Genomic DNA, 276,795 nt, shown 5'->3' on the forward strand with positions numbered 1-276,795 from the left:
GATACACCACTAGGACTACGGAATCGTTGTCTGACAATAAGGCATCATCAACCATCCAGCATTCCGTAAGCGGATCAATCAGTGAACTCATTCTCCAATGAGCACCTGTACTGTATCCCTAGTGTCCCTACACGAGCAGCTATGAGACCAGCTGCATCCATCATATAGACGGGTATACAGCACACCAGTCTATCCGGTTATCACGATGTCCCTCTCGAGTAACCTATGACCGGGATTATTTAGGATATGTGTTTAAAGGTGAATCGATCTCATTATCGTGATCTCATCACGATCCGATTCCCATTGCACAAATCCAAGGACATCACAATATATATGCATTTATGCAATAGTTATAAAGTGATATACGCCAAAATATAATAAGCAAAAAGATTCTGTATCAAGTCACACGTGCCATCACTCACGTGATTGGCTTGCTGGGCACTTATGACTAGCACCAGCATCACTCCAATTCTTTAGGAGCAAAGTCCACAAAGGATTCGTGCGCAAGTATGAAGGGCCCTTCCCAATTATCAGCAGGGTAGGCAACGTCTCTTACAAGTTGCAACTACCGGCGTGGTTCAAAATTCACAACGTTCTTCATGCCAACAATCTAAAAGCCTACCACACGGATCCACAAAATGTTTCCTGAAGTGTTCCAACTCGGCTACCTCCCATCACAGCCTCCTACGAGAAGTGAGTTGAAACCATTCTGGCGAACCGCAAGATAAAGCTACCCAACGGAACTGAGCAGACAGAGTACTTGGTGAAGTGGCGAAAGCTTCCCCGAACTGAAGCCAGTTGGGAGCCTGAAGACGCCCTGCGACATGAAGAGGAGATCATCAACAACTACCAACAAGCGTCGACGAGGGCGTCGACAGTTTAAGTGGGGGAGAATGTCACGAACGGTCGTCGCGCACCCGCAATAACTCCGTTCAACGAACCGTTCGTCGCTCTCATCTACATGTATAGTTACTTGGCAGCCTATTTTGCCTTGGTTTTAAGTCATTTTGCTTGTAAAAATGTAAGTTCGAATAAGCTGTAGCGTTACAAAGCGACCGCTCACCGAACCGAGCAAAACAGCCCCAAAACAACTCTGTTTTCGTGTGTCGCGGGCTGATTTCTGGAATTTGCCTTCGCTCATCAAAATGTCAGCCATCTCAGCCCCTTTGAACCCCCAGGGTGGCCCAGGACTGGATGGGGCTTCGGTATAGTACCGGGCGTTGAACACTCATTCGCAAGTTCGCACGTTTGCCTTGACGGGAACTTGTTGTCACGCCCGGGACTCGGTGAGCAGCTGTTTGTGGGCTTGCAGCTGTTCGTTCAACCTTCTAAAGCCCTTGTTTTCCCCCTCTCCCTCTTTTCTCTTGTGCACGCAAGGTGCTTGCTGAATTGCTTGTAAAGCTTTCCCTCTTTTCGCGAGACGTCGGGACTTGTCCGTCGCTCGTTCTTTCGAACTAATCAACTTTCTCTTTTACAGGTCCTTCGGGACCTGCGAGAGGTTATAAGTGGGCTGATCTTTGCGGAGCAATATCACAAGGGTGAAGCGCGACTTAGGCAACGCAAGCTAAGTTCGCGTCTTGGTCGCAAGGGTGCCTCACGCCTTAGGCAATTCCAGCTAAGGCCGTGACAGTTGGGTGGTACCACCGCTAGTGTCAGTCTGACATTGATACTGCACTGGGCGGTACTACCGCCTGACACAGTCTCGGAGACTGTGCCAAGACGGTGTCACTTCTTAGGGTACTATTTGAGCCTCTCATTGGACCCAACATAGTCCTTACATGGGCTCAACTAGCCCATAATTGGGTTGACCCAAATCCAAACCCAATTACGTGCTAACTATGATTCCTAAGACATATTCTAAGCTAAACAAGTACGTAAGTCTAGTTTCTTCCGGTGATCTTCTGACGATCTCTCGGCAATGTTTCAGCGAACTCTTGGTAAGCTCTTGGACTTCACGTCGATCTTCTTGGCGAGTTCCGATGAGCTTCTCTGGCAAGCTCCGAGACTTCTCGATTGGTTCCAACAGAACTTCCGATAAACGTTTGGACTTCCGACAAACTCTTGGACTCCCAACGAAATCGCATCCTTGACTCTGAGACTTCATTTTACTTCATGCCTTGTTATCGTAGTTAATTCACATGTAAAACTTACTTTGATCTAGACAATTAATATTAGGCATTAATCATGTTATCCGATATGTCATTGGTCCCTCGACGCTTAGTTTGATTCTTCGGCGCATCGTCCTCTCTTGCGGCCTATTGCTTAATCGACCAATTGACTCCGTAACTCCGATATCCTTGGCGCAATATCCGCTCTTCTTGGCCCAATGCCCGAATCCGTGGCCCGAAGCCTTTTGTCGATACGTCGACCGATCTTTTGGCCCGACGTCCAATCTTCTGACATATTTTCCTTCGGCCCAACATGATTCTTCCTGCTTTAGTTGTCTCATCCTGATCGAAGCATCCTATATCACTCAAAATGCTGATTAAATCATAAACACTTATCAATCGGTTTCATCATCAAAATATGAGATTCAACACTTAGTAATGTTTAATTCAAAAAGGGTTGAGTTTATATATTTCTTTTTTAATGTAATCATTTTTCATATGTCCATTTCTTACTATAAAAGAAATATTTTATTATGAAAACTTTCTTTTTATGATTAGTATTTTCAAACCCGACTTTATTACCAGCTTCTTTAAGTAGTAGCCAGAACTTTTATGAGATCTTTCTTGCCTTAATTTAATTCTTCCTAAACACACATAATAGTTTACTTTTTAAAGTCTCATTTATCCTTATTTATATTATAGTGAATTTGGAATGAGTCTTAAATTTATTCTTAGCTTTTTTCCTCCTTAATTTGACTCATCGATATTCATGTCTAATGCTTTAAATTTTACAACCTTAATATGATTATGAATTCCTTAAGTGCCATAATATTGAGTCATAGTCAATTTTTTCATTAATATATTTATCAATGACTTATCAATAATTTTAAATATGTTGTTTATAACTCTCAAATATTCTTATATACTAGTTGCAAGCAATACTAAATTTTTTATATTATTTATAATTATCATTCTTATAAATATTAAATTGAGTCTATTGGATCTTTTCTAAGCATCCATTTTATTAATTTGTTTCACAATACTTTCATCACTCAAAATCTATAGGTCTTTTGATAAGTAATGTTAGGTTAAGATTTAATATACTCAATGTAAACTATATATGCTCTAATTATTTTGAATAAATTGAACTAGAGAATATAGGGATACTAAAAGCATGATAGTGTATAGAAGGAAATATCATTGTAAAATGTAAGACAATATTAATGTTTTGAGTTTCTAAAATATGATGAATTGTCGATATCATCAATATTTCACCTTTGTATAAAATATTCACTCGAAATTATTCATGGATGGCTAAAATCTATAGTGTTGTTATAATTAGGTATATAATTCTAAACTATAAGGATATTCAAAATAATATTATCCTATCATATTACATAATTATTCAAAATAGATATTCCTTTGGGATTATGTAAACCTTTAAATTGTGTGTGTTGAATATTATTTTTTTAATATCATTTATAAATATTTTTTAATATAATTTTATAAATTATTGATATAGGCCATTTTAACAATTGTACGATTAATATAAAAATATAAAAATAATTTAAAATATCTTATAAATAATAAAATATTTATTATAATTTATATCAAGTCTACCATGACTACTTTGGTAGGTATTAGTCGAATAAAGTTTAGGGATATAAGTTATATATAATATTAACCAAATATTTTTAATCTAATTTATGCAAAAATAATTTAATAATAATAAAATAATAATCATGATAATTATTGAACATTCATTAGCATAAAAAAACTCATATAATTACTATAGTCATATCTTTATATGAAAATTAAATATTATTTTATAATTTTAAACATATGTATGTGAATAACTAAATAAATATCTAAGAACAATAATTAAACTTTAATTATCACAAGTTAAAAAATTTATCAATATGTTATATAAGAAAACTATTAAAAAAAACTAAAATTTATAATTTTTAAATTTTGTATATAACCAATCAACCTTATTTAATTCGGGAGGTCCAAAATTGAGCTAAACATTAGTCCAATTAGATTAGTCAACATTAAAGTTGACCAAAGTAAAAAATTGATCAAACTTTGATTTTCTCCAAATTCGATCGAAACATGATAAATCAAATCTAAATCCATTCAAGTATTCAAAATATAACTAGGATCAAGTCTGGTCAAAATATTCGATTAGTTAATTTTATAATTGAGGGATACAAGTCAGAAATATTTAATTTTTGAAGGATAAAATTATAATTTTATCGAGATATATACTGAAAATATATAAATATTTCTGAAAGATAAAACTATAATTTTATCGGGATATATAATGAAAATATATGATTTTCGAAGAGTAGAACTATCTAAGGGACACATATTGGAATTAAAATGATATATAAGGGTAAAACTATAATTTCAATAATGAAACCTTAATTTTTTTTCTTTTTTCTTTTCTTTTTTTCTCAACCGTAGCTACGTGAGGTATGTGGCCATCGCATCGCCTATGTGCCACCTATGATTGTCACGTTAAGTATGATTATTCTCGTACAACTAACCAACATGCCACCCACATGCATGATTGTTCTCATCGCTATAGGTTCCTCACTAGCAAAACACCTTCATGACCATAGCTCCAAATCAGTAATATTGTGTCACGGATAAATTTTTAAACATGATGTTTAATGTAATGCCTATGTATGTCAACATCTTTTGGTATGTTAATGCTTTGCACAACATATAGAGGGATAATCGAAGGCTTAATAGTCTCATTTTAGTTGGATTTGGTGGCCGCTTTAGGCTTGTAAATAAAGGTTATATCACGTGGATACTTACGAGAGATTTTCAGTCTATAGTGGACCATTTTGATCCTTTGTTGTACAATTGTTCAGAGCTTGTAAAGTCTGTTTGTAATTTGTATTGTTTATGAAGTGTTTCCTGAAATATTTGTTTGTGGATCCCGAGTAAAATATTTTTTCTAACCCGTTTTCTTTTTTGTATGTCCCAACCGGACTTCCAACTTCCTATAAATGCCAACCATGGCCAACGCCCAAAACTTTACCACGATGGCTTCCACCTAGCAGTCATTCTTCCCCGCTTCTGTGTTGACGCCCATAACAACAATGGCCTTTGATAGAGGCAACAACCATAGTAGGCCACTTCCATTGCTAGTGACACTATCACCCTCTATCCATCATTGCAAGCTTTGCGACCTTCGCTACCCACATCAGTGCAATGACACTCCTTTTTCTATCACCTCCCTTCCGCTCTCTACAAGGCAAACACACCTCTCTATTAGCTAGCTGCTGCATGCAACAAGGCCAACGACCAAAATCGAGCAATACCCTTCCTCTCCATCTCCGTCTTACGCGAATCGAGGGAACCTGCATTACTCGCAAGCAAGCAAGTAGCTTGGGACAAACTCATATGGATTTTTTTAGTCACGCGATGCAAACAGAAAACTTAAACAGATGTAATGCATGAACAGAACTAGTACAAAAATAGATCTAATTACAAAATAGATTTAGTACACTTTTATAATATATAGGATTTGATTTCAAAACATATCTCTAATACCAATTCTAAATATAAAAATTATAATTATACTATTATTATGTAAATAAAATTAATAAGATTGTAATCAAATAACGATAGACCAATATCATGATACATACCTTTTAATGTTATTTAAAAAAAATTTAAATTCTTAAAAGAATATCAATTAGAAGTAGACTCCGTATTATTCTCTATCAACAAAATAGAAATGTAGAAAGACCGAGTATAGATCTATAATCTCAATTTGTTATATTTTATTTCTAGAAAATATTATTACCAGAGTATACAGATAATTAAGAGAATTATTTTTATTAAAATAATCTCTTAAGAAATATTATTATAATTAAAATGATAAATATAATCAGAATTTAATTAGGATCATATAATTTAATAATTTATTCTTTGCGGTGGGTAAAAATTTTTAGGTGAACTTTAACTTCAAGTGCACTGAATAATGCCAACTCTCCTCTACTTTTCCACTAGAAAAGAGGTCATATAGTCAAAGTCTACGGAAGAAATAGTTATATCTTCCTTGAATTAGTCCTTTCCGAGTAGCAGAAGCTTACAGGTTGTTTCAGAGAATGGCAACGCAGAAAAGAGCGCACGCGGAAGAAGAAGAAGAACAAGGCCACTACCGGGGAGGCGGGTTCGCGAAGCTCCCGGAGGAGTGCGTCGCCCAGGTTCTATCCTTCACGACGCCTCGTGATTCGTGCAGGTCGGCTCTTGTTTCCAAAGCCTGCCTATCCGCGGCGGGATCCGACGCGCTGTGGGAGGGCTTCTTGCCGTCCGACTGCGCCGAGATCCTATCGCGGGCCATCCACCCCGTGAAGTACTACTCCAAGAAGGATCTCTACTTTCGGCTCTGCCACCCCATCCTCATCGACGGCGGACAAATGGTAACTTGCTAAGCTTCCGTCCACATTTACCGAATAAGAGTAAAGTAAACCTCGAAGAATTGTTCCTCTTTTCATTTGATTGGTAAGAAAAAAAAAGCCTTGTCACCGAAGTAATTGGATTAATCTCTTCCATTGTCAGAGCTTCCAACTGGACAGGGCAACCGGGAAGAAGACCTACATGATATCTCCCGATAAGATGACATTGGCACATGGTTACAATCATCAATATTGGACATGGATTTCTCTTCCTGAGTCGAGGTAAAGTGCATCACTTACTGGTCACAGTCACAGGGCAACTGTGACTGTGTTCATCAGACCATTAATTGGAGCTATTTCGATTTGTTTGTAAAACCAAAGAAAAAAAAGGAATTTTCAGGGAAATATTTTTCATGAAAGTTAAATACAATTTATTGGATTCTTGGAAATAGAAAGGCAAAATACTATCTCTTTAATCTGTTGATATCATTCACTTTAAATCCTTCAAATTCATTCTTCATTTGGTGTCAGGTTTGCTAAGGTGCCAGAACTTCTATCCGTTTGCTGGTTCGACATTTTTGGCTCAATTGACAGTCGACTACTCTCTCGGAAGACGGCATATGTAGCTTACATCGTCTTCAAGTTAGTCCCTGATGCATATGGCCTTGATTCCCCTTATCAGAAGGGCTCGGTGATACAAGGATCCTATGAATCAGCAAACTACGTCTCTCTGCAGCCAGACGAGGAGGAAGAGTCTGATGAGGAGGAGGCAGAAGAAGGTAAAGAAGGGAGAATGCGGTCGAGGGAGGATGGGTGGCTGGAGGTTGCGCTGGGCGAGTTCTATAACGATGAAGGGGATGGAGGGGATGTCGCGATGCGCCTGACAGAGACCGACGAGCTGCAATGGAAGCATGGCTTAATTCTCCAAGGCTATGAGGTGAGACCAAAGAAGTGAGAACGGTGAATCTGCCTGCACCGACCGGCCGAAATCTCTTTCCACGGACTGATGTCAGTCTCTTTATGTGACATGTTCATGATTTGTTAGAAAAACCCTTGACGTCGTGTTATTATTATAAGCAGCGAATGATGCTTACACTATCATCAGAACAGTTTCCTATTAGCTTAATGTGCTACAATGTTTCTGTAGGAATGGAATGGCTTACGCACCCATAAAAACCACCAAACATGACTGTTTGGGAATCCTAAGATACGACGGTGATCGAGGTGGGATGATGTATACTGCCATTCACGCAGCTTCCGACCTTATCTTAACCAAAACAAGTAAAAGATCGAACCTTATCCGGATTAATTACGGAGAAGTAAATTCCCCATCCGAAAACGGAAACAAAGTGCCGTTATTTCCTACGTTATCAACTTCCCGTGTCAGCGGAATGGATAAAGAACAATAAAAGAAATCCTCCGCACGCACGAAGAGGGAGAGCGCCATGGCCTCGATTCCCTGCACTCTGTATTATCAAATCCCTTCTTTTTCTTCCTCTTCTGCTTCGTCCTCTTCGGTGAGGCTGAGCTCTCCCTTTGTCGCTCACACGAGGCGGCTAGGATGGTTCAGGGCCTCCGAGATGAGATCCAAGTTGGGGCCGGAAACCAACGGGTCGAGATTTACCTGCTGGTTTCGATTCGGGAACCGCGGCGTCGATGCCGAGGGCGCCGGCATCTACGGGAGTCAGACGCGGGATGATTTCGATCGGGACGACGTCGAACAGGTGAAACCCCTGCTCCTGATGTCTGTACATACATCTCTTTTCTCTTTTGGCTTTGGTCGTTTATTCGCCAAAGTAGTGATATCATGCTCTATGCTGGGTCTCAAAGTCTGGAGTGGAGGTGTATTAAATGTTTGAGGAGAGGATTCAAGTGCTGGAAGTCACGAAGTTTGGAAATCTCAACTTGAATCAGAATATTTGGATCGAGAGATTAAAAAGATCTTTTTTCTTTTTCGCATGGAATTGTATGTTGTGTAATTACAAGAGAAACATGAGTATTTGACAGCTTGAATCAGAAGAACTTTTGGTTCGAGTTCCGGCAACCGAACGGATGAATGGTGATGAGATTCCATATCAATTTCAGTTTGGTCATCATCTATGACATGATTGCCAAACCTAGTGAGACTGTAGGAAAGAAGGATAGTTGGCCTCAGTTTTTGTTAATGCTGCAGACTATGGAGAGCAGCAATCTGCCGATGGAAGGATGGAGAAAGATGTCATATGAAGGGGAAGTGCATATGGATGCCAATAAATTAAGTATATAAAGTTTTTAGCTTGGACTGGGTTCACCACAAGTGACTGATATAAGATTTCTGCACACAGAAAAAGACTGGGTCTATTGAATTTTAGCAAGATTAAGAGGAGTTTTAAGACAAAAGCTATTAGGAAACTAATTTTTTGTATATGAATATATGTATCTTTATGTGGACACAGATCAAAGTTTTCCACCCGAAGGTTGTATCATGGCATGCTAAGTCAGTGACAACTATTAATATTATGGTGCCAATTTTGGCTTGTTTCTATGGGCACAAAGGACATCCTGACCGTGTCATGCTGAGCTACATCATTATGAGCCATATTATGCTGGCAATATCGAAAACCTAGTATGGAGATGGAGTAATTCTGCTTAAATGGCAAGGGACTTTTGCTTATTGCTACTTTATTTTTTCTGCATTCTTAACTTCTGGTAGGATTCCACAATCTAATTTGGTCTCCCAAATTTCTGATACTATCCGTATGTCATTATCAAATGTAAGGGGAATAAAAATCATATTTAATACGGTAAACAATTACCATGGATGTGTCTAGTACTTGTTGGAGATGAGACCTGTTTGTGCTACCTATGCAGTATTTCAATTATATGGGAATGCTTGCCGTGGAGGGTTCATATGATAAGATGGAGGCACTACTAAGCCAAAACATCCATCCTGTGGATATACTGTTGATGTTGGCTGCGTCTGAAGGTGACAAACCCAAAATTGAAGAATTGATGAGGGCAGGTGCAAAGTATGATGTCAAAGATGCAGATGGAAGAACAGCTCTCGATAGAGCAGCCAATGAGGAGATCAAGGAGTTAATTTTGGGGTTCTCTGTTCAGAGAGCTTGAACAAGAATTGGCTTCATCCTAATCCTGTAATTTATCATTCTCTTCTTTGTTGTAGATTGGTGCTTCTGTACCTTTTTCAAACAAAGTAGCAACATGTTGGTGGATGTTTGTAATGGATTAAAGAACCTTTTCATTTCCCCATTGCCAACACACTAAATGCATCCTGAAAAGGTTTACTGCAAAATTTTGGATCTCAGTTTAGTTTAGGTCAGCTCAAAAGAACTACCCCGGAAGCATGACACTTGAATGTCATTTAGGTCCCTTCAATTGGCTGGCAGACACTGGATCAAACTAGTCTCTGCATCTACTTTCCCATTTTTATTCACTGTTGCCGCAAGAGCATTCATACAAATAGAATTGAATCAAAATTGTACCTTTCTTTAACATATACTCTACTGTGAACAAATAAACAAAATTTCTCAGTTCTTGATCTTGTGTAATCATATCATTTCATCTAGTAGGCATATAATGTCTTATTTGTAGCTAAGACTAAAGTGTACTTGGCAGATGGCAACTGTATCTCAACTTCGGATGGGAGCAGAGAGCGTTCTGCAGAGCAACATCTACTGTTGATCCCTTGCGAAACAGTGAGTCATACAAATGGCATATGAACTCAGATAGATCTTCTTCGTAGTCACCATTCCAGCTGATCGAGTGTTCACCACCTTTCTCTCCATCACCATCTTCCCAGTCACTTGCGGGACTAACTGGTTCTTGTTCGCCCTCTTCATCTCCAATCTCAAACCTTCCATTCTCAAAGCCATTATAATCACTTGTGCCACGGAACTGTATGGACTTCATGTCAGGAGGCTCGATCGACGATGAGACAACAGCTTTGGCGCCTGAATCTAGGAAAGCTTTCACCAAGCTTGGAGCAAGCCCATACTTTCCGGTGCATATTATGATTCGCCCTCTCCATGCTCCAACCTGGTGATATGAATTCAGAGATTAAAAGCAGTAAGCTTGACAATACACATCTATAAAGAAAGATTTAGACAATCATATAAGCAGAAGAAATAGATCGGACAAGTTAGCTTGTGCTTGAACAACTTAGATGTATAATTCTCTCGGTAGGGAGCTGATTGTTGACCCATTATATCTATCAAAAAGATCGTTTGCTTACAATCGGTCAACCATTGAGTACATCTATATCTAAATTACATGAAAGAGGAAGCAATCAGAAACATGAATTTTGATGCTCCTATAGCCATTTTCCTGAGGTCACAGAATATGCGTGCCTACAAATTTCCAATTTCCAAGGTTTCTGTAGAAACCAACACATTCACTAGGTCTCAACTTTATACAACTCAACAACCCTAAAAAAGAATCATCCTTGAAAAATTGTTTTTGACAATCTACATGTAGAGCTACTTGCATTGCAGAAGCCACACTACCATGAACATGGATGGAACATGACTTCATATATGAGAATATGAAGGTTACAGCACATGAGCTGAATGTTGCTTATGGATTAATATAATTAATTTTATTTTTCCAAGAAAAGATGTAGAGATGAACTCTATTCGGCAATGAAAAATTAGAACCAAGGCAAGTTATGAATCGATGCTTCAGTATTGGTTGGTGGAAATACACTAACCCATCTCCTGACTCAACCACAGAACATAAATCCAAAGCTAATAGGGAGAAACTTTTTGTTGATATTTGTTTATGACAAGTGAAAAAAAGTCCAACCAAAAATCAGAACTATTTCAACCATAGGAGCAAGTAATCCCTGTGCATCTGAATGTAATATTGATTTTTCATAACAAATGGACTAAAAACATGCCAAAATGAACTTATAATTTCACACAGGATGACTTCAGGGGGCACTACCGCATGCCCTCTAGATGTGACAAAATGAGAAATTTGAAAGGTCGCAATATCAAACTTAGATTTACATAAATGACAATTCAAGTCTCTAATTGAACTTCGAAAGGAAACTATCTAGAAAAGAGTAGAGATAACCAAAGTCACCAAAAGATATGGACTCTTTATTGAAAGAATGCAAGAAAGGGCACAAACTCTTTGAAAGACGGACACAGATTTGCTGGATAAGATGTGAAGGACATGCTGTCTTTTTTTGCAAAGCCTGTGGTTCCTGTTTGATCAGCACAAATAAAAGTTTTTGGCTTTTTACTCAAAATATTTATTAAGATGTGCAATGACTAATTCGCTATTAGCTACAAAGAATTATGACAGGAAAAATCATGAGAAAGTACAGCAATGTGGCCACTTATTCAGACATAACAACAACACTATCCAAAAGCACCAACATGCACTCAACACAGTATCAAGCATGGTAGTTGCATATTTTTCTTCGTACATAAAGTAACAGCAAACCACGCTAAAACTTACCATCCAACGAACATCTTCAGATGTCAAGCGAACAGCAGGAACTGTTCTCCGAAACATGCATGCACCAATTTCTTGGTTATCCTCCATTACCTCCAGTCGTCATCATGATAGTAAACATATCATGTTAGTTTCATAGTAAAGACAAACAGATATGAAATTGTCATAAGAAGAAAGAAAATACATACTTGTGTCTGGCGTCCTATATATCGGTGGAGTATACCTCCAACATGAAAGCATCGCCATTTTGTAACCAGGTCAGCAACAGATGAAACCTTAGCTAAGGAATAAGCTTCCATTCTATTTCTTCCTCGCACCAATGAAGTCTGGCTCAATTGAACACTCTGAAGAAATCTATCTGCAAGCTCGCCTGGTTCAGCGACCACAAACACATCATTCTGCCAACTGACAATTTACAGAATCAGGAGGTAATTTATAACAGATGAGAACCTTAAATAATATAGCCAGGAGGAAGATCCTAACCTTAGTATTGAACCTGTTGAGTCATTTTGAAGAGCCAAATGTATGATGCCTACTTGAGGCAAATTCTGCAATTTTTCATTTATTGATTGTGCATGTAGAGAAGGCTGCAATGAAGCCAATGGAGATGCCGGTGGTGACATGGATGTTAGCCCAGTTGGATGACCATCCAAGCTAAGAGGTGGAACATGATCAATCTGATTAATTCGCTGGGGTCCACATTCAGGACTACGTTGAAGTGGATTTGATGGGAAGCTTCCAGTAAATAATGGTGATGTGAATGTTGTAGGAGACCTAGTTGCAGGCTTGGAAAATCCTGAAGTCTGATTTGTCAGAGAGAGCCTAATGCCTTTACTAGCACAGAACTTCTCAAGAGACCGGGCATGATAATTAGTGTTTCCAATATCAGGACTATATGAAGACTCTACAAGAAGCACCATCCTCCTCCATCCTAATTGAGGGCTGCTTTCATCGAGCCCTTGGAGAATAAAAGAAAAAAAATTATTATTAAACATAAGGGAAAAAATTAGATGGGTTTGACATTAATCTGATCCTTAGTAGCAAGTCCTTGATGACACATACCTGTATTTGATGGTTTTGACTTAGAAAATTGTTGACTATTTAACCCTTCAATTAGTTTTTCTTCATTTTCTCGTGGAACCAGCCGCTCACAGACATTCTTGAAAAGCTGACAATTTTTTTGAATATACTCCTCTGTTGCTGCTTCCAACTTAAGCCAGATGGCCGGATCGGTCTCATCAAGCTCCATATCAAATCGCTCATCAACTGTTAGCAGAGAAAGTAGCAACTACATCACAAGGACACTTTGGTTTCTTGACTTAGCATACTAGAAAACTTGTACCTCATATTTTTCACACTCAACTACTAACCTGGGTTGAACCGAAAATACTGCACTTCAGGAATCATTGGTAGTAAAGTCTCCAACACATCCTCCACTCGATCTACAGAGCATGCACTCTCAATCAACACTTGTCCGGTATCCAAATAACGCCAGCCACCTTTTCGAGCCTACACAAATAAATCATTTTTAATGAAATTAAGTTTGTTTAGCATTGACAGCAATAGTCATACCAGTGATTCATTCATGAATCATGGAGATTAACGAGTGAGCCTTAACTACTGTGCAATAGATATTAAATTATTTAACCAAGACTAAATTTTGTTGTTGTTATGGATGAGCCAATAGTATTGAAGCACTGAGCTAAATTTCATCTGATATATGCAGAGTATAGTTATAAAGCCAGAGGAAATGCATTCACGTGAAAATTGAGGAAGATTGAAAAAGCTAAGAGAAATAAATTACTTTGGTTGGGACTGAACCACATCCTACAGAAACCAGACAGTCAATGCGTGCATCAGGCCATAAAAGCTGTGCTTCCCTTATGGAAAATATGGTTGGATTATTTGCTACAATTGCTCCATCTTGCCAACGATTTACACCTGAATTTCAGGAAAGTAAAATAACAGTCACATAAAAAGTACCAAAGTTTCTTTTGAGGGCAAAATCAAGCACATGAATTGTAAGAATTTAAAGTGAGATTAAAGAAGAACATATTAGGAAACAAGAAACGATTACCATCTGAGAAATCATCAAGGTAATACGGAGCAGCAGAGGATGCTCTTATAGCTTCCCATACTCGATGCTTGCAGCTCCCAATAAAAGCACCACGCCGGCCAGCAATTTGTGCACCAGAGGCAGTTGTTCCAGTTGTAGTAACTGCAGGAGTTTCAAGCATTCCTAATGGCAACTCTGGGGTGCCAACTGGATACTACAGAAGGAAAAGGCTCCGTTACCTACCAATGGAATATATTTCGAAACAAGAAACAAAACTACTATATGCCAATTTCAAATTCCAATCATCAATGAAAGTTGTAAACCAAAAAGGAAGGATTTACCATGGACGTCTTGAAAACATAATAATACAAATGGTGATTGAGCTAATCAATAATGGAATCAAAATCTACATAGTTACTAGGACAATTAACTAATTTAGACAAGTTATCTAGAAATATAACAGCCTAGAAGTCTTTTGTTTGCCTATAAGTTGCAAGACTGAGGCAGAACAGCAACAACAGCACAAGTTCTAGTCTAAGACGATATTTAGATCATTTTGGAGTAACTTGTCTACCGTAAACTATGAAAATGTGCAAGCCCACCTAGGGTCCAGCTTTTGAAGCATAATACAGCAATGAAATTATGTGAAAATAATCTATGTCTAAGGCAAAACTCATAATTGCCTAAAAATTCTACCGATTCTTATATAGATGTGTTCTTGTTGCATGAGATACTCTGATGCTTCTCAATTTCAATGTCTATGCTTTTCTTGCAATAGAAACTTGATTAGGCATCCTCTCATTGAAGAAAAGCCTTGATGCCACTCGATGTAATGACCAACCAAAGCTAAGGTTTCAAATACCAGTCCGACACCAGTTTTGACAACCATCGGACTGATGCAGTGCCAATATACTGAATACTGATTAGTACAGTGACCTATATCATCCGGTATCACTAAAAATTAGTGAAAAAGAAAATGCTGAGTGATACAAAGCTTGTGGTCCATTACCAAAGCTTGGTTGGTTTGACAAAAAAAAAATAGTACATAACAGTCCAAATGGTATTTGAAAACCTAACTAGAGCTTTTGATTTCTAAACTCAATAGTAAATATTTCATATAAGATTCAGTGTGTCAAGATGCCTCATTATTTACCATAGTCTTAACCTGTTGAAAAGATACTATTCAACAAATTAAAACTATGGTAAATAATTAACAAATAGACTAAATGATGGAAATGCACAATAAACAACCAAAATTATTTAGTGAGAAGCCACAACTAAGTCATTATAATAATATATGAATAATGACTCACTTTTCTGCCCATGTTGTTACAAGACCCATTTAGCATTCAACTTTAGTGTAACTATTTTTGGCAGTAGGGGCAAGATAAGTTATATTGCAAATCTAAGAGGATAGAGAAGTGGCATGATCTGTAAATGTCATATCGGAAATGAAGAAAAAAATTCATTGTGAGAAACCATATCTTCAATCCTATGTATGATAAAAATATGTTTTTCAAGATAGAATATATATAACCATGCATATGAACCAGCAAAGTACATACTATAAAGTCACAAACCTGATAATTTCGGAATACAAATGGTTGAGCCGGTGTCACACTAACTAGAGTAGATACTACAAATACTTTTGGAATGTTCTTCACAGCAGATTCTATTAAAAGATTACCATCTTCATCAGCACACATCTCTTTCAACAACCTCTCGAATTGATCTGCGCTATGCTGCAAGTTTTGATATAAGGTATACTGCAGTACAGAAACAAATATGTTGAGAAAAAACATAGTAAGGATCTCCATACCTTTGAACCATGTACAACTACTCTAAAGCTTTGTGATGAACTTTTGAAGAGCTGATCAAGCTTCTCCATCCACGTTGCAGCTTCATTGTCCTTAGGAGTAGGTTCAGCAAAGACAAGTTTTCCTAAGAGATAAGAGCAGCAATGGAAAAGTAACTGTGAAAACTAAATTCAACATAAGAGGAATAGTATATTCCACATTCCAGACTTTTTACCAAGTTCTTTGTATATATCTTCACATTGTTCCAAGGTCATTTGTTTAATACCAAGAGCTACTGCAAGCATACCACCTGTTGATGTACCACATATCAGGTCAAACATTTCATGAATACGCTTTCCAGTTCCTTGTTCAATTTGTTTAAGCATCTGAACTGTTGCTAGGCCCTTCATACCACCACCATCCATTGACAGTATACGCAGTCCTTGCTTTCCCACTGGCTTTCTTTTTACTGCTCGCTGCAGGTTCTCGTTTTCACCTGAATTTAACACAACAAAAATATAGTTATAGTTTTCTCGGATAATATCCAGATCATGTATGTACACTTTTGAGTAAAAATCAGATGCATAGTGCAAATTTGAGATACCAAGAATTGCCAAAGCACGTGCCGCAGCCTTGTTCACACGTGGCACAGGTGTAACTGTAAGGCGTAATAGAAGTTCATGCAGGCTTTCAGATTGAGATAGAATGCGACGATTTTCTGAACAGAAACCTAAATTGCCTAATGCCAATAATGATAGACGTTGCACCTAATAAAGTGAAAGTAACAGAAGTTTAGTTTGGACAAACTTTCATATAAAAATCAAATACAACATCTTCTATCCAAATAGCCTTACCTCTGTGCTCTTATGCGCACAAAGTGCTTTGAGAGGTTTGAGTACATCCTTTGTCATCATCTTTTGTGCAACGCTATCAGAGGCAAATGCTAATGTGGCCAGAACTTGCAATACAGAGGTTAGTTCTTCTTGGTCAATTGATCTCAAAAGTAATTCAATAGGTTTCATAATGTCAGACTTAATCAACTGCATTGCCAAAGAAACATCAGCTGCCAGTGACGAGAGAGCAAAACATGCTTGTTCAACCTGCAACTCATCAGAGGTGTTTGAAATGTTCAAACATATGTCCAAAGATAAACTAGACACTCAATAAGGCATTCCAGTAACTACATACCACATGCCGATCATCACTATTTATCATACTTATCAGCTGCCGTATAGCATTCCCTTCTTTACTAATAGCCACATGATTAGTATGATCTTGCGTGATTTTAGCTAATGCAGAGGCCAGCAAAGGATGATGACATGAAGAGAAACGGAAAATTAGAGAGAAGAAGGCACTGAGTTTGTGTCTTGATGCAATAAAATAGGAGCTGTTTTCCATCTGTAATGACCAAAGAGGGTCATAACACCAGATACTAAGCAGGAACTGTGGAAGATTAGTGAATATTGCAGCGATCAATTACCTCTATATGCACATTCACTGATTTCAGATTTTCAGTTGCCTCAATTCTTATATTAGCAAGTGATAAATGCCGAAGATTGTGCAACGGTAAAATTTCTGGAAGAAACTCAAGAGGATTACCAAACAGTCTCAGAATGCGAAGCTCAGCCATAGCCCTGCCATAGAGCTGAAGAGAAATGTTAAGGCTAATAGTACACTGAGAGACACAAAACAACATGACAAGATAACAACAAATATTCCAGCTACATGACCTGAAATCCAGAAGTGGTCTCACAAGTTTATTATGTTCCAGTGATAGTTCAACCAGCAAAACACATTGCCGCAACTCAACTGTTCAAAAATAGAATAATATAATAATGTAATACAAGTGCATCCACCTAAAGCATTATCCAAATTGGAGAGTCAACAACTTAACCAAATTGACAAAGAAAGATCTTTTGTATAGGACATATAACATCGAAGCTCACCAGGGACAGAACTAAGCATATTGTTGTCAACTCTTAGCACCTTCAAATTTCTCAATTCACCAAGCTCTGGTGGCAAAAGTGATAACTTATTGTTATCAAGATATAGCTTCTCGAGAAGTGGCAGTTTTGTTAGCTCCACTGGAAATACCTGTTAAATCTTAAAACAGGTTATATTAATAGGTGTGTGTTTGATAGCTACATACTAAGTATATTGGCACAAAGATGTTAGTATGGCACCAGATGATAAGTCGCATTAGATTGTATGACAACAGGGCACAAAACGAACTGATAAAAACTGTATTAAATAGCAACGTCTAGCTGGGACAGGAAACATATATTCTCATGTGTTAGAGAATAACAATGTATTGTTTTAGAGTAAAAGAAAAATGCACAAGCCAGATCAAATGGCACCATAGCGTGTCCTTGAAAGCTTGATTCTAATTTCTATAATTATAGAAAATCAATAAAGAACCCAAAAATGATTACTACTAATTATTCCCCTCCAAATTTCAACTCAAACCCAACTAACCTTCAAGCAGTTTGTTTTAACAATTGGTGCCATGGAATCAAGAACAGATCATCATACGTCTACGTTCTTCAACAATTTTATATTATATTATATTATATTATATTATATATATATATATATATATATATATATATATAATAAAATCAGCTTTGAGACTATAAAGCACAACGATGATTGTCAAGATTGTGATAAAAAAACCCACAAACAGAGAGCACAGAGGATCACGATACAATGACAATGACAAAATCTGTCAAATCAAATAAGTCGATCACGCAAAAGATATATATTTTTGAACATGAAGCGGCATGAACTCACCCACAAGCCGCAGCCGCACAGGCTCAGCGTCGTCACACTCTTCCAGTGATCAACCAACACCTGAACCCCATCTGCGGGCGCGGATGGCGTAAAATTGGACCGAATCAACCGCGTCAGGACGCCGGCCCCATCGTTCTGCTGGCCCGACCCGGCCACCTTGGACAAACGCACCGATCTCAGGGGCTCCCGCCGCTTGATGACCTTCATCTCCACCCCGACGCAGCCGAGCTCCTCGTCCCCATGCAGATCCAACACCACCGTATCCTGCGGTGGCTGAAGCGAGGCCATGAGCTGGGACCGGAGGCGGAGGGCTATCTGCTCCTCGTCGTCGCCAGCGGTCCAGTCGAGTTCGATTCGGAACCCCAGTTCCCCGGACGGAAGGCTGTGGGGGGAGAGAGGGTGAGGCGGTGACGGAGGAAGCGGAGGTACAGGGGAAGGAGGTGGAGGAGGAGGGCGGGGGGGGAGGTGGTGGTCGTCGTCGTCGGCATTGGCGTCGGATTCGCCGTAGTCAAGGGCGAGGTGGAAGATCTCGGAGGGGCGCTTCCACCCCAATCCCCACGATTGCATGGCCTCCTCTACTAGAATTCTCGGCTGGTTTCGAGGGGATTCTGGTTAGGGTTTGTAGCGTCGACGGAAGAGGAGGAGAGACGGGAGGAAAGAGAAGGCCTTCCGTTTTGCCATTTCGGTTTTGGTTTCTGTTGTGTTCTGTGCGGGACACGCAGTCGTTACGTTCGAATCATGGCAACGTGTAATAACTAGAAACGTGGGGGAGGGTCGTCGTATGGGCCGTAACCATATCGATGGGCCCCTTTAGGCCGCAAACCACTTCTTCGAGGCTGTCAATCCCATGGTCTTCAATGCCATTAAACAGAACTATATGAACAAACAAATTACAAGCAGGCGGACATTTTGATGTCCATGTGACTAAAGGGTTTTCTTCGCAGAGGATGACTAAAGGGGTAATTAATACATTAGATTGTACACATGCATCAGTGGAAGTGGTCTCCTTTCGGGTACTATACATCTATCAATGGTGGCAAACAAAAGGGTCGGGTCGTCCGAGATGCTGCTCACCACCACATGGTGAGGTGGTGATACTTGTTTCTCTTGCTGGCTGCTTTGTTTGCTTATGAATCCAGACAGAGGTGATCTAGTCAGCATCAACTTATACGCATTACCAGTAAAAATGCTTTGAATCAATTGGTGGGTGGATTCATCTGATAAAACCATGTTGTCTACAGCATGCTCTTTATAATAATATCAAAGGGCAATCATGTCATCGTGGATTTTATTTTCGAAAAGAAAACACAAATTACAGGTAAATTATAACTCGTGTATGAATTTTGTATGCACTTTGAAGGTATAAATTTCATGAAAGCATTATTATACCTGACCTAACTAATTTACACAGCCCAAAGGTCTACGAAACCAGTCAAATGATGGCCAACCTTGTCTCTGTATTTGTGCATGTCAACATGGGTATCACATGAAACACCTGCGAGAAATGGCCATGCTGATTTTGGATTTGCCCATGTGTGACAACCGTGATGATTTCAGCCATTGGCTCAGTTAGCTTTTGAATGGACGATGATGAGATGTGGGTGATCCACCGTCTGAATGATAAGACAAGACAACGTGACATGAATGACATGTCTACAAGATAACGATGATCACCATCTTCACACACCACGTGATCTGAATGACAAGATAACGGTGAGGCTCGGGTTACTATCCCAAATGCTACGTTGATGACTCATATAAGTTATGAGTGATCACCATCATTGATGATCACCATGACTCATCAATCTATAGAGGCACCGGTGAGACTCTAAGATACTACCCCGAATTTTGTTCTCATGATGCCGCTATATCTTAATAATAGTGTATCCGAACATATTTTTATAAATTAATATTAATTTTATTAGTTTTATATGAGATTAATCGGGATGTTATTATTGGTAAACTTATTACGTCGTGGTCGAGGAGTCAACATGGCTTGGTCCACTGGTCGATGTTCGGAGTTCTCGATCGGTTGGAAGAAGTGTTGGAGTCGGCTAGATCAGGGGTCGGGATGACTACGCCTCCGAGGGTGACCGAGTTCTTGCACATAGGCCCTGGTCGGGGAGGTTCCCAACCTGGGCCTCCCGTAGATTAAGTCAGTGGGCTTGTTTTTCCCATTTTTCCTAGCCAGGTGCCGATCATAGGTTTTTATACTATTGCTCAAGGATCGATCGTACGCAGACTTAGCGCGACGATCGACCCCCGAGTGACGAGATGGTACTTTCGTGCAACTGTCGCTCGGTATGCGTGGAGTGGCACCATACGATATAGTCCCGAGCTTTTCGAGGCGGGACTTGCTGAGGGGGGCCCTCCCTATACGTCGACATTGGCATGACATGGCATGGGTCATGACATGGCCAGGATCCAATATGTCCTATCAGTTATAATCTCATCAGCATTTTCTAAACCCCTTTTATTTTCTTCAAAGAAATATAAAATAAAAAAAACTAAGAAAAACCAATAAAAGTTTTCAAAAATTTAGATGATCAGAAAAATTAACCCCATCTACAAATTTAAAAAACCGACCGAAATTAATTGTAAAAAATTCCCAAAGAAATAAATGCCGCATCGTCTGAAACATGAAATGAAGTCAGAAACTAGCAAGTAAATAATCTTTGGGGATTGATTAATTCCTTGTATTGTTCTCCAGTTCATCACTCGCAAAGAACAAGCAGGAAGGCTGTAAGAGTCAATCGTCGTTCTGTATTCGAAAGCACCATCATTCAATTCCGCTTGGACCTTTGTCAGCGAAATGGCACATCGTAGCTGTCAATATTGAATCTTTGTAATTTTTATGACAGGGAATGAAGAAAACAATGCCTCGTGATGGTTTGAATTAGATGAGTCGATTGAAGGCTTGTTCTGTGTCGCTCTTTCAACGATGCTAAGAAAAGTCAACCCTTTCTTTGGTAGTGCTAAATTCTACTGAATTGTTGCAGCAATACTTCCTACAAAATCTGGCCGGTGCTTAATTCAATATCAATAATACCGAAGTTGTAGAGAGAATATAAATATTTTATAAGAAGGAATACATATCTATACTTATAGAGACGTACATATCATCGAAATATTGATCATATAAAGCTAAAGTATCGATCGCATCATTATTTTTCTATCATTAATAAAATAAAATAGAAGATAAAAGAAGTATATAGGTCTTCTACGCTACTTATCAAATCATTGTTCAAATGTTTTTTAGGTAGAATTAAGTTATTATACTAATTAGGTCATAAATAAAATTAAAAAAATTACACAAATATTTAAGCTCCAATGAAGAACTAAATGAAGAAAAAAATGGGTCTGAAATGATGACTCATGACTACAATAATGTTCCGCTTTGACCCGTTGTTCTCTCTTTCCATGTCAAGTTTTGACCTCTACGATTAGTGCATTAATTACACATTAAGGAACACAAGTCATTAAGAGAGGAAATCATTCGAGTAAATTTGTAGAAGAACAAATGCCTTGACACTGACTTGGTAAAGGTGAATACTACATCTTATAAGATGATGGATCCGAAGTGGTGATAGCTAAGTCTTCTATGTAGAATTTTAGATGGAATATAAAATGATATCGGATCCATTTTTTAAGGGATCGATCTATCTATGCCAATCATTGTTTTTACTTAATAAAATAACCACACTATATTTTTTGCAAACGAAGAAATTGTGTCATTTATATGGTTTGACTTCTCTAGATTCGTGGAGGAGGATCTTAAAGAAATCAATTCATCTCAAACAAAAAAAATCATGAATGTTAATGTCATGCCTCATGCACAAGAGATATAAATAACATTGAGTCAACAAACAAATTTATATGCTGCAATCAATTCCTTTAAGATACACAAAATCATGATTCGAGTCCCAAAAATAATATGTGCATATATTGATAGTTCCGAAACCCTTTACTACATACAATCAATAAAATATGATTACGAGATAACTCACATAAAATTATTACGAGCTTCAATGGTGATCATCGGCAATTCGTCTATAGTTAAACCTAGTCAATTCATCGACTTAAAGGAATGAGATAGAATGCTGCACGCACTGATGTAGTAGACAGATCTTGTCATTGAATCTGTCCTTTTTTGTTTGGTCATATGTGATTCATAATGAAGAAACGATAACACAAGATGTAGATATTTCGTTGGGTTGGTGAGCGCCAAATAGTGAAAATATCATGTCATAGCATGAGAGGAGAGACTATAAAAACCCAAGAATAATTAGTGACAATGAGTGTTCACGAATCGCTTCTCCCATTAAACTAAGGATCAGCATTGTTTATTTCTTTATGTCTTTATCTCGATATAAAACCTTGAAAATTAAACATGCAACATACTTTACAATATTATTTTTATTCCCTATTTCATTGTAAGAGATTAGTTCTTATCTAAAATAAAAAATGTCTATGTAAATCGGAAATATAATCCAGCATATGGCATGTCCTTTGAAGTAAGGAAGAAAGAAGGGAGAGATATAGTTGTTCATCATTCAAAATGTGATTTTTGATGTTTTCCCTAATTGCACTTGGGAACTCTCAATGCTATCTGTTTATTAACTGAAAATTTTATCCATAAGACTAGTTTATATATATATATATATATATATATATATATATATATATATATATATATATATATATATATATATATATATATATGAGAGGAATATTATGAGATTATTCTGATTGAAGGCATAATAACGTAATCAATTTTATCATTTTTCTTGAATCTTGATCTTATTATTCCATCTCTTCTAAGTAAAGAATAAGGATAAGAAGAAAATGATAATATTAAAGATAATGGATGATAAAGAAAAGGACACAGCATCTAATACAGAGATGAATATGATGATAATTAGAGTGTCTTCAAGAGATTGATTGATTGAAGTCGAGGAGGTTGATTAGTGCCAATAATTAAGGTTAAACATCATAACCTTAAATATTAATTTTTTTAGTATTTAACCTTAAATAATAATTTTTTTAAAAAATAATCATCCATCATCAAGGATGGAAGGAAAAAAAAAAACACCTTTATCTCATATCTTGAAAGGGATCTGAATTCTTTAACCATCCAAATTAATGGACATTGTCATAAATTGTAAGCTGATCCCCTCCATCTCATGTACTGACTGGCCTATTACCTTCAAAACTTTTCAGGATGGATCAGTCCACCTAAATAGCCTTTTAATTTTTCACTGAGACATATGCAGAGTTCATTATTGGGAATAGAAAGTCTGTCCAATGAACTTTTATCCTTCCATTATGAGTCCAATAGAAACAACTTGTGTTCTTGGGAGAGAGAAGATGGTGATTCCAAAGATCTCAACAATCCTCCTGCTTTGCTTTTGAGACCCTGTGGGAAAGTATAGGTTCCTTGACTGTAGAGGACAAAGGCAGCAGTACTGGATGGAGGGGCAACGGATCTTTCTCTCAGCACGTGACCCAAACATTACTGCTCACCCCAACAGCTACTCAAGATCTTATGATCTTTCTTTATGCTTGTATATTCACCCTTTGCCCATTCTTTATTTTATAGCCTCAGGTAAGAGCATTAGATTCTATTTCCAATTGTATCGGCCACCTCAAAACCATCATCTCTCCCTTATGTCAAAGTGGGGTGCTCGTTTAAGATCAATCACATCTCCTGAGGCATCAAGTTTAAACGACACTTGCCATCATTTTCCTCTCCAGTTTCTTTACCTCGTGATCATGGGCTGGTAAGTCTTTCCGTCCATGGAGTCTTCGGGCCCCTTGCTGTCTCTAATATTTCTACATGGGGATTCATCTAGTTCCTGAGCTTCAAGATCCCATGCCATTTTAGCTACACAGTAGTCAACAAAATACACCTCTTCTTCTTCGTCTTTTTCTTCTGCATGATGGGTTCGATTCCTCTCCTGGTTCTGTGTTTCTCTTTTACTCTGATTGCCGCCATTGCTGCAACTGCAAGTGACAACAACACGATTTCCGGCTCGAGGCCGAGTGAGATCAGTATTGGGGCTCTCTTCACCTTCGATTCCACGATTGGGAGGGCTGCAAAGCCGGCGATTGAGCTCGCAGTCGACGATGTGAACAAGAACTCGAGCGTTCTTGCTGGGACGAGGCTCAGGTTGTTTACCCAGGACACAAATTGCAGCGGATTTCTTGGAACCATAGAAGGTAACAGACACTGACCGCCCGGTTACGTATACCTCACAGATAGCGCTGATCTCTTAGTTACCAGTTAGTGATTTCGATAAGGTCACGTTTAGTCTTCAGGTAATTGAGTGTAGTTGGGATTGTTAGAATTATTTGGCTTTAGATTTGTAGTTGGCTTTTGGTTGTATCTCAGCATGTGAATCTTTCTTGAAGAAATTGCTAGATTTAAGCTTCCGAGCTTGTCACCAAATAGAATCTAATATCTTTCCTTTCAAGGAAAAGAATTTGATGCCTGTTCATGTGGTAAACATACCTTTTTTAGTCATATGAATTCCTTAGTACGGGATGATTGTTTCTTGCGTGTGATGGTTTAATTTATTCTTCTGCTTGGTTCTACTTCTGTTTGATTTTAGTTATGGTTTAAAGAACATTTTCCTTGTGGACAAAAATAAAAATAGTTGGAAGAATTCATGATTTTTTGAGGAACTTCATTGTTGAGTTCCATTTCTTTCTAGCTCCATTTTTTCAATGGTCCTTCTCTTTAGGACTAAAAAGGTTTAGCTCCAAAACTGCATCTTTTGTGGCCGTAGAATTGTTTCAAGTACTTATTGTCTTCCGATGACTGTGATCTTGGATAACTGTGACAATGAAAGTTCTTGCTATTGCAGCATTGCAGCTAATAGAGAAGAATGTAGTTGCTATGATAGGGCCACAATCCTCTGGGATTGCCCATGTTATCTCACATGCTGTCAACGAACTCCATGTGCCACTTCTCACTTTCGCTGCCACAGACCCAACTCTTTCTCCTCTGCAATACCCCTACTTGATTCGCACGACCCAGAATGACGATTTCCAGATGAAAGCAATAGCTGATATAATCAGTAACTACGGTTGGAGGGAAGTCATTGCCATCTTTGTGGATGATGATTATGGTCGAGGTGGAATAACTGCACTAGAAGATGCTCTGGCAAAGAAACGCTCTAAAATCTCCTATAAAGCTCCATTCTCTCCGAATGCTGACACAAGTGTGCTTAATGACTTGCTGGTAAAAGTAAATCTTTTGGAGTCTCGGGTTTATGTTGTTCATGTAAACCCTGATTCAGGTCTCATGATCTTCTCGGTGGCAAAATCTCTAGGAATGATGGGTAGTGGTTATGTGTGGATAGCATCAGACTGGCTTGCTTCTGTTTTAGATTCAACTGTGCCAATTAATCCAGACACCACGGATCTTATACAAGGGGCTATTGTTCTTCGACAGCATACTGCAGATTCTGATCTCAAGAGAACATTTACGTCCAGATGGAGTAATATGGTCCAAAATGGGACTACAACTTCAAGCTTGAACACATATGCATTGTATGCTTACGATTCTGTTTGGTTGCTTGCTCATGCTCTTGACCAGTTCCTCTATGAAGGACAGAAAATTTCTTTCTCTGATGATCCTAGATTGCATGACACAAATGGAAGTTCATTGCATTTAACTGCACTCAAGTACTTCGACAGTGGTGATAAGTTGCTCAAGCAACTGCTGCTTACAGACTTTACAGGTGTGACTGGTCATGTTAAATTTAATTCGGATGGCAATATGATCCATCCAGCCTATGACATACTTAATATCCTAGGGCCAGTTCCACGAAGGTTAGGATTTTGGTCTAATTATTCCGGTCTTTCAGTTGTTGCTCCTGAAGTTCTTTATGGTAAGCCACCAAATACATCCACCAGTAGCCAGCAGCTTCACAGTGTCATTTGGCCTGGTGATACCACAACTATACCGCGTGGTTGGGTGTTCCCAAATAATGGAAAGCCTCTAAGGATTGGAGTCCCTTACCGGACTAGTTATAAGGAATTTGTAACGAAAGATAATGGCCCTGACGTTGTAAAAGGATATTGTATCGATGTGTTTAAAGCTGCTGTTAACTTGTTGCCATATCCAGTCCCCTATTCAGTCATTCTGTTTGGTGATGGTCTTAAGAATCCTAACTACAATGATCTGGTGGAAAAGGTTTCTCAAAATGTGAGTACTTCTCCTTTAACTTACTGTTGCTTTACTTTCCTATGGCCAATTTAGTTTTAAGATGGACTGTTTCAACTATATCTTCTATATAGCGATTTCTGAAATCTTGGAACTTGTATGTTTTCTCCTTTAGTACTTTGATGCAGCTGTAGGGGACATATCTATTGTGACAAACAGGACGAGAATTGTTGACTTCACACAGCCATATATAGAATCAGGCCTTGTAATTGTCGCACCAGTCAAAGAGAGAACCTCAAGTCCTTGGGCCTTCCTAAAACCTTTTACGATCCAGATGTGGGGTGTCACAGGGGCTTTCTTTCTTTTTGTGGGAGCAGTGGTTTGGATTCTTGAGCATCGAACAAATACTGAATTTCGTGGATCTCCTAGACAACAACTCGTGACAATATTTTGGTTAGTATTGTCTACTATTCAGGTTTACCGTTTACTTGCCATGGTTTACCAATGTGATATGCTGGAAGATGATAAAATAAGCAGATATGTAGTAATAGGGTATGCACTTAAAGCTCATAAACTTTGCACCAATCAGACTATGTTTTAGATATAACATCTGACCAACTTACTTTCATCTAAATTCTTATAACCGTAGCATATTTTTCCTACTATATCAGTTGGTTACTTCAAGTTCAAATGTTTGGACTTTTTCACTGGTAAACTTATAAATCCATGGTGTTCATAATCATACAATTAAGTTGTTAGACATCTTAGCGGGTCAACATGGATGGAAAATCCTATACTGCTGCATCCTGGCAGATCTGATTCTATGAACACATATACTGCATATTGCCAAGAACAGGACATTTCTAAGAGTGAAACACAAAGTTTGGTTATGGTTCTATAATCCTAATGGTACTTTGTTAAAAAATTTATCATTTCTCTTACAATGAAAGAAACGCTCTTGAGGAATTCCAATATAGCGAAGCGCCTATCTACTGTGTTGCATCAAATTTGTCTGTTCATCTGGTGCCCTATCTGAGCACTTATCTCTGTCTCTGGCCAAGTGAAAACATAAACAAGACCAAGATAAACAGTTGAACTAGTCATTTAAGTCAGGTTGACACTGGTTAATGTTCGTTACCTTGTGAGTAGCGGAATGGTGAAAACAGAAAATGTCGATTATTTTTATTTTATATTTTGAGGCTTTGACGCTGTTTTGATTGATAGTTCAGGAAACATTTTCACTAGATTAACTCATTCTTCAATTCCTAGTAGCAGAAATTGTATTTTACCCGTGTTTATGAATTTTAGACTTTCATCCTCTCATGGTGTTGAAGAAGATGGTTAGAGTTTTATATTGTCACTATTCCACGTTTGCTCAGTGAGTTTGAATTAGTATTTTAAACCATGTATTTATTTGATGCATGTGAATGTAGTTCGGTGATTACACACAAGATTTTCTTGACTTTTTGGTGAAATTAAGTTTTGAAAACCATATTTGTGTAATCGTAAGCTTTCTCTGGTGCTAGATCCACTGACCTGTTAAAGTTCCCTTCTTATTTTGTTATGCTTAGATACATAGATTTACACGAATTTTCTGTTTTGCAGGTTTAGTTTCTCCACTATGTTCTTTGCACACAGTAAGTAAATCATACCAATACCCCAAATCCTGACATATCAGCATAATTGTGCAGATGATTTTGTTCTTTCACCCTCTGCACATTACTGTAAGGAAACCAAAATGTCTGTTCTAATATCACCTCTGCATATTTTCAGGAGAGAACACCGGGAGTACTCTTGGGCGGTTTGTGCTGATCATTTGGCTCTTTGTGGTCTTGATAATCAATTCAAGCTACACAGCAAGTTTGACATCTATCCTCACAGTTCAGCAACTCTCATCAGGAATTCAAGGACTTGATAGTTTGATCTCTAGCTCTGACCCTATAGGATACCAGGTTGGTTCATTCGCAAAAAACTATATGATGGAAGAGCTAAACATTGCTGAGTCGCGGTTGGTATCCCTAAATAATCCTGAAGCTTACGCAAGGGCACTTGAGCTTGGGCCAAAAAATGGAGGTGTTGCTGCAATAGTTGATGAGCTTCCATACATTGAACTCTTCTTGTCCAACAACTGCAAGTACACGACGGTTGGTCAGGAGTTCACGAAAAGTGGATGGGGCTTTGTAAGTATCAACATTCTTTGCACTTGCATCACATGATCCCAACAGCTAAAGCCTATTGTAGTTCTGAAAATTGATATTTTGGATTGACAGGCCTTCCCAAGAGACTCTCCTCTTGCAGTGGATCTATCGACAGCCATCCTGACACTGTCAGAAAATGGTGATCTCCAAAGGATCCATGACAAATGGCTAGCACGCACTGGTTGCAGTTCACAAGACAATGAGATAGATTCGAACCGGTTAAGCCTTGGCAGTTTCTGGGGCCTTTTCCTCATCTGTGGTCTTGCATGCTTGTTAGCTCTCATCGTGTTCTTCATGAGAATATTCTGCCAATATAGCAGGTATAGTAGCCAAGACGATGTTGGAAGCATTGAGCCTGAGCGCAGTTTCAGGCGTCCAATGCGATTAACTAGCATCAAGGATTTGATTTCTTTTGTCGATAAGAAGGAAGAAGAAGTTAAGTGCGCAATCAAGCGAAAATCTAGTGATAAGCAGCAACAGAGTAGCCAAGTGACTAATGAACAGTCCATGTCACCAGCATAGGAAGAGCAATTGGAAAATGCTGAAGAGAATAGTTTGTACTCCTTGCATGTTCGAGTGCTCGAGCATATAGTACAAAAGCAGGATAGGCAGCAATCTACAAAGATGTGGGCTTGTAGATGGTAAGTTTAAACCTTTTGTGCTTATGACTTAGTAGCACAGAAGGGTCTTTTTCTGAGTTTGGATAATCTACATTCCCTGTAATCGATACTTTTAGGCAACCCAAGTGAATTCATGCCTATAATTAAAAAAAAAAGAAGTTCAATCTAAAAGAGAAGTATTTAGGCAGGTGGATCTGTTGAGTCTGTATCAATTGAATGCAATTATATTGCTCAAGTCTTTCTTGTGTTTGATGTATTACATAAATTTCATGTAAGAATGAAGTGATGAGATCAAAAAATTTTGATTCTTCATGACCTAAACTCTGTTGTGGTTAGCAATCATTTACAAATTGAGCATATCTGTTGAACTTGTTTAGCTTGTGCACAAAAAATGCAGATTTAGAACTTGCATGTGGTTAATATTACAGTGATATCACGATATGATCGACGGGTTTTATTTGTCATACAAATCATATCATGATAAGCTCAATGAACTACTATTGGAAATGCAACCTCAGTTCGGTTAATGAACATGATAGATACCTTGCATGCTTATAGTTGCAGGAATATTGCTACCCCAACCTATGATTCACTCTTACCAATCAATGAAAGGACTATATCCTTTTGTTCCTCTTGTTATTATTGTTGTTCTTCTCAGATGTAAAACACACTGCCAAAGTTTCAGGTTTATAGTTGCTGCATGATTTAGCATAATGGGTATAGGTAATACAAATTATTCATTAGATATTGCTGGGTATCATTGATTATTTCCAATGAGAATAATTGTATATATATCATTCAAGAACCAAGAGATACAGCACGAAGTAACCTTCACGCTGAGATGAGCAATTCATGTTGTTCGTATGTTTCATTCTTTCAGTGCCAATTTCGACACGCATCCTCGTCTCCTGATGAGACATCGTCGGTGATCTCAGCGGCCACGATTCCCAAACAAACATACAAAACCTTACTCGTTTTAAGCGAGGAAGCATTTTGCACCAACCAATCTCTCGTCTTTGGTCAACCCTTTCCTCACGCACCATCCGCTCGTCACCACGTGCACCATATGATAGAGAGAGAGAGAGAGAGAAAGTCGTGAAGGAGAGGAAGAAGACAACGAGAATAGGATACAAAGGGCCACCAACGATTATGGAGCCATACCTTGGCTCCCCACCACCCCTCTCTCCCCTTCGTTGATGGGCGAGAGAGGCCTTCTACCCTTCACCGCCACCATCGACGCCACGGCCCAACGAACATGAGTCACGTCGGCCAGGCTCTGGTCCACCTCGAGGCCAAGTGGGCTCGCCTTGTCCGCCGCTTCTTCCACGCCGTCCGGGGCCACCTCGTCTCGTGCTCCTCCTGCGACGGTCGGTACCGGCAGCTTAAGGCGAACCTGCGTGCGCCGAATCCCATGGTGGTGCTACATGACATTCCCCAGGTGGATGTTGTGGGGGTGCGCACCGAAACGGAGGTGGACTCCGATGTGCTGTCGTTGAAGATTAGCGTCCTCGGTGATTGCCATATTGGAAAAACAAGCTTCATGGTATATATTCATATGCAATTCTTGATCTTTTGGTTATCATTAACCTGCAATAAACGTAAGTAGATCTGATAGTCTGTTCTTTTGTGTTGCTTGCGTGATGCGGTAGACCAAGTGTGTGGGAGATATGGAGGAACAGAGAGGAGTAGAAACTGCAGGATTGAATCTAATGGACAAAATTTTCGATCTCAAGGGAGCAAGGATCGCTTTCAGGATATGGGAGGTAGAAGGTAAGAACAGAGTTCTCTTCTTCAAATATAAATGCCATGTTAGCATACCAGGATGAACCTATTGGAGATTAAACACGGTCCTTGTAGGTGATGATCATCTGGATCATGTCCCCGTCGCCTGTAAAGATGCTGTAGCAGTTCTCATTATGTTCGATCTTACCAACCGATGTACGCTAAACAAGTTAGTATTTCCTCTATCATAAGTTGAAATCGTGTCTTGTGTATCATCTCCTTTGAAGATTAGTAAGGATGCTTGGAAGTTCTTGTTCTGCATCTCATGTCGTGTGACCTTTCTTCCTTCAGTGCTATTTCCTGGTATCAACAAGCAAGAAGATGGAACAAGGTATTGATGTTTTCCTCATTTGCTTTCCCCTACTGCATCTGATACCATGGCTCTCATGGTTGCGTCTGCTGATCATACTAATTCGTCTCTCTTCCGCTTCGTCTAGACCGCGATTCCTGTACTTATAGGGACCAAGTTTGATGACTTCGTTCAGCTTCCTCTTGAAATGCAATGGGCGATCGTGAATCAGGTGGAGTTTCATTCCAATATCCCATCATCCGTAGATTGTTGTCTGTGATTCGATCACAGATTAACATCGATGCTGAAACAAAATCGAGTTTTTCTTCTTCTAATTGCAGCCTCGATCACTGTTTAGTAGTGCATAATCTTTAAGAACTATGTTGGTGCGGAAATGAGCAGGTATTTTTGTGTTGTTTGAGCAGGCCAGAGCATGCGCAAGAGCGATGAAAGCGACACTGTTTTTTTCGAGTGCCACCCACAACATTAACGTGAACAAGATCTTCAAGTTTGTCGTGGCCAAGTTGTTCAACTTGCCATGGACGGTGGAGAGAAATTTGAACATAGGAGAACCTACCATTGATTTCTAGGTTCTTTTTTTTACTTGGCTTTTCGCTTTCTTTCTTCTTCTTCTTCTCTTATTTGTTACAGAAGCTCCTTGTCCTGTAATTGCTACGCTGTGGATAGCAACACGCTGCATGACAAGGGTTGATGAGCCTTGAAATTTCAGAATACCAACTGGAATCCTACTTGAATTGTTCAATGTAGAGATTGATAGCTCAAACAACAAAGATACGAAACACCATGAATATGATGGCTGAGTTCGATCTAGCATTCATTAGGAAAGCAAATGAGCAGCTGATCGTGCGATGATGTACCACTCCGGAAGTGAAGGCATGGGGGGCAGAGATCGAACAACCTGCACTTTGTTCTACATCACTTGCCGGTTAATCAAATCAAACGAAAAATGCCAAATCGTGCAGCTTTCAGCTTCCAATCGTCTCGCACCGAGTCGAAACGTTCGAGTCGAATTGAACCCTAAATGTTACATTGAAGGGTGCTTCGACCGCCACGCGAACATAATGGACTTTTAGCTGCTCATCAAACGAAAAATGCCTAAATGTCAATTACTCGCGGCCTCGAGGGCTTTTGAGAGAGTCCTCGCTCCAGCCCAAAAGCCCATCCATGGCGTGGGGGCGCACATTTGGGATTCCATTGGTCTACGTTTTAAAGCCCTAACCCTAACATACCGCTCTACGGTACATAAGAAAGGCGGCTGCGACCTCGTCCGGCTCTTATTGCTCTTGGTCTTGGGAGGCGGAAACACCAACCAAGCGCTGCAGTCATGGTAACGCGACGGATCTTGTTTCTTTTTGTCCTTGTGGATATGGGAAATTTTGGATTTGTTTCCTCGATTCTTCCCGACTGTTTTCTTTGTATCGATAGTGTTTGATCTGTTCCATATATCGGAACAAAAATCGATCTTTTAGGGGTTCGTGGCTAGATTCATCCGTCGCATGTTTTCTGTGGATGGGCGGAGGTGGATAGTATTGAGCGCTCAAAATAGGCTAGGGATTTTTGGCATAGAAAGGAGGCTTCTTTGAGTCTTAACTTTGTTAAGGAAGATTTCTCGGATTACTAGTTTCGGCCGTTTATAAACGACGTTTCCCGTGATTGGTGAAGCTAATCATGTTAGCGTCGTGGTGTGAAGACCAATTTTTTTCTCTTGTTATCTCTTGCGGCTGCATATTGTATCAATAGCTGAATCTGCCAAAACATTTTGGGCAAATTATTAGATTTATTACTGCATATTTTTAGGTTTCATTCATGTGAATGAAGTCATTTGTGTTTTCAAATTTACACGATACGTTTGACATTTAGGTTTTTTGACAACTGTATGAATTCTGTCTGATGACTCAATACTAGTATTTGATGACATTTAGGTTGAAGTGTTTAACATAGCTTCTTGTTTGTAATTGGTGCGACCAACATTATTGGAAATTTCGAATTAATTTTGCGTGCAAAAAATCAGATAATTATGTTGGGAAGTCATATGAGAATGCAGTTGAATATTTTTTATTCGTGCAATTTGATAGAAATTTATATGAAATTTGATAGGAAGTCTGAGTGACAACATGCAGTTCCACACTAGAGATATGGAAGCTTCCAGAGTAATATCTAGAGCTAATCTTTCTTCTCTCTGCTGACAAAGATCTGTCAGCCTGATGGTGTAACAGCCTGTTGAGGAAATAACATGTCATTCCAGATGGTTACCTAGAGCTTATTGTTAGTGTGAACCTCTTGAGTTACAAAATTATTATCACCTGTAACGCCTGCTGAGTAGCGACTGGAGATACATCATACGTGGGCTTTAGCTAATTGTGTAGATAGAATTGCAGTGAGTATCTTTCAGCTTACAATCTTGATTTTCCATTGAATTATAAAATAATTGCATCTACTTACACTAGATACGCTTGAATCAATCTCTTCTAGAGGCACTACACCAGAATCAATGCAGATTTTTACAGTCTAAATTGAGCTCAAGTCAGCTGATGTAAGTTGATAATCCTAGAGGAGTTTGAACTACCTTTTAGGTGTACCATCATGTATGTTTGGTGTTGGTGCTAAAAAATTGGTGTCTTGGGATCTTGAAACCTGAGTTAATAGTCAAAGGCTATCTTGGAGGTTAGCTATATTGATTATGTAACAAAGAGAGTCTTGTAGTATGGTTATTACACTTCAATAATTATGAGATATTTGGTGGTCAGAATTCCAAATAATTGAGATGCTTGGAAAACTTGCCTTAACCGGACTTTATTTTTTCAATTTTGTTTAATTTTTTTTCCTTTTCTTTTAGCAAGTACTTCCTTTGCTATATGTGGTCTGGCTCTCTTTTATCTGTTGATGATAAACTTTACTGTGAATGCCATTGTTCAGGTGAACGTTCCCAAGACAAAGAAAACATACTGCAAGAACAAGGCTTGCAGGAAGCACACTCTTCACAAGGTTACACAGTATAAGAAGGGAAAGGACAGCCTTTCTGTTCAAGGGAAGCGACGCTATGACAGGAAGCAATCAGGTTATGGTGGACAGACGAAGCCTGTTTTTCACAAGAAGGTATTTTTATCTGTTCCATGGTGCTTAAGGAATTTTATTTCTGATGCATGAGTTATATATATACTTGCTCTGCAACTGCTAGCTGGATTCTGGATTTATGTTTCCAAATTAGACATGATGAATACATTTCTCGTGCATCATCTATTCAATTTTATGTGAGATGACTGTCAGCTGTGCATATTACTGTCCTCTAAAGTAGTGTAGGTGTACTAATTGTCATTACTTTTCTGCCAGGCAAAAACCACCAAGAAGATTGTGTTGAAGCTTCAATGCCAAAGTTGCAAGCATTATTCGCAGCATCCCATAAAAGTACTAGCTCTGATATTCTATTGTTTTTCACCTTTTAATGTTTTTATCTATAACTAACATCATTTTCATCCTTGATACAGAGATGCAAGCACTTCGAGATTGGTGGAGACAAAAAGGGGAAGGGGACTTCTCTCTTCTAGTTTGTTTTTGTTGATGTCTCAATGCTGTGTCTTTCTGGTTTCACTGAAAATGGTAATTCTAGGTCTCAAGGGAACATGGCATACAGCTTGATGCTGTATCTTTTTGGTATCACTCTCAAATGGTAGTTCTAGTATATGTTCTCTAGCGAATTTGGTTCAAGTGACTGAAATGACAATGTTAATTTACTTATGCTTGTGGTTGAGAATGGATACTTAATATTTATTAATATCTATGAAGTTTACTTATTTGGATGCCAGCCTCGGCTGCCTTTATCCTTTATTAAATACATGAAATGAATAGTATTGCACACATGTATGACCCAGTCAAGCAGAACATGAATCTTCTATTCTGTGTTGGATGAGTATGTTGCCTTTTGACAGGCATATCATCTGTTGTGTAACATTCAGATTGAACACTGAACTTGATGTACTGATTCTTGACTACATTTTTTTTTTATCATCTGATTAAATATCAAAACAGATACAGGATGTACTGTCAGTGTTACATGTATCAAGGGGTGATTGTATGAGAGTAGGCAGATGATGAATATGTCTGGTGTTGAAATCTTGGTGGTCAAATACCCAGATGAAATGTAGGAAGTTTTGTTTACCCTGCTGCATATCACTGTGGTGGTCCATCTTCACCTCTACCATATAGCAGCATGCGTTGATGCCTCTTCCTACTTGCTTCCAACTCGAGAGAAGTAGTATGGTTTTCTTGCTAATTCAATTGTTTAACATCTGATAATGAAGTATTCAATTACCTTGGAATTTTGCCATTCTCCCACCCGAAAAACCAGAAAATGTAGTATCGATATGAATATATATTTCATAAAAGTCTGCAGAGCAGTCGAAGGCTGACAAGGCATTGCATATTCAGCAAACATCCAAAGAAGATCTAATGTTTCAGACATGAATCACAACGATATCACGAAATCACAGGTGTGGACAACTTGGCTCTCCGCTTTAACCAAGAGGCAATCCTTATTTAGTGTGTCCTTCAAGAACCCAAAAGGACCACATACTGGTCCTCACTTTTTCTCCCATATGACTGGGAATAATGAACTATGGCAAACGTTCCAACAAATGAGATAGACAATATACATATATAGATATTACTTTGCCTCAAAATCAAATGTGTCCATACATCACACAAGCATTGACAGTACCACACTCCCTCAAATCTCTTAATGAGAATAGTCTTGGTAGAAATACTCATATAAGCTGCAGATAACATCCTAAATCTAAAAGAATGACTGCAATTGCTTATTTTTCCAAATACATCTATCTGCAACAAAATGCTGCTGCTCAGCTGCTGCTTTGCAAAATTAATTAATCTGCCACTAAATGCACCAAAGAATCGGTAGATAAGAACTAACGATGACTAGTATAGTAGCATGCATGATCATATCGAAAAGGCCGCACTAGCTTTCACTGCTTAGCCTGCAAAACAAGTAAATCACAAGTAAGCACTATTAAGTTGCACATAATTACTGGCTATAATATTGAAGCACAAGACAAATGAAGGTTTACTTGCCCTACAGACTTTAAGCCTAGATGTTGAACACCATTGCACAATCACTGGTTTAACTACCATACATAATAGTGCAATCTTTTTTTCATTCACTACTATTTCATGCTCCATATGAGACAAAAAAAAGGAATTAGATTTCAGTTCAAGAACTGATGGAGCAAATTTACCTGGGAGTAGAGAAAAGTTCCAAAAATGGCGATGGCAGCTCCGAGGGCATTGATTGGCTGAACAGGTGTGTGGAAGATTATGATAGATGCAACAATCACCGATATCCTCTTCATGGTGTTACCAATGCTAAAAGTCAAGGGAGAGATTTCATCAAGCGACATGTAGGACACTTGATTGTACAAGTGGTAGAACACACTTTGCGCTGCCATCCACCTACATAATTCATAAATAGGTGAATTATGTTAGCTACAGAAACACTATGATACGATGCATAGTGAATGATCAGCAGTGGAAGAACAAAGAAAATAGTTCTCTCTAAATTAATCAAACTCTGGAATCAGTCTACACAAATTGAATGGTCTTTGCTGACCAAACAATGGAATAGTATACTTTGACCAAGAAGAATTATTGACTAAATGGAAGCAAATTATGAATTGATTTGCTGTATTACATGGAAGAACCTCTTGCCTTAATACTGAGGGAAAACCATATATGTACAAAAGAAAAAGATCAGTAAACATACATGTTTTAGATGCTATTGAACGATTTGACACCTAAATCACCAAGGTGCCCTCACTAAATGTCATGTAGATGAGAACACAGAAGATCTTGAGATAATGGATGTACAACATTTGAATTTGGTGCTCAATAATGTTGCACAGTGCAGAGCATGTAAATGTCATCAGTGTCTCGATACAAAAAAAAAAAAACGAAATCGAAGAGGAATAGGAGAAAACAATATAATTACCAGACAAAATGAGGACCGATCTGTGATACTGCTTTATTCCAACCAGCAGCCCACATCTGAGGACCCTCCACCGCAATAGCAAAGGGCATGAGTATTAACAGAGATAGCATAGAGAGGCAGGCGTAGTAGTTCATTCCACTGACCGACTTCCCTTTCATCCCTTTTTTTGAGAATATATTCCGAAACACAAATGCAAGGTTTGATATCATTGCCCCCATAAATCCTGCAACCATGAGAAACATGATCAAACACTTCAGGTAGCAGACTCCATGTGAACAATGCCATTCTTAGAACAGAATTATTAGGAAACCTCAAGATAGTCCTCAAGACATCATTAAGCAACACGGCAAACGGACTAGTAGTGACATACACGTAAAGGCATTGTGAAAGAGAAAGGTTTTGAACAACTTTCATACTCGACTCATCAAACAAATATTTGTTCTTGTCAAATTGCTACTGTTGAGTTCTTCTCAAAGAAGTTAATTTAGAACATTTGAAATATCGACAAAGAAAGAAAGAGGAAAAACTAAATGATTGAACAAAAATTACTAAGAAATACCACCTTTCTACCAAAAGAGATTAGGAACTATGAAATAGTTACCGGCAAGAATAACATTTCGCAGAGTTAAATTACTGAAACGCATCATCTCAACCACTCATACCGGTCATGTTAAAGTTCAGCTCAGTCACTGCAGCTAAAGCGCAACCACCGATGATCGGCAGCAGTGACAGATACACCGGCACGGGGAACCTCTCCCCCAACAAGAACCTCGACACCAACACGCTGAAGGCCGGCTCGCCGCTCTTAATTATGTGAGTGAACGACACCGCCACCTTCGACATGCTCACTGTCGCAGCCACATGCCCGATCGTGTGCGCCACGGCCACCTAACCAGAATTGGAGACCATCATCAACATCCACAAGATCCAAAAAGGATGCATCTTTTTATCCTAAAAGCCATCGAAATCGCAAATTTCTCACCGGAGCGAGAGCTTTCCAGAAATCCAGGTCGGTCTTTGGAACCTCGGCGACCCTCGCGCCCCAAGAGAGCAGCATTATGAGGGAGCCGACGGCGAGGGAGAGGGTGGAGGTCAGCCAGGGGTAAGGGAAGGCGTTGAGGACCTTCTTGTTGTAGATATTGAACACCACGTTGAGTGCCCACCACGTCGCGAAGTAGATGCCGATCTTGACCTTCTGCGCGGCGGCTGCGCGCCCCTCGTTGTCCAGCACCGGGATGCCCTCCGACCGGTCGGCCTCGTAGGCCCTCGCCTTCGACGACAGTCCTCGGAAATTGGCGACCGAAGCCGGTCCATCTCGAGAGCCAAGGCCGAAACTTCCGAGAGGGGCCAAGTACAAGGGTTTGAGAGACGAAAGGGACGAACCTAGCTTATCGGAAGAAGATGAAAGCGGTGAAACCCGCGGCAATGGCTTCCTCAGCGATCTGGACCTCAAAAGATCGGAGGCGGTGAAAGCCGCCATCGAGGGCATCGTCGAGCAGATCAAATTCGCCATTGGAACGTCGAAGAGAGGATCAAAACCCGATATTTCAGGCTCTGGATTCTTCAAAAACCCAGAGAGAAATAGAGGGAACTCAGAAAAATGTGATTTTTCTTCGACACCGGAGGAAAGTAGCGATTTTTACGGGTTCGACGGAAGAAAGTTTGATCCACAGAGGGTTTTACAATGAGAAGAACAAGGATCTAGAGTTCAGAAACGGGGACCATACGCAAAGAGATGAACGCTAACACGGAATCCGCGCTCGATATAGTTGCGGGCTGAGAGCCCTCCGGTGGGCTGTAAATTTATAGATAGAGATAGGAAGGAAGCAAAGAAAAGCAGGGAACTCTGGTGTTTGTAAGCAAAACGGGAGGAGAAAGTTTGGTGGCTGTGAAACTTTCTACGTCCTGCCTGCAAAATTTTGATTTTGTTACTTGTTGCTTGTGGTTTGTTCCTTTCATTGACTTCGTAGATTAGACTCTGACCTTCATTTGGGATTCCGAGGGGTTGCGGTACAGTGTATATAAAATTGCGACAAAGTTAGGATCCAAGATGGCAGATACGTGTGGGTTGGTGGCTTTCTCTCAAGCTGACCATTTGATGGCATGACTTAATCGTTTCTAGAGCAGGAAGAACAATCGCTTAGAACTTCTGGAGGAAACAAAGGAATAACCACAGGGGAAGATTCTGAGCATAATTCTCGTGAGCACCAGATGGATAGCGACGGCAATTAAAGGGAATGCGGTTGTAAAGGCTACAGAGTTCGGGAAGCACGCGGGTACCCATCGTCGACGAGCATCGTCTACAGCGCTCGCCGCGCGTTGGTAGGTGATGATGGGATGTCATGGGCCTCGTTCGCGGACCAGTGCAGTCGGGTTACTGATGATAGCGGATCGAATCTTTGTGGATATTTTATGCCTATCCGACCCATTTATGTTATGTTAGAGGATTTGGAAGGCACAACAAAAGGAAAATAAAGCGTTTATAACCATAAATAAGATGAGATTTGCATTTCTTTTTTTCGAACGATACGGACTATTTACAACCTTCAACATGATTATGGTTTCAATATGATTAATTGGTACTTACCAAATGAATATGGTTATATAACCCAAATCAGATCGGAAAATTCATAACCCTCAATTGATTCGCTTTGATCCCTAGAAAAATAAATACTTTTGATTCTTATTTATTACTAAATACATGTGAATTTTTTTAGGATATTTAATTTATATAATAAAAATGAAAAGAGAAGATAAATCCTATTATAAGTCCTATCATCTTATTTCGCAAATTATTAATTAATTTTATTTTATCCATATTTTTAACATGACATATAACTGTATTTCTTTTTGTTTAAAAAGTAGTATTTCGACAGTTGAGTAGTTAGTTACCTTAGATCTGAGAATTGATAGGATTTGATATATAGAAGGCCATTTTATTAGGTATAAATGTAGGGTTGACGTGGCATATTTCTCTCTATTATTGGTGATCTGAATTTTGAATAGATAGTGACTTGTATATTAATCAAAGTTTAGATTACATTATTAAAAAAAAGAAATTTAAGGTTTTACATCCCTACTTCTATTTATTTGAACTACTAACCTATGCCAATATCCATTGAGCATTGCATAAAACTATAACATGTTATAACAAACAAAAATGTCCATATAGAGGATCTACAACTCACCTATTGAACTGAAGAAACAGAAGGTACTTTATTCTGAGGAAGATCATTAATCATCCATTAGCAAAGAATCCCACATGATCTCGAAACTCACTAAAACATTTCCTCAAGAAAGCTATTCGATTAGTCCAAACGGTTTGAACTTGAGACTGACTTGGCTGTTGAAGGAGCATTTGTCGAAAATGCTCCCAACAAAGTTTTGTAGGCCTAGTTCCTTCGGGATGATCATAATAGTGATTTGAATTGAGATAGACATGAGAGGAACTTTAGTTGGATTTGAAACTAATTCCAACTTGGATAATGAAAAATTACATTAATAGTTTAGTACTAGGAGGATACAATATGTCTTGGGAAAATTTCATAAGACCTTCTAGGCTAAATCACAAGGACCCGAACGGGTCAAACGATAAAAAATCTGATTATATTGAACCCACGTAACTCGATCCTCCTGAGACCAACTCAGCTCGTATCTTTAGTCGAACCCACTTCACCCACTTTTTAAGTACTTAATCCCCTACTTTTCTGTTTATTACTCTAGGATTTGATAGTTAACCCACCACTATTTGTACAACATCCAATTTTATCAACCTAGCTCATAATTATACTCATTGAAACCTTCCATAACCTAACCCAACATGACCAATTCTTGATTAGAGTACACTAGATCATGGCCCTTATCTCCAATAGCTTATCCAAATAACACAACATTGGTCATGCCCAACTCCACTTACTCCACATTTTCCTAATTTAGTACCACTAACTGTTTCAACTCCTAATGGTAGACTCATGACTTCTGTCAGTCGATCTACCCTAAGGAATAGCTCCCCTCAAAACCTCTCTCACGGGTAACATCACAATCCTCTCCAAGGGCCCAAGGGACAAAAGGAGTCCATTGCTTAATTAGTCGAGCTCCCTTTAGATGTTCACATTTAGCTGTATGAGATGAACCAACGAATGGAGGATATTAAATAAAAGATTAGACAAGAAAAGCAACAAGAGATCGATCCCTACTTAAGGTCTCTATGTAAAATGTATTATAGAAGAATCAATCCCACAAGGGTTAGGGTTCCGAATGCCAACATTAGAGTAATATGAAGGGAACTTTGATCCTGCTAAACATGTAGCCACATTCACCACAAATAACATTGTTTAGGATGACAAACTCCCTGACACGTTGCACCTCCATAACAACTATGTAAGGGGCGATGAGAGAATAATTCTCTAAGTTTCTCCTGAATCAATCTCCTCTTTTGATCAGCTTGCCAATGAATTTGAACTCAACTTTATTAGTTACAAGTTGCCAAATAAGCCTATAACCTCTCTTTTGGTAATACATCAATAAGTCAGAGTCCCTGACAAGTTACATAAAATGGTTCAATGATAAAATAAGATTGGTAGTTAAGCCAAGTTCATCTGTTCTAATTATAATTAATGCTTATATCGACGGCCTTCAACTATTGAAGTTTTTCTACTTATCATCACACGACCTCCAATCATATTCCTAGAGTGGTTGCAAGAAGCAAACTAATGTCTTATAACTGAGTTTGTCATCATCGGAAAAGGAGCTCTAAACCCAAAAAAATGACGTAGGGCTCCATAACCAAATATTCTAGAGCGATCACATAATAAAAGACCAACGGGAGATCAAGTCCTCCCTCATCAAGAACATACTCCATTAAATACCTCTCATATTGAGGTATGTTGAATCTCGTATTTTGATGATGAAACTACTTGATATATGTTTATGATTTAATCTGCGTTTTGAGTGACGCAGGATGCTTTGATCAGGATGAGATAATTAAAACAGGAAAATCATGTTGTGCCGGAGGAACATGTCAGAAGATTGGACGTCGGGCCGGTGGATCGGTCGACGTATCGACAGAAGGCTTCGGGCCGTGGACTCGGGCATCGGGCCAAGTAGAGCGGGTATTGTGCCAAGGATATCGGAGTTGCGGAGTCAACTGGCCGATTGGGCAATAGGCCGTAGGAGAGGACGATGCGCCGAAGAATCAGACGAAGCGTCGAGGGACCAATGACATGCCGGACAACTTGGTTAATTGCTTAGGATTAATTGTCTCGATCGAAGTTTTGTTTTAAGTGTGCAGGATTAACTACGATGAAAGATAGACAAGCAGCAAGAGTTGCGCCGGAGTCAAGTTCATGATCACGTTGGGAGTTCGAGAGTTCGACGGAAGTACGGACGGTCGTCGGAGGTTCTGCGAGAACAGATCCGAGAAGTCCAGAAGCTTGCCAAGCGAAGCTCGTCGGAACTCGCCAAGTGGATCGTCGCAAAGTCCAGGAGTTTGCCGGAAGTCCGCAGAAGCATCACCGAGGGTTCATCGGATGATCGACGGAAGTTCGCCGGAAACTCGCCGGAAGAAGCGATTGACGTACCGAAGCAAAGCTGCAGAAATTGTCTTAGATTTAATCGTAGTTAGCACGGTGATTAAGTTAGAAATGGGAGGTGATCCCATTAGCTTAATCCTGGGGCAATTGGGCCCCTGAAGAACTCAAGTTGGGTCGAATGGTTCAACCCATTCGAACCCAAGTAGCTGTGGGAGGTGCAACCGCCCAGGCAGGGAGGTGCCATCGCCCAGGCTAAGTCTCCCAGCGAGACTGGGCGGTGCAACCGCCCCAGCCAAGAGGTGCAACCGCCCAGGGCTCAGTCTCCAAGCGAGACTGGGCGGTGCAACCTCCTCTGTCGAGAGGTAGCACCGCCAGAGCTCAAGTTCCGAGCTCTGGCAGGCGATGCAACCACCGAGCTCGGTCTTCGAGCTCTAGCAGAGAGCTGCAACCTCTCTGGACAGGAGATGCACCGCCTGAGCTCGGTCTTCGAGCTCTGGTAGAGTGGTGCAACCACCTCTGGCAGAGAGGTGCAACCACCTCTGGCAGAGAAGAGAAACTTCTCTGGTCAGGAGATGCACCGCCTGAGCTCGGTCTTCGAGCTCTGGCAGGAAGGTGCAACCACCCCTGACAGAGAAGGTGGAACCGTCCGAGCTCAGTCTTCGAGCTCTGCCAGGCGGTGCCACCTCTCCAGTCGAGAGGTGCAACCGCCTGAGCTCAGACTTCGAGCTCTGCCAGGCGGTGCCACCTCTCCAGTCAAGAGGTGCAACCGCCTGATCCCGGAATTCCGGGATTTGATCGTTTTGAGCTCGAAATTTGAATTGGGTTGGGGCCTATAAATACCCCACCCATTCAGCACTGAAAAGATACAGACCTACACCGAAATCTTGATCTTTTCTGTGATTCTAAGAGCTCAAAAGTGTTGTAAAGCCTTTAAGTCTCCTCCTTCTGTTCTTCAAGTTTTCAGTTGTAAAGTGAGGAGAGAAAGGTCTGTAAAGGTTGTCTCCTGAGCCTGTCAAAAGGAGAGAAACTGTAAAAGGGAAGTTTGGCCTTCGCCTATTGAAGGAAGGCCCCTAGTTGACGTCGGCAACCTCGTCGGTGGAGGAAGCCAAAAGTGGAGTAGGTCAAGGCTGACCGAACCACTCTAAATCTCTGGTTTGCGTTTATTTTTGAGCACTTTATCATTACTGCAAACCTCCTCCATTACTACTGCTCTCTGCGCTCTCACGAACAAGTTCTAAGTGCTGTTCTTCCGAATCTGCATTCAGACGTAAATTCGTATTTTCGTACATTACAGTTTACGTTTACGTTTGATTCTGCAGAACTGTCTTCCGTGCTTTTACGAAAGAGTTTCTTTGCAGTTTACACTTACATTTTGATCCTATTGATAACTGCAAACTGTCCTCTACAATTTTACGAACGAGTTTCAACATTTAGATGTAAAACTGCATTTAGACGTAAATCGGCTTTCCTCTCACAATCATCAGTTCTCAGTTCACGTTTACGTCTTGATTTCAACTGCATACTGCCTTCTGCGAGTATACAAACGAGTTTCAAAGTTTAGACGTAAATCTGCGTTTAGACGTAAATCTGCGTTTAGACGTAAATCTGCGTTTAGACGTAAATCTAAGTTTAGACGTAAACTGCGCTTAGACGCAAAACTGCGCTTAGACGCAAACTGTGTTTAGACGCAAACTGCGCTTAGACGCAAACTGCGCTTAGACGCAAACTGTGTTTAGACGCAAACTGCGCTTAGACGCAATCTGCGCTTAGACGCAAACTGCACTTAGATACAAACTGAGAATTAGCTTTTGCATCATAATAGCTTTTATTGAACGAACGCAGCTTTTGGTTTTTAATCGCTGTAAGATTTCCGCTGCACTAATTCACCCCCCCCCCCCCCCTCTTAGTGCTCTCGATCCTAACAAGGTACTCATATAGATAATGGAGAAAGGGCTCCTCCGTACACCTCACCCTCTACGAGCTCCACCAACTAAATGTAATCGATCAAAATTTTATTGTTTTCACTAAAACCATGGACATAAGGTATGAGGAACATCATTAGAGGAGGTACCTCCACTACTACCTCCATAAGGATTACTACGATATGAAACAATAAATCGAAGAGCTTAATCAGAAGAGGTACCTCCACTACTACCTCCATAAGGTATGAGGAACATCATTAAGGCCCAAAGGACCTATTGAGCAATAGGTTGATGTGATAGTTGGGGGATCAGCATTAGGTGGAACTAGCACGTCCTCCCATAAGACTTATGGAAGGGAACCCAAAGCAAAAAGGTGATATCCCAACACAATCATCATATTCAAACGACAAGGCGTCTCCCAGCTCCCACTATCTTAGGAGCTCTCGGCCTGTCGGGAGGAGGACGGGACTTCTCTGCCCCTTTGGCATTGGCTTGGTGGCAACGATAGAGGTGAAAGATTAGTAGGGTGCTTTCCAAGCCTCACCTCGGTTGCTATTGTCAAGCCCTGACCATTGGTCGGTGCATGAGCTACCTCTTAAACTTCTAGAGTGAGTTCATCTCACCTTTGCTCCCATGCAAAATCCTCGTATCGTCAAGATGTCGATGGGTGATGAGCCATGTGTGTGTGACTCCAATAACATTGTGGCACTTCGATCGTATCGTCAAGATGTTAGCACAAAAGATCCATCTTTATATAGGGAGCAAGGTCAGGATGGATTCAAAGGAAATAAATAATGGGGAGATTAGATTCAGATACAGACCCTGAGGCACATGACTGAGCCCTTCTTTCATGAGCCAACCCTTGCTCATCTACAAAATCATCTCAAAAAGAGCATTGGCCAATCGATAGTGTTGCTCCCATTTTGACTCATTCAACCTCGAGATGGTATTCTAATACTTCTAAATATATCATGTTAAGTTGATAGGCCACCCCTCGCTAGTCATAGGTGCCTTGCAAGCCAATCGGATGACCATGATAGTAATATCCATGGATCTATACAATGGGAATCAAATCACGATGAGATCATGATAGTAAGACCGATTCACCTTTAAACACAGATTCTAAAAAATCTCGGTCATAGATTACTCAAGAAGGACACCGAGATAACTAGACAAACTAATATATTATATACTCGTCCATATGATGGAGGTGACTGGTCTCATAGCTGCTCATGTGGGGATACTAGGGATACAGTGTAGGTGCTTATTGGAAAATGAGTTCACTAATTGATCCGCTCACGAAATGTTGGATAGTTGATGATGCCTCATTGTGATTTCGTCGTCCATATGGTGTATCTGGTTCTTAGACTTGAGACACCATGGATGTCATGTATGAGTACTCCACTCTTTGATGCCGAACTTATAGGCTTGAAAGTTCCAGATCTAGCACAACCAGTTATTAAGAGTGCTAGCCAACCTTATGGGAGCTATTGAGTTTCGATAGAGGATCATCCACTTTCAGTATCATGAGAGAAATATCTCATATGTTCTTGTTTAGATAAATCTCTAGCCAAGATCATTTAGAGTGAGAGACAAAGAGCTCTACAAGAAAATACGATTAGAGTGAGACTCAAATAAAAATCATATCGACCTGACAACACCATACCTGGTATATAGTCATTGGGGTATTAGATGGATAATGGACTATACGTACATGACAATTGAGGATAGATAGGTCCAAAGGATTGAATTCTCATATATCGTTTGAGGACTACAATGTAGTGGCCTAGTACGTTCGTAGTCGATGAGTCGAGTGAATTATTATAATTGGTATATAGTCGACGGATTGGATTCTCAAACCACCGGATTCTCAATCAGAAGATGAAGAAGATATGGAGGAGGAAGACATTATGGACTTTTCTAAGTGTTCTAAAGATGTTGAAAGGTTGAGGCCACTAAAGGTCTAAGTGCTCTGAATGGTTCTAAAATCATGAGAGGAGCACATGAAGAAGACATTTTATTTATAGGGTCTGAGTGACCCTTCTACTAACCACATCATCATACGATGGTTCAGCTAACAGGCTAAGTGGTGGCACATCATTGCATGAAGCCAAAGTGGTGTAATCATGGCGAACTTTCGAATCCTCGACTGTTTAAAGAATGTACATGTGGACAATGTCAACGCTTCGACAAGTCATCATTATGAAAATCTAAGAGTTCAATTCTCGTCAAATTTGATGAGTGATCAAATTAACATTACCATTAGGAAATGGGGCTAAATTGATGCACGCCGGTAGACATGGCCAAAATCTTAAAAGATAAAGCAACATCTTTGGTGCAACCAAAAGGTCGAATATACATATCAACTAAGAAGCCAAATATGCATATCGATCACGCATAACCAAAAGACCGAATGTGCATAATGATGATGTGTAATTAAAAAGATAAATATGCATATTTATGATGCATAGTCAAAACACCAAATGGGTATATTGACGATGCATAATCAAGAGCTCGAACGTGCATATCGACAATGCACAATTGAAGGACCGAATGTGCATGACAATGCATAGTCGAAAAGCCAAACACGTATATCGATGACTCATAGTTGAAAGGTTGAATGTACATTTTGACGGTGTACAATCGAAAGGCCAAACACACGTATTGATGATACCCCAACCGAATGCTAATCATCTCTCTTATAAATACCACAATGTCAATCAAAGTTGCTTCTTGACTAGATAGCACTGTGCTCAAACGAGCTACGAAGCAAGGGGGCTACTGATAGATGGCAAATGATATGGTCAACACCTCATGTGGTTGACATGTCGATTTCCGAAGGCCATGCTAACCACATGTGCTTGACAGGTGGTCATGGTACAGACAACACACTGGCACTAGGTGGTTGACATATCAATCACCTAAGGCCACATTAATTGTATGTTCAATGCCATGTGGTTCCAACGTGGCTTGATCTTGTCAAGACAAATTTTGAATTCGATGTATCGTGACATCACTATCTTGATTCGACCCAATAAGGATGCACAATCGACCCCATGACAATCGCTAGTCTTAGGAGTAACGGTTTACAAAGCCACCTATCAAAGAGGCCCCCAAATGCGTTATCCACACATATTAAAAGATTTTTTTGAGAGAATTGTCCGATGAGTCTAACCAATCAAAAATCGAGATTAATTTTATCATTCAAGTGATATTTATAAAAAATACCCCCAATATAATTTTGTTGATCCAGCTCCTTCGATCAAAACGGTGAAATGAGCTTAGATAGACAAGAACGTCGATTGGATCCTGTTCCCAATTTATTTTGTCCCTAAGAGGGGAAAAAAAAAAAAAGATAAGTATGATTTCTTTTGATATTAGTTGTTGCGGGAACAACGTTGAGTCGTGGCCTCGGGGCCGACGCAGCTCGGTTCGGGTCCGGATGACGGGGGATCTTCCCGGTGCGGCCCTCGAGTCCGCTGAGGTGGCCGATCACGGTGGTCCGATCGGGACAAGGTCGTCGCTTCCTCCGGGAGGGAACTCCTCACCTATGCGTCCAGTGGAGACCTTCGGCTTCTCACCTGCACAAAGGTCGGGTCGGGAAGCTCGACCCGGCCCCTCCAACGATCAAGTTAGAAGATAGTGGCAGGGGGTTTGTTGTCTCCCTTTTTCCCTTTCTCTTGTTGAACGCGAGGGTATTTATAGGGGAGGTTACCGTTGCCTGATCTGCTCACTTACAGGGGGCAGGATCGTACTCCTGGTAGCATCTACCACCGGTTGGCGTGGCGTGAAGGATTGAGCCTGAGCAGGGCGTTAATGTGCCTCGGTTGGCGTTCTGGTCCGTTTGACCAGGTGCTATCGGGTCGATCGAGGCGTGAGACGTCATCTGGGGCAGCTGACGTCAGCCCGAGTCTTGTCGCCATTATTATCCTCATCATATTCCCCCCCGGAAAGAAGTTATGCGTTGGTCGTTGTAACGGGAGTCCGAGGCATGGCTTTAGCTTTCAGTATTTGTTCTTGCCGGGCGGCTGCTGGTCCGTTACCAGGGGCGCGGTCCGGATTTAGCAAATAAGGGAGGTTGGGCATGCGCCGGTGGTCTCGGACAGCGTGCAGCTTGAGGAGAACGTCTCAGGCGGGCAGGCCGCGCAAAGAAAGTGGTCTCGGGCAACATGCAGCCAAGGAGCACGACTTAATCGGGCTGGCCGAGCAGAGGTTGTGGTCTCGAGGAACATGCAGCTGAGGAGCATGACTCAAATGGGCAGGTCACGCAGGTGTGATCCCGAGCAGCATGGAGCCGAGGAGCACGACGCAAGCGGGCAGGCCACGCAGGTGTGCATCATGGAGCCGAGGAGCACGATGCAGGCGGGTAGGCCGCGCATGTGTGGTCTCGGGCAAGCAAGCTGCGCAGGCGTGGTCTCGGGCAACATGCGACCGAGGAGCACGGCGTAGGCGAGCAGGCCGCGCAGACGTGGTCTCGGGCATCATGGAGCCGAGGAGCCGAGGAGCACAACGCAGGCGAGCAGACCGCGCAGGTGTGGTCTCGAGCATCATGGGGCCGAGGAGCACGACGCAGGCGGGCAGGTCACGCAGGTGTGGTCTTAGGCAGTATGGAGCCGAGGAGCCGAGGAGCACGATGCAAGCGGGCAGACCGCGCAGGTGTGGTCTCGGGCATCATGGAGCTGAGGAGCACGACGCAGGCGGGCAGGCCGAGGGATGTAAAGACAAAAGGGGTTAGGCCGGGTCTAATCGCGAGCCGAGAGGCGGTCAGGTAGATATTGAGCCTTCGCTCGGAAGAGACTGAGGCAGGGCCTAGATTTCTTTTCACGAGGACCACATCGGACAGCCACCGCGGGTGCTTGACCTCTTCTATGGAGCCCGCTGTCGAAAGTCGTCCCTTCTCCTCACGGCCACCCAGGCCTCCGCCGTGATGTACTGGTTAGCCCGCTAGAGCATCTCTGGCATCGTGGTGGGGGGTCGCTCCGCGAGGGACCAAGAAAGTCTGGAGGGTCGCAGGCCTATCATGAACGCCTGCATTAATAGAGAGGAATGAGTGTCCGGCAAATCTCGGATTTGCGTGGCAAAGCGATCCACGAAATGTGAGAGGGGCTCGTCCTCCCTTTGGTCGAGTTTAAGGAGCAGTGCAACGAATGGCTTTGGTCGGGCGTAGGCTAGGAAGCTAAGCTCAAAGTCTCGGGCGAGCTGACCGAAAGAAGTGATCGCCCCAGGCTTCAGACTGCTATACCATGCACAAGTTGGCCCCCTCAGAGTCGTGGGGAACGCCTTGCACATCATGGCATCCGAGGTTCTGTAAAACGCCATTTGGGCATGAAAGGCGGCTACATGGTCCGCTGGGTCGGTGGCACCGTCGTACGCGTCGAGGAGGGGAGGCGGAAGTTCGGGGGGACTGCCTGATCTTGTATCTCAAGCGCGAACGGGGACCCTTGGTGTGCGTCCTCCCCGAGCTCTCCCTTTGACCTGCGAACCTCCTTCTGCACTTCGTCGAGCTACTGACTAACAAAGCGTAATTGGGCTCGCAGGGAGTCCGCTGAATCCGAAGATAATGCCTCGGGTTCCGGGCGCCCGCTTGGGTTTGCCATCACCCGGTCCCCGAGTGGGGTCGATCGGACCCGAGGCGAAGTGGGGAGCTCCTGAGGTAGCGTGCGAAACCGAACGGGCGGCTCCTGTTGCCGTAGCGGTTGGATCGCAGGCGGGTGCAGCGGATGAGAAACGAGTGGGATAATGGACTGCACCATACTGGTCAATGTTCAGATTTGATGAGTAAGGTCCTGAAAGGCCTCGGACGACACGGGCGATGGGTCGGCTGGGGCGCCGTCGGGTGGTGACAAGCCCGGGTCGTTGAGTATCCGCCAATAGCGCTCTGAGGTCGTTGCGAGGTGTTCGTCATGAGGGTGTTCCCTCGAAGCTCCGATCAGATGTGACCTCTCAGCCGCGGACTCATTCGGGCCGATCGGGTAATCCCTCGACATCTCGGGCCCTCCTTCTAGCGCCAAAATGTTACGGGAACAACCTTGAGCCGTGGCCTCGGGGCCGACGCGGCTCGGTTCGGGTCCGGATGATGGGGGATCTTCCCGGTGCGGCCCTCGAGTCCGCTCAGGTGGCCAATCACGGTGGTCCGATCGGGATGGGGTCGTCGCTTCCTCCGGGAGGGAACTCCTCGCCTGCTCGTCTAGTGTGGACCTTCGGCTTCGCACCTGCACAAAGGTCGGGTCGGGAAGCTCGACCCGACCCCTCCGACGATCAAGTTAAAAGATAGTGGTAGGGGGTTTGTTGTCTCCCTTTTTCCCTTTCTCCTATTGAACGCGAGGGTATTTATAGGGGAGGTTACCGTTGCCTGATCTGCTCTCTTGCAGGGGCCAGAATCATACTCCTGGTAGCGTCTACCACCGGTTGGCGTGGCGTAAAGGATTGAGCCTGAGCAGGGCATTAAATGCGCTTCGGCCAACATTCTGATCTGTTTGACCAGGTGCCGCCGGATCGATCGAGGTATGAGGCGTCATCTGGGGCAGCTGACGTCAGCCCGAGTCTTGTCGCCATTATTATCCTCGTCACTAGTTTTACGCACACACTAAGAACCCAATCCTGCGAGGGCAATATTTTTGTCACACATTCATCCTGCACCCGGCGAACTACCTGTCTCGTGATTGCCGAAAGCAACGGCTCCATAGGTGGATCCTCTATGAGAATTGCTGCGGCACCTGAGTCACCTGTCTCGATCGAGCCCCCAACCAAGGAATAAGCGCCTTTCCCGTTGGTTGCCAGCAATGTAAGGTGGGACAAACACTATCGACCAATGACAAGACGGACGTCCCTCACTGGTATGGTAGCTTGGGCGAGCCACGCAAGCAAGGAACATTTAGGAAAAGCAAATTTGGCACAAAAGCTTTGCTTGCGACAGTCATGTGTTAAAAGTAAAAAAGATGGGAACCGTCTCGCTCACGAGATGCGGCAGCTTAGCACGGTGAAAGACTGTCGAGCTCGATTGCTATATATAAGGAGTTCGCGTTGTGTCGGAGGGAGGAGAAGGCGTAAGAAAGAGAGGCGGGCAGATGAAGATCGTCCCCACGAAGATCAGGAAACTGTGGAGTGCGGATGAAATCCGCATCCTGGTCCTCCTCAGCCTCGGCTTGCAGATCGTCCTCATCTTCGTCTCCCTCTTCCGGAAGCGGTGCCAGAACAGGCTGTTGAGCTTCATCCTCTGGACTTCCTACCTGGGCGCCGACTACGTCGCCGCCTTGGCGCTCGGCAACCTCCTCAACGACCAGACCGAGGCGAGCGAACAGAACATCAACGGCGACCTCACCGCCTTCTGGGCTCCCTTCCTCCTCCTCCACCTCGGCGGCCCCGACACTATCACCTCCTACTCCCTGGAGGACAACGAGCTGTGGCTGCGCCACCTGCTCGGGCTGGTTCTCGAGGTCTCCGTGGCCATCCTGGTGTTCCTCGAGTCGCTGCCGAACCCACACCTGTGGAAAGTCGCTATCGTGGTGTTCACCGCCGGAATACTCAAGTACGCAGAGCGGACGCTGGCGCTGCGGTCGGCCAGCATGGGCCAGCTGAGGCAATCGATGATCAACGACACGCCTAACATCCTCAAGTTCATGCGGGAGTATCATTCTCGTGTTACAAGTGGGCTGAACGTACATATCATGATAGATAAAGAACCAATGCCCCTCCCTCCCACATTTAAAATATCAGAGCCCCTCCCTCCCACAGAAGAACCCTTTAAAATATCCGAAGAGGCGACCATATTATCTGCATATCGCTTCTTAGACACCGTCAAGCGCCTCGCCATGGACCTCTGGCTTGGATTCCAGGATCGAAGAGACGGCCAAACCTTTTTTCTGCATCTCGATGCCTGCCGGGCTTTCCAAGTGGTGGAGGTGGAGCTCTCTTTACTGCACGATATCCTCCACACCAAAGCCGCCCATGTCCATACCCTACAAGGTCGCCTGATGCGGGCCTTCTCTCTCACCTTGGCAGTCGTCGCCTTCGTGCTTTTCAACCGTAGCGGGAAGCACAATATTAACGAAGCCGACGTCATCATAACTTACATCCTCCTCCTTGCCGCTCTTGGGCTCGAGGTCATCGCCGTTATCCTGCTCGTATTATCGGACTGGACCATCGTCGCGCTGCTGGACAGGGGCAAGCTGGAGAGGCCCGTCAACGTCAGGTCGTGGGATTTTCAATTGGCTCATGTAATCGTCAAAATTCGGAGATGGTTGTTCCGAGAAGACACAAGGTGGTCGAATTCCATGAGGCAGTGCAACCTACTCTGCATCTGTCTCAGAGATTACAAGCAAACCACGTTCACAAGAATACTGCATTTCCTCGGATTGAAAGAACTGTGGCATAGCTATCGGCACGTGGAAGATACCAACGTCGAGGGAGATCAGAAGAAGCTCATCTTCGAGGAACTGAAGAAGAAAACCTACGGCGCCGAGGGAGACTCCACCCGGTACAAGCGATTGCGAGCCTGCAAAGGCGAATGGGTGCTTCAGGAAAAGGGCTACCCGAAGCTCTACTGGAGCATGAAGAAGGAATTCGACGAGAGCGTTCTGTTGTGGCACATCGCCACGTCTATTTGCTACCAGATGTGGGACATCGGTGCCAACGCCGATAAGACAACCAATGATCCTCCTATGAAAGTGAAGAAGGATGATATAGTGGAAGGTAACAAAGATTTGGAAGCGAATCAATCTTCTTCCGAAAAAGGCAAGGAAGCGAAATGTGATCATCGTAAGATAAGTAAGCAAATATCCGATTACTTGATGTATCTTGTGGTTTCTCAACCATCCCTGCTGCCTGCCGGGATTGGGAAGATCAGGTTCCAAGACACCTGTGCCGAGGCCAAAAGGTTTTTCACAGACAATGCCAGGGAAATTGAATCGGAGGACCAGTACAAAGAAGCTTCATTACTCATGGTGATCAAAGCACTTGTCAAGCCAAAAAGGGAGGATCTGCCTCCGATGGAAAAAGCAGCTTGCCGGAAGCTGCTGGAAGTGCTGGATCCTTTACTCGAACCCGTAGAGGTGAAAGGGAGCAGGAGCACGTCGGTACTGTTCGATGCATGCAAGCTCGCAAATGACCTAAACGAGTCGAAGATGAGCAGGCCGTGGATCGTCATCAGTGCCGTGTGGGTGGAGATGTTGTGCTATGCGGCCAGCAACTGCAACTCGTATGCTCACGCCAAGCAGCTGAGCCAGGGCGGAGAACTCCTCACCCATGTCTGGTTACTCATGGCTCACATGGGAATTGCTGAACAATACAGGATCGACGGAGGCGATGCCAGAGCAAAATTTGTAGTCGAGATCTAATCACAAGAACCAGAAATTTAGAATCGCTCCAATTAAATCCCTCGCAATCCAAGAATTTAGACCGCTCTCTCGTCCTTCCCTTCTCTTCTGATTTCATCGCATAAAAAACGGTGTCATGTACCCATGAAAAATTGCAGAGGTGATGTCATCTCTCACAAACCTCTTCTGTGATGATCCAGTTCAACACAACAGTACTTAATTATTATGTACTGGAATGTTTCTTGACGGTCATAAATCATTATAGCAAAATCATGATACATTTCGAATATATAAATATTATAAACAACACAATTCAATGTCCATGCAGGCTACTTTACGTGGTGCTATTTGATGTTTCATCTGACAAGCGGAGAAATTGGATTTAGAAATCTAATGCTAAATTATGGCAACCGTCATATATTAAAAAAAGGATTATTTTCCTGCAAAGTCCTCTTTTTTATTTTTTCTGATGCTTCTGTTTTTATTTTTCTTAGATAATACACTTATTTTTATAATTTCATAAATATCCTTATCTTTCCGCCATCACCTCCGTCCCATCTCGAGACGATGACGTCCACCCTTCCTTTTTACCTCCTCCCTCTCCCCTCTTTCTCTCTTCTCTCTTCCCGTTCCTTACCCTGCTGTCCATCACCTTCACCTGTTGCCTTTCTCCCCATCCCCTTCATTCCCCCTCCTCGTTCTCCTCCCCTCTTCTCTCATCGCTCACCTTTTCCTGTCATCTCCACCCACCCTTCCCTTCAAGCTCTTTTCTCTCCTCCTCTTTTCCCCTCCCCTCTCCACCCAACCTTCCCTATCATCTTTTTCCTCTCTCTCTCTCTCTCTCTCTCCCCTCCTCTCCATTCATTCGTCTTTCCCCGCTTTTCCTTTTTTTCCTCCTCAAAGGTGACAAAACCTCGCAATGGGAGTAGGGGGGATGGGTGGACGGTGCCGCCTCGTAGTGGAGGGGAGACGGTGATCAAGAAGGATCGGAGAAGGATAAAGGTGTTTGTGAGATTACAAATAATATGGGGACCTATATAAGAGAAACGAAAATATGGGATACCATATAAGAAAAAAAAAGAAGCATTTTAGGAAAATCGGTCTTCAAAATATGTATGGGAGAGAAAATTGAGTTAAGCCTAATCTAAGTAATTTTCATGATTTTGTATAATATGTTATTACTACATCATACTTACACGGTGAACAATTTTGATTTTTGGAAAGCTTTCTCTTATTTTATTTATGATATTTAATCTGATATGTTTATTATTTTATTATATTTTAAGAGTTAAAATATCATTATTTGACGAGCAAAAGAGTTGTTATTGGTGATATTTAAAATCTCTATTTAATAAATAGGAGACCAATTTTATTAATATAAATTTTGATTGTTCGATTGGAATGTTTATTTGAAGTCAATCAAGATTTAGTATCAAAAGTATGGAATATTACCTTCAAGTATTGTTACAACGACTAGGGAGTCGTTATTCATCTTTTATGACAACTAGGGAGTCTAGATGGAGAAGAGATATGACGTCTAACAAAATATCAATTTTATAGGAAGATGATGTCTAATTGGCACCTAATCGAAGAGTAACCTTGACACACGAGATCGGTGAAAAAATTAGCACATGAGAGAATAGTGAAACTTGACAAAAGATATTTTAGTTTATCATCTCATCATTGCATATTCCTATGGTCTTGGTTTTGCAATTAGGTTATAAATTCGACTATATGACATAGAGAAATATAAATTCAGCCAACTTAAGGAATTTACTCGAATATGAAAGATTGGTGTAATAGATAACGATATAGATCAGTCAATATGGGAGATGACAATATAGATAAGATGATTTTATTATGTCTTAATGTAGGATTGATGTAAGATACTTTTTCTTATCATTTGTGATCTAAGTTTTGACTAAATAATGGTATATATTAACAGTGTTTATAGGATGATTTTTCTAAAAATACTTCCATTTAGGGGTTTCCTGAATAGTACCATCCTTTTTGGTTTTTCTTAAATAATATATTCCTAAATTTAAACATATTGAAATTGTCTCTCAATTTTCCCTATTGCCTTTGCCACCTTCATCGTTGTCGCCACCACCCCCATCTCTTTTGTCGTCGTCACTTGCACCCCCATCACCTTTGTCACCCCCATCACCTTTGTCATTATCGCTCGCACCCCCACTATTGCCTTCATCCCTTTGTCCCATCATTGGTGGAGAGAGGAGGGAGAGGAGGAGAAAAGAGAGAGAAAAAGAAAAGGATAAGAAAAGTAATATAATAAAGAAATATAAAACGATAGAAGAGAAGAAAAAAAAGGAGGATGAAGAAGAGAGAGAAAAAAAAAGAGGATGGCAATGAAAGAGGCAATGAAGATAAAAACAGAGGGAAAGTAGAATGATAGTTTAGCTACGTTACTTGAAAAGACTAAAAGGGGATATTGTTTGAGCAAAACCTAATGTAAAAGTTTTTCTTTTTTTTGTGAAAAATCATCCAAAGTTTATATTACATTTGATAAAAAAAAAAGGGGTTCTACATCCCTCCTTCGATTTATATAGCTAAAACTTATGACAATATCTATCTAGCATTGCATACAACGGCTATATGTTATAACAACAATAAAAATAAAAAGGTGATTAGTGTTCTGTCCTCGAGGAGGAAGATCATTAATCATACTTTATCAAAACTCTGATGTTATCCTCTTCTCACAAGTCTTGAATCCATCATCTTTCTCATGAATACCAAAGCTCTGTTCCTTAACAAGCCATCGATCTTAGCACGCATTCCCGATTCGTTTTGTCCCCACGAGGGAATAAAAAAAGAAAGAAAGTACGGTTTCTTCCGATACTAGTTTTAGAAGCACACTCAAGAACCGAATCCTGCGAGGCTAATATTTTTGTCACAGTCAACTTGCACTACCTGTCTGCGGATAACTGAAAGCAACGGCTCCACAGGTGGATCCCGCATGGGAATTGCTGCTGCGCCTGAATCATCTGTCTCGACCGAGTCACCAGCCAAGGAAACAGCGCTTTTCCAGTCGGTTGGCAGAGCTGTGTATGGTGGGACACACACTATCGACCAATGACGAGACGGACGTCCCTGACTGGTCCCGTAGCTCGACAGCGCTTCTCTCGGGTGAGGCCACTCAAGCAAGGAACAAGTAGGAACAAGTAGGAAAATTTGTCACAAAAGCGTTGCTTGCGACGGTCATGTGATAAAGTAAAAAGATGGGAGCCGTCTCGCTCGCGAGATGGCAGCTTAGCACGGTGAAAGACTGTCGAGCTCGATTGCTATATATGAGGAGTTCGCGTTGTGTCGGAGGGAGGAGAAGGCGTAAGAAAGAGAGGCGGGCAGATGAAGATCGTCCCCACGAAGATCAGGAAACTATGGAGTGCGGAAGAAATCCGCATCCTGGTCCTCCTCAGCCTCGGCTTGCAGATCGTCCTCATCTGCGTCTCCCTCTTCCGGAAGCGGTGCCAGAACAGGCTGTTGAGCTTCATCCTCTGGACTTCCTACCTGGGCGCCGACTACGTCGCCGCCTTGGCGCTCGGCAACCTCCTCAACGACCAGACCGAGGCGAGCGAACAGAACATCAACGGCGACCTCACCGCCTTCTGGGCTCCCTTCCTCCTCCTCCACCTCGGCGGCCCCGACACTATCACCTCCTACTCCCTGGAGGACAACGAGCTGTGGCTGCGCCACTTTCTGGGGCTGGTGCTCGAGGTCTCCGTGGCCATCCTGGTGTTCCTCGAGTCGCTGCCGAGCCCCCACTTGTGGAAAGTCGCCATCGTGGTGTTCACCGCCGGAATCCTCAAGTACGCGGAGCGGACGCTGGCGCTTTGGTCGGCCAGTATGGACCGGCTGAGGGAATCCATGATCAGCGACCCGGATCCCGGGCCTAACTACGTCAAGTTCATGCAGGAGTATCACTCTCGTGTTACTGCGGGGCTGAACGCAAACATCGAGACAGAGAAAGAGCCACGGCCCCCCCTTCCCAAAGATAAACCCGAAAAAAGAACCGACAAGGAGATCATATTCGGTGCCTATCGCTTCTTCCCGACCGTCAAGCGGCTCACTGTGGACCTCATGCTCAGTTTCCAGGATCGGATCGAGAGCCAAACCTTCTTTCTGACGCTCGAAGCCACCCGGGCTTTCTTCATGGTCGACGTGGAGCTCTCTTTACTGCACGACATCCTCCACACCAAAGCCGTCCGTGTCCATACCCTACGAGGTCGCCTGGTGCGAGCCTTGTCGCTCTCCTTGGTAGTCCTCGCCTTCGTGCTCTTCCACCGTAGCGGGAGGCATAATTTTAGCGAAGCCGACGTCATCATAACTTACATCCTTCTTCTTGTCGCTCTTGTGCTCGAGGCCATCGCCGCTGTCCTGCTCGTATTCTCGGACTGGACCATCGTCGCGCTGCAGGACAGCGGCAAGCTGGAGAGGCCCTTCATCGCTCGCCTGAAAAAAATCATCAGGTTTTTAAAATTGGATCTTGCAATCGTCAAATTTCGTGGTGGCACAAGGTGGTCGAATTCCATGAGGCAGTGCAACCTACTACGCATCTGCCTCGGAGATTACAAGCAAACCACGTTCACAAGAATACTGCATTTCCTCGGATTGAAAGAACTGTGGGATAGCAATCGGCCCGTAGAAAATACCATCGTAGGGGATGATCAGAAGACGCTCATCTTCGAGGAACTGAAGAAGAAAACATACGGCGCCGAGGGAGACTCCACCGAGTACAAGCGATTGCGAGCCTGCAAAGGCGAATGGGTGCTTCGGGAAAAGGGCTACACGGACTTCGACTGGAGCATGAATAAGGAATTCGACGAAAGCGTCCTGTTGTGGCACATCGCAACGTCTATTTGCTACCAGATGAGGGAGAACGGTGCCAACGCCGATAAGACAACCATTGATCCGCATAAGAAAGTGAATTTCCGTCGCGTTAAGAATGATACAGTGGAAAGTAACAAAGATTTGGAAGCGAATCAATCTTCTTCCGAAAAAGGCAAGGAAGCGAAATGTGATCATCGTAAGATAAGTAAGCAAATATCCGATTACTTGATGTATCTTTTGGTTTTTCAACCATCCCTGCTGCCTGCCGGGATTGGGAAGATCAGGTTCCAAGACACCTGTGCCGAGGCCAAAAGGTTTTTCACAGACAATGCCAGAGAAATTGAATCGGAGGACCAGTGCAGAGAAGCTTCATGGCTCAAGGTGACCAAAAAACTTGTCAACCCAAAAAAGAAGGATCTGCCTCGGTTGGAAAATGCAGCTTGCGAGAAGCTGCTGGAAGTCGCCAAGTCGGATCCTGAACTCAAACCCGTAGAGGTGAAAGGGGACAGGAGCAAGTCGGTGCTGTTCGATGCATGCAAGCTCGCAAAGGACTTAAACGAGTTGGAGACGAGCAGGAGGTGGATCGTCATCAGTGCCGTGTGGGTGGAGATGTTGTGCTATGCGGCCAGCAACTGCAACTCGTATTCTCACGCCAAGCAGCTGAGCCAGGGCGGAGAGCTCCTCACCCATGTCTGGTTACTCATGGCTCACATGGGAATTGGTGAACAATACCGGATCGAAGCAGGCCATGCCAGAGCAAAACTTCTAGTCGACATCTAATTACAAGAACCTGAAATTTCCAATCCCTCGTAATCCAAGAACGTAGATCGCTCTCCCGTCCCGTCCTTCTCTTTTGGTTTCACAGCATGAAAGATGGTGTGACGTACTCATGAAAAATTGCAGAGGTGATGTCATCTCTCACAAACCTCTTCTGTGATGATCCAGTTCAGCACAAATAGTAAGCAATCATTATATACTGGAATGTTTTTGAACGCTTATAACTCATTGGAGAAATACCACGTTACATTTTAAATTAAGAAATAATGATTGATGAGCCAAGAGTTGTTATTGGTGATATTTAAAGTCTCTAATTAAGAAACAGAATACTATTTGTTATCTTATTGATTCTGACTTATTAGCGGAACAATCTTTTGTAATAAAAAAGACAATTTGGGACCATCGTGTTTCTAGTGGTCCTCTTAACTCCGCCGGGAGTATCGAAGAAGTTTGACACCGTCACATCCTTTTAATTGAGTGGCTAAAAGAACAATTATTGGTTGTCCTTTTTTCCTTGCCGTTAAAGTAAAGTTTTTCTCTTTTTAATTTTCTAATTTCTAATTTTTTATTAGTTTGAATTGTCTTTTTTTATTTCATTTTATTCTTTTAAATTTTTTTCCCTTTTATCTCTAAATTTTATTTTCATTTTAATTTTTTAATTTTCGTTTTTACCTTATTATTATTATTATATTTTTCTTTTTTAACGTATGACTCAATCAAATCTTATGACCTCAAGATGTGAATCCCGATTATTATTGCATGAAAAGAATTTTTTCTTAATTTTATCAAGAAAAATATTTATATACGATATAAGAATTAAAAAGAGCATTGGTGTGATTTGACATATATTAGGTTTGATCTATAATTTAATAATAAGTTTAAGGCTTTGAGTTGAATTACTATCCAAAGTGATGCATACTACTTTTATTAGATTTGATTCATTGATCGTGATTTAAAAATTATCAATGTGATATGCAAGTGTTGACCAAAGATACTAAGTGCGGAATGTGGTTGACCATTAATCTAAAATACAACCATCTCTAGTTTGATCATAAATTAATTCTTTATTTAAGTAGGTTTCAATTTCATTTTTTATGATTTGATTCGAAGAAGTAACTGACTCATTAATCGTTGATCTAAAATATTTAAAATTTAAAAATTATGATGGTTATAGATTCTTAAAAGAAGATTTATACCTTAATTTTGTTAATAGAAATACGGAGATGAGACTTCACATTGAAGAAGAAGAAGATGATTAATGATGCTTTCGAAAACATTAGAGCACAGAATCTAATGTAATCCTCTTTTCACAAGTCATGAATCCACCAATTACTTTCATTTTAATAGCAAAGCTTTGGGCATAAACTAACTTTAGTGGCACACTCAAGAACCTAATGCTATGAGAGCAATATTTTTCTCACACCTTCAACGTGTACCCACTGGTCTACCTGTTTTCTGATTGAAGACTGTGACGCCTTTCTATTGATTATCGGAGCAACTTCGAGTAGGTACCCACAGAGACCACTGACAACTGATTGGTGTCAGGACTGGGCACCTCACAGGTGAATAGGCAAGCGTTGTTGCCGCTGAAAGCAGCGCTTGCGACGGTAGTGAGCTACAGAGATGGTTGGGAGGCGTATCGCTCACGTGTTGTGGCATTCACTTCAACACTGCGGCTGAGCACGGTGAGAGCGTCTCGAGCTTCATGACAATTAAGAGTCGAGTTGTGGAGGAGGGAGGCGGAGTTTTAACAAGCCAGCCGATGGCGATGGAGTTCATCTACAGGAAGATTAGGAAGCTATGGATTGCGGAACAAATCCGCATCCTGGTTCTCCTCAGCCTCGCCTTGCAGATCATTCTCATCTTCTTTTCCCTCTTTCGGAAGCGGAGATCAAAAACATTGTTGAGGATTATCCTGTGGTTCTCCTATCTGGGCGTCTGACAACATCGCCACCTTGGCGCTGGGGAATCTCCTCAGCAAGCAGATCGAGGCTAGCGACCAGCACGTCAACTGCGGCCCCATTGCCCTCTGGGATCCCTTCCTTCTTCTCCACTCGGCGGCCCCGACACCGCCACCTCCTACTCCCTCGAGGACAATGAGCTGTGGCTGCGCCACTTGATTGGGCTACTGTACGAAGTTACCATGGCCATCGTGCTGTTCCTCGAGTCGTTGCCGAGCCCCCACCTGTGGAAGATCGCCATCGTGGTGTTCACCGCCGGAATCCTCAAATATGCAGAGCGGACACTGGCGTTGTGGTCGGCCAGAATGGACCGGCCGAGGCAATCCATGATCACCGAGCAGGATCCCGGGCCTGACTAGTACAAGTTCATGAAAGCGTATCGTTCTAGTGTTACCGCTGGGCTGAAGGCAAGCTTCGAGATGGTCCAAGTTGCAGACACGCCTACCCTACCCAACGAAGATGTCTTATATATGTCTGAAGTGTAGGCCATATCCGTGGCCTATCGCTTCTTCGAGTCCTTCAAGAGCCTCACGGTAAACCTCATGCTGAGCTTGCAGGATCAGATCGAAATCCAAACCTTCTTGCGGGGCAAGTGGAACCAGGCGTTCCAAGTGGTGGACTTCGAGCTCTCTTTCCTGCACGACATCCTCCACACCAAAGCTGCCCATGTCCATACCCTACTTGGTTGGTCGTATGCTGCGCGGCTTCTCGCTCTTACTCGCAATTTTCGCCCTCGTGCTCTTCCACTATACAGAGAAGCATGATTTCAACGAAGCCGACGTCACCATAACTAACGTCCTCCTCCTTGCCGCTCCTGGGCTCGAGACCATAGCCGTAGTTGTAACCGAAGGACAAGAAGCACACCGGTTGCAGAAGCATCTTGCATCTCCTCCGATTGAAAGTGTGGGATAGCCTGTATGGCGTGGAAAATACGGACGTGGATGATGATCTGAAGACACTTATCTTCAAGGAACTGAAGGACAAGGCCAACAGCGCGGAGGGAAACGTCGCAAGTTACAAGCGATTGCGAGCCCGCAGAGGGGAATGTGTGCTTCAGAAAATGGGCTACACGAACCTCCACTGGAGCTTCGCCGAGAGAATCCTGTTGTGGCACATCGCCACGTCTATTTGCTGCCAGATGGAGGAGACCAGTGCGGATCCCGCGAAGGCAGCCATTAAGCCTCCCATGAAAGTGAATTCCCGTCACGTTAAGAATGATATAGTGGAAGGTAAGAAAGATTTGGAAGCGAATCAATCCTGTTCCGAGAAAGGCAAGGAAGGGACAGACAAGATAGAGTGTAAGATAAGCAAGAAAATATCCGATTACTTGATGTATCTTGTGGTGTCTCAACCATCCATGCTGCTCGCCGGGATCGGGAAGATCAAGTGCCAACACACCTGTGCCGAGGTCAAAAGGCTTTTTGGCAAACAAGCGCCAGCTTCATCCGAGGTCAGCGAGAAACTCGTCAAGTCAAAAAGATACAAGTTATAGAAATAAAGATAATAATAATAATTTAAGACATCAATTCAATCGAAAAAATGAAGTCATTTTTTCTTAATTTTGTTTGTTTAGATCTAAAAATCTTGGCCTGATACAAAAACTAACAGTGCATTTATATCGTCAAACGAGGAACTTATCGTGCACTAATCAAATTGGGCATGAGTAATGATTAACACGCAGCCAATAACGAAATATTTAAACTGCATGACAAAATTCTCTCGATCGATGATATATTGCACTTTCACCTAATATTAAGAAAAGATTAAATTTAGTTTGTGGGCATCGACACAGAAAGGCATGACACTCCAATGTTTCCACGCCTTCCAGAAGGAACTAAGGCCGGCCTCTTCTTTGATTCCTCACCTCAAAATCCATTTGAGGTTGAAACCTCCTGTTGTCGAGGGGATTTACTGTGGGTCTCTTTCTTCTGCACAGAGAAAGGCATGATCTAGTTTTCAACAGATCAGATATGAACAACCCAAGTGATGTTGTTGCCGGAAACTATGTGATTCTTTTTTAGCAGGGAAAATAATTTTGCCTTTGATGAAATGAGCAATTCTACAAGCAGATTCCGGGAACATCTTCTTCTTCAACACTGAATGGAATTAATTGTCACAGGTTTTGGAATCCCAAATCCTTTACAGGACTATCTTACTCTTCAGCACATATAAACCTCTGCTTTCTTTTAAGCAACTTGTCTGTCAGAAGATTTCAAAGCATTCTTAGATAAAGCACTAGTGGTTGTGATGGTGTCACAAATTTTAAATCATAGTTGACACTGCAATGCTGGCATATACACAAACAAATCAAAACATTGATTAATCGAATGTGATTATTTTACTAGTTTCAGTTAGATAATGCTGATTGGTATATTACTCATATACAACACTAAAAGGCTGCTATCAGTACATAATGAAATGGATACTTGTGTGTCAGCACATCAATGAAGTTATTTCTTTCTCTGTGCATAATGCTCCTATCCAAAGGAACTGACTTAAGATTACTTTGACAAAAATTGGTTGGAATAGGAGCAGGGAGAGGCAGGAGAAGCATCAACACAACATATGGTGGTTGTAGAGTCCATTCAATACATGAATTATGTCAAACAGGTAGGTTTACGAGGATTTGTTGTAACTTGACAGGGATCTTATCTAATAACTGCTCCTGGTGTGTCCAGAGCCACCTCCAGGATATGATCTACCTTTTTAAATGAAGTAGGATGATGATGTTTCATTACTGCAAACAAAACTATTTCTGAATTGCATGGATATTAACTCAAGATATCCATATAGGATAATGGAGCTGAAAACATCAACCAATGTTTGACAGTGAAATCAGCACGTACGAAACTTATTCGTCTCTGTGAAGATAGAGTTCTCGATGTTTTATGATACAACAGTGGCAGTAGAAACAAGGTAAAGAGAAGAAATGAGTGGGTTAGGTATGTGGGTTGTAATGTCAAAGCATCCCTTTGATTCTCTTCTTGCACGTCACAATCCAGCATTTTGTTTGCAGGAGATTGATTCGAACTCTCTCCATCCTCTCTGCCCCACGCCAGTATAATACTCGCATCCCTTTCTTTCTCTCTTTTATTTCTCATTTGCTCTTTCTTTCCCGTGTTCTATATACAAACCTCAGAGGCCTCTTGCCTGATGTACATGCCCACCATCTCCGTTTCCTTGAGATGGAGGAATCAATTAACCCGACTGCGAATAGCGCTTTCCGTCCCAAGGATGGTTCAGCTTCTTCTGAAGAGAGCGGTTGGACCATGTACTTCGAGGACTTCATGGCTTCGGAGGAGAGGAAAGCAGCTGGTGGCTTCTCCTTCGGTGTTGTCAGCGGGTCTTCTATGATCTCCGATGCTGCTTCTTGTGTTGCTTGGAAGCCATCGTCAGCGAGCCTCCAGGTGTCGGAGAACTACAGGAAGCTGAGCTTAAAGAAGAGGAAGGGGCTACTGCATGATGATTCTTTGGAAGACACTGCTAGCTCACCTGTCAATAGCCCCAAGGTTACAACAACAACAACTTCTTTCCGTCTTATACTGTATTCCCTGTCTTGCAGGGATTCTTTGGTTTCAGTAACTTTGAGTCATTCCTGTGAAATGTATTGCTTAGAACAGGTTGCTGATTTGAGTTACTTGATTGGTGACCCAAACAAGAATGATGATTGCAGGGACACAGCTCAGGTACTAGAAAACAATTGCTTTGGTCTGTTGAATTTAATTGAAGTATTTTGTCCCAGCTAAAACCTGGTTCTTCTGCCTCTGCATGTTGCAGGAAGATGATGTCGGCAATAGGAATGGCCTAGAGCTGAACCAAACTCTAAATGGATTTGATTTTGTTGAGAAGACAGATGAGTGTAGAGAGCTGAAGAAAAGAGGGCTTTGTTTAGTTCCTTTGTCCATGCTAGTAGACTATCTAGGATAGACTTTTAATCAGTGAGCAACATGGAAATACTCCAAGGAGAGGACTCCCTGTTCCTATCTTTGTGCAAATGTATAGATTGTATATGCGATTTACTTAAAAGTTGGGTTTGAGGCTTATATGCAATTTCTATTGTGCAGTTTTGTGATGATTAATGTTGCTTAGGAATCACTATGTATATCACATAATTGCACCCTTACTACCTTGTTCTCTTCTTCTTAATCCAATTGAAATATGTAGCTTGTTTAGACTTCATATTTCAATTAATAGACACTATCACTTTTCCCATATCAAATCTAAACCTGAGAATAAATGAGTCCGTTTGAACAAATCAAGTTGGAACAGTGTTGTTACACCAGATGAAATCTAGTCATATATAACTAAGATGACAGGTATAAGCAGTTACAAAGATTATAGCTAAAGCTGACACTCCTCAAAACCTCTCTGACCAGAAATCAATCACCACATCATCTCAGATGATGATTACTGCTGTAATCTCTTCAAATCTATTTCTCTGAATTCTTAATCCAGATATTCCAGAGTTCAACTATAGAAGATGCATTGAATGTTTCTTGCCTACACAAATATAATAGTACATAATTCAGTATAAGTCTTGTTCAAAGGACCATAGAAAATGTCCATACTAATTTATCCAATTCAAGTTTGATTCCAATGATATGTGAGAATCCAGTGAAACTGACAAAGTCAGAATATAATAGAACTGAAATCTTTCCTGTCCACAACTAATCTCACTGTTTAAAAGATACGTTGCATCATAAATAAATCTTTGCATCTTGCCATCCCTCAATATATAAACAGAACATCCCAAGGTTTTCGGATTGTAAAGACACCAGAGTTAGATGTATCGATATAATATCTTCTTTACTAGACAAATTCAATTTAGTATAATCCAAGAATAATTATTTGTTTGGTGCATGATAAGATTCGATGGTGTTATGGTCATGAAAACTAGGTCTGCAGAAATGTAGCAGATTGTAGACAGGACTCACCTCCTAAGTTTCAACTTGAACTACCAATAAACAACTCCAAAGCATCAAGAAGTAGTCTTCCCACTATCTTTTGTTTGTTTGTTTGGGTCTTCCTACTATCTTATTTGATTATAATTGCAGAATAACTATTTGCTTCTGTTTACTGGATGAGGGGCATATGCAAGGCAGTGAATTATGACCAGAAGAGAAATGAATTAAGAATAAACTTGAAACACTACAAACATTATATGTTCAACTAAGTCTGCACACACACAGTCAGAATAATGGCTTATAAGATTCTGTATCTTGAAATGATGGATAAAGTATTTGCTGATGTAGGAAGGAAACAAGATAACGCATAAAAAGAAGACAGGGTGATGCCAGAGTAGCCAGTTTGAAGAAGGAAACAGAAAAGGAGACGGAAGACATGAAGGAGAGACAAGAAAGGGGGTTCATCCAATCACTCCTGCTTTGAAATGTTGTTCTGAACATGAAGGCTCTTTGTAACATATAGATAATTCTTTATCTGTGGCTTTCTTTACTCCTTAGTTAGCTTAATCATCTAAGAATGCACATCCTCTCAAGACAGATTGTGTTTACAGTAAGCTTCAAAGTCTCAGATAATCTTCAGAGCTCAGATTTTACAGACTCAAACTGCCTTGTATATTGATGCAGAACCACCCTGCCAAATTAAGTTTGTCCTCATAGGTTTCTTTCTTGAAATTGACAATAGATCTTATGTCTAAAGTATAAATCATTTCTCATGTAAAATAAACTTCAATCTAAATAATTTACTGTTTAGGCAATTTTATTTCAAAAAGTCAATATTTCCCAAGATGTTTTCATTTGTTTTCTACCCACTTAATGTCTGGTTAGAAATTTTGTTGGTAACTCTAAATGGGAATTGACAAACAAATATTTACTAATTTTCTAGTGGAGTTTTAAATGCCTATCCTTCCAAAGTTCGAAAATAATGTAAATTAATTGCATGTACTCCTTCCAAATATATAAATCCTCTAGATATGCTATTTCTATTAATCATCTAAACAAAACTGCAGTTAAATACTATGAATCATGGCTATCAATATCTAAAATTAGTTTAAATATACAATTTTTATACCTAACATACTTTTGTTATTCTTTTCGCTTGTTTCCTCTTTTTATTTGAAAATAAATATCTACTAATTCCATAAATTGAAAGAGAGTGAGTATACAGCATTAAAAAAAAGATTGGAGCCCATAGATGAGTCATCTGTCCGAAAGGTATTCATATTAATTAGAGTTAGATTATCATTATACTAATAGTTGATTAAAAAAGTAATTGCAAGTTTATATATATATATATTTTACATGAATACATGCCTTAAAAGGGTAAAAAGGATGATATCTGACTTCATAAGGACACATTAGTAATTTTATTATTTTATTTTTCTAATTTTTCTTAAAATTTTTTACATGAATACATGCATTAGAAGGGCAAATAGGAATATAGGGTGATATCTGACTTCATAAATACATGAATACAGGAGTCTTTTGTATTTTTTTGTCATTTTTAATTTTACATGAATACATGCATTAGAAGGGCAAAAATGATGATCTCTGACTTCATAAGGACACACTAGTAATTTTATTATTTTATTTTTCTAATTTTTCTTAAAATTTTTTACATGAATACATACATTAGAAGGGCAAATAGGAATATAGGGTGATATCTGACTTCATAAATACATGAATACAGGAGTCTTTTGTATTTTTTTGTCATTTTTAATTTTACATGAATACATGCATTAGAAGGGCAAAAATGATGATCTCTGACTTCATAAGGACACACTAGTAATTTTATTATTTTATTTTTCTAATTTTTCTTAAAATTTTTTACATGAATACATACATTAGAAGGGCAAATAGGAATATAGGGTGATATCTGACTTCATAAATACATGAATACAGGAGTCTTTTGTATTTTTTTGTCATTTTTAATTTTACATGAATACATGCATTAGAAGGGCAAAAATGATGATCTCTGACTTCATAAGGACACACTAGTAATTTTATTATTTTATTTTTCTAATTTTTCTTAAAATTTTTTACATGAATACATACATTAGAAGGGCAAATAGGAATATAGGGTGATATCTGACTTCATAAATACATGAATACAGGAGTCTTTTGTATTTTTTTGTCATTTTTAATTTTACATGAATACATGGGGCAAATAGGACGACAACTGACTTCATAAGGGCATATTTAAAATTTTATTTTAATATTATTTTTCTAATTTTTTCCCGAGTGGATGAATCCTTTTAACGTAGTAGGAGAGGGTAAAGAAACGTAAAGCGAATAGGAGGAAGACCTTGAGTAGTTCTTGAGATCTACTCTGTCCCGCTCTCGCCCTCGCTTCATTTCGGGTTACGATCTGAAACCCCTTATCGATTTGGAGAGGAATTGAGGGATCTCTTAATCGTCGGAGCCATGATCTCCGCAACCAAGCTCAAGTCTGTGGATTTCTACAGGTTTGATCCTTTGCTTCAAGATCCCTGCTTTCGTATGCAGAAATGCCGTTTCTTTTACATGGATTATTGCCCGGATCCTGTGACTCCTTTCTTGTTGTTTTTAGTAGATTTTCTTTTTAGTGCTGTCGTTTCTTGATTTCTGGTGCATCTGTTCGGGGATGGTGAACTTGATGAAAGCAAGTGGAGTCTTGGATATGTCTAGTGAATTTTAATTCCGTTGTTTCTTGATTTTTTGATGCATCTGTTTGGGAAGGTGAATTGGTGGAATCTTGGATCTGTAGGGTTTATTGGTGGCAATGGGATCGAGCCAACTTTCTCTTTAATTGTCACTGCGGTTTATTTACGCATGTGTCATAAAACTGAAACAGAGGAGATCGTGTAAATCTTGCATATATTTTCTTGTTCATTCTTTGGGTTATTGTTTAATGGGTTTACAAATTTTTTTAGGGATGGACATTTGTAATGCTAAAATTCATGTCACGCGGAACGTGCTGGGTTAAGGAAAAGCAGTTGCATTTTGTTTTTGAGATGTATTTTACATCGCCAGGGGCTATGATTGGAGTTTCACCTTGGAAAGATTTGAATTTTTAGTGACTATAGGAATTCAGGAGTCCCAAGTTAAAACTGAAAGTTAATTATTCCGGTCTCTAGCTTTTTGAGGACTGTAGACGAGTCATGCTGTCTTGCTCACAGTATTAAGGTCCAGTGTATCTCTACCTCTAGATTTTCCCATGGGTAGAGGAGGATACATCAAGTAGGTTGGACTTTGACTGGATTATTTTATGTGTTCATGGGTTTGGAATAAGCACCAATGAAGAATTAGATCTGTCAATGTTAATGTTAGTAATTTTTGGTCATTAACTGTTTTACCATGTAAATTTTCTTTAGGCAACAATTTATTCTATCACCTTATAAGAGTGCTTGATGGCATACATTTTTAACTTTCAATTGAAACACAAAAAGTACTAAGATGTGGTTCTTTAAAATTTTATGATAATTTTATTGGAAATGAATTGTAAAGCTACTTTAATTTTTATTGGTACCTAACACCTCTTTTTGACTACAGGAAAATACCTCGAGATTTGACAGAGGCATCACTTTCAGGTGCAGGATTATCTATCGTAGCTGCATTCTCCATGATGTTTTTGTTTGGAATGGTTTGTCCTTTTCTTTTTTCCTTAGTTTACATGATTGTCTTTCTTTCTCTTCTTCTACTTTGAGGAAAGCACTATGCCTGCATTCTTCAATGAAGTTGTGGGATATCTAGCTAGTCTTACTTGGTCCTAGTGCTTTTTTTCATTCTTGTTATTACTATCATTTCAGCACCTTAAATGCTTGGATTAAGAAAAAAGAGAAGGTATAACCAACTGCTATTAACTATTTTAGACATTTGTTAGCTGGATTTTTAAGTTGAAAATGATATGCAACTATTATGAAGAGGATGACAATGAAAAGTCATCAAACTACCTATTATGAAGACATCTTCAAATTTTGTAATAGATAACGTGTAGATGCCCTTATGAAGTTCTGTTTGTTGATGTAACACCATAAGTAATGACTTCTCCAATGAAAGGTTTGCTTTCTTCCGTTGTAATTATCCATCATAAGGTAACGGTTTTTCCTACAGTTGGTTTTTTTAAGGATCTCAGCACATTCCTCTCTAACTTCGTTCGTCATGCTCTTTCTACATTTCGACAAACAACACAAACCATCTTCAAATTCAGTTTGTTGGTTGAAAAATTCATTGAAAACTTTACCTGCTTTGTCTTCTTAGCAAACGGTGGTTTCTTCTATCAGACTTGTTTTCTTGCCCCTAGCTGTAACAAATTTTAATTTCAGGAGTTGAACAACTATTTGACGGTGAGCACGACGACATCTGTAATTGTTGATAGGAGTTCGGATGGGGAGTTCTTGCGCATTGATTTTAACATAAGGTTGAACTTTCATTATTTTTTTTGAAATTCATCTTGTCTGTTCTTGGAACGGTTACTCTTTTCTATACATATATAAATTAGAAACATTTTTATTGCTGTCTCCATTTCTGCATTCAGAAGAGGTTTCTCACGTACCTTCATATGTGTGTAATGGTAGATTCTGATAAGCATCTATCTTCAAAATAGGTGGCTAACAGGGATTCTGATTTTTAAGAAATTCAACGATCGGCGGTTTTTCTATAAAGCTAACATGGATTCCGCTCGGTAGCGGACGGTTCGTGTACCGATATACTGTCGGACCGGTACGTACCGCCCGTATCGGGCGGTATTATTCAAAACTGTATACCTTGATTTAATGCATGATCTCAAACAATGGAACATGGAGATAGACATGGGCCACAAACACAATATGACACAGAGTGACAAAACAAAACTTGAATTAGGACATGGTGACATGAGTTATATTATTAAAAATTATTTTATATTTATATCTATAATTTAATGTTCCAAGACATTTTGGAATCATACATGGTGTAAGAAATGTAAAAAAGAATTATGCACATCAAGGATTGCCATATTATGCAGTAGCTTGTTGATGCCCTTTTGGAATGCTAATATTTCATGTTAAGATTGCTCTTTTATGATCCAGGAGACCAAGTTTCAAGTTGCAAAAATAACCACTTTATATTTAGAGGGAAAACTACATCTATATTGACCTTCCCTAGACCCCTGGTGGGAGCCTCATGTTGTGGGTAATGAGACTTTTATTAACACCTTTATGACATGATATATTCTAACGTACTGACACATGTAGATCAGCACAATAATCCTTCATTTACATTGTTAGCAAGTTAAACTCCACATCACAAGTTAAAGACCGTATTCCTAGTTTCCTACAGACCTACACACATGTTATCTATAATGGTATCAAAACAATTACACGCAAGATGTTTTATCCTTAATAATTTGATGATCTACCCCAAGAAATGCCAAAGAAAGCTATCCTCTAGCAACCATCCAAAATGAGACAAAAACAATGAGAAGTCCTCCAACTTGATGATCCAGCTTGGTAGCCCTGGTTTTATTATCATTGTCTTTATCATTGTACATGTACTACAAACTAGATACAGGTGCACATGAATAATCTAAAGCTAAGCTATTGAGATGGATGGACTGGATCAAGGATTACTGGATACATTATGTGCAGAGCTCTTGAGCAGTTGATTAACTTACCTTTTTTACCATATCAAAGCATTATTCTGCTGAACTTGGTTTCAAAATATGCTCCTATAATCTTTTGAGTGCATATATCTGCTGCAATTTTATGTCATTTTCTAATAGCTTGTAAATCTTTTTCCATCCATGTTGAATTAGTTGGTAATTGGTTACAGATTTGGCTTATTGTTTTCTAGATGGACTATGACAGTGTTTTCCTTGCACCAATTATCTGGATCTTTGTCTGTTTTTTGATCATGCCTTTGGTGCATCTTGCTTTATATGGTTGAATGGAGTTTGTGTATACCATGAATCATGTCTGAGCATCCTTTTTCATTTTTCTATTGTGACATATGCCCTGGTTCTTCTGACTGTTCAAGTGTTTAATTTATTTGTAGTTTCCCAGCACTGTCGTGTGAATTTGCATCAGTTGATGTGAGTGATGTACTGGGAACTGTAAGTATCTGTCTTTGGCATTTACTAGTATTACCTTTTTGTTGATGCCTACTTTTATCATGTATGTGGTAGTCCTATATAGCTAGTACATGCTTCTCTACTTCACAAACTTATCATGGGAGTATGGTACATCATGCAACATTATCAGCATGCTTGAATAGTTGAATTATAGAATCAAATGACAGCATAATCATCAAATGGATTTCATATATGGAATATAAGGAAATGAATATGCTAAATTGATTCTGTATTCATGACAAATCCATCAACTCATTTTTGAACCATAGTTAGAGGTTAAATGATGGTTATGATGTTTTTACTAGTCCATAAAAGATGTTATATTATGTATTGGCCCTCAAGTGATTTCTGTCCTTAGCAGAGTGATCTAAATGTGCCAGCATATGGCTGAGTCATAATTATGCTTAGTTCAGATCTGGGTCTATACCTAACTTGACCAATCTAATAATTAACGGAATATGGTTAGTTCACATACGGAATATGGTTGAGCCAATCAGTTTAATATTGATACTTTGGTACGGGTTAGTCTTTAGTCAAATATAGGTTTAGTTAGATATGAGTTATCTGGTTAATGAATTTTGAGTTATTGAGTTGAGACTTGAGAATCTGAACCCGACTAGGATGAATGATTTATTCAACTCAATTTTGTGGTTAAACATGTTCGTGTCCTATCCTACCTGCATATGCAACTTGAAGATTTATTAGTATTCTCCCTTTCTCTTTCCTAAGAATTAAGATCTCACTGTTATTCCTCACTTCCTATCCTAAGGCAACTGGCCCTTACCTCCATCTCGCCAGGTTTCATCCCACATTCTGGCAATGACACCGAAGGATCCTGATTCATTATATATATGCATGAGGAATTAGAAGATGAGGGGTTGATTCTTATTGTAGATGGTGGGTATTGGTGATGGTTACTAAAGATGGTTGTCAGTGTCAACAGTTGGTGATGGGAGGAATCTTGACATTGAGTCATCATTCCTCAGCAGTGATCACAGCAATGATGTAAATGCGTACTTGGATTGAGGTGTCTTTCCTTTGTATTAGCCATATTGGATGTAGGCCCACTATAGTTGAGTTTGATAATAGGTAATGAGCCATAATAGTTTGAGATCATGAGGTGCATATGTCATTTGTGATGATACTTGGAGCTCGGCTAAAAGAGGTGGGTCCATCTCTATTCTTGTCATGACTTTAAAGATACACCGACTAATTGGCATCCATTGGAAGAAAAAGTTAAATGTTTATAAATCCTGTTCACCTATTTAGCCCACATATAAGTTGTATTTATGATTTTTGTAGTTGCTCTTGCATTAGTAGTAATACCATGTTCACTTTAAAATTAAAATTTAATATTTAAATAGTGATTTGTTGTTTCTGTTCTGTCATTTTAATATTTATCTTGGCATTTTTTAATTACAATGTGGTCTTCAATCCCTCTACTATTCTCCTATTTTAATCTGAGTTTTAACTTTAATTCACATTCAACAATTTGCAGAACAGGTTAAATATCACAAAAACAGTTCGAAAGTTTTCAATAGATCCGAATCTGATTCCAACTGGATCAGAATTTCACTCTGGACCAATCCCAAAAGTTAATAAACATGGAGATGATTTTCAAGAAGAATATAGTGATGGTTCAGATTCTTTGACTGCTGAGAGTTTTGAGAAATATGCACATCAGTAAGTATTCAATTTTAAAACCATATTCTTACAGATATCAAGTAGCGCATTGATGGCTTTGTTGTCCTTTATGCAATGGCTCTTTTGTAACTATTGCTTTCAGATAGAGGCGCTGCATTTGCAATTTTACCATTTGACAATTGCTTTTAGGTTCAGAGTTTGCTTCATTTCAGAGTTATGGAATATGAGCAACAATTAGTTCTCTTTCTTGGACTGCCCGGCCTCATATCTCTCTTTTTACTTGTTCAATTCATGATTTAGATGTTATGAAGTGGTTCTAGAAAAAATAGATATATAGTTATTTAAGCCGAAAGAAGAAAGTCTCTTTTCTTTGTCTGGAAACTCATTTGGTTGATTTTTGTTTTTTTTTTTCCTTCATCATATTTTTCAGTAATTTTGTAATTGAAGTGAAATGTCTGATCTCTTTTTTGTCTTATGATCGCTCCATGTGCTTCTTTCTCTAATTTTATTTTTAGTCTCTTTGCTGGTTTGCTGCAGGCATCTTCACTTTTATTTTATTGCATCAGGAAAAATGCATTATACACCCACTTTGTCAAACACTTGATCAAACATGGATCTCCTAGTTTTTATCAAATGCTGTTCCCAACGCCAACCAACCACTTCTTGTGGTCAAATTTATATTCCCAACAATCTAGTCTTAATTAATGCTATCAATAAGCTTTGTAATGCTGTCTTGTCTGGCCTTGCATCAGATATATGATGTTAAATGTCAGACTGTGCTTTTATCCTGTTCTAAGTCAGGCATAAATAATGATAATATTGAGGGCATTGCTTCATTACCTGACAAAATATTTTAGTTATAATATTAGGGATATGAATGAGGATTATGATATCAGTTTTCAGCAAGGATCGTCGTTTCGGTAACCGGACCCATTTCACTGATTTGTCAGACTGATACATATTGGTGTACTATGTGTTAGTACACTGGTATGTACTGGTGTTTTGGAAAGGAAGAAAAACGAGGGAGAAGAGGAATGTGTGGTGGAGGAATAGAGGGAGGAGGAAGAATGAATGAAGAACAGGAAGGGATGGAGGAAGAAGAAGCAATGGAGGAGAAGGAAGAAGGAAAAAGAGGAGGATAAGAGGTGCGAGCATACTTGAGAAGAAGGAATGTTGCGGCAACGGCAACGACGACAACGTTGAACGCAAGAAGAACGCGAGCCCTAATTTCTATTTAATTTTTTTTAACACCAAGTTGGACAGCCCCATCACTATTTTTTATTATTATTTTTTATTTTTACTAAACTTGATCTTGCTGCCTGAAATGGGAGTGGTCTGTGTATTGGTCCATGCTTGGACCCGTGTGTACCACTTGTTTTGTACCATTTCAGGTGGTACAACAATCCTTGGTTTTCAGGCACTAATTTTTGTACTATGATTATATGAATTGGAGCTTTGGAAATGAATTTTCTATTTTTATATATCATTGCCTAGTTCTTTTTATTGTTGAATTGATTAGTCCACTCTACCATGTCCAGTGCCATATTTTCTATGAGAGAATTTGATTAAATGAAGTGCATTGGAAGAATTTTTTGATCCTAGATTCCATCATATGCAAGCATCAAAAGCTGTATGATACCCAAGAAAGAGATTTTTGCAAATAGGTCCTAGAAGTTAACTTTTAAGGTATTTCCATCCGTACAACGTTTTAGCATACATAGTTTCAACTTTAACTATCTACTGTCATCCATGGTGACTGTAAAAGTAGCTATAAATCTCTCTTACGAGTGTACAGTTTTTCAGACTGGTTAGTTTTGCATGCATCTCTTAATTTGTTTGTTGAGCATCATACTTGCTGTGATTATTCAATAAGATATTTTCTTTGATTTTCAGACATGGTACGAAAGCTTTGTCTTTTTTATTAATATATATTTATAATTAATGCACCATATGTTATGTCTAGATCTGATAGGAGCATGGGCATCTCGTGATTAATAATAGCAGCAAGCCTCTTATTCACTTATCTCAAAATCTCTTTTGCAGGTATTCAATCCTAGTTGTCAATTTTTTTGCACCCTGGTGTTATTGGAGCAATCGCTTGGTAATTCTGCCTTTGTCTAGCCTTGCATCAGATTTTGTGACGTTAAATATCAGATTTGTGTTTTTATACTATAGTAAGTTGGGGATAAATAATGATAATATTAAGGACATTGCCTCATTAAAGTGACAATTCCTCAGTTATATGATTAGGAAGATGCATGGAGATTATGAACTCCTGGACTTTGTTTGAAGCCATCTCAGAACTTATCTCCTTCTGATTAAGCTAGCTCTTTACACCAAAGTCTGGACTGGAAAATGTCATATTATTCTTGAGACTTTCTAATCCTAGGATCTCAAGCTGTTTTTGGCTGTTTTATGGGGTAGTTGTCTTAGTTCCTTTTTCTGCAAAACAAAAGGGGTAGTTTTCTTGCCTCACTACAAGGTTGTTAGTTGATACTTGGTAGTATGCCTCTTGTAAATTCTACTACTTATGTAAGTTGCTTTTGTTTGTACCGAAGGATATATGCAACCAGATTTTGAAAGCATAAGTCATTTCAGTACCATTATGTAATAGAGGGTTCATATCTTGGACATATATATGATCTAGTCCTTAATAAATGCTACATCTGCATTTTATCAGATAACGTATTGCTGTCCTCTCCCACAAAGCTGATGCCATGTTTACTTAAGTGGGCACTCTGTAAAGGAGCACAGAGAAATATTCACCTTCAAGTCATCAGTGGGATGGGTGTTAGTCTTGTAATTAATAAAATAAATACACTCTGCTATTGGGTAAAACCCAAAAAAAGGATCACAGAAAGATTCATGCTGTTCCAGGCTATATGTGCAGCACATATCATTTTAACAAGGGAGTTATTGTGAAGCTTTCCCATCTAACCCATTTCAGACCTTTCAGTACATGATGAGGTCTTGTTTCTTTTCCTTTGCGTCGATAGGTATGAATTATGAATTTTGACATAGACACAACATAGTACAGACACTCGAAACATCGTTAATGTTAAAAAATTAAGACATGGTACATGAATAACTTAGTAATCAGCAATATGTATTTTATGTATGTTCTCAATATCATATATATGAAAGTATTTGTTGTATACTTGTATGGATTATGCAAATATTAAGAAAATATTTTTGGCCATTATGTTAAAAGGACAAAGTAGATATGTCTTATTAATATCTGATCGTACATGTCTTAGTATGATGATATCCTTTGGAATATCTGGCATCTCTAGGATGTCTTGAAAGACAAGGAAACTACAAAGGGTTTTGAAGTGTTCGAGCTTTAGAGCTCTATAGCTTATCTTTGTTCAAGGGCTTTCACCTTATTATTTGTCTGAAATAAATTGATTCAAATCATTAGGTGTTGCACTTGTTATCTTTCATGATTGGCCTCAAAAAGCAAACTTTTTTATATTTTGGAATGGATGATGCCACAATCTTTACTACGTCATGCTAAAAATGCCATTGAATGTTGGATATATTACATTTGTCAGAAATGATACAGCAGTTGGACTTGTCCACAAAGATAAACACTTTTTTGTAATTGTAAACCAATTGATTTAAGCCCTTCCCCACCTAGTTTCTACTATCACCCATGTCAACATGATGTTGTGTGCCGTTGGCACTTACTAACTTGGATGTTAGCCAACAGACCATGTTATAGAACTTTGATCCTTGAGTCAAATTTTGTACTTGCCATTTCTACTATAGTTATAAACTTGGTGTTAAAATATCAGTCAGATCTCAATTATAATGACTTCTTGTAAGCTATTGGTATGGTGGAGTACCAATATTACCATGTGTAATACTGATCCGTAACATCCAGTATAACTTAAAGAACAACAATTACTGAGACCAAGCTATATGGTGTTGTACGTGTTCGTGGTCAAACTGGTAACTATCATACAGGTTTACACCGTCCTGACTGTTATTTGAAACCCTTTTTATGAGTAGATTGAACATGAAGTACGCATCTTAGAATAACTTTAGAGGCATTCATAATGTTACTATTGCATTTGCTTTCATGTTTCTGATGACAATCAACTACTACTGCAATGGAAAATAGTAAAAGTAAACCTAGTTTCTCCATTGTTCAAGAAGGTGCTGTTGTGAAAGATAGTGAGACTTTTGGTTTCTTAGAAAAGTTTTGTAGGAGTGAGTTATACAACTTGTCACAGTAAAACACTTAAATTAACAAGGTAACATGCTCTGGCTGATTAAAGAACAAATTCTAGTTGATCAAATTGTAGTAACTTGTATTAAAAATTTGAAGTATTTATTTCAGGAAATAATAATAAGCTGGCATCTTGACATTTCATATCATATTAAATAAATAGTTAAATCCATTTGTCCACATTTATACCATTTATTACCTAGGATTTGAGTATTCCATCTCAGAAGAAGTAACAAATGCTTCGTTCCATTTCATTGCATGTCATGTCCATGTTCAGGGCTCATTTTATTTAATAAAGATTCAAGCTAGTCCATATTAGTTAAGCAAGCATGAATAGTCCCTCTTTTTAAAGGATAGTTACAGCCTACACATTAGCAGTATCTGATCAGCCATCCTTATGCTTCTCCTGTGGCCACATTTAAAATTTTTGAAGCCTTTGCATCAGTTGTTCATTTCCTTGATGATGCAATATCTGTATTTCACATTTTAAACCTTTCCTGAGTAGACATTATATATGATGCCATGTTCTTTCAATGAATGGTTTGAAAGGTCTGTATTTATTTTCAGTTTTCTCTTTGTGTTTGATCATTTGTCTCAGAAACCATCATGGGAGAGGGCAGCTAAAATAATCAAAGAAAGGTGTTGCTTTTAGTTCTTTCTTGTTCCCATCTTGCTTATTTTATGCTCTATTTTTGAGATAAATATTCATTTTTCACTTTAACTTTTATACTTTCAGACATGATCCTGAAATGGATGGACGGATTTTGTTGGGAAAAGTTGATTGTACTCAAGAAGCAGAATTGTGCAGAAGGTACTTTTCATGTTAGGTTTGCCATTCCTTGAAATTATCATGTTAATTAAATTTCAGGTTACAAGTGATCTTTGGTACTATTCTACTAATTGTATGGGGTAATGAAGAATTGGAGACTATCCAATTATTTAATATTTTAGTTTAGCAAAGGTTAGAAACTTTAGTTTATGTAATTTATTCCAAAACTTTCATAATTATGATATTCTGGAAATCCAAGTAGCTTTGGTTGACAGCTCTTACAATAAATAGAAATTCCTGTATGGCTTTATTCTATTAAAGATCTTATTAGTTCATGGACTATTTAATTTAAGAAGATTATTTCTTGATCTTTAAACTAGGCATAGTGTAGCCCTAAGCTACATATTAACATTTAGCATTGTCATTGCTGCTAGATCAGAAATGACAAAGTTTTAAGGAAACTTCTGGATCACCTTGAAGATTTTCTAGGGCTGAACTGTAAGGTGGATAACTTGAATTGAAAGACAAGTTTTATGTATGACATTGTGTGTTGTTTTTCTTAAATATTCTCTTTTTGAGAACTTTATTAGATCTACTTCTATATTGGTTTTATGCAAAGTGCTTTGTAGTTTATATTATGGTTCGTCTTACTGGTCCATACTAGTGTACCGATCGATCGTTGGTATGGTACATACCGATATACCGACAGATTGGTATGTGTCACCCTTACCAATCCCCTATTGGACTAGTATGTATTGCTCATACCGAGTGGCACACAGTGGTATGATGAACCTTGTTTAGTATGATACTAGCATTGGAATCTAATTTTATTTCCTTTATAGTTTGTTGTGCCTCAAGTAAGAACTTGGAAAATAAGAAGAAATGATTGGAAGAAGGAAGATGAATGAGAAGACAAGCAAGAGAAGACGAATCAACTATAAAATATGAGAAATCATAAGCAGAACAACTATGCATATATTTTAATTTTATTTATCTTTGCCATACCTCCTTTTCTGAGAACTTATGTAAAGAACTTCACCTTCTGATTCTTATACATGAAGTACTACTCAATCAATTAATCTTGACATCTTGTATTTTTTGCCACTGCTCTTTGAAGGTAGAATATGACGCAACTTGAAAAACTTTGCAGGCATCATATTCAAGGTTACCCATCTATTCGGATTTTCAGGAAAGGAAGTGATGTTAAGTAAGTACAACGCTTAACAAACTGTGTTACATCCATGATGGCACTTGATATGTTAAATTAACCTTTCTTTTCCTTTACATACAAGTGACAGTATGTAACTAAATGGAGCTTATCATGATGTTTAAGCGACTTATCTTCAAAAGCTTGCTAATGAGTGTCTCACAGGAATTAAAGTTGAAGTAATTAATGTTCCAGATAGATTACTGTTCATTCCACGTCAGTTGCATTCTCATACAGTAGCACCTGAAAATACTGGAGATTTTTTTTTTGAAAAATAGGGGGTGGGGTTGGGATTATTTAATCTATAGTGAAAGAGTTGGGATTATTTAATCTATAGTGAAAGAGTTCCAAGTAAGTTCTATTTATCTTCGTGAAATCTTTGTTATGTTTATTTTACTGACTTGAGCTTTTCCATATTAATTGTTTTCCCTTTTCTAGTAGGAATATGCATTATATGGTTTCTTTATAATATCAAGTATTGCATGGACTAGACACAGGATGCATATCCAAGTGGCCTAAATGGCTGCGAGACAAAATATAGATTTAGTGACATGTCGGAAAAGAATAATTAAAAAATGATATGATATATAGGAACATGTATGATCAGGATGATCTAGCACAGTTCGAGCCGAACTCCAATTGACCTAATTGGAATTCCAGTTGGACTATAATTCGATCTTGGTCAAACTAAACCAAGCCCAATCTCGAGCTTAAAGACCATATTCAAGTAAGCTCCAAGTCTTAAATGCATTAGGACTCTCCAAGTCTTAGAGTATTAGGATTCTCCAAGTCCTATCTGCATTAGGACTCTCCAAGTCCTAACATAGCTAGGACTTCATCCCTATCTCAGCTATAAAAAAGGGAGGAGAGACTCATCTAGAGCATTCCCAAGTCATCTCAATCCCAATCCTAGTAGGACTAGGATTAGGGTAGCACCTAGCCAACTACCGCACCCTCCAACAGAAAACTCATTGTGATTGCAGGGAACTGATAAGAGGTCCTAATCAGCATTGGACTTTGGACGCCCTCGATCCTATAAGTCTAAGGGGTTACAGCCCCCCTTGAAGTATCCAAGTTGTACCCCCGCTTGAGAAGCCAACTGGCCCTAGGCTGAGAGGAGAGGAGAGAGAGAGAGGAAGGGGTTTGCAAGATCAGCAACTCTTCTTCCTGTCTATGGCCACCTTGGTGCAGAGATCTTTTCTCAATTTTTCTCGATTTGTTGCCAGCCTTAATATCTTCCAAAGAGGCTTTTGGTAGCAACAAAAAGAAGAACAAAAGCAACCAAAGGCAACCAAGAAGTCCCATAGTCCACCCTAGCCTTCTAGCTGGTGCAGAGAGTCAAAAGAACAAGAGTTCAAAAAAGGGTTTTGCCCTCCAGCTGTAATCCCTTCTTCCTCGAGTTTCAGCAGCCAAAGTTCTTCATGGAAGCTTTGTCCAACTGCTGAAAGAAGTCCCAAGACTTGCTGTTCGCTAGCCAAACCTCAAGAGCAGGTTTTAGTAGCAAGAGAGGAGACCGAAACCAGCAACGATCCGTAATCTGTCAAGAGCATTCAGGTGTTGTCCAAAGATAACTTGTGTTCTTATGCACCTATTAGTCTCTATTTGCACTTTTATTTTGTTGCTTTAAGCGTTGTAGTTAGCACTTTAGCTTTACAAGCGAGAGAGGTTGTTTTCTTTTGGTTTTACACTTGATCTTTTAGCGATAGTTCTCTCCTTCGTCAAAACTTCCATCCAAGAGGTGGTATCGGATCAACGGATCGTCGAGCCCGAACCCCCATATGGATCAATGTATGAAAAGAATAGTTAAAATATTTCATATGATGAGTACAATGTTATGAGAATGTGATATTTAAAAAGTTGAGTTCATACAAGCAACAACACTTAGAAGGAGGCTTATCATGTTGTTGTATAATTTCAAGTTCTTAAAAAGATATATACTTATCATGTTGTTGTATCATTTGTTGTTGGAATATATTATTTGAGAGTTTCGTAGGTGTCTGCCTCATGGACATTTGGATACATGTTCAACAAGATTCGTGGGTGCGGATGTCAGTGTCCTTGATGGAGGCTCACTTATAATTGAAATTATAATGACACTTTGGGTTGTATAGAAGATAGTGCATCATGAAAGTGAAAAATATGTAAAAACTAGAGTACATTTTGATGTTTCAGTCAGATGCCCTTCTTTTTTTCAAAAAAGAAATATCCATTAACAACTCATATATGGACTCAAACTCAAGACCTATCAATTATGCAACAAGTGGATGTCTCAACAGTAATGCCCTTCGAGGGTAATTTCTGATCTATACTAAGATATTAGTGTTAGTAACTGATTTATTTTTGCAAGATCGCTAGGTTTCTTGCATTAATTAATGACAAGGAAAGTCATACACGGAAAGGTTCCTCCAGAAAAGGATCTTAATTAAGCTGTCTTGTCATCTGGAAAAATCAATGTTTATATTTTTATGTGGAATATTTTTTTCATTGTTAACATTTCGTTTATTCTTTTTATATCATCAGGTAAGACCATTAAAGTGTGCAAGAATCTTCCTAATGTGGTTATGAGTTATGACCTCTATAATAACATTACTGTCAGTTTTTCTATAGCATTATTGTCTTGATTTGATTTAGCAGGGCTGCTCTGCTGCTTTGCAATCACAGTTTTGATGAAGGATTTTAGGAAGCAAGCAATGATTTCACATGGATACTCTACTGATTTTTCCCATTGTGATTTGTGAAGACCTCATATTTAGAGCATTTTTATTTTCAACATTAATGAGACTATCAAAAAATAATGTTTTCTTGATTCTTTTTGAAATTAGATAACTTGTTTATTTTTTAATTGTAGCAACTTATATCCCTGAAATGTAATGCGGAAAGGAAATCAAAATTCCTTATGGAGTTATTGTTGGAGAAAATCCAATCAAGCTATGATTTGTTTGGTTTTAAAAAAGGAATAATACTGCAGGTGCGTTAAAAATTGGGAGAAATAGATAATAGGAATATGATTCCTTAGAAAAAAGGAGGTGGAGGAGGAAGATGTAAAGAAGAGAAAGATATAGCCGAAAGAGGAATCAGGAAGAAAAGATTAGCAGGCCAGAGGCCTAGAAATTCTCAAACACATGAAAATTTATTTTAAATTTCATTTTTTTCCTCCAAAATAACTGTTCATGCTATTCCTTACAGCTCATCTTAGAGTCTACTTCAACTAATACTCTTAAGAAATTCTCATCCAAAGAACTATTCATTTATCGTGTTAGAACAGTTTGATTCCATCTTAAAATTATATTTAAGGGCTTAGTCATAGAAATTTAGATTGATATAAGGAGCTAGAACTTGCCTCAAACTACTAACTGAAGTATTCTAGAGCAAGCTCGAAGACTCTTTACTGAAATAGCTCTATAATACATTAAATTAAGAAACTTTTATTTTGGCAAAATTGCTTAAACTTAACTGTGCGCAACTATCTTGCAGTAGTTCGCTCGATCAATCCCCAAGCACATCTTGAGATCTGCTAGTAGATGAAAAAAGGGTTTTAAATAATCAATTGTAGCTTTAAGATCTTTCAGTGGGGAGTTAGGTAGGAATTTTCCAAGATGGCTTAAATGTCGATTGACTTATTCAAATGATGGCTTCTGGTAATAAAATGTGACTTGAGTTGTAGATCGTGACAATGATTTGCAACATGTAAGGCAATGAAGAGGGATCTGAGAACACCTTTTTGGATGGCTTGAGGATAGTATGTACACATAGTTCAATTTAAGAAACTTGATCAACCAGACTGATGGGGAACATCTACATATGTATCAGATTCCTTCATTGTGACACCCCAAATAATCCCACATTGGAAGTGGGAGAATGATTATGATGATAACATATAAGGCTAGCGAACCTATTATTGATAATTTGGGCTTAAGCATTGCTGACTATTATCTTTATTTTGGTCAACATTTTTACGCTGATCAAGTTATCGTGTTAGTTTCCCATCGGATGGGTCATGACAATTGGTATTGGAGATAACACAGTATTATGGCGAGAAGGCCTAACTATGAACGAAATACCTACAAATTGGTCTAGGGGCTAGGTATTATTCTGAGCTTTGCATTGAGCTTTGTACCTTGTTGAGAATGTCAAAGCATTTTAAATGGAGATCATGACACGCAAAGTAGTTTCAGATTAGAAGTGGGTGGATGATTTAATCAATAATACATAGGACTAGATGGATCGACTGTCATTACCTTGACCGGTGGTTATCTTCCTTATCAAACTATTGGGTCAAATTTTCCATTGGGTTGGATAGTGACATCTATGGTAACAACTCAATTTATATATCTGTATCATTGCCGTCTTCCTCAACACTGCTCTTCTCTTATTTAGACTCTGTTAGCAAAAAAATCTTCATCTGCTAATGTTGATTAATTTTCATAATCTAATTTTTCTTTCATGAGGATTTCATGTTCTTGATCTCTGCAAAGACTTTTGTCATCTTGACCATACTTCCGTCCAATATTTTCTTCAGTCCTTTTACTGACTTTTTAAGAATGCTTAATGTGAAATGTTCTTGGAAGTCTTTAATCAATGGTAGCATCTGTAACCATCTTACAGATTTAGCTTTACTAGAAACTCAAATAGTGCTGCTGTGGTGAAATTCTGGTGGAGGATGGATTTGGTGAAAGAAATAAGAGAAACGGGGCAAGAAAGATACATGAATGTTGTTTTCTTCACGTTATCATTGTTCATTGATTTTTTTAAGGCATACATCTTTCTCACTGGATTGGGAATCTTGAAATTCTCTTATGTTGCTTAAAAAATGTGTAAGTGCTTGTGTTATTTTGTTATTAACAATGGTGAAAAAATACAATATTTTGTTTTACTCTGTTGCTGCTGTCAACCTACATGATCATTTTTATGTATACGAATAATTACACATTCTATGAACTCAGTTTATATGAATTCGTGTTATCTCATAAATTACACAGTGCGACAAATAAAGATTGCATAACTGTCAGTGTAATAAATTGATGTTATCACAGCTAACCATTAAGCACTGCAAGCCTATGTTCTTGATATATATACTGCAGTTATAACAAGCTAAAAGTTAATTTTTGTTGATGAAACTTCTGATCCCTCTTTAAAATCCACAAAAATTCTATGGGAAATTTAGAATCACTTCTTTTTTTATATGATTCAATTTAAATACTTGCTATTAAATTGTCAAATAATGCAGGGACAACCATGGACACCATGAACATGAATCTTATTATGGAGAGCGTGACACTGAAAGTTTAGTAGCGGTACGCTTATTGCTTTTGTTGAATTAATCAATTGTTGATGATATTAGTTCAAATTAATTTCTTATGTGTTTACAAAATTAAGGATTGTCCTTTGATCTCATTCTTTGAACTAATTCTAGATGAACTGATTGTGGGAGTTGGCAATTTCAGGCAATGGAAACTCTGGTTGCTCCTGTTCCAAGAGAGTCTCATAAGCTGGCATTGGAAGATAAATCTAATAAATCTGTTGATACAGCAAAGCGTCCCGCACCATTGACCAGTGGATGTAGAATAGAAGGTTTTGTACGTGTTAAGAAGGTAAACAACCTTCTTTCTTTACTCATATGGGACAGTGTACAGTTGAAATATTATTCTTCACATCTTTGCTTTAAAAATAGATAATTTTTAAGCAGTGTTGGTCCCAATTTTATTTTCAGTTAATCTGGGTTACTTCCGAAGGATTTCTGCGTGTGTTTCATACGTAGAAGAAAATCATGATCATGATGAAATTGAGCTTTTTGACCATTTTTATTTGTGCATATATGTTATCTTTTTTGTGGTGCAAATATATAAAAGAACTTGGTTTTTGAATATATTTTAATATTTTAGTTTTCATGTTTGGTGTGTTTTCTTTTATCTGATAAAAATAAGGTTGTGACATTCTTTGACTTTGCTAATTATTCAGGTTCCTGGTAATCTTGTTATCTCAGCTCACTCTGGAGCACACTCATTCGATCCATCTCAGATAAATGTCTCGCATGTTGTTTCACAATTTTCGTTTGGTAAAAAGCTCTCGTTGAGGATGTTGTCTGAATTGAAGAGACTGACGCCATATCTTGGTGGAAGTCATGATCGATTGATGGGCCACTCATATATTACTAATCGTGATCATGTTAACGCAAATGTTACTGTAAGTTTCAATACCTCTTCTGTTGCGTATATACTCTCCAATCTCCATCATCCTCATTTCTAGACAGCTTATTTGGCATTTAGTGGATGCAAATCCAAATTGTGATGTATTAATTGAGAAGTGATATTATCTGTAAATGCATGTTTTCACTAATGTTACCCATAATAGTTAAACATTGTTGACCCCTAATGGAAGCCGCTTAGTGTACTTTAGTAATTAAGAAATTCAATGGAGAAAGGAGACAGGCTATAAATGTGCCATTTTAAGTCATCTTGAATCCTCCTTACAAAGAACTAACCGTTCTGTTTAACATATGACATATTATAATAGTTGGACCCTTAGGGCTTGTCCAAAATGGAAATGAAAAGAAGAGATGATGATGATGATGATGTTAATAATAATAATAAGAAAGTGTGCTGGTAGCTTTTGATGCAACTTTCACTTGTTAAAATTAAAGCAAATAGATCTTTATAGTTTACCTAGGGATGCTGGATAGCTTTTTGACTACTAGAGAAAATCTATTTATGCCTTTCATATAAATTTGCAGATTGAGCATTATCTTCAAGTGGTAAAGTCTGAGGTAGTGTCAAGAAGGTCTTCTCAGGAACTCAAATTACTTGAGGAGTACGAGTACACGGCCCACAGTAGTTTGGTGGACAGTCTACACATTCCTGTTGCTAAATTTCATTATGAACCATCTCCTATGCAGGTTGGCATCTGTTACTTGAATCAATTTGAGCAAAACTTAGATTTGGCTGCTTGACATACCGATATAAATTCCAGGTATTGGTAACTGAAGTTCCAAAACCCTTATCCCACTTTGTCACCAATATTTGTGCCATCATTGGAGGCGTTTTCACGGTATGCTTCCCAGTCTGCTTCGCTGATGCTTTTGCCTTCTATTGATCAGAACAAGACTTCTGTGAACTGTTGTGTGTTTCAGGTTGCTGGGATATTGGATTCCATCCTACACAACACCTTGCGACTTGTGAAGAAAGTTGAATTAGGCAAACATTTTTGATGGGGAATGGTGAAATTTTGGTGATTCAAAGTACTCAAAATTTTGCTGATATACACATTCCTTGATGAAGCAATAGTCAGCCTAGTCTTCCCTCATAATTTTGCTTGTACCGAAGAGATATCTCCCTGACTATATGGTGTAAACAAACAGACTGCTAGATGTGCATAGCTGCAATCTCCCTGACCTTGTTGAACAGTCCATCTTTTTTGGGTGAAGAAACATCCTTCAATTGTGACTGCAGATTGGAAATGCAAGAAAGCACAGGCTAAACAGGATGAGATTCTTCTTGAGTAAGTTATTAAGATTCCTATTCCATGTGCATAATCCAATATATAAGAGATGTCATCAGACTCAAACTTTTCGACAGGGTGCAACCAAGGTCAACAAATCCAACCCGACACCCAATGAAATAATGATTACAGGGAGCCCATTACATCCGAACTGTATACAGGAAACAAAACAAAAAGAGAAATCTACTGTACATATACTACGGTCGGCGATCAAGTGCTGACTCTGGAATTGCAGGTCGCGCTCGCGTAGCGAGAAAGAAGGGCCACGGTTATATCACACGACGTGAAAACGGATGCATTGAGTTTGAAGACCCCCAGAATGGTCACCTTCCCCCGAACGCTCGTGGACGACTCAAGAGGCAGAATTCCCGAGGCGATGTCTTGCACGAAGTTGGGGTTGGCTGTGATCGTCGACACCTCGAGTTCGACGTACACGCTGAGCGTCTCCGTCGAGCGCGCGCCGACTTCCCCTTCCATCACCGGCGCCTGTCCGACCAAGACACCGCGGTAGAAGATCAAGGTCGTCCCGCTCTCGAACTCGAAGCCGGCGTAGTTGGGATTCTCGATGGTGACGGCCACAACCAGCGTAATGTTCAGCATGAAGTTGGGGAAGGGCTGGAACTCGATCTGCCGGAGGCCGACCACCGTGCCGCGCACTTCCGGTTGCTTCGGCTTGAAGACCGTTAAGTATAGGATGATGAGGGTCACGAGCAGCAGAAGAATGAGGAAGCAGCAAACCTGAGACCCTCTGCGAGATCTGGTTTTGGTCGTCAGCATGGTGGAAGAACACCTGTAGCCGTTTGCAGCAGTGAAGAGAATGGATGGGAGAGACCGTCTTAGGAAGATAAGGCTTCGGTGGTTCGAAGTTCGTGAATCGTTATCGGTGCAAACAACGGTTGTTGGGGTGTCAAAAGGAGAATAATTGTGGTGCACAGTACAGGACCGACGCTAAAGGTTGCTTCTGCTGTGCGATAAAGAGCACCATAGAACTTGTTGGGGGCGGGGTCTGCAGACGTTCGCGTGACAGACGCTAAGAAGAAAGGAAAAGAAGATTGTACATTGTACGAGGATGAATGAGATGGGGTTTGCATTGGCGGTCTTCACAATTGGGAATTAGCAACTTGCAGAACCGTGTGTGATCTGCGGGGGAGATTACGGGGAGTTGAAGCATGATGGTTAATACGAGAACAAAGCAGAACAATCCTGATCAAAGAATAATATCATGATCGATTGCATAGTATATATCAGATCATATATATCAGTCAGTGAAAATGGGCCAAGACGTGTCCAAGAACGGCCCAAATGGTTGTAAAAACTATGGGTTGGGTTCGGCTGTGGTATGGCCTCCTCCCTCCATTACGATGCCCTTGTGGACACGTGGAGGGCCACCGTGAAGCTTTGTTTTCTTTAGTGGGACAGAACCGAATTAGAGAATAAGATATGGATGTCGGCTGCCCAGTAACAAGTCGGCACCTTGACGAACCCAAAGCCACCAATTACCACTGCTCTGGTCAACCATATAAGGAGTCGTCATTCGTTCCTATCTTGGAAGCCTCCCTTTTTGTCTCTTTCTCGCATCCTTTTCTCCTCGAGCACGCATACCCCACTGAAACAAAGTTGGGCACACTCTCATGGTTGCGGTCGCCTTTAGTTCAACTTGCAAGGTGAGCAGTTCCCTATTCTGTTAGCGGCTGATTGCAAAATGCATGTTCTTAGTTTTTTCTTCCTTTTGCCTCCCATGGTGGAGTCTTGTTAGTTCTGAAAGGGGTAAATCTCATACTGAAGCCTTTTCTGTTGTGTCTGGCTTAACTGTAAGGGGTTATTCCATTCTCGATGACTAGTTTCAGCTTCTTGGTTCAGATCGTTGACAAAGGCTTTCTTGCTAAGAGTTTGCCCTATTTGTCAGGGTTCAGTGTCGTTTGCACTCTGTTGGAACCCCTGCAATTGATTGATGATGCATCTCCCCATCTCTTTTTTTAATGTTTGTATTGATGCATATTTTCTGGATCGCTGAATTGTAATTGCAAATGCGCTTTAAGCAGGCGCCTGATTTGAAGTTTGAGCTACCTGGAGTTGGATTGGGCATCGATGGGAGAGTCAGGAACGATTTCTAACTCCTCTTCTCCTTCAGGTTATGCCCTCGGGCCGCCCTGGTTGTTCAGAGGAAGGTGAGACTTTTGCCACTCTTTTCACTTTAATTTCTTTAGAAGAGCTTGTTTCATTGTTCACCATGGATAAGCAAGTCTTTGAATGGCTTTAATGGTCTCTACTTTCCTATTTAGAGCATTGTACCAGTTACATCTTGTTAAAGCAGACATTGCTCGGGCTCTCATTCCAAAGGAGCTGAAGCTAGTTGAAGCATTTGGGTATCATCTAATCTGTGTGACCTATGTTACACGGTTCTTTCTGCTTATTCACACAATTGCTTGATCTCGTCCAAACAGTAAAACTTGCAAACTTTTTGCTGTAATAAACTCCTATGTTTGTTCTATAGGTATACCTTAGGTGGGCTGTTTCTTGCTCACTATGATGACAGCCCAGCTGGGGAGTTTGATGAGGTTTGTTCTCTTCCTTTCACTTAAAATTTCATTTATGATTCCTTGCACACAACTTTTTCTAGAAGAATATTCTAGTTAGCATGATTATGGAGGACTTGTTAAAGGGCATTATTGGATAAGAATAAGATTATGGTATAACAAGGTTTTCCATTTTAACAGTCTCAATCTGACATGGCTACTGATTTAGCAGATCTATGCTCCTACAATTTACCATCACTGATCTGCTAGATTTGTTTTGTCTGCAGCTCGTCGTGATTCCTGGCATTGTCTGGAACCCACCTACATCATGCGCGTAATGATTTTTCATTTGCTTTCTCTTTATTTGGTATAGTTGCAAGCTTATTCTCAGACAGGTTCTATTGATATGAAGTATGCAAGTTAATTGCCATCACACATCTCTTATATTTGGTCTGATTTCATTAAGGTGGGCTTCTAGAGTTCTTGTGAATAGTCACGAGGCTTGCAGGCATGGCAGGAAGGTATGATAGACCAAGGTTGTCTTATTCAAGTTTTTGGTGTGTTGATATCACTTATGTTCTTGCAGGAAATAGGTCTCCCAAGTCAAGTTGCTATTTTCTCCAAGGTACTGCAAGCTGGGGAATACACGCACACACACACGTTCAAAAAGTTATATATTTTACTCCGTTTTCTTTTAAAAAATTGAGAGTTTTAAAACTGATATGGGCAGAATCTGCTTTAACAAAAACAGTCTTAACGAATTTTAATATACTTCAAGTTATGCTATATTGAAGATCCTTTAGTTCGGGGTGGTGCCTGCCTGCCTAGGCTTACATTTAGACAAGCAACAACATTTGGATGGTGCTATCTGAGTTGCTATTGTAAATGGAGTTATGTAATATTGAAGTTTGATCATATGATTGACCAAATTAACATAATTGGGATAGGATGGATGTTAGCTTATTTGGATAATCAATTCGTTTAATGAGTGGATTTTGGTGTTGCACTGTTCTCCAAATCTGTAGTGGAGATAATTGTGTAAAATCAAATCAAGCAAGGCAAGTTTAAGTTCTTGATGGCAGACTATAACATGGTAAGGTTTATAAGTTGGTGGTATCCTATTAGCTATAGGACTTTCAATTACAGAAGAATTTAGTTTAATCACTGATGCAACTCCTAATTATTAACTATTGGGACTCATACTTCTGCTTTTGTCTATTAACATGGTAAGGTTTATAAGTTGGTGGTATCCTATTAGCTATAGGACTCATACTCCTAATTATTAACATGGTAAGGTTTGTAAGTTGGTGGTATTCTATTAGCTATAGGACTTTCAAATACAGAAGAATTTAGTTTAATAAGTGATGCAACTCCTAATTATTAACTATTGGGACCATGGTTCACTTTATAGGTCCATACCGGTGTACCGACCAACTGTCGGTATGGTATGTACCGAGTTGTATCAAGCATACCGACACACAGTACATGGGGACATACTGATGTATCCTTCGTACTGGTCTCTCATCGGACCAATATGTACCACACGTACTGAGTGGTATGCTCAACCTTGATTGGGACTCATACTTCCGCTATTGTCTACTACTAATTTTTGTTGGAGTACCTGTATGGACATCAAATTGTATATGGATGGTTATTCACCTTGTGTTGGATCATTGCATGTCAGATCTTCACACATAGAATGGCTTTAGATCATTGGCCACATCCATATCTGTTAGGGTCTCTGCAAAGTTGTAATCACATACTTATTGGAGCTTTATTGTCTCCTAAAAGAAGTTTGATCAGGGTTTTAGAGAGGGACTTGTCTAGTGTATTATATTTATCATTGTTGGGCTTTCACATAAGATGCTCAGGTGCTTTGGAAGTTTTGCTCTATGGCTGGTCAAGATATAGACAACAGAATGGTTTGTAGAAGGTGCTGTTAGGAAATGAGAAATGTCAACAGATTTGACAGAAACAAAAAGATTTTGATTGCCATATAATTGTATATGGTCTTCTACTGACAAGCGCCACATGAATTAATGTTGGGTGATGGAAGCTATGTTCATCAAGACTCACCAGGATGAATTCAATACAATTAGTAGAGGTTTGAACTTTGAAGCCCACTGATGCTAAGACTGAGGTAGGGAGATCCATTGGTCCAAAATAAGGTTGATGAATAAATATATGCATGATATAGTAGTGAATAGTGATTATGTTAATTGAGAGTACCTATAAGAATTTTTTCCAACTCCATGAGGAAAGAAGGATCCATAAAATTTTCTTTTCCACCTCATTTTCTACCCTTATTTTTATTTAATGTTTTTCTGCTTGCATAAGTAACTGTTTGGTAAGTGTTTATGATTTTTTCAAAATTCAAATATCCATAATTTTGTAACTGTTTAGTGTCCAAGACTTTTAATTAATTCTCATTTTTATTGTCCAAAACAGAGAGACACAGCAGCTTCAGAACAGCCATTATGTAAGTGCCGAACAAGTTCTATTCACCCTAAGCCAAAAGAACAGAGTGAGATTCAAGTGTTAGAGATGGAGGATTCTTCTCAGATATTCATTTGTAACATCAGTTTACCTTTTGCTGGTGAGTTGACAATATATTGTAGTTGTACAAAAAAAAATCACTCAATCTTTAAACTCTACAGATCTGACCATGTCACTTTTGACATTTCAGACTTTCATTTTCAACTTTATAGAATGGAAGAGTACCTGACTTGATGTGGACGTAATCATCACAAAAATATTTTAGAACTTTTACTTAATGTCAACTCTGATGAGGTAAAAGGCCTTTCAGGCTGTGCTCATAACAATGTAACAATGAGTTGATTCAGATTTGCTTTTTAATGCAGTATTTATGCATGTAATATTGATGGCATGCAAAAATAATGTCCAAGAATCAGCAGTTTGTCTAAACTAGAAAAATAAGAACATACTCAATTAACAATCATTGGTAGTCTCCAGAAGCTAAGTTTTCTCGAATTGGTCTAGTTTCCAGTTTTGACCCCAAGAGTATCTTTTGGTTTTGGAAGTTTGTATCATTATTTTTGGGGGGGAGTTAGGTGGCTTTGGTTGTCTCAGAAGTTTCAACATTATGCTGGCTCAAATCAGAGATCCCATTTTTCAGTGAAAATTTATTAACAGATATACATGATTGCTAACATTGATGGGATTTGTGTTGATTTCAGTAGCACAACAGTGTTTTTGGTCAGTCCATAACACATTATTGTCAAGTGTTTTGATCCAAAGTACCAATCAGATCTATACCAAAAATCAGGAGCATATTGGATTGGAACTGCAGATCATGATTATTCAATCTGGATGGTTTATTTAATATTCAAGACCTTGTTAATTAGAAAAAAGAAAAAAATAAAGTCCTTGTCTGTAACCCATATTTTCATGGTTTGATGCTCATGCAAAAGGACACATTTTAGATGTTTATAATTTCTGGCTTACAATATGGAGGATAGGATTTTATTGGTCCTCTCTCTCTCTCTCTCTCTCTCTCTCTCTCTCACTCTCTCCCAGTGATCATCTAGTAATAACATCTGCGCATTGACAAAATCTTAACCACTTGGGACCACAACCATCATCTAGCATTCAGGACCTGAAAATGACTGATGTGTATCAAAATATAATATAGTTGATTTTTCAAGTTCACTAGTTGTTCTTTGTTTGGCTTCAAGTGGCTTAATTGTTTGTCTATTTTTAAAGATAAATACAGTGGTTTGGTTCTTAGTATATATGTGTAGACAGTAGATGCTCTTGTTCCTTGAATGCTCCGATATATGCAATTGTTCTGTTGTAACATATTAAAAAGTCCAATTTTACCATGCATCGTTAACTAATCACATAGTAGCATAATTCCATTTAAAATAATATCTGTTAAACATTTGTTTATTGGATTATTTATTTCTAATTTGCTATTATCTGCCATGTGTTCCATAACTACTTTGCCAAAATTTAAAGCAGGTGACAATCGGATGGGTCCTCAGATTAGGATATCACTTCCAAGCTTTAGGTTTGTTTCCTATACATACGGAGTTTAGATTTTAACCATTTTATGACTGTAATAACTTGTCACCTGTGGAATCAGTGGCCAGACTATATACAATCCTCGTCTTCTTAAATATTCCTGCCAAGTTGACTGCAGGTATGTGCCAGTTACAGAATCTTATTTTCTCTAGGCTGACAAGCACAAAACATATTCTGTATCTTTTTTTTTCTTCCAAATTGCAATGATAATTCTCTGTTCGCTGCCTGCTTACTTTACATAAAAGAAGTCAATTCAGCTCTTCCCAAATAATAATATGGCTATTCTTTCAACCGTCAATCTCCTTTAGGAACTTCCTCATAGAACATTAAGAAAACATTCATATTTCCTAAACTAGATTGGACGCCTAAGATTATAAACACAATAGGAGTCCATTCTCCTCTAGGCAAATTGTAGGTGCATACAATTTTTATCATTTCTGTTTAACCTAGTAAACCTAACCCTACAAGAAATCTGATTTAATGACTTTGTTGTACTGATTAATAGAATGTCAAATTTACAATTACAGGTCATGTTTCAAATTAATTTTAAGCTTTTTTTAGCTGCTTATAATTCATATCTTAAAAGGCATATGCTTGGCAACTCATCATCTTCATCATTGATACCTTTTCCTATCATACGTGACCACACATTGAAGGACCCTAATCGAGATGGTTTCATTGAGCATAAAAACAATATTTTCTGTGAAATTCAAAACTTGGTGCTGCATTCCCAGACGATCATGATGTCAAATTTAGACAAGTCTAAATTAAGGCACATTTAATTGCCTCGTCTCAAAGAATGAGCATTTTGGTTTCATAACTAGCTTCTCAAGCCATGTCCTGACCAGCAGACCATGTTGAGGGTGTCTGATTACTCACTTTTTTTATTTCAACAATGAGATGGTGTATGCAGGGTAAGAGCAGTGGAGGCTGCGAAGATATCAAGGCCAAGGACTACTCAGCTCAACGAATTTCCTAATGCCACTGAAGTGAAAAAAATCAACTTTGATGACAGATTAACAACTGAAAATGAAGAGAGAGAACGAAGCATTGAAGTTTTACTATCAAAGCCTATACTGGCTCTAGAGTTCAGTCTTCTGAAAATGCAAGTTGAGGCTCCGACAGATGTCACTACACAATCTAGATCTAAGAAGAATCAAGTGGTAGATTTAAGAACTTGCGAAGGTGATCGTAATGTTTACTTTGATGTCTATTCATTTACATTTAGATATCTTGGGGTGTTCTAATGTAATTTCCTTTGGTATTTACAGTTAAATAATACAGCAATCTTGAACAGTTGTCTTACCACCCTTTTCAGTATCCATTGCATGGTTTGGGACATAACAATATGCATTTTGAAAGAGTTGATCGTGTGACTACCCTCAATCCCACAAGTGAAACAGTTGGCTGTATTGGTTCGAGGAAGTTTGCAACTGGAAAGCTACTAAGTAACTTAAGTTGCATAGCTATTTTGTTTCTTACAAGAATGTCAGCATATTCACTAAAAGTGTGCCAAAAAGAATGTTATACAATAATGATTGGTTTCAACCATATTTTTAAGATGAAAATGGTGGTCAGCGCTTGGATACCATTGTCATTCAGTATAATGGCAGTATATGCTTAACTATATCTTTGTTTTTTTCTATTTTTCCGACAAAGACAACCTTCGCTGTGATCAAGCTTCCTTTTTCTGTGGTTTGTATTTTAGTGCTTCAAAGTGATTAAATGAATCTTTTTGCTTATATATCGGAGAGAGACTTCAGCTTCATTCCTATTGGTTCACAGTGTTCAGATAACATCAACATATGCTTGCCTTCATCATAAAGGAATAAACTTTAAAGATATTGGAGAGAAGATGGTAGGATCAGCTTTCTACTTCCTGCAAGATCAAGCCCGGACTCACAGGAAGCGAGAGTGAGATCAATGTGGGTGTTTTGGTGCAGCATTAAGTGATTGAATTTAGTGAGGTTTTAGCCTGTTCTTTGAAGAAAATTTCCGAAACCAAATCTGCAGGGTTGGCAGAGGTGAAAAGCAGTTCATTGGACTCTTTAGATTGCTGCAAACATAAGAATCTAAGAGGTGTGTCCAGAATCAGATTGATTGAAATTGATCAAAGCTTAAATGATTGGAGAGTTCAGCTTCAGTTCTATAGGAAGAGAGGGTCAGTGCCTTGCTGTTTTGTTCTCTCTTCTGATCTCCATAGTGCAGTTTAAGCAGCTATATGCAATTTGTTCATGGAGAAAAAAAATGCTTTTCAACCAAACACAAGCAAACTTATTGGAATAAATCTTTGAATCCACATGAAGACATTCAGTGGAATTCAATTCCACAAAAACACCATAGAAGAGAGGACATCTAAAACCAGGCACCTCCCTTCTGTTCATGACATGGCAGTCTTGACTTCCGGAGACTACACAAGCTCGCCTGCTTCAATCAACAATAGTTGAGGCGAAATATGTCATTCTGCACGAAGAAGCTCGCCTGCTGTGTCGGGATCAGCTGGAACATCTGCACCCAAACGAAGACTTGAGTATCATTCTCATGTTACTGCTTAGGATGTGGTGATCGCTATATACCTGGCTGAACCTGAGCTGGTGCTCCTCTCCGGCGAGCTGGAGGTTACCAGTTACAAAGACGAGGATGCCGCCGACGAACGGCGACGGCTGGCAGTCGACGGTGGAGATGGAGTGGTTGCACTGCTCGAACGGCAACTGCGAGAGCTTCCGACTGATCTCGTCGGCGCCCAGGATCTTCTGCCCCTCGAAGGAGAGCATGGAGGTCTGGTCGTAGAGGCATGCGAGCGCGGCACGGTTGGTGTCGAAGAGGTTGTAGTAGTGATCCACAAAGGCCTTGGTCACCATCTCGAGCTGCTCTTCCATTTCCCTCTTCCCTTGATCCTTGTCCATCCTCGCTCCACCTGTGGTCGAAGTTGCAGTGCGAAGAGGTAGCATTTGCATGGCCGGAAGAGCAAAGGGTGACGGGTAATATAGCAGCAGGGTACGTGATTAATAAATGGAGCTACCATCCATTAATTGCGTGGAAAAAGGGGAGGAGCAGCTTTGCTTTCCTCTGCTTGGCTGCGGCAATTCTACGCAAAGAATCCTGGCAGGCAATGGAAGGAAGTGCGCGCACTCGGGAGTCCTTCCGAAAGTGAAGATGACACGTAATGGTCGGCGACGGCTTTGATAAAGAGAAAAAGGCCATATAAAAGAGATTCCTCCTTGCTGCTTAAGAAGCCTCGCCCTACCGCATCCTCTCCTATTTATATATATTAGGAGAAAAGATTTTCAATGAAAAAATTTTCTTAATAGAATAGAAAGATTTCCTCGTGTAGTTGAAAAAATCTTATCTTCTGTCATGCCCCCGCAAGATGATGCTCCTGTCAAGGACATTAATCACTGTTGTTGCGATTGCTGTTGCTGTGAGGGCACAGGCGTTCCTTTCGTTCTCCTTAAGTTCGTCATTTGTTTTCCTTAAGTTCGTCGACTGTTGGCAGATCAACGAAGACTATCGCGATGAGGAAGATGAGGATTGACCGCGGAGCCTCTTAGGAATTTGGCTGCAGTGGCGTTGGTCGCTAGCCGAAGGCAAGAGCGAAGCTTTACTTTTCTTAGCGGTGTTGGTCGCTGGCTGAAGGCAAAAGTGAAGCTTCGCTTTTCTCACTGTTAAAAAACTTTATTGATGAATTGAAAAAGCTTAAATAAACATGTCCCTCTCCTATTTATAGGAGGAAGGATTTTCCTCAACAGAATAGACGATTTTATTTAAAATTTTCTCATATAATTAGAGAAATCTTATCTTCTATCAAAAGTGCACTCCGGGAAAGAAGGAGCATAGTGCACCTTTAACTTAGTGGTGAGCCAAGTGACATTTGGTTTGGTTTCTCGGGCACTTCCTGGTGGAATGCGGAGTCTGAGACTTTTGGTTTGAAGATCTCTGGCATTTGGGTTTGAAGATCCTGAGACCAACTTTTGTTTTCATTTCTAATCTTGAATCCTGATAAACACCAAGATTTTGATAGTACCTCTTCTGTGACATCACATTGGGTTCTGTAAGCCTAACTGAACCAGCAAACATTTGAGGTTTCGGAATAGTTTGTTCTCGGTTCATCGAAGGAACGATCATCATGATAGGAACACAAATGTTAGCGTTAGTGTAGACAAACAAGTCGAGGTTCCTAAGCTAATAGGCCGAACCTTGTGGTGTGATGTTGTGGATGATCATCTAGCAATTGCTCTTGGATAATACTGACCTTTTATCCGAACCTTTCATTTCCTGTTCACTGCATGTTAGGAAATGTGTTGGGGCTTTGAGATCGTTACAGCTTTCGAAGACTCCGTGTGACTACATCCATCGTGTGATTAGGAACTTGCATGAGTAATATAAACTAATGTTCTTAGAGCACAACAATACTCTGCTCTAGTCCAGCTTTGTTCATCATATACCAACATAGTTAGGCTTCATAACTTAAACATGGATGCATGACAAAGGGCCGGATTCAGATAATTAAGGCTTAACATAAAAAATAATAAGCCCAATCTCCACTGAGTTATTAGTGATTACACAATTTATTCAAATCTGGTTAGGACATGCACTGAAACGAAGCAACAGAACCATGGAATCCTTTAGATCCATGCTGGAAGTTCTTCTCATGGCTTCGGCAACTTGGTCCTACATTCTAGACTTGGCCAGTACAATGCCATTGGCATCAGACATGCTCAAGACTCCATTTTTAGTCCATGTTTCTTGGAATTGTTCCTCGGTGACTCCTGCAAACGATAGATTAATTAAAGTTTGTCGCCCAGAAATGGTAAGTATTGTCTGACAGAAATGAAGAGGCAATTAACTTGCCTTTGCCCATGGCTGCGGTGGAGGTGATCCCACCCTGCACGGTCTTCAGCACCTTGTCGTAGTAACTAGCACCGGACCATCTCTGGTGAGCCAAAGTGTCCACCCCGTTGTTCCTCTCCTGCCTCTGAATCCTCTCCACATAGGCCAACATCCCCCTCCTGGCGAAGTCCCTGGCAAAGGTATCCACCACCAGTGCATCAGCATGGAACCCGGCCAGTGTTATGAACTGCCAGCAGAAGCCCAGCTTCGCGATCCGAGGAATGAAGTCCCTCATCTGGTCATCGGCCATGCCCGATGCGTCCCAGTTGAACGACGGCGAGAGGTTGTAGGCCAGCATCGTCTCCGCGTGCTTCGACTTCACTCCCTCGGCGAACCTGGTGCATTCAACCAAGTCGGGGCTCGACGTCTCCATCCATATCAGGTCGGTGTGGGGTGCGAAAGCCCAGCCCCTGACAACCGCCGCCATGACTGAGCCTTTGAACCTGTAGAAGCCGTCTCTGGTCCTGGGCAAGTCCCAGTCCCAGAAGAGGTTCTCAAGGCCGAGCCTCTCAGCGACGTCCCTCCCTTGCTCATAGGACAGGCACTTATCATAACCCGAGCGATTCGCCCATTCGTCGAGTCTTTGGCGCTTCTCGTCTTCGCGGATGTTGAGGCTGTTGATTGCGTCCTCGACGCACTCGGAGAAGGTCTTTAGTTTGGCCATCGACAGCCACTCGTCCTCGATGGCCTGAAGCTCAGGGCCATTCTTTCCGACTGCCATCGCCTCAGCTAACGCACCGGCCAAACTCCTCCCTTTGAGATGTGGGTTGGTGCAACCAAGAATGAACTGGTGGTCCCTGGAATCCACGTTGGTTTGGATCAAATTGGCAGCAACTGCATCAGTTCTCGCGATCAAGACGGTTTCGACGCCCATGATGTCGAACTGCAGTCGCGCCGCCACGAGCCGGTTGATGTGTTCGCCGACCGATACAAGGACTTTTCCGGCCATGTGACCACACTTCTTGGTGACCGATGACTGGTCTTCGATGTGAACTCCGGCCGCGCCCCGCTCGACGAATAGCTTGCAGAGCTTCACGGTAGCGGTGGCACCGCCAAAGCCCGTGTCACCGTCGGCGATGATAGGCTTGAAGTAGTCGACGTAAGGGGTGCGTGCCCGTTCCTCGCGGCTCATGCTCATCCGAGCCTCTCGCTGCTTGCGGTCATGGAACTGTTGCGCGAAGAAGAGGTGTTCGACCTTGTTCGGGACGGTGTCGTAAGGGTAGTCGGCAAGGTCAGGGCCGGGCTCGTTGCTGGTGGTGTGGGTGGAGGAGCACTGCCAGCCGGAGACGTAGATGGTGTCGAGGTACTTGGCCATCATGGTGACTTGGACTGGGTCAAGAGCGCCGAAGGTCCGTGAGGCGGTGCCGTTGGCTTGGTGGGTCTTTAGAGTGCTCCAAAGTTTCTTTGCGAGCTCGTTAGAGGCATAGCTTTGGCGGAGGGTACCACGGAGAGAGACGACATCGCGAGCAGTGTAAGGGCGGCGGGTAAGCTTGAACCTCTCGGTGTTCCACCATGCTTGCACCTCGGCAACTTCCGCTTCAAATCTGCTTTCTTCCGCCATTATCTGTAGTTAAACTCATGTTAATTATACTTATCAAGACTATATAGCAATACAACATTTGGCCTTGACTGGGCAATATAGCAGTATCTTTGGAATTTGCCGATCAATTAATATCTTTTTAGGATGAATTATTGTTTCTTGGTCGACTTCTTATTTTCTAGCCAACTCAACAGAGGATGGAGAGTTCAAAGGCCAAAACCACAAAATTAACTACATTTATCCCGAACCAAAATTTTGACACCTTTAATGACAATCACAAGCTTAAAATCTTATCCATGAGAAAAGAAGACATGAGGCAGCAATTTCATAAGTAAAGTTTTGACTAAATCCAGCATATATAAACTCATCAGAAAAGCAAAGCATCGAGTGGTAGAGTACTTGATGGAAATATCACATTTTCATTGTTAAAACTACAAACCTCCAATTTTTCTGGCTGGTTCTCATAGCATGCATAAGAAGGATAGGAAACAAATAAACATGAACTTACATTCCTCATTAAACTAATGAGACTCGTCATATTATGATCATTAGATACCTATGTCTCTTTCCCTCCATCATGTCAAGTAATAAAGGTTTGTCTATAGTGCTCTTTTTCTTTGGTTTTACCCCAAAAGAATAAATACAGAAGAGCACAGAGGCTTGATGAAGATATCTTCTGCTAGATGCAAGTAAAGAAAAATGGGAAGGAAGGAGATTACGGAAGAGGTTTCGAAGCAGGCATGAGAACTGACCATTGAAGGCACTGAAAAGGATGAAGCCATGGGAGAATTCTTGAGAGATAGATATTTGTCAGGAGTTGCAACCAGTGCATGCAAAGGTCTGCTCCCCTTCCTCCTTTATAAAGGATGCAAGAAGTGGGTTGGCATGGCAACTTCCCTTGATTATCCATCAAGAGAGAACACAGGTTGACAACTTAATTATTTTCATTTTCCAAATATTGTGGTGATGATAACTTATTTAAATAGTCTCAGATTGTCTTGTTCAGCTGCCACACCCTCCATCCTTACCCCAAAAGCTTCCTCACTTAGAAGCTGACCAGCCCATGCAAGCAAACACCTTTCAGGTTCCTGTTGCTTCTCAGGAACTTCCTCTCGACGGATGAGTATGGTCAAGGAAATACGAGGGTGTAAGAAGCGTTTAGAACATCCGTAGTCATTGGATCTTCATCAAACAATATCTGCGATGAAAATGGAGATGTTTGATGCTGATTGTTTAAACCAATAGCTCTGAAGATATGATGCAGAGTCCAGTCGAATGCTTGCAGTAGCTATCGCCCCAGAGTTGCAGATCAATGTAGGCCAGTCGTGCAGGACTGGCGAAGTTCCTCATGGCATTGTTTTCTGACGTGTTGGAGTGCTGCTTGGATATTTGAAATTTTTATATTTGTTTTTATCCAAAAGGATGAATGATCGAGAATAAAAAGATAAGTGAAATGAATTAATGTCGGGGTACCTTCGAAAAGAGAATTTGCATATAGAGCTTTACTTCTCCTTTAAATTGAAGAAAAGAAATAAAATCTTCTTATTTCTGAGAAATAAAAACCTGATTCTTCGGATGATCGATTATCTAGGTGTTTTATGATAAATATATATTGTTCATCGTATCATTCTCTCTCTCTTTTTTTTTTTCTTTTGTTTTATGAGGAGAGAGGGCATTGTCCTAGTAAAGGATTTTAGTGAAGGATGAGACCCTTAATCCTTCTCCAAGAAATATGTTTGTAGATATATTTCATATACATTTAGATAATAACCTTGAGATGTATGGCTCAAGTCAGCAGTTGAAACACAACGTATATCTTAGATGGATAGATAGACATGCAGGTAAACAGTAGAAATCTCTATATTTCTGTGAATATTTATTATTAGAACACTTATAATTGGTTATATATATATATAATAATAATAATAATCATATGTACAGAGATAGTTAGGCATATGGTGACGTAGGAAACGGTTGCGCTTGGATGGGCGGAGAGAAGAGGATAAGGTTGGTTGGTGGCGGGAGAGAGAGAGAGTTAGGGACGCATGACACCAGTCTGCAAACGTCCAATCCAAAGAAGAAGGAAGGATTGATGTTTATCTAAGAACTCGGATGTGCAATACGTGCACGTGTCTTCTTCACCTCAGGAACCGGGAACCCGACCCGATCGACGGGGTATTGAGGTCACCGGGCTTATCGTTATCCCCCTTCAACCGGTACGAGTATGGAATCATTCACCGGACTTTCAGAATATGTATGATATGGGGAAGATGTGACCATCGATTGCCTACCGTCCACTGGTACGGCGGTGTGATTTATTTATTTATTTTAAATAAAAATAAAAATAAAATCCAAGTTCAAATGAAATTTGAATATGTCGAATGAGATTCAAGTAAGTTAATACGTTTGAATACGTCGAATGAAATTTGGAACCTTCAATAAAAAGATCAGATATATCATATCAATCAATGTTGAAGATATGATTTTATCATTTATTCTGAATGCTATTCCTTAATGGCATTTACTAATCTGAACACTACATATTATTACGACTTTGATATTTAAATTTTTTTCTTACAATTTTTTTTTAAAAAAATCTCATATAATAATAAAATGGTGGGATGTGTCCTTAATATTTGAGGACCACTTATATGATAGAATTAAGTAATTAGACTTGTTCTGACCAATCTAATGAGTATACATCAATTATGAATTATATTTTAGTAAAATACATAAAATGCATCCTTTTTGGGGGCATTATAGTTCATGCGATTTTTAGGTGTTAACTATAAATTATCCTCGTTTATCATAACATTATCAGTTTTACCAAATATAATTTTAGTATTATAGTTAGTGGTGACGGACAATGACATCACTATTGGAGGCTAGGGGTTGTTGTTGTAGATAAAAGAGTAATGACAAGAGATGAGGGTCACTTTACAATTGCGTCGACATCAACGTAGTTATTGAGTGGCAAAAGGGTCGCTCGACATCTGCATCGATAGCTCTTTCGTCGCTCGACAACTGTGTAAATGATGGGTACGACGACATACTCAGCATCGAATTCTAGGACCCACATTTTTCTACGACCACCGAATCTGTCCACCAAGAGCTCAACAATCGTTCGCTTGCCAATGTTCTAGAGCTTTCCTTCCCAATTGATGACAACCACCACGAATAGAACTCCTTCAATGAGCACTTCATCTCCCCTTTTTCATGCCCATGCCAGAACTAATGCAATAGTAGGGGGAGCAGTAAGAGCTTCGATGACACTAGTTTCGGGTCGAGTGATCCACCCAACAGGTCAATGACAAGGCGATCACCATCTTTGTCGTAGACGTCGCAATGACCCCCACCAACTGTGTCGGTGCTGACGTAGTTGCCGAGCGACAACTAGCAGTAGTGGGCGAATTGCTCGATCCAAAACTGGGCATTGCTCGACGCGTATGGAGAAGATAGTGGTTGCCTTGTCGTTGACCCATTGGGCGGATCTCTCGACCCAAAGGTAGGGTCGCCGGAGTCATATCGCTTCCCATAATGTTGTGTTAATTCTGGTATAGGCATGAAACAGAGAAGATTAGGGGCTTGTTGGAAGAGTTCTATTCGTCGCGATTATCATCGACCAAGAAAGGAAGCTCTAGAAGGTTGGTAGGCAAACAATTGTCAAGCTCCCGACGAATATATCCAATGATGGTAGAAAATTTTTTCTCTATGCAATTGTGTATAACGTCAATGTAATTGTCGAGTGACGAAAGGACCACCATACAATTGCCAAGCAATCTTTTTTCCACTCGACAATTATATCAATGTTGACACAAATGCAAAACAATACTCACATTTTACTGTCGTTCTCCTCGTCCACAATAACCATCCACAAGCCATAACGACACCATCGATACTATCTACTAATCATCAACTAAAATATTAAAATTATTTTTTATTTTTATATTTTTATTAATAAAATATATAATATTAAGATAAATAAACCTAAATATTTTACTTTTATAATTATAAAGATTTACATAACTATAAAGATACCCACTTTTTAAAATATAACGACCAAATTACAAAAGATAATTAATTATAAAAATAATATATAATTAACCAGATTTTTAGTTACATTCGTGTCAACGATGATATCTAAACATCAATCGCTCACATAATGTGTTGGTAATTACAAATCTAATTTGAGATCATTAAACACGGACATTATATAAACCTCAACCCTCTGCAAGCTCCACTAAATTTCTGATTCATACAGGGGAAGATACAGACCTGCACACGCTACACTTCTCTAGAAATCGTACTAAACGAGATGTTCATATCATGCAATAGGCCACCCATTTTAACCAGCAATGTAACGCATAGACCAAAAGAACAATAGTCACGGTGAGATCAAACATCCGGACCAACACAAATGAACATAAACCATAACACAAAGCAACGCTTCTTCTCACGGCAGAAAACGTCACTGAGAGATAAGCCATCAGAAGACCAGCGACCCAGGAGTCGCAACACAGTGTCCCCTTAAGTTACATGTTACAAGCAGCCAGAAACAATATATATAACTCAAGTCTTAACGCATGATATGCAATTATTCAGAACCCGTGAATTTTGATATGCTCCTTCTTGATGATACCCGCCTGGATATGAAGAGTATAAGAAATTAACACAGTTTTGGAAAAAGGTTTGCACTGTTCCTTACATGGTTGCACAAATTAAGTACAGAAGCTAAATAACCACAGAGGGTATACACACCTGAACCAGGAAACTCGAGACGTTCTTACGCTGATCACCTTGGAGTTGAATAACCTGCAGACAACTAATGCTCCTAAGAAAGAAAAACCAAAACAAGGTGCAGCGATGTAGACTGCACTAACATAGCAGAAGCAAAATAATTCAAGGGAACATTAAGTACCTGGCCCAATTCAGGGTCCTGGACCACAGTACCATTACAGCAGAATTCCTTTTTTAGGTCCTTCAAGATCTTGTTATAACTAAACTCTTTCTTTAGCCCCTGCACAGTTGTCAGACTCTTTCTGCCATTTCGTTGTTGGATGCGGATATGAACATACTCCTTTGCACCAGCACCAGAGTCCTCAGCATTTGCATCAGCAAAAGGATCTGCATTCAAAGAGACAAGTGCAAGCATGATGGAATGATGCAGATATAGTACCCCAATAACACATGATAATTGACGTATAAAAATGAATCTAGAACATAATTGTATTCATAGTCTAACAGTCTTTTGCGAGCATACCAAATGCAGTTGGAATATGGACGTCAAGATCAGACATGAACACTTAGCTTTTGAGATTCAAAGAGAGAGAACAGAGTTTCACTGGCTTTGAAAAGAATCTTAACTCCAAAAACTGAAAATTATGAGTAGCGATAACATCAGTTGACATTGAAGAATAATATAAAGAGAATATTTGCTAATAATAATCCAAAAAAATTGTTGCTAGGTAATAAAACCCATTAAAATTTTCTCTTATGTAAATGAAAATTTTAAATTATAGACAATATGGAAATGCTGTGAAAGTGAATCAAAAGTGTAAAAGATGTTTCTTTCCCAACAGACCAACCAATTATAATCACCAATTATGAGGAGAATATCAATTGCAGGACTGGTTATGGTGACATTCAGGATTCCCACATTGTATGTAGTTCAAAATTTTCTTCATTAACAAATTATATGACAAAAAGAGAATCACCTTATACACTTCAAATCTCCTCAAAAGTCTATTTATATTGAATAAATTGCCAGGTTATAATGCAAGAATAAAGCACGTGCATCCAAAGGACGCTGAGATGAGAGAGGAAAGGATAAAAATTGCATAGTCTCATTCCAGTTACCATTAGAACCATAGAAAGCCATCTTTGAAACAACATAGAACAAAACATCTTCTTGGATAAATACAAGCATCCAGAAGAAAAGAAAACACATTCAAAGTTTTCCTTCAACAGAACATGTCCAGAGTTGACTACCACAAAAAAATTATACCACAAATGTAGAAAAGCAAAGTAGGATGCCTATGTAAATATTATTAGTTGCTACTACAGATCAAAGAGATTGCCCAAAAAATTGGGATATCTAGAACAATTAGTTTAGTGTGTTATTATTGTTCATAATCCACCAGGGACAATCAACGAAAAAGATAGAACCATGGTCTAAAGAAGTGAACCACACTTAAGTGATAAGCAGAATCATATTTATTGATAATGTTAATTAAAAACAAAAACATGATGAAGAATACACCAACCACATCAGTTTCTTTTACATAGTATGTTAGGATGTGGTATATGATCTATATCAAACATTGACTTCATGACAGCTTTGACAACTTGAACTCTATCAATACAAATTAACAATCAAATAAATCCAAAAAGTTCAATCTCCATGAACAACTGGGTTTCAGAAATTGAGTACAATATTTGATGTCGTTCCTGCCAATACAATTTCGACCAAAACTTGTGCTGAATTTAATACACATCAAGTCGGATCTGGCATGACTGATCTAAACACATAGTTAAAATTACTCATAACACATGAGGCCTTGTTTGGGCCATTTGCTTGCCTGTAAGTGGGCTACCTGCAAGTGCTTTTGCAGAAAGGAGCTCATTTTGCAAGCATTTGATTGTCTGCAAGTAAACCCAATGTAGTATTGTGCCAACACAACTAGAACCCTACATGCAGCAAAGTGGGCGTATGATTTGAAATACTGTATGACACACTTGCGGACTGAACTATATGTAATAAAATCTTAGATATCATCCTCTCACACGTGGCCTCCTGACACATTGTGCCCCTCTATTCCTCTACCGTAGTCCTGCATAATTGCTAGTCCTTCTTGTCTGGGCACCAGCATCCTCCTTTATCTTAGTCGCATTTGCCTGCAATTGCTACTTTTAGTCAATTTCAAAACGCAGGCAAACAAATGCTACCCATATGAAATCGCATCCTATATCACTAATGAGACGACCCTCTTTCACCTGTCTTGATGCAAATTATCAACATGGTTCAGAAAAATAACATAAGATCCACATTAGACAGCACTCAAAGTGAATCGTTAAAATTCACAACGTACCCCACAGATCTATTCCGTGTAAGTCTGACAAAGTATAAAGACGGATAATCAATCATCAACTTTACCATCCAAAGAAAGCCTACCATCAGAACCCTAAAGAGATGACCCCAAATATGACTTTGATACAGATCTTTCTTTGTCTGTTGCAATCATTTCTTAGATCGGAGAACATATATGTAAGGATTCTTAGACAAAGAATCATCATCACCTAGAAAGAGGCTTTCTTGTGTATCAAACCATCAGATTCACAGTTAAGGATGATTTCATTAAATAAGGTACGATCTCATTTTTCCTTCTTATTGCACATATTCAACAAGCAAGCAACTTGATGCAAGATAGAAATCGGTCAAACGAAAGAAGTAACAAAAATCATAGCCAAAACAACAAATAATTAACAAATTGCCTATATTAACAACAGGTCCAGTAATATATCGGACTAATTAATTCCACAGATCAGCATCAGAAAACGAGCATGTTATCATCAATTTCCTCGAAACCCCCAACAAATAAATTGCAAAGGGAAAACGAAAAAAAAAAAAAAGAAATCCAGCAAGGATTGATCTTTCTCACCACACCGGACTCGACGAGAACAAAGCCCCAACCACCGATCCTTATCGGCGAAGAAACCCAAGTGGATTCGATGGGCCTCCCTCGTCCACTCCCCCAATACCAAATAAAACGAGAGAGGACAGGAGATATCGGCGAGACGGAGGGGACATTTATTTATTTACTTATATAATCCTTTTTCTACCTACCGCTAAAAACTTCTACGAGTACTATTCCTTTAACGGTCGGGATCTCTTTATGGAACTACGGACGATCCAGATTAATTAGCAGAGTGTGATCCGTTGTCGGGCGTCACAAGGCTTTTACTTTCTCTCGGGCGGTTTCTTTTCTTCTTTTTTCGGGCGCTTTCTGTCAATCGACGGCTGAGATCGCCGTCTGTTCTATAACGCGGCTGAGATCGCCGTCTATCCTATCACGCGGTGTGTGAGGAAGTGCTGTTCGATGGAGATTTGACGTGGTTACCATTTATCGAGATAATAGTATAATTAACTCATTAATTTATTAAATCTGAATTATGAGTTCAAATTGCTAAGTCTCACACTAAAGATTTGGTACGAAGAAGTTGAGACAGTGGAGATGGCAAGTTGAAAGATAGGTGATGATTCGATTTGTGTGGATGTTATGATTTTTTTTTAATTTTAATTAATTAAATTTGTTTGAAGAAAGATAATATAGACTGATATAAAGTTGAACTTGTGATAAGTATTTACGAAGAAAAAATTTATAATTAAGAATTCCTTTGAGATATCGTCAGACGTGATGAATGATAGTTTGTTGACTATAAATTAAATGTCTAGACATATGAGAGATAAATAGTATAAGAAACTAAGTACTTATAAGTATAGTATGGGATCCATAGTAGGACTAGTAACATATAGTTTGAGTGATTCAATAATGAAGAGTGAGATGATGACTTCTTTAGCATGTATATTCGTCTTTGATAATAGATCTTAAATGTTATTCTTTTGAGATAGGAAAAATATAGAAGATTAAAATGTTGCTTCCACTATCAAAAAAAATCTTAAGGTTTCTCTAGATTTTTGATGGAGAATTGATTTGTCAATTGCTTAAAAAATTACTTCATATTCATGATATTATTGTTTGTGATATAATGTCACCTATATAAATTAATAAATATATAATACTTCCCTTTTATTCTTGTAGAAACAAAGATGTCTCAAACTTAGAGTTGACGAAGTCAACTGACATAAAAAATAAGTCAAGTTTAGTATACCAGGCTTTTGGAGCTTAGCGAAGTTCAAAAATAGATTTTCATAGTTTATAAATATAACTTATATACTAAGGGTGGATGAAACCAAGAGGTTGTTGCATAAACATATCTTCAATTAAGATCACTTTAAAAAAAGCACTATTAACATCTAGTTGGTATATATGCTAGCTTTAAGTGATAGTTAAATTTAGGATGAGCCAAATTATCGTTGGTTTAATAATTGGACCGAATGTTTTTATAAAATCAATACTTGGTAATTGGTGATATCCTTTGACCTGCTTTATATCTAGTAATAGATCTATTTGGGTTTTGCTTAATTTGAAATATTCACTTACACTTAATGATATTTTATGTGCGATGAAATAATACAATGGTTGATGTGATATTATAGAGTAGGACATCGTATTTTTCATATATGGTTTTATTCCATTGTGGAGAGCTTGTGGTAGCATGAAGGTCAAGGATTTAATGTGGTTTAAAGATAATATTTTTGAACCGTATTGTCATGTGATGTTTAAACTCGGTGGTATTATTGAATTGTGTTGGAGATATGAGAAATAGTAGAGAGTTATAGATATGTACTTGATTAGACTAATACACTTCGATATCACTTAGCCGAGAAGAGAACAAAAATATCATTTATGGTGGCAAGGGTATTGTTTCATCAAGCATTACGAGGTACGTTGGTGGAAAAGTAGAAAGAGATGAGGGGGTGAGGTGTGTTTGAGGCATGACTAAGGATAGAGTTGATGGTTGAAAGATTGTTGACCAAAAGGTTAAGGCTTGATATAAAAGGGTGAGACTAATTTCAACCATATATCGATATTTTAGTTTGATAGAATAACTAATTGAGGTGTGTGTGGTGATGAATTGAGATGTTGTATATCATAGGATAAGAAGTAAATTATTAAAACTTAGTATTCATCCCATCTAATAGAGAAGTTCTCGATCATCTTTCTAAAATGAGTAAAAACTATAGTAACTTCATATTTATATTTGAGAGGATAAAACCATGCATATCCAGTAAAGAAATATATGAAAATGATAAAATTAAAATTATTAAAGAAAGTAGTTAGGGTAGAGCCTCGGACATCGATGTAGAACATCGATGTAGATAATTTCAAATGATTTAGAGCAAGATATGAATGACATTCCAAAAGATACTTTGACTTTTATTATTAAGGCAAGCAACACAATGAGTTACAATTTACTTGATTTGAATGTTGGAAGAAAGTAAGAGAAAGTATTTATTATTGAATAGAGAATGATGGATGACCAAGGCAATGATGTCAACATTGATTGAAGCAGTAACTAAAATAAGAGCAATAAAATAAGAGCAATTGGTTGAGTGATTTGTGAAGCTAACGATTACTCGTAAATTTTTACTTTATTTTCACCTTAAACTAAGGATGTCCTTGTGCTCAAATCCTTTATAAGAAATGAGTTGAAAAAGAACTTAATAGATGTATTATTTTATTTATAGAATTAAGAAATAAAAATAATATTATTTTTTTTAATGTGAGTTGCACAAATAACAGTGTAAAAATGTTGATGCATGAATTAAATGTTATGGAACTAGTGTGAGTAATAGAGATTCTGTTACCATTACTAATGATGATATCTTTATTATCTTTATAGTCATTGTAGATGTATAAGTTCTACAAATTAGAAGTGATATAATGAGAAGTTCGGAGTCGACAATCTAATTAGTTAGATAAAAAGTCAAAATAGTAATAATATTTACTTGAGGCCAATTGGATATAGCAATAGGCTTTGATCGAGACCAACAAACTTTTATTGTGTGTCTAATTTTATCACTGAGCTAGCAGATGACTTTTTATTGATTGTTATGAGTGTATTAGAAAAAATCTTGTTTTTGAAGCAAATAGGCTCTAATATCATATAGAATATAGGAATATGTTGTGAAAGAGATTGATTACATTGAGATAATATATATTTATAAAGTTTTAAGAAAGAGATTTTTATCAATAATACACTAATTATATAATCAAATCAATCTATCAAATCTGATCCTCAAATCATAAATTGATTAAAAAGATGTCATTCCATGTTTGCCTCTATCATGATCTTGTATCGTATCATGATAGTTTTATTTACTCTGTAGCATGACAATTTGATTTCAAGATGAACGAGAGTAATGTGTAGTTTTATTTACTCTGTAACTTGTTTTCTAAAAAGGTTTGTCACCTTTTATTTCAAGATGAACGAGAGTAATTTGTCCTGTAATGGGCCAAAACCCATTGGTTCTTGCTACATGCAACTTCTCAATCGGCCCATGATCAACTCATTAATAAAATCAAAATCAAAACTAAACTTGTTACATGGAAATGCAATCATTGATCTCAAGCTGATCATTGAGTTTTGATAAAATCTGTTTTTGACTTCCATCGCTTCACACACTATTAAGTGATACTTGGCTTCAAGAAGGTTTCATACACAAAATTCAAACATTGATTAAAAACTTTCTATGATAAAATAATTCAGAAAAAAAAGACTTACATCTTATTCATTTTAATTTAGTTACTTCTCATAAATATCATGGTGGTCTTAGCATACTTTCTTCAACCTTCAGAACCCACTTTACGGTCACTCGCATAATTCTTCGATATCTTAGTAATGATAACAATCGTTAGAACAAAATTATTCATGCAAAATATGGTCAAATTCACATTCCTAAATATCATCAATCTATCTAGTTGGAATTGGAAATTACTTGCTAGTGCTGACTATCTGCTACATCTTCGTTTCAATGTTCAATCTACTCGTTCCCTTTGCCTTTGAGTACCTAAAACTATTGACCATCTTTTTTTCCAATGCCCTATATATATATATATATATATATATATATATAATGGAAGCTCTGGGAAATTACTTTCAACTTCTCATTCTCTTATAAAGCATCCTGGGACACTGGGATTGGCTTCAAGAAAGAACAAGTCTGGGGCTATGCAAACTGCTATAGACTGCAATAGCAAACCTGTTGTGATTTATTCGAAAAATACGCTGAACATTTTAATCAAAGAAAAAAATCTTTCATTTTATGGTCTTGGACACAAGTATTGTCTTATACTAGCTAATTGTGCTAGAGAATCCATATCCGAAGGGAATAGACTGACTAATTCAAATGACAAAAATTATAGCTTGGTTAAAATTGAATGCTAATTGTGCTTCCTTATTGCAGGATGGAAGCATTGGATTTATCATCAGAGATCAGAGTGTCGAGCAATTGGACAGCAATACACTCAAAACAAGTCAGCTGCGCAATGTGAAGCAGCAGCCATTAAACGTGGATTACAAACAGTAAGTTCAAGGAAAATCTCCATTTATCAATTTAAACATACTCTTCTACGATAGTAGATGTGCTGAATGGGAATGAGGCAGTTCCTCTGGCCATTGCTCATACTATTCACGACATCAAAGACATGCTGAACCATGTACAGTCGTATACTATTACTCATTGCTTTCGTGAATGCAACAGGGCGGTAAACTGGGCTGTCAAGCCTATAAAACTACTGTTCTCTTTGGATTGATTCGTTGTGTCTTCCAGTGGAGCTCTCCACCATCCTGTATCACGAGCTTCTTAGGTCATACCATAGAACGATTGAATCTTAATATATTTCTTTTATTGAAGAAAATATATTCCATGAGTGATCACTTACAATTCACTTGCAATTCACGAGCTTCTCTAGTTGACCTTTACATGCGTGATCAAAAGCCGCATTGCCCTATATATAACTACACTCCGATTGTGGCTGCAATGTGGCTTTAGATTCGGTACAAATCCAGAGCCGAAAGTAGATAGCTAATAACTATGACATCAGGTGAATTCAGATTGAAATGTTGTAAAGATCTAACGATATCTTATGGAGATTGAAATGTTGTAAAGATATAACTATACATATTGAACCCAAATCCTGTATTGCAGATGACTTGTTTTCAGCAGAGAGATGTCGACGCTGTTCCAAGCCCACCGGTTGTACCACATCACTTGCGCTTCTGTTGTGTGATTGATGAAACATACGTACAGGTTTGGTAACAACCAAATTACTTGAAAGAAAAGGAATTCAAACATGAAAAAAATATATATTTGGAGTGCCAATTTTCTTTGGTAGAATTAGAGAGATTTCAGAAAGAAACAGAGTGGAAGACACAGTATTTGTTCAAAGCCGCAGGTGAAGCTTAAATAGTAGATTTTGCTTTTAAGTAATTTAGAAGAAGAAATGATTTTTTATTTTCTTTCGGACAGGATAAAGGGTGAAAACGAAATTCGAATCAGAACCTTACAATAATCAATCAAGATCTTGATCTACTAAATTAGTAAACATTTCTTCATACATATTTAAATAAATATTTAAAAAATCACGAAATTGAATTCAGGCCCGAAACATCGTTAGCAGGAGGTGATTTTGCTGATATAATAAGCCCATGTACTTGCTGAGAATAATGATGGAAGAAACAGGGTTACATGTAGTAGATGTAAGGGAGTAAAAATTAATGGTGATTCCACTGTTTGAATTATTACCATGATTTGAGTGAGTCTCTTGGTGCGCATGGATTTTAGTGTCTTCATACGAATCATTTGGGACTCGAGTGAGTGATGATGGCAACCAACCGCAAGCAGTGATGATTCATAGCAGTAGCAACAGCATCCATTACATTTTAATTCTTACCGACAACTGTTGTTGTTTGATAGCATTTTCGAAATCTTATCAAGAGAAAGACAGTACACACTCAATGTCAGTAAAAGTCCAACCCAGTGCTCACACATTGAAAGAACATCACTCTCATCGTCACTATGTCGGCAGGAGTCTCTGATTTGATAGGCAATTGCTTACGGGTTTGCACTATCGCATTTTTCAGAATCAACCAAAAGGATACTTAATGCAGACCATGCGATTCACTTGAACTTGATTTGAGACTTCCTGTAGCACAATTATTAGCGGAAGGGACATGAGCTGGGACCAGGAGGAGTAAAAGGTGACCTATCAATGCTCATGAGGGACCATTGTTACTAGTCCTATCAATTGATGGATGGATGATCCACATTAATATGTTCACAAGGGTTTAAGTTGATGTGATGATCCTATTATTATCATCATCTTAAATGTTAACGTGATGTGTTACACCGACAAATTACTGCTCTCCAAAAGATCCTCCACGATGCAGTGCAGTAGGAACCATAGAATTTTTGTTGAAGCCATAAATGTACCCCCTTGGAAAACAACTCTCTTTCCTTGCAATGCGTCAAGTGTGCACGTTGTACAGCCCATGCATATGAACAAACAATTGTACTCCAACAAAGCAACCCAACACCGACTTGGACGTAATGGTTGATGATTGAGCAGACACAGAGAAGTGGAAGACGCCCGTCCTCAATGATTAGGGCGGCTGTATGGGGCGATGCGTGAATGACGTGGTTGCATTGACATCATGTATTTTCCGAGATATGTGTCTGTGAATAGGAAGAAAGGAATGATTGGGATTCAACAACGTCAGCACAAATGTAATGTCACGTACCCTTCAGCACATATTCACATGCTTACTATTTGTATAGTAAGATCGAAGGCATCGTCTTTATGATATTGACAATCTTCTGCGAGGTCTTGTACCTCTGCGGATAATTATGTCTTAACTCAGGCACAGGGAGATAGATTGGAAAAAGCATTCATCTTCTTCCGGTGTTTCTGATCTGAGCCATCCTTTATCTTAGAGCACTCGATGGATGTCCTCCCACGTGCTTAACTTGAACACTGATGGATAAGTTTGACACGCAGCGAAGCTTCTGTGGCCATGCCGACGTCCAACAACACTTACGGGAGCTCTATCCTCTACTTGTGCTCTTCGAACGTCTGAAGGAAAAGGGTCAACGTCGCAGTTTGTGCCGAAGTTAGATCCAAGATGTTGTCGATATTTATGCAAGCTGTTGGTGCAGTCATAGTGGGAGTCTGCAAATCAGATTAAATGCCTTCGACAGGCTAAAACTAGTTCCCGTTCTATAGCTTTCCAGATAAAATTAAATGCTTCCAAAAGGTTGCCTCCAAGTGTTCTTTGTCGTGTCAGTAGTGAAATTAAAGATATGATGTTCTTCTCCTGAAACGTTGGTGTGAACTTTGAATCTTATGTAGGTAATGATTATATGAAGCATTATTGAAGTCTCATTATATGTACGTATGTATGTATGTACGTAAGTACGTACGTATGTATGTATGTACTGATAGCATATATATATATATATATCTACCAACTTAAGTATTCTGTCCTGTATGCATGCTTTACCACAACTAACAACTACACTGCACTGAACATGTTTCAGCCAAATTCTCCTATTTGCTTCTACCGTTTTGGAGACAACTCCAGGATTCAAGAGTTATATCAAATCTGGAGGTCACCAAGAAATCTTGCAATTGTAAAGGCACTACATGAAAGGGTTGTAGGAATCACAATAGAATCTGAATTACCATTTAACAATGCTAACATCCTATGCGTGGTCCACATTAGAGAAGATTCTGCAGAGTTATTAGGATCTTTATGTGCATGTGGCTTGTCAACGTAGCTATAAGTCCAACCATTCCTACCCTTCCCAATCATTGCAAGAGATGTTTGGCGTCGCTGATACATGAGAGTCAGTCAACCTTATATATATCATGCCGACATGGACGGCTACTAAAATACACAGAATCAACAGAGAGAAAGAGAGTGAAATGAAGGTGGTACAATCCATTCAACCGCAGCATGTGACTTGCTGGTTGTGATTTGTGAAGGAGAAGGCTAGAGAAAACTATTTAGTTTTCTTGTTTCATTGAATCTTTCTTCATCCGACATAATCATTTTAGCTCTATCTATCCCCACTTCATCAACTTCTTTGGTCCTCGTTTCTCTTCTGATCCTGATTCCTAACACTCTGCCAATCCCTTTGCAGAAGTGTACTATATATCCTTTGATATTCTATGGATGAACGTGTTCTTTTTAGCAGCCAGACACCCAAGCAACACAGAGATATGGCTGAACACTTTATATCTGTAGCTTCACCACATTAATTGCTCAACTGCTTCATTCCAGGGATCAGTCAACGCCTCCCAGACCTCCCCAAGTAAGTTTAGGCTTTTTCCATGTCTTCCTTTTGTTGTCACTTCTTATCTGGTTCAGCTTATGATTTTTCATACAAACCAAGTTTCTGCATATAGAAACAACCGTTCTATATAAAGATTACATTAATCTTCCTATGTTTCATAGTGATAATTGAGTCAAACTAATTAGGATTAATATATATTGAGTCATACATCAATTCAATCTATATATATATATATATAATATCTGGTCAGTGGACCGCAAGCTTAACTCCTGTTACCAAACTCATGTTGACTCTGATACCATACCAGAAATCTATTACTGATAAATGAATCAAATTAATCAGGATAAACATATATTGGGCCAAGCATCAATTCAATAAAAAAAACTAAATTTGATAGATTATGAACTAGGCTCAAATATATATCTATATTTATTTAATACTGGACTATTCTCCTAGTTCTTGTTTTTAATCTCTCCTCAAATATATGTTTTCAACTATCGTCCTTAATCATTGAAGGTGTACGAATAGTAAATAATGCATTATCGTCGTCTTGTGATGCCTGAAGCACTTCTCTGAAAACGATCATGCCTCAAAAACTTAGGCATATCCTTAACAAGTTAGAAGAGTTGGGGATTAAACTCGTTAGCTTTTCAAAGGTTCCAGGAATAGTGTGATATGGATCTACAAGTGGATTCCAATAGAACTCTCAGAAGTTCCAATCCGTCTCGCGCTAGCTCATAGACAATGGAGTTGAGGTAAAAATACTTAAACTGCTCCAAGATATACTAGCTTACATGGAATAATATTCTGAAACAAAACGTACCGATTTGTATGGCCTTCATTCCACTCGAAAGATTCCAGGGAGAAGTTTCCTATATATGTCCTTGGCAGGGTCCTATATATGTCCTTGGCAAGGACATGCAATTGTTTCTAGGTGACTAGGTGGGATCAGTCGCCTCTCTCTCTCTCTCTCTCTCTCTCTCTCTCTTTGATCCTCAAATATACACACAAACACTATGTTTGAAACAAAATTTGGTAATAGCCGCATTAAAAGGTAGATTCAAGAGCACTTGAAGGTTGCTAGAGAAGTCTGTTAATTAAGCCTCTACAATAAATTTCTTCCGTATATTTCTTCACCTGAATTTCCAATATTCATTGGATATTGATCATTGGAAAAAGACAGTAAATGCTAGTTTTTCCATTGCTAGAAAGTTTTCCAATTATTATTGCCACTAGTTTTTATAAATTAGATATTTTATTGTGAAGTTATTTAGTTATTTTATGAATAAGATATTTGATTGCTAGAGCAACTTCTAAGCCCTTCTTTCTGGTATTCATAATTGACTTCTATAATAATGGTTTCCTTGAGTTAATAGTTTTTCTGTTGGAAAATATATATTTTAGCTATGCATGAATTGCAAACCAATGTGTGCGAATGGCTTAGTAGATTATGAGTAGCCATGTACATGCTATTTGCATAATCATGCGCTTTTGAGTCCTATTCTCTTAACAAAAACGTAGAGTTCACATCATCTAATAAGAACGTCCAAGATTTAATCGAATGTCCTAAACAAGCATTAATTATGTGATTAGATTGCTTCGATACTCGTCTGTCAAAAGAAAAGAAAAAGCTAGTACACAAACTGACCGACAACTTCATGTTTTCTTTGATACAACCCATATGGTAATGACATGAATTTTTTGACCAGAGAATAACTTTGGAATGATATAAATTGTATTTCTCTAATTACTACGGCAGATAAAATACATGATGTTTCAGAAAAAAATGCTCAAGTCCATTAGAGTCAATACGCAAGTGCCGTGATTTAATTGACTACCGTGGTACCTTAAGAGTAAATGAGGGAGTGAAGGACCAATTTAGTAGGTCGGAAGAGTACCGTTCTTCTGAAACAGTAAGCAACACCATTTACGAGCATTAATCCGTGCAATGCCTGACATTAATCCGTACACACACGATCGCATCATTGCTCATTGAGCCCATGTGCATCCATCGTTCTCACTGAAATCACCTCATGAACTCTGGGTTAAAGCCGCGGCCGTAGCGTGTCGAAGGCCTCTGTGGGGGGTGACCGCGACGGCATTACTCCCTTCCCCATGCAAGAGGGCAAACACCCACAGCGTTTAGTTAGTGGGGCACTTCTTCAGCGTCTAGTCAGCGGGAACAGCGTTTAGTCGCAGAGCTACCGGAGCTCCCTTTCACGAGTCTAACACGTCGTGCAATCTCTATATAAGCAGGTCCAGGGTATCCCATTGGCGAGTCGAAGGAAGCTGAAGAAGATGAAGGTGTTGGGAATCGTTTCGGAAGCGCGAGATCTCAATCAGGTAGTTTTTTCGCATGGTTAGTTTAGTCTTTGCATTCTCGATCGATCTCATCTTATAGTGGTTCGCTTCTCTTATCAAGTGCATTCCTGCGACGCAATCCATATCCAAGCAGATAAAAGCGTATTCTTTCGGTGAGTTAAAGGAAGCCAAACAAATGTCCTTGGGAAGAATGGAGGTGTTGGGAATTGTTTCAGAGGCACGAGAGCTAAGTCAGGTATTATTCTAAATTCTCCGCATGCAGTGCTTTGTCTTTACATTCTCCGTGATATTTTCCGTAACTCAGAGCGTTCTTTGTTCGGATACTACATGTGGAGTCGTCCTTGTCAAAGAGAAAACTGGTTTGGATCATAAAAATATCAACTCACTGTAGTCTTCTTTTCCTTGTCCCTTTCTATTCCTGTGCCGTGGGACACCATGGCAAACGTTTCCGCCCATTGATGTGGTCATTCAATGACCTGCTGCAGTGAGATCCACACACGGAGTTCTCCAACATCGTCAGACAACACCGCCTGGAATCCTTGTTAAGCTTGTAAAGTCGAACCTATATAGCGTAACGCTTCATTAATCGTAGCTAGATAATGACTTCACCATAGTGTTGATGGCTGGGGTGAGATGCCAAGTCTTCATTCTTAGCTAGACAATGACGATTCCCGTAGTGTCGATGGCTGGGCTGAAAAAGAAGTGCCAACCCAGCCACTGGCTTTTCTTGCCGACCTGTTCAAACTTGTTGTAGAACTATTTCCAAATCTTTATTCCCGGTGAGAATTCTTTCCGATTGTTGTTTCGAGTGTAGTGGCCCAATGTTCATAACAATCCCATGATATCGACTCCCTACTTTCCGTCTTTGTTTTCGGATTAGGTGAGAAGACCAGCATAGCGTTTCTTACATCAAAGCTGAGTTTCTCACTGGTATCATAAAAGGATATTACCCTCACCAGATCTTTAGCATCCATGTCCCTAACGTGACAATTCCTCGAACGTAGAAAACAAAACAAATTTACGAAAGAATACAAACTGGGTAGAGCTGCAACGTGGGATGTGGCCAGTATGGCCAGCACACCTTGTGGCCGTGGGCGTGTGGGGGGTGTGCAAGGATACAAGGAGGAGAGACTGATGTGCGATGGAGTCGGGGAAGAGGAGAGACGTCGCATGATGGGTCATGTCCGTCCACGGCCGCAGCTTCTAGTCCCACGTCGCGTTGCGTCGCTTCTGGGCGCAGAAAGCCTCGAAGTGGAGCGTTCGGCAGAAACGATGGTCGACAATTATGAGGGTGGCATGCTCCAAAATCACGCCCCGCCGCCCCCTCCAAACACGGAGATGCTTATGCTGCTTTGTCCATGCGGATGAAGCCAATTCCCCAAAATCTTACGCCTTCTTTTTCTTTTTTTTTGTCTCCTCTCCGATTACACCGTATATATTCAAGTAAAACAATTATTAGTTTTAAGGGATACAAAATTCCGCATCCCAATGTTAAAGCGAACTCTGGAACGTTGATGTTAAATACATCAGAAAGAGAAAGGCCATTGTGTTCACACCGGACAAGGCACAAGAAAGGATAACTCTTTCTTTCTACAAGGAAGAAATTCTAGAAGTGGGTTTCTTTTACCATTTCTTACATTTCCGTTTATGTCATCAGGAAGAAGTTCTGGAATTGGGTTTCTTTCTCTTGAGGAGTACACTGTTTCTTACTTTTCCATTTATGTGATGAAGATGTGATAGTGGTTCATATATTCCTGCGTTACGTCATCATTAGCTATTGAGTAGTGAACTTAAGCCTGTAAATGAGATATCATTTATATTTTTAACATTCTCCTTACACCTTCATGACAGATGGCTCAAATTCAATCCATAAATTTTGAATTCGTAGGAAATTTCTTACTGCATGGGCTTTAAGGCTCGTGTAGATGACGGATGACTTACTTAAATTAAATGGGGATATAATTTTATGGAACGTGTGAGCCAGAGATATTCGAAAATAATTCTTAAATTAGTTATTATTGCTATTTTATCCAAAATCCTAACTCAAAGATATGATTTAGAGTTATATTTTTAACAGAGTTTAATTAATTTTACCTTGAAAGTAAAAGCAAGACAACATTGGATTAAACATCAGAGGTCTGAGCTCATGGCTATATAAACATGAAGGCCTGTTGGTTTTCTTCTTCGTGAGAGTTAAGCACTAAGTTCATCTCCTTCCCTCAGGCTCACACTGCTCCTGTGATGGATCACAGTCCACCATTCTTAGCCACCTACAAGAGCCTCTTCGGCGGACAACAAGCCATTGACACTGAAACCGAGGTGGTGGAGTGCTGCGACCTCCCGCTCATCGATCTCAGCCGTCTACACGACGTGCTCGAGGCCGCGCAATGTAAGCAAGATATCGTCACCGCCGCCTCCGAGTGGGGCTTCTTCCAGATAGTGAGCCACGGCATACCCGACGGTCTCTTGGCGAGGTTGCGAGAGGAGCAGGTTAAGATGTTTCGTCAACCGTTCAAGCGGAAGACCAGCGAGAAACTCCTCGACTTCTCCGACGACAGCTATCGGTGGGGGACACCCACGGCGACCAGCCTGAAGCACTTGTCGTGGTCGGAGGCGTTTCATGTTCCTTTATCTTCGTCAAACAAGCCTGCAAGAAGTAGCACGATCAGGTACTTCACAAGATGTCCCTTATATCACGGAGTAATAGATAATACATGACGTGTTGCAGCCAAATTACATGGTTTTCTTGCTAAGCTTGGATTTCCTCATAGATCTCTCGGTTGACTGTGTATATCTCTTGTGAACCCTAAGTTTATTTCCACATCTGTTAAGTTACTTTGCATATCTCTTATGACACCCTCAGTAATGCTTCAAATGGCCATCTTGCAACGCAGGTGCGTGATAGAAGAACTTTCTTTGGCGATGGCCCAACTGGCAACTCAACTGGTCGATACGCTTGCGGAAGGATTTGGACGCGATGGCACATATATGAAGGAAAACTGCACACGTAACATGTGTTATCTACGGCTAAACCGCTATCCGCCATGCCCAATACCTGCTCAAGTGTTTGGATTGGTTCCTCACACTGACAGTGATTTCCTCACCATCCTGTGCCAAGACGAAGTGATCGGGCTGCAGTTGAAGAAGGGTGGGAGATGGTTCACTGTTAGGCCTAATCCTAACACGCTCGTCATCAACATCGGCGATCTATTCCAGGTGAGAAAATAGTTCTTGCAAGTAAGTGTTTCCAGGTGCTTTTGACACATGAAATACTCGACCGAGACGGAGACCTGGTGTTTTATGGGAATGCAGGCATGGAGCAATGGCTTATACAAGAGTGTGGAGCACAGGGTCATGTCGAACCCACACCTGGAAAGGTTCTCAGTGGCCTACTTTATGTGCCCCTCCAACGAAACTGTGATCGAGAGCAGCGCACAGCCGGCCATCTACAGGAAGTTCAGCTTTGGGGAATACCGACAACAAGTCCAGCAAGACGTCAGGCGAATGGGCCACAAGGTTGGGCTCACAAGGTTTCTTGCTTGAAGCAGATGAAACATCCAGCGATTCCCTCCACAGCTCTTTTCTCCGAGTGCCAATTTTAGCTTTTTGGCCACTAATTATAGATCTAAAATTGCGACAAACCATAGTCCCGAGGAGTGCTAAATATTTAGAGTCCAAATAGTAAGTGTTGCAGTCATCTGAACCTCGAAACAGTTGACAGGAAACAGATAGATCTATAGGTTACATTTGTAAATCGAAGAAACAGAGGTAGAAACCGCTTGAGCTACCTTCAAGATGTACTACTTGGGGAGGAGGCAACATGAAAAAATTGGCAGTATTCGATAAATATTTGGACGTGCACAACCTGTTTCAGATTTCGCAGGAACTATAAAATAAAACAAAACTTCTCAGTCGCTGTTCATAATCACTTGTAGGAGGAGATAAAACCACATGAGGTCTGCGATTGTTGCCAAACTTTGTAAGACCGTAGGTAGAATCTTCGTTCCACAGAAAAGAATAAATCCTTCGACATGTTACCTCATTGACCTTGGTGTTGGATTGGCATTGGATTCAGTAATGAATGCATCAGCCGTATCAAATATGCGAAAGAGAGAATCATCGGCTCTATATGACCATGATATGAAGCATCCCTGGAAGCAGGTGCCACAGGTAATGCCTGCTGGCTCTCTTTTCTTTGGTCAATCATAAACTTCTAAGTTTTGGCTTGAATTACTTGAAGTAAAAAGAACAGCTTGTGAATTCTCGCCTGACTTCAAAACTTGAATGCTTTCATTGTAATTCCCATTCCAAGCTTTCAAACCACTCGACATCTTCGATTTAGCAGCAGACATCAAGTTCTTTACGAATCGAACATCTCGAAGCTTTTTTCTCCGAGGAAGAACAATGTGGTGTTGTGAAGCCATGCAGAGGAACCAGATTAGAGGTCAAAAGATCACAAGATCTCTCTCCAATCCTACTCAGATCCGTAGTGGACGACAGAAATTTAAGCCAAGATTCCTTTTCTTATTCTATTCATGACTCTTTCCTCGGATTAGGACGGAACTAAACAAACATGCAGTTTTCCATTGCAAAAAAATTGTCTGGTTACATTATTGATTGATTGAAGGGAATAAAACCAGTAATAAACTTGTAATTTGTTTGTCCTGATATTAGATCTTGGTCGACATAATTTATTTGGCCCAAAATCTATCTCTATTTTGCATGCCAATATTTAATCTTGAATTCATGCCTATTAATACTTAAATACTATACCTTTCAAGTTATAAAACTATAAACACAAAAGGAAATATTATGATTAGAATTAACATATATAAAAAGATACCTTTTCATCTAATCCATAAAATTCCTTCTTCATCTTCATCTTCTTCTCAAATTTTTTTTCTTTTATTTATTCGTTTGCTGTTCAACAACAACTTGGCAATGATTCCTATCAATTGCCGGCGTTTCCTGTGAGGCTAGGCTGTAAATATCCTATTTTATTTTTTTTTAAATTAAAATTTATATTATATCAAATAATATATATGACATTCATACGTAAATACACTGATCAATCCAATGTTCCAATAAAACTAAGAAGAAGTTGTTATGTGTATTTTGATAGTAAATTTAGGTTTTTTTGACACTGTTAGGGACATTCTCTACTGGTTTTTGTTATTGCTACAAAACCTTCTTAGGGAGTGGGCTTCTCTTTCCTCCCTGTTTACCTTCCTAAGCAGGGAGACAGAGGCCATCTTTGCCCACCAAGCTCTGCCACCATTTCCACCTCTGGCCCCCCGCCCCCCTTCCCACCCCCTTCTTCTTACTGCTCCAGACAAAGAAGTCACTGCTCCTCCATATGGCTGCTTCACCCGTCACCGCAGTATGGAATGTTCGCACCTCGCACGCTTCATTCTACCTTCCACCGGTTGGCCTCCAATCTGGTGAACGAGAATCCCCCACCGTTCCCCAGCCTTCAACAGCAGCTCCAGACACTACAGCTTTCTATGCTCAAGACAGCGGGGAAGAGGCTTCCACCACCCAGCTCGCTGCTGATCTAATGATCCAGTTCAGGAATGCCATCTACGCCGCCGATGACTTGGTCGACGAGCTGCCTCACAAGGCGTTGCAAGAACAAATTGAGCAGATGACAAGAGCTGCACTAGAAAGTGTTGCAAGAACAAGTTGAGCAGATGACAGGAGCTGCGGCAGACCAAGAGGGCAGCGAGATCCAGCTCAACGTTTTCAGAGGATTCCAGACCGGCGAGGACGACGTTGCAAACCAGGGAAGCAGTTACCCTTCAGCCCTCACTGCCTTCAGCTGATGGTTCTCAAGCAACAATTGGTCCCCCAGCTAATGGAAGTTTGCCGAGATCTGTACCGAATAACTCTCAGAAGAACCAGGTCAATGGTTTAGACTTGGCGCTCGAAACCAATGGCGGCCACGCCGAGGGTGTTGGATCGCATGCGTGTCCGCCGTTCATATGTAATTGCTTCCCAACAGCCGAGTCCAGCTCGAAGCAAGTAAGCAGTAGATCTTCACGGTCTCTGTTCAGCTGCCCAAGTGGCAACAGTCATGCAGCTGACGGGACAAATTGCAACGGAGATCGGGCTACAGGGAAGTGGTGGTCGTTCTTCGTGCCAAAGGCCTGTTGCTCTTGACTTGTGGAAACAATCAAGGACCCCCAGTAAGGAATTGTCCATGGAGAAAGGATTGGTTCCTCTGGTTCTTTGGACAAGAAGAACCAAAGTTACTGTAAATGCCCTTTTCATTTTTGTGTGCTTTAGTTGTGCAATTGTTCTCTGTCACTCTGAACAGATATTTGTTGCATGCATCGATTTTGGGCTGTCTCATTTTAAAATAAGAGGCTCAATTTAAAGAATTATAAATCTGTAGTTTGTTAATGTTTTGTATGATCCCCAACCCTTTCTCTATGTTCAGACAAAAATATACGCTTTCTGTTGGCAAGGAAAGAACTGTGGTCGGTGCCATGACATGATCTTTGGCTCATCTGTGTGCAGATCATTTTCTCTTTGATGGTTCATACCTTACTGCCAATTCCTGTAGCTAGTTTGATGGTATTAAATTCAATAATCAACTAATACTAGATAACTTTGACATGCCTTCTTTCTCTTCTCTACTTTTTTGGGCATATCAGAAGAGCTAGAACTTCTTGAATCTCCTCCACATGCCTCTCACAACATGCAATGCCATCAGCATCAAATTGTCTGTCTTGAGTCCTCCACATACCTTCCACAACACGCATTTCCGACAAGATTAGGAACCGGCGGAGTAGTAGAACAAGCCAAAGTGCAATGCATTCAGGAAAGCAAACCAAGTATCTGTGGAAAAGAGAAAATGTGATATCCCACAACATGCTGACTGAGCTACCTCTATCTATGCATCCATCTACGACTCAAGAAGTCTCATTCTTGTCAGCTTCTGCATGTTCTTCTGTCTTTGTTATAAGGTAGGATCGAGAAGATGCAAAGCATGACCACAGTAAAAAATATCCGTCTTTTGAGCAATATATATTGCTCTGAATTCACCCCGTGGTGGTGGTGGTGAGGATCACATCACCTGGCAGTTTCATTACCGCTGTTCATCTTGCCCATGGAGAGTGTGAGGTATAGCAGTATCAGTGTTCCCATACAAGACCTGCACAAATGAGACCACACATCGAAAATCTAAATCACCGAATCCAATTCTTACTGCTTTACTATGTTTCCTATTAGCTCTAATTCTTGCTACCAACGCTATCTATGTGACCGATAGAAACATTATCCAAAAGAAAGTACAGCTCGAGGCTATCTATCTGATCAATAATAATAATTCAAACTTTTAAGTCCAAGTTTCTACCATTAGCATCACCATCACCAGGTTTCACCCTCCTGAGGGTGACTTGACACCTAAGGGAATTAAAGGAGGAAAAAGGAAAGGACATGGAACAACTCTTTTCTTGAAATGCAAGCCGAGAAACTCAACTAAAAGAAAGTTGAATTTGCATCATAGTCGCATACTTTCTCTCCCTTTTGCACATTGATTCGAGACCCCCACGCATCAAATTGTCACCATTGGAGGACCCATTTTTAGTCAAAGAATGCTTCCTTCGTTCTTCTTGCCGTTTTGTGCAAGTAATCCAACTATTTCATATACTCGTGGAAATGTGTCACCATCGACACCTACCATTACTATGACGACATGGTTTTAAAGCCATATTAATATTGGTATCATTACAAGAGATTGGCATTGGAGAAGACTAAGTTTATACTAGAAATCATGAAAAGTGAACGATTATTACCGACCAAACTGTTAAAATAATAAGAAACTTATTGATCGTTATTTCTCTCGTATAATAAGCATTAAAAGGGAGAATCGCATTCGTTCATAAAAATACCCTAGTTTTTCTGTAGAAACAGATGGTATCATAAACTTACAAGGTGGCGAAGACGACAACGATTCCGCTTGGGTCGAGCCATCGCGAGGTTGGACGCCGAGCGCCGACTCGCCTCCACCTCGCTCCATCCAGTGTCGGAGCCATCGCACGGGGAATCCCGACTGCCTCACCCTCGATCGCCACGTGTACCGAAAGAGGCGACTTCTCGGCCCATCCGTGCCCACCTGCGCGATTATCCATCGTACAAAGCCCAATCAGTTACGTGAGTCCGATGGCGAGCGCACTCGTCCACAACCCGGACGACTCGGGTCGTGACTCACCGGCGCCAGGATGCTCCTCTCCTTCCACAGTCTTGCTCTTCTCTTTTTCGACGCCGCTGCCATGTGATCCTTTTCTTGAAGGAATCTTCTTCGTCAACTTTAGAAACCAGATCCCGATGAGTTAAATCGTCAATAAACATTCATGATTAATCTTCTACCAAATCAACATGAAATCGTAGAGGACAAAGAACAGGAAAAAAGGAAGAGTACTCGTGGGCTTGAACTGGAATGATCCTTGGTGTTTGCTACGAGTTGCTGAGAGATCTCATCGATGTCAACAGCAACGAAGCAGTCGAACGTCTCCCTCTCTGAAGTATCCGGTTTCAGTTCTCGGGTCGATGCAAGCTCGTAAGAACTCTTCGTAGACGAGTCGAAGCAGTGATAATAAGTTGGGAGGAGTGGGTACAACAGAATACATTGGAACAGCAGCTGATTGAAGTACCTATATGAGTACTCACCAAGTGCGCGGTTTTGGCCATCGCTTCACTATGGATATCTATTTGTTTCCTCGCTACGACATGAAGAATAGATTACTGCAAGAAACGATGGAGAGTATGATACAGGTGATGGCGAAACGGAAGGAAGCAAAAGGAGAGAAGGAGAGTGTTCTGTGTCACTCTCCTCCTATATAGGAAAAAGGAGGTGTGAACACTTACGGAAGATCTGGATTGCTGCGGAAATCAGATAGGAATGACCCAGCTTCTGTCGCCTTTTTCCCAAGAATGAATAGTTCCTGTTCAATATGGACACAAGTATTCATCAATATGAACACAAGAAGTGGCAACAAGCGTCAGAAATGGACAAATGGGCAAAACACGAACAGTGAGATTTGAATGACAGATGAGATATTGGTTGACTCCAACTACGAGGCAAAGATGGTAGGCTTGATGTTATTATTATTTCGCCAATTTTTGGGTTCTTTCTCTTTGGCAGGAATAGTGGTACGGGAGAGCGGACAGGTGTTCCTCGCATGCAGTGGATGCTTTGTGCGGTCAAAGGAGTAACTACTCCGGAAACATATTTAAGAAGAAGCAGAAAGAGAATGGAAGTCTATAAGAAATCTCGATTTGATTTTGAGAATGTTATCTGCATCTTACTAAGTGTCAACCCTTATCGCATTAATGTTCCAATTCCATTGGATCGCTTGTACTATCTTCCTATTATTTCATGAAAATGATGGAATGAGCTGGAGTTGACCACCCGACATCAACAACCAACTACTATCTTAGATTTTGGAAACTCATTGATCTCTGCTACATAGCCAAAGATGCTGCTACACTGGGCCAACAATTATCCAGTGCATGGACAGTTGCTGCATGATGATCAATGAGTTATTGTGGTTGCATACGTTCTTGGAATCGAGCATAGATGTACAGGCACTATTCCACTTTTGCTCCCATCTGAATTGGAAATGCACTTATTATGTTCCAAAAAATCTTTTAATTAATTACTTCAGCACAATCACGAGGAGATGAGATGAAAAAGCCAGGAAAAGATTTCATTCATGGTAGACAAGTGTTGAAGATAAAGACAGTGAAATGAAATACTCTGTTTGACATGTCAAGCGTACTGCAGCAGAGTCGAATACTACTACGTAGAAGAACAATTAAGCAAATATCGTTTCTTTATTTTCATTTTTTTGTCATCTTATTTGAGGTCTGGAATACATTATATTGGATGGTGCAACTTGTCCTTAGTTTAGCACCTTCCAAGTCAACTCCTTAATTTTCTACTCAATGTTCTCCATTATTAGTGGAGCTTGCAGCATATGCGAGGAAGTGCCAATTTATGAGGCAGGTCAGCTGAGCCAAATTCATAATATCTAATGAGGATTAACTACGAAAAATGTTTGACTTTCTTGCTTCAGACGAGGATAAGATGTTGATCGATGATTCGCTTATTAAATTAGAAGTCTAGCATGATTTCAGCCTCCTAATCTGAGAAATCTCTGTTGCTTTAACCTCTTCTGAAGCTGCTAATAGTTCACTAAAGGATCCTGGAAAAGAGTCCCAGAGGAGTGTGCTGTGCCTTTAGTTTGTGTAGCACTTGGTAGGCTTCATTTTATTGCTAGTGTTCTTCCTACTCACTAAATTTCATATAAATTAGCTGTTTATGCTTTATACATGCTTGGCCCAAAAATGTATTAAGCTGAGCATGTTTTCTATTATGTTTTATTTAATCATTTTCATTCATGCCTTGTAATTGAAGAGATTTCCAAGAAACTCCCAAATTAAATTCTCCCTCAGTATAGAACTAATACTCCATAAATCAAAATTATAACATAATATAGAAATAGATAGAGACCAAGCCAACTATATATTCACATGGCCAGCCATATATAGAATCTCTTACTTCTAATAAGTTTCATAACCCAACATGACTTTGCTGGACAAGCAAAACTGCCTTTGAGTATACAAAGAAGTCAAGCAGTTTTTTTGAGAGACAGAGGAAGAGAGTAGTAGCTAAGCAGCTTCTTTGAAAGAAATTTAAAGTGAAGAAAGAAGCTTCGGCATAGTTGTACTTTGGTGCTTCTTCATGTTCTTCATTGGGTCCTTTGACCCAAATATTTAGTATAATGAGCTACTTGGCTTTTCATAATGTACATAACTATTCATCCTCAGTATTCCATTCAAAGTCTGACAGTTTTTGGCCTCTAAATAATTGCTGGTTGACTTGATCACATATCTAATTTTAATTCGTCTAATTCTCCAAGGCATTTGCCACTGAAGATGTCTCAACTCTGTGTCATCCAACTAGACCAAATCGAGACATTTTTCGACCAAAGTTGTTTTTTCGGGCTTATACTGGATGCGAGTCGCTTGACCTATGCTGACCAAATTATCGAACTGAATTAAGTTAAACTATGCAAAACTTCACTCAAATTTACCTGAATTCCATACTTAAAGTATGCGACATAACAATCAAAGACAGCCACCGGTGCCAAAAGTTTTCACGACATTCGAGTTCTTGAGGTTACTAGCAAATACACTCACCTTGGTAAAATTTTCTTGAGTTGATCTGCCGACATCTAAATTTTTAGTATTGTCTGATAGCCATCTGGAAGAACTGTCTTAGTATTTTAGTGTTGCAGTGAGGTTGATGGAAAGAAACCATCTCATGTCACCGGCCAACAGCATGTTCTTAGCAGCCTGTGTCACCTACCTCTCTGTCTTTAGCAACACCTCTGTCTAATCCAAAGGTCTTTAGGTAAGTCCATTTGCATTAGATATAATTTGCCATATGTCATATGATCTCAAATAAATGATTAATGAAGAGAAGTGCTTCTTTTCCAGTGCAATGGTGACATGTGATTGGGTCCATACAAGCATTGTCTGATGCAGCTCGCATATGCTGCCTCTTTTAGTAAACCAAGTAGAGATTTGTAGAAATCACACTTTTTTTCTTTTCACCTAAAAGCATCTTTTTCTTTCCTTTTCTTCTTTTACTTGTTTTGACTCAGTGTTTGCAATGGATGTGAGGAGTTAATGGCTGCAGCAACACAAATTCATTAATCTTTCTTCAATTTTCAGATAAATACTTTACTAGGCATTGTGAGTGATAAAGAAAAATTTTGTCAAGCAGGACATCAGAAATCATGTATTGCTCAGACAAGCTGTACCAGCATCTCTCAGTCGATAAGTAACATGATTATCTTAAGAGCCATACAGATAACAATGAACATGAAAAACCAAATCATATCTTCACCAAAGCTTTTGCATCCCTCATACTTTGTAGGTCATCAGTGGGTGACATCCAAATTATAATCTTGTTATTTCAAAGCAAGTAACTACTGAAGGACTCTTGTTGGACAGCTTATCTGGCATTGCTTGGGTTGGGAGATAAACCAGCATTCTATTTCCAATCCTCATCTTCACCTACTCAGAAAACTATGCTAGTAGTAGTTGAAGTCCTCTGTTTTTCTAACTTGGCATTGTGCTAAAGACCATGTTGTTTCAGATTGGAGAAACTTCTGGTGCATGTGATCCATTATGTTAAAGGTGGTGACACAACTACTTAGACATCCAAATGTTGCTGTCCAAGCTGCATGAAGAGAAGGCAAAAGTAGCTCTTTTTCTTTTCATCATCTGAGCAGAGCTCCCAAGCTTCTCATAGCAACTTAATTGTCGGTCCTTTTAGCTCTTATCTCCGTAAAATGGTATGCTTTGTCCAAGTTGGATTTTTACTTCTAAAGAATGTGTAAATAGATGTACAGAGTTAACTCTTCACGGTCAATTGACTCTCTCAACTTTAGGATGTAGAACTGAAAGTAGCAGACGAGTCAATTACTATTAGCTTTAAGCCAACATATTTCCCCAACATGGTCAACTAAATCCTGCCACAAATGGTATGGAACCTTGCTCACTATACTTGCTATACGTCACTTGATATATCTAACTGGAAGATTCCCAATCATAAGAAAGAAAGATGTAGAGTAATGAAGTAAGAAACAAAGAAGTGAACATGCAGAGGCTAGCTGTAGCACTCATGAGGCTCACTCTATATAAGTGCTCCAAGTCCCTCATAGCTTCAGCATCACAGAGCCAACCGATCTTTGCTTTCTGAGATGGCCTCTAAGACTCTCTCGATGCTCTTGGCCTCTTTTGCCCTCTCCCTTCTGCTCACAGGGTCAGCAGAGGCACAGGGATTGAGTCTTGGTTACTACAGCAAGGCGTGTCCTAATGCCGAATCTATCGTGTTCGAGGAGATGGCCAAAGTCATCAAAGTCGCACCAAGCCTTGCTGGTCCTCTCTTGAGGATGCACTTCCACGATTGTTTCGTAAGGGTAATGTCAACTTTGAGCTATCATCGAAACGTCGAAAATGTGTTTTGCCTAAACTTTTCAGAATGCAGGGATGTGATGGGTCAGTCTTGTTGAACTCCACGAAGGGAAATGTAGCTGAGAAGGACGCACGTCCCAACCTCTCACTCAGAGGCTATGGTGTCATTGACAGAGTGAAGGCTAAACTGGAGAAAGCTTGCCCCGGGATCGTCTCCTGCGCTGATATCCTAGCTTTGGTCGCCAGGGATGCGGTGGTTTTGGTACGATAACCTTCATCTTTTTTCTATAACCGATATACGGTAAACGTCAAGGGATTTGTTTAGCTGATGGCCATCTTTCCTCAGAGCAAAGGACCCTATTGGCCTGTGCCGACTGGCCGAAGGGATGGCTTTGTGTCCATAGCCAACGAGACCAAACAGCTGCCACCACCCACCGCTAACATCACTACGTTGATCTCAATGTTTGCATCCAAAGGATTGAGCGTGAAGGACCTTGTTGTTCTATCAGGTGCATTCTCTCTCTTCAACTTAAGAGATCGGACTTCAGATGGTTTGCTACAGAGATATGAAGTTTTCATGTTTGCCAACTAGGTGGGCACACGATCGGGATCTCGCACTGCGCAGCCTTCAACGACAGGCTCTACAACTTCACCGGCAAGGCCACGCCCACCGACATCGATCCCACACTCGACAAGTACTACCTGGCGAAGTTGAGGACGATCTGCAAACCCAACGACGCCGTCACTTTCGTGGAGATGGATCCAGGGAGCTTCAGGACATTCGACACAGGCTACTACAAGCTGCTAGCCAAGAGCAGAGGTGTCTTCCACTCTGACGAGGCTCTCCTGCAGCATCCCCTGACAAAGGCATACGTCCTGAGCCATGCCGGTGCTTCCGAGTCGGAATTCTTCAAGGACTTCGGGGACTCCATGATCAACATGGGGAATGTTGGTGTCCTCACTGGCTCAACAGGTGAGGTCAGGAAGAAATGTTCGGTTGTCAACTAGAGGGTACGAACTTTCTCGATCAGCAATCGAAGAGACTTAGGAAGCAACTTTTACGCTGTGTGTTTGACTACCAAAATGATTCGTGGTTTGGTAGCTTGTCATATGTTAAGTCTGCTGTGATTCTTTGTAACTCTCTGTATCCTACTGATACTTTTCGGAATGACCGGTAGAACTCTACCAGCGAAGTTCATATCTTTCAATAAATAAGTTGATATTTCCAGAGTCCTTTTTTCTTGTGTTCTCGTTTTATAATTTCCTGGGGATTCTCCATGAATATTCGTCTCGAAAGTCTGAATGTCCCAAAGAATTCTATATAATTTCCTGGGTAAATACGACTTTTGTAAGATTCTGAGCTTGTCCTGTTCAAACAAGTCCAGTCAAAGTGTGGAGTTCTCCTCGACACCTTAGTCAAGATTCTTTTGGTTGGATCCGGTGACCAAAATTGACGGCTCCACTCAGCAATCTCTTGCCTATTTGCGTATTTACGATGCCTAAATAATGAGGTTTAATTAAGAAATTGGTTCTTCAGTCTGAATTGATGCATGCTGTGGTTGTTACGAAATGGTGTCAGAAGCACAAATATAATGCAATAATAATTTCGTGACACTTCGAATACTAAATGGTTTGATTGAGATGCTTACTCCATTTGTACGTTAGGTTAAATTGTGTAAATATGGCTACAAAGTCAAAGTCAATGACGTTCATATTTATTCCTCTGGATTTAAGTTTAGCATCTAAATTACTACAAAATTTATAATTACATAAATATTATGTATTATAAATTTAAAAGAGGGACCTGCATGCTATGTAAAATTTTAAGAGGCCAAACAAGCTATTTCATATTTTTACAAGAATAAATATGTAAAAGGTGCTATCGATTAGTACATTTCGTTTAGTCAATAACACATGGGAGGCTCGTCCATGGATAAATTTTTTTTTATCCCGATATGTATGTATATATGTACAGTGGGATTGAGAACTTTCTAATACAACACGATCCATCCAATTAATCAGGTCTTTATGTTAAGTTCGATTGATCTCATTGATTCAGATATCTTTTGAATTCTCACTTGAAACGAAATTATGACATTAGACTTATGTGTTGATATGATACTTATTTAGACCGACTAACGTAAGATGATTTATTCATTCAAATTGTTGGGTTCAGGTCATGCAAAATTTTTCTCCTAGTGATATCCAATCAAATCTTATTCATTTTGTTTAAATAAAATAGAAGATGATTGAAAAATAATGATGTACCCGATAAATTAATGTTATGTAATCATCATCTTGTTATTATATTGTTGACACCTCATGATTGATATCTCGACATTACGTGGCTAATATCACGATGCTATTTTTCGATATTTCAATTGCATTTAGCTGGCATAGCATTATCTTTCGGACATTATCAAACATGTCATAGTTATTGTTCATCTTATAGATTCAACATAGCAAGATTCCATTCAAACATCGGGTAGAATGTGCACATAATCGTCCCGACATCAATGTGCATTTATGAGTAGATTGCACTACAAAAAAAATCCGCATTCTTCCATAGATAAGAATTTATGAGATCTTTATGCATTTAACTCTAGCAATCTCAACACTTAGTTGATACCTAACTTCTTAAACTTAGGCATGGAGAGATTTTGTTGGGTATATCCAAATGTAATTTTGAGGATTTGATATTTCCTTATACTAATCAAAGACAGATGTAAAATGGAATCTCCAATTGCTCCTAATTGACATTCCAATCGAACAATCAAATTTTAATTTTATGGAAAGTATACAATATTCACGCTTAAGTCAATAAATGTTTATCTTGTTAGATCACAAGAGGAAATAAGGTCGTCCAAACTATGCCATCTTTAAGCCAATTTGACTAAGGTCATTACATACGTAAGATTCATTATATAAAAGATAATACAGCTTCAGCTATTGTTGACTTCACTTTGTAAATAGACTTTGCCAAACCCAATAAAAATCCACAAGCGAATTGACATTGCTCGATGCCTATCAGTTGACTTTGCTACCACGCTACTACAGGATGATTTATATGAAGATTCATAAGCTAATCAACGGGGTTGCTTTTAATATATAAGCTATCCAATTTGACCCAACGTTTGCACAACTCTATAAACCATATGAACAACACATATTCTACCATAATGTGAGAATCCAAATCAAATAAGATATATTAATGTCAAAATTATGTATCTTTTAATATCATTCAGAATATCTTTCATTTTATCTGTAAATGCATTATCATCTTGAAGCGATTTATAAACGATGAAATATGAACTAAAGGGAGATAGAGTAAATCAATAATCTTTCTTCAATATTTTTAATTCCTAAGATGTCATATTTATTTATAAGAGAAAGTAAGAGGTTTAAGATAATCAATTAGGTGAGTGTCTCTCGTCAAGATCATCCTAATAAAAAAATATAATAATTAAAATTTCTTTCTATTGGTATATAACATAATAGAAAATAATTAAATCTATAATATATCTTAATCAATTTAACAAAACCATATAATCTAGCATTCTTCTATTTGATCCATTAATTAATAAGATATTTAAAATTTTTAAATAAAATAAAATAATAAAAAAATTTGAAAATAATTTTACTTAATTCAATTCTAAAAGTTTTAAAAAGTATTATACACATTGTCATGAATTTTATAAAATAAATCAATAAATTTAATAATACTAAACTGAGTATGACTATCAACGTGAGTCATATCGGTTGTATATCGTTAATGTCATACTCTCTTTTATGTACCACAATACTATTAATCTTTTCTAATATAATCCATAATGACTATTGAAAATTCTCTTGTCAAGATAATCTTATTATCACATCTAATTATAATATGTATATAAATAAATATCAATAGGATTATAGAAATAAATAACTTTAATTATATAAGTAAAATATTAATTATGATGTCTAATTATATATACATTATCATATCTTTCATATATTACTTACGAGCCCAATCGTAAGAACATGTTCTTTAAATACTTAAGATATGGTAATACCTTAGTAAATGGATCGGTGGAACTCATGCTCTCAATTGACATTAGTTATTTTTTAATTCTTTATTCAACTATCAAGTATTTTATACCCATAATATATAGAACTATTAGAGTACTTAATATTCTTAAAAAAATTACTATAATATATCAGAAAGTATTTTTAAAGATATTAAAATTGAGTCTCACAATACCAACTCATAAGATAAAATTTTACTAATATAAAACTTGATTAGATACCTCAAAGTATACAGTGAAATCAACATTTATTTTTTATAATACAATTTGTATTATGTCATTTTTAAAAATTATCTCTCTAACTAATATAAATATAAATCATAAAGTGGACTTGAGATAATTTATAGAATTAATATACAAAAATTTTATTATTAAGTTGATCTATTGTCTTGTACGTGAACATATAATTCTTTAATCCCTTATAGATATTTTATTACTGTAGCACTTTAATGTTCCATTTATGAGTAACTATAATATCTATCCAATATTTCTTACTATAAAACTAATACTTAGTCTATAGACTTAAGCATATAATAGATTTTTAACTATATATATATATATATATATATATATATATATATATATATATTACATGTATTAGAGATATATTTCGGTAGTTCATTTATTTATAGAAGTGGTAAAAAAAAATTTCTTCATATAATAGAGAACATGAAATGATTAATATTAGTTCATGAAATTTTGTTACGTATCAAACATTTTACTATAGTGTCGTTATAAATTCAAGATTAATATTAGTTCTCTACAAACCATCATACAAAATCAACTTTTATTGAATCATAAATATATTGAGTTTATGATCACTAAAAGAATAATTCTAGATAAAGAAACTAATTTTTTAGAATTATATAAATATAACATGTAGTCTCAAAATTCAAATCATCCTTAAACGTAAGTTAAAATTATAGCTTAAGATGATTCCCTATTTTCATGTTGCTTTGGCCTTTTTGAGTTAAAATGAAATCTTGTCTATTATTAATAATATGAGATGAAGCACTAAGTACAATCTAGTAAATATTAGAAAATATTTTTATAATATTTTATTTGAACATATAAGGTTCAACTTATATCTTTTCCTTTCGAAATAAATATTATAGTCATTAACCTTTCTTGTCATAGAAATAGTGTTTTCCTATAAAGATTTTTCTTTTATGAGTTTGTATAACTTTTATAAACTCAATTGATTTTTTTATAAATTATACTCTAATTTTTTTTATTATCCACTCCTCGAATAGTAACGAGAATATCATAAGACTTTTTTCACTTTAATGTTAATTATTGTACATACTAGTCAATTTATTTAAGTTTTAATTGTCCTTTATTTATATAATAATACATTTTAAATAAATAAAATTAAGAAACAAGAAAATCTAAACCATGTAATCACATTAGGAAGCAAATGTCATCCGGGTGACAACAACACGGTAGTCCCGGGAAGCTCGATATCGTGTGACACCAATCACTACGATTTGGTGGCCAAGGGAAAGGGACTGTTCCATTCCGATGAGGCTCTTCTCCAGGACAAGGAGACCAGAGGCTCCGTTTTTTCTCGGCTTCATTTGTCCGAATCCAGCTTCTTCTCTGAGCTTGGCGAGTCGACGATCAAGTTGGGAAAGGTTGCGGTCCTCACGGCCAATGCAGGGGAGATCATTAGGAACCGTGCGTTAATTAACTAGTAGGTTCTTGAATGTTTTAGTTGTAAGAGGTGGCAGTACTAATCATTGTACGATTGAGCGTATCAGTGCCTACTCGTAATTAATTATATTCATATAAAATAAAACAAGGGGTTTAGTCAAGTAAATTAGTGGATCTAACTGGTATCATTCCTTATAATTCTTCTTCCTTTTTCAAGATGCCGAATTCCAAAATCAAAATCCTTATATGCTGAGGCGAAATCCATGAACTGATCTTATCCTACATTATTATAATTCGACCTTCTCCAAGCCCAGTCCAGCTTCTGCGATAGTTAATAAATTAAATAGAAGGCCTGCATCATTTTAACTGGATACAGCTGCTGAAGCAGGTAGCATTTAGACGACCTTACAAGACTAGACTATTGGCACCCTGGGAAAATAAACCACTATATTTATTTCCTTGTGCAATTTAAGTTCGCCTAAGCGAAATCAATCCATCCAACACAACCCAACATCCGATTCGACCAGCACTAGCAATCTAATGATCCTAAAAGCAGCAGCAAAGTCAAGTTAGTTATACATATAAATTTACAATAATAAATACAAAAATCGCTTTAACAGGTCCCGTCCAAATCATGCATAAGTTAACTAAAACTTTAGTAACTATAACGGCGAAGTACACGCTTGTTTGCATCTCAGTCAACCAAAAAATAAAGCTCCGAAGGTCCACCTTTGGTCCGAAGGTTACAAGATTTAGTTGTATGTGCATATATATGTTGCCAACCAATTAGCTACATTTGTTTCCCTCCCTAAAAATAAAAAATAAAAAGATATGAGAGAATTTATAGTCATCAAAACAAGGGATCAACTCTTTAATCTTTCTTATCAGGGTCAAAAATGGTCCATGGTGAGAGAATATCTCGTAGCACATCATTCACAATGATTATTGAATCAGTTTTAATGTACAACTCTGTAATGCTTGATGTAAAAATAATAATAATAATAATAATCTCGATAGAGACTATTCTTTTCGGCCATATACCTATAACTAAAAAATATATAATTATAAATTATCATCGTTTGCAACAAAACAAAGACCACTATTAGGGTCATGGTTTCAAACCCAAAATCTAATTCTCTCCTCAAATAAGTTGGGATTTTATGTTGGTCCAAAGGAATTTCTAAGTTCACCAACCAATTTTTGTATGACTTGACTTAACGTTACGAGGAGCTTTGTCCTAAATCATAAAAGATGGAATTGTATGACTACCTAAGCCAATGATCCTAAGAGATTGATTTGGGAAAGCAACTAATTGTATGACTATCTAAGCCAATGATCCTTTTCTATCACCTTTTAATTAATATTTAAAATAATTATTTTATCATTAGTAAAATTAATAATTGATAAAAACAATGATATTAAGATAAATAAAATTAAATATTTACTTTCATGATTATAATAATATGAATTTTTCTAGCCATTCATGTCGACGACCGCAAACAAGAACGTAGCCGAGTCAACAGGACATTAACCAACGCTGACGGATTCAAAACAAGATAGCAGGAAACAAATCCAACAGCTTTATCCATCACTCGTTCTTCCCAGTTTCTCTCAATCTCTATCTCCCATCTATTACTAAATCAATCAGAGACCATACATCACACCTTTTTTCACCTTTAAACCTTTTTTGACTCGGTGTTCGCAATGGACGTGAGGAGTTAATGGCTGCAGCAACACAAATTCAACGATCTTTCTTCAATTCTTAGATAACTACTTTACTAGCCATTAAGTGGTAACACAAATTCAACATCAGTGGGTCACATCAATGATCAAGATGGGAAAGGTTGGGGTCCTCCTCACAGACAATGCAGGGGGGGAGATCATAAGCAACTGTGATTTGCTTGACTCGGTGTTTAAAATGAATGTTAGGAGTTAATGGCCAACACAAATTCAACAACCTTTTAACTACTTTACTAGGCATTTTGAGAGAGCAAGAAAAACCTAGTCAAGCAAGACAGAGAAATCATATATTGCTCAGCCTGTACTATCATCTTTAAGTTGATAAGTAGATTAATCATAGATTATGTCATATAGTTAATTATGATTAGTATCCTGTTGGTTTAAAAAATAGTATTAGGATTCTTATTAATTATCAAAGTGAAACATTTAATCTCATTTTTTAAAAATTATTTAAAAAAATTAAAAATATTTTTTTATTATTTTTTAAAAATAATTTCGTCCTTTTCCCTCTCGTTATCTTCTTCTTCTTCTTCTTCTTCTTGCACCGTCGTGGCTGCAGGTTGAGGACCGACCATGTACACCACACGACACACTGAATTGTAAGGAAGAAAAGCAACAGCGAGTGTTGTGCGTAGGCAAAACCACCGAAGCAAAGCGGAACCATAGGGCAGGTGGCTCAGAAATCCACAGAAGAACGTGATTCTTCTTTCTTTTTTGGAAAGAGAGAGTTTGAGAGGAACTCTTTTCCCTTTCTTTTTCCCTTTTCTTTTTCTTCTGAAATAAAATAAATCAGCCGAGTTATGCAATGGCTTACGTTAATCGACAACACCTCCAGTTCGTCCAGACAACTCGTTCTTGAGGGTGCAGGAAAAGCTCCATGTGACTGTGTGGGTAGATCAGTAGCTCTTCAGTTGATGTCCTTTGTCTCTCATCATCCTTGCGCAAGGAGAATGCAGAATCCCATGCGGTTGAGGACCGAGGACTGTAGCCGTGGTTCAGGGGGAAAATTTATTATTATTTTTTTATCTTTTTCGTTTGTGTCAATTTTGCCTGATGAGTAGCATGATTATCTTAAGAGCCATACAGATAGTAATGAACATGAAAAGCAAAAAAATTAGATCATAGCATCACCAAAGCTGTATCTAGCTTTTGCATCCCTCAATCCTTCTACAAATGTCATGGAACCTTGCTCACTATACTCGCTACACGCCACTTGATATATCTAACTGGAAGATTCCCAATCATAAGAACGAAAGATGTAGAGTAATGAAGTAAGAAGCAAAGAAGTGGCCATGCAGAGGCGAGCTGTCGCACTCATGAGGCTCACTCTATATAAGTGCTCCAAGTCCCTAGTAGCTTCAGCATCACAGAGCCAACACATCTTTGATTTCTGAGATGGCCTCTAAGACTCTCTCGATGCTCTTGGCCTCTATGGCCCTCTCCCTTCTACTCACAGGGTCAGCAGAGGAACAGGGCTTGAGTCTTGGTTACTACAGCAAGACGTGTCCAAATGCCGAAGCTATCGTGTTCGAGGAGATGGCCAAAGTCATCAAAGTCGCACCAAGCCTTGCTGGTGCTCTCCTGAGGATGCACTTCCATGATTGTTTCGTAAGGGTAATGTCAACTTTGAGCTTTCATCGAAACATCGAAAATGTGTTTTGCCTAAACTTTTCAGCATGCAGGGATGTGATGGGTCAGTCTTGTTGAACTCCACGAAGGGAAATGTAGCTGAGAAGGACGCACATCCCAACCTCTCACTCAGAGGCTATGGTGTCATTGACAGAGTGAAGGCTAAACTGGAGAAAGCTTGCCCCGGGATCGTCTCCTGCGCTGATATCCTAGCTTTGGTCGCCAGGGATGCGGTGGTTTTGGTACGATAACCTTCATCTTTTTTCTATAACCGATATACGGTAAACGTCAAGGGATTTGTTTAGCTGATGGCCATCTTTCCTCAGAGCAAAGGACCCTATTGGCCTGTGCCGACTGGCCGAAGGGATGGCTTTGTGTCCATAGCCAACGAGACCAAACAGCTGCCACCACCCACCGCCAACATCACTACGTTGATCTCAATGTTTGCATGCAAAGGATTGAGCGTGAAGGACCTTGTTGTTCTATCAGGTGCATTCTCTCTCTTCAACTTAAGAGATCGGACTTCAGATGGTTTGCTACAGAGATCTGAAGTTTTCATGTTTGCCAATTAGGTGGGCACACGATCGGGATCTCGCACTGCTCATTCTTCAGCGACAGGCTCTACAACTTCACCGGCAAGGCCACGCCCACCGACATCGATCCCACACTCGACAAGTACTACCTGGCGAAGTTGAGGACGATCTGCAAACCCAACGACGCCGTCACTTTCGTGGAGATGGATCCAGGGAGCTTCAGGACATTCGACACAGGCTACTACAAGCTGGTAGCCAAGAGAAGAGGTGTCTTCCATTCTGACGAGGCTCTCCTGCAGCATCCCCTGACAAAGGCATACGTCCTGAGCCATGCTGGTGCTTCCGAGTCGGAATTCTTCAAGGACTTCGGGGACTCCATGATCAACACGGGGAATGTTGGTGTCCTCACTGGCTCAGTAGGTGAGGTCAGGAAGAAATGTTCGGTTGTCAACTAGAGGGTACGAACTTTCTCGATCAGCAATCGAAGAGACTTAGGAAGCAACTTTTACGCTGTGTGTTTGACTACCAAAATGATTCGTGGTTTGGTAGCTTGTCATATGTGAAGTCTGCTGTGATTCTTTGTAACTCTCTGTATCCTACTGATACTTTTCGGAATGACTGGTAGAACTCTACCAGCGAAGTTCATATCTTTCAATAAATAAGTTGATATTTCCAGAGTCCTTTTTTCTTGTGTTCTCGTTTTATAATTTCCTGGGGATTCTCCATGAATATTCGTCTCAAAAGTCTGAATGTCCCAAAGAATTCTATATAATTTCCTGGGTAAATACGATTTTTGTAAGATTCTGAGCTTGTCCTGTTCAAACAAGTCCAGTCAAAGTGTGGAGTTCTCCTCGACACCTAAGTCAAGATTCTTTTGGTTGGATCCGGTGACCAAAATTGACGGCTCCGCTCATCAATCTCTTGCCTATTTGCGTATTTACGATGCCTAAATAATGAGGTTTAATTAAGAAATTGGTTCTTCAGTATGATTTGACGCATGCTGTGGTTGTTATGTAATGATGTCAGAAGCACAAATACAATGCGATAATAATTCTGTGACACTTCGAATATTAAGTGGTTTCATTGAGATGCTTACTCATTTCTAGGTTAGGTAAAATTGTGTAAATATCGATACAAAGTCAAAGTCAACGATGTTCATATTTACTCTTCTAAATTTAAGTTTAGCATCTAAATTACTACAAAATTTATAATTATATAAATATTATGTATTATAAATTTAAAAGAGGGAAATTTTAAGAGACCAAACATGCTATTTCAAATTTTTGTAAGAATAAATATGTAAAAGGAGCTGTCGATATCGATTACAACACGTTCGTGCTAACCAATAGCACAAGGGAGGCCCATATATATATATATATATATATATATATATATATATATATATATATATATATATATATATATATATATATATATATATATATAAAATTTATCTTACATAATTAAATAGAATTATATAATGTATGCTATAGGTCTAATGGACCTCATATTTTCTATCCATATATGTCAACTCTCACAAATAAAAACGAATCCAACTTATTCTTATCTATAATATATTTTATATAATTAAATAAAATTCTATAATTTAATAATCAATTTATATAGACTTGCAAATTAAATTAAATTATGTATACTATATGTCGAATGAGCCTCATTTTTTCTAGCCATATATGTTGACTCCTGTAAAAAAAGAACGAAACCAATTCAATCATATCTATAATTTATCTTATCTAATTAAATAAAATCATATAATCTAATAATCGATGATTCAAATTAAATTATGTATACTATAAGTCAAATGAGCATTAATTTTCCTAGCTATGCGACTCTCACAAATAACAATGAAGCTAATTCAATCATATATATATAATATATTTTATTAGATTAAATAAAATTATATAATTTAATAATTAGTATATATAGATTTATTGGTCAAATCAAATTATGTATGTTATAGGTAGAAGCCTCATTTTTTTCTTTTTATGTGACCTTAATTTATTAAACTCACCATATAAACCATATGAACATCATATGTTCTAACATAATGTGAGAATTAAAATCATATAATGATATATTAATATTAGAATTATGTGGCTTTCAATATCATTTAGAATATCTTTTATCTCATCTATAAATATACTATCAATAAATATATTATCATTCCAAAGCTATAAGAATAACTAGATTTATTTTTTTAATCTTTTATCAAAGTCCCAAAATAATTTGTATGCTCCTCATTTTTCCTAGTCGTACGACCGCAAACAAGAACGGATCAACAGTGGACGCGGTCCAAAACAGCAACTTCTCCGACCGCAACATTAACCAACGCTGACGGATTCAAAGCAAGATAGCAGGAATATAATATGCACTAACCAATCCAACAGCTTTATCCATCACTCATTGTTTCTCTCAATCTCTATCTCCCATCTATTACTAAATCAATCAGAGACCATACATCACACCTTTTTTCACCTTTAAACCTGTTTTGACTCGGTGTTCGCAATGGACGTGAGGAGTTAATGGCTGCAGCAACACAAATTCAACAATCTTTCTTCAATTTTTAGATGGCTACTTTACTAGCCATTAAGTATTAACACAAATCCAACATCAGTGGGTCACTTCAATGATCAAGATGGGAAAGATTGTGGTCCTCACAGGCAATGCAGGGGAGATCATAAGCAACTGTGATTTGGTTAACTAATAGGTTCTTGAATGTTTTATTTGTAAGAGGTTGCACATGTTAAGTACAAATCATTGTCCGATTGAGCATATCAATGCCAACTCGTAATTCATTATATTTATATGAAATAAAACAAAGGGTTTAGTCAAGTAAATTAGTTGATCTCACTACATCATTCCTTATAATCCTTCTTCCTTTTTCAAGATGCCGAATTCCAATCCTTTTTCAAGATGCCGAAACAAAACATCCATAATGATTCTTTAATCAGTATCAATTTACATTTTAGGTATGCCATGTTACCACCTTGTAGTCTGCATCACATAAAAAACTGGATCTGGCTGGTGTCACCGGAACAGTAGTTGGGCGGCGGATGTGCAATTATTGGATTGCTCCGGGAATGAAGGAAGAGAATTATGTTTATTTCACATGTCAAAATAATGCATCTATTATCTGACAGATCATTGCATCCAACCTAAGGCTGATAAAATTGACATTCCAACTGCTAAATCCAGTCCTAGATTACGAAAATAATAAAATATAATTATGAAAATGGATTAAAACCAGATTTTCATTTTATTAAATGGGTCGTAATATTTCAACATCAATTACATTAGCATAATTCCTAATTGGTCAGTATATAATTTTTTAATCTTAATTGTAAAATGGAAGTTGCTTCATTATTCATATTTAGGAGGATTAGCTAAAATTTTCCATTAGTTTTGAATTCATCTGGTATTTACCAAAGGAAACTCATATAATAACCAACCCTCAGTAAAATTGTCCCACACCCATGAACATCAATGTGCAGACACAATCCACAAGTACGAGATTGCTCGAATGACGCTACATTCACTTCACACGAGTACGTCTTACATCACCACTGACAGACGAACACACTTGCTAAAAGAACGAAAACTGGCTGTACCGCGCACGCACGCAATGCACGCAAGTAACACTCGCACATGCACACGCACACGCACACGCACACGCACACGGGCACATAAACGCGCTGGCACACACAAACTAGCGCTTACAGACACGCACACGGGCAGATGCACGCGCTAGCACACACAAACTCGCGCTTATCGACACACGCCCACACACAAATTAGCGCTTATTGACACACACCCACACACAAACTAGCGCTTATTGACACACACCCACACACAGGAGAATGCTGAATGCATCAGACAATCAACTAAAGTATGCAGCTATGGCCTCTTCCAAGTATGCCTGCATGGGAAAGTAACGCCCACAGATGCGTGATGAACTCCCCACCTCTTGCAAGACCCTCCGCATGAGCTTTTGCATTGTCTGATGGAGCAAGGAACAGGATCATCTCCACCCAAAATTCCGCCATCACCTTCCATCGCATCTCTGGCGTCTCCATGTCTATCAACTGCTTTCCCAGTGTCGCACCCCTACAAACGACAGTCTGAGAAGTGTCACTTAGGTTCATCATACTTCGAAACCTTTGGTCCAAGTTGAATGTCCCGAGTAGCGAGGAAGCTTCCTTTACTGCGTTATCAAAGATCAACTGAGCTACAAAACCGTTGTCCGGTAGAAGATCTGGAACAAAACCTACCAAGTATGCACAATATCGCGATAAGCTGTTAGCAACTACTTGGTTATCCTTCATCTCCATCGAAGTAACCTTTGCGCGCTCCACTCGGGATCCGTGGATCTCACACAGAGAAGTGGCTATATGCCAAACCAATATTACCTGCGCGTGAGTTTCAAGATTGCAGGCCCATGAAAGCTGTGCGATCACTCCATTTCGTTGCAGAGACGAAATTCCGTTGGTCGGCAGGGCGTCATGGTTGAGTTTGAGCCAACGGACGACTGCTTTCTTTACCTCCCTTGGCAGCTTTAATCGCTTGCTTTGCTTTTGGCCAGCTCTGGCCTTCCCAACAATTTCACATGTCTTGTTATATAACTTGTTCTTGGCTGTTGGCTTATAATCACAATGTTCAAGAAGCGAAAACTGACCCAGCTTATTCTGCAAAACCCTGTCGAAAACTTTTAGGTGGCAAAGATACTTTATCAATTCTGTAATCCATGGCTTATCATGCCATGAAGGATGAGCAACGTATCTACAAACGAGAGATACTTTGGCCCACTCCGAGCACATATAGAGGAAGATCTAGAAGAGTTCCAGCAAAGCAATGGCTGCTACAATTATCAAGGTGAAAATTGCATCGAAGCTCTTCTTTCCGATTGTGATAAGGTTGAAGTAAGTGGTAGGGGATAGATAATACTTGATGACTGATACTCCAGACCAACATAGAAATATCAGGAGTGTAGCTGACATGGCTAGCATGAATTTCTCAATAACAAATATCAAAGGATACTTTGTAAAGAAATAATCATGAAGGAAAGCCAGCTCTACCTCGATCACCCTGAAGGCTCTTTCATGAGCATCATCATCGTTGGACAGCAATCCCCGAATTACAAAGTCCCGGGTCTTTTGGAGGCTGCTCTCAGCATGTTGATAGCCAGAAAATCTACGCTGAATTAGCTTGAACAGGGCAAACGAGAGACAAATGTCTTTCAAACGCCCTTCTGGATCTCCGCTCGAGTTCAGCAGACTTCCAGTGCACCGCCAGATTTTGTTGACGGTGATTACCCGATGATCAGTTATTTCTATTCGGAGTAAGTAGTCAGGAGCTTTACAGATACGACCAACACGATCTTCTCCATAAACCAGATAATTGTATCCTCTCATGTTCGTGGGATCGGGTTCATCTTGAGGCGTCAATTCGGGCTCGTATTTCTTGTAGTCTGCTATTAATTTGCTTTTCTTCTGCCCGTTTGTTTTAGTGGCCATTCGAAATGCATCTGTCCGTTGACCTACTCTGGCAGCCGTCAGAATCGAAAGTACAATAACCGGGACTTTGAAGCCGGAGTGGGTGAGGCGGACATATGTGCCCACCAAGCCACAAATAATAAATATGTATATCATATGTTCTACTAAATTCTTTTTCCAATTTTCATTGTCTTCAAGGCCATAAGCTGAAATGGAGATGGCGCTTCCGAGTACCAAAGACAAGCAAATGCCCCATAGCGCAAGCAATCCATTATTGACGCCTGAGGATTGCATTAGTCCAACGGTGTAGACAACCAAGTAGGTGGAGCATGTGTAAGCAACCCAGACGACGCCTTGGATGACAGTGTTGCCGGACCGGCGCCGGAACGAACCGAAGATGATCAGCAGAAACAGAAGGACTGTCCCCAACAGAACCAGGGCTTCGATAAGGATGAGTCTGCCCTTCGGGGAGTTCAAGCCATGAAGCATTGCGGGAAAGGGAGTATGACAATCACCGAACACCATATTTTCTTTGGATTCTCCTAACTTGAGCTATCCAGTTTGGTGGGAGCAACTGTCTGTTATATTGAGGTTAAGCTACAAAGATAACGTGTGGAACACCAAATAATAATAAAAATAATAGCGTACACATAAAACTCGAATAATAATAAATAAATTATGGATATCTTGGAAAAATGATTAATGATGAGGAAACAGAGTTTCTTGTCAGGAAACAGAGTTTCTCCATCTCATTTTTCTGATACAGTGACGATTCCATAAGAACATGCTTAGGTATTTCAACGTTTCCATAAGATTTTTGTTCTTCAAAAAAAAAAAATTGAAGTTTTCACCAAAAGTAAACGAATAGTGAGAACACAATAGTCCCAAAGCCATGTTTGAAATGATAAATCTTGATTTTAGTTTTTGTTCATATTTAAATCTCAACTATGCATCATTGACATAATTTTTTCATCCCTTTTGTGGCGCTAATCTTAGATAAACCTTAGGTGAAGTAATAAAGAAAGAAAACTGAGATCACATTGCATGCAACTTAGAAGCTCATATTGGTACACATAGGTAAATAAGCAAGCTAGGTTCTTCTTCTTTTTTTTTCTTTTTTTTTTATATCTAAACACATCCCGAGAAGAAATAGATAAAGATTAAAATAATAATAAAAACTATGAAAAAATTTAATTACTCTTAATATAGTCACATATCTCAATGATGATAAAGGATCATCGATCTCAAATCGCTACAACTTTATGATTTTATAGTTGTCAAGCATAACCACAACAAATGGATTTTCCTATACTAAGCTACGCAGCATATGTGCTATAACAGTTAATGTAAACAAAAGTTCCTTTTTCCCTTAATCTAAAACAATGAAATCGATCTAAATGAACAATGGAAAGCTTTGTTGTAATAAGCACAAAGCTAATGGAAAAACTTAGTTTTAATAATCTTGTCGTAGCATGAGGAGCAATAGACTACTAATAAGTCCAAGCTTTGTTTTATGCACCAATTAGTGCCGAGGTTAGCTAACATATAAGCTATGTAGAGATTCTATTCCTCCAGCCAATAAAGCACAAAATGAAAAAAACTTTCCAGTATTACAAACTAAAAAATTTTAGTCCATTTTGGATTAGTTCAGTGCTCAGCTTTCCACGAGAGTTCATGCAAGTACATTCCTTTCCTAGCCCGGACTAAAAAGTTGCTAAATATAAAAGACAGTTTTCTATAAATTCATCACTTAAGATGGACGAGATAAATAAAATAAATCATATCATCCTACCTTTGTAAGCAAAGTGCGATAACACAATAAAGATCTAATGTAAAATAAATTTAAGATATTAATTTTGAGATAGATTCTAATATCAATTTTAAGAATAAAAATTATAGTTATGTTATTATATGAAAAGCTTTAATGTTAGAAATCAAAATCAAATAATCATATATTAAAGATTATGGCTGCGTACCTTTAGATTTCATTCGGAACATATTTCTTCTGATGTATAAATACTGGATCGATATATAAGGAATAGGGACTAAGAATGGAGATTGAGAACATATTGTACTATAAATTTTTGTACTTCATCGACAAGAGGTCATCTCCTTTTATAGATGAGACATAAGGGTCTACGATGATGATTAGAAAAAAATTCTCTCATCATCTTCTAAGGAATCTCATCATAAGTTGATTTTCTTTCTATTGGTCACTAATCGTAATTAGAATCCAACTACATATATATTATATCTTATCTAATTAAATAGAGTTATATAATTTAACAATCAGTGCGTATAAATTTGTAAATCAAATCAAATTACGTGTATTATATTTCGAATGAGTGTTATTTTTCTTAGCCATGTGTCGACTCCCGCGAATAAAGCTAACTCAATCATATCTATAATTTATCTTACCTAATTAAATAGAATCATATAATTTAATAATTGATGTATATATATTCGTAAGTTAAATCAAATTACGTATGTTACATCGTAACATACAAATATCTTACAAGTCAAATCGAATGAGTATCATTTTTCGTAGCTATGCATGTCGACTCTCACAAACAACAATGAAGTTAACTCAATTATATCTATAATATATCTTACATGATTAAATATGACCACAAAATTTAACAATCGATACATATAGACTTGTAGGTCAAATCAAATTATGTATGTTGCAGGATGAATGGGCCTCATTTCTCCTATGTATGTCGACCTCGTAAATAAGAATGAAGCCAACTCAATCAAATCATGTATGTGACGGGACGATGGCGCTTCCGAGTACCAAGGACAAGCAAATGCCCCTTAGCGCAGGCAATCCATTCTTGAAGCCAGAGGATTGCATTAGTCCAACGGTGTAGACCACCAAGTAGGTGGAGCACGTGTAAGCAACCCAGACGACGGCTTGGATGAAGCTGTTGCTGGACCGGCGCCGGAACGAACCGAAGATGATCAGCAGAAACAGAAGGACAGTCCCCAACAGAACCAGGACTTCGATAAGGATGAGTTTGCCCTTCGGGGAGTTCAAGCCATGAAGCATTTCGGGAAAGGGAGTATAACAATCATCGAGCACCATGTTTTCTTTGGCTTCTCCTTACTTGAGCTATCTATCCAGTTTGGTGGGAGCAACTGCCTGTTATATTGTGAGGTTAAACTACATCGATAACGTGTGAAACACCAAATAATAATAATAATAGCGTACACATAAACCTCTAATAGCAATAAATAAATTATGGATAGCTTGGAAAAATGATTACAGTGTCGATCAAGAAGTCTTGTACGCGAGACATTTCAACTTCCACAATTTTTTTAATCCCATTTATCTATCTTAAAGCAATCAAACTTTCATGTCTATATACCCTTGCAGTTAAGACATGGTTTTTTGTAGCAAGTCAACTTTCATAAGAAATGACTCTCCCATCAGAAAACCTTTGGAAGTTTCTGGTTTTTTAATGATGAGGAAACAGAGTTTCTTGACAGGATTTTGTAAGAATTACCTGTAGGTGGAATCTTATGACATCATGCCAAAAACCTAACACGTTTGACTTGGGTTATAGGTGATATCTGCGTACTTCCAATATGTGGGCGTGCTATCTCTGATCTTTCCTTCATATAGAATCTTAATCAAGTGCTTGAGGTAGCAGATTCAGATCCTACATATCCATTTCCCTGGACAATTATTGCACAGACTAAGGTGCCTATCTCTGTGAATAGTATCTTCATAAGAAAATTCTCCGGTGGCTTTTCAGCTGTGAAGGCGACTGTTGTTTATCATAAGATCATTCCGCTTAAAACGATAGCGGTGTTCTTTCAAAGTTCATCTCATTTTTCTGATACAGTGACGATTGCATGAGAGCATGCTTAGGTATTTCAATGATTCCATAAGATTTTTGTCCTTAAAAAAAATGAAGATATCACGAAAAGTAAACGAATAGTGATGATACGATAATCCCGTAGCTGAAATGATAAATCCTAAATTTTATTTTCATGCATATTTAAATCTCAATATGTATTGTTGATATGTCCTTTTCATCCCTTTTGTGGTGTTAATCCTCGATAAACCTTACATGAAGAAGAAAGAAAGGAAAATTACATTGTATACAACTTAGAAGCTCCTATTGCGTATACATAGATAAATAAGTAAGCTAGGTTCTTTATTATTATTATTGTTATTATATCTAAACATATCGTCTTAGTGATATGAGAAAAGATAGATAAAAATAAAATAAAAAAATAGAAATTATAAATAAAGATGTAAGCACTCTTAATATAAGTAATTAAAACTATGATTTTATTGTTGTCAAGCATAACCACTGCGCAGCATATGTGCTCTGACAGTTAACATAAAAAAAGTTATTTTTTCCCTTAATCGAAAGCTATGAAATCGATTTAGATGAACAATGGAAAGCTTTGTTGTAATAATCACAAAGCTAATGAAAAATCTTAGTTTTAATAATCATGTCGTAGCACGACGAGAAATAGACTACTAACAGTTATGCACCAATTGGTGCCGAGGTTAGCTGACATATAAGCTCTGTAGAGATTCTGTTCCTCCAACCAATAAAGCACAAAAAGCAAAAACTTTCCAGCGTTACAAACTAAAAATTTTAGTCCATTTTGGATTAGTTCGGTGCTCAGCTTTCCACGATCGTTCATGCAAGTATATTCCTTTCTTCGCCCAGCCAAAAGAGCTTCCAAATAGAAAACACACAGTTTTCTATCAATCACCGTGCCTTGTGAATCCAGCCACCACCTCTGCACCCTCCCTATAAGATCTCAATCACAGCTCGCTCAAATGCATTCACCCAGTTCATCGGTAACCATGCCCTCCATGTATTCGTCACCCGGCCTCCCCACGCAAACCTGGTCCAACCCTCACCGTCGAACCCGATTAAGTGCGCACCGGATTCGTGAAAGCCTGACGAGCCGGTTCGCTAAGTGCCTCTGCTCCATTCTTCTTTCCCTCGTCCTCGTTGCAGGCATCATCGTCTTCATTCTCTGGCTCAGCCTCCGTCCTCATCGACCCCGATTCCATCTCGTCGCGTTCGCTGCCCCCGGTGTCGCCACCCCGGCCGGTCTATCCGGCTCACCCATTTCCTTCAATGTGACGGACCGGAACGCAAACGCGAAAATTGGCATTTATTACGATGCCATGTTCGGTTCGGTCTACTACAAGGACCGGGTGGTCGGGTCCGGGCCGGTCATGTTCCCCTTCTTTCAGCCTCCGAAGAACACCACGCTGATAACTGGGCAGCTGAGTGGGTCGGCGATCGAGGCTGGGGGCACGTTATCGTCGCAATTGTCGGCAGAAGCGGCGGCCGGCCGCGCCGAGCTGCGGCTCGAGCTCAACTCGACCATCCGGTTCAAGGTGAAGACATGGGACACCCACCACCATCATTTGCATGTGGAGTGCGACCTGGTCGTGGGCTCGGATGGAAGTATACTGCCGGAGTCCAAGAACATCAAGTGCCCCATCTATTTCTAAGATCTGTAGCATTAAACCTTTATCAGGAATCATCTGTTGAGTTTGTGCGTATGCATCCTCTTACATCTATCTTTTTCTACTATGTTGTAGATTAAGTTCATACTACATGAGATTAGAATTATGCCACTACTAACGGAAGCAGCAAAAAAGTTATCGTGAATATAAAGTTGCCGGGTTTTATTCTTCAATGGGCTCAACCCAACTCCAATCCGACGCTCCAAACCCCAATCTTGTCGAGGGAATGCGTTTCCTCTGCTCGGCGGAGATGTTTTATTATCACTACAAGCAAAGAAAGAGGATATGCTCTTAGCGTGAAACATCGTTTAACGTCATGTGAAAAAGGTTATACGGAAGAGAGAGAGAGAGAGAGAGAGAGAGAGAGAGAGAGAGTTAAATAGGCAGAGGGATGGTTTTTCTTCGATAGGTTTGCTTGCCCAGAAAGCAAGCAAGGTCTTAAGATGCACTCGTAGCACACAAAGTACGGTGCTTGATTGTCTCCATCAAATCGGACAAGTAATGGCAGTTGGGATCATGCACGCTATTAAATTTCAAATAAGAAGAGAGAAAAAGTTCCAGTTTGATAGAGAATTGTTCCCACTTGGTGGCATGCGATTAGATGAGATCGATAAGAAGAAAGGTGAGGATCATCTAGATGACTGAGACATCCGACGTGTCATGCTTTGCAGTTATTGATCGGATATAGGCGACAGCTTCTGATGTGTGTAATCGGTGCATATAGAGTTGAAGTCAAATCAAATTATGTATGCTACAGTTTCAAACAGGCCTCATTTTTCCTATAAGTCAAATCAAATTATGCAATGTAAGTCCCACAAACCAGAACGAAGCCAAGTCAACAGTCGCCGCAACAACCTACGGTCCGAAACGGCAACTTCTCCAACCAGACATTTTAACCAACGCTGACGGTAGAAAGACAACTAGCAGAAATATATAATATGCACTAATCAGTCTCAACGGTTTTATTCATCACTCTTTTCTTCTCAGTCTCTATCTCCCATCTATCGGTGAATCAGAGACCATACATCAAATGCCATTTCTTTAACTTAGAACTTTCGAAAGAAATAATATTATGAAACTCTCCTTTAGTGTGAGTTCCACACGTAGTTTTATCCACAAGTTTGGAAGCTATGTTCCATTATCCATATTTGAACATTTCATATGATGTTTATATTTCCATAAATATCCTCTAAGAGAGTCAAACTTCTCTCTTTTTTTTTTCTTTTTTTTTACTTGCTCCCAATTACAGTGCTCTCATTTTATTTTCATTAAAATTAATTCATATTTTTCCACAAGAGTGTCTTCGATTACATATTATTCGATCTGCAAATTTATTATGTTTAAATTAAAATGATAAATAATAAGAGAGAAGAAGAATGAGTTACTAATAACTAAAAAATATTTATTGCCATTATTCCTTTTTTTTCTAGTCTAAATATGGGAGATTTTACAAAGTGATGGCATATAGGGATAATTTCCAATGGGAAATGCACTCAAACAAAAAAGTTTGATTTATCTCTGACATCCTATCCTGAATTAAAATTTAAAATGTATGAATTATGTTTGACGTAATTATCTTTGATATAATCACTACTTGTAACATTTAATATAAGTTTTGCGAGTTGTGTCATGCTATCTACAATAGTTGTAAAATTTCGGCTTATAACAAACAAATGGAGTAAATAATTTTATTCTCACTATAAATTAGAAATTACCTTTAGCTTCTCATGTAAAAGAATCTGCAAAGTGAGATAAGCTATTGATTATTGAAAATTCATTGAAGATGCTGCTAATAGTTTTAAAAAAACCAAATTATTGATAATTAATCTACAAGATATGAAGCTTGATGAATAGTCAATTAAATATTTCATAATTGAAATTTAAATATTTTCTAAAATAAGTATTACAATCGAAGGTAATTTAAAAATTTTGGTAATATTAATTCAAGACGTATTAATTTTTTTGAATTGATATCATTTCTTGCCCAAAAACTGATGTGTCTATATTTGATGAGATTACATCAATTTTTTAATTATTTTCAAATTTTAATATAAGGGAGAATGTCAGAAGATAAATTAAATTTTATATTTATGATGATTTGCTTATAAGAGTTCGGACAGAGTCAATGCCATAATAAATTAAGTTAACAAGCTCTCTCTATATATAGATATGGCGTAAGATTTTGTAGCAGGTGAGAGATTGGGATCGAAAGATTGAAAAAGTGGAAATCGTGAACAAAACTTCTAGATTGACGTGTATCGTAGAATTTTCCACCTTCATATTTGGATCTTTATCTATCACATTGCAATTTCTTAACACAAATTATGGTACTACGGCATCGATTACGTAGATTAGTAGGTGGAACTCAGCAGTCAAACGTGAACCTGATTTTGACCGAATCAACGGCCTACGTGTGCCCACTTGTCGATAGAAACCATATAAGCATAACTCTCTATCAAAAGTGAGTTAATAATTGTACCAACGATGCTGTTTCATACAACTAATCATTGTAGCAAAGCAAAAGGAGACGACCTTATTGATCTATATAGTCTCGTTAATTCACAATGCCGCAGAGCATCATCGCCATGTTCCCCGCTATCGTCTCATCCTCTTCCCTATTCCCCCTCCTTGGGTTCGTCCTCCTCATCCTCTGCCATTCCTCCCTCACCGGCGCCCAAAATTTGGACCAAATCTGCGACACGTCCGGTAGCTTTGCCGATAACAGCACGTATCAGTCCAACCTCAAACTCTACCTCTCCACCCTCCCCTCTAAAGGTTCAGTTTCCGGCTTCCTGAAGGAGGCAGTGGGAGAAGTCCCTGACAAAGTGTACGGCGTCTCCCTCTGCCGGGGAGATGCCAACGCCAGCGAGTGCCGTGCCTGCCTCGACAAAGCCAGACTAGACATCCCACAGATCTGCCCCTACAACAAGGGCGCCATGATTTACTACGACTCCTGCCTCCTCCGCTTCTCCAGCCAGAACTTCCTGAACTCCACCGACAACCAGCAGGTGTCCAAGTACAACTCCAGCAGCGTCACCCAAGTTGCTCGTCTCAGCCAGCTTTTGCCTCTGCTGCTGAGCAGCGCCACCGATTGGGCGGCGAATTCCACGAAGAGGTTCGCCACAGGGGAGATGAGCAACTTCACGTCGGAGTTCCCCACCATATATGTGATGGTGGAGTGCACTCCGGACCTGTCACCGAGCGACTGCAGCCAGTGCCTGCAGTCGCTGTTCGACCCACTGCCGACGGATATGGTGGGAAAGCAAGGAGCGAGGGTGCTCGGAGTGAGGTGCGTCATTAGGTATGAGTTGTACGCCTTCTACCGAATTCCCTCCATGGTGAAGCTTACGGCTCCGTTGGAGGATGCGACACAACTCCCGTCCGACGGAAGCGAAGGTAATTAAAGAACATCTCGTGCTATCATATTAGCTGCACATACACACACACAAAAAGCTCAATTTTCACCAATTATATGTTCTTTGCATTGGTTGTAGGACAAAATCCATCCTAATTATAAAATATTTTTGCGAAAAAAAATTCGGTCGCATCACAATTTGGTTTCAGTAACAGCAAACCGTACTGATTCGAAGACATCGATCTTTCTCGATATTTACCATTGATCCAAGTAAGAGAAATTAGATTTCAATCGGATCATCTCATTTGATCACGATTTCTAGTTATTTATGTAGATAAATATTCAATATTATCTTCTTTTAGCACGGGGGCAGTGTGCCCATTAGTCCTCCTTCCATGTTCAAATGTGAACACCTCCGTAGCCATCGCTGACTTGAGTATTTTAGATGACTATAGCAAATGATTTTTTTATTGACCTCAAATGAAAACGAGCCGTTTCCTACTCGTTCTTATAAATGGATCTCAGAGGAAATCCGCCGCCACCTTATCTCACATGAGTGCAAAATCATCGTAACCATCGAGACATGGAACTATGAATTCACGGTCATTTCTCGGTGCAGGAAAGAAGAAGAACGCAGCAACGACAGCTTTAGCAATCGCGATACCTGCATTTACAGCTCTACTTATACTCTCCATTATTTACATTTGCTACTGGAGGACGAGGAAGCGGATAGTACAATCAGCTTGTAAGTCACAGAATTGCTTCTAATGTCCTGTTTCATTCACTGCGATCAGCCAGATTGAAACTGTGTGCCCCTTCATAGATGAAACTGGCCCGGAGCTGATCACTGGTGTTGAGTCACTGCTGTTTGATCTATCTACGCTACGACTTGCAACAGCCAACTTCTCTGAAGAGAATAGACTTGGAGAAGGGGGTTTCGGAGCAGTCTACAAGGTTCGACTACACGACCTTCTTTCTTCTGAGTTAACTTCGCAGTCTCCGGTTACACTCGCTTGCTCTGTTCTGCTTCCTAACCATGGTTAGACGCCGCACAGGGACGGCTACCCGATGGACGAGAAATAGCAGTCAAGAAACTGTTGTACGCTGGACGAGGACTCGGAGAGCTGCAAAATGAGCTGCTGTTGGTTGCTAAGCTCCAGCATCGGAATCTCGTACGACTTCTGGGAGTTTGCTTCGAGGAAGAGAAGATGATTGTGTATGAATATGTGCCCAATAGAAGCCTGGACAAATTTCTCTTTGGTGATGCGCCTTCCACACTTCTACTTCTCGTTGGAAAAACTAAACCTTTTTAATTAGCTTAGAACTAAAAGGTTCGTCTTAAAATCCTTTTTGATGCAATAGATCCTAAAAGAAGCGACCAACTACGTTGGGGAGCTCGATACAGGATCATTCGTGGAATTGCTCAAGGCCTGCGTTACCTGCACGAGGAATCTCAGCTAAAAATCATACATCGGGACTTAAAAGCCAGTAACATCTTGTTGGATGCGGCTATGAACCCAAAGATCTCAGATTTTGGAATAGCAAAGCTGTTTGATGCGGACCAAACTCAAGATACCACGAAGCGAGTCGTGGGAACTTTGTGAGTGGCCCGACTCAATTGTGTACTCACATCGGTAGCTCTTCTTTGTGTCTTTTGTGTCTCTTGACCGATCTTAATTCTACCGCAGTGGATACATGGCACCAGAGTATGTGAAGCATGGCAAGTTCTCGGTCAGGTCGGACGTTTTCAGTTTCGGCATTTTGGTTTTGGAGATTTTGACTGGAATCAAGAACAGCAATTCCTATAATTCTGAATATCGCGAAAGCCTTCTGAGCTATGTAAGTAGTCAAGCGGACTCATAAATCACAAAACACAAAAATCTATTCCTTTTGAACTTGTGTGGTGTGTTTATTGGCATACGTACTTTCATTGGGATAGAATTAGATCGCAAAAGAATGGATCTCTGAATAAATTATGTTTGAGACAGGCATGGGAGAAATGGCGAGGTGGATCAGTCTTGGAGATGGTCGATCCAGCCTTGGATGGTCACTACCAAGGAAGCGACCTGTTAAGATGCATGCAGATTGGGCTGTTATGTGTGCAGGAAAATCCAAATGATAGACCGACGATGTCAACAGTAATTACGATGCTAAACAGTGGAATTGCCTTTCTCCAAGCACCTGGGCGACCTGCATTTTATGTGGAAAAGGAGGACGTGAATGTAGAGTTCAGTGCCAACGATGCCAGAACTGCAATTGTTGTATGTGACGGAGAATGTAAACCACTTCCGGCGTCATCAACCCAAGCTTCAGTCACAGAACAACAGCCTAGATAGAAAGAAACTGACAAAAAGGTATGTGTGTGAAATGTGAATATAGTTCTTGTTCCTGATCCCTTTTATGTTTCTTACGATATGGTCTTCTCATCAGCTTCAGCAGCGAGGAGTGTTAGCAGGACGCAAGCAAGCAACCGAGAAGTCCAAAAGGACGTCCAGACACTATTTTACGTTTGAACTTTTGAGTGATAATTCAGATTTGCGTATGCACTCGATCGATAATTAATTCTGGGGAGCACAGCATCAGAGGTAATGTGCATCAATCATGTGCTTGAATCATGATTTTTTTTCTCTCTCTCTTGGCATCTTGGATTTGCTTGTTGACTCCGAAACAAAGATGCATACTCATCTTCTGGACAATCTCCATGATCATGACTCTTGCCGGAGTCTAGCCAGCTTTATGTGATGTCCAGATCTAAATCTCATGATTACGATTGACTAAATCAGCACTTTTAAGCTATTGGTTTTACCTTTCTAGATTTGAGAACTTGGTTTTATTCTCTAGAACCGAGGATGACCTGTAAAGTCATAAAAACTAAAGTGAACATTTTCTTGCAAACCAGGTAAGGTACAATCATGCAATATATGAGTGTCTCACAACATGCACGATGACATTTTGGATATTATGATTGTGAATTTAATTTTGAAAATTATATGAGGCATGAATTTTATTTACAGCTGACGATTATGTTGTTTTATTTTGAATTATAATTATTAATATATTTTTTGTTCCAATAGGTTGAGTTATCCATACTAATGTGTTTTTAATGAAGTACTTAAGTATTTTTTTTTCCTAATAAACTCGACTACTAGATTCCGCCACATCCGACATAGCGAATAAACTCGGGTTCTTGTCGGGCAGACTTCGGATCATAAACAACCTGATTTGGTTTTGTGATTACACAAATTAGCCTAATAGTAACATAAACACTAATTATTTATGTCGTAAAGAAAATCTAAATACTTTCACTATATATAATTAACAAAATAGAAAAAATAATTTTCTCTCTTGAGTTAATTTAAATCCAAGATTAAAGTCACATAGATGAGAAATTTTTTTCAACCTTTCTGAATCCACTAAAAAAAATACTACGAGTACTTAAAGTGTTCACTTTATAATTCTCTTTCACTGTACCCTAAACATATATAAGATATTTATATAATAATATTGTAATATACAATAGTTTCTTTCTATAGTTGTATCTTTTTTCGTTTTTCAAGTAATTTAGTTTCTATAAGGAATATGACAATAGTTACAAATCTTAACACATATTTGGGTCATCTTAGAGGTACCGATCGAAGGCATACTTACTCTTAAGTCCATGTATATTGCCTGCACAATATTAAAGTTGAACAAGTGAGCGTTTCAATTTTATAGTGTCTACACAAATCAAACTTAATCTTGGACAAAAAAAAAAAGATATACACGAAAGAAGCTTCTAGTGATCTTGATTAGTCAAAAAGAAAATAAAGATTTCCAACAACAGGAATTCAAAGTTCTCACTTAATTTTATCCCATCTTAGGGTTTCAGACCTTCATGAATAATAAGAAATCCTTTTCAAGGTAAATAAGTGCTCTTACAACTCCTTGATAGTCGTCTTGTCCTTTCCCAACTTAATTGACTATATTTTGTTGGATTTACTTCGTTGTGGACCTTCTTATAATATCTGATTAAAAGACGATAGGGTTGTTCAAATTTTCATTATGAATCTTTGACACCTATCTGATCTCGCTCATTAGATTTTTTTAATTTTTACCATGACAATGTAAGAAAGAAAGAAATTATTTATTTATTTATTAATAATGAGTAAGAATTTATATTATTATTTAATAAATAATAAATATAAAATATTCATGTAAATCATTTCTTGACATAAGAGATCACAAAATCATGATAATATATTATCATAAATTTTTTGTGACTTAAAATTATGATAATATAATGTCAAAATAATGAGGTTCATGATAATATTATCATGATTTATTTTTTCAATAATATTTTTTTATAATATATCATAATATTCTTATTGAAAATATCGATCTTAAATCGAAGTAGAAAGAATTGCTTGCAAGACAAATGCAAATGCTTGGTAAGAGCCTTTGCAAATTAACCCAAAGATGAGACATGGGCTTGCTATTTTGAATTTTATCATGAGCAAAGTAAAAATCGATGATTATGTGCTTCATTTCATTTGACAGGATTAGCACATAAATATGTTATTTCGATATTATCATAAGTTCAATAGTTATAGAAGTAGTTGCTCAATATTATTATAAATTATTGGTTTTTAAAACTTCAAGAGGTTGGCTTGTGACCATGAAATATGATATAAGTACTAGTAGATGTCTTGTGATCATTATTACTTACCCAATTAACGTCAAAAAAATGTATGAAGTAATCGAGGAGAATCATTTCAAAGAAATAAATTATGATGCCCTTTAAATATCGGAGAAGGCGTTTAACAATTGTCGAGAAGTATGCTTATGCTTGAGATAATTCATTCACTACATATATAATATCTGAATAAGTGAATATCAAATACTGTACGCATAGTAATAATATTGATTTAAAAGTATTTTAATGTAATTAAAAAGATCATGAATATATTTTTATTGAGAAAAAAATAAATTATTTACCATGTGGATGATTTAAATATAAAGAAAATAGCTAAGAGACCTAAAATCTTTCATAGAAAACTTATTTCTAAGTTGTTGAATAAACTGATCAATTATACTAGTTTATTACTGAAAATAATTAAATCATCCGCATAAACTAGTAAAAATGACTGTCTTAAATATTTTTTAATAACATCTTTAATATTATCGTGAATCTTAAGATTTCGGACCGTTCTGACAACGTTACTCATCATTTTCTACTATTTTATTTGACAGAAGGCGAGACTTATGTAAACAAATAGCTTGCCATCGTCATTAAGATTTGCTGGTTACAAGGTACCCTTTAGAACAGAACTGGGACAGGATCAAATTATAAGGTGTTACTATTATAAAGTCGACATTGGCGGCTTTGTTTCTTTCTTTCCTTGAAAGAGACTTATGTAGGACTTGAACAATCGATGAACACAAATGGCCATCCACTATTTTTGATTCATAAAGTGCAAAAGGTAAACGAGAAAAGACACACGGCAAATATTTCTTTTTGAAAGGAAAAACTATATTGCAAGACCCACGGTCACAATATATATATGTAGTCCAGTCAACAAATAAAGGCATAGTCCAACAAGTTGTGCCTGTGCAGTCTCCATCAAGCTTTTGATTGGTTGGAGCTTTTCTCGGTTTCCATTCCCCTTCGCGAAAGCTAGATCGTGCAATGGATGACGCCGCAGTGCTCGGACAAAAATAACATGCGTCAACATTCATGATCACACTACGACGAAAAGACCCACTGAAACAATGAAATAACAATGGGCACAAAATAAATGCTTTAGAATAGACAATCAACGAAAGAAAATATACTATCCGAATTTAACAGCACCTAAAAGAATGAATCCTTGGTTGGGGCCATTTATCTGCAATCTCGTGAATGTGATATCCTATAGATCATAAATTGCCGGTCCAAATTATCCACCTCTCTAATGGTGTTCTTTATCCATAAGCATATATATATATATATATATATATATATATCAAATAATCACTTGGAGAAGTGGGTTAGTCTCATGTTGAAGTCAACGATGACGGCATGTTATCAGCTTGCTGCATTATTCAGTTCGTACCTAAAGAACTTTCACAAATAATATATTCAAATAGTTGATGGTCTATGTCCTTTTATGGTTCCGTAAGCAAGTAAGATGGTCATTTAATATGACCAATTTGTTGGGTTGGAGATCAAATAAAAATTTTGAGCCAGACTAAGGGTGCAAGTTGGTGTTACACATGCGCTATAGCAACTCTTTATGTTCATACTGAACCTTCTTCTTCCTAATCCTGTCAATTTGCACCTGTGTACTCAAGACAGTCAATCTACAGACTTGAGTAGTGGGTTTAGACGAGCTTTGACGTCATCTTGTCGAGAAAACCATTATTTAAGTTTTTAAAATAATATCTATAAACCATTATTAGGAAATTGAATTTAATGAGATCATAATTTTGTTACCACAGATGAATACCTAAATAAAGAAAATTCTATTAAAAAAATATAATAACATATAAAATTATAACAGGAAAGACTATTGTCGCCGAGACCTCTCGTAATCGATGTGTTTGATAACTTTGATCATTTGTATTCCTTCTTAATAAACAAGAAAACGAGACACAAAGTAAGCTTTTATATATGAGATTAGGCTTGTAGAGACAATGACATCGATCAAAAAATTAAGATGGTATCATAGCAAGAACTGTGTATCTATCACTCTTTCTCAGTATTTAATTAAAATTATTTTTTTATGTAGCATTAGTATTCATTGAGCACACACAACATAACTTACATACGTTAAGCCAATCAAATTATTTGATCACCCAATCAAATTATTTAAGATGATATCAGAATCAAGATCCGTCATACCGTATCGTACCAGAGTTTTGACCCGGACTCGATATGATACGGTACCGGTATATCGATAATTTTATATTATTTTTATATAAGTAGTGCTACAGTTTAACACCATAGCACTGTAACAATATCGGACGGTCCACGAGTACGGACTGATACGTATCGTCCGATATAGGCGGTATGCTGCGGTACGACAGACACCGATCAGAACCAAAGATTTTGATTCAAATCCTGTTTGGCCCAAACTTAGAAACAAATATTAATTTCCATATGGATTTAAGCCATATGTCACCAACACAACACACGAGGAAGATTGTTATACATAAAAAATTAAAATCAAATATCATCTAACTTTTAAACACAATGACATCGATCCATAATTTTAGATTTGCGTTAGATTTTCATAAAAATCAATAAACAACAGACCAAGCAACTGTTTTTGTTTTCATCTTTTACGTATAAAACCGCTAGCTATGATTGAAGCAGACTATGTGACTTGGTATTCTAGGCGTCTGTAAGTAGATATCTGTTTCCATATTTGTTGCTACCACAAGTCCAAAGAGTACTCCCACCATGCTTCCCTCGATCAGCTCCACCCAATTTCTGCTCTTCTACCTCATCCTCCTCTTCGTCCCCTCTCGAACAGTTGCCTACCGGTGGCAAATCTGCAGCACAAGGGGCGGCAACTTTACCGACAACAGCACCTACGAGTCCAACCTCAACCTCCTCCTCTCCTCCCTCGTCTCGAATGGTTCCGGTTCTGGCTTCTCTACCGGCACCGTGGGACGGATACCCAACCGAGTTCAAGGCCTCGTCCTTTGTCGTGGCGATACTAACGCCACCACGTGCGGTTCCTGCCTTAGCAACGGCGCGGTGGACATTCGCCAGATCTGTGCCTACTACAAGGATGCGGTGGTTTGGTATGACGAGTGCCTCATCCGCTTTTCCAACCTGCAGTTCCTCAGCACCTTCGACAACGAGCCGACGGTTGCCTTGGTAAATTACGACCTGAAGGACGAAGTGGATCGGTTCAACAAGGTGGTGAATGAGCTGCTGAGCAGTACGGCCGATTGGGCGGCGTATAACTCCACGAAGAGGTACGCGACCGGGCAAGCGTTCAACGTGACGCAGGCGGTTCCAACTATATATGGCCTGGCGCAATGCACGCCGGACATGTCGACGAGTGACTGCAGGCAGTGCTTGGAAGGGGTGTTACAGGGGCTCCCACAGGGCCGAATGGGAGCTAGGAATCAGGGAGTGAGGTGCAATGTAAGGTTCGAAACTGGCCCCTTCTACGAAGGCAACCCCATCATACGGCTCCTTTCACCATTGACGAATGCAACAACGCCTGCGGAGAACGCTACAACTCCGGCCTCTGCTCCAACATCCCCTCCTGCCGTCGGTACAACCGGGAAAGAAGGTAAAGATGCACCCTTAGCACAATCAACTTTCCAATCAATTAATTAATTATATGCATAGATCCATGGCAAATAGGCGATTCATTCATTCTATTAGAGCCTTGGAAAGTAGACCGCTTGGTCTGATCCACCATTCTACACGCGATCAAGACAGGGCAAATCGAATAGCCCGTGCTGCAAAAGAATGGCTGCCGTAACAAAGGTTTTTTGGCGTGTCCGCTAATACAATTCACAATGGTGCAGGAAAAACGAAGAAAACAACTATAGCAATTTCGATATCCGCAGTGAGCGCAATACTGCTAATCTCCATATTTTGCGCTTGGTACAGGAGATCGAGGAAGCGGGCAGCGAAATCACCTTGTGAGTGACTCAACTATTCCTGATGTCCCGTCTCCTTCATTGCAATCGGCCAGTGCTTGTGGAAAACCATTTGTAATTAACATTCTTGACATCGTCTGCTTAATTTGTCATAGATCAAACTGACTCGGAGCAGGCCACACAAGTAATTGAGTCATTACTATTTCGTCTACCTACACTTCGAGTTGCAACAGTCAACTTCGCCGAAGCGAATAAACTTGGAGAAGGTGGTTTCGGTGCAGTTTACAAGGTACATCCGCACCATGTTCTCCTCCTATTTCCAATTCAGTATCCTCTTGTTTCCATTCTTCCGCTTGATCATGAACTATTGTGCAGGGACTACTGCCGGACGGACGAGTAATAGCGGTCAAGAGGCTGCTGAACTCGGGGCAAGGACTTGGAGAGCTTAAAAATGAGCTGCTTTTGGTTGCTAAGCTCCAGCACAGGAATCTTGTAAAACTTCTGGGCGTTTGCTTGGAGGAAGAGACGATGATTGTGTATGAATACGTGCCTAATGCAAGCCTGGACAAATTTCTGTTTGGTAATTCACGCTCTTAATGTGCTTTCTTTAGAACTTCGATTTAATTATTATTTTTACTCATTTTCTTTGTTACTTATCTGCAGTTCAAAAAAAAAACTAAACTTTTATGATTATGTTTGGAAGTAAAAGCTTTGTCTCGATTCCTTTTTTATGGAGCAGATGCTGCAAGAGGCAAACAGCTGACTTGGGGAATTCGATACAAGATCATTTGTGGAATCGCTAGAGGCCTGCTTTATCTGCACGAGGAATCTCAACTAAAGATCATACATCGAGATTTAAAAGCCAGCAACATCTTGTTAGATGCAGATATGAACCCCAAGATCTCAGATTTCGGCCTAGCGAAGCTTTTTGACATTGACCAGACTCAAGGCACCACCAATCGAGTCATGGGAACCTTGTGAGTGGACTGGTCGAATGGTGTACCTATCATTTGCGTTACCTAACCAATCTTAATTCCACTGCAGTGGATACATGGCTCCCGAGTACGTGATGCGAGGCAAGTTTTCGATCAAGTCAGACGTATTCAGCTTCGGTGTTCTGGTTTTGGAGATTTTGACAGGAAGAAAAAGCAATGATTCCTACAATCCAGAAGTTACTGAAGTCCTTCTAAGCTATGTAAGTAGCCAAGTGGAGTCACAAATCACATCGATTGGTTTTGCATTACTACCCAAGTCTATTCCAACTTTTGTGACGCATTCGAGTTGAGTTTCAAGTTATATTTTTCTTTGCGCAGACATGGGAGAAATGGCAAGACGGATCAGCCTCGGAGATAGTCGATCCAGCGTTGGGTGGTCACTACCAACAAAGTGACTTGTTAAGATGCGTGCAGATTGGGCTATTATGTGTTCAGGAAAATCCATCTGATAGGCCAACTATGTCAACGATAGTTGTGATGCTCAACAGTGAAACTGTCTCTCTCCGAGCTCCTTCACAACCTGCATTTTATGTGGGGAACGGTGATAGGGTTGTTACAATGTCAGTAAACCAAGTTTCAATGTCAGAACAAGAATCACGATAGAAATAGAAGGACAATGTTAATCCTCCTTCAAGAATAAGGGCCATTGACGCGTGAAAATGTAATAAATATTATTCTTGTTTTATGTGACATTATTGTAATATGCAATTACAAGGTTATACCATTAGATCTCGCTTCCCAACTAGTAATTTTGATTTCTAAATTTTGAGAGTCAATCAAATCACATAGAACCAGATTTGATATCGGAATCAAAATCGTAGTTGTCGAATAATATCGCTCTGTATCTACATTAATATTGATGTTGATACAAATAAATAATATATAATATATAATTAATCTTAATACATTCAAACAGTATAAAAATAAAAATTTATCTACCAGGAGCGTCCATCTTGGAAGATGCATCGCTTCCATTCTACTCATCGAATCCACACCATTTCTTGGTAACAGCTTTTCTTGGTTTCTATTCCTTCGTCAAAGCTAAAACGTGACATGGATATCTGTTTTGATCGCCTACCCGACGCAGGAAGCGTCATGAAAAGGAGGGTAAAATAAAAGGTTAAGAACAATCAATAAACGAGAGAGAATGAACGTATCAAATAATCATTGGAATTTTAGGTGCTTCCAAACTATGTGATGCACAAAATTAGCGTCTGGAACCATGTGGCCAAATTGTTATTTGTTATCCTGGAATTAAGAAGATAAATGAACTCCTTTATGCCGTGGGATTTAGACTCATCATCAATCTTAGCTCCATAATAATGATTCTAACAGGATTTGCTTTACAGACGTCAACGATGGCGGCTATCAGCGAGCTGTATTATTGAGTCCTCCACCTAATGGAGATTCAAGTGGTGCTTTCGCACATTGTATATTCAAATTGTTAGTACATAAAACGTCGTACGAGTTGCTGATAGCATGCATCGTATCCAGTCTTCATGTTTATAATATATCTTCTTCTTTTCCTAGTCTTATCAATTGCCATGGACCGTGCAAGTTGCTGACAGCATACGTTGTATCCAGTCTTCATTGAACCTTTTTGCCTTCGGTCTTGTCAATTGCCATGAACGTGCCTCGGTGGTCCAGACATAGCCAACCAGAGTGAGTTGCGGGCGTAGACAAGCTTTGACAAGTCAAGGAAAACGGGACCAGTTGAGAAATTATATTGACGAAATTATACCAAAATATTGTGTTCGGTGGTGTTCTGTACAAGTAAATCTCTAGGATTGATATTCCCCGATCATACCTGCTGACTTTATGACTTCCATCTTTTTGGTACACAAATGGCTAACCGAGAATGGAGACTACATGATTTCTAGTTGAGCTGAGTCTCTAAAATAGGACGTATTGGCATATTTGAAGCTACGAATCCCACAGCACGGGGTAACCAAAGATGTTTCCCGGATCAGTTCCACCCAGTTTTTGCTCTTCTACCTCATCCTCCTCCTCTTCGGTCCCTCACCCACCCTTGCCTTCACCTGGCAAGTCTGAATTACAAGTGCCCGTCAACCTTACTGCCAACAACACGTATGAGTCCAACCTCAACCTCCTCATCTCCTCCCTCGTCTCCAACGGTTTGGCTTCCGACTTCTTCACTGACACCGTCGGATGGATACCCATCCAAGTTCTACGGATTACGAAGTCGCGTACAATTTCTTAATAAACCTCATCGACTATTCATCATATCTTAATTTTCTAATACCTTTTAATTCTTCATTGGCATCTTTATCTTCATCAAAGTTGACTCGTGTATTAGTTTATTTATCTAGATACATAGTATCCTACTTATTTATATTTGATGCAAGTATAAAAGTGACTAGTATGATTAGATTGTCGTCTACGATTGGTTGAAGTTAGTTTGGATATATTTTTAATTATTTCACTCGCTTTTGAATAAAAAGAATTATAAAATTATTTCGAGAAGAGGAATACAAAGAAACATTAGAATATCTCTTTACTTTACTTCTAGCAATTTTGCTTTAACTTTTATAAGTATCACATAACCATTATAGTTGTTACATCTCCACTTCATCTCTAATAAGAACTCACAAGAAAGTCTTGTTTTAACTTTTAATTCTAATTGATAAGCATCACATAACCATTATAATTGTTGCATCTTCACTTCATCTCAATATAATTAGTGAAAGAAAATTATCATCTCTTCTCGAATGATTATTTATCTATTATCTTCTCTTCAATCGAAAGAAGATGATTACGAAGACATTTACTTCCATTATCATGCTTGTAATTAGAAGAAGGGAAAAAGGAAAAGATGATAAGAACATTTATATAGAGGGGAATATTAGAAATATTAAAAAAATTAAAATAAAATTATAGATAATAAAAAGGATTGTCAATAGAAATCTTTTTGTTTTTTATTTATATCTCCAGCCGTAGAGTACAGAGGGTAGACGAGGCTAAGACATTCGAACAGCATACAAATAAAAAAACACACACACACACATCTAGTCCAGTCAACACAATAAAATAATAGTCCAACAAGTTGCATGCAAGGCCCATGAGCGTCCATTTCTATGATAGATGCATCCCTTCCATTCTAACCATAGACGCCCATTGGTATCCATATTATTATTAGAAAATTAGATATTATTAAAAAAATGAGTGAATCATATTTCTTGGTCAGTACACCGATAGTTAATGTCTTTTCTAATAATATGATTCACTCATTTGAAATTTATGGTCTACAATTCCAGGTTTTGTAATTTCTTCCGGTCTGATTCACTCGTGTGTACCGGATGTAGAGACTCATCCTCCTCCAAGACTGGAAGACTCGCTGCATACCAATGACTCCTAACGCGGTTGATTTTAATGTTGCCGTCAACGATGACTGCTATCAGCTTCCTGCATCGGTCACTACTAATATATATTCAAGTCGTTGATGCAAGAGGTTCCTTTCTGGGTCCTGAAGCAAGTACCCAGTGGACCTTTTAATACCACATTGAGAAGTTTCTGCGGAGTCGCGTTGGAGATCAAAGAAAAATTGTGAGCTCAAACTTACGTTTGATGCCCCAGCAAGTTGCCATCGTATATGAATGCGTTGCAGCTAGTCTTGGGAAATTGCTGTGCACCTGCCTCCGTAGTGTGTATATATGTAAACCATGATTCGGAAATTGAATTTAATGAGAATAAAATTTTGTGCAGAAAGATGAATACCTCAATAAAGAAAAAAATTATAAATTAAAACAACAATATATAGAATCCTTACATGTACAGGAAAGATTATCGTCCCAGAAACTCTTTGTGATGAATATTTGGCCGTTTGAGCTGTATACAGAAAGAGAGGTGTTGCCATCTTTGATGCTAGTCCTACAGCACGCAGTAACCAAAGACAACTACTCTGGTTGCCTCGATGAGCTCCACCCCATCTCTGCTCTTCTACCTGATCAGCCTCCTCTTCCTTTCCTCTCCCGCCGTTGCCACACAAGTCTGCAGCACAAGTGCCGGTAAATTTACCGCCAACGGCACGTACGAGTCCAACCTCAACCTCCTCCTCTCCTCCCTCATCTCAAATGGTTCCGCTTCTGGCTTCTTCACCGACACCGTCGGACGGATGCCCAACCAAGTTCAAGGCCTCGTCCTTTGTCGTGGTGACACAAAGGCCACCACATGCAGTTCCTGCCTCAGCACCGCCGGTGTGGAGATTCTCCAGCTCTGTGCCAACGACAAGGATGCTGTGGTTTGGTATGACGACTGCCACCTCCGCTATTCCAACCTGCAGTTCCTCGGCACCTTAGACAACGATCCGGAGATGCCCGTGGCAAGCGAGTACCAAGTGTACGACGAAACGGATCGGTTCAACAAGGTGGTGAACGAGTTGATGAACAGTACGGCGGATTGGGCGGCGTACAACTCGACGAAGAGGTATGCGACTGGGCTGGCGATCAACGCGACACACGCGTTTCCAAATATATATGGCCTGGCGCAATGCACTCCGGACATGTCGGCGAGTGACTGCAGGCAATGCTTGGAGGGAGTGTCACAGGGTCTCCCGATGGGGAGATTGATAGCTGAAAATCTGGGAGTGAGGTGCAATTTAAGGTACAAAGTTGGCCCCTTCTTCGAAGGCAACCCCATCATAAGGCTTGTTTCCGCCGTGACGAATGGAACAACGCCTGCGGAGAATGCCACAACTCCGGCTTCTGCTCCAGCATCGCAGCCATCTCTCGGTTCAACCAGCAAAGAAGGTAATGACGAACTCCAAGCGTCATCAACTTTCCAACTATATAATTTGCATTGTAAATATTGATTCTTGCCTTTTCCATCAAAAGTTGTCCATCCCAATCTTTTGTTATGTACAATTGACTGTTCTTTTATGCAAACACCATCTTTAACTTTAAGCATATAAAAGGTATTCATTGATTTGTACTATTGTCCTACATAAAACTAATCGAAATATGCATCGATAACACTATACATGTAATTGCGACACTGTTACGATATATACAGAACATAATTGCAGTAAAAGATTCGAGAAAGACACAGATAACATTTCCGGTCATATGTATTTCCCATATGTCCAATGCTTTCAAAATCACACATGGATAGACAATTTTTTTTTTCCTTTTTCCTTTTGTGTCTACTAATACATTTCATAGCGGTGCAGGAAAAAAGAAAACAATTCTAGCAATTTCGATATCTGCGGTGAGCGCAGTACTGCTAATCCCCATTATTTACATTTGCTACAGGAGGCTGAGGAAGCAGACATCGAAATCACCTTGTAAGTGACTCGATCATTTTTTTAATGTGCTGTTTCCTTCATTTCAATCATCTGGTGCTTGTGGAAAACCATGTGTAACATGCTCGAAATTGTCATAGATGGGACTGAATCGGAGCAGGCCACACATGTTGAGTCATTACTATTTCATATTTCTGCACTACGAGCTGCAACAGCCAACTTCTCGGAAGAAAATAAACTCGGAGAAGGTGGTTTCGGAGCAGTTTACAAGGTACAATTCGATATGCTGAATTCACTTCACATATATCGTCTTGTTCCATTCTTCCTCTTAATCATGAGATATTGTACAGGGAGTGCTCCCAGACGGACGAGAAATCGCAGTGAAAAGGCTGCTGAACTCCGGGCACGGACTTGGAGAGCTTAAAAATGAGTTGGTTTTGGTCGCTAAGCTCCGGCATCGAAATCTTGTAAAGCTTCTGGGAGTTTGCTTGGAGGAAGAGAAGATGATTGTCTATGAATACGTGCCTAACACAAGCCTCGACAACTTTCTTTTTGGTGATGATTCGCCTTTCTCATATTTACTTCCTACACTCTTAACGTAACATGTTTGTCTTAATTCCTTTTGCATGCAACAGATCCTGTCAGAGGCAAACAACTAAACTGGGGAACTCGACACAAGATCATTCATGGGATCGCTCGAGGACTGCTCTATCTGCACGAGGAATCTCAACTAAAAATCGTACATCGGGACATAAAAGCCAGCAACATCTTGTTAGATGCAGAGATGAACCCCAAGATCACAGATTTTGGTTTTGCAAAGCTTTTTGACGTTGACCAGACTCAAGCCACCACCAATCGAGTTGTGGGCACTTTGTGAGTGGACTAACTAAATTGTGTTCTCAGAGCGGAAGGAAGCTATATACTCTTTGCGTGCCTTGACCAACCTCACTTTTGGTTGCAGCGGATATATGGCACCAGAGTATGTGATGCATGGCAAGTATTCGATCAAATCAGATGTATTCGGCTTCGGTGTTTTGGTTTTGGAGATTTTGACTGGAAGAAAAAGCAGCGGTTCCTATAATCCTGAGGTTACCGAAGTCCTTCTAAGCTATGTAAGTTGCCAAGTGGATTCACAGATCACATTGATTGCTTTTGCATTTCTACTGAAGTATTTTCCAAACAGAATAATCACATAAAAGAATAAATTTGGAATTATATTTTCTTCGATGCAGACATGGGAGAAATGGCGGGGAGGATCGGCCTTAGAGATCGTAGATCCAACCTTGGGTGCTCACTACCAACGAAGCGACCTATTAAGATGCATGCATATTGGGCTATTATGTGTTCAAGAAAAGCCGAACGATAGGCCAACTATGTCAACAGTGGTTGTGATGCTAAATAGTGAGACTGTCTCTCTCCGAGCTCCTTCACGGCCTGGATTTTATCTGGGAAATGGTGGCAGGAATGCAAACTTCAATCCGAGTAACTCCAATCATCCAATCGGTACATCTGACCGAGGAAGTAAGTCATGTCCAATGTCATCAAACGAAGTTTCAATCACAGAAATGGAACCTCGATAGAAATGGAAGGACAATGTTAATATTTCTTCAACCACATAGCCACGTACGCATGTGAATGTAAGGATTCTTATTCCTATTTTTTGGTGTCATTGTCGCACAAGAGAATTACACATTCGTAGAGCTAAAGTTTGATTGTTAACATATATAGCTTAATTTTGCGAGTGGGCTTACTAAATTGTGTACTCATAGAAGTATGTTCGGCGAAATTCGTCGAATAGGCCAACCATGTCGATAATAGTTGTGATGTTGAACACTGGAATTGCCTCTCTGCATGCTCCTGCAAGACCTGCATTTTACGAGGGAAATGATGGCATGAATGCAAACTTCAACTCGACTAACTCTAGTTTTCCGATTGGTGTATCTGATCGAGAATGTATGCCATTTCCAATGTCGTCAAATTGAGTTCTAATCACAGAACAAGCGCACAAGGACATCGATGTGTAATGACCCTTTACGTTTCTCGTGATATCGATCGCATCGACGGATGACTATTATCAGGATGCAAGCAAATGAGATGTCAACCGCATTGGCTCCTCAGTGTCGTATGATTGTCACTTCAGCGTGACACATGATTGTCGCACATGGCCAATAAAAGGCCGACACATGACCAAAGTGTGGTCAACAGATGATCGACACATCGGCAATCACCCTCCCTAATCGTAATTGATGATGAAAGTAATCGTCCGAGGAACTCACTGTAAAATGGCCTTCTCAGGTATGCTCCTTCTCACCTTTTCCTAATGTTATTCAAGTCATTGGTCAGAATCCTCCGTAACTTAAGTATTGGAGTAGTGTTTATCGATGATGCTCCCGATGTAGCTATGCAAGGTTCAGCCTCATTAAAGTCAAATGAATTTAGTACTTTAAGATTGGACTTATTGTGATCCTTTATGTCGAGGCTTGGGAGTCAACACGATTTGAGGTAGAGATGATAGCGAGATCGAAGCGGCAGTGGGTGTCTCCTGGGCTGGCCCCGAGAGAGTTAGGATTGTCTTCGGCGTTGAGTCCCGACGTAACAGGTCGATACCGAGGGAGGGATTTTCGACTTGACCTCTCCGAAGTTTTGTACGATCTTAAGCACGACTGTGTGTCGTTCTTGAATCTGTTTCGTTGCTTCGAGGTCATATCAGGCGTGTACGTCATGTCAACTCTAAGATGCCATATTGATTCCGAGGTGATTATTGACTGTCATTGTGAGGTGATACCGAAATATTCCTTATCATGACGGGTTGAGATCAACTTACCACAAATGTGGAATGAACCTTGATTAACTCCAAATCTATATCTACATCAAACAATCAAATTCTGCATTAACATGATAAAAGAGAATAAAATTTTGATTTAATAAAAATTTGTTCCTAGTCCGATTAATATGTTCATCCAGCAATATCCCCTAATAAATGTTATTGGAAAGTAATTTATATAAGAAGGTGATGGTGACTAATTTCGAAAACCGAACTTTTTTTCTTTTTTTTGAAAACCAAACTAAAAATAGGGCAGAGTTCTATTTCCTGGTCGTATGCGCACGTGTCTAATTCACAGCGGTGTAGACTCCAAGAAAAGTTAATTACCCATTGACTCTGACCCAACGGATCCAAAATGATCTTTCGGAGGCGGACTTGCGTGTTTCCATAGATGGGAGGGAGGAACGCAAAAAAAGAGAGAAGATAGTGTAATGCAATTAAGCAACGACAGCCGTAAACTTCCGAAGACATCGATTGTTCTCAGAGAGGGAGGGAGATGCAGTTAAGCAAGAACCGTCCTGATCTTCTAATTTCACTTTTCTCAATGCTAACGCTAGTGATTCTGATTCAGAAATTTCTTTTATTAAACATGCATGGCCTTGCTCAAGATCAATCTGACGTCGGAAATCGTGTTTGTACAAGATGATATAGTTAAAGCGAGAAAGAAAGCACAAAATTAGCTGTGGAGATGGTGTGATTTCTTATTCCGGAATTTGAATACACCTTTTTCTGTTCACAAGTTGAATGAACTCGTTTCCACCGTGGGGCGTTGCTCATGCATACCGATGACTCTAACACGGTTTACTTTAATGTTGACGTTGACGACGACTGCTATCAGCTGCCTGCATTATTCCGTCCGCCTAATAAACTTTCGACTGATGCTTTCGTGAGTAATATATTCATGTTGTTAATCCGAAAGGTCGTTCTCTGCTTCCTGAAGTAAGTACGACTGGACCTTTGAACAACTTTGAGAAGTTGCGACGGTGTTGCGTTGGAGATCAAATAAAAGTTTCGAGCGCAAACTTGGGTTTTATGCCCCAGCAAGTTGCTGTTATGCACGCGTTGTGGCAAGTCTTCATGTTTATTTTACACCTTCTTTTTCTTCTTCTTCCTAATCTTGTCAACTGCGGTGCACGTTCCTCCGTAGACCAGACTCAGTCAACTAAAGTTGCGGGGTTTGACGAAAGATTTTTTAGATCTACTCTGGAAGAGTAGGAAATTAATTCTGTAATGGAAGATGAGTACCTCAATAAAGAAAAAAATATATAATAAGTGAAAAAAAATAAAAACATTACTGTCCCGGAGACTTTCTCTAGTAAATATATCCAACAGATTTCAACTTCATCGTTGTCAGTTTTCATCGTTAAGATTGATTCAGTCTTTCTGAATTCTCTTGAGCCGAGTCAATAAAAAGAGACGTGTTGCCAAATTTGATGCAACAAGAAGCCCTACAGCAACGAGTACCACTATGTTTCCCTCGATCAGCTCCACCCAGTTTCTGCTCCTCTACCTCATCCTCCTCTTCGTCCCCTCTCCGACCGTTGCCTTCACGTGGCAAGTTTGCAGCACAAGTGCCGGCAACTTTACTGCCAACAGCACGTATGAGTCCAACCTCAACCTCCTCCTCTCCTCCCTCGTCTCCAACGGTTCCGCTCCTGGCTTCTTCACCGACACCGTCGGACGGATACCCAACCAAGTTCAAGGCCTCGTCCTTTGTCGTGGTGATACTAACGCCACCACCTGCAGCTCCTGCCTCAGCAACGGCGCGGTCGAGATCCTCCAGCTCTGTGCCTACGACAAGGATGCCGTGGTTTGGTATGACGAGTGCCTCCTCCGCTTTTCCAACCTGCAGTTCCTCAGCACCTCAGACAACGACCCGACGGCTGCCTTGGAAAACGAGATCGCCGTAAACGACGAAGCGGATCGGTTCAACAAGGTGGTGAACGAGTTGCTCGACAGCACGGCGGATTGGGCGGCGTATAACTCGACGAAGAGGTACGCGACTGGGCAGGCGTTCAACGTGACGCTGGCGTTTCCAACTATATATGCCCTGGCGCAATGCACGCCGGACATGTCGGCGAGCGACTGCAGGCAGTGTTTGGAAGGGGTGTCGCAGGGGCTCCCGATGGCAAGAATGGGAGCTAGGAATCAGGGAGTGAGGTGCAATTTAAGGTACGAGTCTAGCCTCTTCTTCCAAGGCAACCCCATCATACGGCTTATTTCCCCTGCGACGAATGCAACAACGCCTGTGGATAATGCCACAACTCCGGCCTCTGCTCCGGCATCCCGGCCATCTGTCGGTTCAACCAGCAAAGAAGGTAACGATGAACTCTTAGCATTATCAACTTTCCAACTATATATATAATGGATTCTTGCCTTTTCCATATAAAGTGTTCTATCCCGATCTTTTATTATACATAAGTAATTGTTCTTTTATGCAAACAGCATCTTTGAGCATATAAAAGTTGTTCATGGATTTGTACTATTGTTATACATAAAATTAATTGAAATATGCAACGATAGCAATATACATATAACCGAGACACCGTTACGATATATACAGAACATATTCGAATATGTAGGGAAACAGATGATGGGCAAAGTAAAAGTTGTACGCGCAGGGAATAAAGTGCCGAATCTGTCCTTTGGGTCAAAGATTCAAGAAACTGGTCGATTAGGCACCACAGCGGAGTTTGTCGACAGAGACACGGAAGACATTTACAGTCATATGTGTTCCTCATATGTCCAATGATTTCAAAATCAGATGTGGATAAACCATTTTTTTCCCTTTTTTTTGTGTCTGCTAATACATTTCATCACGGTGCAGGAAAAAAGAAAACAATTCTTGCAATTTCGATATCTGCAGTGAGTGCGGTGCTGCTAATCTTCATTATTTACGCTTGCTTCAAGAGATTGAGGAAGCAGACACTGAAGCCACCTTGTAAGGGACCGTTTTATTCCTGATTTCCTCTCTCCTCCATTGCAATCGGCTAGCTCTCGAGGAAAACCATTTGTGACATGCTTGGAATTGTCTGCTTTGTAATAGATGCAACTGACTCGGAGCAGGCCTCACAAGTTGAATCACTACTATTTGATCTATCGACACTACGAGTTGCAACAGTCAACTTCTCGGAGGAAAATAAACTTGGTGAAGGTGGTTTCGGAGCTGTTTACAAGGTACATCGACACGATATGCTCTTCATATTCCCAATTCAGTACTCGAATTCACTTGGCATGCATCCTCTTGTTTCCTCTTAATCATTTGGCATTGTACAGGGAGTGCTACCAGATGGACGAGTAATAGCAGTGAAGCGGCTGTTGAACTCTGGGCAAGGACTTGGAGAGCTTAAAAATGAGTTGGCTTTGGTTGCCAACCTCCAGCACCGGAATCTCGTAAAGCTTCTGGGAGTTTGCTTGGAGGAAGAGAAGATGATCGTCTATGAATACGTGCCTAACACGAGCCTCGACAAATTTCTTTTTGGTGATTCGCCTTTCACATATTACTGGTTTTCTGTGTTACTTATCTGCAGCTAATTGGTAAAAAAGAACTGCAGCTATCCATTACTCGTCTTCTCCTCGTCTTAATTCCTTTTTCATGCAACAGATCCTGCAAGAGGCGAACAACTAACTTGGGGAATTCGATACAAGATCATTTGTGGGATCGCTAGGGGCCTGCTTTATCTGCACGAGGAATCTCAGCTAAAAATCATACATCGAGATCTAAAGGCCTGCAATATCTTGTTGGATGCAGATATGAACCCAAAGATCTCAGATTTCGGTTCAGCTAAGCTTTTCGATGGCGAGCAAACTCAGGGCATGACGAGTCGAGTTGTGGGGACCTTGTGAGTGGCCTGACAGACTGGACTAGTGTACTCGCAGCATGCAGTATCTATAATTTGTGCTTCCTAACTAATCTTCACTTGGTGGCAGTGGATACATGGCACCAGAGTATGTGATCCATGGCCAATTTTCGATCAAGTCAGATGTGTTCAGCTTCGGTGTTCTGGTTTTGGAGATTTTGACGGGAAGAAAAAACAGCACAGCTTGTAATCCTGAAAATACTGAAGACCTTCTAAGCTATGTAAGTAACCAAATGGGGTCGTAGAGTGCAGATATTGATTGCTTTTGCATTTCCACGGAAGTCGTTTCGAAACAGAGAATGAACTTGTAGATATGTTTTATTTGATGCAGACATGGGAGAAATGGCGAGGAGGATCAGCCTTGGAGATGGTAGATCCAGCCTTGGGCAATCAATTCCATGGAAGCGACCTGTTAAGATGTATGCAGATTGGGCTATTGTGTGTGCAGGAAAACCCGTTTGCCAGGCCTAGTATGTCGACAGTCGCTGTGATGCTTAGTAGTGCAACAGTCACTCTGCAAGCTCCTTCACCACCTGCATTTTGTTAGATAGGATATTATTACAAAACTAAATCGATTATCATGATTCTCTAAATATTTTGATAATATGTTATTATGATTTTAAGTCATAAAAATTATGATAACATATTATCATGATTCTATCAAATAATGAGATGATCTTCTACATCGTGAAATGATTTAGATACATATTTTATATTTATTGTTGATCAAAAAAATTATGTAATTATCATATTTTGTAATCTATTTTTATGTATATAAGTTCATATTCACTATTAATAAAAAATTAAGCTAATTATTTCTTTCACATTTTATGTGGAAAATAGTGGCACGAAAGCAAACTTCAATTCCAATAACTCCAATATATAGGGGAGAGCCCTGCATAAGCAGAAGGCATCGCAATATTATAGGCACTCAAGCAGGGGGGATGACCGGAGATCAAGATTGTCACCAACTCCAAAGTTTGGATGACTTTTTATAACAACTCCAAAGTTTCGATACAATATCATCTGTTGAATCCCTCGATGCCTGCTTAATCTGCACAGGAATCTCAGCTTAAAATGATAAATCTTCATGACGTGCATTTGATGTGGGGAAGGATAGAATGAATGCCAAGTTCAATTTAGATATTGAGAGAGTCAATTCTAATGCTATCGAAAGTTTCACTTTCTAATCTCAACGAATACACTGTTCCAATGTCGACCAACCAAATCAGCTGCTGTGTTTCAACATAAAGCAAGATCCGTGACTGTCTATTGTCGAGGTTCCAATACAGTAATTGAGACTTCATTTATTGACGTTGAACTGCCTTCTCTCTCGTTCTTGATTTCTGGAGACCTTTTTCCTGTGGATTCATTTGAATCAGTGGTTCCACTAGTCTCAATGAGAAACCCAGGAGCAGAAGGAGATAGAGTAGTCATCGAGGAACTGCTTAGCATGAGAACAACCGATGCTATGGTCGGTCTCTTCGAGGGGTTTTCTTGAACACAGAGTAACGCCGTGCGTATGCATCGTAAAGCTTCTTCCCTTTGAAACCTGCCACATAAGTTTTGATCCACTATCTGCAACGCCTTCCCTTTGTTCCAGTACTTCCATGCCTGTTTAACGCGTACAGTCGCCAATATGCATTAGAATCATCAATCAGTCATCGATCACAGATTGCCACGATCTCAGTGTCGAGTGAACAGAGGAAATGCTTACATAGCTCTGCAGGTTTGCGCGATGACCTGATCCATGAAACTCGCTGATTCTTCGACCAGTTATAATCTCAAGCACCAACACTCCGTAGCTGTACACATCTGATTTGTCCGAGACGTGCCGATGCAAAGCATACTCTGGAGCAATGTATCCGCTGCACAATGCTACAGATGAACAGGGGACAACAACGGAGGAGCTTTTCAACAAAACGAATTCAAAGTTTTGACTCACTTTGTTCCAACTATTCGGCTAGCACTTTCTTTTGATCCGTCATGGTCGACCAACTGCTTTGAAAGACCAAAGTCAGATATCTTGGGGTTCATGTGCTGATCTAGCAAGATATTACCGGGTTTTAGATCTCGATGAATAATCCGTAGGCGGGAATCCTCATGAAGGTAAAGAAGTCCTCTTGTAATCCCTTCGATGATCTTGTAGCGCCTTTCCCAGTTTAGTTGACCACATTTTGTGGGATCTGCTTCACCGTGGTTGAATGAGTTCATAGGCAATTAGTTCATCAGCAATCTTTCAGTAAAAGGAAATGGCATGGACACTAATAGGAGCTCTTAGATAATACATCCGTTAGCATCTCATTAAAAGCTTTGTTTTCAGAAAATTAAGAAGATGGAGGAGGATCGTACCAAACAAAATTTTGTCTAGGCTTCTGTTTGGGAGGAACTCATAGACGAGTAGCTTCTCTTCTTCTGAGCAAAACCCGATGAGCCTCACAAGATTTCTATGCTGAAGCTTAGCAACAAAAGCAACCTCGTTTCTTAGCTCTGCAAATCCTTGCTGTGAGCTTCTTGCGAGTCTTTTCACAGCTACTTCCTGGCCATCAGATAGTACGCCCTGTTCCATATTTTGGGTAAGATGAAGCTCTGGTGTAATTAAATGTAGACAGAAGTGTGCAGTGTGCAGCGTTTACTGCAAAAAAGGATAAACCACTGGCTTTAGCCGTATATTTGACCTTATAAACTGGTCCAAATCCCCCTTCTCCAAGCTTGTTTGCGTCCGAGAAGTTATTGGTTGCAACCTTCAGTGTCTCCAAATCAAATAACAGAGAGTTTGCCTTTCGACTTTTCGCTCCTCCAAAATCTGATCGTTATAGAAATTTTTTTGTAAAAAAAAAGAAAGAATTGGTTTTGGTAAATTTTTAACATTTAAATGAATAAGAAACAAAAAACATAGATGGAATCAAATAAATTTACATACTCGACTTTCTGGCAAATATTTTCGTCCTCCACAAAAAAATCAAAAGCGCTGCGACAAGCATCAGAGCACCGAGGATGGGGGTGACGACAACCACTACTCTTTTAGAGTTCCGCCTTTTTCCTGAATTAAAACAATAAACAACATCTGATGAATATTTCCGTCTTCTTATAATTAAATTTTAATTATGTACAACTTGCAACAATTGGTCGGAAAATATGGATGAATCGTTTGTAATTTAATGCATGTACGTAATTTAATTATGTACTGTAACTTGCCTGCATCTCTCGCAGATGATGACGAAGAGTTGGAGTCCACCACAGCAGGCGGAGGCGGTGGATTGGCTGTAGCTCTGGGCGGAGATGCTGAAGAGAATGAAGATGACAGCGGAGGCAGTGGAGATGTGGGGACTGACATATTATAGTATGAATAGGTCTCGAACCTCAAGAAGCACTTGTACTTAAACACCCGCCCTCCCTGGTGTTTCCAGCAACAAATCGGCATTAAATCCAACGACTGCAGAAGACACTGAAAGCAGTCATCATCAGACTGATCCCTGGTGCACTGCACCAATCCGTACACTTTGATGAAGCTCGAAAAGTTGGCTTCTCCGATGGCGAACATGCTGTCCGTCTTGTAGGCAGCCCAGTTGATAAGGGCATCCATCAATTCCCCCACCAGATCCACGAATCGCGGCGGCCCCGGAACTTCTTTTACGTTGTATAAGATTTCGTAAAAGGATGATTTATCGCTATCGTTCGAGAAAGTTGTGTTGGAGTAAGCAAGGAAGCAGAGATCTCCCCAAGTGGCCGCATCTTTTGCGAAGGGGCAGCTACTGCGGAGGGTGTCGACGGCGGTGGCGAGGCAAGCTTGGCATATGCCTTGAGACACGTCGAGTTGGCAACGCGCCAGGCCGAAGACTTGGTCTGGGGAACGCCCTGCAGACGTGTTCGCGGAGCCGGTGGAGACGGTGGCCGAGGTGAGGGATGGGAGGAGGAGGTTGAGGTTGGAATGGTAGGTGCTGTTGGTGGTAAAGTTGGAGTCTGTGGGACACCTTTCTAATGATGCAGTGTGGCGTGCGTTATAGAGGGAGAGGAGGAAGAGGAGCTGTGCAAGCATCGGGAAGTAATTCCAGGCATGCATCGTGCAACTGGTTGTCCTCCGTTGATTTTGGGATGCCGTGGAGGGAGCATAGAGAGACGTAGCTTACTATATATAACACATTTGGAACAAAGTTTAATTTGGATGGTGGCCGTAGTTTGTTTCATTGTTGTACCGTGTAATACACACTAGAAAACGTTGCACACAAATGATATACTCAGTGGGATGGAATTGGTCCATGACAAGTTACGTTCAGAGAAATTTATTTCATAACAATGGTGGTCATATAAAGTTAGGTGACCGAAGAATACGTGACAATGGCCCGTTGTACCTTTGAACGGGCCCTTCGTTGGTGTTGGGGTTCAAATGTAGAGGGATCAACAAGATGGGAATTACAGTGATTTAAGTGATGCGAATCTTGTTGACTTTGTTTCCACGCGTAGGACGCAATGACGCGGATCAACAACGCTGCAATTTCTTATCGAACGACGACTCCCCAGCAAGAGATGATTTCGGCAAAACACCCATTTAATGCACGCGGCAAAATACTTCTTCCTTGGGTGTCTTTTTGTCACAGAAGATAGGAGAAAAGGACACCAATTTGACCTGATCCAAAATTGGATTTGACGTTAATAAAATAGCTTCCGTAGTGTTTATATAAGTTTACAAGAAAGAAAATGAATGTTTTAGAAAATTAAATTTCTATTTCATTCAGTCAAATTATCTTCTTTCATGGAACTCTAAAAATATCAATAAAATATTTACAAAATAGTTTTCTAAAATATCAATAAAATTTATTTTTCTAAAAAAAAATCTAGGACAATCACAAACTTCTTTTTTATGCGGGAGTTCAAGCTGTACCAAGTTAGTCCAACGTATAAATTTGAAGAAAATAAATTACTAGTATCTTGGAATAGATGGGTGGCAAACGGTGTGCTTTTTTGTTATATTGAATTAATAGAGACTCGACATATAGAGTCCAATCAATTTAGTATCGATGATGCATCAACCAAGTGCATCACTTCGGTATGACATTCAAAGAAAATATTCTTCTTTCATATAATCGATAGTTACAATATTAGCACTATACGAAGAATCCTCCCCGAGTATGTTTTGACTTGAGCATTCTGAATTTATATAATTAAAATAGATATATCAAACTGCTCATAAATATTATTTTCTCGCAACGAACAAGCAAGCAAAGACTTGACTAACAAACACGTTTTGACGAATAAATCATCGGCATAGTCTTTGGTAGAAACTAAGAAACCAAAATATGAAATACAGATATCTTCTACTCTACTATCAAATTGAAGTTAGATGCGAGATATAGATATTTTCCTGTCCTCGAATAAAATTTACCTCCAATCAGTCTAAATTGTTTTTCTTTTTTAATACGACAACACTCAAATATGAACTAAACGGTGTGTTGTTTGTTTATTTTTTGTGCCACAATTGTTTCTGAAGGTATAAAGATGATATCTTAATTTAAGAAGCTGGTTTTGTGATGCAAGTGCTCATTCGGGTTCATGTTCTGCCAAGCAGGGACGACTGCGGGCATGCAAGATCATTTGGCTTCATATCATCGTTATCAGGGCAGCTCGTTCTGAGAGTTTGTGCGTGTCAAGCCACTCGAAAGCAAGCGGACAGGCAATCGCACAGGCCACCTCCGATGGGATGACCCAATGTCGGCTGCTGTTTCAACCACCGCGACACATTCTAGGGTACATCACATTCCCAACAGAAGAGGCTTTTGGGCTTTCTCGGCTTAATGGCAAACCAAAAAGGTTTGAGCCATATGTTGGGTTCTTTGGCAGATCATCTGACATTATTCCATCGAGTGCCGTCGTCAATTTTGCCCGACCAAAGTTCTATCGATAATAATTAGCCAAATCTGGAAATGTTCTTATGGAGGGCAACGAGGAAAGAGTTATCACAGCTTTAGGAGAGAGAGCCAAAGAATCCTCTAAATTCTTGGCCTGTTTTGTCGGTCCCTTCTCTCTTCCATAAGCATTCAGGAAAGAAAGTGTTGCACATTTTGGTATTGCATCCTTCTGATGAGCTTAAAGCCTTGAATCTAAGACGAGTCCAAAGTTCCAAGTTTTCTTTTGTGATCGTTCTCTGAGCTCTAACTTTCAGCGGCTTTTGAGTATTTTCTTGATGAATGTTGGGCTTATGAGAATTGATAGATAGCTTTTACAAAGTATCTTTCTCCACCTTAGATGAAAAAGGAAGGAATCGAGAGTCCAGCTCCAATGGTGGAAATAGAAGCAGCCATGAAGCAATATTGAAGTGAAAGTGAAAAAAGGACGCAGAAAAGGGAGGAGGTGGACGAGAAGATGCCAACGGTTTGGTTTGCCTTACGAGATTTTTTTTTGTATAGAAACAAATATTATTAGTAGACGTAACATGCAATGAAATTAAATAAAATTATAATAAAAAAATACTAATATTTATATAGAAAATCCCTCCAACTCAAGATAAACTGAGATAATTTACTATAAAAATAATAAATATATAAATCTAAAAGTTTTTTTTGCTTAAAACTGAAACAACAACCTCAAGAGAATCACTTTGTATAATAACTAAATTTTCTCCAGTAATCACAAGAATCTGATTTAACCTGAGATGAGAATGTTGCCTGGATGATTGAGAACAGTCTCTCTGTGTTGTCCTTGTCTTCTTCCCTTTCCTTCTCTTATTTTTTTGCTCTTTTCTCCTATTTTTTTAATAAAGATGCGGTTGTAATTTTTTGCCTCATAATAATTTTTCTCCATATTTTCGCAGCCACCACACTCCCCTTATTAGATCTAGGGTTAGGTTAAAAGAGGGGTGGATTATGAGCTGTTAAAGCCCACTATGGGCTGAACTTGTGGGCTGTCAGCCCAACAACCTTTCCCTTTAGCCCATAAGGGAGGCTATCCCATGACTCCTCAAAGTGAAGCCATGCGGAGTAGCTGTCGGCTTTTCAAGTATATTTTGAATCTAGTGATATCTGACATCTACATACTTTGACTTGGAATGAAAAGTTAGGTTCTTACACAAATGAATGACACTCTGGCTATTACAATTCACTACATAGTTTTCCTTATTTCAGCCTTAATTCTTGTAAGAATTCTTTCATCTATAATATTTCTTTGCAAACTTCTGTAGTAGCAATATATTCTGCCTTTATGGTGGAGAGAGTAATACACCTTTGCAATCTGGATTTTCATGATATAGCTCCCCCTATAAAAGTAAATACAAAACATAACGTGGACTTTCTTGTTTCAATGTCTCTTGCTATATCTGTATTTGTGTAACCTGTCAACACATGTGGTTTACCTTCAAAGCTTAAACAAATCTTATAGCTCCCTTTGAGATATCTAAAGATCCACTTCACTGTTGCCCAATACTCTTTGCCTAGATTTATAAGAAATATGCTAGTAACACCCACTGTATATGTGATGTCCGACCTTGTATATATTATTGCATATATTAAACTTCCGACTACTGAAGCATAAGGAACCTTTTGCATTTTTTCTTTTTTAAGTACAACTTAAAGTGACATACAAGAGAAGAACCAACTAACTTTGTATTGCTCATACTAAACCTTTCCAATACCTCCTTGATGTATTTCTCCTGTGATAGCAAATCTTCTTGGTTTTTCTATCATGGGAAATCTACATGCCCAGTATTTGCTTTACTGGCCCCATGTCCTTCATTACAAAAGACTCACTTAGTTCATTCTTCAACCTGTCAATTGTAGACATATTCTTCCCAAGGATAAAATTCTCATCAAACCATTTGATGTATACACAATGTTTTGAAGTCATTCTTTTGTATTCATTTTCTATCATAAATGAATCAAACTTTCTATATCACTATCTTGGAGCTTGCTTCAGCCCATACAAGCTCTTCCTCAACTTGCAGATAAAGTTTTCTTTACCTTTGACTTTGAAGCCTTCTAGTTGCTCCATATAAATTTTCTCCTCCAAATCACCATGAAGGAAAGTTGTTTTCATATCTAACTATTCAACCTCCAAGTCCTGACAAGCAGTAATACTAAGAGCAACATGAATAGAAGATATTTTAATAATTGGAAAAAAAATATTTTCAAAGTTAATACCTTTCTTTTGACCAAAGACTTTCACAACCAATCTAGCTTTGTACTTTGGTTGAGAAAAATATTCTTGAGTTTTCAACCAGAAAATATATTTGTTCTTCAAAACCTTCATTCCCTTTAGTAGTTACACCAAATAATAAGCGTGGTTCTTCGAGGCCTTCTAGACCTACCCATTTCTTATCTTAATTCCTTTTTCATGCAACAAATCATATAAGAGGCGAACAACTAATTTGGAGAATTCGATACAATATCATTTGTGGGATCGCTAGGGCCTGCTTTATTTGCACTGCTTGATACATTGTCACTAGGTGGTACTATTGCTTGACAGCCTCGGAGATCGGGTTTTTTGAGTTTTCTAACTCACAAGCAGTTCCACCGCCTGACCCAACTTTTAGGTCTGAATGAGCCTCATAATGAGCCAAAATTAGTCCTAATTATGGCCAAATTGGCCCATAATTGAGTTAGCATGATTATACTGAAAGCTAACTCAATTAGCCCCCTAAACTACTTCGATCTTAGATAAATGTTTACAAAGCATTAATCCTTTGTCCGGCATGTCATTGGTTCATCTGATACCTCGTCTGATTCTTCGACACATCATCCTCTCTTGCAGTTTATTACCCAATTGGTCAATTGACCTTCACAGCTATAATTTCCTTAGCACAATTTTCTCTCTTCTTGGCTCGAAGCCTTCTACCGATATGTCGACCGATCCTCAAGCTCAATGTCCAATCTTCTGACATGTTACACTCTGGTCCAACATGATTCTTTCTACTTTAATCAATTTGCCTCTCCTTGATTAAAGTTAGTCCTGCATCTCTTAAAATGCAGATTAGATCACAAACTTATCAATTGATTTCATCATCAAAATCCAAGAGTCAATAATCTCCCACTTTTTTTATGATGAGAACAAATTGATATCGGAGTTTAAACTAAACTCCCCCTATTAATATGTCATATTGAAATAAGATATCATTTAAATAAATGATGACCTTTTAGTCTAAGTTGAAACTATTTTAATCACATCATATGCAATACATTATATACATCATCATAATAAAATCATGAGTATTGTATGCAACATTCCAAAACATAATGTATATTTTCAAAATCATCATTACATGATCATCATACATAATTTTAAATTATCATTTTAGGCATAATATGCATGATTATCATAATACATTCTCCTCTTTTATCATCAACAAAAAGGAGAAGTGCATCTAGCAAGTTTTTGAGATATGCAAGTTTTATAACATACAAACTAGCAACAATTTTGAGTTGTGCAAGTTTATAAATTTATCTTTTTTTTTGTTTTGAGATAGCAAGCTAGCAATATAGCAATGCATCATTTTAGAATATGCAATCTAGCAAGTTTTTGCCTTTCTTTGAAATGTGCAAGCTAACAAGTTTTAACTTTTTCTTGAATTGTGCAAGCCAACAGATTTTATCTTCCCTTTTGTCATTGTCAAAAAGAATGAAAGAATATAATTTTATCATTATTTTTTCCTTTATATCATTTTTCACATATTGACAAAGACAAATTTAAAACATATGTGATGAGGTATAAAATTTATGAATGCAAGGAAGTATCATAAATAAATCATGTCATGAAAGATATAATATCAAACATCATTTGAATACCAAAAGACATGATTCATTTTGACAAATCTCTTCTTTTGTAAATAGCAAAAGGAAACATAGGAAATGATCTTGATTTAAAAAGAACACTTAAGTCGTAAAAATCAAGAAATCAAGATCATGATCCAAAAAATATATAAGAGTTTATGCATTTGAGAGATTTAAGTTTATCATTCAAGCTAGCACTTTTTTTGTTCTCTTTTATAATGTGCAAGCTAACAATTTTCTTCTTCTTTTACAATAATGATTCAATCATATCATAAGTTATACAAATCATAAATATTTCAAATCATGATGGTACCAAAATAATAAATTATATCATATCATGCATTATCATAATTTCTTATTTGTATGCATCAACATAATATCATGAGTATTTCATGCATAATTTCATATCATATGAAGAATATCAAAAAAAAATAATTGGGTGATGAGATATATACTTCGTGAATACACGAGAGTCATGAACCAAATTTTAAATTTTGAATATCGAAAAATCAAGAGAAAAATTATGATTCTTTTTTAATGAGTCGAATAGCGAAAAGAAGAATCATAGTAAATGATCTTGATTCATTAAAAACAAAATCTCATGTTATAATTCCAAAAAAATCAAGATCATGTTATAGATAAGACTTATTCAAATTCAAATCATCAAATTATCAAAATTATTTTCAAGAGATAAAAAAAAAACCATATATAGATCCATTAATCTCTTCTTTTTTTCATCAATGATTCATTTATATCATGAGATATACAAATCATAATTACAAAAAAGTCATATAAAAACTATGACATAAAAGATATTAATGTGAAAGATCAATTCGTGAATGATTCATCTTGATAAATCTCCTTTTTAGTAAATAACAAATAGAATCACAAGAGATCAAATAAAATATCTTGATTCAATTAAATCTTAAATTATTAATGTCAAGAATTAAGATTCGTTTGGATAAATTTTTTCTTAGACAAGTAAATCATACATGAATCAAGAAAATATTTCATATAAAATATATCTCAAGTCACAAACATCGATAAATCATTCAATTAGATATATCATCTCATTATTAAAATGGATCATATGAAAAGGAATCCAAAATTATCATCAAAATCATTTTTCAAAAAATTCAATAAAAACAACGTGGATAGATTCCTATAAGATTAAAGATTTCTCAAGTTCTTTTAGTTTCAAATTTTGTGATTGATTTCATGTTCAAGTCTTTCATACAAAGGCTATGCATCATCATTTATAATCGAAAAGCAATATGAAAATCATAGAAATCATCAAGCTCAATAAACCATAAATTACCCAAAAATCATCATTACTTCAAATCATCATGCATAATTATAAAATCATGATACCAAAACCTTTTAACATTTTCATTACATCATTATATCATTATGCATCATTAAATCACCAACATGATTTTATTAAACATGAAATTTTAGTCAAAATCATTTTGTTACAGTAATACATTTTTTTAAAGTAAATCTAACTTTTCATCCTTAGTACTAGGAGTTAACATGTAATTGTTATGCTCAAAATTTTAATTATTATTATTTCAAAATCACTAGAAAGAGAAGCAAATAATTTTTTTTTTAACTAACTAAATTAAAAATAATTCATGAAAAGCATCAAGTAATTTCAAAATAAGGTAAAAGCAAAGTTCACAACTTCATCTTCGGATGCACTCATTTCATTCTCCACTATCGCCTTGAGTGCTTTATTCTTTGGTCATGGACATTTGCTTTTGAAGTGTCACGGTCAATTTCATTCATAGCAAGTTGTTTTATCCTCTTTAAGTTTATTTTTATTCTTTAATTCTTATTTTATGAATATTTTAAATTTTATTGTTAGAAGTTTAAAATCATCATCATCATCACTTGAGTTATCACTTAAGTGATATTCTATTGTTTGAAGTGCCAAATTTTTTTTGTTCTTTGGAAGATTATTCTCATGTTCGGTTTGTTCCATACAACTCATTTTATAGGTCATTAAAGATCTGATAAGTTCTTCAAGTAGAAAATAGTTCAAATCCTTAGCCTCTTGAATGACCATTACTTTAGGGTCCTAACTCTTTGGAAGGGATCTCAATATTTTGTTAACAAGTTCAAAGTTAGAAAAACTTTTTCCAAGACTTTGTAAACTATTGATGACATCCGGGTATATATGTCAATAATAGTTTCACTTCGTTTCATTCAAAATAATTCAAAATCATGCATTAAAAGATTAATCTTTGAATCTTTTACTCTACTAGTGCCTTTATGTATAGTTTCAAGAGTGTGCTAGATATCAAAAGCGATTTCACAAATAGATACTTGATTGAACTCATTTTTATCTAAAGAGCAAAACAAGGCATTTATCGCTTTGATATTTAAAGAGAAAGTCTTCTTCTCCAAATCATTCCAATTGTTAATTATAAGATAATACTTTTGAAATCCGTTCTCAACGATATTCCATAAATTTAAATATAAAAAAAGTAAGAAAACTCTGATTCGAGTTTTCCAATATATGTAATATGTCCCATTGAACATAGGAGGACGAATGATAAAGTGACCCTCTTGAAAGCCGAAAAGAGTTATTTTTCTTGAGTGTTAAACCAAACAAAAAATAACATGACTCTGATACCGATTGTTAGGATCAAGAGCGACACTAAGAGGGGGGTGAATTAGTGAAGTAAAAAAATTACATCGATTTAAAAATCTTTGTATGATAAAATTCGATTTCGACGAAAATAATTTTAGTTTTCTTAAATAAGTAGAGAAGAGGGATTATATAGTTTTTAATAAAGTAAAGCTAAATGCAATAAAGAGATTAAGTAGTAAGGAATGAATACATCGGAATTTATAGTGGTTCGATCATTGTGACCTACATCCACTTTCGATTCCTCCTCCATTGAGGTCACCGGTGTCCACTAATGGTCTTCCTTCAATAGGCGAAGACTAATAACCTATTTACAATATTTTTTCCTTTTCACGGGTTTAGAAGATAACCCTTACAAGTCATTATTTTATAAGTATTCCCTCACACACCTCTCTTAGGACTAACTCTAAGTATTAGGAGGAGGGAACTCAAAGTTTTGACAGAATTAACTCACTTTTTTCCTCAAGAATTCTTACCCCTTTCTTGCTGCCCACGTGGGGTATTTATAGGCCCCAAATAGTTTCAAAAATGGAGCCAAAAATTTGGTACCATCACATATAAAGTGTGGTACCACCGCTTGCACTGGGCAGTACCACCGCCTGTAGCCTGACACTGGGTGGTACCATCGCCCAGTCTGACAGTACCATCGCCTAACACACTGTTACTAGGTGGTACCACTGCATGACATCCTCAGAGATTAGGTTTTTCGAGTTTTCCAACTCATAGGCGGTTCCATCACCTAGCGGCGCCATTGCTTGACCCAACTTTTGGGTCACTGAATGAGCTTACCAATGAGCCCAAATCAGTCCTAATTAAGGCTCAATTAACTCTTAATTAAGTTAGCATGATTATACCAAAAGATAACTCAATTAGTCCCCTAAACTACTTCGATCTTAAATAAATGATTACAAAGCATGAATCCTTTGTCCGGCATATCATTTGTTCTTCCGGCACCTCATCTGATTCTTTGACGTATTGTCGTCTCTTGCGGCCTATTGCTCAATCGGTCAGTTGACCTTCATAACTCTGATTTTCTTGACATAATTGATCCGATACCCGAACCCATGGCCCGAAGCCTTCTGTCGATACATCGATCGATCCTCCGACTCAATATCCAATCTTATCATATGTTCCATTCCGGCCCAACATGATTCTTTCTGCTTTAATCAATTTGCCTCTCCTTGATCGAAGTTAGTCTTGTGTCACTCAAAATTCAGATTAAATAATAAACTAATCAACTGATTTCATCGAATCCAAGATTATTATCTCCAACTCCTAAGTTTCGATGAATTTTTACAACACCAAAGTTTAGATACAATATCATCCGTTTAATCCCTCGACGCCTGCTTCATCCGCACAGGAATCTCAGCTTAAAATGATACATCTTCATGACGTGCATTTTATGTGGGGAAGGATAGATTGAATGCAAACTTCAATTTAGATACTGAGAGCTAATGCTATCGAAAGTTTCACTTACTAATCTCAAGGAATACAATGTTCCATTGTCGACCAGCCAAACCAGCTATTGTCTATTGTCGAGGTTCCAGATCTTTCACAGATCTTTCAACATGAAGCAAGATCTGTGACTGTCTATTGTCGAGGTTCCAGTACAGTAATTGAGACTCCATTTATTGACGTTGAACTGCCTTCTCTGTCGTTCTTGATTTCTGGAGACCTATTTCCTGTGGATTCATTTGAATCAGTGGTTCCACTTCTCTCAATGAGAAACCCAGGAGCAGAAGGAGATGGAGTAGTCATCGAGGAACTGCTCAGCATGAGAACAACCGATGCCATGGTGGGTCTCTTCGAGGGGTTTTCTTGAACGCACAGTAACGCCGTGCGTATGCATCGCAAAGCCTCTTCCCTTTGAAACCTGCCACAGAAGTTTTGATCCACTATCTGCAACGCCTTCCCTTTGTTCCAGTACTTCCATGCCTGTTTAACGCGTACAGTCGCCAATATGCATTAGAATCATCAATCAGTCATCGATCACAGATTGCCACGATATCAGTGTCGAGTGAAGAGAGGAAATGCTTACATAGCTCTGCAGGTTTGCGCGATGACCTGATCCACGAAACTCGCTGATTCTTCGACCAGTTATAATCTCAAGCACCAACACTCCGTAGCTGTACACATCTGATTTGTCCGAGAAGTGCCGATGCAAAGCATACTCTGGAGCAATGTATCCGCTGCACAATGCCACAGATGAACAGTGGGGACAACAACGGAGGTGCTTTTCAACTAAACGAATTCAAAGTTTTGACTCACTTTGTTCCAACTATTCGGCTAGCACTCTCTTTTGATCTGTCTTGGTCGACCAACAGCTTTGAAAGACCAAAGTCAGATATCTTGGGGTTCATGTGCTGATCTAGCAAGATATTACCGGGTTTTAGATCTCGATGAATAATCCTTAGGCGGGAATCCTCGTGAAGGTAAAGAAGTCCTCTTGCAATCCCTTCGATGATCTTGTATCGCCTTTCCCAGTTTAGTTGACCACATTTTGTGGGATCTGCTTCACCGTGGTTGAATGAGTTCATTGACAATTAGTTCATTAGCAATCTTTCAGTAAAAGGAAATGGCATGGACACTAATAGGAGCTCTTCGATAATACATCCGTTAGCATCTGATTAAAAGCTTTGTTTTCAGAAAATTAAGAAGTTGGAGGAGGATCGTACCAAACAAAATTTTGTCTAGGCTTCTGTTTGGGAGGAACTCATAGACGAGTAGCTTCTCTTCTTCCGAGCAAAAACCGATGAGCCTCACAAGATTTCTATGCTGAAGCTTAGCAATAAATGCAACCTCGTTTCTTAGCTCTGCAAATCCTTGCTGTGAGCTTCTTGCGAGTCTTTTCACAGCTATTTCCTGGCCACCAGATAGTACGCCCTGTTCCATATTTTGGGTAAGATGAAGCACTGTTGTAATTAAATGTAGACATAAAGTATGCAGTGTTTACTGCAAAAAAGGATAAACCACTGGCTTTAACCATATATTTGACCTTATAAACTGGTCCAAATCCCCCTTCTCCAAGCTTGTTTGCGTCCGAGAAGTTATTGGTTGCAACCTTCAGTGTTTCAAAATCAAATAACAGAGAGTTTGCCTTTTGACTTTTCGCTCCTCCAACATCTGATCGTTATATAAATTTTTTTGTTAAAAAAAAAAAGAATTGGGTTTGGCAAATTTTTAACATCTAAATGAATAAGAAACAAAAAACATAGATGGAGTCAAATAAATTTACATACTCGACTTTCTGGCAAATATTTTCGTCCTCCACAAAAAAATCAAAAGCGCAGCGACAAGCATCACAGCACCGAGGATGGGGATGACGACAGCCACTACTATTTTAGAGTTCTGCTTTTTTCCTGAATTAAAACAATAAACAATATCTGATGAATATTTCCGTCTTCTTATAATTAAATTTTAATTGTGCACAACTTGCAACGATTGGTAGGAAAATATGGATGAATCGTTTGTAATACATAATTTAATTATGTACTGTAACTTGCCTGCATCTCTCGCTGATGATGACGAAGAGTTGGAGTCCACCACAGCAGGCGGAGGCGGTGGATTGGCTGTAGCGCCAGGCGGAGGTGCCGAAGAGAGTGCAGATGACAGCGGAGGCAGTGGAGATGTCGGGACTGACATATTATAGTATGAATAGGTCTCGTACCTCAAGAAGCACCTGTACTTCAACACCACTCCTCCCTGGTTTTTCCAGCAACAACTCTGCATTGAAGCCAACGACTGCCGAAGACACTGAAAGCAGTCATCATCAGACTGATCCCTGGTGCACTGCACCAATCCATACAGATTGGTGAAGCTCGTAAATTTGGCTTCTCCGATGGCGAACATGCTGTCCGTCTTGTAGGCAGCCCAGTTGATGAGGGCATTCATCAATTCCCCCACCAGATCCACGAATCTCGACGTCTCCGAAACTTCTCCTACGTTGTATAAGATTTGGGAAAAGGATGATTTGTTGCTCTCGGCCGAGAAATTTGTGTTGGAGTAAGCAAGGAAGCAGTGATCTCCCCAGGTAGCCGCATCTTTTGCGTAGGGGCAGCGACTATGGAGGGTGTCGACGGCGGTGGCGAGGCAAGCTTGGCATTTATCTTGAGAAACGTCGAGTTGGCAAAGCGCCAGGCCGAAGACTTGGTCTGGGGAACTCCCTGCAGATCTGTTCGCGTATCCGGAGGGGACGGTGGCCGAGGTGAGGGACGGGAGGAGGAGGTTGAGGTTGGAATGGTAGGTGCTGTTGGTGGTAAAGTTGGAGTCTGTTGGACATGTTTCCCATGATACAATGTGGCGTGCGTTATAGAGGGAGAGGAGGAAGAGTAGCTGCGCAAGTATCCGGAAGTAATTCCAGGAATGCATCGTGCAACTGGTTGTCCTCCGTTGTTTTTCGGATACCGTGGAGGGAGCATAGAGAGACGTAACTTACTATATATAATATATTCGGAGCAAAGTTTAATTTGCATGGTCGCCGCAGTTTGTTTCATTGTCGTACCGTGCAATACACACTAGAAAAAGTTGCACACAAATGATAAACTCAGTGGGGTGGAATTGGTCCTTGACAAGTTACGTTCAGAGAAATTTATTTCATAACAATGATGGTCATATAAAGTTAGTTGACCGAAGAATACGTGACAATGGCTCGTTGTTCCTTTGAACGGCCCCTTCGTTCAAATGTGAAGGGATCCGAGTCAAAAGGACAAGAAGGGGATTCCTGTGATTGAAGTGATGCGAGTCTTGTTGACTTTGTTTCCACGCGTAGGACGCAATGACGCGGATCAACAACACTACAATTTCTTATCGAACGAAGACTCCCCAGCAAGAGATGATTTCGGCAAAACACCCATTTAATGCAAGCGGCAAAATACTTCTTTCTTCCTGACGTTTCTTTTGGGTAAGCATCAAAAGGCATGTTTTACCTGACCAAGAAACGTGTATGTTCATTGATAAAGAGGGGGGAAAAACATAATTAAATTTAAGAAAGAAGAGATTAATCTAACAATCTCGCTTGCATTCCCAGCATACTCTCCCCTCCACTAAGGTGCAATTAAGCAACAACAATCTTAACTCGTAAATTTTACTGTTGTGGCAGTTTCCGATTAAGTTTCTTCCTTTTTTATATCTAAATCTGGTCAAGATTCTAAGATTTATATATTGTAAGATAAGTCGGCAACCGTGTTTTTGCAGAAAGATTTTGTCAGAGAGAGACAAAGTGAGCACTCTTTGCACAGGCATAGCACGTAACTAAGAACCCTTGGCACGAGGTGTCATTTCGGATATGACAGTCAAACCCATATGTTGAAGGCAGTCATGCGACTCATAATTTTATTATTTTATCCGACATATTGACTATGATCGTCTTTTCATTGCAAGAAGAGATAATGGCTAGCTAGCCATTGCCTTTCGAATTTGCCTGTTATTATTTCTAATACAGCATACTTTGGACTGTTGCAAACTGAGTTGGGCTGATCGAGCCAATCCATATTTGGGCCCTAATCCAAAAAATATAGGTGATTTGGGCCGGCAATGCCTCGACATTCCTCCTCTCACATTGTCTCTGATTTCAGATTAGGTATATAATTTCAATCATTTCAGTGATAAAGCCTTACTGACGCAGGATAGCAACAATTGCGTGAAAATTTTAATCATCTTAGTTTATTTTTTTCCATCAAACAACCAGTCTTCCAAAGAGGAAGAAGAATCATCAACCAAAATGCAAAAAAGAGAAGTCAACGGTAATTAATTATCTCCTAACAACTAGCAAGAATGAGGTCAACATGTAGATGGGTTGTACGTAGAATAATCAAATAAAAAAAAGGCACCAGAAGTGTAATGCCTACCACGTTACTTTGCATTGGACGGTTGCTTCCATGTCGGAGTTGCATTCCAACATTTTGCTTTGAATTTGGCAATCAATATGTTTAAATAAGCATGATGCAGTAATTTGGAAGAGTGTTCTGTTCATACCTTTAGGACATGTCCACCACAGACCAATATGACCTAATTAAAATGATTTAAAATCAAAAGTCCACGTACCAACATGTTTAAAGTGCTTCTACGAAGTCTTTCTGTTTGCAGCGCCTATTTATATCGTCTTTCTTGGCGTCCGATTCCTACTAGGCAAAGATGGCGGCAACACGAGCAGTTGCAGCAATCGTAACAGTAGCAGCTCTCCTTCATGTAGCCATCGCCACAAGGTACACAGTCGGAGGGCCGAATGGAGGATGGAATACAATCACGGACTTGCAGGCATGGGCATCAACCAAGAGATTTGCTCCTGGAGACAGCCTAAGTAAGTTCGCAACCAACAACATGGCGCGTCTAGCTTTCTGTATAAGATGATATCCAATTTGATTTTGTAGTCTCTGTAACAAGGTTTCATTCGTCTCCGCAGTTTTCACGTATACATCATCCCATGACGTGCTGGAGGTGACAAAGGCAGCCTACGACGCATGCTCTGCAACCACTCCAACGGAGTCCCACACCGGCGGCAACACTGCGATCAAGCTTTCGGCCCCCGGCAAGAGATACTTCATTTGCGGGGTGCCGGGCCACTGTGAAGCGGGGATGAAGCTCGATGTTGACGTCATCTCCACGGCCGTGGGAGCTCCACCGCCGAAACACCACTATCCTCCTGCAGCGCCCAAGTCAACATCTCACTCGCCTTCGGAGCCTCCCATGGTTGCACCATCGAGAGCCCCTTCGGCTTCATTCCCACCGATGAGTCACGCCCCCGGCGTTGCGCCTTCCATGACATCTGCAGCTCGCGGTTGTATGCAGTGCGCGAATCTTGCCGTGGGTCTGGCAATGGGAGTTCTGTTGATTTTGGCTGCGTGAGGGAAAAGCTGACCAGTGAAATCATGTTTGTGAGCCATGGGAACTCTAATTTTCACTTTTCACTTCATTTCGTTGTGTAAATGAGGACGACCATTATTGCGGGTATGCTTGCTCGGGAGATCTTATCCCATAAGTCTAAGTTAAACTAATTAATAATAATATACATCAGATTTGATATTGACTCTCGTATTATATTAATAAATAAATAATTATATATCTAATTTAAATTAATTAGGATATATATATATATATATATATATAACATAAAATTACGACGATTTGGTTTCGATCAATTTTGTAATATTCCGATTAATTTCATATCAAAAATGGATAATATAATGATTGAGGGTCTAGTAAATATATTATTATCAATTTCAACTTAAATATTTTAATAAATGATTTAGATCAAATCAAATTGATGAATCCTGACAAAATTACTATTAAAAATAAACTGTATCGTTTGGTTCCAGTTGAAATTTATCAAGTGAAAAGATCCAATAAAAAATTTCATTATATCCCTTCCTTCTAAATGTTAATGGAATTTAAAAACTTAAATTTGCTGAGTTAGAGTCAAATTATATGAGACGCATGAATGTTGTGGACTTGTCTTATTTTCCTTTCGTTTTGGTGCCAAATTATATTGCCTAATCTAAACTGAAAAATTACACCATGGTCCTATTATTTCATCCATTATCAAATCATTCGTTTAGGAGCGGTGGAATCATATTGAAGTGAAAGTGTTAAAAAAGGATAAAAAAAACAAAGGGGAGGAGGTGGACGCTCATCATCCAACGGTTTGGCTTGCCTTAGAGAAGAGATCTCTCTATTGTAGGCCCGAGCCGTCAGAGGTTTATGATCCAAAAGCCAGGAGCCACCCTGGATCCCTCTTAAGAAGGAAAGCAGAATGGTCTGGGTGCTCGAGATCCATCGCCAACCTCAGAGATGTCATCCATGGGAACAAGAAGCACCTTGACAAGCCACGAAGTTAGCAGTCCGAGGTCCATAGGGAGTAGCGAGTTCCTAAACCCAGTCGCCCACGAGGTCATTGTCGACCAGTTCAGGCGTGAGCCAAGGATAAGTACCGGATATGGAGCCTGCCATGAGGATGAGGCAAGACGGCACTATTCTCTGCTCTGCTCCTGTATAACCCTTCTTGTAGAAGGGCCACCAGCACTCCAACATGAAATGCTTCATCTCTCGCTACTGCTTTGCTTGGAAATCATGTTCACCATGCTGCTTCAACACCAAGGTTCTCTCATCAGACAGATCTGCAGAAGTCCTCTACAGCTGTGACCTGCCAAAAAATTGGGGAGAAGTTTGTGAAGCGGGAGAGTTTGGAGGCACACCATCTGTCCAAGCATGCAGGGATTATGTTAATCCTATTTCATGGCTTGAAACCCAGCTGGTTGACGATTTTTCATGTATCCTAGAATTCTTTTCATTTCTTTCTCGCATCACCATCTTTTCTCGAAGAAGATATCTCTGACTTGACTGCGATTCTCTTCCATATCTAGTCAGTGAACTCGTGGAAAGCGACTCCTCCAGAAAGATAGTAGAAATAATATGCAGAACAGGCTGATCGAAGGCCGAGCGCAGTTTGTCGTCGGATTAAGAGGGTGCTGAAGGTCCACAACAAGCAAAAGTCTCCTGCTCGCTTCGAGGAGCACAGGGAATTGGTCAGAACAAAAGCCAGAAAACTCCCGAAGAAACACCCCAATGCTTGGCCGACAGAAACGAACTACTAAGGCTCTAGCACCACCATTGCCTGTTCTCTTGGCATGATGGGCGGCTCTTCGAGCCTTTGCGCATCGGAGAGATGGAGCACTTGAAAGATCATCAGACAGGAATTGTCCACGAAGAAGGAACCCAAGGGAGGGATTTGTTGGGGACAAAGGAACAAGAAATTATAAAAATATAATATTATAATATAAGTAATATTTAAAATAAGAAGATTGACATACAATACTTACATATTTCTAAATGTATTCTCCTTATCTTGCTTCATGAACTATAGTCATATTTATAGGATCCAGTGTTAACTACCTCACTCCATCATGTCACCCATTGAGTTAAGTATAGGAATTATCCTATGACTTCTAGATCATGTGTCACTTCTTAACACATGCATATAACTATCCAGAACATGGTAACTATCTAGATAACTATTATGAATCAATTCTCAACATTTCCTCTTCATTCATAGTTACATATACCAATTTGTGACATGAAATAGACATGCTTTTGAACTGGAAGTGACTTGGTGAGGAAATCCGTAACTTGTTCATTTATTCCACAAAACTTCATTGTTATGGTTCCACTTGCTATAAGATTCCGGATGAAATGATAGTGTATCTCTATATGCTTCGTTCTTCGATGAAATATTGGATTCTTCGTCATTGTAATTGTGGCTTTGTTGTCACAAAATATTTCCGTTGCTTCTTTTTATTCTTGATGAAGATCTTCAAGAAGTCTTTTAAGTCATATTGCTTGACAAGCTACTGATGTTGCGGTTATATATTCTGCTTCCGATGTCGATAATACAATTGTTGCTTGTTTTTTTGAACTCCAAGATAGCTCATGATCCGAGACTAAAAATATTGCCTAAAGTACTATTTCTATCATCTAAAGCTCCTACCCAATCACTATCAGTGAAATCAAATAATTTACATTTAAAATTATGATAATACTAAATACCATAATCTGTAGTTCCAGTAATATAACACAGAATTATTTTAATAGCTCCGAGATGATGTTTGCTTGGGCTATGTATAAACCTGGATACTACACCAATAGAGAAGGTAATATCTGGTCGAGTATGAGTTAGATAAATTAAACTTCCGACCAAACTTCTGTAGCATCTTGCATTTATCAGATATATATCATTTTCAAGTTTTAATTTCTCATTTACGTTCATGCGTGTTGTTGCAGCTTGCAATTAATCACGTTAGATTTTTTGAGTAGATTTATTGTATACTTTCTTTATGAAATAAAAATTCCTTTTGATCCTTGCTTCACTTCCGACCCAAGAAAATAATGTTGTAGGCCTAAATATGACATTTCAAACTTATTCATTATGTATTTTTTAAATTCTGCTACAAAATAGTTAGATGAATCCATATATATAATATCATCAACAAAAAGGCAAACCATTAGAATATCATATTCACCTTCTTTTTTAGATAAAAAGTAGGTTCATTAATGCTCAAAACTCATTTTGATAAAAATAATAATCAATTTTACTGTAAAGATGTACCATGCCCTTAGAGCTTGTTTAAGCCTATAAAGAATTTTTCTTAGCTTATACACATTTTCTTCATGTCTTTTAACAAAAAAATATTTAGGTTGAGTAACAAAAATCTCTTCGTGTAAATCACTATTTAAAAACATAGATTTCACATCAAATTGATAAATATACAAACTCATGTGAGCAGCTAAAGCCAAGAAAGTTCTCACGGTTTCGAATCTAGCAACTAGAGAAAAAGTATCATCAAAATCAATATCTTTACTGTGAATATCCTTTTGCTATAAGCCGAGCTTTATACTTTTGGATACTTTCATCTGTATTAAACTTTGTTTTGATCACCTATTTTAATCCAATAGCTTTCTTTTTTTTCGGTAGATCCTTAGCTCCCAAGTTTTATTCTTCTCAATTGAATTTCCTCTTTCATTACTTTTCATCATTCATCTTTTTCAACTGTTTCCTCAAAAGTTATAGGATATGAAATAAACAAAGCAAATGTTGAGTCATAAATTTTTGTCAGTGATATGAAATTTCTTGAAAGAGTTTCATCTGAGGAATCAGAATTTAAACTGCTATTAAGTGAGGTTGATGATGAACTTATTGGAGCAGGATCTGTCATTTGATTCTATGGAGTGTCTAGTTCTGTTGAAATCCGAATTTGTATTCTACCTTTAGTTATCTCTCAATTTTAACTTACTCTTTCGTCAAACACAATATTTCTATTAATAATAACTTTAACACTAATAGGATTATATAATCGTTATGCTTTCGATTGTAAGAAATAACCAATTAAGATATATTTTTTAGATTTTTCATCAAGCTTATGATAATTTTATGAATTCATCAAAGCATAAGCAATACAATAAAAAATTCTTAGATGGCTTACACTTGATTTCACACCATATCAAGCCTCAAAAGGAGTTTGATTTATAACAACCTTTATTGGTGAAATATTTAACAAATAAACTGTTGTTGCAACTACTTCTGCCCAAAACTGATTTAGAAGGTGTTTTCCTTTAAACAACATTCTTATCATTTCAACCACAGTTTGATTCTTACGTTCAGCAACATCATTTTGTTCCGGTGTATATAGTGTTATCAATTCTCTACGAATATTATTTTCTTCACAAAAAGAATTAAACTCATTAGATAAAAATTCACCACCTCTATCTGTCCGAAGTGTCTTTATATATCTACCACTTTGCCTTTCTACAAGTGCCTTGAATTTTTAAAAATTATCAAATGTTTCAGATTTTAGTTTTAGAAAATATACTTAACTTATGCAACTACGATCATTAGTAAACAATAAAAAATATTGACTTCTATCAAATGATTTTATATTCATAGGTCTACTTAAGTCAACATGAATTAATTCAAGACAATTAGATGCTCTCCATGCTTTTCCAACAGGAAATAATTTTTTACTTTGTTTGTCATAAATGCATCCTTCAATACATAAAGTCTATTAATTTTAGGCAATCTGAAAACTATTTCTTTTTTATTTAACAACCTTAAACCCTTAATGTTAAGGTATCCATATCTTAAATATTATAAATTAGACTCATTCTTTTGAGTTGTGACAAGATGATATTTTTCAATATTTGAAATATAAAGTGGAAACATCTTATTTTGCATCATGCAAATATTTACCGTAATCAAACTAGATTTTTTTTATCTTTAATAGTTCATAAACCATCATCAAATATAACTAAATATTCATCATCTATCAGTTAGCCAACACTCAACAAGTTATGTAATAATTTTGACTGTATCAAGAAAACATTATCAAGATATTTTACCTTCCCTTGATTTGTTTTCATCTCAATTGTTCCTTTCCCTTCCACTTAGATTTGATTGTTATCTCTAAGTTTAACTTTCAACTTATGAGTTTCATCAATATCTCTAAACATTGATTTTATGCATGATATATAATTAGAACATCTACTATCCAAAAATCAAATATTATTTGAGATATCATTAACTTGTGAATGAGTCATAAACAACTTACTATTTTCCTCATTTTCCTCCATGCGGCTAAATTTTTTATAATAGTGACATTGAATTCCTTGTAATTTTTTTTATCATAATTTGATTACATTTGTTCATCATGCCCATCAAAGTGTCCTCTACCTCTTCCTCTTCAATTTCCTCTACCACGAAATTCTTCTCTGCCACATCCTCTTCCTGTTGATTTTTTATCTTCTTTTGAAGTAGAAGACTCCCCCTTAACCTAAAATATTTTTCTTCACTTTTCTCAAGTAACATGTTTAACCTTGCTTCATGTGCTTCCAAAGAACTTATTAGTTCATCAAATAAATATAGATAAATCTTTTGACTCCTCAATTGTAGCAACAATATAATCAAATTTCAGAGTTAAACTTCTCAAAATTTTTGCAACAATTATATGAACAGGAAGATGTTCACCATAAGATTTTATTTGACTAACAATTTCAGTCACTCGAGAAAGAAAATCTTGCACCGATTTATTGGTTTTAATGGATAAAATTTTGAACTCATAACGAAGGGTTTGAAGTTTTACCATAATCACCCTTAATAAGCCTTGAAATTCATTTTGAAGTATCAACTAAGCTTGCTTTGATAATAGGATAATTGCTAGAGTAAGAAGGTTCGCGATCGTCGTTTCCCAACTAGCGAACCACCCCTTCATCGTTGATACCGTCAGCGACGCTGCCCTGACTGCCCTGTCATTGTGCCCCCCCTAGGTCGCAGCTGTAGTTGCCGATTGCCTCCCTCCTCGCGGTAACCGAAATAGGGTAACTCACCAATTCCCCTTGTTCCCAACCATGCCACCACCACTTCTCTTCCCCATCAGACGTCATAGCGTCGTTGCCTCCCAGCCGAACCACCACCACTACCAGCCACCGTGCGACGACCGCCGCTCGCCTCCCAACCGTCGCCCCCCCTTGCTCTTTATCCTTAGTGATAGAAACATGGCAATCACCTTTGCTGCCGCAGTCGCCAGTCCCTCTGCTGCTGCATACACTGATTGCCACCACTATCGTCGCTACTGCTCAACCAGCGATGACATCGCTCGCCGCCCAATCATTATCCTCACAACCTCCCCCTTGCTCTGGTGACAGAAATGTGGCAAATCATTGATTGCCCTCGTTCCCCGTAGTGCCACCGTCGATTCCTATTCTCCACTACAGCCTCAACCTGGGCCACTTCAATGCTACCTCCCTCTTGTTCTGCCTCCACTACCACAATCGTCGGTTGCCATCACCGTAGCTTCAACCCGACTGTTTGGTGATCGATCCCTTAGGTCACAGTAGTTGCAATCGTCGCCTTCTAGCCCCCAATGCTCTCATCTCACACAGCGGCTGAAACACATGGCAGCACCTCTTCCTCCTCGTAGTGACCGCAGCATTGCCCTTGGCGTCTGTTTCCTCGGCAGCTTCGCATCCACAGTCCAGATGCCTTTGATCGGACATCAAAAACTAGGGATTACCGATTTGTAGTCGTACACAATGACTGTCGGTAACTTAGTGAAAGCACAAATTGAAGCATTGGAAACCAGAATTGAGAATCAGCTACAAGAAACCTATCATGATTTCATAAAGAGCTTGTTGGAGCACTTTAGCGGGTTTCAACATGATGGGAGCTCAAGTTCTATGTTGAACAGATTTGGAGGTATAGGAAAAATGTCCTAGGATTATGACACACACTACTCACACATTAAGGTAGAATTTCCATGATGGGAAGATGAGGATCTGACTAGTTGGATCTCTTGGGTGGAAAATTTTTTTTGTTTTCACAAAGCTCCAGAAGAATCTAAGGTAGAAGTGGCCTCAATCTAGCTCAATGGAGATGCAATCCAGTGGTACGATTGGTATGAAACTTACCACAGAGTTCCTTCATGGGAACAGTTCAAAAGAGGGCTCCTTGTTCTCTTTGACCCATCCGAATATGATAATGTTGATGGTCAGTTCATCAAAATTCGTCAGACTTCTACAGTGTTGGAATATCATAGTAGGTTTGAAAGATTATCATCAAGCTAAAGATTGGTCAGAACGATAACTTCTGGGTACATTTATTGAAAGGCTTGTTCTAGAGATCCGATGTGAAGTTAAGGCTCGTCAACCCTGCACTATGATAGCTGCGATTTCATTTGCACGCCTGCATAAGGAAAAAATCAGTATGAAATATCGTCAAAACAGAGGTGCTAATAAACAAATGATCATCAGGCAGCCCAACCCATCTACTCCCAATTGAAATCCTAACACTCACAGACTAACCTGAGAAGAACTCAAAGAAAGGTCAACGAAGGGTTTGTATTGGCATTGCGATGAAAAGTGGAGTAAGGAGCACCGATGCAAACAAGGAAAACTTTTGATAATTGAATCGATTGAGGAGGAAACGGAAGCAGAAGTGTCAGATTCCGATCATGAAGGTATGAAAACTGATGAAGATGTTGAAGCTATCACACATACAGTGCATGCATTGGTTGGCTACTCTAATCCACAAACTATGAAAATTGGGGGAACACTGAAACACCAGCCTGTTACTATTTTGATAGATATGGGTAGTACTAATAATTTTATGAATAGAAAAGTTACAGCCCGATTAGCTTACCATATCGAATGTTGTAACAAATTTGAAGTAAAGGTTGCCGATGGATGGATTTTAACCTGTGATAGCAAGTGCTCAAAGATAAAACTGACTTTGCAAAGCCAAGAATTATTTGTGGATTTCTTCTTACTACCCTTCCCTTGGAAGACTATGAAGTGGTGCTTGAAATTGAATGACTATCAACCCTAGGTGATGTCTCTTGGAATTTTTCTAAACTAATTATGAAGTTCTTTATCAATGGAAAGTATGTGACTTTCAAGGGAAGACGCGGAGGTAAAGTTACAACTATCACTAGCTATCAAATGGAGTAGGTTCTCTAAAAGACACACACTGGATTTTTGGTGCAATTGCAAAACATTGAAAAGGAAACGACAGTGCACATCCCAACTGGAAATATTGAATCATTGCTTATAGAGTTTGCAAATATATTTGCAAAGCCACACGGACTTCCACCTTTTAGACGTCATGATCATTAGATCCCATTATTACCCGGGAAAGCACCAACCAACATCCGGCCCTATAGATATCCATATTTCCAAAAGGCAGAGATAGAGAAGATTGTCACAGAGATATTCAAAATAGGAGTTATATGAGCTAGTATTAGCCCATATTCCTCCTTAGTCTTATTGGTCAGAGAAAAGGATGACTCATGACGGATGTGTGTACACTATCGAGCACTCAATAACATTACAGTGAAAGATAAATATCTTATTCCAATAGTGGATGAACTGTTGGACGAATTAGGAGGAGCTCAGATTTTCACTAAATTGGACCTATGATCGGGTTATCATCAAATCGGAGTACATGAATGTAATATTCAGAAAACTGCCTTCAGGACATATAACGACCATTATGAGTTTCTAGTAATGCCTTTTGGGTTAACCAATGCACCTCTACCTTCCAGAGTTTAATTAATGATATATTTTGAGCTCATCTCTATAAGTTTATTCTAGTTTTCTTTAATAATATTTTAATATATAGTCCTTTCCTAGAAAGTCATTTATTATATTTATGAATTATCTTTAATATTCTTCGTGAGCATGGTCTTTTTGTCAAGAAATCCAAGTGTAATTTTGGGCAACCGTAGGTTGAGTACCTCAGCCATATCATATCTCAAAAGAGTGTTGCAGTTGATCCTTCAAAAATTCAAGTAATGATAGACTGGCCAATTCCAAAGTCAATCAAAGCTTTAAAGGGGTTCTTGGGACTAACGGGCTATTATCGAAAGTTTGTGAAGAATTATGGCAAAATCAGTGCTCCGTTGATGTCACTTCTGAAGAAAGATGCATTCAGATAGTCAGAAGAGGAAACTTAGACATTTCATTTCTTAAAAATTGCAATGACTACTACACTAGTGCTTGCTCTACCCAATTTTAATAAGTTATTTATGATTGAATCTGATGCTTCTAGAGTTGAAATATGAGCTGTATTAATGCAAGAAGGTCGGCATATTGCTTACGCTAGTAAGGCTCTTTCCCTTTCCCATATGAGTTTATCTATTTATGATAAGGAGATGCTAGTTAGGATCAAGAGCGGCACTAAGAGGGGGGTGAATTAGTGCAGCAAAAAACTTTTGTGATTTTAGAAAATAGTTTGTTTCGTTTAAAACCGATTCCAGCGAAAATGGTTTCGATTCAATCTGTTTCGGAGAGAAGTTGAACTCGAAAGCTTTCGTAAAAGTGCAAGAGAAGATTAAGGAGGTTTGCAGTAAAGTAAATTGCATAAAGTAAATACAAACTGAGTTTTAGAGTGGTTCGGTCAATGTGACCTACATCTTCTTTCGGATTCCTCCTCCGACGAGGTCTTTAGGGTCTACTAAAGGCCTTCCTTCAATAGGTGAAGACCAACCACCTCTTTTACAGTGCTTTCTCCTTTTCACGAGTTTAGGAGAGAACACTTACAAGTCTCACACCTCTCTTGAATGATCTCAACACTTAGAAAGGGAGGAGAACTCTAGTACTTTTATAACTCTTTAACACTTTTAAAACTCCAGAATATATCAAGCTTTCGTTGCTCTTTCATACAGAAAATGGTGGGGTATTTATAGACCCCAATGGCTTTCAAAAATAGAGCCAAGAAGTGTCTCATCTCGGATTTCTGGGGTACTAGCGATACCACCACCATTATTGGGTGGTACTATCACCTTACACCTGACACTGGGCGGTACGACCGCTGACAGAGCTTGGAGACTGAGCTCTAGTGGTACCACCACCTGACAAGGACGGTACCACCATTGCCAGCATTAACTGTCAGCGGTACCACTGCCTGACAAGGGTGGTACCATCGCCCAGAATTCCTGGGAGACCGAGTCCCCCAAGCGGTGCCACCATTGGCCAAGAATTTAGGGTCCTGGTCGGGTCTTGAATCCAGCCCAACTACGGGCCCAGTTGGCCCCTAATTAAGTTAGTGAGATTACCTCTCAATCTTAACTTAATTTATGCTCTAATTATGATAATTAAGACATGATTACTGTACTTCATGTTTCGGTGTGTCAATTGCTCTTCCGGTGAGCTTCCGGTGTACTTCCGGTGAACATCCGATGAACTCTTGGCAATGCTCCAGCGGACTCTCGGCAAGCTCCCGGACTTTACGACGATCTTCTTGGCGAGCTCCGATGAGTTTCTTTAGCAAGCTCCTGGACTTCTCGGTTGGTTCCGATAGAACTTCGGACAAACGTTCAGACTTCCGGCGAACTCTCGAACTCCTAATGAGATCTTGATCTGGACTTCGGCAACACCTGCTTTATGTCTTACTGCTATCGTAGTTAATCCTGTACACTTTTTTCAACATATAGATTAGATCAAACGATTTACAATTGACTTCATCATCAAAATCCGAGATTCAACTATCACAAAATGAAGACACTATAATTAGTCGACGGTTTCAAATACGCACCGATCACAAAAGCCTCAAATATTTTTTGGAGCAAAAGATTTCTTCTTTAGAGTTGCAGAAATGGATCACAAAGCTACTATGATTCGATTATGAGATCATTTATAAAAAGGGGAGCGAGAATTTAATAGTAGATATCCTTTCACGCCATCTATAATAATCTGAACTTGTAGCTATTTCTATTCATATTTGTGAGACTTTGGAAGTTATCAGAAGGGAATGGTCAGATAATCCTAAGATCCAAAATATCACTAAAAAATTAGAAGAAGCCATAGGTTCTGTCCCAAATTATAGTTGGGATTTCGTGGACTTGCGCTATAAAGGCTAAATAGTTGTTACCCCACATTCTTCTTGCTAGGAGATAAGTCTGAAGGAGTTCCATTCATCACCAATTGCTGGTCCCTCGAGATTTCTCCGCACTTATAAATGAGTTTAACAACTTTTTTACTGGAAAGGTATGAAAAATTTTATCAAGAAATTTATTGTAGTATGTGATGTTTGCCAGCGTCACAAAAGTGAGACAGCAGCCACCCCAGGCTTGCTACAGCCCCTCCTTATTCCTAATGCTACTTAGACCGACATATATATGGATTTTATTGATGGACTCCCACCATCTTAAGGAAAAAGTACTATACTTGTAGTCATAGATAGGCTTACAAAGTATGCTTATTTTTGTGTTTTACAATATCCTTACACTACTGCTAGTGTTGCTCGTATTTTTATGGAAAACATAGCTAAATTGCATGGGAGTTCCCGTTCCATTGTTATGGACGGAGAAAAGGTTTTTACTAACTCCTTATGGACAGAGCTTTTTTGTTTATAGGGTACTCAGTTGAATATGAGCACTGCTTATCATCCACAAATAGATAGGCAAACTGAAGTGGTAAACAGGTGCCTAGAAAATTACCTTTGATGCTTTACTAGTGACAAGCCGAAAGAATGGATTAAATGGCTTCACTGAGCAAAGTGGTGGTATAATACCTCTTACCATTCTTCTATTAAAATGACTCTATTTGAAGCAGTTTATGGTCGACCCCCGCCTATAATTACAAAATATATACCTGGTTATTCTAAAGTTGATCAAGTGGAAATGGAATTGATGGATAAAAACAAGATTATTCAACTTTTAAAGGATTACCTCACAGACGCACAAGCAAGAATGAAATAAGCTGATAAACACCGAAGTGAATGAGAATTTATCATGGGTGATTGGGTTTTCCTTCGTCTTCAACCATATAAGAAAACTTTCATAAAGATCCGATCTTCCACGAAGTTGTCTCCTCGATTTTTTGGGCCTTATAAGGTATTAGAACGCTTGCATTTACTTGCTAGCTCTAAAATACATCTAGTTTTTCATATTTCATACCTTAAGAGGAAGTTGGGTGAAGATGCGATAGTGCAGCGTCATTTGCCGGACACTTCTACTACTGGAGAAGTTCAAACTCAACCACAAGCCATACTTGATCGACAAGTTGTAATGTACCATAGACATCCTGTAACTGAAGTGCTGGTGCGATAGGCCAACTTACCAAAGGAAGATGTCACTTAAGAGTCCTACAACACGCTAAAGGAGAATTTTCCATAATTTGATACTGCTCAGCCTTGAGGACAAGACTGAATTGATACTCGTTTTATTTTCTATGTTTTTTATTTTTATTTTTTATGTTTATTTATTAAGTATGTTTAGTTCAATTAAAATCAAAAATCTATAAATAAGAATATAACTGTTTCTTTTCGATTATCTATAAAAATATTATTTAATCTTTTAACAAACCTTAGGTGGTGGATCCTATCCAAGTTCATCCCATTTTCTCTCGAAGACATTTCGGTCTTTATCAGTTTCAACATAAAGCAAGATCCGTGACTGTCTATTGTCGAGGTTCCAATACAGTAATTGAGACTTCATTTATTGACGTTGAACTGCCTTCTCTCTCGTTCTTGATTTCTGGAGACCTATTTCCTGTGGATTCATTTGAATCAGTGATTCCACTAGTCTCAATGAGAAACCCAGGAGCAGAAGGAGATAGAGTAGTCATCGAGGAACTGCTTAGCATGAGAACAACCGATGCCATGGTCGGTCTCTTCGAGGGGTTTTCTTGAACGCACAGTAACGCCGTGCGTATGCAAGGCAAAGCTTCTTCCCTTTGAAACCTGCCACATAAGTTTTGATCCACTATCTGCAACGCCTTCCCTTTGTTCCAGTAATTCCATGCCTGTTTAACGCGTACAGTCGCCAATATGCATTAGAATTATCAATCAGTCATCGATCACAGATTGCCACGATCTCAGTGTCGAGTGAAGAGAGGAAATGCTTACATAGCTCTGAAGGTTTGCGCGATGACCTGATCCACGAAACTCGCTGATTCTTCGACCAGTTATAATCTCAAGCACCAACACTCCGTAGCTGTACACATCTGATTTGTCCGAGACGTGCCGAAGAAAAGCATACTCTGGAGCAATGTATCCGCTGCACGATGCCACAGATGAACAGGGGACAACAACGGAGGAGCTTTTCAACAAAATGAATTCAAAATTTTGACTCACTTTGTTCCAACTATTCGGCTAGCACTCTCTTCTGATCTGTCTTGGTCGACCAACAGCTTTGAAAGACCAAAGTCAGATATCTTGGGGTTCATGTGCTGATCCAGCAAGATATTACCGGGTTTTAGATCTCGATGAATAATCCTTAGGCGGGAATCCTCATGAAGGTAGAGAAGTCCTCTTGCAATCCCTTCGATGATCTTGTAGCGCCTTTCCCAGTTTAGTTGACCACATTTTGTGGGATCTGCTTCACCGTGGTTGAATGAGTTCATTAGCAATCTTAGAGTAAAAGGAAATGGCATGGACACTAATAGGAGCTCTTCGATAATACATCCGTTAGCATCTGATTAAAAGCTTTGTTTTCAGAAAATTAAGAAGTTGGAGGAGGATCGTACCAAACAAAATTTTGTCTAGGCTTGTGTTTGGGAGGAATTCATAGACGAGCAGCTTCTCTTCTTCCGAGCAAAAACCGATGAGCCTCACAAGATTTCTGTGCTGAAGCTTAGCAACAAAAGCGACCTCGTTTCTTAGCTCCGCAAATCCTTGCCGTGAGCTTCTTGCGAGTCTTTTCACAGCTACTTCCTGGCCATCAGATAGTACGCCCTGTTCCGTATTTTGGGTAACATGAAGCTCTGGTGTAATTAAATGTAGACAGAAAGTGTGCAGTGTTTACTGCAAAAAAGGATAAGCCACTGGCTTTAACCATATATTTGACCTTATAAACCGGTCCAAATCCCCCTTCTCCAAGCTTGTTTGCGTCCGAGAAGTTATTGGTTGCAACCTTCAGTGTCTCGAAATCAAATAACAGAGAGTTTGGCTTTTCACTATTCGCTCCTCCAACTTCTGATCGTTATATAAATTTTTTTGTTAAAATAAAAAAAATTTGAATTGGTTTTGGTAAATTTTTAACATTTAAATGAATAAGAAACAAAAAACATAGATGGAGTCAAATAAATTTACATACTCGACTTTCTGGCAAATATTTTCGTCCTCCACAAAAAAATCAAAAGCGCTGCCACAAGCATCACAGCACCGAGGATGGGGATGACGACAGCCACTGCTATTTTAGAGGCCTGCTTTTTTCCTGAATTAAAACGATAAACAACATCTGATGAGTATTTCCGTCTTCTGATAATTAAATTTTAATTTTGTACAACTTGCAACGATTGGTAGGAAAATATGGATGAATCGTTTGTAATTTAATGCTTGTACATAATTTAATTATGTACTGTAACTTGCCTGCATCTCTGGCTGATGATGACGAAGAGTTGGAGTCCACCACAGCAGGCGGAGGCGGTGGATTGGCTGTAGCTCCAGGCGGAGGTGCTGAAGAGAATTCAGATGACAGCGGAGGCAGTGGAGATGTCGCGACTGACAAATTATAGAATGGATAGGTCTCGTACCTCAAGAAGCACTTGTACTTCAACACCACCCCTCCCTGGTTTTTCAAGCAACAACTCTGCATTAAAGCCAACGACTGCCGAATACACAGAAAGCAGTCATCATCAGACTGATCCCTGGTGCACTGCACCAATCCATAAACTTTGGTGAAGCTCGTAAAGTTGACTTGTCCAATGGCGAACATGTTGTCCGTCTTGTAGGCAGCCCTGTCGATGAGGGCATTCATCAATTCCCCCACCAGATTCACGAATCTCGACGTCTCCGAAACTTCTCGTCCGTTGACTATGATTTGGGCAAAGGATGATTTGTCGCGATCGTTCGAGAAAGTTGTGTTGGAGTAAGCTAGGAAGCAGAGATCTCCCCAAGTGGCCGCATCTTTTGCGGAGGGGCAGCTACTGCGGAGGGTGTCGACGGCGGTGGCGAGGCAAGCTTGGCATTTGTCTTGAGACACGTCGAGTTGGCAACGCGCCAGGCCGAAGACTTGGTCTGGGGAACGCCCTGCAGATGTGTTCGCGTAGCCGGTGGAGACGGTGGCCGAGGTGAGGGATGGGAGGAGGAGGTTTAGGTTGAAATGGTAGGTGCTGTTGGTGGTAAAGTTGGAGTCCCTGGGACACGTTTCCCATGATGCAGTGTGGCGTGTGTTACAGAGGGAGAGGAGGAAGAGGAGCTGCGCAAGCATCGGGAAGTAATTCCAGGCATGCATCGTGCAACCGGTTGTCCTCCGTTGATTTTGGGATGCCGTGGAGGGAGGATACAGAGACGTAGCTTACTATATATAATACATTTGGAGCAAAGGTTAATTTGGATGGTCGCCGTAGTTTGTTTCATTGTAGTACCGAGTAATACACACTAGAAAACGTTGCACACAAATAATATACTCAGTGGGGTGACCGAAGAATACGTGACAATGGCTCGTTGTTCCAATGAACGGGCCCTTCGTTGGTGTTGGGGTTCAAATGTAGAGGGATCCGAGCCAAAAGGACAAGAAGGGGATTCCTTGTTGACTTTGTTTCCTCCATGCGTAGAACGCAATGACGCGGATCAACAACACTGCAATTTCTTATCGAACGAAGACTCCCAGCAAGAGATGATTTCCTCAAAGCTGTGCTTTTGGCGTCGCAAGTGAGAGGCAACAGAAACAGATATCTCTTCTTTCTTCTTTCTATTCACTCGTGTATGGTTTTGGTACTGGCAACGGAAAAATACTTCTTTCTTCTTTATATTAAGACGTGACTTTTGGGCAAGTATCGAGGCATGTTTTTCCTGACCAAGAAACATGTGTGCTCGTTGATAAAGAGTGAGGAAAAACATAATTAAATTAAAACAAGAAGAGATTAATCGAACAATCTCGCTTGCATTCCCAACATACTCTCCCCTCCACTGAGGTGCAGTTCAACAACAACCATCTTAACTTGTAAATTTTACTGTTGTGGCAGTTTCCGATAAAGATCGACCTTGACTGGGTCAAGATTCAAGATTTATAGGTTGTAAGATATGTCCGAAACCGTGTTCTGCCGATAGATTTTGTCAGAGATAGAAAGATCGAACACTTTTTTTAAAGGCCATAGTACGTTTAACATAACCAACAACCCCTGGCACGATGTGTCATTTCGGATGTGACACTCAAACCCATACGAGGCCCGGCTTTCCGAACTCTATGTTGAAGTCAGTCACGCGACTCATAATTTTATTATTATATCCGACATATTTACTGTTATGATCTTTTCATTACAAGGAGAGATAATAGCCGGCCATTGTCTTTCGAATTTGCTTGTTATTATATCTGATACAGCATACTTTGGACTGTTGCACCTAACTGCGAAAAATACTGCAGGCGGCTGCTCCTGAATGCGAATAGATATATATATATATATATATATATATATATATATATACATATATGTATGTATATATATACATATATATATATATGTATATACATACTAGCACTGTAAACTCAGAATGAACCGAGGTAAGTAGCATTAGGTACGATCCAAATGGTCAGCACTAAAGGAAGCTACATAAGTAAGTAGTTTGAAGAGAAGGAATCAGTTTAAATATCGGAAGCCGAAACCGAATCTCAGTTATCAACAGCAAGCTACATAATGGGGGTGCCTAAAGATGGTAATTCCACTTGTTGTTCCAAGGAAGGAAAGCATGAAACTAATTGTTCTAAGAAAATAGGGAAATCAATCTACTATTGAAACTCGGAAACAGTCCAACGAATGAATTTGTAGATTAGCTTTCCCTTGACACTCTACCGACACAGTGAAAAACATGAAAAAAAGAATTCAGTAGTGACTTGCCGGCTCCTGCCGCTAGTGTTCCGTCTTCCAATTCCATTCTTATGATCAGTAGTAGCTTGTCGTCTGCCCTGAACCCTTATTTCTTTCCCGCGCGTACCTTCTCTAGCTCCTGCTGATTCTGGTTATTCAGTTGGAGTCAACTTCTTCCTTTCCTACTTGTTACTTCTGACTTTAGGGATTCTATAACTCCTGCCGCCTAAACATTTGTAGGAGTTGCTTATACGTTTGTCTGCTTGTCCAGTAGTGGCTAAGTAGACTTGTTCACTTCTTCGCCACCTAGAGACAAACATTCAATTCATTCTTCTTAACAAAGTAGAGAGGCAAGGCAAGGGCGACACCTAACTTGAAGTTGAGTCTAGTTCTCGTATAGAATAAGAATCAGAATCCTTATCAGAAGCAGGGGAAAGGGCAGGATCTCAATCTTCAACGGGAAGTCAAGGTGTTGGCGCAGGGCAAGAATCCAGTAGTGACAAGTAAGCAAGGGCAGAATCTCAAGAATGAGCTTGGTATTCAAGAAAGAAGTCACCAAAGAGCCAGAGGATAGGTATGCTAGTTGCCAGCAGCAATCGGGTCTGTTCTTTGTGGACTCGTTTGACGAAACCCGTGTTTTTTCGTAGCTCAGCATTTTCCGCTAATAGAGAACAAAAAAAGACACAAGAGTTTTAGAAACCCTGTGTTTTTTGATAGCAAATAGTATAGGACCGGAGTTACTTGCCTACTTGTCTAGTAGTTACTTGGCGCCTACTTGTCTAGTAGTTACTTGTTGGGTGAAGGGCAGAATCCATTACTTCCTACTGCGCTAAGACAATAAGTTGATCCTCCTATACAGAAGTCGAAGAGATAGGCCAGAATAAAGATCATTAGCTGGTAAGGAAGCAGCAGCCAGGTCTGCAAGTGATTCTGTTCTTGTTTCATCGTGAAGATAAGATCCGTTGGTTAAGGGTAAGGGGTCAGCAGTGAGGTTACCGTGCTCGTGGTACTCTACTAGTTAGGCAAGGGAGACAAAAGACAGGACTTGTCTCTTTCCAAATTTGATCCTTAATAAGAACAGATAGAATTTGATAGGGTTTTCATCTACTGTGTGTGTACTATGTTGGTAGACGAGTTTCCAAAGTCTAAAACTAGCGGTCCTGTCGCGATACCGAACACGCGACTCGGTTATAACTTTCGTTATAACCTCGACAGCCGCTTTATTAGCTCGCTATCGCGTCTTAGTCGGCTTGGTCGTTAGTAATTACTTGCCTAGTGTCTTTTCATCTTTTCATTTTCACTTAAAATCATCAAAACTCGATAAACCGAGTCAAATACTATTAGAGTACCACGAGCACTATGGCTACAATACCTCAGGCTACAAATACTATTAGGGCTCTTATACCGCCAAGATACTACTATACTCATTTTGCGCGGCAGGGCCGCTCGTGTTCGCTCTGGCTCCTCTACCTCGACTGATTACCCTATTCTAGTGGATCTAGTGGATCTCGATTAACTCGACAACAACGTTCGCTACGGCAAGTTGATTTACCCTTGACACCTTACCGACACAGTAAAGAGCCGAACACTGGACAAAGTAAGAACGAATACGGACTACTCCCTAACGTGCAAATCAAAGAATTCACTTTCACTGTAAACAATTCTCCCAGAAGCCACTGATTCAATAATTACTGTTTCCATACTTTACTCCACTTTCCTTCCTGCGCTTATTGCTATTGCTTACTTATTAACAGCATTTTATGTTAGGCCTGGCAATGCTTCTTTCCCAGAGCTACACTTTACAAGCACTGCTCATTCTTTAGTATAGTTGACTTTCCTGGCACAGCAAATTCTTTATTGACCTCCTTATCCCCTACCGAGGTTATATATATATATATATATATATATATATATATATATATATATATATATATATGTTCAAGAATGAATTCAAGATCCACAGCTGCCATGCTCAATGCAACTGCTCAGGGATGGCAATTACTTTGGTATTACAATTATGTATATGTTTCATAACTATAATCCATCTTATCCTGTTAATACCCTTGAAAATTCACTCCTTATGATTGCTTCTAATGAAGGTTTATGCCAATTTTTTTCACCCTATATTCACATAATTAACACGAGAGAGATCTCAAACACACTTCACCCTTTTTGCAGCATTGTTAGGTAACCAAAAGTGGTTCATAGAACACTTGAGCTTTCTGTTTTTGAAGCAAAAATAACTTTCATTAAATTAGAAAAACATAGCCAGGGGACTGGATGAACAACTCGAATCATCCAGTGAGGTTCTACCAATAGATGCAAGCTGGTGGTGGGCTTTGCAGTTTAAGAGTTCTTGGAATAAAGCTAGCAGAGAAGGATGCAAGTTTGCTCAATAAGAGCTTTGCATCAGAAACGAGAGCCCGGAGTTGCAAGGAACTTGCTTGGAGACATTGGTGTCGTTGATGATGGTCTGGGCATCAGATCGGCGAAGAGTGTTCTTCCAACACATGTAGCATCATACTTTGAGGTAGGGTTCTCAATTTCGATGAGTATCATTTGATACAGACAGAATGTACCGATTCGAAAGAATATTGATACACAGACCATTTTCTATCGGGTAGTACCAGTGTTTTGATCGGTACCGAGGTGTACCGATCGATACCATCCCTGATTTCGATCATTACCGAGACATATCGTTTGGTTAGGTAAAAATATTTTTAAGGTTTTAAGGTATACCGTCGATATATCCTAACGTATCGACAGTATATATCGGTATATACGCTCGGTGCGTCGATACAGATCAATATTCAAAATCTTACTTTGGGAGCCTTATAGATTGCCAGTGCCTCTGCCATTGCAGCATTGTGAGCCTTACGAGATAGATGACCAACAGCAAGAGTAGTATTTCATGTTGTAATAAAAAGACATCACAAAAGTAGAATATTTTATCAATTCACACATATGTGGGAGTTTATCCGCGTTGTTTGTTAGATAAGCGTGATTTGATATACCGAGTCCAATCAATGGCTGATGAGTCAACAAAGTGTTAGAGAATATTTTTTTTCATTCATTTAATCAATGGTTATACAAAGACTCCTTCCCTAGCATATTTTCATTTGAACATTTTGAATTTATATAATTAAGATAGATATGTCAAACTGATTATAAATATTATTTCTTCACAATGAACAAGTAAAGACTTACTAACAAATACATTTTAAGTTAGATACTAGATATAGATATTTTCCTATCCTCAAATAAAATTTACCTCTAATAAGTATAAATTTTTTTTAATTAAATAATACTAAAAAATAGTCTTGATAAATATAATTAATCATACGATTAAAGAGTAGGAATAGGAAAACTAAGGACTCATAATTATGTCACGTCATTTTTACTTTTAAAATTATTTTTACATTCATTATCCAAAATGAATAATTTCATGTGAGCTAATAGGATAGTATTAAATACTGACTTATTATACCCTTGTGTTCCTTAATGGGAGGGAGCAAGCATAAAGATCATTCGTTTAGTAGCGGAGGAATCACAAAAAAGGATTAAAAAAAAAAGAGGAGGAGGTCGACGAGAAGATGCCAACGGTTTTGTTTGCCTTGAAGAGATCTCTCTATTGTAAGAGGTTCATGATCCAAAAGCCAGGAGCCACCCTGGATCCCTCTTAAGAAGGAAAGCAGAATGGTCTGGGTGCTCGAGATCCATCGCCAACCTCAGAGATGTCATCCATGGGAACAAGAAGCACCTCGACAAGCCACCAAGTTGCAGTCCGAGGTCCATAGAGAGTAGCGAGTTCCTAAACCCACTCGCCCACGTGGTCATTGTCAACCAGTCCAGGCGTGAGCCAACGATAAGTACTGGATATGGAGCCGGCCATGAGGGTGAGTCAAGACGGCACTATTCTCTGCTCTCTGCTCCTGTATAACCCTTCCTGTAGAAGAGCCACCAGCACTCCAACCGGAAACGCTTCATCTCTCGCTACTGCTTTGCTTGGAAATCATGTTCACCATGCTGCTTCAACACCAAGGTTCTCTCATCAGACAGATCTGCAGAAGTCCTCTGCAGCTGTGACCTGCCAAAAATTTGGGGAGAAGTTTGTGAAGTGGGAGAGTTTGGAGGCACACCATCTGGCCAAGCATGCAGGTATTATGTTAATCCTATTTCATGGCTTGAAACCCAGCTGGAGATGCAGATTAGATTTGACGATTTTCATGTTTCGTATAATTCTTTTCATTTCTTTCTCGCATCACCATCTTCTTTCTTGAAGATGATATCTCTGACTTGACTGGTTGTTCGAGCGAAGTGACTGCGATTCTCTTCCATATCTAGTTAGTGAACTCGTGGCAGGCGACTCCTTAGTAGAAATAATAAGCAGAACAGGCTGGTCGAAGACCGATCGCAGTTGCCGACGGATTGAGAGGGTGCTGAAGGTCCACAACATCCCAGAGTCTCTCGCTCGCTTCTAGGAGCAAAGGGAATTGGTCAGAACAAAAGCCAGTAAACTCCCGAAGAAGCGCCCCAGATGCTTGGCCGACGGCAACGAACAAATGAGGCTCCATGGCACCACCATTGCCTGTTCTCTTTCCATGACGGGCGGCTCTTCGAGCCTTTGCGCGTCGGAGAGATGCAGCGATTGTAAGATCATCAGACATGGATGCCCCACGGAGAAGGAACCCAAGGGAGGGATCGGTGTTTTCCCGACTTCCACTAGCGGCAGAGCACATCGAGATGAATGAAGACGATCCTTCCATAAGGAAACATTGCTGGTGGGTAGAGTCATTGCTGGGAGGGTTCACAGGCCATCGCACGACTACCAAGAGCTTATAGGTCGATCTGCCTACGATTCCTTGGCAGGGAACGTTGGTCTGTATGCAAGGATGAATGCCCTATAATATTTTTCTTGATTTGTGATCTCATATATTTGTTCCCAAGTTATCTGCAACCTCAACCCTCGTCTGCTACTATAGCCAGCCGGTCAAGCTGAGAGACCCCTAGAGTTGTCTCCGGGACGAGAGCGGCTTCGAAGTAAAGAAAGTTTGTGGGCGAGCTCTCACATGACATGTTTACCGATGTAGTCAATGTTTATGCTTATCTTCTTTGGTTTTTTACGTAATAAATTGAGAGTGACACCTATCTTACCTCTCCCCATCCGGTCAACCTAATTCACCAAAGAAGTCAACGCTTACCTGCGAAAGATGTTGCGAATTGGCTTTTTTAAGGCAAACATGAGACCCCCCTTTTTTTTAATTGACTGTTGCTAATTGACTTTTTCATTGGTCAATTAATTTGTACAATAAATTCAAACTTTAATCAATGTTCAACGATATGTCACCGTCGTTATTGCATACAGTAGCGTCGTCCCAGACGTCACATCGTCTTCTACGTGGTCTTTTTTTTTCTCTCCTCCCACATGTAGTTGCGGAGAAGCAACGACCGGCTTCCAGAAAAATCGCTGGGACCGTCACCCTTCCGGGACCCATTTTGATCTTATCCATAAGCCATGTGCCGCGCAGAAAAATGTGGGGCCCACTTTGTTCTCCATTAACAACGCGGGTGGCTGTCTGAGTGGGCCCTGACAGAGTACGAAATCAATGTGCCTCTTGTCTAGTTTTAGCAGCACACGGCCACGTCAGTGATTCCCTAACTCTAACGCATCGACACGGACGGCCGAGATGGAGTCTGACAAATCATAAGTGTCGAGAATACCCGCGGGAACGTTCTCCGTCCGTCCGTCGGATGGAGATCGGACGGCGGCCAGATCATCGCCAACGCCACACGTGAAGTCAGACCCACCGGTCCCGCTTGTCCTGAGGAGGCAGGTCACAACACGGCACGCGTGGTAGAAGCCGCGGCGGGCCAACGAGGGCCCGGCTGTGCTAATTGGTTGCCACTTAGAGCTACCAGATCTTGATCGCACGGCGGAGCCTGGAAGAAAGAAACGAGGAAGCGGGGTAGGAGGGCGCCGCTGAAGACGATCGAGTACGCGGGTAAGTTGACCGAAGGCTACCCCTCAGCGACAGCTTAACGACAGCGTTAAGCTGTACGATCAACCATCTCTCTCTCTCTCTCGGTTATATAAAGCCGCGGCTCTCTGGAGAAATAGGAATCAAAAGGAGAACTTTCCTTCCTCTAAAGAAAGCCGAGGTGGAAGGTGAAGCGAGGCGACGACATCTTTGAAGCAACCTGCGAAGAATTAGAAGGTAGAATCGGAGACTTATATGTTTTCTTTAGCAATTCGTTTGCTTTGAGAAATCTGTTGAGTTCTGATGGATTTTTCTGTATTTCCCAATGATTGAAACTACGATATGGGGTTGATCGAGTGTTTTGAGGTAGCTGATTCATGTAGAATCCTGTGATTGTTTGGGGAAATGAAGTTGCGGGTTTAGACTGTTGCAGGTTTCTCTGCTTTTGCCTTTTGGGGTTAGATCGATGTTGGTGATCTATCTTTCCCGTTGTTTGTCTTGAGTTGTGATACGCACGGTGGTTTATGTGTCTAAAAGAGGATCATGTGGCATATGACACCTGCTTCTCTTTCTCCTAGTCTTTAGACTCTGCCTATAGATAGAAATAAAAATCTCTCTGAGAAAAAAAATGGAAAAGGAAAGGGAGACATAAAAAAGTGTGTTACTGTTGATTGTTAAGCTGCTTGAGCTTGTTCGATTGAAATTTGTTGGTCTTTTTGTGTTCCTTGTTCCCAAGTGGTAGAACATGTTAGGAGTTGCTGTGTATTACTCATAAAACACACCTATCCTGTGAAATCTATAGTGACTAGAAAAGTTTCTGCAATACATGCATTGAAATCTTTGATGCAAACGGCTCATGCCCAGTCCTACTATGATGCTTTATTCCAATATCATCAATCTTGTTTTTGCTTAACCCCAAAAAGCAGAGGAAATAATGTTGTTCATCAGTATAACTATCTTCATCTATGCCAGTAGATTTCTTTAAAATCTTGCCGTGTTTGCAATAGTTATAATCTTATCAATGTAATCTCAGTTTTTTATGTTGAAGTTAAATGAATGCCATTGTAGCAATTTCAGGTTATAATAAACAACTTCGGAGTAGGTGATCTTTGAAAAATCCTTCTTGGATGATACAAAAGATTTTGGTCTCCTCCAAGGAGCTAGAAAACTCTTTTAGCTGTGTAGCAAGGGATTCTGTTTATGAGTTATCCATATGACTTAAGAAGACAAGTGGGAGCTTGACTAGCTAAGGTAGATATCAAGTTTCCGGTAGCACACAGTTGTCTATCATATTTGTCAGCATCCTATCACATTAGACCCTTACAAAGTTCTTCTTTCTTGACATTGTCAAGACATTTGATTTCAGATCATGTGCACATAAATCAATATGTGCCTATTTTTTTTTTCTCAGTTTTGAAATAGAATAAGGTCGATTGAGACAAGTCATATATGGTGATTAGTGCACAAAAAGGCTAATAAGATGCTGAAAGACTAAACCAGAATTGCGATATGCAAAAGGTTGTATCCCTCATTGGTGCTGGAGTTTGATCAAGTGTTATGGATGATCAAATGTCGCCAGTGCACATGTTACAATCTGATGATAATGTAGCTTCATTTTCAGTAATCCATTCTGTTTTTTGCTAGAATGGATTATTGCAACAGACAAGAAGCTTGAATCTTTTTTGTTCGCCATGAAGCTAGAATAGAATTATTGCAATGATTATGTGAAAATTCCATCTATGTGCCTTACAAACAACAAAATATGCTCTGTGTTCTTATCACTTGAGTTGTAGATGAATGTTATTTTTGCCTAATGTCATAGCTAACTATACTTTGTGCATATTACTTGTGTGAAAATATTATAAAATTAAATAGCTGTGCATAAGGCTGTGCATTTGCTTGTGAACGAGGAAGAAACGATGTAGGGACCAGGATCTTTCCCTAATCCACCTCTAGGGCCCTAAAAATTTTTGATTGCTTTGTGCCATTTGTTTCCTGAATTGCATAGATGATTTGTTGTTTTAATAGTTAAGTACCATATTAATTTTTTAGTTTTAAATTAATGCATTAAATGTCATTCCTTTTGTTGTTTTTTCCTTTCAATATTTATATGCATCTTGCGGGTCTGATTTCTTTAGAAGCTGTTGTAGCCTCTTCCAGTTTTTATTATCAGACATGCTTTTAGGTGATATATGCTGAAGAGATATCTTCTTGTTCTTCCTTACCTGCAGATATATCATGAATAATTGATCCTCGTCCTTCTAGCATGGACTCTTATTGGTTTTCTGGATTGACTGGTGCAGACATAATCTGTGAATACTCTTCTCCGAGAGATCTTGCATACTCTAAATGGACATTAGATACCGAAAAATTAGCTCTCGGCAACTCACCTAACTCCCCTCTTTCCAGCCAGCTTGAATGCATCAGTTTGTCTCTGCTAAGCAATAGTCAGGAGCAGAATAGCTCAACAGAAACTACCTCAGCGGTGAGCCCATCTGAATACTCTGCGTTGGACACTGACAACGCAGTCAAGCAGTCCCAAGTTGACATTCCGGAGGGTGTCCAGGTACCATCGGATTCACTTTATGCAGTTTCCAGGCAGAGCATGAGACACGCTCTACATGAGATTGAGACTGTGCTCATGGCACCAGACACGGATGAACCGACAACCAGCACAAGTGCAGAGATGACTGAGAATAAGCAACCTCCGCTCACAAGGCAACAGTCCAGGACATGGACTCATGCGACCCAATTGGAATCTGCTGATCGGATACAACCCCACTACCTCTCTGGTAGATGTTTGAATCCAGAGGTCCGTCCAGAGAAATGAGCTATCCACCATGTGACGATGTGAAACAGCTTTTGATCAAGTGTGCTGAAGCTCTATCGGAGAATAAGATAGAGGAATTTAAATTGTTAGCTGAAGAAGCCCGAAGTGTTGTTTCCATTAGCGGAGAACCAATCCAGCGTCTTGGGGCTTATATGCTTGAAGGCTTGGTGGCAAGGCATGAGTCTTCGGGCACCAACATCTATCATGCCCTGAGGTGCCGTGAGCCGGAGGGCAGTGAGCTCCTTTCTTACATGAGGATCTTGTATGATATCTGCCCCTACTTCAAATTCGGGTATATGGCAGCAAATGGAGCAATAGCCGATGCGCTAAGGAACGAGGACAGTATCCACATTATTGACTTCCAGATTGCTCAAGGGACCCAGTGGATCACTCTAATACAAGCATTAGCTGCAAGACCCGGAGGTCCGCCACATGTGCGGATCACAGGGATTGACGATCCAGTTGCGGAGTATGCTCGAGGAGGTGGCCTGCATATGGTTGGGAAGTTGTTGTCGGACATGTCCAACAAGTTCAACATTCCCCTCGAGTTCAAAGGTTTGCCTGTGTATGGGCCTGAGGTCACGAGAGAGATGTTGGACATAAGGCCTGGGGAAGCACTCGCCGTCAACTTCACTCTCCAGCTCCACCACACGCCCGACGAGAGCGTCGATGTGAACAATCCTCGCGATGGGCTGCTAAGGCTGGTGAAGGGTTTATCCCCCAAAGTGACAACCTTGGTGGAGCAGGAGTCCAACACCAACACGACGCCGTTCTTGACCAGATTTGTGGAGACGCTAGATTATTACTCCGCAATGTTCGAGTCGATCGATGTGACATTGCCTAGGGATAGCAAGGAAAGGATAAACGTGGAGCAGCAGTGTCTGGCCAAGGACATAGTCAACATCATCGCCTGTGAAGGGAAGGACAGGATCGAGAGGCATGAGCTGCTGGGTAAGTGGAGATCCAGGCTGAGCATGGCAGGTTTCAAGCCCTACCCACTCAGTCCGTATGTGAACTCGGTGATAAAGACACTGTTGGGTTATTACTCTGATAAATATACGTTGGTGGAGAAAGACGGCACACTGCTGCTGGGTTGGAAGAATAGGAACCTCATCTCAGCTTCTGCTTGGCACTGACCACAACCCATTAGAAAGAGAGACCCTCTTAGAAGCACAGGTAAAGATTGTTGTAGAGTTTGTAGGACATCCAGTTAAAGTGCATCTTCTATCTGATGCAGAATTCAGCTGTGCTGCATCCATTGCTGTAATCTGAGCATTCTGTAACATCGTACCAGCTAGTATTTAGCCGGGGAATTTAAAGTGGCATGTCGAATTTCTATTAGAATCGTTGTTTTCCTTCCTTCCTGTTAATCTTCTAATGGGTTTGCTCAAGCAAGGTGGAGATTAAATCATTTTTCTTTTTCTTTTTGGGCACGGGGACAGGCTACTGATGAATGGCACAAAAATTGTGAAGAACATGCGAAAGGAGCATTACACCAGAGTCAACAGGGTCGGGTGTGATTCTGTTGGTCGGTTTTGAAATAGAACCAGAAAGAAACTCTACGGAGGACAGGGACAAAACTAAAGAGATGATGAAGGAGAGCGATTGTCTTGTCTTGTTTCCTATTCTCTTTGACCGTGCGTGGCGATATCAATTTGTGAGGTGTTTTGCCTAACTTTGATATATAAGCAAGTCGCCAAACAATGCTGCATTTTGTAATTCTAGAAGCTTCCTATACCATAAGAGAGTTACGGGAGGACCATTGTGATAGTGTAATGGCTTGCCCATGTCTCGTGACCAACATTGTATCGCAAGGCGAATCAAAATTAGGGACGAATTTAAGCAAGAAAACCTATTCTCTTCTATATTATAACGTAATTAAGGGAAACTGCTATTTACTGTAGCGTCAACTGCCCACAGTGCCAACCTATTTTTTGCAGGCTGCCACAGGCAACAGTGACGAGGCTGCTATCGGCCAGGAGGGCATATATATGACACACGGCATGTATTTGTATGGCTCGGTTAAAGTACTGGAAACCAAAAAAGCAAAACGGATTCGCGAAAAACCTATTTCAATGCTATATATTCCCTTCCTTCCATCCACGGCTTAAAACTCAGTTCAACTAAACCATAAAAGACAAAATCCGAGAAAACGGGCTGTTACACGAAGCTAAACTTGGAACATTTTAAACCGTAATCAATTACACCATTTATCGATCTCATTAAACCCGCCTCCAATTAATTCTATTGGAGAAACAGTAATTCCCAACTTAAGAAGTGAGTGAGCAAACCCCCGCCAAGAAACCCAAAACTTAACCCACTCAACCTCCCTATAACCCTATCTAATTCCATTTTCTTTCTCCCTTCAGACACACAACCGTAGGGAAGTAAAAGCTAAATGACGACTATTTGTATGCAAAAACTGGAAATATTGACAGACCTGCTTCGATCGCTGCTTCCAAAGGGAATGGAGCTCTTTGCGTGGGATGACTCAGTCGGAGGCGTTGACGGCGGAGACGAATGGAGGGCGGCGCTCCACCTCCTTCTGGAGCGATGCCACCTGCTCCACCGAGAAGACACAAAGCCCTCTTTCGTAGAGCTTCTCCTGGACCCGACGCGAGTTCACCACCACCTGCAGCATCTGCTGGCGGTTGAGACGCTCCAGCCCGCCCAGTCCCCCGCCGCGGCCAGAGGACACTGGCGCGGCCGAGAACTCAGCTGCGGTCGGCATCGAACGGAGGGCTGCCACCTGGGTTTGCAGGAAACGGATGTACTTGTACGCCTCCTCCAGCATCGACCCCGTGTCCATTCGCCGTTCCCACGGCATCAGCGACTCGATGATCCGCGTACGGTCGCTGATCTTCTTCCGCCGCTGACGCGACAGCTCGCTCGATGGCAGCGGTCGCCGATGACGCGGAGTCGTAGGAGCAGTAGGAGGAGGAGCACACGGCGGGGGAGACCAAGAGAAAGAAGCTGACGAACCTCGGAAGCGCTTATGGGATGGCTCGATGACGGAGATCAGATCGCCGGAGGGGATACCCAGCGGAACCGACGGCATCTTGATCGCCAGAGGTAACGGCTCCAGAGATCTGAGCATCGGGAGGCGGTGGAAACCGGGAGATCCTCCGTCAACCAAGATCGAATCCGGGGCCTCGCTTTCAAGGGGTTCCATCTTCGTTGTCGTCAGCTTCGGACAGCGTTCCGGGACGCAGGTAAGATGGTTCGAACCAGCTGCAGGCGAAAGAAGGATGTGTGAGTGGCCGACATCATCAAGGGAGGAGCAGAATGGATGCCAGCCGGCGGCGATGGAGCTCGTCAATGGAAAGATTTTGGAGGCCGTCCCCCGCCTCTCCTCAGAGGACCCGAGGACGACGGAGGAAAGGGTGAGGGAGGGGGAGAAGAGGAGGGCCTTCGCGTTCTTGCCTTCCATCGTGCGACCTCGCGGTCCGTAAACCCCTACAGAGCCTACGTGGGAATGGAAATGAAACACAAACCGAAAGAAACAAGAGAGGGCAAGAGACTGCACAAGAAAGAACGAGAAGCGTCCGCCCTTATAAGGGCGAAGAGGGAGGGGACACGTGTGATGCTTCCACTGCTCGAAGCACGCGTCCTGGTGCGGATGCCCGTGAAGACTAGTATCGCGATCATACAAAGACGGGAACAATTTCAATTGGTTAGAAAAACGGGGCCCACCTTTGCAAATACCGGGTGGCGGGGGACCCACAAATTTTCTCCAATGGCATCAGTTCTCACCGTAGGCGGGGAGTGAGACACGGAAAAGGAAAATATTTTCTTTTGAAATGATTGGGGAACAAAACTGGAGGACGATAGCTCCGTGCCGGTGGTGCTCCCCCAAGCTGATTTCAGGCGTTCGATTCGGGGCGTGCGGGGTGACACCGGCGTGGGCTCCGCAGGTTGCCGAAATCGAGTACGAGACCGGACGCCGACGGCGTCATATCCTTGTTTGTTTCCAGCGATGCCACCCATCGTGTGAAATAACAGGAACGCCACCACAGTAGGTTTGTTCGTAATCGAGGTGATCGGCGAGGAGCACAAGCATGATGGCATTTTGGTTATTATGAAGAATCTTCGTGCCAATGCGATACTGAGGAGACCGAGGCGGATCACACGTGCAGGGGCTCGCCTGTTGTAACGGCGTCGTTGTTTTGGGGCCAGCATTCCAGGAAATAACAAAAGTGCCCTGCTCAGTCGGGAACGCCTTGCTTCCGACGAGGCAAGGAGTGACTCATTATCGGGCAATAAGGAAGAAGAAGTAGAGACACACTTGCGGATTGAACATTGTGTTCCTTGACAAAGACACGAGAGAGGAGTGCTGAAAAGATTATAGGTTGTAGTAGGAGTAGAGCAAATACATGGGTAGTGTCTTTGAGTCTGGTTTTGTTTGACTCGAGCAAACTCAATAAATTGTGTTCTGCGCCTCCCAAATTGTTGTTGCATAAGATCATCACATAAAACATTTCTTAGTCAATTAGTCCTACGCATTACATTTGTCGACTGATCATTTCACATGTTATAATCACATTGCACTTAAAAGAGAAAAGAAAAAGAAAAACCTTCTTCTCATTATTTATAATGAGCAAGATAATTGTAAATTTCTTTCTTCTTATTTACGATGAGTGATAGGAAACATGTTGGTGATCAATCACCATCCAAAACTTGTCATCACGTGGAGACTACCTAGGAAAGAGAATATCTTACTCACTCTCCACATGTCCACCCTCGTGGACCACAATCCAAGAGAGATTACTCGAGCCTATCTATTCTTATTATCCACATGGAAAAAATATTAAAAAGGGAACGTTGGGGTATAAAAGCTATCCACTTACATTGTACCAAGGGACTCTATTTTAGAGAAAAACTTATACTCAAAAAAGGGTCACAGACTAACTTGAACGTCAGAGGAACCAAATCGAAAAACTTCTCTCGATATAGGTGTTCGTGCAGGTGACGCCTCGAAAGCTCAGAACCATCTCAAAGCCACTCTAGAACCACTTGGGAGTACTCCAAACTCTAGAACCACTTTGGAGTACTCCAATCTCTAGAACCACTTTGGAGCCAAAGCTTCTTCCATACCATTTATATCTAGGTATAAAAGCTTACTTTTAACATTGAGAAAAAGGGTTAGTTTGGTAAACCTCTTATAATCTCAGCCTTGACACATTGGGAGCTCGACATTCCTATCTCGGAGATACTTTAAATAGTCCTACGCATATGGGTCCATACCACGCCGGCAAACCAAGACATCAATGATTTTTTTATTAACATTTTGATACTAGGGCCCGATATTATAGAAACATTTGCCTACCAACCCCTTTGATAAATACCCAAGCGAGGAGGTCCCACTCTTGACCCATAAAACTTTCACTCGAGGGGCAACAACCATCCCTTCTACATGTAGACACATTCACCTCAACGTGAATACTAATACAAAATTGATGTCTATTCAATAACTTAGGGGCGACCTCAACTCATTTGCTCATTCTTGTTAAGACATTCCTAAACCTCACCCAAAAGGTGCAAATGTTAATGAGTATGATGTAAGTTATTACTTTGCTCTTATTCTAATTGACCTAATAAGCGATGCTACTACCTCAACCATAGTCAGCAGTTCAATCGACATTGGCACCAATGACCATTGGGGTTCCCCCACTGGATATAATACCAATATATCAAGAGCACTCAAGGCCTATCGAGCCACCGGTCGAGTAAGCACCTTGTTCCCCAACTACAAAATTCAACGGACTACCATGTGACCCTATTCCACCAAAATTCTAAACTCAATCGCTAGATTCGATAAATAAAATTTTAAGAATCCAACTACGATAAATAGACTAACTTTTGAAAGAAATGCAATAAGAATTCCAACAATCCAAAGAGGAAGGGTCAACCAACTCCACCTCAGGTCGATCGTCGTTCACCACTAACATCTAGAGGAGCCAATCTCGGCTAACTTTAATCTCCCACCATTAGAAACCTTCAATGAGAACATCGAACGCTAGAGTATATCCGTACTTTCTGTGCCCACATGTCATTATATAGCACTTCAGATATCTTGATGGGTCGTGCTTTCCCAACTATGTTAAGAAGCCAAACACGAGAATGGTATAATCATCCGAAGTCACTCTCCATTAGTTCCTTCATTTAGATCAATAGGAAATTTAAACTTCACTTCCTCGGGAATATATGCTCGAAGTCATCAGCGATAACACTTCTCAGACTTAGGTAAGGGGAGGAGGAGATGCTCTCATACTTCGTCACTTGATTCACCAACTAAATCTGAGGTATACAAGATGTTCATCCATCACTTGTCATACGAACTTTCATGATAATACTTAAGTCCTCTTGTCTTTTCTAATTATTGGTAGAGAGGCCATCGATGATGGTACCCAAAGTATTCTAGTGAGCCAATCAAAATCAACTAGAAGATAAGATCGAGGCAATGGTCTCTGGTAAATGTAAAAAGACACACAAAAAGCTAAGACAAGATAAGCTACAATCTCCACTGACCCTAAGGCCACCGTAGTGACGAAGAAGTGAAAGACCCAAATTACCTTGCTCAAGACATGAGTCAACCGCCTTGAATATGATTAGAACTAAAATATTTTTATAGATAAAGGAGAAAAAACTCTTAACATACCCTTAAACGATAAAAACTTTGTTAGCAAAGAAAGATAGATCCAAATACTACCGCTTCTATTGAGATTACAACCACAATATGAAATATTATCCGACTTAAAAGAATAGACTAAAGAACACATTGCCAGAGACATCTCAGATGGTTCATCCAAAGGCACCAGGAACCTTCATGTCCATCTCAAGGACTAGCGGAAATATAGATTGAAGTCATCATTAATCGACTTGCCTCGAGAGGAGACAACTCTTCAAGTCATAAAGCTTACACCCAAGCTACCATTAAAAATCACCCATGAATAGGGGATGACTTCAAAATAATCTTTAAGGAGGAATAAATAGAGTACCTTAACCTGAACCATGATGATACTTTGATAATCTCCATGTGAATGATCAATACTTGTAAAGAGGGTCATGAGAGATACATGTAGCTCTGTTAATATCCTCTACTTTGATGCTTTCCAAAAGCTCAAGATCTATACTAACAATCTCATCCTTATAATATCTTTGCTGATATGGTATAATGGTGACTCAATCTTCCCTTTTAGGACTGTGAATTTACATGTCAAGTTTTGGGATAAGTCTTGCTTTAAACGGTGATAATCAAATTCATGATTTTCGATATCCCCTTGACATACAATACAATTATAGGATGGCCTGTGCTGAATAAGTTAAGAGCAATAGTGTCGACTTACCAAATGATGATAAAGCTTCCAACGAGAGGAGACATTAGAGAGCTGTGAACTAACCTGAGAGAGTCATACCCATGCTACCTTATGGTGATCTCTCTATCGAAGAAAGTATGATATGAGGTATTGCCTATGGACTCTCAAAATTTCACCAAATCACTCTCGTACCTAAAGCTAGTGGAATATCTAATCAAGGCACTCCTAAAAGCTCATCTTGATTAAGTTGTTGAAGTTGGGGTAACATTTCCTAAGAAGAAACATATATAACTTATCAATTTCTTAAGGATAATGCTGAGGTATTCCTATGGTCATCAAAAGATATGTCGGGAATCAACCCAAATATAACCCAACATTATCTAAATATTTCACCGAAGGTATCACAAGTGAAATAAAATCCTCATAAGTTTGCTCTTGACTGCCAATAGATGATTAGCAAGAAGGTAGATAAGTTATTATAAGTAAAATTTAAAATTCGGGTGTAATACCCTCGGTGGTTCACCACTGTTGTACTCGTTAATAAGTCTAATGGTAGCTATAGGATGTGTGTTGATTATACTGACTTCAATAAAACTTACCCGAAGGACAATTATTCTCCTCTTCGTATTGTTCAATTGGTTGACGCAACCTCGAGTCATGAGCTTCTCATTTTTATAAACGTATTTTCAGAATATAATCAAATAAAGATGACACCAGAGGATCAGGAATACACTTCCTTTATCACTCACGAAGGCATGTATTACTACCGAGTCATGTCATTTTAATTGAAAAATGTAAGAACAACATACCAAATGATGATAAATAAAATGTTCAAAAGGAACATTTAAGTATATTTAAATGATATTATAGTTAATAGTAGAATAATTGACTCACATTTGTCTGATTTAATCAAGACTGTTAGTCATAGGTGTTAGGAATGAGTCGGTACTAAGAGGGGGGGGAGGGGGGGGGGGTGAATTAGTGCAGCGGTAAAATCACGTCAGTTTTGAAAATTCTTCCGTACATTGAAAACCGATCTCGGAAATATGCTTAACTTGAAAACATGTTCATAAATGTATTAAAAGTAGTAAGCAAGTAAAGTAGTTTATAGTTAAAGTAAATTGCTCAAAAGAAATGCAAACTAGAATTTTATAGTGGTTCGGTCGTCGTGACCTAAATCCACTCCACCGATTCCTCTTCCGTCGAGGCCACTAGCATCCACTAACGATCTTCCTTCAATAGATGAAGATCAACCTCTTTCTTACAACTTTATTCTCCTTTTTTAGGCCTAGGAGAGAACCTTTACACCCCCTTTTTGCAAAGCTTCCCTCACACTCTTCCTTAGAATAGTCTCTAAATTTTAGGAGAAGGGACTCTATACTTTACAAGGGTTTTTAAATCTAGAAACATAGAATTTTTATTCACTTTTATTTCTTCTTCATGTAGGAATAGTTAGGGTATTTATAGACGCCAAATTGCTTCAAAAATAGAGCCAAAATTTCAGGGTACGTGCGGTACCACCACCTACACTGGGCGGTACCACCGCCTGCAGCCTGACATTGGGTGGTACCATCACCCAGTCTAGCAGTATCACTGCCTAGAAGACTGTGTCTGGGTAGTACCATCGCCCAGACTGGCGGTACCACCGCCTGACATAGTCTCAGAGACTGTGCCACGATTGTTTCACCTGTTTGGTTACTGTTTAGGCCTTTCTCTTAGCCCAACACAGCCCAAACTTGGGCCCAATTATCTCCTAATTAAGTTGGCTCAATTCCAATCTCAATTATATGCTAACTATAAATTTTAAGATATTTACTAAGCTAAACAAAGTTCGTAAGTCTAGCTTTCTTTTGACGAGCATCCGGTGATCTTCCGGCGAACTCCCGACGATCTCTCGGTAATGTTCCAGCGGACTCCCGGTAAGCTCCTGGACTTCACAATGATCTTCTTAGCAATTTCTGATAAGCTTCTTTGGCAAGCTCCTGGACTTCTTGATCAATTCTAGTAGAACTTCTAACAAACGTCCGGACTTCCGACAAACTCTCGAACTCCCAACGAAATCGCATTCTTGACTTAGGGACTTCATTTTGCCTTATGCCTTACTATCATGGTTAATCCTACACACATAAAAACATACTTCGATCTAGACAATTAATACTAAGCTAATCAGATGTTGTCTGGTATGTCATTGGTTCATCGACGTCTCATCCGATTGTTCAGCGCATCGTCCTCTCTTATGGCCTATTGCCCAATCGGCCAATTAACCTCCGCAATTCCAATTTCCTTGGCACAATATTCGCTCTTCTTAGCTCGATGCCCGAACTCATGGCTCGAAGCCTTCTTTCAATACGTCGATCGATTCTTCGGCTCGGCGTCCAATCTTCTGACTTGTTTTTCTTTGGCCCAACATGATTCTTCCTGCTTTAATTGTCTCTCCTTGATCGAAGCATCCTGCGTCACTCAAAACATAGATCAAATCATAAACACTTATTAATTAGTTTCATCATCAAAATATGAGATTCAACAATAGGTACATTGCAAGTCAATCACATGAGTGATGACGTGTGACACGCTGCACAATCCTTTTGCTTATTATTCTCATTGGTATTTTATCACTTTACATTATATGTTGTATATATTATTATGTATATGAATCTATGCAATAAGAATCAGATCGTGATGAGATCATAATAATTAGACTGATTCATTTTTAGAAACAAACCCTAAATAATCTCGATCATATGTTACTCGAGAGAGACATCAAGAGAGACATTGAGATAACCAGATATACCAGTGTACTATATACCCATCCATATGATGAAGACGATTGGTCTTATGGTTGCTCGTGTAGAGACACTAAGAATACAATACAGATGCTTATTAGAGAATGAGTTCTTTGATTGAGTCACTCCTAGAATGTTAGATAGTTGATGATACCTCATTGTTAGACATTAATTTCGTGGTCCTAGTTTTGTATTTGGTTCTTAGACTTTAGACACAAAGGATGTTCTGTATAAATACTTTACTTTTTAATATTAGACTTATAGGTTTGTAAGTTTCAAATCTTGTATAACTGGTAATCGAGAGTAATAGCCAACCTTACGAGGGCAATTGAGTGTCGATAAAGAATCATCCTCTCTCGATGTAATAACAAAAATATCTTATATCTTATTCAAGTAAATCCTTAATTAGGGTCATTCAGATTGAAAGGGAAAGAGTTTTCTGAGAGCATATGATTAAAGCAAGACTCGAGTAGATTCCACATGAGCTTAACAACACCATGCTCAATATACAGTCTCTTGAATATTAGATAGATAATATATTATAAATATATGGTAATTGAGGATAAATACATATAATAGATTAGATTCACTTGTATCGTTTGAAGACTATGATGTAGTAGCATAGCACATATGTAGTTAAAGAGTCAAGTGAATTATTATGTAGATAATAAGTTACTGAGTTAGCAGGAGTTCTGATATGTATGACTAATGATCAGCTTGATATTGGGCCTAGAGAGTCATAAAAATATGGTAGGTGTTGCGATAAATAGAGGTTCGGATATCCACTGAAGTCCTCATCTTATTGGATATCCAATAAACCCCTGAATTATTAGATCATGTGGATTAGATCTAATAAGAATAAATAAGATATTAATATGTAGAGATCTACTAATCCAAGAGGCTTAGGTAATTTGATAGAGATGTAGTACCAAATAAGGTAAGATTCATATGGGTTAAGTGACAAGAACCTCTATAAATAGGAGGGGCCAAAATATGGTATAGGCTAGTCTCCTCTTAGCTACCCCTCTTATTCTCCGCCCTCTTTTCTCCTCTCCTCCTCAATCGATAACCCTAGTTTGGGGCATGTGGATAGCAAGAAGGGTCGGCTTCTTCTTGATCATGATGTAGCATTCGTGGTATGTGTGGAGAGGAAGAACGTGCAGTGATTTGAGGAGCATCGTCGCCCATCTACCATGTGGTCTATCGCTAGAGATGAGGACAATTGATCTCTTTTATCCTCTCTCACATATTTAGGATTTTTTAGGGATATATGATCTCTCCAAGTAATATATCTCACGTGATACATGGGATTTTTTAGTTTTATGTTTTTTGGCGTACCAATAATTGATAAGATATTTTTTGAGAAATCTAGGATTTTATTTTTCAGTTTTTTTGCTACATCTATGATGCTCTGTTTGGAATTTCCAATAGAAACATTTCAAGTTTTAAAAAAGTTTAACATATACCTCAATCCGACTAAGTGTGCCTTTGAAATCAGTTCAAAAAAGTTTCTCGAATTTATTGTTCATCAAAGTGGAGTCAATGTAAACCCTGAGAAACTTCAACCTATACTAAAAATATGCCCTCCTTAGTTGATAAGAGAAGTCTAATAGTTACTAGGATGAATAATAATTCTTAGCCAATTCCTATTCCAATCATACGATAAATGCCTACCTTTCTTTTAAGCATTAAAGAAGTCAAAAGGTTTTCTTTGAACCGAGGAATATCAAAAGGCTTTCAAAAATCTGAAATACTATCTCGCTCGGTTACCACAACTCTCCTTCTTGGGTAAAACTTTAAGTCTTTTTCTTGCTATCACCAACTCATATGTTAGCTCGGTGTTGGTTCAAGATGACTCAGGAGTTTAAAAGCCTATTTACTATGTTAATCATATCCTAAGTGGGCCCGAAGAATCATACTTCTCTATCGAGAGGCTCGTATTTGTAATGATACTGATAACAATGAAGATCTACACCTATTGTACAAGTGATATCCTAGAATGACTGTTAAGATGGTCAATAGAATGGTTGAGTTCAATATCCAATATATGTCGAGGACGGCAATTAAGACCTAGGTATTAGTCGATTTTATCGTAGTGCTAATTCCCTCATCGGAGGTCAACAGGTACACCCTCTCGGTATGGACATTGTTATGGATAGCTTTGCCATCTTGAAAAAAAGATGGTGTTAGATGCATTCTGAATGACCCAAACAAATATATATACGAACGAGCCCTCCGATTCAAATTTAAGATCTCCAACAATGAAGTAGAATATGAATTACTCATCTCAAAGCTCAAGCTCACTCAGGAGTTTCAAGTTTAAGACTTGATAGTATTCAGTAACTCGTAATTAGTTGTGAGCTAGGTTAAAGGGAGCTATTAGGCCCAAGATACAATCATAGCAAAGTATCTTATTAAGATGCAGAAAATTAGCTCACAATTTCTCCTAACTAAATGTGTTATGGATCTCCCATGAAGAAAATATCAAAGCCAATGCACTCACCAAGCTAACATCCACTCGGGCTCCGAAGGAAAGCAAACATATGGTTGAAACACTATTGATTCGAACTATTGAAAAACACGATGTATCTATGGTCAGGAGGGAATTAAGTTGGATGAATAATATTATATGCTATAAAGGAGATGTGATGCTCCTGAATAACCCTACAGCGACCCAAAAAGATAAGCATCATCAAACATGATATAAAATAATTAACAATCGCCTATATTACAAGTTCTTTGGTCAATCACTCCTTAGATATCTGACATCCTAAGAAGATAAGAAGGTGCTTACTAAGGTACATGAAGGTATTTATGGGAAGCATATTGGTGGACAGACTATAGCTTGCAAAGTGCTTCGAAAAGGATTTTACTAATTGACATTGTGCAAGGATATAATAACCTATGCCTATATAGACCGTTGATGTTAAAAGTTTTCTCGGATGCAATATCAACCAATAGTCTCTCTAAGCTCGATCGACTGCAAATGACCCTTTGCCTAATGAGAGGTGGATCTCCTCTGACCATTTCCACCACCCTCAGGCCAACGAAGGTTCCTCATCATGTGAGTAGACTATTTCATAAAATTGATAGAGGCTGAACTACTAGCATCGATCATCGAGAAGCAAATCAAAAAATTTATATAAAAAAATATCATCACTTGTTTTGGAATCCCAAGGACTCTCATCATTGATAATGAGACATAATTTAACAATATAATATTTAGGAGGTTTTGTCAATCTTACGAGATTTAACTTAGGTTCAGCTCGATAACTCATCCTCAAACCAACGGTCTTATCGAGGTCACCAACCGAGCTATTCTTAATGGGATAAAGAAGTAGGTTGTTAGGGCTAAGGGTACCTAAGTAGATGAGCTACCAAGCATCTTATAGGTCTCTTGGATAACACAAAAGATTGGGTTAGGAGAATCACTACTCAGCTTAACGTTTAGTATTGAGATTATCCTACCACCAAGATAACCTTCATGACACCTCAAGTTAAGAACTTTGATAAGAAAACTTATGAAAAAGGACTTTGAATTAAACTTTACATAATTAGCAAAGTCTAAGCAAAAGCATATATACGACCCTTGAGATATAAAAAGATGATGGTTAAGCTGTATAATCGAAGTGTTCGCCTTTAAGGAGTCAAATTAGGGGACCTAATGCATCTCAAAACTAAGGTTAGTAACCCTATCAACTCTCGAAAAAAGTTAGGCTAAACTATGAAGGGTCATATCAAATCACTAAGGTCCTCTGAGATGAAACATATCATCTCAGGATAATAAAGATGTGATGATGTCGAGAATATGACACATTACATACTTAAAAAAGTTTTATCCCTAAGGTTTTTCTCAAGATTAAGTCGGGGAAAACTATACATATAACAAATGTCAATCTACATAACCCAAGACACCGGTGATGGAGTCTACCTTTAAGATACCATCGTTGCAAATTAAGAAAAAGAAACTTCATTACTTAAGAAAAATTTTATCAGTTCGATCGAGCTTCTACATTCAAAATGAGATCCCGATATATCAAAATAAAGGATTAAAGTGGCAGATACACATGACACAAACAACAAGTCATGAAGACTAGCCTAATGAAAGATGACAGCTTAGGCAATGAGTTGAGGCTATTATCAAATGGAACCTTAATTGCTATCGAGGTAAAATACGAGAATCCTAAATCTCGTATTGTTAAATTTATATGAGAAAAGAGAGATATCTCGACCTAAAGAGACAAAAAAGCAAAAATGTAGAAGATCGATTTATTGATGAATCGACACTAGGACTACGAAACAAGTGTTTTTGAGGCTTTGGAGGTTTTGGAGGCTCAAATAGAAGAATAGACCTCACATCTAAGATGTATAGGGATTTATATGAAGGAAATCGATTTCTCTCCTTCCATGATTGAAACAAGTGTCATTTTGGGATACTTTCTAAGAGAAGCTAACAAATTACGGACTTCAAATGGGTCAAACAAAGGATTCAAAAAACATTGATTAATGATTTAGAAACATGTCAGATGAATAATTCGAAATATGCTAAGAAGGACTTGAGAAGTGCATAAATCTGTTATAACGAAAGTACAAAGTAAAATATATTTAAAGCATATGAGTCGAAAAAATCTGACTTATATAAAGAGAAATTTATTACAATGGAGGCACAGGGAAAATGTTCCTAAGACATAAGTTATGAAAACATGACATGCGTAAATAGAAATCCATCATTATCTAGGCACAAGATAAAATGTATCTAAAGCACGTAAATAAAAAAAACTTGATCCATTGAAAAGAAATCTACCACGATGAAAATATAAGACAAAATATGCTCGATATGCGTGAGTCAAGAAAGCTCGACTGAGTGAAGAAAAATCCATCATGACGGAGGCAGAAAGCCAAAATACGCTTAAGGCATGAGTTAGAATACCCCTAATGTGTCAGATGAACCAAATGCTACACTTCAAGCTCCTCTTAAAAGAGCATCAAAGCATGCTTTCTGGAGGCAAAGGGGTGAGGGAATAAACGATAGGGGATACATTATCAATTAATCATCCAACACATTACCGTCACGTAATGCTCAAAGAGCAAAGAGAAGATAAAGCTTCCTTCTCATTATTTATGACAGGAAAGATAATCGTAAGTTTTATTCTCACCATTTATAATGAAAAAAACAATCATATGCTTTATTCTCATAATTTATGATGATAAGAGCAATCGTAAACATCTTTCATACATTTTACAATCAGGTACAAAGGCTCACTTTTAATACAGAGAAAAAGGAGGGAACACTCTTATATCTCATCTTTGATACCTTTTAAAATCAAGTACAAATGCTCACTTTTAATATAAAGAAAAAGAGGGATACTTACATCCACACTCTTATATTTTGGGTTATTAACTTGAGAATAAGAGGGATTAGGTTCAGAAATCTCTTCTGACCTTTATCTTCATACAAGTGACATCTCCAAAGCTCGACATTCTCACCTCAAAGACATCTCAACCAGTTTTATGCATATGGGTGCAGATCATATTGAACTGACTGAGCCGTGAATGCTATTTTCTCCTAATAATTTACATTCATATCCTCATCTAACCTTTGACGTTTAGAATATTTTCTTAAAACTTTAGTAATATGTCATCCGCTGTCTATTGCTAATTTAAACTAACAACACAAGTTTTTATTGCAATATCTTTGTCAAACTTAATATATCGGTGAGGGTAAAGGCAAATGTTCATGGAAGATGTTGAAAAATGTACAAAAGAGAACAATAAATATAAATAATATAGACATCAATACAAACAATATGATACTGCCAATTTAGTGGTTTTCGAGTTATCGCATCAAAGAATGTAATGTCAGGATATGTTAGCGTGCTTCATGTAAAATTCACATCTTCCAAATTCATGAAGAGACATGACAAAGTCCTATTACACAAAAAAAGACGAGAATGATCAAATTTTGTAGAGAGTAGTACCGAAGAATCTATAAATTTATTGTGGAAGATCATCCTAAGATCTCAAAGGGACTTAAGAACATGATGAATGGACACAAAATTTTTTTCTATCAAATTTAATGATTTGACTAATCATACTAAGATGATTTTATCAGATCAAATATTATTATTATTATTATTATTATTATTATTATATATATATATATATATATATATATATCTTGCATGCAGATTTTGATGATGATCTATGGGGTAAGGACTAGATAAAACGTCACTATAGCACTGAATTGCGCATTATTGCACACATCAAATGTGAAGTCCCATCACATGACCTGCACCAGCACGATTGGGCACATGAATGACAAACATGTTACGCAACATGACAAATATGCCATAATGAATGACAGCTGATGCCTTGTCATCACCAGCCAAGCCACATGTTGAAGTCTTATTGGAGAGCTTTCTCCTACTACAGATTGCTTAGCTGGCACAGCTCACCGTCCTCACCGAAACCATCTCAAGACGTACTCGATTGATGAAACAGGTTCGAGAGATGAACGAAGAACGAGAGGCAATAAAATCGTTTTAAAAACATTTACCATTTTCCATGTACTGCACAGCATAAGTCTCAGTAAAGGGGAGAGAGAGAGAGAGAGATGAATATTGAATACAGAGGAAGAGGAATATTATATGGTCCTAGTTATTGTCTCTGATGCAGGAATCCTTCTCTTCTGCCAACGAGCCCTGCAAATCCAAGCAAGCAAACAAAAGAAACGTAAGTTAAGGAGAAAAGAGTGCAGTAAAGAATATTGATTCGTGCCAGTAACACAGGGAAGGAACAAACAAGACAGGGAAAAGAACTGCACAAGAAACGCAAGCACACTAAGAAACCGAAACACAAGATCAATATGAGAGAGTCAAAAGTGGAAAATCTCATCACTGAATTATAACAAGCTATCCATTTTGTCTAGATTTAAAGAGGAAAAAAATCAAACTTGAAGATGTAATATTTGGAATAAAGAACCGAAAAGGCCAGGAAATAAATGTGCATCGGGCGGAAATCAAGCAGAGCAGCAGTAAATACAACCATTCCTATTCGAAACGGAAACAGAAATCGAAGCTCCATAATAATTCCATTAAGATGTGAAACGCCCGCCAAGATCGCTTCTTTCTTGAGTTCTGTAACTCACCTATTCCGGCCGCCGCTTCGTCTTCCGCCGGGATGCAGTCCGGCGGCTCCTCAAAGGCCGAGACGGCGAGCCGCTTGCGGGCGACGCCGATGTCGAAGAGGATGACGCCCGAGGTCGGGTCGGCGACGACGATGCCCTTGACGGGGAGCCACAAGAAGAGCTCCTCCTGCGACCACCCGACCACCCCGCGGAGCGCGCCGTAGCTGAGGTTGCCCCGCACCTGGCTTTCGAAGTAAGCGAGCCCGTCGTCGAAGCGGGCGTAGCAGGGGCGGACGAGGCGGACATCCAGGAGGCCAGAGGAGGAATCATGGGAGAAGGACTCCACAGCATTGGGAAGGAGTCCGCCAGGGAGGCCGTGGTTCTGGAGGAGGTTCTGGATGGAGGTGGCGCCGGACGCCCCGGAGGAGAACGAGAACATGAGGAAGAGAGGGAGAAGGGCAAAGCAGGCTGTCCAAGGCAAAATGACACAGAAAGGTGCGAGCTTTTCCATTGGAGAGAAAGGGAATGAGGTAGACGGATAGAGGGTTTTAAGGGTGGGTTCGGTTTATAGATGGATGGAGAGATTTAGAAGGGGAAGGGGGAATAAATGGGCTTGAAGGGAAGGGAAGGGAAGGGAAGGAAGGAGGCAAAGGGATGCCTTGGAATTGCTTAAATACAACTTAAAAAGATTAAAATTGGCATTTTGATGGGTCTAATTGAAATATATATATATATATATATATATATATATATATATATATATATATATAATTTGTATCTCAATCAAATAAAATAATGTAAAAGTTATCACATGTATTTGGACTATTTAGCAAGAAACAACTAATCGATGTAACTGTAGAGAAACGTACGACCATCCTTGTAGCCCATACCTGTCAGCAGCTGTCAAAGTTTGCTTATTGCTGCATCTAACCCTTGTTATTATTAGTATAAGATAACCAAGAAACTAATGGCACTTCGGATTGACAAAGGACCAAACAAATGGCTTGAATGCCACAGGTTCATGTAAACACCCTGTTGTCCGAAACCGATTACCTCAGTCCATAACCTATTATGCCTTCTTACCATTGAGATTAGTCACGAAGAACACAGCCGCTGGTTCTGCCAGTACGGGGATCTTGGACGCAGATCAATGCATCAGGGGAAGACAGTGTGGCAGTGGCAGCCTTGACTTTATATTATTAGCTCTGCAGGAGCTGTAAGGAGTATTTTATCTGCTTCATGCAGATGGACCGAGAAAAATACTGATCTAAAACGCCAGGAAGATCACGATCGAAGGATGCACATGATGGGAGACATTCATGTGTAAAGAATAAACTTTATTTCCTAATCATCGGGTAGATGAATGATTTTGGCATAGGGAGTTGCCCAGGAAAAGAGGCCATTGTTTGTTCTTGAATTAGGTGACGACTGCATGCTCCAGAAGATACGCTCCTCTGTTTCCTTTCCCTCCATCAGCACATACCATTTCTTACCGATTCAGTGTCTTCTTTGAAGAAAGGTTGATAACATCTGCGAGTAAGTTGCTACTCCTGATCTGAGCACCTACCCAAGAGGTACACTCGAATGGCAATTCCAAGATAACATTGTCTTACTCCATAACCCTTCTTTCTACAGGGAACTATCTAATTTTAAGAAAGTTCATTGTTATCATGACCGCCACTGTCATTTGTTTACTCTTTGGTTGGGAGCTCCAAGCCGCACTCATGTAGGAACAAAACCTTCTTTTTGGCTCGAACTTCCTGGATGATACTGTGCTAGGCATCAATGATTGCGTCCTTCGGTTCTTTAATCCCCTTCACGGGATAGCTTTAATTGATTTGTGTTTGGAGTGTGAAAGAGACGGTGGTATTCTTTTAATCATCCCCTCCTTTCGAGATGACCATCATACGACTATCTTCTAGGGAGGCAGCAAATGAACACCCCCTGCACATGTTATGCGAAGCTCGATTGGCTGAGGAAATGAGAATGCCCTTAGCTGGGACCACCCTGTTCGTCTTACTCGATCTAACATCAAGACTTGGAGCATGTCTTGCAAGGACCACCGAGATCACTCTCGCTCTCCAAGACAGGGAACGATAGAACTTGCTTGTGCATCAAACAAGATGGCAATGAGTGACTTGCAGGGGAAAGAGAGAAATAGGCATGGTCAAAAATCTTGGAAAGTCAGACTCCAAACTCGGTGAAGTTTAAGAGATAATTTCCGGTTTCAGATTTACCCAGAAATTTCTTTCCGTGTTTTTCGTCCTGGGGGGCCATTAAGCGAGCGCCAGGTCCGACAGTTCCACGAGTACTCACATGCAAGAGAGCACATTGAACGTCTAGGAAAGGGAGCTGGATTCTGATGTGTTCCTCCACCCATCCTTACCTACCGGACAACCCCTACAATGACAGGACGGGGCTCAGCGGAGGCTTCAAGTCATTGCCTTGGCCTGTAGACCAGCCAATACTAGTTGGAAAGACGCATTTGGTCGTGGCTGTGGGAGCTGCAACCGCCCTCCCGCATGGAAAGTTCAGATGAAACAAAGTTATGGTGAGGCAGCAGGAAGGTAGATTGGCTGCTCAACAAATGCGGGCCTGGCTGTGCATTGGCAGCGCGAACAGAGGGCTGAGGTATACTGATTCATCTGGTTGGGAGTGGACACTCTACATGAAAATGACAATGAAACGGGGCTATTGAAGGAGCAAAGGAGCGTGAATGGTCTGCATGACAGAGGAGACGCATAAATGCAACCTCATGGGTGGGGCAGAGTTGATGAGAGAGAGGTCAATGGCATTTATGATGGTAAGACCAATCTTCCCAGTGTATCGTTTTGCTCTCTGCCGATTAATGTAGCAAGGTTAGACAAGTTCCAGAAAAAGAGGGGAAAACTCGGGCTCAGAGACAAGACATCATCAGGATCACCTACGGGACCTTCAAGCAATAAATCCTCATCAGAATTACCTGGAAAACCGTTCAACTGGGAAAAGAGTGATCCATGCTATGAGTAAGAGCTGAAACTGGAAACATTGTGTGGGAACAGCTGCTCATGCTTTTGTTCGAAGAACCTTCTTCCACTAGATTACAGATAATAATTCCTGGTTATGTCTGGTTAGCTGTCCTATTCTTCGCACGTGCTTTTTATTTCACAACAGCAACATGACATGATATATAATAGTGGAAGTTAGACGGGAGAACAGAAAAGGTTCACATGCAAATTACCGAACCATTTAGTATACATTAACAGTAGGGTGGGCTCCACTAGACAATTATATATTTGTATTTTGTAATATATAATTAAAATTTTTTGAATGAACGTTCAATTATGTAATATTTTAAGAGCTTGATAAATAATAGATAAAAATATATATTTTAAATATGTATTGACATAAGTGTTGTTCGGTAATATTATATTTCAAAAGTCTATTAATATTATGTGACACCTCTAATATTTTTAATATTTGTTAAAAAAATAAATATATTTTTTTTGTATATATAATTTTATAAAAAAATTATATGTCCCAATATATAATAATTTTTTAAAAAAATTGCACTTGATTTTGATGCTGCATCGCAAATGCGCAATGCTACCTTAGCATTTGCATTTTAACATTTACAAGATTAATATTATTTAAAAAAAATTAAAATATCATATGATATTATTTAAAATCGAAAGATTGATAATATAATTTAGTGAGAAACCAACATGATTCATGTCACTTATAAATTATTTTTTTATTTATTTATTTTTAAATATTATTTTACATTCATTTATACTATTATATATATTTTAAAAAATTTAATTTATATTTGAATATATATTTCAAATGTGTTCTCAAAACACTCTGGAGCTTTCTCTTTTCTAATAGACTTCCACCTCATATAATGATCCAAGACCAAACTATTAGGACAATTGGATGAGACCACCCAACCCAATCTCGGGCCCGAATTGCTTAGGACAATTGGATGAGACCACCCAGCCCACCTCATATCGTTTCGGGAGCCTATTAAGGCCCAAATCCGAAATCTTGATCTCATGCACGCTACGAGTGGCCTAGAATGCGCCAAAACCGCCAAACCCGATCCGACACACACACGACGCCGCCTGAGCCGCTCACCATTTTATCCTCTCCCTCTACCTCGCACGCCGCACATAAAAATCCACCCACCAGTATGCTCCTCGTCCCTCATCTTTTGCCGCCCGGCGCCGCCCGATTACTGTCGCCTCGCCCCCGCCACTACCTCCACCTCCCTGACCTTGTCACCGTTGCCGCCAGCGCCGCCCCATCTACCTCCTCTGCGGCCGCAGCCACCTACGATTCTGTTCTCGCCTCCCTCAACTCCCGGCGCTACGACTTCTCCCCCCTCCTCGATTTCATCTCATCCCCCTCCGCCTCCGCCCAGGCCCCCGGCGGCGCCGGTAAGGAAAGCGCTCCGCCGACCAGCCTCGACCCGGAAGAGCTCCGTCTCGCCGAGACGTACCGCGCCGTCCCCGCCCACGTGTGGCACACCCTCCTCAAGAACCTCGCCGCCTCCCCCGATACCCTCCCTTCCGCCGCCGCCCTAGTCCCCTGGCTTGAACGCCACCGCCTCTGCTTCTCCTCCGACCTCCTCTACTCCATCCTCATTCACGCCCTCGGCCGTCACCGCCGTCTCCACCACGCCCTTCTCCTCTCCTCTTCCTCCCCCGCGCCCTCTCCCCTAACGCTCAACGCGCTCATCTCCGCCTCGGCACTCAACGGCTGTCCCGGCCTAGCCCTCCAACTCCTCACCCTCCTGCGGCGCCATGGCTTCCTCTCCGACCATCCCAACTACACCCTTATCCTTCAATCCCTCGTCCGGTCACCGGACCCGCCTGACCCCAATCTCCTCGAAACCCTTCTCTTTGATCTTCTTTCCACTTCCCTCGAGCCTGATGCGCGCCTCCTCTCTGACTTTGTTGCCGCATTTGCTCATGCCGGTGACCCTGACCGAGCCCTTTCCCTCATTTCCGCTGCCCAAGCACAAGGGCTGACCCCAAAGTCATCTGCCGTCGTCGCCCTCCTCTCCGCCCTTGGGGCTGCTGGCCGAGTTCCGGAGGCCGAAGCTGTGTTCTTGGAGTTCCACTCGTCCGGGCTCCAGCCACGCACCCGGGCATACAATGCCCTGCTTAAAGGTTATGTAAAGATTGGAGCTTTAAAGGATGCCGAACTCATTTTTGAAGACATGGAGCGTTGCGGGGTTTCCCCAGATGAGGGTACCTATAGCCTCCTCATTGATGCGTATACCAATGCTGGTCGTTGGGAGAGTGCAAGGATCTTGATCAAGGAGATGGAAGCCAATGACGTTCAACCCAATTCTTATGTGTTCAGTCGGATTCTTGCGAGCCTTCGGGATAAGGGGAACTGGCAGAAATCGTTTGCCATTTTAAGGGAGATGAGGAGTAATGGTGTTCAGCCTGACCGACACTTCTACAACGTGATGATCGACACATTTGGTAAGTATAATTGCCTTCATCATGCGATGGATGTTTTTGATAGGATGAGATTAGATGGGATCACGCCGGATGAGATCACATGGAACACACTGATCGATGCACATTGCAAAGCTGGGAGGCATGATAGGGCAATGGAGCTTTTTAAACAGATGCAGCAGAGTGGGTGCATACCATGTACGACAACCTATAATATTATGATTAATTCATTGGGGGAGCAAGAGAAGTGGGAGGAACTGAAGGAGATGTTTGAGAAGATGAAGGGGCAGGGGCTATTGCCAAATGTGGTGACTTACACCACACTTGTGGATGTATATGGCAAATCAGGGAGGTTTAAGGAGGCGATTGAGTTCTTGGAAGCAATGAAAGCTAGTGGAATGAAGCCTTCTCCTACAATGTATCATGCCTTAGTGAATGCTTATGCACAGAGGGTATGCCAGTCTCTCCTTGATTACGCGGCTATGATTTTTTTTATTAAATGAGCTACTTATCAGTGAATAATTAAATGGTTTATTTTGTCTTATAAAGATGGAACTAGAGAACATTTTATTCAAGATAGAATATGTTATCATGCTACATGGTAAAATATGTACTCTAGTGAGGCTTCCCTATGCTGTTCTACCATGGGCATACTCTTTAATCTTTATTCATAGAGGACCATAATCTTTAAATTTGTAAATTGTAAGATTCTGATTGAATTTATCATGTTTCTGCACCAGAGTAACCTCTTTTTGTAGTTGAAAAGAATGCATATACTATGTGGAGTAACGTCCTAAATGATGTCTGCTTGTGTGTGTGTATCTTCCTCAGATATGTAGCTTAGCAAAATTTTTTATCACAGCCAAAAAATGCATACCCATATCATTTGAAAGAATAGCTGTACTACTAATTATTTCTTTAAGATATCTGTTCAGAAATTTATGATTTAGACCTCTGATATATCCTTCTTATCCTTTTTCAGGGTCTATCTGAACAAGCTATAAATGCATTCCGAGTCATGAGAGCAGATGGTATAAAACCTACTGTGCTTGTCCTTAATTCTTTAATCAATGCATTTGGTGAGGATCGAAGGGATAATGAAGCTTTTTCTGTCTTACAATATATGAAGGAAAATGTGAGTTCTGAGATGTTTGTTTCTTTTCTAGTTCTTTGCTTTGACTTATATTCACTAGCATATAATTCCCACAAATGTCACTTGTCCTGAACTGAAACATACATATATAATGCTTTCTTTTGTGTTTACTGTTGAAGGATTTGAAGCCAGATGTTGTGACATATACAACCCTCATGAAGGCATTAGTCCGTGTTGAGAAGTTTGAGAAGGTAATACTTTGCATGATTTTGTTTTTGTAGATAAGTGTACTGCTATGCATAAATGTCCTTTTAAAAACTCACATCAATTTTATCATTTTGCTTTTTCTTTGGTTTTAAATATAAAACTGACTCTATTTTATACATTATCATGGTATTGTTTTAGTGCATGATTTTTGAGGATGACAACTTCCATTGGTTGCTGGAGACGATGACTATGGGTAAATGAAAGGGAATTATATATAACAATGTGCACACTAGAAGGAAATTGAAAGAAAGGAAGAAACACTCAACAAAACAATGAAAAAAAGCAAAATTAGAAATATTGTTTTTTTATTTCAAAAGAAATTATTGCACAAAGAATAGGACAGAAAATGACTAATATGAGGTGTCTTTACTATTTTATTTTATTACTTTTAATAATTGAACAATATATTGTTTGTTAGTTTCTTACACTCTGTGCTTTTCTTCTTTGAGTTATTCTAGTTCCAACTTCCAAGGTCATGAAGGAAAAGTCCATCAATAACTATATTAGTGTAGGAATAAAAAATAGACTTACTGCTGGTCACCAAATTACGTTGGTTGTTTTGAAGGTACTGAGAACACCATATAGGCCTTTGGAGGAAGTTTTAGTTGATTGAGAAAAATGTGTGGTTTCACATACTTTAATTTTACATCTTGAATGAATCCAACTGTTGCATGCTAAACTTAGTTTTTTTTTTTTTTTTTTGTTATTGATGTTAGATCATCTTGCTATATCATGTCATCGGTAGCTTTATGGCATTTGTGTCTTGATATCAAAAGTTTCACAAAGAAAAGTGTCCAGTAATCATATGATGGGTCTGTTATATGATATGATTTAAAAGATTTGATCACTTATTATTTTAAAAGTTATTTCATGTATTAACTATCAGCAGGTTCCGACTGTCTATGAAGAAATGATTTCATCTGGATGCACACCAGATAGGAAAGCTAGAGCAATGTTGCGGTCAGCTCTCCGTTACATGAAACAGGCCCACACTTGGTAGAACAGTCAAACAAATATGGTCACACAGTTCAGTTTGCATGGGTCTTAGCTGCTGTTTTGCATCCTTCAAAACCTATTAAAGGTTTGTGCATGAATCCTTTATGCTCTGTCTATGTTCAGCATTTCATGGATATCATTACTGTGACTTTTGGCTGAATGTGTTTGTTTGTGGCAATTATTGTCCTTGCTGGTTACAAATTGAATACAATGATACTATGATGAGGAAATATGAATGATTACTGATGCTTGAATGCTTTCTAGGAAATTTATGTGTATGCCTAAGGTGTATATGGCATCCAATTTTATTAGTGTGGACATGATAGTTTAAAAGAGTGTTGTCTCTTACAAAACCTTGCATATCTGTGCTTCCATAGTGTGTAGTTTAAAAGAGAAATTGTACATTTTTAGAAATCTATGCATGCTACAGATAGCAATGTCTGAGCATGTTTTCTGTATTACAATTACTATAAAACCCACTTTACTCCAACAGACTTTTGTCTCAGGTTATTTTTGGAGGAACTAACTGTTAGCATTGCCCTATTGTTAGTGCCTACCTGATCAAGAAGATTGTTGTAATATGTGTGGCCTTCATTGCATGACGAGTTGGCATGTCTTGTGAGGGACAATATTTCAGCCAGCATTGCCAGGTATAACTTTCTAATGAGAGACACAGTGCCTACCTCTCCCTGATATTCAGGGAAGCCCTAACAGTCATCTCAGAATATAACATGTGAAGATCAGGAATTCCAAGTTTGATGCCTGTGCAGACACATCAAGGATTTCCCTTTCCGATGCTTAGGCATCCTGGCTTGATGTATGACCCGTTCATGTCATTGGCAGAGAAATGTTTTCTGCTTGCTGGACACAATTATACTGGTGCCCAGAAAGGATGACTTACCGAAGGAAAAGAAGTGGGAAAAATAGAAAAAGAAATCTATTGTGTCATTTGCCATTCCTTTAGTGGTAGAAGCCTAATGCAAGTGGCAATGCTCCTGGCTTTTACAAATTGGATTATGTCATAACATCAAGGTAGTAATTGAAAACAACTGACAAAAACAGTGTATGATTTATGCATATTTTTGAAGTCTTCTTACTAGAATGACCAAGAATGATTGAAGCATGACAAGGGAATAAATTTATGCATTGAAGCCCCATGCTTAACCCAAAAACTAAACTAAGAGGAAGATCTATATGTATCAGTAAAAAGAACTCGAGTATCAATAAACATATTATCAACTTGACTCCTTTTATGTAGTCTTTTTAAACTGAATTGCATAAATTATTTCTGGACCATATAGATGCTTATTTGAGGCATTAAGAGAAATGACTGACAAGATAAATTTAGAATAAGTCAAGTAGCAGACATTTTGCATGCTGGTGTAGACGATCATGGTAGCAATGGCATTTCTGCATTTATGGAAGTATCTCAAATACCTTTTGTGGTTGAGATAATTAGGTTATCCTACATGTGTTTGACTTTCTATCATATGCTTGTCTGCAAATGTCGACACTTTGCCTTTGTATTGGGGATAGTTCTGCTTAAACCTCCAAGTACTTAAGATGAGAATTTTCTGTGGTGCAGTCCTATACTGATTCAGACCTTGTAAAACTCGTCAACATTCAATTATTTCTCTACTGTGTATTTCCATTTTTTTTATTCATCAGAGTATTTTAGTCTGTTTTAATCTTTTTTTTTACAAGGATTAGCTAAAATAATTAGCACTTCAAATACTGTTTAATGAACATAAATCTCAATTAACTGGAAGCTTTTTGGAAACCACAGAAGAAATTATTTGCTTCAGTTATGCATTAGATATTAATAAGCTTTATCACTTTCATGTATTTTGCTCTATTCGTATCTTGGTCCATGACAAAAATTCTGTTGGATATTGATTGTTCCAATGTCATTCATTCATCTCTGTCTACCTGATAAAATTTCTTTAATGTCAGTAAGAAGCTATGGAAAGACGTTCTCCAGTATGACAGGGATGCTTGCTTTAAGAGAAAAGCTGATGGTGGCACTGAAAGATCCAAATTTGTTTAATAGTCCGGGCAACTCGATGAAGTAACCTGAAGATGCATATTTGGAAGGTTCGTTTTACAAAATGACCTAACCAATTTTTGTTGCATTGTGTATACCTAAATTCCCACTCTCATTGTCAATAAACTCTTAAAGAGTGTACCTTCAAGATCTTGTTAGGAATGATTTCATTTTATAGTTGTCGGACAGTGAGCATCTGTAGATGTTGTTCATGTACTGATAAAACACGGACGAGTGTAAATGATTTAAGAAAACTGCTGATTTAATTGATTCATCATAGTTTCAATTTCTTCCTAGTGTGATACATATGCATACAAGCCCATTTGAGATGTGTGACACAACTTGATAACCTAGTTGCATAGTAAACCGAATAATTAATTCCCAGCTATGGATCTCTTGAGTTCTCTTGGACTGGTATGGTATGCTATGCTAATATGATCTATGTTTCACAGTACATCACTTGAGCAATGACAGAAAAAGAGTTTGCGGTGTTGGTGTACTTTCATGTGTTACAGTGTTGTGTATTGGCAAGTGAACAGGATAGTGTACATCGTGATACTTACGTGCATTCATTTGTGGTACAGTATTACCAACTAGAATGCTGTGGGTAGAAATGCATAGTCATTTTTGCAGGCTAACTGAAGTCATCCACTTGATTACTTTCTTCTTGTGTTATTCAAATTCTTGACCTTTCTCCGTTCTTAGTTCATGTGGTCTTGCAGATTAGCAGGTTATTGCAAGACTAAAATACAGTTAAAGAAGCATATTTTTATGATGATTTCTTACGTGCATTCATTTGTGGTACAGTATTACCAACTAGAATGCTGTGGGTAGAAATGCATAGTCATTTTTGCAGGCAATCTGAAGTCATCCACTTGATTACTTTCTTCTTGTGTTATTCAAATCCTTGACCTTTCTCGTTCTTAGTTCAGGTGGTCTTGCAGATTAGCAGGTTATTGCAAGACTAAAATACAGTTAAAGAAGCATATTTTGTGTCAGTATATTGTTTATTTGTTCCCGAAAGTAAAAGCAGAAAACAGAGTTGATTCAAGAGGGCTTCTGGTACAAGTATGACTTGAGATCACATCCATCTTTCCATGCCTACCCCAAATCATAACTCGGTAAAAGTATATGTCTTATCTCTGAATTCTAGTGCAAGACTCCATTTCGACATACTATTAGTGATTCTCGTCTGCTAGTTTCTCTCGATCAAAAGGTGGGTTGAAAGGTATATTATAGAGAGCACCATGAAGCATGTGTTCCTCACGAATGAATCTTCTTGAAAATTTAATGCATGTCTAGGTCCCTCAAGTCAGCTCTTGGAGGTGACATGTAAGAACATGACTGCCAGGAAAACTAGGGCCATCCATTCGAGTATGGTGTCTCGAAGAGAACTCATCAATTTCCAAAGTGTTCGCGGGATGCCAACCTCAGATGTATAAGATTTTATTGTAGGGATTAGTGATGAAGCCAGGATTTGATCGGACTTTGCTATTAATGGTGGAGAAATTTTTCAGCCAACTTAAATGATGCCTTCGATGGTTAGATGTATAAGATTTGATATGACAACAATACTAAGTAAACTGTAACGATTGTTTAGAGAATTTATTGCTCGAGTTTGATCTTCAAAAAGTTTATTACATCGGCAGACATGTGATGTATCTTAGAGACCCAGTTTGACTGGTTTCAAAAGAAAACAAGGAAACAAAACTTAGTGTTGTCATCTGTTACTCATGAACTTGCCACCCTCCAGATCCCAAGTCTCTGGACAGCTTACATTGCTAGAAATATAGGCTTACAGCAGAGATGAAGACTCCCTTGGATTCATCTAGACGTCTTTTGTTGTCTTAGTGTCCCTCAGGACACAATGCTTACAGAATTAGGTTACTTTCTCTGACCAAACGAATGTTATTAGGCAGGAAGTGCTGCATAATCCATGGAGGAAAAGGTTCTAGTTTGTCAACCCAAACAACAATTTGCTTCCTGATATTTCTCATCTACCTGACTGAAACCTGTAGTTGTTGAATAATGGTGTCAACCAACATGGCCACATTTTGCTGGTTCTCGAATTAGAAACCAAGGCCACATTTTGCTGGTATTTCTTGAAGTGGGTGAAGCTTTACATTGAAAATGTGAAGTCTTTCTGGAGCAGTTGACAGATAATTTTTGGGTTGCCATCCAACTAATTCTGTCTCATGCATTTGTAGTGTAGCCACGCCTTTCAGTAATCGATGACAACTGTTGTCATACTCGAACACAGCCAACCTAAGGTCAGTTTGATGATCCAACAACTAGTACTGCCTCTTGCATGGATTAGAAAGAAGCATCGGTCATGGTGTAATGTCTTAACTTGGTGATGATGTTATGCAACCTACTACATGTCACAATAATAAATAGAGATTTGGTAGTCTCTGCGTCGAAGATTTGTTTGGTAGTTCTTGGCTTGCATTTTTTTTCTTATGGTAATATGCGGCGCAAAGTCGTCCCAAGTGTCTCGATCTGAGGACAAAATATTGATCCATTATCTTGTGAAAAATCCTAATCATGAGGTCAAATTGGGGAAAGACTCGACTTAATAAACCATCCTCAACCATCTCAGAATGTTTATCTATAACAATAATCTTCTCTCTTCTATTATATCAGCGTTCATCCGTCGTAGTTATTATTCCCATGTCAGAATGGTGTTAGAATTCAGGCTCAGCTTTTGCGTCTTCTTCATCGTGCGCCATCAGCGTTTGTTTGCTCATGTATTATGGAGGTCTCGTGAATTACCATCTACATGAAAGAACTAAAATGGCACCCAAAAGGATGTCTTGCTCTTTTCTCTTCTTTTTTCTGCTGATCCATACTTCAGATTCATGAAAGAGAAAAGAGAGATTTCTTGGCATGAGCTCCTGAAGCGGACACTTCAGTGAAAAGAAAGATGGGAAGAATATGCCGCCGGCCGAATGGGTGATCCACTACGGACGCAAGCTTTTACGATCGTCTTCGAGTCATCTGCAAGGAGGATACTGAAAGATTAATCCTTGGTTTTTTGACTTTTGGATTTCATAAGCAAGAAAAAAGTGAACAGTCAATCGCCTCTCACCTGTCTCTAAGAGTCAATGACTCAACCAAAGATTCGAGTTATTTGGCATTCTTGAGAGGAGAGACTATTGCTCCTTTTGTACACGACTTGGGAGCTAGCAATATTCCAACTCCAAAGATTTGATATCAGAGCATCTGTCTGCGGAAGTGGAAGGAACTCGAACTCCTTTTGCAGTAGTCAATACAAAAGGTATGGTTATGTTATCCACAGATTAGTTGACATATTGCAATGTGCCCACCTTTCAGTCTACTTAACTGCAAGTAGGTAGACTTTCTCCTCTTCTTATTCTTCTACTACTAATTCTATTTTAACACATGTATCATGGAAGAAACCTTTACGTTTTATCATTGTCGATATTTTATCTTCTAAAATACTCCAATCTTCCAGTAGGTAGCAGAATGTTATTTGGAAAGAGAAGTGGCATTATTGACCACATATTTCTGTAAGTAGAGTCCATTGCGAATCATGTATGTGGTCCAATATAATTTTGATTATTGGAAAAAAAAAATTAATGTATGTGGTCTCTCTGCAAAATAAATATGGTGCATGTAGCACACTCCACTGTTTCTTCTTAGTTTTGCCTGCAAAAACGTCATTTCTGATAAATGATGCCACTGACTAACGAAACCATCTCTTACTCTGTTTATTTATTTTAGATGGAAGTGTATATACACAGTTGGTCTGATAAGTTGCAGGTGTATTTACTGGATAAATTCTTTTATTTTTTTTTTCTCTCAGAATGCGTCTTGTTTTCTAAAAGATGAAATTATTATAGGCCTCTGTCCCACCGGCTATTGTCTCTGCCCAATCGTATTCATCTTTTTGTGAGGTCTCACCTCTTGCCTTACCTTCATCTCTATGTGCTCGTCTTCATCTTGAGCATACCCTCTTTTGTTAACCTCAAGCGTGGAGGTGAACGAAAGAGAAGAAATGCTTGAGTGCGTTAAATAATAGCAAGGGCAAGGATAAAGTTTGATGATAGTGATGATAATGATGAATAAATACTTTGACAATAATAGACGAGGGTAAAAATATGCTAAGACAAAAATAACTATACGAAAATGGAGATAAGGCCTTACGATAAAATGAATGTGACGAGAGATACAGACGACGATGATAAGATGACGATGTGGAGAATCAAACTAATTTCATCTTTTAAAAGATAAAAAAATTATTTTATGAAAATAAAAAAAGATATTATGCAGGAAAAAATTAGGAACTTGAGGTTTTTTTTCAGAGAAAATTTGCCCAAAAATTTGTATAGGATAGTATTAGAAGATAATGTATTTATTTATCTCGGATGTAGCATTCAATTTTAGTGAAGACTATATAGTCTTCTGTTGGGAATGAATATTGTGACACGTCTGGAATGGCAGTCTCGCAAGGATCGTGACGATGCTATGTGGTGAAGGCCATAATGGCATTTGACTTGTAGAAACGACAGTTCTCCGTGGACAAACCATTAAGACCAAAGAGCTGCAAAATAGAAAAATCATCAGACCACCATTGTCTCCACAAAATTAGGAAGGAAAGAAAGGTCAACTCGCTTATCTTTCAGTCGATATGTATCCACATTGGAAATAGAAGTTCAAGTACATAATATCTCACTCTGTCGGCTATTCCTCACCATCTTAATATTCTTTTGTTTGTCTCAATTAAAAAGAATAATTTGTTGACATGTCATATATAGTTTAGGTGCTCCCGTGCATGATACCTACTTTTTATATTGCTTTAATCTGGAAAAAAGTTATCCGTTTTTTCGTGCTTGAAATAACTCTCTCTCCCTCTCTCTCTCTCTCTCTCTCTCTGTGTTCATTGAAGTGGGTGGTGACGCAGCATGGCTTGCCTTTGTTCCTGAAAAATGATGACGCCTTTGCCTTAGCGTGTTGGTAGTGAACACGTAGCTACGTGTGAGTAGAAAAAGAGAGAAAGACAGAGCCAGAGAGAGAGAGAGAGAGAGAGAGAGAGAGAGAGATGCAAGAGGACATGGGGCAATATCCGTTGGTGGAAGGCACTAACTTGCATTGGGGAAGACCACAAGTGAGCGACCAATGTATTGCAGAAGTCAAACCTTTGCTCATTGGCCGTCGGTCACCACAAAAGGTCAACATTGTGTCTATGATGTGAGCCAGTGCTGCACATTGCTACCGGCCTTTCAAACTTTGATTACAAATCATACCAAATGATCCTCGATAAGCGAATCGGCGTCATTAACACTAAAAGAGAATGATGAAGTTTCTTTTTCTTTTTAGAGAAAGAAGATATAACTTAATGAGATAACATATATTCTAAAAAAAACTTAAAATTTGATATGAAAAATGATACTTAATAGTATGCTAACATTTCGGTAATCCATGATCGTTATCTCAATATTATGTATTTAACATCCTAATAACATGTGAAAAACGGATGCTTGAATCAACAAAGAAATCATAAATTGAATTTGAGATGTTCTAATTTGGTGTATAATTAAACGCACAATAATATTTGAATAACTCATATCATCGTCTTAAATTTTTTTAACCCCGATTTCTTATGACCCTCTCGTAATTCTCTTAAATACATTTTACTATAAAAGCTCATAAACACGTCTTTAGATTTAATTTTAACTAAATCTTTTAAATTATATTACATATTTATTCTCCTTTCTAATCGGCTTATAATGTTTTTAAGAAAGAATAATGATTGGATCTTAATCATCTTTTAGATCATATATTAAGAATATATCGTAACAAAACTAAAGAGAAAACTTTGGAAAAAAATAAAGAGAAAACATTAGGTAGAAAAAAGGAAAAATAGAAAAAAGGAGGAGAGGAGACAACGCCAATCACACATCCATTAGAGAATTTTAGTGGAAAAGTTTGTGTAGGACCCACGCTGACTTACGACAGCTGATGATAAGCATGACACCACCTTGTCTCCCTGTTTCTGTTCTCTTTAAGAAGACAACTTGTTCTTGGCATTCGAGATGTTTTGTGCACAATACGGCACATAAATTGATGGTAGCTTTGATTTCCAACATCAAGGCCAAATATGTAATATGCCATGTATAAAGTACCAAGTGTGATGTCATAATACGACTCCATATTGAATTTCCAAAATAACAGCAATAAAAGTGGCGAATAAATATAATTTGCTCGAAGCTGAAAAGGTTCGACCGCGGGATTATATGCATGAAATTTCTCGAAGCCGAAATCGATGACATATCATGCATGTATTAACTCTTTTCTTAGGGAATATAATGACATGATTTAATGATAACGTAGAACGTATTGCATTTATGATGAATTTTCATGCTTGCAGTATAATTAACAACACTACGAAGGAAGAGATCTTATGATTACCCATCGATTTTGTTAAGGCTAAGCTAAGCATATAATCTGTAATATATTATATTAAATATAGAAACAATCTTTTAGATTTGATTTATCGATATGTGTCATTTAAAAAAAGATCTCTATTTAATTTGTAAAGAAATCATCTTTAATATAAAATTATTGTCTATGAAGATTAACTAGATTCTTCTTATCTCTTCCTATTCTTTCGTAGGACTACAGACTATCTAGATTGATGGATATTGTAATCCTTCAACTATAATCTCTATGAGATATCAATTTCTTCAATCCCTAGAGATTTTATCTATAACCTAGATGTCAACTAGAGGTCTTGTGTATTTATAAACGAGAATAAATGATTTAGGATAAATAATCAGTAGATTTCCTCCCATCAAATTTATCTCCAAAGAAATCATATTTTAAGTGAATTTTTTTTCTATTGACCAATATATACAGAAAGAAATACACAAATGAAAGGAAAATATAAAATACAAGATCACTATATGAGTACTCATGGATTTTGTTAAGGCCATGCGTCAAAGTTATCCAACTATTATCACACTTAATTAGTTGAGGTCACGCAAGCTTATTGTCACGGAAGATATGTTCCTTGATCGAACCAAATCCATTCCTTCTTTCCCAAGGCTATGGAATCTTGTCGACCAAATATAATCAGGTGAGCCACGGGTTAAACATGTACTAATGGCTAGTAATGCGTGAACACTCGTTGCTAATCTTTTAGCAAATCGATAGGAAACTATGGTATGGTGATATCACTGCATGAACGACCCACACAAGCTGGATCATCCGATCAACCATGATCGTGTGACATCTTATCAAGATAATTATGAGCAAGTTAAATAAGATTACATGGTTTAGGCAAGCACTATCGTATAGTGTGGTCCTATTAATTCGAGCTGGAAAGCCATACCACCCAAATTGGTATAAATGAGGAGCAGAAGCTGTTGAACCACCAAGGAGTTCTGATTTATAAGAATTTGATACTTGGAAAGCTCAGGATGGCATAACACATGTAATAATCTAATCAGAGTGTAGAACACTAAAATAATTGTAGGAGATGATTGAGTCACCGTAAAAGAATTTAAGTGGTTGAAGCATCTGGAAAGCAATGAGAGATCCGACTTTTAGATTTTATATGTAATATGCTAACACAAAAGCATGTAGGTTATATTCTATTCAAAGGCTCAAAGAAGTGTGTAAATGGAGAAAGCAAGTAGGCCTTCCTACCTACCCAACTCATGATAAAATTAACCTTCACATAGATTACCCATAATAAGAACAGTTTCAATTTATAACACAATTTGATGAATTAATTTGTATAAATCAGTCTTAGAGCTACTAAACATGCTTGTAGTGGTAATTGGTGGACGCAGAAATTTTAGATTAGACATTAGTTATATTTCTCTCTAGATTCCTCTAAAAGGTAGTGGAGGAAGACAAATGAAAAGAAGTTTTGTACCTCCCATGGTTAATAATGATCATTAAAGTATGACCTCCTTTTGTTTTCTTCTGTCTAATCTACTTTGAATCCATTAAAGTAAAACCACGTGAAAATTAAAAATATATTAGAGTCCATAGAAGATAAATATTTTTTTAATTAAAAAATATTATATTAAATAACATATATATATATATATATATATATATATATATATATATATATATATATATATATATATATATATATATATATATATATATATATATATATATATATATATATATATATATATATGAGACCTGTGTAACAAATATATTAACTAAATAATCCGAATATCTTAATAAAGATAAAAAAAAAATGAAGGAGGGGTGTCAATTCCTTTCGCGTCTTCGTCTTCGTCTTCCTATTTATGGTCAAATGTCGATAATATCCACAGCCTCAACAATAGAATTCCCACCAGTTATAATATATAGGATATGGCCTCAAGCTCATCCTTTGTGCTTTCCGTCAACCGAAACCCTAAGGAGCCGTACCAAAGACAAATAGAGAGAGAGAGAGAGATGGCAGAAGATTTCCACACAGGGATATGCAGCGAAGGTTGCTGGTGGAACCCTAAAAGGAGGGCGAGCTTTGACGCGCAGGCATCCACGTGCTCAACTGCAGCAGCTGAGATCGGAGGAAGAGCCTTTAGCTGGACATCTTGCGGTGAGGCAGCAGGATCGGCCGGTGGCAGCTCGGTGATCTCTCAAGAAACTCATGAGGTCCAACACTCTGACGTTTGCCCCTCGTTGATAATCGATTCAACTATGCCAAACTTCAGCCTCTCGTCTTCCTCCATGAGTTGGACTAAATCCTTACTGTACGTATCTAATGAATGCTTAATTTCTAGATCACGTTCTTGATTCCATGTAGTTGGAGATCCTATATCGTTGATTATATGTAGCTTAATGAAATAGGAATAGTGTAAGACCTGAAGGCAGTTTCCATGCCATGCTCCAAGAGGATCCTGGTTCAAGACCTTGTACCAGGCAACACCCACCCGTTGATTCAAATCAAGTTCATAAAGGCGCTGAAAGTTCGATAGCTAATCCATTCAGTGACATCGACCACACTTGCTTCTTAGATCATCATCATCATCATCATTTCAGCTCCGGTAAAGAGTTCAGCGATGTTGGTGTTGCCAGTTATCACTTTCCGAACTCCTATGGATACTCATCAGTGATGTCGCAAGACGAATCAGGCATTCATGACAGTGGAGTGATGAATCGCTACCAGTCTCCATTGGTTGCCTATCAAGGAAGCTCGAATGAACTAAGGCAACCTTCGTGGGCTAAATTCTCTCAGCTGCTAAAATCCCCACTTTCTAAACAACAGTCGCAGTTCACTAACAACACTCTCTTCTGGAACGCTTCTGCTGCTGCCTCGGTTGGTGATGTGAAGTCGATCTTGTGTTCTCCAACACCTTCGCAATTTGTCATGCAGCCACAAACTACGTGCGGTAATCTCGCTGCCTGTAGGGTAAGCATCATTACTAATATATGATCTATATATTTCTGATCATTGAGGTTTTGGAAACCAAGTGGCTTTTATTATGCTTATTATCTACACAGATAAGTCCAGGAGGAGTTCAGGACTCATGTTCTTCCTCCACCAAGAAAACCGGAAGCGAGCCTGCAGTCAAAAAGCCCCGGATAGAAACACCTTCGCCATTGCCAACCTTTAAGGTAGGGATAGACTCATCTCGGATTTTGATCAATGGCATTTGGTCTTTCACATGTACGCCAGCCTTCAGATTAATTACATGTTTGCAGGTGAGAAAGGAGAAATTAGGGGACAGAATCACTGCTCTACAGCAGCTAGTTTCGCCTTTTGGAAAGGTAAGTTCTCTTTTCTTCTTTCTTCTTTCCTTTGTTTCTTTTTCGTTATCTTTTTGTTCTCTTGAAGAACATGTCTATCTACATGTGTGTCTCTCAGCTACTCACATGCCCTTTTTGCTTTATAACTGAAATGTTCCTCTTTCTTTATCTTTCAGACTGACACTGCATCGGTTCTCCAAGAAGCCATCGAATACATTAAGTTCCTTCATGATCAAGTCGGTGTAAGCCTCTTCATCTCTGTTCTCTTATACAGAATCGTTCTTGGACTAATAACCCATCCGCAGTGACTAAATACGTCGTTGAACTTCAGGTTCTAAGCAGTCCATACTTGAAAGATGGACATCCCATGCAACACCAGGTACTAAATTATGTTCTTCTTTTTCTTTGAGCCAATCTCAACTTATGCTGATGATTATTCTGTGTAGCAAGGGATGGTGGAATTACTCACGCATAATTAACTTCTTAATGCAGATATCGAGCAAGTCCAAGGATTGCGATGAAACGATGCAAGACCTCAGAAGCCGAGGACTGTGTTTGGTTCCTATCACAAGCACGTACCTGGTGGCAAGCGAGACCACAGCAGACTTCTGGCACCCTACATTTGGAGGAAGCTTCAGATAGAGAGGAGTACAGGGTGCTGAGGATTGTTACGATGAAACATCACTACCAGCCATAAAGTTTCAGAATGTCAGGCAAAGAAAGACGGACTTGTATATGAGGAGGAAATTAAGAAACAAGGATTGTATGTTCTTTCCGAACTTTTATCAAACAGGAAGGAAATTAAGAAGAAGAATTACTTGGTAAGAAAAGCATGGATGGAGAGAGTACAAAGAAAAGACGGACATCGGGATAACTGCAGGAGAAATGGACGCTGGCCACAGAGAGAGAGAGAGAGAGAGCTCTGGAAGTAATAATTATAGCAATTATGTATTACATAAAGGTGGCCAAAGTGTAAGAACAGGCGCAACATTTAACAGAAGGGAACAAGGAAAGGTGACTGGCAAGAGGATGGTGGCTCTTGTTGTTGTTCCATGTGTTCATAAGTGGATGCCACCAGCCAGCCAATTCATACCTCCTCTTTTTCTTATGATAAAGAAGTTTATTTTTATTGAGGAATAATTGCGTTAATGTTTGACTTATTTATTTGCATTCTCTCATGCTGGTGGTGGTGATGGGAATCAGAGATTGGTCTGCTTAGAATCTCTTTCTTCTTATTTTTCTGATAATTTAGTATCGAGATTGGGAGAACGCCTTCACGGTTTTGCAGGATCTCACAGTCCTGCAACACGATTTATCAGCGAGATCAGCCAGCACAAGATTTCTCGAGCCGCGAAGCTACAACGTATGATTTCTTGCGTTCGACGTCTCTGTCGAGGCGAACGATTCTTCCACTTGCGACAGGATTCGATTTCCTCCCGCAGTGAGGTCCAGTGTCCCGGTGGAGTTATCGAGTGACGCGCGTCTGTCGGCAACCCATGCCACTGCCAAATCCACCAGATGGAAGGCACCCGTTCACTCAACTCTGAGCGTCTCCTGCGGTGAGGGAATTAAAGAGGCCGAAATATGTGCAGAACATATTTCTATCCATTAAGTCGTATTGATTTCCTTGTGTGAAGCTTTCGGAGTAATGCTTGATTTGTCTATGTAGATAAATATCGAGGAAGAAACGAGTTAGATGAACCAATTGATCATTCTATCTAGATGATCAAAGACTTTAAAATTGCTCTTAAGTGCTCGATCAATGATAGCTTAACCATTGCATCATGTCGGGTCTTACGTGTTCGTTCATTTGTACTCTTTTAGCATTCTTAGCAGAAGAAAGAGATGCTGCATATTGCAAAAGTAATATCACATAGAGGTTGAGTATAACATTTTCATCAGGTTGGATGAAATTTCTTTGCAGTACCCCTACGATGGTGGGTTTGCTGAAATCTTTCGCAAGTGCTAAAATTGAACTCCCATTTAACATCCAGATGTTGAACAGGCACATCACATTCAACGATGATTGTTGTAATCATTACAAAAACAAGAAGAACTCCATGGTCAATTGCTGATAGTGAAGACCACCAACGTAATAATGTACAGGGTTCCTGGAAAACATTACAAATTTTCCACAAAATTCACTGTAATTTTAACGGCCTTCGAGTTCGGTCATTGTGATCTCACTGGGAGAGCAATCTTCTCCTATGGAAGTCCGAGTGACATAGAAACCAGGCCGATTAGGTTGAGGTAGCATGACCGATTCACTGCTTAGCATCAGAACTACCTCTCCCATTGTTGGCCTGTCTTCGCTCCCTTCTTGCACGCATAATAAACCAACTTGGAAGCACCTGAACACTTCAGACACAGGGTAAGAGTGGCCGATTGATTCTTCCAGCAGCTCCAAGCATCTACCTTGTTTCCACAGCATCCAAGCCTACAGAAATCAATTTATACAGTTGAGTTTTGTAGTGCTGAATACTAAATTGATGATCTTATGTGGAGAACACCCAGATACCGACATGTCCTAAAAGATTTATACGCTGATCTGCCTTAAGGACCACATTATTCTTCTTGCCACTCAAGATTTCCAGTAGCATTACGCCAAAGCTGAAAACATCTGATTTCTCTGAAAAGAGCCCACCCATCGCGTACTCCGGGGACATATATCCACTGCATGCGATCAAGAATTTTAGCTACTCATTTAATATTATAGTTGAAACATTTTAGTGTAAAACTCACCATGTTCCCACTACTCTCTTTGTGTTCCCCTCGGTTTGGCCTGCTCTGAATGTCCTTGCTGTGCCGAAGTCTGAAATTTTTGGATTCATCTCATGGTCAAGGAGAATATTGCTGGCCTTCAGATCTCTGTGAATGACTCTCAACCTAGAATCTTGATGAAGATAAAGAAGCCCACGAGCAATCCCTATTATGATGTCAAGGCGCTTTTGCCAATTCAATAGACTGCTCTTTCTTTTATCTGCTGAATATTCGATTTAGTTGGTCAAAGAGAATAAAGGTCATGCTTATGAACGAGTTGCTGTCTCATGAGATTGACACCACATAAGAATACAAGGTTAGATCCTTACACATGAGATCCAATAAAAGGTCATCTATATAATGATGGTATAAGCAGCAATCTTAATTGGTCTGCAACCTACAAACTGAAATTCACTTTTTGCCTGCTTCGGATTTGATTGAAAATGAAAAGATATAATTTATGGTATACTCTTTTCATTCACTCTGCAACAGGTGTTCGGAAAGTCAAATATTGGACCAGAATGTTCTGTTATGCATAGATTTATTTAGGTACTCTCTTTATTTTCTTTTATGCATTCTTCCATACTAAGATGAAGATCATTTTGAATGAGTTCTAAGCATATTAAAGAAGAACAAAGCATATAATTTTCCTTTTGTCAACATCCTAAGGTTGTAAGCTACTTTAAATGGTTTTGTATCAACAATCTACCAATTAAACGTGTGCAGGGACCCTACCTAGTCCTTGTGCTAATTATCCAATTAAATAAGTGGTATGTATAATGAGATATGACGGACACATAATATGTTGTGAAGACTATTTAATGTACCTTTGCAAATGTCTGAATTATCGAGTTGATACCTTTAGATTTGCATATATCTGGTAGAAACATACAAACAAATGATATCCTATATTACCCCTATCATTAGCTCCAAGGTAGGTTAGATTTCTTAGAAGAGCAAATGACCTCTCACATATATAGTTGATGTTTCTAGCAGTGATGTTTCATCCTTGAGCTTCCGACATGGCAGACACATCACAGTTCAAATTACTCATTGGCACCACATTAGTGTAACATCAATATCAGGAATCCTTCAAAAAGATTTGAATTTTGATAGGGAGATTTAGGATTGAGGTCAAAGTGTCAGTTTCTCAACATGACTACCCTATCATATTCTAACAATTTGGTATGAAATCTATCTTCAAACAAAATGTGGCAATTCAAAAATAGTTGAAGGATCATAAAAGATAATTGCAACTATAAGGAAATAAGCATAGTAGACTAATTATGAGACTCTCAGGCTCATGCTAGAGTCAATCAAGTCATTGTAGTAATAATCCAGCTTGTAATCCCATGACATGCATGATGACCACCAACACCAGAGTTTGTTAATAATTCTATGTATACTGATCTAAGACATACATACACATGCATTAACATGCAGTGCAGGATAAATGCAATGGTGTGGATTTTGAGGCCAAACCGAATATGAAAGCATCCAAACTTGTATTTTGCATGTACTCGTAGATCAGCATTCTTTCCTCATCCTCAATACAGCAGCCAAGTAAGCGGACAAGATTCCGATGTTGAAGTTTGGCAATTAACATAACCTCAGTTTTGAACTCATCTATGCCTTGAATGGAATTTTTGGACAACCTCTTGACAGCAACTTCGTGCCCATCTTCCAACTGACCCTGCAATTTTAGACATAGAATATTAGTTTCAGAATACGGTTCTTCTAAAAAGCATACGATACACAATAATTAGACTCATAATCAAATTCCCAGTGATTGAAAATGTTACCTTGTAAACAGGGCCAAACCCACCCACACCTAATATCTTGTCTACGGAGAAGTCATCAGTGGCAGCTTTGATACTACGCACATCAAATAAAGGCAACTCTAACTCGCTTTCTTTGCTTCCAATGGAGTGAGAACTCATCACTTTACCTGACTCATAGATTGGAAAATAATAAGTTAACTAAGTCCTCCAAATGTTTTCAGAGCTAACAAGTAATCACCCATTGATGCTGTTAATAGATGAAGAAGACTTTCATCCAAAAATAAGCAAATAATTTTCCAGTGACCTGTTATTCTTACAGGCTTTTAATCATCTGCATACAAGTTGAGATAAATAAATGTCTGCATCAAGCCATAGAAGAGAAATCACCACTCAAATTAAAACTACAGTATCCACTCTTAAGGAAGTGAGTACAAGGACATCATTGTCATAAATGGAGCACTAAAGAATCCTTTGGGTCAAATAATTGGGCACCACCTTCAGAAGGATTAAAATCCAAAATCTTTCCAAGAGAAAGGTAGGTCAAATAATTAGGCACCATCTTTTTTTTCTTCTTTAGTGTCCTGTTTTAAGGGGGGGTGACGGAAGAGAGTGATTGATTTGCAACACTGCAATCATAATCAAAACTCAAAACAATCAGATAGACTACCAGTAAGACTGCAACTCAAGGCAGACAAGATGGTCTACTCTCTTAATTTTTTAATATGCAAGCATCAACTCTAGGACATGGAAGCGAACATAGAACCTAAATTAAACTAGATAAGAGTGTAAATACTTCTGCAATCCATGTTTTCTAGTGTGAAGCAGTGAAAACTTATGCATGAACTCTGCAGTTTAGATACTTGATAAGATAAAGAAGATAACTTCTTCAAATATAATTGAGCTTTAGTGTTCCTTTTTACAAAAAAAAAGAAAGTATGATCATCACCAAGGTCAAACAAAAAGAAATATCATGAACACCTAATAACTATTATCTTTCGTCATATATCTAATATATTCAGATAGCAGTCAAGGAAGAAAACTTCTATAAGATTGTTACAGAAAAATCATGCAGACATTGAAAATCAACAAATGAGCAATACTTTAGGCAAGAAAAATATCCTAGTGTAAATAAAGTTCAAATTACATATGAGCAAATAATTTTCAGCAGTTGCTTGCAAGGAATTTTTGTCCCCATGCAACACACAAACAAAAGAAAGAACAAAAAATAACACTTTTCCTAGGGGATTCAACAATGATGACCATGTTTACTGTGTGGTTCTTGTTTGTACAAACATCAGGTAAAATATTATCTAACTTTCCAGACTATTGTTCATTGATTTTGGATCAACTTTGGAACAAGAAGAAAATATTCATTTACACTAGATACAAATTAGTATAAGCAAATATAAAATAAATATACCATGGTTCCTTCTTCTTCTTCTTCTCTTCAACCATAAAAGCAAAGCAACACACAGCAACAGAAGAGAACTCAGAACAGGAATAGTGACCGCAATCGCCAATCTTATCTTGTTGCCAGAATTACTTATTGAATCTGCAAAGGAAGTTAAAACTAGAACTTTTATCAAGGGTACATTAGTTTCTACTACACAGTACTCAGCTAAATTGTTTTATACTACATACAATCATTGTTATATTCAACGATTTTAAAGTATATCAGTGGAACTTCCAATGAGCTAAGAGAGGAGGATAGAAAGTTGAATTTCAACTGGGAAAATAAGGTACCACCTTCCACTACTCGATCAACTATGCCTACAGTGTCTTTCCAATACAGAAAGTTAGCAACAACAAGAGTGGAGAAAAAATTGCAATCTAGAAACGAGAACATTTCCCCAAGATTCCCAAGTGAATTCTTGAAGCACTAGAGATGGAAGAGCATATTCATGGCATGACTACTTATCCAAGTATAACAAAAAGTGAATAATCTAGAACAGTTACTACCTAATTATATATAATAAGAAAACACTGATAGTTGTCCACATGATGGTGGTTTGGTTCGCTAATCGGTAACCCTTTTACTGCCTCATCTTTGGAAACTGAACTGCAAAACAATTCTGTTCCTTGACTTTCATGACAGGAAGTTCAGTTTTTACAATGTATGAGATCCTAGTTCTATTTATCTAAATTCTTTCTAGGTTGGAAGATGTAAATTATTGAACTGAAACCAATTCATTTCCTGTGATATGAGTCTTCTATATTAAGAATTACCTGGTTCTGTATGTCCTTTACTAATGAGCAACACTTCACAAACGCTTTGTTCCAAATTTCCAAGTAAAGACTTTCTTTCTGTTTCAATGTTGAATTTTCTTACCTAATTCAGAAGCTGCAAGCCGAATGTATAGATCATCACCTCCTTCTATAAACATCCTAATATCGACAAGATCACTAAGCCAAGTTATACACATACTCTCTCCATTCAGAGCATATGCCAAGCAAGAACAATTCTTCAAGCACAAGTCCTGGCACTCATTTAGAGTCTTGTTGCTCTCCGTGCTGGCATTTGAAGTATCAGGCAGCTTCACTTTTTGCAAAGGAAAAAAACCATCAGTTGAACAATTTAAACCTGTTCGCCTAACACAACCATCTGAATTCTCTCTAAGATCCCAATCTTTAGGTGACTTAGGAGTGAAGCCCTGCAGACATTGGCATCTAGGTGAGTAGATGGTGGTGCACATCCCATTAGCTCCACATGTTGCGTATTTATCGCAGGGGTCTTCTGGAACCAACCAGAAAAGATCCCATCTATTGCTTTCAGTAGACCACACCAAGCGTTGCAGTATACCACTCGTATCAATAACTGCCCGGCAATGAACAGACTTGTTCAAGCTTTCAAATGTATAGTATACCTCATGTTGGTTCATAACAAAGTGGAACCGGAGGACACCATTTGTCCACATGTCTGGACGGCCACTCCAACCTTTTCCATTCCATGGTCCAGTGCGAAAGGTCCGAGAAGATCCTTCCCATATATAGACTTCTGGTACTCCATGAGGATCCATCACATAGGAGTGGTTCCCTGGAGAAGGGTCCGAACTACTCTTCCACGATATAAGGTGTCTGTCTAGCTTGGCAGCAAAATCCAATCCAATCTTCATGCCTGCCAGAAATGTGTCAGATGGATGATCAAAACTTTGCCATAATATGCTCTTTGGGATTCCTCCTGTCAGGATGAGATTTCCTGAGTCTGAAAGCTGAAGTGATGGATAAGTAGCATTCGATGTATTCGTTGACCATAAAATATTTGCATCTTTGTTGAGCAGTAGTAGATTTCCATCAGCAGTAAGATTCAATATTCTCACGGAGCCATTCAGTGGAGTGTCCCTGTTGGCAACCCATACTATTGGTTGATCTGGGATTTCCTTATACCATATTCCCAGGTACCACTCGCTCGAATTGCCTGGTCTGAAGAAGCCCAGCTCAAAGATTCCTCCAGCGGAGGTTAAGGTTTGGTTGTCACTGAGAGGTGTGCTTGAGGTTAGTGTGTCTCCTGCAGAGAGAGGAGAGAAGACAGAGAAAAATAATATGAGAAGATATTGGAACTTGGATTGTCATGCTCACCCAACAAAAATGCATTTCTAATAGATCTTCTGAGATCAAGCCACACAAGCATGACAAGTTCACGAAAGTAAACAATCTAATGGCCAACTGTTCTAAAGAGCATGGTTGAGAATCTTTTCTAGATAGACTGCATCAAAACAGAGCTCCCATGTCAATAATATCATTTGGTTGAAGTTTACTTGCATTCTTGCATAGTAAACACAAAATACCACATGGTCTAAATTGTTGATGCGAACCTTACATTGTAGTCTGGGATCGTGCCATGATAAACTGCAGAAGTTTTGAGACAATAGAAACCAACAACCACAGTAATAATGCAATTGCGCCTCAAAATCAAATCATGTAATATTCATCATTGAGAAGATAAATTAACACCATTAGGCTATTTGTTAGAAGTAATAACATGTGTTTAACCCTCGCCATTCTATTATGTATCACATCAAAAGCTCGCATCTTTGATCCTAATCATCACGAATTCGTCAATCTATTCCTAAGAACTGCCTCATTCGATTCCGACTGCCAATTTTGGAGATTTTTCTAACTAGAATCCGAGGTTCGAATCAAAAGAAATTAAAGAAAGATAGAGGTGGGCATGCAAATTTTAGGTAGGTTTAGCAATGATAGGTAAGGGATAATATCGAGAACAAAGAACAAAGAACAAAGAACGAGTGAGTTATGATGAAAACATACCTTCAACTCTCAAGAAGGCGAGAACTTGACCTGAAAAACCCTATCGAGGAAGCTGCAGAAATATCAAGAAAACACAACGCAAAAGAACAAAAGGAAACCCTAACATTTCTGGTCTCCACTCACCACTCTCATTTTCATCTCAGCATCTCCCATTTCGATCGCCTCATCGGCGACCGGGTCGGTTGAGGAAACGGACCGCAGTCGATGTTTGGAATTTGATCGGACTGAATCGAGATTTCTCCACTTGACCCACGACTAACTCTAGTCGGAAGTTGGTGTCATGACCGAAGCTACAAGCTAAAAAGTCAACGGACGTTGCACCTTTCGCTAGAGAACAAAAGTAGTTGAATTATTTCACCATACTGGTTTTCTCGAAGCAACATGGCGGTCTCGGTTTTCTACTGTGGAAATTGTGGCCATGACGATGGGAAGAAACTGTGCTGTGACTCGTGCAGCTATTAATTACTGGTAATCCAGTCAGCCACTTCGAATATGCGCTTTGAAAATGGGCCAAATTGGTTGTGTCATAGTCAAGCTGACGGATTGGTCGTTTGTCTTTTTGTTCCTTTTCAAGGGAAGTTTGGTGTTCTTTCTAAGATACGCACCCATCAGAAGGCCAACAAGAACGCAGGTTGGTTGACTAGGCTGGATATTCACATTGGCATTATTGGATTCTTGCTACACCGGCAATGGAACTCCAAAAAAATAGGACAAATAGGCCAAAGTCAGCTAACTGCTCGCTGAAGCCTCCATTTTATGGCATCAATACATCCTCATAATACCTCCATGTTGCTTGCTCAAGTTTCTTCATCAAAGAAGAGAAAGGGAAAGAGAAAAGCTTGCTCAAGCCCTAGATTAGTTAAACGAAAGGGAAACTGGCATGCCTTGTGCAAGCCTCTAGCACTTCTTTGGATGCTCACCTCCTTGTAAGAAATGTGAAGAAAGGTATCATGCTACTGTTTCATGTGATTGCCTTGCTGCTTATAATTGTAAGCTAACTACTTCACACACACACAGAGAGAGAGAGAGAGAGACTCAAAACAGTTTATCCTTATTAAGAGCACAAGATTTAGTTGCCAACCAGTTTAAAGTGGTAGAAGAATCTGCGGAAGTAGCAAAGACAATAATCATGTATAGAGTTCAGCAAGAAAGCTCCTTTACAGGCAAATTCGCACCAGGAAAGCTAGCAGGGAGATCACAAAGTTTAGGCACACAGTTCATTCGTACCTGGCTGACCATGAGCTACGAGAACTCCTGCAAAAAGAGCAAGCACGATCCAGAGCTTGGTGGTGGGCATTCTTTCTCTTCTACTTTGGCACCAATAGGAACAATGCATTCTTAAAGCACCTCTCTTCTGAAGTCAATGGCTCCTCTAGTTGATCACAGGTTAAGTAGAACCTGGAGGATCTCGGCATTAAAGAAGTCGGCTTCTGACTTTGTCAAAACACAAGAAGAAACAGAGAAAGACGCAAAGAAAAGGACAGTACTCAAATCTCGATTCATGTTACAGAGCTCCTACACATTGCAACGAGCACGAAGTACCAATTGCCGGTATCCTGTAACTAAACTTCTTGTTACTCGATATCATAGGTCGGGATGTCAAGTGGTTTAACTAAACTAGATATCATAGCTCTCTGAGATTGTTATTACGAGGAAAGATGCAGTGAAAGAATAAAAGGAACTGCTACTTTCCATGGTCAAGGGGGACTTCAGGTGGATTAAGGAGCGGAAATCTAAAGTCAATTTGCAGGACAACTTCAAGAATTTTCTGACGTAAGATTCGAAATCAGTAAAAAAGCTACTTGGACTTGAGACAATGGAGAGTTTTGTATGATAGTCCTTTTTTACTCTTTAATTTGTTCCTTCTGGTTTGTGCTGCTGTTCTCTTGTCCCTCTTGTTCTCTGCAGTATACCTTTGTCATCCTTCATGTAAACATTCTCTTTGCTGCTCCAGTGTAGCAGATACTTAGATATTAATTGTTTTTAATCTTTTGAATTCCACATGAAATAGATATGGATTAGAAAAGCAGCATCTAACTTCTGAACATATAAAAGACAGCCATAGTGGCCTACAAGTTACGGCAGATTGTTCCTATTGGTCAAAGTAAACTGGAGATCGTAAGTTTTCAGGCACACATCTCATCTCGTGCCTGACTGTCCGCCAGCCATGACCACTCCTGCCCAAGTAGGAAGCAAAACCAAGTAGTTTGACGCCGGTAGGAAGTCGAGACATCGCGTCGTTCTTGCGCTTCGAAAAGCCAATGGCTTTGTAGTACACTCCGGCTCTGTAAAACCTAAATCTCTCTATAAAGAAAGGTGTGGCTTTGACCGTCAGCAATCAGATTCAGAACACAAAGGACGAAACGGATACAAGCTGCAGAACCGTCGGCGTAAGACATTCTGTGACGGCACACCTATCTTTTCATACTGGACATGAATAACTGAACATTCACCAATTTCTGATGGCATTCGTGGTTGCCTTACCCCTCAACTTTGCCATTGAATGAGGACTCTAGAGAGAACTATCGGCCCTCCGGGGTGGTGATGGTCATCTCATTTAAAGAACAATTGGCAGCTAACATCGATGCGTGTTCTGCCTCGGTTGCAGTTGCCACTGTGAAGAAAGCAGGCTGCTTAGGATCCGCCAAAGCGACACTTTCATTACCAAGCATAGCGATGACATCCGACATGGTGGGCCTGTCACCAGCGTTTTCTTGGACGCACATGAGCGCCACATGAATGCACCTCGACACCTCCCAAGATGGACATCCATCGCCTAGAGATGGATCCATAAGCTCCGACCACTTACCTGCTTTCCATAGTTCCCATGCCTGTGCCAATCAAACCAAGCAATAAGAGCTTAAGTTGGTTGGTACATGTTCATATCACCAAGTTATACTCACATGACCCAGAAGGTTGAGTGCATTCCCCCCATATTGATGAAAACCTGCACTTCTCTTTCCAGTTACGATCTCCAGGAGCAGAACACCAAAACTGAAGACATCAGACTTGATCGAGAATTGACCCTGTGAAGCATACTCAGGTGCCATGTACCCACTGAAAGGTATAATAAGATGATACACTTACTGTCAGCACATGCAAATCGATTTTATGGAATGCGCTGATGTAGTCATCCATCACGAAAAATGCGTTACACTTACTATGTTCCAACAACTCTGTTTGTGTTTGCTTGTGTTTGGTTCGAGCCAAAAATTCTGGCCATGCCAAAGTCGGATATCTTAGGATTCACGTCCGCGTCCAGGAGAATGTTGCTGGATTTCAGATCCCTGTGAATGACACGCAGTCTGGAGTGCTTGTGAAGATAAAGAAGGCCTTGAGCTATCCCTTCAATGATATGGGCGCGCTTGCTCCAGTCCAGAAGTGCTCCTCTGGTTGAGTCTGACAACAGATAGGTAAATTACAGCATGATGCCAAGAGTTCTTATAGATGCAAGTAAAATGAAGCAGCAAATCTTAGTCAAAACCGACCGAATAGGAAGAAGTCCAAGCTCTTGTTGGGCATGTATTCATAGACGAGTAGCTTCTCCTCTCCTTGAATGCAGTATCCCAACAGCCTTACTAAATTCCTATGCTGAAGCTTTGCTATGAGAATAATTTCATTACTGAACTCGAGTAGCCCTTGTCCAGAACGTGCAGAAAGTCTTTTGACAGCTATCTCCTGTCCTTCTGGCAATTGGCCCTGAAAAAATGTACCAAAGATCTCCATTAAAGACAATGAGTGGTGCATTTAAAAGCCTGTAAATTTGCTTTGTACTCGAGTCTTCCTCAGCTATGTAGGTCAAATTTGCTTCTGTTTTTTCTTGTCTCTACATAACCGAACAATCCTTGCTCAGGCTGATATGACTACCAATTCTACTTGATCCTTGCAAGACCTGTTTGAATTGGTTTGCAAATATATTTCATGTATATGACTCAAAAAGAGCTCAGCTACTAAAATATTAGCTCTCAGTGAAGCTCGAGCACACAAAGGTCGTTCGGAGTGTTGTATAGATATGATACCTTATAAACAGGTCCAAACCCACCCTCTCCAAGCTTATTCTCAGCTGAAAAGTCGCTTGTGGCTTTTTCTATATCTGAGAAATGGTACCGCAAGAACTCTGCAGCTCTGTCGCCTTCTCCGATCTTAATTGGTAAGTGATTCACCAGTGCAAGTAATGATTTCTCCTCGTGTGACTTTTTTGTGCCTGATCGGTTACATAAGGTGAGAATCATAAACAACATATGCATAAACAATGAGGACTCACATTATCTGCGGCATCATTACCTCTGCTTCTCCGTTTTCTGAACCACAGAAAACACATGAGAGAGCAAGACAGGAGTAATATAAGAGATGCTGCTACGGCGGCCATGATTTGCAGCAGCTTCCTATTTTTCCCTACAAAATGTGCTGACGTTAGATGTCACACTAAATCCCCTGCTTAATTTAGAGCAATAATGAGGCAAATGTGTCCTGAAAATTTTCCCACAAAGGTGCCTATAGTGTGTATTGTGTTCTTTTCAGTTACCTTTATGATCTGAGGAGATCTTGGGTTCAGATATTTGCGCTCCTTGAGACTCGGAATCAGCAACTCGAATGTACAAAGTTCCAATGTCGATGTTTTCACCGCCGTCGACTTGTTGCAGATTTACAAGGTCCCCTTGCCATAAGCTACAACCTCCGGAGAAGGCATAAGCAGTACAGTTACAATGTTTATGGCAGGCTGATTCACAGTCTTTGGCATCTGAAACATCCAATTTAGTTGCATTTGCATTAAACTTCATATGGGGCATCTCCACAAACTTATCTGGCTTTTCTCCGCTCTCGCACTACAAGCTGGTTTTCCTGAGGCACCCTCCTCCTGTGCTTCCTTCAAACCAATCTTGCAAAGATGCTGGCTGAAAACCAGGCAAGCATTCGCAAGCCTTTGGTTGTATCGCTTCATTGCAAACGCCAAATGCCCCGCAGAGGTCATACACATTGCATTGGGTGCGTGGTTGAGACCAGAACAGTATCCACGATGTTTCGATCTCTAACCATGACATTTGCTGGATTTGACCTGAAATACCGATAATTAATCTTGACATGATAGAGTCATCCTTCATAGAGTAAGTGAAGTACAGTTCGTCTTGGTCACGGACGAATTCAAAAGTGAAGATGTAGTCTTGAGTCATCTCAGCAACCGCTCCGAATATTTTCCCGTCCCAATCCCCACTGTTCCAATAAGGAGTCCCTTTCTTCCAGATAAGGAACTTGAGCTTGCCGGTAGGATCGAGGCCTAATGAAAAATCTCCGAGAGCAGGATCATCTTTGCTTTTCCATGACGTAAGCAACCGGTTCTGCCGGCGATTCAGTCCAAGCTTCATACCCGGGAGGAAAGTATCAGTAGGATGATCGAAGCTCTGCCACGAGACCATCGACGTGTTATCGCTACTCCTCAAAACAAGATTGCCTGAATCCAAGATGGTCGCTTCCCTGTTATTCGTCCCAAGACCGGAGGCCAATACGGATGAACTCCCCCTGCCGTCTAAAAGTATGAGATCCCCATTGTTGTCGTCGAACATGAGCACACCGGATTTGTCTGCGATCGCGTTGTCTCTGTTAGCCACCCATACCAGCGTTTGCTTTGGCACTTTGTGATACCATATGCCGACATAGCGGTTGGTCGAGCTGCCGGGACTGAAGAAGCCAAATTCGAAGGTCTTGTTGGCAGAGACAAGCGTTTGTCCATCTCGGAGGGATTGGGATGGCAACAGGGTGTCTGCCGCAATCGAAAACACGATCCGTGAAGCAGTGGATATGATCAAGAGGGGGAGGAGGATGCAGCGGCCAGTGGTGCCGCCCATTATGGCGGAAAGCAAGTTCCGAGCTCCCTGTGATCTGCAAGGTAGATGAAGTCGTAAGGTCCGTTTGGAATGGTCTGACAAGAAAGAAGCATTGGAGTAGAATAACCAAGTTGTCCATCCGGTGCATTGACTGACTACTCGGAATCGGCAAGTCCAGCTTTAGCGGTTGGTCGAGCTGCCGGGACTGAAGAAGCCAAATTCGAAGGTCTTGTTGGCAGAGACAAGCGTTTGTCCATCTCGGAGGGATTGGGATGGCAACAGGGTGTCTGCCGCAATCGAAAACACGATCCGTGAAGCAGTGGATATGATCAAGAGGGGGAGGAGGATGCAGCGGCCAGTGGTGCCGCCCATTATGGCGGAAAGCAAGTTCCGAGCTCCCTGTGATCTGTAAGGTAGATATGGTCGAAAAGTCTATGTGGAATGGTACGACAAGAAAGAAGCATCGGAGTAGAGTAACCGAGTTGTCCATCCGGAGCATTGACTGACTACTCGAAATCGGCAAGTCAAGCTTTGGTGCGTGGAGATGAATGGATCAGAAAGAAATCATCGGTGCGTGCCTTACCTTTCTTTCTTCGATTTGGCTGGCCCACTCAAAAGAAGTCGGGAAGCTTCATTGTCTCGTACTCACATGTAGACGTGGAAGATTCAAAGTCAAAGCACATCTGTGGTAACATCTCTTTCAATTTTGGTGATTAAATCTCCTTATTAATTATTTTTATTATAGATCACATTTCGAAAGGAATTAAATAGATAGTTTCATATCTAATACGACATATTTAACACGTGAACATAAGAGCTTTCGTGTCATTAGTTCATAGCCAGCGCGTTGTTAACCCGATCGTGATCAGCGCAACAGTGCTAATTATAATGTACAACTATTCGTGTGACTTTTCATATTCGAGTTAATGTCCAACTATTAAGATGAGATCATTCATGCGGAACACCTTCTTACTAAATGTTGACGGTTATTGGAACCATCTAGAAAAGGGTCTCAAAGTACATTATTCAATTAAATATTTAATTATTTTAAATTTAACATCGTCTTTTTCTATGTTGCTGCCTCTCCCCTCCTCTTTAATACGTGAATATATCTTTTATGGTAATTACGAGTAACCATTTTGCATACAAATCAAATAATTATATTAAATTAAATTATAATTATTCGACATGAATATGCTTCCAAGTTCGTCTTAGATTAAGACGATGTCAGGAAAACAAAATATTCGAGTTGAAACGTTACAAGAACTACATAAGGAGTATATTCGATAAGGTTCAATCCAAAAGAATCAAATATTTGATAACATACCTGAGAGTTTATTTATAACACAAGATGTGACCTTTCGATGAAGGTCGATTAATATCAAGAATGATTATGCACACCATCCAATTATGAATGAAATTATGCAACGAATCTTTGAGTCAATTTTTTATTTCAGTATCATGTGACTGATCTTACGGAGGTGAATCAATCCTCTTGTTGGTGTCATATTGTTAGTCTCGTAGATTCAAGCCCTTAAGTGAAGTTGACGAACCGATTAGATAAAGATGACATGTTGACAGTTGTCTATATATTAAATTACACGTGTCATATTGTAACTACTCCTTGCGGACATATTAGTCTGCAAGAAAGATCATACTCTAAACGAAGAACATTTAGACTGTTCAACGGTGGTTGACATGCAACTATCATATGGTTTCGTGTCGTCGGTCTCCATACAGATATGCTCTTTAAAGGAGGATGGCAGTAGATTGGATTGGATCAACACGTTTAGCGATTCATAGGTGACAAGATCCGACCCATGTACTCCACTTGATGATGTATTTGCATATACATGTGATTTGGTGTCCCTAATCACAATAATCCTTGTGATTTGGTAGAGATATAGTTTCTTTAATAGCTACCAAATCAAGATTATGGAGGGTTCAGATAAATCTTGGACACATATCAGGATCCGATATCGGATCGTATTCCCGCTGCCTTCCGAGAGCATGAAGACGAGAGAGACCCCATCTCCCTCATAAATCAAAAGAAATAAGTCTATCAGTGCATGCTGGGCATCAAAGAAAGCAAAACCAGAAAGGG

The 276,795-nt window shown here is 39.4% G+C and overlaps 32 protein-coding genes and 4 pseudogenes across 60 annotated transcripts; 24 read left to right on the top strand and 12 right to left on the bottom strand.

Moving 5' to 3' along the window:
- The first annotated feature begins 6,191 nt into the window (after positions 1-6,191).
- On the top strand, positions 6,192-7,652 carry LOC135592928 (putative F-box protein PP2-B12). The gene is made up of 3 exons (XM_065082662.1): positions 6,192-6,550; positions 6,690-6,808; positions 7,058-7,652. The coding sequence occupies exons 1-3, from the start codon at positions 6,236-6,238 to the stop codon at positions 7,479-7,481; spliced, it is 858 nt and encodes a 285-aa protein (XP_064938734.1). The 5' UTR covers positions 6,192-6,235; the 3' UTR covers positions 7,482-7,652.
- A 254-nt stretch (positions 7,653-7,906) lies between these two features.
- On the top strand, positions 7,907-9,767 carry LOC135592929 (protein LHCP TRANSLOCATION DEFECT-like). Its single transcript, XM_065082663.1, has 2 exons — positions 7,907-8,250; positions 9,377-9,767. The coding sequence occupies exons 1-2, from the start codon at positions 7,972-7,974 to the stop codon at positions 9,632-9,634; spliced, it is 537 nt and encodes a 178-aa protein (XP_064938735.1). The 5' UTR covers positions 7,907-7,971; the 3' UTR covers positions 9,635-9,767.
- A 224-nt stretch (positions 9,768-9,991) lies between these two features.
- On the bottom strand, positions 9,992-19,332 carry LOC135583068 (phospholipase A I-like). Of its 5 annotated transcripts, none has more exons than XM_065082658.1 (18): positions 18,629-19,332; positions 17,785-17,932; positions 17,569-17,647; positions 17,319-17,472; positions 17,027-17,236; positions 16,693-16,938; positions 16,443-16,605; positions 16,074-16,334; positions 15,862-15,983; positions 15,623-15,784; positions 14,064-14,256; positions 13,791-13,927; positions 13,357-13,495; positions 13,049-13,252; positions 12,470-12,944; positions 12,175-12,391; positions 11,990-12,079; positions 9,992-10,561 (listed from the first exon to the last, which is right to left on the bottom strand). In XM_065082658.1, the coding sequence occupies exons 1-18, from the start codon at positions 19,193-19,195 to the stop codon at positions 10,124-10,126; spliced, it is 4,005 nt and encodes a 1,334-aa protein (XP_064938730.1). In that variant the 5' UTR covers positions 19,196-19,332; the 3' UTR covers positions 9,992-10,123. The 5 variants fall into 5 exon arrangements, with proteins under 5 accessions (XP_064938730.1, XP_064938729.1, XP_064938731.1 ...); XM_065082659.1 differs by adding an exon at positions 11,657-11,732 and having other exon boundaries at positions 10,297-10,561; positions 17,319-17,647; XM_065082657.1 differs by having other exon boundaries at positions 17,319-17,647.
- Positions 19,333-24,224: 4,892 nt separating this feature from the next.
- Positions 24,225-29,937, top strand: LOC135583072 (glutamate receptor 3.4-like). 2 transcript variants are annotated; one of them, XM_065082664.1, is made up of 6 exons: positions 24,227-24,847; positions 25,495-26,840; positions 26,974-27,251; positions 28,404-28,435; positions 28,572-28,978; positions 29,069-29,937. In XM_065082664.1, exons 1-6 carry the CDS (start codon positions 24,565-24,567, stop codon positions 29,516-29,518), a joined length of 2,796 nt encoding a protein of 931 aa, XP_064938736.1. In that variant the 5' UTR covers positions 24,227-24,564; the 3' UTR covers positions 29,519-29,937. The 2 variants fall into 2 exon arrangements, with proteins under 2 accessions (XP_018674144.2, XP_064938736.1); XM_018818599.2 differs by lacking the exons at positions 28,404-28,435; positions 29,069-29,937 and having other exon boundaries at positions 24,225-24,847; positions 28,572-28,858.
- Positions 29,938-30,750: 813 nt separating this feature from the next.
- Positions 30,751-32,411, top strand: LOC135592932 (septum-promoting GTP-binding protein 1-like). Its single transcript, XM_065082666.1, has 6 exons — positions 30,751-31,159; positions 31,266-31,386; positions 31,474-31,567; positions 31,690-31,729; positions 31,836-31,919; positions 32,113-32,411. The coding sequence occupies exons 1-6, from the start codon at positions 30,872-30,874 to the stop codon at positions 32,275-32,277; spliced, it is 792 nt and encodes a 263-aa protein (XP_064938738.1). The 5' UTR covers positions 30,751-30,871; the 3' UTR covers positions 32,278-32,411.
- A 466-nt stretch (positions 32,412-32,877) lies between these two features.
- LOC135592933 (large ribosomal subunit protein eL42) lies at positions 32,878-35,510 on the top strand. Its single transcript, XM_065082667.1, has 4 exons — positions 32,878-33,035; positions 34,625-34,804; positions 35,039-35,113; positions 35,194-35,510. Exons 1-4 carry the CDS (start codon positions 33,033-33,035, stop codon positions 35,251-35,253), a joined length of 318 nt encoding a protein of 105 aa, XP_064938739.1. The 5' UTR covers positions 32,878-33,032; the 3' UTR covers positions 35,254-35,510.
- An 835-nt stretch (positions 35,511-36,345) lies between these two features.
- LOC135592930 (glucose-6-phosphate/phosphate translocator 2, chloroplastic-like) lies at positions 36,346-39,572 on the bottom strand. The gene is made up of 5 exons (XM_065082665.1): positions 38,686-39,572; positions 38,366-38,591; positions 37,704-37,926; positions 36,955-37,168; positions 36,346-36,696 (listed from the first exon to the last, which is right to left on the bottom strand). The coding sequence occupies exons 1-5, from the start codon at positions 39,214-39,216 to the stop codon at positions 36,685-36,687; spliced, it is 1,206 nt and encodes a 401-aa protein (XP_064938737.1). The 5' UTR covers positions 39,217-39,572; the 3' UTR covers positions 36,346-36,684.
- A 12,640-nt stretch (positions 39,573-52,212) lies between these two features.
- On the top strand, positions 52,213-54,602 carry LOC135594249 (uncharacterized). Its single transcript, XM_065084649.1, has one exon. The coding sequence runs from the start codon at positions 52,224-52,226 to the stop codon at positions 54,489-54,491; it is 2,268 nt and encodes a 755-aa protein (XP_064940721.1). The 5' UTR covers positions 52,213-52,223; the 3' UTR covers positions 54,492-54,602.
- A 3,220-nt stretch (positions 54,603-57,822) lies between these two features.
- On the top strand, positions 57,823-60,234 carry LOC135594250 (uncharacterized). The gene has a single exon (XM_065084650.1). It carries the CDS (start codon positions 57,834-57,836, stop codon positions 60,093-60,095), a length of 2,262 nt encoding a protein of 753 aa, XP_064940722.1. The 5' UTR covers positions 57,823-57,833; the 3' UTR covers positions 60,096-60,234.
- A 4,910-nt stretch (positions 60,235-65,144) lies between these two features.
- On the top strand, positions 65,145-66,109 carry LOC135594251 (vascular-related unknown protein 4-like). Its single transcript, XM_065084651.1, has 3 exons — positions 65,145-65,562; positions 65,674-65,739; positions 65,831-66,109. Exons 1-3 carry the CDS (start codon positions 65,239-65,241, stop codon positions 65,978-65,980), a joined length of 540 nt encoding a protein of 179 aa, XP_064940723.1. The 5' UTR covers positions 65,145-65,238; the 3' UTR covers positions 65,981-66,109.
- A 3,171-nt stretch (positions 66,110-69,280) lies between these two features.
- On the top strand, positions 69,281-88,438 carry LOC103997672 (protein disulfide isomerase-like 5-4). The gene is made up of 15 exons (XM_009418964.3): positions 69,281-69,479; positions 70,546-70,636; positions 71,319-71,413; positions 73,027-73,084; positions 74,601-74,785; positions 76,790-76,847; positions 79,579-79,619; positions 79,717-79,791; positions 80,900-80,956; positions 86,184-86,250; positions 86,401-86,547; positions 86,915-87,139; positions 87,687-87,848; positions 87,923-88,000; positions 88,083-88,438. The coding sequence occupies exons 1-15, from the start codon at positions 69,439-69,441 to the stop codon at positions 88,158-88,160; spliced, it is 1,458 nt and encodes a 485-aa protein (XP_009417239.1). The 5' UTR covers positions 69,281-69,438; the 3' UTR covers positions 88,161-88,438.
- Positions 88,315-89,227, bottom strand: LOC103997671 (uncharacterized). The gene is made up of 2 exons (XM_009418963.3): positions 88,673-89,227; positions 88,315-88,395 (listed from the first exon to the last, which is right to left on the bottom strand). The coding sequence occupies exons 1-2, from the start codon at positions 89,225-89,227 to the stop codon at positions 88,315-88,317; spliced, it is 636 nt and encodes a 211-aa protein (XP_009417238.2).
- Positions 88,659-96,611, top strand: LOC135585960 (protein NEOXANTHIN-DEFICIENT 1-like). Of its 14 annotated transcripts, none has more exons than XM_065082675.1 (12): positions 88,659-90,114; positions 90,493-90,618; positions 90,733-90,849; positions 90,945-91,008; positions 91,254-91,300; positions 91,433-91,487; positions 91,553-91,591; positions 93,415-93,562; positions 94,945-94,996; positions 95,072-95,128; positions 95,924-96,195; positions 96,282-96,611. In XM_065082675.1, the coding sequence occupies exons 2-12, from the start codon at positions 90,539-90,541 to the stop codon at positions 96,287-96,289; spliced, it is 939 nt and encodes a 312-aa protein (XP_064938747.1). In that variant the 5' UTR covers positions 88,659-90,114; positions 90,493-90,538; the 3' UTR covers positions 96,290-96,611. The 14 variants fall into 14 exon arrangements, with proteins under 14 accessions (XP_064938747.1, XP_064938743.1, XP_064938745.1 ...); XM_065082671.1 differs by having other exon boundaries at positions 96,329-96,611; XM_065082673.1 differs by having other exon boundaries at positions 94,948-94,996; positions 96,329-96,611.
- Positions 96,612-97,261: 650 nt separating this feature from the next.
- LOC103997674 (nuclear transport factor 2B) lies at positions 97,262-98,002 on the bottom strand. Its single transcript, XM_009418973.3, has 2 exons — positions 97,587-98,002; positions 97,262-97,518 (listed from the first exon to the last, which is right to left on the bottom strand). Exons 1-2 carry the CDS (start codon positions 97,965-97,967, stop codon positions 97,444-97,446), a joined length of 456 nt encoding a protein of 151 aa, XP_009417248.2. The 5' UTR covers positions 97,968-98,002; the 3' UTR covers positions 97,262-97,443.
- A 1,505-nt stretch (positions 98,003-99,507) lies between these two features.
- Positions 99,508-102,350, bottom strand: LOC135583096 (isocitrate lyase-like). Of its 2 annotated transcripts, none has more exons than XM_065082669.1 (3): positions 102,193-102,350; positions 99,862-101,464; positions 99,508-99,779 (listed from the first exon to the last, which is right to left on the bottom strand). In XM_065082669.1, the coding sequence occupies exons 1-3, from the start codon at positions 102,220-102,222 to the stop codon at positions 99,682-99,684; spliced, it is 1,731 nt and encodes a 576-aa protein (XP_064938741.1). In that variant the 5' UTR covers positions 102,223-102,350; the 3' UTR covers positions 99,508-99,681. The 2 variants fall into 2 exon arrangements, with proteins under 2 accessions (XP_064938741.1, XP_064938740.1); XM_065082668.1 differs by having other exon boundaries at positions 102,160-102,237.
- Positions 102,351-105,830: 3,480 nt separating this feature from the next.
- Positions 105,831-109,239, bottom strand: LOC135592936 (protein translation factor SUI1 homolog 2-like). 6 transcript variants are annotated; one of them, XM_065082689.1, is made up of 7 exons: positions 109,099-109,239; positions 108,224-108,334; positions 108,034-108,127; positions 106,701-106,812; positions 106,359-106,564; positions 106,199-106,252; positions 105,831-106,083 (listed from the first exon to the last, which is right to left on the bottom strand). In XM_065082689.1, exons 4-7 carry the CDS (start codon positions 106,735-106,737, stop codon positions 106,039-106,041), a joined length of 342 nt encoding a protein of 113 aa, XP_064938761.1. In that variant the 5' UTR covers positions 106,738-106,812; positions 108,034-108,127; positions 108,224-108,334; positions 109,099-109,239; the 3' UTR covers positions 105,831-106,038. The 6 variants fall into 6 exon arrangements, with proteins under 6 accessions (XP_064938761.1, XP_064938760.1, XP_064938762.1 ...); XM_065082688.1 differs by having other exon boundaries at positions 108,019-108,127; XM_065082690.1 differs by lacking the exon at positions 108,034-108,127.
- Positions 109,240-117,222: 7,983 nt separating this feature from the next.
- LOC103997678 (gibberellin 2-beta-dioxygenase 8-like) lies at positions 117,223-123,602 on the top strand. Of its 4 annotated transcripts, none has more exons than XM_018831313.2 (6): positions 117,223-117,437; positions 119,673-119,762; positions 119,875-119,976; positions 121,965-122,410; positions 122,636-122,957; positions 123,054-123,602. In XM_018831313.2, exons 2-6 carry the CDS (start codon positions 119,718-119,720, stop codon positions 123,282-123,284), a joined length of 1,146 nt encoding a protein of 381 aa, XP_018686858.2. In that variant the 5' UTR covers positions 117,223-117,437; positions 119,673-119,717; the 3' UTR covers positions 123,285-123,602. The 4 variants fall into 4 exon arrangements, with proteins under 4 accessions (XP_018686858.2, XP_064938764.1, XP_018686857.2 ...); XM_065082692.1 differs by having other exon boundaries at positions 117,224-117,437; positions 119,676-119,762; XM_018831312.2 differs by having other exon boundaries at positions 117,232-117,437; positions 119,842-119,976.
- Positions 123,603-126,532: 2,930 nt separating this feature from the next.
- Positions 126,533-128,817, bottom strand: LOC135592938 (uncharacterized). The gene is made up of 7 exons (XM_065082693.1): positions 128,778-128,817; positions 128,613-128,689; positions 128,415-128,489; positions 128,167-128,313; positions 127,957-128,053; positions 127,677-127,860; positions 126,533-126,897 (listed from the first exon to the last, which is right to left on the bottom strand). The coding sequence occupies exons 3-7, from the start codon at positions 128,433-128,435 to the stop codon at positions 126,816-126,818; spliced, it is 531 nt and encodes a 176-aa protein (XP_064938765.1). The 5' UTR covers positions 128,436-128,489; positions 128,613-128,689; positions 128,778-128,817; the 3' UTR covers positions 126,533-126,815.
- Positions 128,818-132,481: 3,664 nt separating this feature from the next.
- LOC135592939 (peroxidase 1-like) lies at positions 132,482-133,968 on the top strand. The gene is made up of 4 exons (XM_065082694.1): positions 132,482-132,739; positions 132,808-132,996; positions 133,081-133,243; positions 133,327-133,968. Exons 1-4 carry the CDS (start codon positions 132,521-132,523, stop codon positions 133,740-133,742), a joined length of 987 nt encoding a protein of 328 aa, XP_064938766.1. The 5' UTR covers positions 132,482-132,520; the 3' UTR covers positions 133,743-133,968.
- A 7,577-nt stretch (positions 133,969-141,545) lies between these two features.
- On the top strand, positions 141,546-143,037 carry LOC135592940 (peroxidase 1-like). Its single transcript, XM_065082695.1, has 4 exons — positions 141,546-141,808; positions 141,877-142,065; positions 142,150-142,312; positions 142,396-143,037. Exons 1-4 carry the CDS (start codon positions 141,590-141,592, stop codon positions 142,809-142,811), a joined length of 987 nt encoding a protein of 328 aa, XP_064938767.1. The 5' UTR covers positions 141,546-141,589; the 3' UTR covers positions 142,812-143,037.
- A 2,823-nt stretch (positions 143,038-145,860) lies between these two features.
- On the bottom strand, positions 145,861-149,941 carry LOC135592941 (uncharacterized). The gene is made up of 3 exons (XM_065082696.1): positions 149,840-149,941; positions 147,447-148,441; positions 145,861-147,056 (listed from the first exon to the last, which is right to left on the bottom strand). Exons 2-3 carry the CDS (start codon positions 148,386-148,388, stop codon positions 146,256-146,258), a joined length of 1,743 nt encoding a protein of 580 aa, XP_064938768.1. The 5' UTR covers positions 148,389-148,441; positions 149,840-149,941; the 3' UTR covers positions 145,861-146,255.
- A 2,749-nt stretch (positions 149,942-152,690) lies between these two features.
- Positions 152,691-153,545, top strand: LOC135594252 (NDR1/HIN1-like protein 13). Its single transcript, XM_065084652.1, has one exon. It carries the CDS (start codon positions 152,695-152,697, stop codon positions 153,355-153,357), a length of 663 nt encoding a protein of 220 aa, XP_064940724.1. The 5' UTR covers positions 152,691-152,694; the 3' UTR covers positions 153,358-153,545.
- Positions 153,546-155,883: 2,338 nt separating this feature from the next.
- Positions 155,884-178,965, top strand: LOC103997801 (putative cysteine-rich receptor-like protein kinase 23). The gene is made up of 14 exons (XM_065084884.1): positions 155,884-156,768; positions 157,347-157,472; positions 157,551-157,681; positions 157,783-157,987; positions 158,090-158,327; positions 158,416-158,566; positions 158,716-159,053; positions 175,785-176,704; positions 177,214-177,327; positions 177,433-177,563; positions 177,663-177,867; positions 177,991-178,228; positions 178,317-178,467; positions 178,578-178,965. The coding sequence occupies exons 1-14, from the start codon at positions 155,937-155,939 to the stop codon at positions 178,791-178,793; spliced, it is 3,996 nt and encodes a 1,331-aa protein (XP_064940956.1). The 5' UTR covers positions 155,884-155,936; the 3' UTR covers positions 178,794-178,965.
- On the top strand, positions 164,067-167,032 carry LOC135592945 (cysteine-rich receptor-like protein kinase 6). The gene is made up of 7 exons (XM_065082699.1): positions 164,067-164,994; positions 165,236-165,352; positions 165,466-165,599; positions 165,686-165,890; positions 166,050-166,287; positions 166,355-166,505; positions 166,624-167,032. The coding sequence occupies exons 1-7, from the start codon at positions 164,148-164,150 to the stop codon at positions 166,906-166,908; spliced, it is 1,977 nt and encodes a 658-aa protein (XP_064938771.1). The 5' UTR covers positions 164,067-164,147; the 3' UTR covers positions 166,909-167,032.
- LOC135592944 (cysteine-rich receptor-like protein kinase 44) lies at positions 169,651-173,395 on the top strand. Its single transcript, XM_065082698.1, has 7 exons — positions 169,651-171,071; positions 171,491-171,604; positions 171,703-171,833; positions 171,913-172,117; positions 172,198-172,435; positions 172,524-172,674; positions 172,795-173,395. The coding sequence occupies exons 1-7, from the start codon at positions 170,237-170,239 to the stop codon at positions 173,140-173,142; spliced, it is 2,022 nt and encodes a 673-aa protein (XP_064938770.1). The 5' UTR covers positions 169,651-170,236; the 3' UTR covers positions 173,143-173,395.
- Positions 178,966-179,368: 403 nt separating the features above from the next.
- Positions 179,369-195,046, bottom strand: LOC103997804 (uncharacterized). Its single transcript, XM_065084885.1, has 14 exons — positions 194,158-195,046; positions 193,894-194,013; positions 193,650-193,777; positions 193,330-193,537; positions 192,923-193,163; positions 192,693-192,843; positions 192,250-192,589; positions 181,445-182,371; positions 181,170-181,289; positions 180,925-181,052; positions 180,599-180,806; positions 180,192-180,432; positions 179,964-180,114; positions 179,369-179,860 (listed from the first exon to the last, which is right to left on the bottom strand). The coding sequence occupies exons 1-14, from the start codon at positions 195,020-195,022 to the stop codon at positions 179,516-179,518; spliced, it is 4,173 nt and encodes a 1,390-aa protein (XP_064940957.1). The 5' UTR covers positions 195,023-195,046; the 3' UTR covers positions 179,369-179,515.
- Positions 195,047-196,786: 1,740 nt separating this feature from the next.
- Positions 196,787-197,610, top strand: LOC103997805 (uclacyanin 1-like). The gene is made up of 2 exons (XM_009419133.3): positions 196,787-196,952; positions 197,055-197,610. The coding sequence occupies exons 1-2, from the start codon at positions 196,787-196,789 to the stop codon at positions 197,495-197,497; spliced, it is 609 nt and encodes a 202-aa protein (XP_009417408.2). The 3' UTR covers positions 197,498-197,610.
- On the top strand, positions 197,578-199,407 carry LOC103997806 (uncharacterized; annotated as a pseudogene).
- Positions 199,408-210,029: 10,622 nt separating this feature from the next.
- Positions 210,030-212,880, bottom strand: LOC135594514 (cysteine-rich receptor-like protein kinase 10). Its single transcript, XM_065084886.1, has 7 exons — positions 212,001-212,880; positions 211,726-211,845; positions 211,477-211,604; positions 211,157-211,364; positions 210,765-211,005; positions 210,537-210,687; positions 210,030-210,433 (listed from the first exon to the last, which is right to left on the bottom strand). The coding sequence occupies exons 1-7, from the start codon at positions 212,863-212,865 to the stop codon at positions 210,089-210,091; spliced, it is 2,058 nt and encodes a 685-aa protein (XP_064940958.1). The 5' UTR covers positions 212,866-212,880; the 3' UTR covers positions 210,030-210,088.
- A 5,151-nt stretch (positions 212,881-218,031) lies between these two features.
- Positions 218,032-218,746, top strand: LOC135592949 (uncharacterized; annotated as a pseudogene).
- On the top strand, positions 218,734-219,345 carry LOC135594515 (uncharacterized; annotated as a pseudogene).
- Positions 219,346-220,500: 1,155 nt separating this feature from the next.
- On the top strand, positions 220,501-224,590 carry LOC135592946 (chitin-inducible gibberellin-responsive protein 1-like; annotated as a pseudogene).
- Positions 224,591-239,869: 15,279 nt separating this feature from the next.
- On the bottom strand, positions 239,870-241,104 carry LOC135592950 (uncharacterized). The gene is made up of 2 exons (XM_065082702.1): positions 240,493-241,104; positions 239,870-240,046 (listed from the first exon to the last, which is right to left on the bottom strand). The coding sequence occupies exons 1-2, from the start codon at positions 240,980-240,982 to the stop codon at positions 240,003-240,005; spliced, it is 534 nt and encodes a 177-aa protein (XP_064938774.1). The 5' UTR covers positions 240,983-241,104; the 3' UTR covers positions 239,870-240,002.
- A 3,495-nt stretch (positions 241,105-244,599) lies between these two features.
- LOC135592943 (pentatricopeptide repeat-containing protein CRP1 homolog, chloroplastic-like) lies at positions 244,600-250,595 on the top strand. The gene is made up of 5 exons (XM_065082697.1): positions 244,600-246,373; positions 246,904-247,056; positions 247,194-247,265; positions 248,171-248,362; positions 250,231-250,595. Exons 1-4 carry the CDS (start codon positions 244,643-244,645, stop codon positions 248,279-248,281), a joined length of 2,067 nt encoding a protein of 688 aa, XP_064938769.1. The 5' UTR covers positions 244,600-244,642; the 3' UTR covers positions 248,282-248,362; positions 250,231-250,595.
- An 8,091-nt stretch (positions 250,596-258,686) lies between these two features.
- Positions 258,687-261,195, top strand: LOC103997685 (transcription factor bHLH112). 2 transcript variants are annotated; one of them, XM_009418984.3, is made up of 7 exons: positions 258,687-259,065; positions 259,163-259,724; positions 259,817-259,930; positions 260,018-260,083; positions 260,239-260,304; positions 260,394-260,441; positions 260,555-261,195. In XM_009418984.3, exons 1-7 carry the CDS (start codon positions 258,767-258,769, stop codon positions 260,702-260,704), a joined length of 1,305 nt encoding a protein of 434 aa, XP_009417259.2. In that variant the 5' UTR covers positions 258,687-258,766; the 3' UTR covers positions 260,705-261,195. The 2 variants fall into 2 exon arrangements, with proteins under 2 accessions (XP_009417259.2, XP_064938772.1); XM_065082700.1 differs by having other exon boundaries at positions 259,169-259,724.
- Positions 261,196-262,057: 862 nt separating this feature from the next.
- LOC135594516 (uncharacterized) lies at positions 262,058-275,109 on the bottom strand. Its single transcript, XM_065084887.1, is given in 17 exon segments — positions 262,058-262,499; positions 262,585-262,735; positions 262,805-263,042; positions 264,305-264,515; positions 264,625-264,770; positions 266,024-266,155; positions 266,933-268,108; positions 268,870-268,909; positions 268,993-269,124; positions 271,298-271,310; positions 271,393-271,700; positions 271,773-271,926; positions 272,031-272,268; positions 272,358-272,568; positions 272,889-273,073; positions 273,154-273,264; positions 273,395-275,109. Coding segments are annotated over 17 exon segments (5,049 nt in total). The 5' UTR covers positions 274,713-275,109; the 3' UTR covers positions 262,058-262,214.
- Positions 275,110-276,795: the final 1,686 nt, after the last annotated feature.

Source organism: Musa acuminata, chromosome BXJ1-9 (assembly GCF_036884655.1).
Source record: "Musa acuminata AAA Group cultivar baxijiao chromosome BXJ1-9, Cavendish_Baxijiao_AAA, whole genome shotgun sequence".
Taxonomy (NCBI): Eukaryota; Viridiplantae; Streptophyta; class Magnoliopsida; order Zingiberales; family Musaceae; genus Musa; species Musa acuminata.

Bases quoted from the DNA above. Each gene is read 5' to 3' on its own strand.
- LOC135592930 (XM_065082665.1), bottom strand. From the start codon at position 39,216: ATGGCGAATTTGATCTGCTCGACGATGCCCTCGATGGCGGCTTTCACC. The intron at 38,592-38,685 runs GTGAGAAATTTG...AATTCTGGTTAG, and splicing joins TCTGGAAAGCTCTCGCTCCG to GTGGCCGTGGCGCACACGAT. The intron at 37,927-38,365 runs GTATGAGTGGTT...TCATGGTTGCAG, and splicing joins GCTGAACTTTAACATGACCG to GATTTATGGGGGCAATGATA.
- LOC135583068 (XM_065082657.1), bottom strand. From the start codon at position 19,195: ATGCAATCGTGGGGATTGGGGTGGAAGCGCCCCTCCGAGATCTTCCAC. The intron at 16,335-16,442 runs GTATCTCAAATT...TGTTAAATTCAG, and splicing joins ACGTGCTTTGGCAATTCTTG to GTGAAAACGAGAACCTGCAG. The intron at 15,984-16,073 runs GTAAAAAGTCTG...CTTATCTCTTAG, and splicing joins AGATATATACAAAGAACTTG to GAAAACTTGTCTTTGCTGAA.
- LOC135592944 (XM_065082698.1), top strand. From the start codon at position 170,237: ATGAGCTCCACCCCATCTCTGCTCTTCTACCTGATCAGCCTCCTCTTC. The intron at 171,072-171,490 runs GTAATGACGAAC...ATAGCGGTGCAG, and splicing joins CGGTTCAACCAGCAAAGAAG to GAAAAAAGAAAACAATTCTA. The intron at 172,436-172,523 runs GTGAGTGGACTA...TTTTGGTTGCAG, and splicing joins AATCGAGTTGTGGGCACTTT to CGGATATATGGCACCAGAGT.
- LOC135592938 (XM_065082693.1), bottom strand. From the start codon at position 128,435: ATGGCCAAAACCGCGCACTTG. The intron at 127,861-127,956 runs GTGAGTCACGAC...ATAATCGCGCAG, and splicing joins AGAGGAGCATCCTGGCGCCG to GTGGGCACGGATGGGCCGAG. The intron at 126,898-127,676 runs GTAAGTTTATGA...TCATTTGTGCAG, and splicing joins GTTGTCGTCTTCGCCACCTT to GTCTTGTATGGGAACACTGA.
- LOC135592929 (XM_065082663.1), top strand. From the start codon at position 7,972: ATGGCCTCGATTCCCTGCACTCTGTATTATCAAATCCCTTCTTTTTCT. The intron at 8,251-9,376 runs GTGAAACCCCTG...CTACCTATGCAG, and splicing joins ATCGGGACGACGTCGAACAG to TATTTCAATTATATGGGAAT.
- LOC135592945 (XM_065082699.1), top strand. From the start codon at position 164,148: ATGCTTCCCTCGATCAGCTCCACCCAATTTCTGCTCTTCTACCTCATC. The intron at 165,353-165,465 runs GTGAGTGACTCA...AATTTGTCATAG, and splicing joins GCGGGCAGCGAAATCACCTT to ATCAAACTGACTCGGAGCAG. The intron at 165,891-166,049 runs GTAATTCACGCT...TTTATGGAGCAG, and splicing joins CCTGGACAAATTTCTGTTTG to ATGCTGCAAGAGGCAAACAG.
- LOC135583096 (XM_065082668.1), bottom strand. From the start codon at position 102,222: ATGGCTTCATCCTTTTCAGTGCCTTCAATGGTCAGTTCTCATGCCTGC. The intron at 101,465-102,159 runs GTAATCTCCTTC...GTTTAACTACAG, and splicing joins CCTGCTTCGAAACCTCTTCC to ATAATGGCGGAAGAAAGCAG. The intron at 99,780-99,861 runs GCAAGTTAATTG...TATCGTTTGCAG, and splicing joins CACCGCAGCCATGGGCAAAG to GAGTCACCGAGGAACAATTC.
- LOC135592943 (XM_065082697.1), top strand. From the start codon at position 244,643: ATGCTCCTCGTCCCTCATCTTTTGCCGCCCGGCGCCGCCCGATTACTG. The intron at 246,374-246,903 runs GTATGCCAGTCT...ATCCTTTTTCAG, and splicing joins TGAATGCTTATGCACAGAGG to GGTCTATCTGAACAAGCTAT. The intron at 247,266-248,170 runs GTAATACTTTGC...AACTATCAGCAG, and splicing joins GTGTTGAGAAGTTTGAGAAG to GTTCCGACTGTCTATGAAGA.
- LOC103997671 (XM_009418963.3), bottom strand. From the start codon at position 89,227: ATGCTGACGACCAAAACCAGATCTCGCAGAGGGTCTCAGGTTTGCTGC. The intron at 88,396-88,672 runs GTCAGCACTTGA...TCCAATCTGCAG, and splicing joins GCGCGACCTGCAATTCCAGA to TCACAATTGAAGGATGTTTC.
- LOC103997674 (XM_009418973.3), bottom strand. From the start codon at position 97,967: ATGCAAATGCTACCTCTTCGCACTGCAACTTCGACCACAGGTGGAGCG. The intron at 97,519-97,586 runs GTATATAGCGAT...GTTTGGGTGCAG, and splicing joins ACCAGCTCAGGTTCAGCCAG to ATGTTCCAGCTGATCCCGAC.
- LOC135592940 (XM_065082695.1), top strand. From the start codon at position 141,590: ATGGCCTCTAAGACTCTCTCGATGCTCTTGGCCTCTATGGCCCTCTCC. The intron at 141,809-141,876 runs GTAATGTCAACT...TTCAGCATGCAG, and splicing joins TCCATGATTGTTTCGTAAGG to GGATGTGATGGGTCAGTCTT. The intron at 142,066-142,149 runs GTACGATAACCT...ATCTTTCCTCAG, and splicing joins CCAGGGATGCGGTGGTTTTG to AGCAAAGGACCCTATTGGCC.
- LOC135592936 (XM_065082685.1), bottom strand. From the start codon at position 106,737: ATGTCTGATCTTGACGTCCATATTCCAACTGCATTTG. The intron at 106,565-106,700 runs GTATGCTCGCAA...CTTTGAATGCAG, and splicing joins CCATATTCCAACTGCATTTG to ATCCTTTTGCTGATGCAAAT. The intron at 106,253-106,358 runs GTACTTAATGTT...AGTTGTCTGCAG, and splicing joins AGGACCCTGAATTGGGCCAG to GTTATTCAACTCCAAGGTGA.
- LOC135594249 (XM_065084649.1), top strand. From the start codon at position 52,224: ATGAAGATCGTCCCCACGAAGATCAGGAAACTGTGGAGTGCGGATGAA.
- LOC135592933 (XM_065082667.1), top strand. The intron at 34,805-35,038 runs GTATTTTTATCT...CTTTTCTGCCAG, and splicing joins AGCCTGTTTTTCACAAGAAG to GCAAAAACCACCAAGAAGAT. The intron at 35,114-35,193 runs GTACTAGCTCTG...TCCTTGATACAG, and splicing joins ATTCGCAGCATCCCATAAAA to AGATGCAAGCACTTCGAGAT.
- LOC135583072 (XM_065082664.1), top strand. From the start codon at position 24,565: ATGATGGGTTCGATTCCTCTCCTGGTTCTGTGTTTCTCTTTTACTCTG. The intron at 26,841-26,973 runs GTGAGTACTTCT...TTTCTCCTTTAG, and splicing joins TGGAAAAGGTTTCTCAAAAT to TACTTTGATGCAGCTGTAGG. The intron at 27,252-28,403 runs GTTAGTATTGTC...TCTGTTTTGCAG, and splicing joins CAACTCGTGACAATATTTTG to GTTTAGTTTCTCCACTATGT.
- LOC135592939 (XM_065082694.1), top strand. From the start codon at position 132,521: ATGGCCTCTAAGACTCTCTCGATGCTCTTGGCCTCTTTTGCCCTCTCC. The intron at 132,740-132,807 runs GTAATGTCAACT...TTCAGAATGCAG, and splicing joins TCCACGATTGTTTCGTAAGG to GGATGTGATGGGTCAGTCTT. The intron at 132,997-133,080 runs GTACGATAACCT...ATCTTTCCTCAG, and splicing joins CCAGGGATGCGGTGGTTTTG to AGCAAAGGACCCTATTGGCC.
- LOC135594514 (XM_065084886.1), bottom strand. From the start codon at position 212,865: ATGCATGCCTGGAATTACTTCCCGATGCTTGCGCAGCTCCTCTTCCTC. The intron at 211,006-211,156 runs GTACGATCCTCC...ACGGTGAAGCAG, and splicing joins CCTAGACAAAATTTTGTTTG to ATCCCACAAAATGTGGTCAA. The intron at 210,688-210,764 runs GTGAGTCAAAAT...GGCATCGTGCAG, and splicing joins AGCCGAATAGTTGGAACAAA to CGGATACATTGCTCCAGAGT.
- LOC135594251 (XM_065084651.1), top strand. From the start codon at position 65,239: ATGGAGGAATCAATTAACCCGACTGCGAATAGCGCTTTCCGTCCCAAG. The intron at 65,563-65,673 runs GTTACAACAACA...TGCTTAGAACAG, and splicing joins CACCTGTCAATAGCCCCAAG to GTTGCTGATTTGAGTTACTT. The intron at 65,740-65,830 runs GTACTAGAAAAC...TGCATGTTGCAG, and splicing joins ATTGCAGGGACACAGCTCAG to GAAGATGATGTCGGCAATAG.
- LOC135594252 (XM_065084652.1), top strand. From the start codon at position 152,695: ATGCCCTCCATGTATTCGTCACCCGGCCTCCCCACGCAAACCTGGTCC.
- LOC135594250 (XM_065084650.1), top strand. From the start codon at position 57,834: ATGAAGATCGTCCCCACGAAGATCAGGAAACTATGGAGTGCGGAAGAA.
- LOC135592941 (XM_065082696.1), bottom strand. From the start codon at position 148,388: ATGGTGTTCGGTGATTGTCATACTCCCTTTCCCGCAATGCTTCATGGC. The intron at 147,057-147,446 runs GTAGAGCTGGCT...AGGGTTTTGCAG, and splicing joins GAGCCTTCAGGGTGATCGAG to AATAAGCTGGGTCAGTTTTC.
- LOC103997801 (XM_065084884.1), top strand. From the start codon at position 155,937: ATGCCGCAGAGCATCATCGCCATGTTCCCCGCTATCGTCTCATCCTCT. The intron at 157,473-157,550 runs GTAAGTCACAGA...GCCCCTTCATAG, and splicing joins GCGGATAGTACAATCAGCTT to ATGAAACTGGCCCGGAGCTG. The intron at 177,328-177,432 runs GTAAGGGACCGT...GCTTTGTAATAG, and splicing joins GCAGACACTGAAGCCACCTT to ATGCAACTGACTCGGAGCAG.
- LOC103997805 (XM_009419133.3), top strand. From the start codon at position 196,787: ATGGCGGCAACACGAGCAGTTGCAGCAATCGTAACAGTAGCAGCTCTC. The intron at 196,953-197,054 runs GTAAGTTCGCAA...TCGTCTCCGCAG, and splicing joins TGCTCCTGGAGACAGCCTAA to TTTTCACGTATACATCATCC.
- LOC103997678 (XM_018831312.2), top strand. From the start codon at position 119,718: ATGAAGGTGTTGGGAATCGTTTCGGAAGCGCGAGATCTCAATCAG. The intron at 119,763-119,841 runs GTAGTTTTTTCG...TCTCTTATCAAG, and splicing joins AAGCGCGAGATCTCAATCAG to TGCATTCCTGCGACGCAATC. The intron at 122,411-122,635 runs GTACTTCACAAG...CTTGCAACGCAG, and splicing joins GCAAGAAGTAGCACGATCAG to GTGCGTGATAGAAGAACTTT.
- LOC103997685 (XM_009418984.3), top strand. From the start codon at position 258,767: ATGGCAGAAGATTTCCACACAGGGATATGCAGCGAAGGTTGCTGGTGG. The intron at 260,305-260,393 runs GTAAGCCTCTTC...GTTGAACTTCAG, and splicing joins TCCTTCATGATCAAGTCGGT to GTTCTAAGCAGTCCATACTT. The intron at 260,442-260,554 runs GTACTAAATTAT...TTCTTAATGCAG, and splicing joins GACATCCCATGCAACACCAG to ATATCGAGCAAGTCCAAGGA.
- LOC135592932 (XM_065082666.1), top strand. From the start codon at position 30,872: ATGAGTCACGTCGGCCAGGCTCTGGTCCACCTCGAGGCCAAGTGGGCT. The intron at 31,568-31,689 runs GTTAGTATTTCC...TTCTTCCTTCAG, and splicing joins AACCGATGTACGCTAAACAA to TGCTATTTCCTGGTATCAAC. The intron at 31,920-32,112 runs GTGGAGTTTCAT...TTGTTTGAGCAG, and splicing joins AATGGGCGATCGTGAATCAG to GCCAGAGCATGCGCAAGAGC.
- LOC135592950 (XM_065082702.1), bottom strand. From the start codon at position 240,982: ATGGAAAAGCTCGCACCTTTCTGTGTCATTTTGCCTTGGACAGCCTGC. The intron at 240,047-240,492 runs GTGAGTTACAGA...TTGGATTTGCAG, and splicing joins CGAAGCGGCGGCCGGAATAG to GGCTCGTTGGCAGAAGAGAA.
- LOC135585960 (XM_065082671.1), top strand. From the start codon at position 90,539: ATGGGAGAGTCAGGAACGATTTCTAACTCCTCTTCTCCTTCAGGTTAT. The intron at 91,009-91,253 runs GTTTGTTCTCTT...TTTTGTCTGCAG, and splicing joins CAGCTGGGGAGTTTGATGAG to CTCGTCGTGATTCCTGGCAT. The intron at 93,563-94,944 runs GTGAGTTGACAA...CAAAATTTAAAG, and splicing joins CATCAGTTTACCTTTTGCTG to CAGGTGACAATCGGATGGGT.
- LOC135592928 (XM_065082662.1), top strand. From the start codon at position 6,236: ATGGCAACGCAGAAAAGAGCGCACGCGGAAGAAGAAGAAGAACAAGGC. The intron at 6,551-6,689 runs GTAACTTGCTAA...TTCCATTGTCAG, and splicing joins TCATCGACGGCGGACAAATG to AGCTTCCAACTGGACAGGGC. The intron at 6,809-7,057 runs GTAAAGTGCATC...ATTTGGTGTCAG, and splicing joins ATTTCTCTTCCTGAGTCGAG to GTTTGCTAAGGTGCCAGAAC.
- LOC103997672 (XM_009418964.3), top strand. From the start codon at position 69,439: ATGATCTCCGCAACCAAGCTCAAGTCTGTGGATTTCTACAG. The intron at 86,548-86,914 runs GTAAACAACCTT...CTAATTATTCAG, and splicing joins GTTTTGTACGTGTTAAGAAG to GTTCCTGGTAATCTTGTTAT. The intron at 87,849-87,922 runs GTTGGCATCTGT...TATAAATTCCAG, and splicing joins ATGAACCATCTCCTATGCAG to GTATTGGTAACTGAAGTTCC.
- LOC103997804 (XM_065084885.1), bottom strand. From the start codon at position 195,022: ATGCATTCCTGGAATTACTTCCGGATACTTGCGCAGCTACTCTTCCTC. The intron at 193,538-193,649 runs GTCAAATATATG...AATATGGAACAG, and splicing joins GATTTGGACCAGTTTATAAG to GGCGTACTATCTGGTGGCCA. The intron at 192,844-192,922 runs GTGAGTCAAAAC...GGCATTGTGCAG, and splicing joins AGCCGAATAGTTGGAACAAA to CGGATACATTGCTCCAGAGT.